The sequence below is a fragment of the Gopherus flavomarginatus genome, chromosome 3 (assembly GCF_025201925.1).
Source record: "Gopherus flavomarginatus isolate rGopFla2 chromosome 3, rGopFla2.mat.asm, whole genome shotgun sequence".
In the NCBI taxonomy this organism is placed as follows: Eukaryota; Metazoa; Chordata; order Testudines; family Testudinidae; genus Gopherus; species Gopherus flavomarginatus.
This window is the reverse complement of record NC_066619.1, coordinates 251,669,086-251,957,443: the sequence shown is the minus strand read 5'-3', so window position 1 is coordinate 251,957,443 and position 288,358 is coordinate 251,669,086. Positions and strand designations below refer to the sequence as shown.

Here is a 288,358-nt window from a genome sequence, read left to right as displayed (position 1 = left end):
CCTCATGTACTATCAAAGAAAAATAAGTACTTACCGGAGCTCTCCTCTCCTGCTTCAAGCATGCAAGACCTGGACTGCTAGGACTGGCTACAACCCTCTGGAGTCAAAAATAGGTCCTGGCTCGCCATGCCACCAGATGAGCCAGTTGCCTGTCCCACATCCTCCTCCAATTTGACCTCCTCGTCCACCACTTCATCCTCAGGGTTGACTCCTCCAGTTGCTGCCTCCAGTCCTCCTGAAATATCCAGGGAACCTTGGCAGTAAGTGGGGTCACCACCAAGTATGGCATGCAGCTCCTTACAGAAGGAGCATGTTTTCGGCACCACACCAGAGTGATGATTGGTTTCCCTTGCCTTCTGATATGCCTGCCTCAGCTCCTTTCTCCTAGCTCAGCACTGCTGCATGTCCCTTTCATGCCCCTTCTCATCCATGCCATGAGCAATCTTCTCATAGGAGTCAAAATTCCTATGGCTGGATCAGAACTGTGACTGAACAGCCTCTTCTCTCTACAGACCCAGCAAATCCAGCAATTCCAGTGTACTCCACGCAGGAGCCCGTTAGCTGCAGAAAACCAGCATGGTCAGCTGTGACGTGAGCTGTCTATGCCAAGAAAACAGGATGTGGAATTTCAAAAATTCCTACGGCTTTAAATGAGGAGGGGTGCACACCTGTGTACCTGTCTGCAGAGCAGTGGAGTAGAACCTGATTACCAGAATAGTCACAATGGGCATTGTGGAACACCTATTGGAGGCCACTTAGGGCAACATAAGTAAGTGCAGTGTCTACACTGACTCTGCATTGCTTTAACTTTGTCACAGAAAGCTCTATGCCACTCGAGGTGGGTTTATTATGCCGGCATAGCAGGAGAGTTAAATGGGCAGGAGGAGCATAGTTATGTATACACTGCCACTATTTTGTTGACAAAACCTGATTTTTGTTGACAAACTGTGTAGTGCTAGACTCATAGATTATAAAGCAAGAAGGAACCACAGTGTTAATCTGGTCCAGTGGTGGGCAACCTGCAGCTTTCATGCAGCCCATCAGAGTAATCTGATTGCGGGAGGAGAGACATTTTGCTGCCATTGACCATATGCAGGCACTGCCCTGCGCAGCTCCCAGGGGCTGAGGTTTGTTGTTTCCAGCCTATGGGAGCTGTGGGAAGCGGCGGGCCACAGAGACATGCTGGCCGCTGCTTCCTGCAAGTTCCCATTGGCCAGGAACAGTGAACCGCGGCCACTGGGAGCTGCAGGAGGTAGTGCCTGTGGATGGTCAAAGTCAGCTAAATGTCTCATGACCCGCAATCAGATTACCCTGATGGGCCGCATGCGACCTGTGGGATGCAGGTTGTTCACCACTGATCTGGTCTGACTTTCTATGTAACATAAGCCATAGATCTTTCCCAAAATAATTCCTGTTTGAACTAGAGCATTTGTTTTAGAAAAACATCCAATTGTGATTTAAAAGTTGCCAGTGACTAAGAATCCACCATGACCCTTAGTAAAAGGTTCCAGTAATTAATAACCCTGACTGTTTAAAAATTGTCTTATTTCCAGTCTGAATTTTTCTAGTTTTAATTTCCAGCCCTTTGATTTTATTATTCCTTTGTCTGCTACAGTGAAGAGCCTGTTATTTAATATTTGTTCTCCAAGTAGTTACTTACAGACTGTGATCAAGTCACCCCTTAACCTTCTCTTTGTTAAGCTAAATAGATTGAGCTTCTTAAGTCTCTCTCTCTCTATAATGCATGTTTTCCAATCCTCTAATTATTCTTGTGGCTCTTCTCTGAACTATCTCCAATTTATCAACATCCTTCTTAAACTGTGGAAACCAGAACTGGACATAGTATCCCAGCAATGACAGAGATGTAAAATGACCTCTCTACTTCAACCTGAAAACCCCTGTTTATGCATCCAAGGATTGCCACACTGTGACATGATGTTAAGCTGATTGAAAAAATGTGCAGGTCATGATGGATTAAGTCACTGCTTCCCAGGATAGAATACCATATCCTGTTAAATATGGCCTACATTTTTGTTCCTGGATGCATACATTTACATTTAGCCATATTAAAATGTGTCTCTTCCAGCTGTAACATATTCTAGTAGTTCTTCCACTATAAAGTGCAAATATAGGAACAGCCTAACTCTTATGCTTCATTTAATAACTAACAAATGCCAATGTTATACTATTCAATCATCGTCTGATTCAAACATACATTCCTGTCCACAATACCAAATATTATTGAGAATCCAAAAAGACAATTTATATATAACTTTTAATCAGCTTCCAGTAGAGAAATATCTTTTGACTCTCTCCAGAGACTTACAAAAACTGCTGAGTGCTCTCTGTCAAGAACTGACAGGGCTGCCCTCCTTTGGCAATTTAATTCCATATCAACATCATTTATGCAGAAAGTGAAAGTGCATACCGAACATGCTGTACTAATAATACTATGACACTGGCAGGCCAGGTGCCAGCTCATGTAAGGTCCTCATGTTTCAACTAGATACTACGGCTGCTGATTAATCGCCGTTAACTCACATGATTAACTCAAAAAAATTAATCACACTTAAAAATTAATTGTGATTAATCGCAGTTTTAATTGCATTGTGAAACAATAGAATACCAATTGAAATTTATTAAGTATTTGGGATGTTTTTCTACATTTTAAAATATATTGATTTCAATTACAACACAGAATACAAAGCGTATACTGCTCAATTTATGACAGGTTTCAGAGTAGCAGCCGTGTTAGTCTGTATCTGCAAACAGAACAGGAGTACTTGTGGCACCTTAGAGACTAACAAATTTATTTGCCCACGAAAGCATATGCTCAGATAAATATGTTAGTCTCTAAGGTGCCACAAGTACTCCTGTTCTTTTTGCTTAATTTGTATTATTTTTATTACAAATATTTTCACTGTAAAAGTAATAAACAAAAGGTAGTATTTTTCAGGTCACCTCATACAAGTACTGTAGTGCAATCTCTTTATTGTAAAAATGCAACCTACAAATGCAGATTTATTTTTGTTACATAACTGCACTCAAAAACAAATCAATGAAGAACTTTAAAGCCTACAATTCCACTCAGTTCTACCTCTTGTTCAGGAAATCGCTAAGACTAACACATTTGTTTACATTTACAGGAGATAATGTTGCTTACTTCTTATTTAGAATGTCACCACAAAGTGAGAACAGGTGTTCACATGGGACTTTTGTAGCCAGCACTGCAAGAGGGATGAAATGTGGAGCATGCTTTCAGAAGTCTTAAAAGAGCAACACTCCAATGCAGAAACTACAGAAGCTGAACCCCCAAAAAAGAAAAACAACCTTCTGCTGGTGGTCTCTGACTCAGATTATGAAAATGAACGTGGTTTGCACTGCTTTCGATTGTTATTGAGCAGCATCTGCCATCAGCATGGACTCCTGTCCTCTGGAATGGTGGTTGAAGCATGAAGGGACATATTAATCTTTAGCACATCTGACATGTAAATATCTTGCAATGCTGGCTGCAACCGTGCCATGCAAACAATGTTCTCACTTTCAGGTGACACTGTGAACAAGCAGCAGGCAACATTATCTCCTGCAAACTTGTTTGTCTGAGCTATTGGCTGAACAAGAAATAGGACTGAGTGGACTTGTAGGCTCTAAAGTTTTACATTATTTTGTTTTTGAATGCAATTATTTTTGTACATAATTTTACATTTGTAAGTTTAACTTTCATGATAAAGAGATTGCACTACATCACTTGTATTAGGTGAATTGAAAAATACTATTTCTTTTGGTTTTTACAATGCAAGTGTTTGTAATAAAAATAATATGAATTGAACAGTGTACACTTTGTATTCTGTGTTGTAATTGAAATCAACATATTGGAAAATGTAGAAAACATCCAAAAATATTTAAATAAATGGTCTTCTATTATTAACAGTGCGCTCCTGATGAATACATAACTGGAAACTGTCTGTCTCACGTGTGGTTAATATTGATAAAATAAGTATTAGAAATTTAAGAAAGTGTTTAGTGTTTAGATTCTATTTAATGCTTGTGAGTTGCATTAATCTTACTTGTCTTTATTCTAATCTTTATTCTATATTGTAAAGAAATATGAGTGGTTGTATTGCAACCTCTGTGACCGTATAAATTGCCATACAGAAGAGGGACATTAACTAGAGAGATGAGCTGCTCTTACGCAGAAATTGTTACGCCTTTCTCAGAAGAGGAAACCCAATGATACCAGACAGGCTATGGTTGGATCTTACAACGAAAACATCTGGATTGAGAAATTGTAAGCAAAAGAACTAAAGACTCTTGTCATTCTGCTCTTCTCTCCATGGAAATGAGTCAAACAAGTGGAATCCTCCTATTAGCTGAGTTTGCAGCTCAGAATACAGGGCAGGAGGGGGATAAAAACCCTGAACCAAAGAAACTAAGGATCTTTATGCTGCCTGGAGTCTGGGGGGACAAGGTGTGTCTAGGCATAAGCAGGAGATCTCCAGCTACTTAGCCTGGATTAGCCCTAAAAGACAAATACAGCTAACTGATTATAAAAGGCTTTATTACTTTTGAAACCTAAGACCAGGGGTTGGCAACCACTGCCACGTGGCTCACCAGGGTAAGCACCCTGGTGGGCCAGGCTAGTTTGTTTACCTGCCACGTCGGCAGGTTCGGCTGATCACGGCTCCCACTGGCTATGGTTTGTTGTCCCAGGCCAGGGGGTGGTGGGAAGCTGCGGCTAGCATATCCCTCACCCGCGTCACTTCCTGCAGCCTCCATTGGCCTGGGACTGTGAACTGTGGCCAGTGGGACCCGTGATCAGTCGAACCTGCCGATGCGGCAGATAAACAAACTGGCCTGGCCCGCCAGGGTGCTTACCTTGGTGAGCCACGTGCCAAAGGTTGCTGACCCCTGCCTAAGACTGTAACTCATTCATGTCTGTTTGCTTGCTTTAACCTTGTAAATGAAGCTCTAATTTCCTTTTTCTAGTTAATAAATCTTCATATAGTTTACTATAGGATTGGCAACACATGTCTTTGGTGTGAGACTTAAAGCGCAATTGACTGCCCCATGGGATTAGAAGTAGCCTGATTATTGCTGTGGTTGTTGGTGTAAGGGGCCATCTATCACAGAGATATGTGCAGTTGGGTTGCAAGACAGACTGGATTACCCAAGGGAATTGTCTGTGACTCTGTTAAAACTGTTAAGGTGCCTGAGAGTTTGCACTTGGTGCAGTTGATGGTTGAAATCTAAGTTTAGAACTCACAACCAATTTGCGGTTTGTGCCCTGGTTTTTAACAGTCTGCCCTGAGTTTGGTATTCATGCTTTTTTCCTTTGAGAAAGCAACACAGTTGACTGCGGTGGCTATATCACAACAATCTATTGAAATGCCCAACTTTCCCCAAAGTTTTTTCTCTTCAATTTTGAGGCACTCTACTCTGGACATTATAAAGGTCAGTGTTACTTTCTGGATAGAGTCAGTACTGTTGTTGGGCCTCACTGGAAGGATATTGATGGGAACATAATTGTATACTTTTCTGCAAAGACAAATCTGAGTGAAGTTTGGTGGCCTTTGCAGTCATAAGACAAAAAAGGGGTTAGTGGGTAACAGATTGCTGTAATAAGCCATAAAACCAGTTTCTTTATTAACACCATGATTTTTAGTGTCTAACAAAGTTATAAATTTAAGCTCCCAGACTCATCTTTTGAAGGTCAAGTGCAGGTTTCCTTTGAGGATGAGAACTGAGAGGTCAGATGTGGAGTGATCATTTTGTGAAAAGTGTTCACCCATGGGTGATACGGTGTTTTTGTATTTGATCACTTTTCTGTATGAGAGCCCAGTGATGGTCTGGTTTCATCAACAAAGTTGTAATGGGGCATTTAAAGCACAGGATGAGGTTGCTGTATGTTTGGAATTCAGACAACATAACAATTGTTACCCAGTTGTATATTCTTAACATTTTGGTTAGTCAAATGATGTAATCATTCCTGTTTCTGAAGCAACAGTAATGGATTTAATTTTAAATATGCTGTATTGAATATTCAGTATTTACCTCTGCAGCTTGGTAAAATAAAGTACTGTATTGGATATATTTGATTTGAGAATCAGAGTTCAATATTTGTTTCCCATCCTAAAAACTGAGACTTACCTTGAATGTTGATACTTAATGTTATGATTTTCAATAAGGTAAAAATAAAAAAAAGTATAACTTGTAATAATAAAAAGATACTGGAGGGGGGAATACATATTTAAAAACTATATAAATAAACCATATTTTAGAAGTAAGTACATTCATCCACCAAATATCCCGCACTAACATAAATCTTCATTTCTTTTATATTCTTATACCAACTGAAAAGGGCTTTGCCAGTCATTAATAACTTGAAGCCTCTTTCCCCATAAGCCTCATGGAAAGATACCATCACATGACACTTTGATGAAAGGATATTAGCATAGAACCTCAATATTATTTATGCCATGTGTTTAAGTGCCTACATGAAGACTGTAGGTGTCTATCTTCAGGCAACATTGATTTGAAATCTCTGCCTCTCTAGCTGTAAAAATGAGATAATCTCAAGGGGTATTTTGACCATTAGCCAAATATATTTCCAACACTGTGCAAATATTAGGCTGTACTCAGAAAATACCAATGTATCATACTGAACTATCTAAGTAGACTATAAAAAGTAGTACTAGTATTGTTTTATATATTTGACTCAGTCATGCTCACCACATCAGCATCAGCCATGAACACAATTAGTTGGGACTCCCTCGTGAACTTGCCAAGATTTATATAGCAAGAACTTTTATGCTGGATGCCAAGACATTATTTATATCACAGCTGTAACAATCAAATTTTGTTTTGTAATTACACACATCAAAATCATTTACAATATTCAGTTGGGGTTTTTCAAAGATGCTTAGTTTGCCTTAACTCTACTGCCATTGAGGTCATGAGTAAAATTCCCAATAGCTTCAGTGACAGCAGTTAGGTCACAGCTGAGTGCTTTTAAAATCCCCAACCTCTATATACAAATATTAAGTTTATGGCATGCTGAGGCAGCATTTTCATCAAAGAATAAAGATCTTTACCCCAATTAACTCTGGAAACATTAATGTGATCTTAAACTCTCACTCACACTAGTAGTCCCAACAACGAAAAGGCAATTGTTTGTGAGACTAAGGACTATGTGTGCATAAAGGTTTGTAGGATGAGGCCCTCATGATAGCAATGTGTGACATTTCACATGCTTTCAGATAGCTGCCCAGCAAAAGCTGCAATTTGAATCTGTTTTTTCCCCAATTGAAATTGTGATGGATTGGTAGCTGCTCTGTAATAATTTTTGACTACTGTATATTGGCCTAGTTATTGGGATGTTTGCTGCATTGATATATTGGGTTAACTCAATAGCAGCCTGTTTGGAAAAGCAGGCAGGAAGGAAAAGAATGGCTCAAGATAAGCCACAAACACTAAAGGTTTGTTAAGAGACAATGGAAACATTAGCCATGATGATTTTACCTCCTCTCCAGCCAACCTACAAAAGGGGCCATAAAGAGAGAAGAGCAAAAGAACTCTAGCAAAATCTAGAACATTCATACATACATATGTGTAAGCAGAGGTCACCTAACTGGGTGCTTAGGACTTAAGCTGGTTGCCATTGTATTCAAAAGGGACTATCTCCCCCATCCCACAATATACTACATTCTACAGCTCCAAGGAAGTTTACCTTCCTCTGAAATGTGTAGGCAAGATTCTGTCCTTTGTAGATCAGTTGTCTGATCCATTATGGCTAATCCTGTCATAGGGAAAGGGATGGAAGAAAAAAAATTCTTCTGTGGTCTATGGCTTCTTTGTCTTCTCTATGAACTGATGTACAGTTAGTATGTACACATACAGCTCCACCCATCTGGCCTAAATGTGTCCAGGCTACATGGACTAATTGGTTTTATTTTGTTTTACCACTAAAGATGGTATTGTCCATATATGTTGGCACTTGCTGCTTGAATTCAATTTACTTCTCCCACCGCCTGCTGTGAGTGCTGGGATTCTGAAGTAATCATTCAAACCTAAGGAGTTTAAGAACTAATAAGAGCTCTATGCTGGTGTTTAGCAAGGCATGTGCTTGACAGCATTCTGTTGGCATTGCACATTGTCATCAGTTTTTTCAATGGACATACTGGAAAAACACCCAAGACAAAAGCCAGGGAGATGAGAGAGGACCTTGAATTGTGCCACAGAGACATAGTGGTTGATGTCAGTTTCACTAAGTCTGCTGAATCACTTTAAAAGTCCACAGAGAAGAGCTTTTACCCTTATTTAGTTATTTTTAAGAGCAATATGCTGCATTTCAGCAAGCACAGACTTATGGTATTTGTTGCCTAATCATTACAGACCACACTAAAAGCCTATTCCAGAATAATTACATGTATTATCAAGGGAGATACATTAGAGCTGTGCAAAATGTTCAGAATGAAATTCAAGCCCACCAGAAACTATTGAGGTTTTATTTCATTGCACAGTTAAAATTCAGTCCAGGTTTGTTGAAAAGGTTTGCAACTCCTCTCAAGTAAGCCTGGCATGGATTTGGAACAAATGACTTTATTTTGTTGAAATCTTGCAAAACATGTTGGGTTTAAGCTTTAGTTGGTATAAATTGGCACATCGCCATTGATTTCAACAGTTTCTGCATGCGTATGGAAGTCATTGGCAATATGCTATTCAATCCAGCTCAGGATCTGGCCAATTTGTTTTTTCAAGATCTTGATTCAAGATCAAGCAAAACTGATATTTCCAGTCAGTTCTGCTTTCAACAAAACCCCTGGGGGGGTGGGAGATGCTAATGAAAACTAGAAGAATGTCTGCTTGAACCCCAGCATACCAACCCCCCAAGTTTTGTCTAGCTCTAATACAGCTGAAGGGCTAGAGAAGGATGGTCTGGGGGTTAGGGTGCTAGCCTGGAACTTGAGAGCCTAGGTTTCAGTTCCCTGCTCTAGCTCAGATTTATAAAAGGAGAACCATTTAATCTGTGCCTCAGCTACTCATTTGTAAAATGGGGATAACAGCACTTCTCTACATAGGCAGTGTTGTGAGGATAAATACATGAAAGCTTGTGAGGCACTCAGATACTATAGTAACAGAGGCCAGAGAAGTATCTAAGGTGGGCATCTACCCCACTCTTTCCCAATGCCCAATGATGTGAAAAATAAAGGAAATTCTTTTGGAAGTCTTCTGATGTCACTTCCTCGTGTCCTTGACTCTCATAGACTCATAGACTTTAGGGTCAGAAGGGACAAATGTGATCATCTAGTCTGACCTCCTGCACAAAGCAGGCCACAGAACCCTACCCATCCACTTCTATAACAAATCCCTAACCTATGTCCGAGTTACTGAAGTCTTCAAATTGTGGTTTGAAGACCTCAAGCTGCAGAGAATCCACCAGCAAGTGACCCGTGCCCCACGCTGCAGAGGAAGGTGAAAAACCTCCAGGGCCTCTACCAATCTGCCCTGGAGGAAAATTCCTTCCTGACCCCCAATATGGTGATCAGCTAAAACCTGAGCATGTGGGCAAGACTCACCAGCCAGCACTCAGGAAAGAATTCTCTGCAGTAACTCACATCCCATCCCATCCAACATCCCATCACCAACCACTGGGCATACTTATCTGCTGATAATCAAAGATCAATTGCCAAAATTAAGCTATCCCATCATACCATCCCTTCCATAAACTTATCAAGCTTAGTCTTAAAGCCAGATATGTCTTTTGCCCCCACTACTCCCCTTGGAAGGCCGTTCCAGAACTTCACTCCTCTAATGGTTAGAAACCTTCGTCTAATTTCAAGTCTAAACTTCCTAGTGTCCAGTTTATACCCATTTGTTCTTGTGTCTACATTGGTACTAAGCTTAAATAATTCCTCTCCCTCCCTAATATTAATCCCTCTGATATATTTATAAAGAGCAAGCATATCCCCTCTCAGCCTTCTTTTGGCTAGACTAAACAAGCCAAGCTCTTTGAGTCTCCTTTCATATGACAGGTTTTCCATTCCTCGGATCATCCTAGTAGCCCGTCTCTGAACCTGTTCCAGTTTGAATTCATCCTTCTTAAACATGGGAGACCAGAACTGCACACAGTATTGACCTCAATGTCCTTAACTACTTTCTCCTTCAAAATTTTTTCCAAGACCTTACATACTACAGATGTCAGACTCTGAGCACCTCAGTATTAGAATGTCTCTCTTATCATTTAGAAGCCTGTCCATCTGGTGTCTTCCTAAGTAGCTTTCTATTGCGCTCCTCTCCTGAAGTCAACTTAGTTGATCTCAAAGACCTGTCATTATGATTTACCACTAAGTAGTGGATAAATCTGCAGTCTCCAATTCTTGGATAATTTCAGGGAAAATGCAGAAAATCTGATGCCAAAAATATTGAAAAAGGTCTGGAATGAGTATTTGTTCTGTTCATTAGTTTTTCATAAGACTCCTATGCAATGAAATTCTTTGTGTGAAGAAGTCATCTTTAGCATATGTCAGTCAATAGTCTTTCAGAGCTGTCTCACATTTTTATAATTGTATGATAGAAAGAGTGGAAGTTAATGTCCAGGATTGTACCAAAGAAGCGCTCTCTATCTAATTAGGGTATGAATTATAAGAATGCTAACAAGAAACAGAAACTTTATTTCCTGACCCCATTCATATGACCTGTATCCGGGTTCCTGTGACAGGGTGTACCAGGTCCTTTAAGGCCCACTTCTGAAAGCCTCAGGGTCCTATCACAACCCATTCCAGAAAGAAACAGCAGAAATGAGTCCTCCAAATGGCCTAGACAGGCTGTGTGGGACACGGCCTAGAGACGCTGCGTGGGATGCAGCCAATCAGCGAGGGGCTGCAGGGAGCAACCAATTCAGGCCCATGTAAAAGGAGCTGCAATGCAGAACAGAGACCAGTTGCTGCCTGGAGTCAGAGGAGTGAACATGGTACTCCTGGCTGGCAGGAGGACTTCCAGGACCTCGGACAAAGAAGTTGCTGGCAGGGACTGGGTGAGAATAAGGTTCTCCTGGCTGGCTGCTGGAAATCAACCAGGACAAGGCCCTGAGGTAAGGGTGAAGAATGTGCTGGGGCCTTGGGGAAGTGGCCCAGGGAATTGTTGCAGCGATGCAGTTTAGTTAAAGAGATATGGCGGACAACTGCTATCTATAGCAGAGGGGGGCAAACTACGGCCCGAGGGCCACATCCGGCCCACATGACCCTTTTGGCCCCTGAGCTCCTGCCAGGGAGCAGGGTCAGGACATGCTTGCGGAGAAGCCAGCCCAACTCCCTGGCAGCATGGTGATTGGGGCAGAGGCTAGCCCCTGGCCTCTCCTCTTCTGCTCCCCTCCTTCCCTGTCACAATTCCCCCAGTGCCTGGGCAGCATGGCTGCGGCTCTGGCCGGGCGGCACGGCTATAGTGCCTAGTGCTCCAGGACGGTGTGGTCAGGGAGCAGGGGGAGTTCCAGGGGCAAGGAGCTGGAGGGTTGCAGGGGGGGTGGTCAAGAGGCCTGGGTCTTGCTGCTGGGGACAGAGGCAGAGCAAGCAAGGTCCCCCATCCACCCCCAGCATGCTTGGTCCCTGTCCCCAAGCCCAGACAGGGAGCCAGCCCTGCCCATCTGCCAGGAAGAGCAGCCAAACAAGCAGGGGAAACACACAGGGAAAGCACAGGTAATGTGGGGCAGAGAGAGCAGGAAGGGTTGGATAGGGGGGTACCAGGAGGATGGTCAGGGGGTGAGGAGGAGGGGAGACTGGATAGGATGCAGGAGTCAAGGGGGACAGTCTGGGGTGGGGAGTAGGGGGAGTTGGATGGAGTGGAGGTTCTGGGGGGCTGGATAGAGGGTGGGGGCCAGGCCATGCCTCGCTGTTTGGGGAGGCATAGCCTCCCCGAGCCTTCCCTACCCAGCCCTCCATACAATTTCTGTACCCAATGTGGCCCTAGTGCCAAAAAGTTTGCCCATCCCTGATCTACAGGATCCCTGGGCTGGCACCTGGAGTAGCAGGTGGGTCCAGATTCCCTCCTACAATGGGAAAGGAACTGTTTAGTGGCCCAGCTGGAGAACTGGGGCCAGAAAGGCCCAGCGGGGTGAACAGTCTCTGAGGAGGGAGCCCTGGGTGCATGGACCTAGACCACAATGGTAGGGACTATTTGAAGGCTAGCCCAAAAGGGGCTGCAGGAAGACACTGACCAACTGAGGAGGTAGGTCCCCTGTTGGCCTTGTACCCCGGAAGGGGTTTATCTATTTGTTGTTTCACATACAGACTCTTTGTGAGTTGGCTGGAGGGCTACATTGCTGAAGACTCACCAGAAGGCAGAGAGAAAGTGCAGGCACATGCACATGCGAAGGGGGCACTTGTTATAGGCGAGGGACACCCAGTTGCAGTTTCAAAAGCTAACGAGCCTTTCATACATCAGGGTTCAATATCTAATGACTCCGGTGGCCGCTGTTTTACTTCATTTTATGTAAACCAAATCAAAAAGTCTTTTTTAGTATCAGATTCTGCAACCCATGGTCACAATGAATGGGATTAACTCATGTCAGCAATTCCATGAAAGTACATGGAGCTACACCTCTACCCCGATATAACACTGTCCTTGGGAGCCAAAAAATGTTACTGCGTTATAGGTGAAACCATGTTATATTGAACTTGCTTTGATCTACTGGAGTGCACAGCCCTGTCCCCCCGGAGCGCTGCTTTACTGTGTTATATTGGAGTAGAGGTATTTTTGCATAAAGTGCCACTCACCACGAAAAAGGGTTGCAGAAAGAGAAAATTCCTACCTAAGGATACTGCCAAACAAAAGAACAACTGGCAGACTCTTGACCTCTTGGGAAGTTTAACAATGTGACCAATTTCTGCTCTGGTAGTTGCAGCTAGTGTGGATGACTTTATTCTAGAAAATGCCAATTCCCTATGTAAAAAGTATTGCAGTATTCTATAGCAATGGTTCAAAACATTACATCTCAGAATAACCCTATAGCACCAGTTCGGGAGAATATTCCAGAATACTGTTGGAGTTATTTATATAGGGCTATTGCCATCCCCAAAGACCAGACAGAATCATAGGGAGCAGTGTCCCTGACTAGCAGCTTACTGAAGGCAGCATAGCAGAGAATGGTCCATCCATCACTGAAAGCAGTGTGTACAGAAGACAATCAGGTTTGTGAGAGAGTCCAGAATACAGAATGGCCGCTTACATGGAGTCAAACAAAATGAAACATGAAGACTTATGAGTAGGAGTGATGAGAGATTCTGATGAGCACTTTAACTCCTGTTGACTTTTGTGAGAGTTGGTGGTGCTCAATAACTCCCATAAGGCATTGGACACCTTATAGGGTTGGGCCGTTGGTTTGGACAGAGACTCAATTGAGTTGGCTGTGTAATATTTTTGAATGAAAATAATATGCCCGCCATGTGTTGTTTATTACATGGATACAACTAAACTGGCTGTAATGGAGGAATTGTAAAACATGAGTTTGTGTGTTTGGGTAACTTAATACCAGAGTCATTCAGTTTTACATCTGTATAGAAATGTTTCATGCTTTTATATTTAGGGATTCCAGGGAAAAGAACAAAGACTTTGTACACACAATCAGACCAAATGTGTTCGAATACAGACAATAAATCTCTAATGATTAGTTAGGCAATGACCTTCTTCTTTATTGACTCTTGATAATATCTCTGTGAAGATAAAAAAATAAATACAATATTTAATTTTTGCCATGATTACTGGGCTAGCTGTACTTCTTCCCCAATTCTAGTCTCTCTGAGAGCCCTGTGCCTTTTATAATCCTGGAGTAGAATTCTGCTATTCTCACACCCTTGGACCCAGTCCTGGGCTACCGTATCCTGTGTATCAGCTATTCTTAACCTGCACGTTAGACTGAATCCAGGCACCCGTGTTCTCTTTGGGAATCTGTGACTAGTGGGATTCAGTGACAAAACAGCCCTCTTAAAACACACAAAAAAAGTTAACAGTAGGAACAAAGCCTTTAGAGAAAAATGACTTTAAAACAACAAACAATCTACACACCTCTATCTTACCATCTTACCAGGTGAGATGGGGTTTGGTGGTGAAGGAAGTTCCATGTTCTTTTTTCGCATCTGTGTTCTCTAAAATGCAAATTTGCTTTGCCTCCTGCTATCTCCTCTCCCTGCTGTCTCAAGGACCCTGTTTACTACTGTGACAAAGTTCCTCCTCTAACTTGGTGGGTCCTGCGCTTATTGGTGGATTTGCTCACCTCAGTTATCTTCCCCTCTGGTGGAACCCACAGTCTGGGTCCACTCCTCCCGTGTCTGATCAGGAGTTGGGAGGTTTGGGGGGAACCCAGGCCTGCCCTCTACTCCGGGTTCCAGCCCAGGGCCCTGTGGATCACAGCTGTCTATAGTGCCTCCGTACCAGCTGCATGACAGCTACAACTCCCTGGACTACTTCCCCATGGCCTCCTCCAAACACCTTCTTTATCTTCACCACAGGACTTTCCTCCTGGTGTCTGATAATACTTGTACTCCTCAGTCCTCCAGCAGCATACCCTCTCATTCTCAGCTCCTTGTGCCTCTTGCTCCCAGCTTCTCACATGTGCACCTCACTGACTAACTGGGAGGCTTTTAACTAGCTCCAGCCAGCCCTTGATTGGCTTCAGGTGTCCTAATCAATGTAGCTATCTCCACTGCCTTCTAGAAGGATCTTAATTGGCCCCAGTTGTCTTGATTAACCTAGAGCAACTGCCATTTGGTTACCATGGTACCAGAGATTTATTTAGCCTGGGGTTAACATGCCTGTTCCTCACTACTTTACTGTAGCCATCTGGCCTTGCCCCATCTCACTATTTATATGTAAATTGAAGTACACACACATTTCTTCATTCAAGATACTTCTGATTGGGCAGGGCTGTGTGGTTTTGAACATGTACTAAGAATACCATACAGCAGGATTTGTAACTTTACATATAATGTTGCTACATACATTTCACAATGGTATTACTGGCAAGTGAGTTCTTAATTTTCGAATGATACATCACAAGGCATATTTTGTACAAAGATTACTATGATGAGTACGACGTGAATACATGGTGCTTGTCGTTGCACCCAGACATCTCAAAAGCATCCATTTTCACTGGCTAGTTATTTTAGTCTTTTCTTCAAAACCCAGGAGTTTGAAAGGTTCTGTGAAGTGCTAAGTCTGGGACATGTGCTCAAGTAAAAGTGGCCTAAATGGGGAGTTGAACAAGAAGGGAAAAACTAAGAAAACATTGTAAAAGCCCTCCCTTGGAAGCCACTTTGAATACCTAGACACCATTAACCTGTGGTATGAAGGCTCTACATATTTATAAACTTATCTAATATTTTCCCCCCTCTGAAGGATTTTTTTTAAAAGTTGACATGCAATCCAATCGCTGTAGACCATGAACTTAATACAAAGCACATTAGAGATTATCCTACATATTTAACAATAGCCACATTAGAAAAATCAGGGAGCTAATTATCCCTTTTCTTGTGTGTGCACAGTTCCAATGGACTTACAGAGGAGTTCTGTGTACAATTGATGAAACAGTCAACCTTCAGGACCTAACAGAATGATTTTCAGAGGTGATGAGCATTCATTAGTCAAAAGTCATTAATTAGTCCTTATAGTTCTACTGTAGAACATTCAGAAAACATGAGTACATTTTTCAAAAGCACCTAAGTCCCATTTTCAAAAGGAACTTTGGCACTTCTGAAACATTTTCCTCTCATCTGCACTTCCTTAAAAGGACACGAATGGGACTACTTTGCTCAGTGTGTAAAAATTAAGTACATAAGTCTTTGGAGGATCCCGACCTAAGATAGTATGTTTTACTCAGTTTGGACAATGAAAAATCCAAGTTGTAGTCAGTTTCTAGTCTCTTTCAGATTCTCATGTAACAGACAAACAAGAATGGGCTACGTTACAACAACTCTCTCTTTAGCTCAAGCAGTAGCAAGTCATGCTTTTAGCTCTGGAAGTCCCCAGCTCAATCCCTAGCGTGTTGATCCAAGAGTAGTTGTCAAGCTATCACATGGGTTCATTACCACCCTGCCCTTCCCTCTTGCTAAACATGTCGGGTTCCCAGGAATGTTCCAGCAGGTTCTGCCATACAACAAGTTGAGAGTCACAGGACTAGCACAGTGCTGCAATGTTTAGATTGCAAAAAGTTTGGGGAAAGTTTTCTTTACTCAAGAAGAAACTTTCCATGGAAATTTAAACAAAATTGTCATGGAACCATTTACTCAATTTAAAAAAAAAACTGAAAACCACACAGAACCTAATTTAAAAAAAAATGTTTATTGGTAAGTTTTGCAACCTGCTCCTCTTTCGCATCTCGTCATTTATGATTCACAATTTGCTACCAGCATAAAGTAACATTTTCAGTTTATAGCCATGAGGGAAAAGGAAGTCTATAAAAATATTCAGTCTCACCAGTTTTATTATCATGCCCACTTTTATAAGTGCAAATCTAAATCTTCTCATTTTGCTTCTATTGAACTCTTCCATTTGAGTAATTAAATTAACAGGTTTGATTCCAGAAGGTCTTACAAGAGGAAGCCATTTTCTTTACATGATATTAGGTCAAATCACATCCACATCAAAATATCTGATGGCGAATGCTGACAAATGCATGTTCCATGCACTGCTCAAAGTCAACCTGACGCTCTAAATTTTTATTTAAAAAGTTTCTTACATTAAGAATCCTCGTGAATTTCACTGTTGCTTGAAAACAACTATTTCCAGCAAGGTAAACCAGATGTTAGGCAGATTGATCAGAAATAAAAACCTCAACCTTGAGTTGTTAATCATTATGCATCATTATTATTTTCATTATTATTAACTTTATATAGTTTAGTATTTCAGATGTTTCAAACTGGAGTTAAAATAAAGTTTTATATTTAGATTGCTGATCCTCAGTATAGAGTAAAGATGAAAAAGGAAAAAGATAAAATAGAAGAGAATCCAGATCTGAGACATTGGCCTAGTGGTGAAGCTTTATATTGCTGTCAGGTGCTCCAGGTTCAACTCCCACTCCCTGCACTGATAGAAACTAAGCCATGGGTCAAAGGAATTGTGAGCATCATTTCACTATAACATCTACCTATCTTAGGTACTTGCATGCCCCCATCATCACAGGATCTGAGCACCTCACAACTTTTATGTATCCTCACACACCCTTGTGAGGTGGGAACGTTTTATCATCCCCATTTTACGGACGGGGAACCAAAAAAAACCAGAGAAGCTGAGTTACTTGTCCAAAGTGTCTCTCTCCCCCGCCCCCACACTCCGTGGCAGAACAGGGAATTGAACATAGGGCTCCCCAGTCCGAGAGCAGCACCCTAACCACAGGACTGCCCAGCCTTACTGCTGTTAAGAACTGGCATTGACAAGGATGTCTTGTCTTCTCTCTGTAAAAATGTGATGGTGGGCAGGGATCCTCACTGCTCTGGCAAGACTGCACAGTAAACTCCCAGACAATAAAAACAAATTATTCCCATTCTGGGCCGACAAAATACTTCAAGTTAGTAACTATTCTGTTAACATTTGACAGAGACATCTTAAAACTCAAATTAATGATGTAGTTGGGCCATGTGATCATGTGCCTTTCCCAGTGTAGTCTCAAACAAAGGCCCCTTCCTGGGATTTAGCTTTATTAAATAAAGTCATTAACAAGACTGTAAAGTTCAATTCAAACCTTCTCAATAGGCTTGGAGGAGAGGCCTCCTAAAGATACTGTCACTGGATCGCTCATTTCAGGCCACATATTCATCCTCTTGCTCTTGAGACACTCTTACCTCTTTTATATCCTAGTGGGCTACAAGGCCCACCACGCTCCTGCTCAGTGTCCACTGAACTTGCGTAACCTTTTCCTATCAAGGTCAGACATCCATTAATAGGATGGAGTATTTCAGGCAAACACTGCCAGCCTATTATACCCCCTACACTACTTTTCTCAATATCCTTATCCAGGAAGCAGAGTATACTGGACTAATCACCTCAGCATTGAACAAGGTAGTTAATGATTAGTCAATGCGTCTTGAACATGGGCTGGATCACAAGGAGTTTGAAGTTTGCCAGCAGTTTAATCTTTCTAATAGAATCACTAAAACTCCAGCAACAATGAATGGAAGGCACTCCCCACTGGCTTTCACCAATCTGGAAGGGAATGATTTCTTTTCTTGTGTGACAGGAATCAGTGTCACTGTGAAATTAACCAGAAACGGCAATGGGTTTTGTTCTGATGCTGCTTCTAGGGCACCAAAGAAACTTAATCTGAACATTCTTGTCTGCAGCACTTTGCAGTGAAAACCATTGGGCTGAAAACCAGATGAAGGATGTCCAGGTTTATAGGTAGGACAGTTCTACTAGTTGAGAACTTAATCTGTAGCAGGAAAAAAGAGAGAATAGATCTCCCCGTGTAGGATTACAAGAATTGCCTATGCCATAAATGACTGAATTTAATGCCATTCCTCCTTCAAAGATCAAAGCAGCCTGGGTATCTGATGAGGACAGTATGGAGACAAGCACAGCTAGGGGCAAATGCATTGTTGGCAGCAGATAGCTGTAATGTCCTAACCACACATGAATGCACTGGTCTGATGGGTGCACAGCATTCTCTTCCATAAAGTTCTAGCATCCAGTAGCATTGTGGAGTCTGCAAATAGACCACAACAAGGTAGCCCTGAACTTAGTCTGGAGAAAGATAAAGCTGTACTCACAACTTCCCATGCTAAACGTGAGATCCAAAACTTGTTTAGCTACATGAATGGGGCCAGGAACCAACTTGAAAAAAAAAAAAGACACTCATCGTCCCAAAGACTTTAAGATTTAGATCCAATATACTGGACTCATTGTCTGCTTAGACACTGAAGTCCATAAAGATACTGTGGCTGGATGACTCCAGCACCAGTCAACAGCAGCTCATTTAGCTTTGGTACTGGTAAGAAATGTGTAGGGTAGAAGAGTAGCCTGCACATTAACAGAATTTCTACAGTACCTTTTCATGAAAGTCTACTAGATTATAAATCTCCTTTGACTAAATTCTTTGGGGAACATCTTTATTTTTAATTTATATTTGTACAGCACCTAGCACAATGTGTCCCCTGGTTCGTGAGTGGGGCTTCTCGGTGCTAAGTCAACATGCTCAAATGAAGCCATGTTAAGAGTGGGACAAATCACGCATTTGAGGTTATAGGAGGGAAATAGCCACTCCTCTAGGCTCATCCTGTGCCCTTACAGAGCTAGTATGAGTCATCCAGACAGGTCTCAACATTGCAAGTAAGGTTAGGCAACCTCATCCAAGACCACTCTGGGTGAGTACCAAGATCATATTAAACATCACGATCCAGAATCACTATCTGTCCATGACCCAACCTTTAGCATGAAGACTCCTGCATGGTCTCCCAGCTTTCCAATGACAATAGGTATTGGGAAAAACAACAGAAACCCTAACCCCAGAATTGGTTCTGTACTAGACACCCAAATCCCCAAGTGGCAGTGATGCCCCATCTCTTTAATCAAGTCAACAAGCAACTAGCAAAAAGCAACTATGTTGCCTAAGTCCACGTAAAGGGAGTTCATAACTACAAATTGGTGATAATGCAAGGTCCACTTTAACCAGTTTCATAAGGACCTACTGAAACAAATAGAGTGGAGGTCTCATTCATTTCAGTTGTCTGATCAATCTACATAAGATTTACATTGGAATAAGAAATGTCAAATTACATCTCTACCCCAATATAATGCAACCGGATAAAACACTCTGGCAGATTAAAGCAAGTTTGATATAATGCGGTTTCACTATAACGCGGTAAGATATTTTGGCTCCTGAGGACAGCGTTATATCGGGTTAGAGGTGTAAATGGCCAGGAGGCATTAACTCATATTCCTAGGACTTAATATTGCCACAGATCTTGTAACAAACCCCATCACTGTCTGCTTTCTATTAAAATGGGAAAACTGCAGCAGTGGTTTTAATGAGAGTATCCATCATAAAATTTCTTTAAAAAGTTCGTATGATGGCAATTCTAGGATTTATTGCCATTAAAAAGGAAAATAAATTTAAAATCCAAAACATGAATAACTAATAAGTCTGAGGCAAACTATTGAGAATATTGAGTGCCTTAATTCATCACTGTCTCCTGGCGTTGTGGTGGTTCAACTCGTTAAGCATTTAGCATCTCTCAGAGGTAGAGGTTGGGAAATCACAGAAGCAGAGAATATTTTTCTCCTTGTCCTTGTGCATAGTTTGGAGATAAGCAAGATGCAGCCCTGTCAAAGAAAACTATTAAGTTCTTACCCCTTATTATTGGTATTACTCTCACTCCTGTCTAACAAAATGATTTACATTTTGTGAACTGTATGTGGTGCAAGACAGAGGCCTAGGAAGATTTTAATTTAATAAAGAATCTAATTTCAGATGGATTTTGTTCCTTCTTTCACCAAGACAGGGATCTGGGGATTTCCAGTGGTCTGTTCAACAGACTCTGGTAGAGATAAGTAAGAAAGAATGCTATATAGCACATTCAACTGGTGTAGACCAGTTGACTTGCAGGAGAACCAATTAACTAACACTGGAGAGAGTAGAGCTCAGCACTTCTCTGGACCTTCCACAAAGGTTACTCACATGTTATGCAAAGAATCAAAATGTTATTTATGTAACAGTGCCACAAAGGACAAAAGAAACAAACTGTACTCTGGGAATTATTTGTACATTGGCCATAAAGCTCACAGCTGAATTGCTTGCAGTGCATCACATATGAAAGAATTTTGCAATGCAGAAAGGGATGTGTATACTTTGCAATATTGCCTTAGAAGCTAACTTTTCAGAGGATATTTTGCTAAAAAAATTAAAATCGATCAAGAGGAAAGATAAGCAAATAAAATAATGATGGCTAAAATAAAAATAAGAATGCAGGGTAGAACATTCAAATGTGCCTACATGAGTTAAGAACACAAATTCCTTAGAAATCAATAGGACTCATGCTTCAAATTCACTTGGGCACTTATGAAAATCTCACCAGGAGAATTCCACTTTTCTTTTACCAACTGCAGAGAAGTCTACCCACAAATGTAAATGCATAAAAAAAATCATTTGATTTTACTTTGAACAAATGCTAAAAGAGCAGCAAAAACCCAACATGTTCAGGATGATCTCAAAAACAGAAATGTGCCTGCCTATCTGGAACCAATTCAGCTTTCCACTGATATAAATGAAGAACAAAAATTTGAAACCCATTTAGGCTAATCATCATAGATGAAATGCAGTGAGTATTTGTTTCTAACTATGATATAGTCACATCTGTTTGGCGGACACAGATATGCATTTGTTTTTTGCATATCAGCTGAAGTACCAGAACTGTGTATGTAGTGAACGTTTGAGCTCATTTGTTCACATGCATTAGGCAGGTCAGGTCTCACTTTGTCTTATATTTTCACTACAGTGATATCACTCATTAAATATATGCACATTGCAAAAACTGGCTATCGTGGTGCCATATGTACAGATGGCCTTACTCAACAAACAGTTCCATCAAACTCAATGGAATTACTAGACAGAATAAAATACCAGAATCTGGTCCATTGTGCAGGGAATATATGGAAGTGTAACCATGCCTCAAAGGGTCACAACTAAGAATGCCAAATTCAGGACAAACTGCTGAGGAATAGGGCAGATACACCCCAAAACTGGTGATTAATCCCCCATAAGGTATACAAAACCAGCAATAAAAGCTAACTTCTGTTTCACTACACTGGCTAATAAGAAGTCAGAAAAGCAGTTTCCTTAGGTATTCCAGTCCTTGTATCACCACCAAAACACTAGACTTACTGAGGAATGGCTCCTTAAAACCTGTTTAATCAAACAAAGGATTCTTCTGATCCCAAAGGATCAGCCACGCACCCAAGTCAATACATAACTCATTGAAACTGCTCTTTAACCATCAAAACTCTCAGTATCAAAATTCCAACTTTGGATAGCATGGGAAGCTTAATTGACCTGGTTCTCTGGATCCTGCTAATTACGCCACTGTGACTGGGGTCTCATGGAGCCACCCTCAGGTTACTCAATTAGGGTAAACTGCAAAGAATGGGGCAGGCAATCCTCAAAGCTGGTGGATATTCTAATACTTAGATTTACCAAGCCAGCACAAAGCAGCTTCTATAATACCTTACTGGTTACCCAGAAGCCAACAACACAGTTCCCTTAAAGTAACTCAGCCTCAGGCCTCCACCCAGACACCGAAGTCAAATATGATGAGGATTACTGAAAATCTTATTGATCATATAAGAAAGTTCTACTAATCCCAAAGTATCAGACACATTACCTCCTAGGTTAATGAATATTTCAGATTTTACCCAAGTACACACTTACAGCCTATCCTCATTAACTAAACTAAAATTTATTTAAAAAGAAGAGAGTGTATTGGTTAAAAGATCAATATTCATGCAGACATGAGTACTGTTCTGAGATCAGATTCATAGAGAATCATGGTAAGCTTTGTAGTTGCAAATAATTTTTTCAGAATTAGTCCATAGGTTAGAGTCCAATGTCCATATTCAGATGGAACTGCACATCTCAGTCTTACGATTTAAGCTTCCCCTGCATGAAGCATCAAGCAGATCTGAGATAAAAGGATCAGGTCAAGAGTCTTTTATAGAGTTTTCTAGCAGCCTCTTGACCACACAGTCCTGGATGAACAATAGGCTTTTGATATAACCTTCTGTTTCCCAAACATCACCGGTAATTAAGTACATGGATTAAAATTAGGTAATTTATCCATTAAACAGTTTATCACAAACTTTAAAGAGACATATAGACAATGACATTATGGTACCCAAGAATCATCTAAATGTTAATATTCGCTTTTGATCTCTATACGAGCTATAGTAATAGACAGGAACTATGTTTACATGGCTAACATCTAATAAGATATATGTAAACACATACAATTAGTATCACCTCTAATTTTCTAACAATACAGGTTTATATAGAGCTGCACAGGCAATCCATACTCAGTTCCTTCTCCATTGCAAACTCCTGTGAGATGAGACTCTGAAGCTGAGGGGAAGGAGGGCAGGTAGTGGAGCACCCATATGGACAAACATCTTTAAAAATTCCAGTTACTGTATCAGATAATCGTGGAACAACAACATCGCTTGCCTCACAACCTAAGTCGTGCAGAACGCAATGCCATCCACAGCCTCAGAAACCACCCTGACATTATCATCAAAGAGGCTGATAAAGGAGGTGCCGTTGTCATCATGAACAGGTCTGACTACCAAAAGGAGGCTGCCAGACAACTCTTCAATACCAAATTCTACAGGCCACTTCCCTCAGATCCCACTGAGGAATACACTAAGAAACTACAGCATCTACTCAGGACACTCCCTACACTAACACCAGAAGAAATCAACATACTCTAGAGCCCCGACCAGGGTTATTCTATCTACTACCCAAGATCCACAAACCCGGAAATCCTGGACGCCCCATCATCTCGGGCATTGGCACTCTCACTGAAGGACTGTCTGGATATATGGACTCTCTACTCAGACCCTATGCCACCAGCACTCCCAGCTATCTCCGTGACACCACTGATTTCCTGAGGAAACTACAATGCATTGGTCACCTCCCAGAAAACACCGTCCCAGCCACCATGGATGTAGAGGCTCTCTACACAAACATCCCACACACAGATGGAATACAAGCTGTCAGGAACGCTATCCCTGACGATGCCACAGCACAACTGGCTGCTGAGCTCTGTGCCTTTACACTTACACACAACTATTTCAAATTTGATGACAATATATATCTCCAGATCAGTGGCACTGCTATGGGCACCCGCACGGCCCCACAATATGCCAAAATCTTTATGGCCGACCTGGAACAACGCTTCCTCAGCTCTCGTCCACTCAAGCCCCTTCTCTACCTACGCTACATTGATGACATCTTCATCATCTGGACCCATGGGAAGGAGACTCTGGAAAAATTCCACCACGATTTCAACAGCTTCCACTCCACCATCAACCTCAGCCTGGACCAATCTACATGGGAGGTCCACTTTCTTGACACCACGGTGCAAATAAGTGATGGTCACATTAACACCACCCTATATCGAAAACCTACCGACCGCTATGCCTACCTTCATGCCTCCAGCTTCCATCCCGGACACATCACATGATCCATTGTCTACAGCCAAGCACTGAGGTACAACCGCATCTGCTCTAACCCCTCAGACAGAGACCAACACCTACAAAATCTCCACCAAGCATTCTCAAAACTACAATATCCGCATGAGGAAATAAGGAAACAGATCAACAGAGCCAGACGTGTACCCAGAAGCCTCCTACTGCAAGACAAACCCAAGAAAGAAACCAACAGGACTCCACTGGCCATCACATACAGCCCCCAGCTAAAACCCCGCCAACGCATCATCAAGGATCTACAACCCATCCTGGACAATGATCCCACACTTTCACAGGCCTTGGGTGGCAGGCCAGTCCTTGCCCACAGACAACCTGCCAACCTGAAACATATTCTCACCAGTAACTGCATACCGCACCATAATAACTCTAGCTCAGGAACCAATCCATGCAACAAACCTCGATACCAACTCTGCCCACATATCTACGCCAGCGACACCATCATAGGACCTAACCAGATCAGCCACACCATCACTGGTTCATTCACCTGCACATCCACCAATGTAATATACGCCATCATATGCCAGCAATGCCCCTCTGCTATGTACATCGGCCAAACTGGACAGTCTCTACGGAAAAGGATAAATGGACACAAATCAGACATTAGGTATGGCAATATACAAAAACCTGTAGGAGAGCACTTCAACCTCCCTGGCCACACTATTGCAGACCTTATGGTGGCCATCCTGCAGCAAAAAAACTTCAGGACCAGACTTCAAAGAGAAACTGCTGAGCTTCAGTTCATCTGCAAATTTGACACCATCAGCTCAGGATTGAACAAAGACTGTGAATGGCTTGCCAACTACAGAACCAGTTTCTCCTCTCTTGGTTTTCACACCTCAACTGCTAGAACAGGGCCTCATCCTCCCTGATTGAACTGACCTCGTTATCTCTAGCTTGCTTGCTAGCATATATATACCTGCCCCTGGAAATTTCCACCACATGCATCTGAAGAAGTGGGTATTCACCCACGAAAGCTCATGCTCCAAAACGTCTGTTAGTCTATAAGGTGCCACAGGATTCTTTGCTGCTTTTACAGATAATTAACCTCTTCTTTGAGTAATGTTTCTAAGGGTGCTCTGCTTCGGGTGATTCCAGAGCAGAACTCTTTGAAGGAGATGGGATCTTTGGAGCCTGATCTAAGGCTGATGAAAGAATCGTGGTGCCAACAGCAGCATCTGACATGGACACCAGAGCATAGTGTTTGGGAAAGAAAGTAGGAATTGAAGTCGAAGCTGATGTTATACCAATTATATTAGACCAGTAAAAACCAGCAGGATCTTATTAAAGGGGACAAGACAAAGATGCCACATTTATTATGATAATTTGATTTATGACTAATAACTAATATCTTAATTTTTATACACACACACACACACACACTATAACATTATACCTAATACCTATACACACACACATTCACATTATACCTCATACCTACACACACACACATTCACACACACACATATTCACAAACACACACACCCTTCAGATGTTCTGCAGCTGCTGCATAGTTACCAGTCCTGAAGATAGCTTAAGTTCATAGCTTGATTTTGTAGCTTGGGTTCGTAGCTTGTGGCGGCTAACTGGCCAGGAAAGCCAGGCACAAGGACAAGCTGGATCTCTGTTGGGCAGGCACTGATGTCCTTCCATGTTGGCAGCAGAATGTTACCCAGAGTCTCTCATCTCACCCTTCTTTTTTATAGGCTTTTAGTTTGGATTCAAAGTCTGTAGGTCTTGCTGTGTCATGCTGCCTCTGGGTTTAGATTGATCACCCATCAATTGCAGGCGTGACTTTCAGCCCTGAACCTGGCTTTGATCTTCCTTCTGTTGTCCTTTTCTTTTTAGGGTGGATGCTTCTTACTTTGTTTAGAGCTGTTGTCTAGGTCTTCAGCCATTGGTATTTGAACTTTATCTCATCAGGATAGGCTGGGGCTGGAGGTTGATTCCATCATTCATACATACCTCATTCACATATCTAAACTAAACTAATAAGATTACAGCAGGGTTTGCAAAAATGAAGGTTGGAGGAAGCTTTTACAAAATGGAGTGAGTGTTTTAAAATGGGGTTTGAATTACAATATGGAACAGAAGTTACAGTGTAGGCAAGTGTAGTGAATGGTGAACAGAAGTTACATTAATAAAGTGAACAATTAAAAACAATTTCATTTATCAGTTCTACATTGTAGTGCTGCAAAGTTCTGTGGTTGGTACATTTTTAGAACAGTACCAAGGAAATACACTGAGATCTTGTAGAAATCCACTTTGAGAGTCTTTTGGTGAAAATTGTGGATCTTTTGGATGTGTCTGCAAACAAAACAGTCTGGGAAATTTCTAAGGGGTTTGGTTCCATCCAGATAGAAGGATAACATCCTTTTAACATCCAAAGTATGGAGGGAAGTGTCCTCCCTGGTCTGGTGTGCTCTTGGGGAAAAGACTGGAAGGTGGATGATCTGGTTGATGTGGAAATTGGGGAATACTTTAGGTAGAAACGTGGAATGTGGCTGCAAAGATCCTTTTTTTCTAAAAGAATAATGTGAAAAGGGGGGAAGGGGAGCGATCTGTCATTGACACCCCTCGCTCTCTGACTCTTTGGGCAGAGATGATGACCACTAAAAAGGCAATTTTCATAGACAAGTGTAGCAAAGATCACTTGGCTAATGGCTCGACAGGAAGCTTCATTAAAAAATTGAGGCTCAAGGTCAAATCCCACACAGAGATGGGCTCTCAACTTTGAAAAAAGGTTAATCAACCACTTACTGAATCTGGAAGTTGTGGAGTGGGCAAACACTCAGAATCCCTTCATCCAAGGGACTGGTCTAACTCTCCTCTCTCAAGCAGAATTTTTTGCACTTTCTGTTGAGGATGGTGGCAAAAATTTTCACTTATGGAAAACCCCAGGCTAGTAAAATATGTTTGAGAATCAGACTGCCCAGTTCCCACACATAATGTTGGGAGAAGTTCCTGCTCAAATTGTCAGCTGCAGTGTTTTGAGTGTTTGGAAGGTAAGAGGCTGAGATGAGGATGTGTCTGTTCCATAGCATTATTACTTCGGCACAAAGAGAAGGGCATCTTGCCTCCCTGGGCAATTTATATAAAACATGCAGGCTAGGCTGTCTGTCATGACTGATGGATTGACCTTTGATTAAGGAAAGGTAAGGGATACAGGCATTCCTGACAGCTCTTAGTTACAGGAAATTGATGTGGAGAAGAGACTCCTGAATGGATGATTTGCTTTGAAGGGTGTCTGTCCTGAGGTGTGCTTCCCATCTCATGCATCTGAAATTATTGCGATGGTAGGGAAAGGCCGAGTAAAGGAAAGCCTGCACAAACTTTGGATGGGTCCTTACACCAATTGAGGGAAGCCCAGCACCCGATGAGGAACAGACACCAGTTTGTTGAGACTGTTCGGAGTGTAGACTATTCTGAGCCGTCCATAAAAGCAATGAAGATGCAACCCAGTGTTGTGGCACAAAATTGCAAGATGCCCTATGACCTAGCAATTGGAAACAATTTCTTGCTGTCATTTGAGGACTTATTTGAATTTGGAAATGAGGTTTGCCAGTGCCACAAACCTGTCTGATGGAAGGTAAGCTCTGGACATTACTGCATCTAGAAAAACCCCTGTAAAGTCTATCTGCTGTACTGGAGTCAAAGTGGATTTTCAGAGTTGAATTAGAGTCCTAACCTGTGGGACAGGGACATAGCTGTCTTTACTGCAGAGAGACCCTCTTATGAACAGCTCTTGAGGAGGCAGTTGTTCAGGTAAGGGAGGACAATTACTCCCAATTGCCATAGGAGAGTGGACACCACCACCACCAGGAGTTTAGAAAATACCCAGGGTGCAGAGGAAAGAGCAAATGGGAGCACTTGATACGCGAAGTGATCCTGGCTGACTGTGAAATAAAGGAACCTATTGTGAGAGGGGTGTATTGCGACATGTAGGTATGCTCGAAACATGATGACAGCAATGGAAATAGAATGAGCTGCAGTGTGGACTGCATCTAGGGAAGCTTGCAATGAGGTCTTTGCTAGGAGCTGAGTCGTCACTATGATTGCCTGAAATTGTGAAGTTCCATAGGGAGATGTTTGATAAAATAATGAAATTTTATGTAATTGGTGTGATGAGGCTTTGCCACCAGAACTTGAAAATTTGCAACCTTAAATTGCAGCATCATGAAGGAGCAACTCCTACCACTAAAGAGTTTTTGGCCCCTATCTTAAAGGTGTAGCTTTTGAATGGTGGTGTCTGCCACACTTATTGATGGCCTACACAGCCAAGGAATTAACTGCAGGGTTCATAAATAAAAACTATTTTTTTTCTGGCGACTCCTTCGCATGCAGTACAGAGGCCAAAGTCTGCCAAATTTAGTTGGTGTTGGTCCTGCTTTGAGCAAGGGGTTAGACTAGATGACCTCCTGAAGTCTCTTCCAACTCAAATCTTCTGAGTCTATGAAATGGTCTTGGTGAGTTCATGAGAGCCTCGTACATGGGTAAGGTCAGTTGACTGGATGTTGTGGGGAGAATGTCTAAAAGTTTATTCTGAGACTCTTCAACCTCCTCCCTGGGGATATGGAGTGAGGGTGCAATTAGTTTCATAAGCTTATGAAACTTTAAAATCAGTATAAGAACTTAGGGGAGACATCACAGCCAAATTTGGAGAGGATGAGGAGATATTAATGGTGTCACCACCTTACCAGCATTAGCTTCTTACTCCTCAAAAGATTTCTTTTGGGCTTAAGATTATTAAGGAGGGAAAGATGGGGCAGAAGATTGTTTTCCAGGATGTCCTCAAGTGAAAACAAAATTGTTGGTCTAGGCAGTCCATGACTCCCAGTATGACAACTGAGGGGGACCATAAGGGGCAGTGGAGGGGGCACCCAATGCCAGTCATACTAGGTCGGGTGAGAGGGAACTTGATATAGCCTCACCTTCAGAGTATCTTTCTTGGTGTACATATCAGAAGAGGTGTCTCTGTGATAAAGTATCCCTGCACAGAAATCTGAGAATCTGAAGAGGTGTCTTCAGCATAGTCCAAGGGAGGAGCAGACAGTTGAGGGGATGACAGTTGTCCGCCTCATCCTGAATGTACCAGAGAACTAGGGGCTACCAGGAAAGGATAAGGTCTCTGTGACTGAGCGGATCCTGGTACCAAGAGTTTTTTGGTTCCAATTAATAAAGATGATTCTGGCTTGTCTGAGGCAAACTAGTCTATAGAGAATCTAAATTCCTGGAGTACAGGGTGAATTTGTGCTGAAACTATATGAGACTGTTCAGTGTTTGGCAGATGTACCAGGGATGCTGCTTACTTTGGTAGTACCAGCCCAATAGTCTGTGACGCCAACTTAGGTACCAAGGGTAGCTGTGACCGAAGTTTAGTAGATGGTACCAACTTCTTGGATGGTAGAGTCTCTAGAATCTCTGCTAAAGCAATCATGCTTAGACAGTACTGAGGATAACATGCTTGGTATCATGGGTCTTCAAAGAACTTGAAGTCTTTGAGAATGAACTCCTGGTATTGGGAAGCCTGGAGCCTCAGCAGTATCCTTTCTGCTGTCTCTGAAACAGTTGGTTTCTGAGGTGACAGACTTTTTTGAATCAGGCTCTTTCTGAGGAGATCTGGTATGCCTCCCTCTTAGAAGCCCTGTTGGTACCTTCTGTGTTGTTATCCCACAAAGATCTTGTGAATGAGCAGGGTACAAAGGTCGACAGGGCATTATGCTCACTCAGAGGCCAATGTACTAGGGGGTGGATTATCTTGTGATTTTCATCTCCAAAGCTGCCAAACAATTTACAGTGAGCTGGTGTACAAACTATACACAGGGACCAGTTTGTACATTAACATCTACCACGATTTCAGAATTATTCTTACCAAGCACTAAAGAGTCAGAAAATGTTGCTGAGTGTACATCAGAGCCTGCCACCATCCATCTCCCTGATTAGCTTGTTGCATACTATGGTCAACCTCAGACTGGCTCCCCAGTGCAGTGGCAATGCAAATTGATTCTTGAAAGTGTTCTCAGAAAATACCACAAGATATTCACAGACCATGAGTATGAGCAAACACATCATGTTTTTCAATATAATGCAATGAGATAATCAGGATGGGAGCATAAGTGCTAAGACTGATGGCTTTGGGAGCACAGTAGTAACACTGAAACAGCACTTCAGTTTAAAGATTAACTATGACCGGCATCAAAAGTACCTGCCTATTTAGTCCATTAGGTCACTTTTCATATGCTTCTCGAGAATGCCGACTCTTAGTAGGTCTCAGATGCCCTAACTTATTTACCTTTCTGTTCAGTGATCAGGACACAGAATACAAACTCACGGCCAAACACTGCTCACCTTAATCAAGAATCCACTACCTTTGATGAATCTAGTCATGAGAGAGTAAGACAAGCAAGATTAGGCCTTCTGTGTCAGAATATTTTCACATAGTCTTTCGCTTAGTTAGCGTTCTATAACTCAGCTCTTCAACCATTCTCAAAATTCCTCATTCACTCTTGTAATGCTCCACTGTGTTCATGGATCTCCTAATTTAATATTTTATAATAAACTAATACAAATCTCCCTTTTAGAAGGGTTGATGGGGAATACAAACATATTTCAGAGGGTCTAGTCAGATTCCTAAGACACCTGAAATCTTTCCAATATCTTCTGCTTTCTGATTCAGAGAGATGTTTAGTTTTCTCCAGTTGCAGGCTCATAAGATGTACAGCTCGGAACAATATATGGAAAAATGGGAGGGGCAAAATTCCGGAGTGATTAAAAATGTAAAGACTAGTTTGTATTGCATTCTGTTCACTCGTGTATTTTCATGTGTTTGGCTGAAGCATCCTAGATAATGAAGCTCAAAACTTAGATGAATTAAAAATGAGAGTATCTATTATTCTGCTGTTACCTCAGTGCAGTTTTGAAAGAGACCCAGTGTGAAATCCTGGCCCTATCAAAGTCAATGAGAGTTTAACCATTGGCGACTAGGCTTGAGATGGAGGCTATTGGGAAAAAAATCAAAGTAACTAAACAAAGTAAAAACAAACTTGGGAACAAGAGTATCCAATTATTTTATTGGAACAGGATTTATTTCTATCTATTGTTTCCTCCTTATACTCTACACAGACTGCAGTAATTAGAAAAACAGTTGTTACCCACTACAGTGTCCTTAACACATAATGGAAAAGAACACATTTATAGTCATCCATCAATGCAATATCATCTCTCTCAAATTGACCTTTTATTTTATTGTCTCCCAGCACCCTGTGATGTAGCTTTATTGTAAATTGCAGCAAGGGAGATTGAGCTTAGACATTAGGAAAAAATTCCTGTCAGGGTAGTTAAGCAATGGAACAAATTATCTAGGAAGGTTGTGGAATTGCTATCATTGCAGATTTTTAAGAACAGATTAGGCAAACAGCTGCCAGGGTTGGTGTAGATAATATTTAGTCCTGCCTCAGTGCAGGAGACTGGACTAGATAACCTATTAAGGTCCTTTTTTCAGTCCTACATTGCTTTGATTCTAAGTCCACTGATCCACCAGTACCAAGATCACAAATAGGAGCTCAGGAGAAGTGGACAGACGATCACGCTGGCATGTACGGAACCATAAGTGCTGGAGCACACATCGGCAGTCTTCCTACTGGCTCCCCCCATCCACCAGTGCCTCCCCCACCTCCAGTGGGCCTCAATGCTGTTTTGTGGCATGCAGAAGGCTGGGAGGGAGGGAGAAGGAGTGAGGACAAAGCACACTTGGGGGAGGGGATGGAACTGGGCTGGAAGAGGCGGAGCAGCAGTAGGGCCTTGGGGGAAGGAATGGAGTGAGGGCAGGGCCTGGGGCAGAGCTGGGGGTTCAAACACCCCCCAGCACTTTGAAAAGTTGGCACCTGTGGAGAGAACCCTATAACATTAAGGGACAACTGGAATATGTTGACCTACTCTTGCATTTTCTCTAGGTAGTTATTTTGTTACAAAAAAAAAACCCACTGAATTTAATGGCGAATTCTGCTTAAAAACCAGTGACATAATATGGCTCATGGAGAGTGGAATGCCAGATTCTATTACCCTCAGCTTTCTCCAGTAACTTATTTTATTCTTCCAATGTAGTATATGTAGAACCTTGTTTCCCCTGACTCTTCTTACATTTCTCAAGTCACTTTCTCTTTTTGGAGATCACAGATATTCTCCATAGCTCCATTTTTGAATGTGTGGTTAGTTGGTATAGCAGCCAAACCAAATAGATGCCTGTGCATAGAATTGCTATATTTTCTACACACATGCCAATGGTGTATATGGTCCTAAAAGGAAAAACAGAAGACCTGAGGCCACATGGATCCTGGATTATGCTATGGTTCACATCCACAAAAGTATTTAGGCTCCAGCAAAGAAATCAGTGTATACTAGGAGCCTACATACCTTTGTTGATGTGGACCCATTTCTATATATATGCCATTATTATAAAAGCCAGATCAGTGATTTGGTTTTCATTCTTCTTGTTCATATTTCCTCGGATAGTTCAGTTAGCAATTCTGCCTGCATAGTTTATTATCTGATTCTTTTCCTCACCTATACTGACTGAAGACGCAAGAACTCTATACAAGCATCTCTCTTTAATTCCTCTATGTTTGGAGCTGACAGGTGTTTTCATTTAGGAGCCTCTCTTGGGCACCAACATCTAAAAATACTTTTAGAACATTTGTTCTGGCATGCCATAGCAGTGCGTGATGTATAATTATTTAACCTGAAAATTTCAATTGTGTATGATATCGGAAAGAAACAGAGGGAGCTAGGAGGCAGCATTATTTTTATATTTCTTTCTGTTGGGTTTTATGTACAGTCTTTTGCTACAATGTTACGTGTGGGTGAGAATAACCTACAATACAAAATTATTAGGGCTGTCAAGAGGTTAAAAAAATTAATCATGATTAATCGCACTGTTAATAACAAAATACTATTTATTTAAATATGTTTGGATGTTTTTCTACATTTTAAAATATATCGATTTCAATTACAACACAGAATACAAAGTGTACCGTGCTCACTATTATTTTTATTACAAATATTTGCACTGTAAAAATGATACATAATATTTTTCAATTCACCTCATATAAATACTGTGGTGCAATCTCTTTAGAGATGGGAGCCAACGAGGCTGGTGTTTGCCACAGGGCACTTTTGCCATCCCTTCATGGAGCGGCAAAGCCACCCTGCCCGGTGCCAAGGGGAAGAGTATATTGAACAGGGAGTCTGAGGGCTCTTCCATTTCCTCAGCCTGGAGATGGAGGCTTGCTGTCACCCTTTCTAGTAAGTCCTGATGGGCCCGGTAGTCCTCCTGCAGGACAGAGGGGGGTGGGGCTGCAACCAGCTCCTCAGGATGGGGCGAGGAGGCTGGTGCGGAGCTTTGGGTGTAGGCTGGCACCGGAAGGTTCACCACTTGGTTGGACTCCAGACAAAGTACCGAGGAAGCGGGGCCCGTTGACCCTTTTCTTAGTGGCCTACGGATGGAGGCTGATGGTGCTTTTGATGCCCAGCCACGGAGCAAGCCCCCATGGGGGGCTGTGCCAGAGGCCACGGTGCCCACTGGTACCACTCGGTTGGCCACGATGCACAGTGTCATTGAACTTCCTGAGGCACCGGTGGGGCCAGCTGATTGGGCTGGCTAGTCTGGCCTGTAGACGGGCGACTGTGAGCAGAGGACAGGCTAGCGTACGACATGCTGCTGCCTACGGATCGGGTAGTGGTGCTGGGATTTACGTCAACTATGGGACTGTGACCTCGAGGTAGGAGAACGGCATCAACAGTAGTGGCTGCTCCGTGAGCGATCTCGGCGGGCGGACCCACGATGGTGAAGAGCTGGTTATTGATGCCCAGAGCTACGGTGTCTTGGCAGAGACTTTGAGCAGGATTCCAAGCAGGAACGGCGTCGATGGTCATGCAGTGACTGACTGCGGTACCGCCTTTGAGACGAGGACCATTGGTGAAGACAAGCAGTGCCAGAAGTCCCAATCAGATGGCACCCATCCAGACAGTCTGGCTGGCGTCGAGGGCAATCCACAAGGACTGAGCCCTGAACAGTCACTGGGTGGCGAGTGGTGCTGGGAACATTCCCTCAACTGAGACCGATACCAGGCCGGTAGTGACTGCGGCGATCCCAGCAGCAGCTTGCCTCTGGAACGTGAGGCCGACATTGGTGGTGCTCCCGGCACCAGCGTGGACATGATGTCCTTAGCCACTTGGAGGGCTTTGGGCATAGAGGGCATCCGGACATCTGGAGAGGCCTTCTCTGAAGGGACCGGGCTACTCCATTCTGCGTGAGTCGGAGGCTTAGGGCCCAATGCGGACTGAGGACTACCCGATATTGGTCTAGTCTCTGTCCCAGACTTCCCTCAGTGCCATTGCGAAGAGGGAATCCTTCCAGTCCTCTTGACATGCCCCATGGAAGGGGAGCGGTGCTGACTAGTCGAAGGTACTCGAGGGTCTCCAGGCACCAACGCCGCAGTGCTGGGTACCGAATTGGAGTGGCGTGCTGGGGTTGGAGCCAGCACCAACTCCATCAGGATGGCCTGGAGTCTAATGTCCCTTTCTTTTTTAGTCCAAGGCTTGAATGACTTGCAAATCTTACACCTTTCGCTGATATGGGTTTCTCCCAAACAGCACAGACAGTCTGTCTGAGAGTCACTCCGTGGCACAGAACACCTACAAGAGCTGCACGACTTAAATCCTGGTGCGTGGGGCATGCCCTGGCCCGGGCTCACTAACTAAACTTTACTGAAAACTAAACTGACTACAGGTGCTACTGAATGGACAGTTCTGGGGACAAGCTGCAGCAAGGCTGGAGCTGAGCAGTTCTGACGCATCTTCATTGGCGACAAGAAGGAACTGAGGTGCGGGGGAGCGCGCAGCTCCCCGTATACCACACCAGGCAGGCGCCACTCCAGGGGTCACAGGGGGCGCTCCCCCCATGGGTACTGCTAGGGGAAAAACTACCATCACCGGTGCATGTGGCGAGCATGCACACCTACTGTGGAATAGACATGAGCAATCACTCGAAGAACTGTGAACTATTCTGTTTGTATGGTGCCCAGCACAGTGGGATGCTTGGTTGGCCGATAGGCACTACCATAATAAACACAATGAACAACAACATGGGGAGCAATTCTGCAATTTGATTCATAGATTCTATGGCCAGAAGGGACCACTGTGATCATCTAATCTAACCTCTTGTATAAGACCGGTCATAGAACTTTCTCACTTCCCAGAGCATATATTTTAGAAAAACATCCAATCTTGAGTTAAAAATGGTCAGTGAAGGAGTATCCACCATGATCCAATTGTTCCACTGGTTAATTACCTTCACTGTCAAAAGTTTATGCCCTATTTCCAGTCTGAATTTATCTAGCTTCAGTTTACAGCATTGGATCATGTTATACCTTTCCTCTGCAGAGAGAGCCTATTATTAAATATTTTCTCCATGTAGATACTTATGGAATGTAAGAAAGTCACTCCATAACCTTCTTTTTGTTAAGCTAACTAGATTGAACTCAGAGTTGAACATTATAAGACATGTTTTCTAATCCTTTAATCATTCTCATGGCTCTTCTTTGAACCTTCTCCAATTTATCAACATCCTTTTTGAATTTTGGGCACCAGAAATGGATGAAGGATTCCAGCAGCAGTCACACCAGTCCCAAATATAGAAGTAAAATAATCTTTCAACACCTCCTCAAGATTCCCCTGTTCATGCATCCCAGGATCGTATTAGATCTTTTGGCCACAGCATCGCAATGGGAGCTCATATTCAGCCAATTATCCACCATGACCCTCAAATCTTTTTCAGAGTCACTGCTTCCCAAGGTATAGTCCCCCATCCTGTAAGTATGGCCTACATTGCTCCTAGATATATATACACATTTATAGTTAGCCAAATATTCTTTGATTGTGCTCAGTTTACCAAGTAATAGCTCTGAATCAATGACCTGTCCTCTTCATTATTTACCGCTCCCCACAAATTTGTGTCATCTGCAAACTTAATCAGTGATTTTATAAACATTTAATAAAAATGTTAAGTAGCATTGGGCCAAGAACCAATCCCTGCAGGACCCCACTGGAGATTCTCTCTTATTGACAATTCTCCCTTTACAATTAATTTTTTAGACCCATCAGTTAGCCATCTTTTAATCCATCTGCACCACATTAATTCTATATCATTCTAGTTTTTTTTAAACAAAATGCCATGTGGTACCAAGTCTAATGCCTTGCAGAAGTCTAAATACTACATCCCCATATTACCTTTATCACCAAACTTGTAATCTCATTTTAAAAAGATATTAAGTGAGTTTAGTAGGATCTATTTTCCATAAACCCATGTTGATTTGCATTTATTACATTATTTTAGTTCTTTATTAATTGAATCCTATATATCAGTCATTCCATTATCTTGCCCTGGATCCATGTTAGGCTGACTGACCTATAGCCAGGTCATCCTGTTAACCCTTTTTAAACATTGATACATTAGCTTTCTTCCAGTCTTCTGGAACATCCCCAGTGCTCCAAGACATAGTGAAAATCAACATTAACAATCCAGTGAGTGCCTCAGACAGCTTTTCTAATACTCTTCGATGCAAAGCTGGACCCAATGATTTAAAAATATCCCATTTACTGTCTAACATCCTCCAGAGATACTAGTAGGATCGAAAGATGTAGTCACCTGTTTTTCCCCAAATACAGACAGAAATATTTATTGAACATTCTGTCTTTTCTGAATTATCATTGATAACTCTACCATTTCCAATTAGTAATGGACCAATATCATTGTCAGAACTCCTTTTGTTTCTAATATATTTTAAAAACCGCCCTGGTGTCCTTAACACTGCTGGCCATAGATTTCTCCTCGTATTCCTTTGCTTTCCCTATCAATTTTCTACAATTCCTAACTTCTGATTTACATTCATTACTACCAACTTCTCATTTTTCCATGTTATATATTATTTTTATTTTTCATAGATGCCTTTACTTCCCCTCTAAACCAGTCATTTTTTAAACCATTTCCCCACTCAATTATGGAACTGTGGCTTTTTGGGCATCTAGTAAGGTGTTCTTAAACAATTCACAATCATTATTCATATTTTTCTGATTAAATTCTTCCTCACAACTGATTTGGCTCATAATTGTTTTCAGCATTCTGAAATTGGCCCTATTAAAACACCAACTATATGTTACTTGTCTGGACTTTATTCTGCTTGCACATTATAAATTGGATCAAGTCATGACCACTTGCACCTAAACTACCATTAATTTTTAGTTCTTGAGAAGGATGGACAACATGATCTAACAGGATTTTTTCATTTTCTTCTTACCATCTGTCAGTGAAGTTACCCTACCTTTCCCTTGACACTGGAGGGAGGCAAGGCTCAAGTTGACAGTTGTGGGAAAGAAATGAAAATTAGCTGGAAATACATGGGAAGTTTATGGAGGCCTGTTAGACAACCCTTCAAATTTCTGATAAATGGATTATGATATCGCTCACCACTGTTTAGTAGGATTCCATTAGCCTCACTCTAGGGAACAGCTGCTTCTATATCCATTCAATCTCTTGGCCTTTCAGAACAGTTTAAAATTGAGATAGCTGCATTCATTTTGGTAATATCTATGAAAGTTATTTGACTTGTGCTGTCTTGATGAAACATCTTGCACCAGGTGTTTATTTCTTTGTTTTTGCTTAATGAGTGCAGCTGAAGGAACAGATTCATATGTTAGAAAAGCCTGAAAAGCAGCATCTTGGGAAGCAAACAACTTGGATTTGTGCTGTTAAGACAGGAAAGATACTTGACATATGTATTGACAAACTTGCTGAGTTAACAGCTGCTCTCTCTAAATTTTATAGGAAAAACAAAAGAGAGGCCTCTCCAATTTGAAGATAAGCCTGTATGATGACAGGGAGAAAAAAACTCCATCAGCATTAGGATCATGTTAATTATGGTGTTATAAGACAAGATTTTTGGGAACACAGATATCCCTTTGGATAGCTTCAGTCATTAATTAATTTTTTTTGCATCTTTCATCTTATTTCTCAGTGACAGCACTGAGGCTGCTCTCTTCAGCTTCCAGACAAGAACTTCAGAACCAGGCCACTAAGGACTGAATTATCCCCAGCAAACTTTAACAATTAAAAACCTAGCATTGTCAAAATTTCTTTACGTCTGGATGTGCTGAGAACAAAGCTCAAGGCAGCTGTATCTTTGTCATGTTAACATCTTTCATATCACTGAAGGATATTAGAATTTCTCCCTCTCCACATACAGCTAGGTTGTTCAAGGCAAGATCCCACCAGGTTTCCCCCTATATTTTTGATTGGCTTCAAAATCCTGCTGCCAGTTTTATGGAAACATAGTTCTTTACATCCATCCAATGATCATACAATTTACCTCTGGTGTTTCTTGTGCTTTCCTTATAGGAGAATTCTTTATGCAATAATATTACACCAAAGGTAGATATTTTGCAATAAGTACTAATCTAATGATCAAGAACTTCACATAGACCTTTATAGGCAACCACAAAAAAGGCCACTGAAGCAGCATGAGTTCAATACCTGTGATGAAGGGGACATTAAGAAGGCAATAATATGTTGATGTGGGAGACAGAAAAGAGCCTCTCCATCAAAGTTGTGGAAGGTTAGGCAGCTAATTCTGTGCGGTTCCCCCACACTTCTTCCTTGCATTGCCATGAACTTTAACGAATGCTGAAGTGGTACACAATGCTGAAAGTCACTTGATGAAAACAATTTGCATAAAAGATTAGAACATCTTAACAACAACAAAACACTTGTCAAAATAGAAATGCCAAGTTCACTTTATTCTTTCTCTAGTTAAATTACAGAAATTCTTTTTCTAGAGAAATTAGAGAAGTAGGGCAAACTGGGTAACTGCAGCTGGAATACGTTTTCTAATGAATTTCTGACATTGTGTTGAGGAGTGACCTGACAACTACCAAACCACACAGTGTCAGAAATTCATTAGAAAACGTATTCCAGCTGCAGTTACCCGGTTTGCCCTACTTTAGGCTGCCAGATTTCTTTATCCAATCTGAAAGTAAGCATTTCCCTTCCAATTTCAAGCAGAGGATAGCTCAATTTAATGGATTTTTAGGTTAAAAAGGGCCAGTTAGTCAAAGGTTGGACATATTTCTTCCCACCCCTAATGTGCATCCAGCATTGTTCCCTGGTTATCCAAAAGTCTTTTTTCTGAAGGTTTGGGGTATCTCAAACCATTCGGCTTAAAGAGTGCTATACTGGATTATAATAGAATCAGAACAAACACTTATGAGATTTTTCAGCAGCAGGTAGATATGTAAAGATACAGACAGGTGCCTAGTGGGATTTTCAAAAGGTGAGGCACCTATTTTTATCTTTAGATGCCTAAATACCTTTGAAAAATCTGTCTCTTAGTGACAAGGTTGAGTAGTGTCTACAATGCTGAAATCATAGCCAATTAAAAGTGCTGTCTCTGGAGAGATATAATGAACATGACAACAGGTTCAAAGGGACAGCTCACTAATAACAGCTGCATCAGGTAGGAAAAGGCTCTTATACTAGTAGAAATATGAGCCACCTTTAATAGAAATCTGGATATTGTGTTTGTGTGGGGTGGTGGTGGTGGGAGGTAACAGAATGGCCCGCACCTTGCAGATAGTATGCAGAAAGTGGCCAAATAAGCTCTAATAGAACTGACTGAGACTCCCTAGTGTTTCAGAATTCAAGATAAGTGAGATAAAAGACTCCAAAGACTGAATGTGCCTTTGAATAGCCTACAGCGAAAAGTGCTTCTATTTAGCTTTATATACCAGTCTTGCAATAAGACTTTCAGCTCTGAGTCAAAACCTCTTCAACTGCCACCAAACAGCTTCTATGAACCAGATAATCTCCATGACATCAAACATATAAACATTAGGTCAGGATGCAATACTAGGCCTTGATTCTGTGAAATGATGTCCATAAAGTATGTAAGTGGAACAGGTGAGTGGACTGATACATGAGTCAGGTTAAAGAGCTAAAACCAATGTACCCAGGCTGGAGTTATCACCCGGGCTTTGTCTTGTCATATCTTCCCAAACACTTAGGCAATTAGCCAGATGGGGTGGACACGGAAGCATATAGCAGCTCCTTTTCACATTGAATCAGATGCACATCTGTCAAAGAACTTGGCCTTCTTCTTGGAAGCAAAATATGGGAGATTAATTGTTCACATCAATGGCAAATGGATCTATTGAGGTGACTCCTCCTCTCCCTTCCCCCCAGGCCTGAACAATTGATCTAGAAGGGAACAGAAGTCAGTCACTTGTGGGTCACAGAGCTCTACCTGCTAAGCTGATCTGCAAAATTATTCCAGGCCCCTGGAAGGACTATCAGGTTGATTTGATGAAGAATGTAACAGTCCCACAAAAGAACGGCTTCCTAAGAAAGGGGGAAGATTTTGCATGTGCACACACATGCACTTATCTCTTTCCATAGTGGATTGTTACCATATTGCCTGTTAGAATCTAGGCAATGATGCCTCAAAGTAGGAAAGCTTTGCAGGATAAACAAACTGTCCTGAGTCCTATGTTTATGTGCAGTCGAGACTCTGTCTGAGACCACAGGCCCTGAAATCTGGAAGTCTAACAGCGCCATAGCCCTTCTTAGATGTGTCTGATACAAAAGAATGCGTATGCCTTTGAACAGCCTACAAAGATGGTGAGTGAAATAAGACATCCTGACAGGTTTGAAGGTGACCCATCCACTAACGTAGAGATGTCAGCTGCCTTAGAAAAACTTCTACTGGTAAGTTTATGCTGTCTGGTAGGATGCTAGCCAGGTCTTGGCCACCCCGATTGATACCAGAGAAACTCCCATTTTGAAGTCCCTAGATTCCTGGCTTCCATTTTAAATAAGCAAGAGTCACTCTGCCATTGGCTGACAGCTGCAGGTCATGTAGCACTAGGAATTAGCAGGAAAAACAAATTGAGAGGAAAAAGAAGGTGGTAAACAACGATTGACAGATCACAACACTGAGGTAAACAACAGAAATAACAGTAAAATGATCAATTGACATGTGACTGTTAAAGTAGGGTATAAAAGTCAGCAGCAGCTGACAGTTGAGAAGGCGGCTGAGCAGAGAACTAATAAGGCAGAGGGAGGCGCATAAGAGGCATGGGTGAGACAAAGGAGAAGAAGCAAGCAAACAAAAAAGAGAAGGACAGAGTGAGAGAGATAGAGAAAGAGAGAGAAAACAGAAAAAGATACTGTGCAGTCAGCTGAGTCTGTCAGACAGAGTAAGTTAATTAAGTCAGAGGCATATTTTGACTTCTTTATTTGGGGTGTGTGTCTCTCCAGTCATGCCAACTGGGCCCAGGCACATGGGGGGGGGGAGGGGATAGCTCTCTCAGGGGAGGGATAGCTCAGTGGTTTGAACATTGGCCTGCTAAACCCAGGTTTGCGAGTTCAATCCTTGAGGGGGCCACTTAAGGATCTGGGGTAAAAATCAGTACTTGGTCCTGCTAGTGAAGACAGGAGGCTGGACTCGGTGACCTTTCAAGGTCCCTTCCAGTTCTAGGAGATTGGAGATATACCTATTATTTAATTTTTTTTTTAAAAGGGGTGAGGGAATTCTGTGCCTGCCCACAGATTTTTTTGAGGGGACAACTTTAACTATGATTCCACGGGCTACCTAGGCAACTGAAAACTCTTTTTTCCCCCCCAAATAACAACTTAAACACTATCTGACAGGAGCACTGTATCTAATTCCTATATCAAGAAAGAAAATTTCATATTAGACCCACTCAGCTCTAATACTATCATGTTCTGACTTCTTGTGGCAAGTTACTTAAGGGGCACAGGTTAGGTTTAAAAATTGTAATGTATATTCTTACTGAGATACACTTACCGAAGTCAGAAGTGACCATCCTGATCATCTAGTCTGACCTCCTGCATTTTGCAGGCCACAGAACCTCACTCACGCACTCCTGTAATAGACCCCTAAGCTCTGGCTGAATTACCGAAGTCCTCAAAGTTACAGAGAATTCATCATTTAAATTAGTTTAAACCAGCAAGTTACCCATGCCCCATGCTGCAGAGGAAGGCAATCCCCCCACCCCAGGGTCTCTGCCAATCTGACCTAGGGACCCCAAATATGGTGATCAGTTAGACCCTGAGCAAGGTGGCCCTAGTAAAATTAAAGCATGAAACAGGGTCCACTGCCACCATCATATGATAAAAAGCCAGGTTCTAGTAAAACCTAACCGGGACATAGACTGGTGCTTGTGAGAATGAGAGAAGTAAGTGCACCAGAGGGGAAAGTAGTGAACAATACTTTCACTAAATTGGTAAATCAAATGAAGGAAAAAATGTAATGGTTCACAGAGCATATTAGTAACAGGAGTTGCGACTCGGTTGCAGAGAAGTCAATAAAAAAGAATTTCATATACCAAAATTGAGCAGGTTAACATACAAAATTAACGCATTAACAAATGGAGTTGCCCAAAAACAGTTAACAGCAGCATGGATGGTTATTCCCACAATCCATTTGGCACACACAGAAAAGCAATATACACTGGAGGAACAAACTCAGGTTTTATAAGAGCAGGTAAATACCTCGACTTTCCTCTTAGAGTCCTATAAAAACCCAGGGCTCAGGTTCCCAACTGCTTTGACCCATGGAACCACACTCTTCACTCAGAGTTAAAAATGTAACCTTCTTTCTCAAATATTTTTACATACTGGTTAAGTTTTCCTCTATATACTTTCTCAATTGGGTAAACTTGCTGCTGTCACCTTTACCTTAAGATACCTTGATAAAGTTAATCTCTCTTGGCTCAGATCTCCCTATCTTCCTAGGTTGCTCTTCACCCCCTGTTTTCCCCGGCCTCTCCTAACTTGTGCTCTCTTTGTTTTAAAAGTTATAGTTTTTTTACAGAAACCTCCAAAAGATAAAGCAATTGAAAACAGAATAAAACATCAAACAAATAGAAAACAAGATAAACATTTTACTTTAAATAAATCCAGTACATTAATAATTTTAACCCTTTAGGAATGCAACAGCTGGAATTACTCCTAACTTCCTTAAAGATATGGTTGCCAAGCAACAGAAATGCAGACTTTGCTTCTAATCCGAACGACTAATATTTGAAACATGGACTTTGCTTATTATCACACAGCAGAGTTTTAAAATTAAGTTAATATAAAGTAACATAAAATGCCATATATTACTAAATTATCATATATACTCGATCATAAGCTGGTTCATTTATAAGCTGACCCCCACAAGATGAATAAGTAAAAATGGAAAATTTTTATGACCCATTCATAAGCCAACCCCATAATTCAGGGGTCAGCAAACTTTGGCTCCCGGGACATTAGGATAACCGCTGGTGGGCTGAGATAGTTTGTTTACCTCGAGCATGAAGGTAAACTTAAGTAAACAAAGTGTCCTGGTGCACTAGCTGCTTACCCTGATGGGATGGGACAGCAACTGGTGGAGAAATGTTTTTGGGGGGAGAGGGAGAAGATGGGGGTCAGGGGACTAACCCCTGTGACCACAAAAAAAATTCTCTTATTAATCACAGTTTTTTCTACATTTTTAAAAATATTTTGTTCAAAGAAAAACATGTAAGGGGAATCCTCAACATTAATGTAAAGATAATATTAACAAAATGTCAATTTCTTGTTTGGGATTTTATAAACATCTTTGCACTTTTAAATATAGTTATAAGAATGTCATAGCAAAATGTTTAAAAACAACAACTTATGCATAAAGATAACCAAACAATTTCAACAGGTTTCCACCTTTGGCTCCTAAACACAAAGTGTCATAAAACGTTAATACTCTCAAAGTGTTTGCATGAACTTGCATTCATAAATCATCTGGTTTTAATTTTACACACTTTTCTTTTGTTATGTTAAATGGAAGCCGTGGTTGTTAACATTTGGGTTTCTAAACAGTTAAAAGTGGAATTGGTATCACAAGCAAATTAACTCTAAAAAGCTTGGTAACAATTATGTTACTCTTTTGCTAAAACAGGGTGTTCAGCAAAGGAAAGTAATACAAATTCTCATAGAAGATTGTGAGTCTCTATTTTAGCAATTAAACATTATATTTAGTATAAAATATTAGCAATGCACTTCAGGTAAAAATAAATGTCTATACAATAATTGCAGCTTGTGTTATAAAAGACTTGGTCCCTATTATATCGTATACACACTAAGTTAATCTATGTATTAAATTTGGGTTACTGAAAACAAAAAAAATGTAAGACAAAAAAAAACCTTTATGATGATAACCAACTAGCTGTTTAAGGTTGCACCCACTGACCAAATAGCCCAGAAGATATTACACCACAAAAACATCAGAATATATCAGTATACAGTGAAGGAATACACAAGCATCAAGAAAAGAAAAATGATGTGCTTTATAAATAAGAGACTGGTCAAATATACCTCAATCTATCATATATGGATAACTAAGTTGGCAATCAGTTAAAAACCATGTCAGTTAATTTAAACTTAGCTACTATGTAAAAACAACTGTATTACTGTATTATTATATTATTGCTGTACATCATTTACAATGTGCATAACATTGCTTAACTGTTTAACCAACACACAGGTAAAAATCAACAGGCAAATGGCAGCAAACAACATAAAGGCAAGTGTAGTGGGGTGGACTGCCCCACTCCCTGGGAGGATGTGCTGTGGCAGGCCAGGGAGCCTGCGCAGCCCAGGAACCAATCAGAAAAGGGCTTATGGGGAGCCAGTCAGGGCCCAGATTGGAGGGAACCAATCAGGGCCAGGCTCACCCATATATAAAGGCTGCCCAGAGCAGGAGCAGTCAGTCTGTCCCAGGCCTTTGACAGGGAAAGGTCAGCCTCCAAGGGGGAGACTAGCACCATGGACAGTGCAGTGCAGTGCTGGGCAGGCTCAGGGAGGCTAGAAGGCTCTAGCCCATAGCTGCCAGGCTGCAGGCCCTGAAGGGAAGGGCCTAGCGGGTGCAAGGGGCCATAGGGGAAGCAGCCCAGGGGAACAGACTGAGGAGGGGAAAGAAAGACGACAGCAAGGCTGACGCCAAAGGGTCCCTGGGCCGGGACCCAGAGTAGAGGGCGGGCCTGGGTCCCCTCTTCCTCCTTGCAGTACATCCAGCCATTGGCCGTAGGGAGCGGCCATTATAGACCACGCCAGATCCCTGCCAAGAGGGATTAGACTGTAGGGCGTGCGGTTGCACATGATGGCTGGAGTGTAGGACTGCTGATGATGGATCCCTGGAAGGGGGTGCAGATGGACTAAGGGGCACTGCCGGAGGGCAGTGGTCTCGAAGAGGATGCTACCGAGCAGGGAGCAACGTGGGTCCAGAAATGCCAACCGAGGGCAGAAAAACGGATGGGACACCACCAGGAGGGGGCGCGCCACTGGAATCGAGCTAATTCCCAGAGTTACCAGCAGGAGGTGCCGGGTGGTGAGTCCCAATGCATTTACAGCAAGAAAAAACAAACTGGTAAAAAAAAAATTAAGTTACATAGTAACTACAGATTGGGTAAACAAATTCCCTGGTAGGACCAGTGACACTTTGGGGTCTGTGTCATGGCATCCTAAGCGAGGCACATGTTATTCAAAATAATCCTGTTCAGTGTCTGGGTACCAAATATTTGATAAATTGGTTACCGTCCATTCAGTAGGTTATCTGGAAGACAGCATCCATAAAAAAATAAATGGATCTACATCAGCTACTGGTGTATCACAGAGCAATGCAAGAAATGGAACAGAAAAGCTAGCAGTTCCTGTTTCCTGCCCAGCAAAACTTACCCAAGGGTGACAACCAGTAGTAAGGGTAACCTATAACATGGATGGACAGTACTGTGTGCTAACTAAACACACAAAACATTATATGTGAAGATCTCATTTGTAATTAGGGTGACCAGACAGCAAGTATAATAGGCACCTATAGGAAAAAAAAGTCCCAAATATTGGGACTGTCTCTATAAAATAGTGACATCTGGTCACCCTATTTGTAATGTCACTACTCCAAATTTCAGTTTTAATTCTCATATACTTAGCACTGTGGGACACACTATAGCAATGCCTATCTCAGTATTTCAAAACACTTAGCCTACTACCAATAACGATACAAGTGATAACTGTAATTGCCCTAATAGGAGAGTGTTGCTATCTGCGGCACCAAAGTAAAAGGGCCAGACTACAATACCATACTGGAAAAATACTGTTATGCTTGCATATAAGGTGGTGTCATATGCACACATAGATACTATACATCTATACCCATATACATTACAAATATATACATTTCCATATTATTCATATGTATTAATTATCTGACAGTGCCCCAAGGCTCAATCATAAAACTATATTCCTCAATCAAAGTCCCAGGCCTAACATTCCTAGGCCCATTATAAGAGACTAATAACTGGAAAACAAAAATCTGTCAATCAGTCATACAAGAGAATTGTTACCAGACGTTTTTTTCTTTTTTTACTTGCTTGGCCTCTGTGTAGATTGCAGCACCCTGGAGAGACATACTGACAGCTGGAGTAGAGGGCAGTGGAAAGAGCGAGAAACATTGTAACAACACACCTCTCCCAATTAGCATTAATGTTAGTCTAGTGTTAGCATTAAAGTGCTTTAGTTTGCAGGGAACAGTAGGTAGTCTCAGGCTAGATGCTTTAGGGAAGTTATAGTTAATGACAGTTTGTAGTTAAAAATACAGTTTGGCTGTTGCTATTATTTTCTATTAGGAATTCCCAAGATGGAGGACATAGACTAAATTAACCAATAGCAAGGGTTGAACAAAGTTCGGGAGAATGACTCAAAACGCCTGCAGGGAGGGGACAGGTGGAGCAGCAGCTATGATGCAAGGGCAGAGATGATTGGCTGAATGAGTTAACACCCACACAGGGAGCAGGCAGCTTGAAAGGTCAACTGAAAAGGTCAGAAAACGGAATATAAGGAGACAGCTAGCAAGCAGGAGTGTGTGGCAGGAGAAGAGAGAAGGAGAAGACTATGGGAAGCCAAGCAGGAGACCAAGGAGAACAGCAGATCAGGAAGCAGAGCGGAGAAAGAAGAATAAGATCAAGCAGCATACTGGTGATCCAGGTGACAGATCAGAAGGACCTAGATGGGTCAGAGGAAATTGAAAGGAGTGTAAATCTGATCTTTTGTATTCTAAAAGACTGCTTGTGTGCATGCCTGTCAATAAATCTGGATGCCTGCTACTGAGTGAGAACTGCCCCACCATGTGAGAGACAGTCACTGCTTGCAGAATGCTCTATTGTAGCACTGTTTTATGCATATACACCAGGTACATGTATGTTACATTGTAATGTGTCTAAGGTTATTATATTAAAGGCCTTATGCATATGTACGAAAGGTTCAGTGTGTACCAATATTGCAACATCGTATTTGTCTTACAGGCTGGTAGTCTCTTGGACCATTTAAACGCATGATTTTTAAAAGTAATCCTGTTGTGCCTTATTGCCTACTATTCATTGTAACTTCTTTCTACCATTATTACATATATTGTAACCACCTTTCTCTTAATAAATAAGACTTTGTTTTCGAAGCATTGCTGCTTGTGTACCTATTCTAGATCAGAGGGTTGAATCCATGCCCTTTCAAGGGTTAGCAGGATTACCCTGCTCTGAGGGGTCCTCTGCAGGTTAGAGGCAAGCTTCCTGATAATATCCTGGCAATTCCCATAGGGCGGGTCACTACCTTTCTCCCCACTTGGGCAGAATAAATTGATAAAGCAATTTATAATTATAGGCAGACCAATATTGAAGTGTCTTGGGTCCAATATGTGGGGTAACAGAATGTGCAGACTAAGGACCAGATGGCGCATGAATGTGTGGATGGGAAAGTAAGGTGGCCAAATAAGTGTTTAGCCCACTGGATCATCTTCAGTCCATTCATTATGTTTTTCTGGGACAATGGGTAAACATTCTCCCCATTTCTCCTCCCTTGGTGTTCATACCTCACCTGCTAGAAGAGGGCCTCATCCTCCCTGACTGAACTAACCTCGTTATCTCTAGACTGATTCTTGCCTGCATAGTTATACCTGCCTCTGGAAATTTCCACTACATCTATCGAACGAAATGGGTATTCACCCACGAAAACTTATGCCCCAATACGTCTGTTAGTCCATGAGGTGCCATGGGACTCTCTGTTGCCTGTTAATCACTTTGTTTATATACAAAATTTATATACAAAAATTGCTTGCATTTGACTTTATATGCCAGTCTTGTAGAAGCTGTTGTACTCTGAATGAAAACCTTTTGTACTACTACCAAACAGCTCCTGTCAACATACCTAACTAGCCTTCACATCAGTGGATGTAAATACATCAGGTCTGGATGCAATACTAGGCCTTGGTTCTGAAAAATGTCTGGAAGTGGAAGAGGTGGTCAGGCTGATGTGTGCATGAGGTTGGAATATCAAAATCAACGTATCAAGGCTGGTACCACCCCCACCCCCACCCCCATCATCTTCCGGGTCTTGTTCCAACACATCTTTCTAAGATCTTTCTGGGAATTAGTGGAATGGGCAGGGGGGAAGCATACAGCAGATCCTTTCCCCACAGATCAGAAAAACATCTGTAAGACAGCGTGGCCTCACTTCTCCTCTGGAGCAAACCATGGGACAGTGTTTACATTGGCAGCAAACAGGTCCATGGCAGGGACCCCTTATTTTAGAAATATCTGATCTAGTCTCAGTTCTTCATGGGTGAAGCCTTTCCCAATAAGCTGATTTGCCAAGACATTCTAGGAACCCAGTAAGTGAAAGGCTAGGAGGTTGATTTGATAAAGGAAGCACCTGTCCTATATATTAATTACTTCCTGACATAAAGGGAGAGCTCTCTCTCCCTCATCTGTTTATATAGTGCATTGCTGTAGTATTGTCTGCAGTACAGCACTGCTGTAGCATTGAGTGGAAATGCCCATGAGGAGTAGAACAAGCCACCTGGAGGTGTAACACCCAGCAGACTCTGCCTGGACCACAGGTCCTGAATGTGAAGATTGTCTAAATGGACACCCCAGCTTGGTTTGGATGCATCTGCCACAAAAGTCTTTGAAAAAGGTGATGAGTGAAACAATACCTTGGCAGATGTTTCAAAGGCGTGTACACCAAACCGGGAAAGTCAGTACTTTGAAAGGAACTTCTACAGGCAGGTACATGCTGTGTAAATTGATCTTAACTATTCCTCAATAGGACAAAGTCATCTGAGTGCAACCTGTCATATGAACCAGCAAACTGAGGCAGATTTTCACAGAGGTTCTTCATGCTGAAAGATCTCAAATGTGATGATTCCCTGAGCAAGATATGCTCTTGCTGACTGAGAGTCCAACATCACTCCTATAAACTATCAGTAAAATAGAGGTGAAAGTGTATTTGTTGCGACTGATTTTGAGGCTTAGCCAGGAAAACTGCTGGAAAATTATGTGAACATCTTTGAAGACCTGCCGTGATGAGTGACCTTGAATCAAACAACAGTTAAGTTAAGAATGTGTGTGAAGGCCTTGTTCCTCAGGTTAGCTGTTACCATAGATAAGCATTTGGTAAATACTTGTGACGCCACTGACACACCAAATGGTAGGACTGAGTTGGTAATGAAGGCATTGACAATAAAACTCACCTGCTTCCTGTAACCTGGATGGATTGACACATGGTAGTAAGCATTGTGGTATCTAAAGGGACTTTTGCATAAACAACCAATTTCAGTTTCAATACTATCTCATTTTGATTCTTTTCCTTTTGTGTGTTTCAATCAATACATTTCTAACCTTTGGCATTAATTTTATACTGTGTTTGCCATGCTACTATACAGGTTAAGGTCTCTCTATAACAGGCCCAGACCTTGTTTAATACTGCTGAATATCAGACAATGACTAAGTTATTTTAATACCTTGAACCCATACATTCCATCTGAATTCATATAACAGTGGTACTGACAAAGACAATCCTGTGCATGACGATACTGATGCAGATTTCTCAGCAGAAAAAAACCTTCCTGTCAAGATGTGGTACTGAAGATTGAGAGGCAGACAGTTATCAATGTAATTGGTAGAGATATAATCACCAATGGTCAAGGAGTAACCATTCGGTACTGTAGCGCAGGAATGTGACTGCAGCATCTGAAGACTCTTCATGCTGGTCAGGTTTCAGAGGAACAGGCTTGGACAAGTCAGAAGAGTAGACTTCTTGGCTGGTACTGAGGACGCTGACCAATTCTGAGCTCTATCTGAAGGTCTCTGTTGCTTCCAAGCTTGCACAATAAGAGTCAATTACTAACCCAAAGAGATCTGAAGTGAAGGCTTGGAACATTTCTCAGATGCATGTCTTGGTGTCACAAGACCACTGAGCTCCAGAGTAGCATCTCATGTAGCTAGAGTACTGAAAGGAGATAAGCTTTGAGGTGGCAGCAGTAGATTGTTTTGGAGGAGTCAGAGATGCTTTTTCATTGATCTTTCCATACAAAACTGTTTTCCAATGGATGTCACAAGGTTTTTGTATGTACTTAGAAAAGGATAGACACATTTAATATTTGATTGGGATGAGATTCCTTTACACGAGAGATATTTAGTATGCCCCTTATTTACACGCATAGCTGTCTCACAGGCAGGGCAGGTTTTAAAGTCCATCAGACTTACACCCCAATACCAAGATGACCTTTTTTTGTTACTAAGTCTATATACCTATTTATATTTTTACCCCAGTGGGTTTAAAGAGAAACCCAAGAAATAATACGAAAACTAACTTCGAAAACCCACATCTAAGTAGCTATGGGGATGCAGAGGTACACTGTGTAACTCCATCTTACTGCCACAGACAGTAAGAAGAAAATGCTTGGCAACTGGGGTTGCTCTGCATTTTATACCCTTGTGGGAGGGAAGGGGTGCAAGGTCATTCAGGGTGCATGTGCAGTTCCAAAAGATACAGAGGGGAGGAAGTTGGGTGTGTGCACAAGGGAATTACTCCTGGGGTAATACCTTCTGCAGATTTCTCTCTCTCCTGCAGAAATATGGGGGAGCAAAGAAATCTGTGGGGAATACATGCCTCTTTCCCGGCAACTTGGCATGTCTGCTGGGAGCAGCTGCCAGCAGAGAGCATATCACCGCGGGGGGCAGGAGGGAGGCTGGGCGTGAGTGGAGAGACGTTAAGGGGGTGGGACTGGATGCCTGCCTGCATGAGAACAAGTGAGAGACTCGCTCTGTCCCTCTCGCCCGCTGTTGCTGCATCCCAGAGACAGAGCAGAAATGTAACAATTAAGCAGGCAGGCTGCTAATGTTCTCATTGTTACTAAACTGTTCCCATTCTTAGTCAATTAAGGCTCCTTTACCCTGTCAGAGTGGTGTAAAGCAGTGGTTCTCAAAGCTGGTCCGCCACTTGTTCTGGGAAAACCCCTGGCAGGCCGGGCCAGTTTGTCTACCTGCCGCATCCGCAAGTTTGGCCAATCGCGGCTCCTACTGGCCACGGTTCACCGCTCCAGGCCAATGGGGGCTGTGGGAAGGGCAGCCAGCACACCCCTCGGCCTGCGCCGCTTCCCGCAGCCCCCATTGGCCTGGAGCAGTGAACCGCGGCCAGTGGGAGCCGTGATCGGTTACTGGGAGCTGCGATTGGTAAACAAACCAGCCCGGACCGCCAGGGACTTTCCCTGAACAAGCAGTGGATGCGCTTTGAGAACCACTGGTGTAAAGGAGTCTTCTTGTAAATGACAGTAACGGAATCCTCAGCTAGGAAGGTCTACGTGCTTTCTCGCTTTTTTTTTACTGTGACATAGAGGTATAATTGGGTTAGATTGCAGCTCAGGATCTATTTTATTTACACATTAAAAAAATGCAGGACAATGATTAGCAAAACTGTACGACTTTCATGTGTGAAAATCTGAGCCATTTAAAGCAACATTCTATTTTACAGAACACCAAAATAAAAGCAATGTAATTTAAATGAAAATCCAGGATTATAACTGGAATGCAGGGTATTGGTTACCAAGTATTTGTAACTTAACTTTCCTGTGTTTAGGAAATGCTGAACAGTTAATGTGATATTTTTTCTGTATGGTAGTTTAAATAAATTACCAAAATAAGTGAAAGTGGTGTGATTATATTGCATCATATTGACAAATAAAATATGCAGAATTTTGGATTTTTGGTGCAGAATTCCCCCAGGAGCAGGGACTGTTGTGTGCAAAGGAATGGAGGAGGTGCAAAAAGCAGGAGAAAGCTTGAGTTTACACTCTAGCTGCTTTGCATTGCTCTGGTGAAACAAAGCAGCTGTAAATCTAGCTGAATTGACCATTATGCTTTGGATGGTGTATGCTGCTCAGAAGTCGTGTGGTAGTTAGAGGATACCAGTGAATCTGGCTATAAAAAGTTAAAAAAAAAATAAGGCTGATATTTCTAATAATTCAAAAATATTAAATATAAATGGTAACATTTTCTCTCCATTTCTTATTTAGTATTCATATATCCATTTTGTAATTTAAAAAAAACAACAACAAACTAGAGGAATTCTCAGACAAAAACTACATTAAGAATGAGTTAAGGCTGAAGTACACATCAGCAATTTAGAGTAAAATACATTATAGAGATGTTGTTATTATGGCCAAGTCAAGTGTAATAGCCCACAAAATTCAGAGTTTAAGTCACTTAAAAGAAATCCTAACACACTGAAGTTTGGGAATGCACAGTTAGGGAGCCCACACAATTTTAATGATGTCTCATAGTGATAGTGTAGTAGGGTAAAAAACAAAACAGATTAACCTAATCTGGGACCACAATCACTAAAATCATGGTTCATAATTATAATAATGGGTTTTTATATGGTGTCATTACAGAGCAGAATTAATATTGTTTGGAGGCACTAGCCACGCACTTCTATATGCAACAGGTTTAAGTTCTTTTAAGATTAACCCCAACTCTGAATTTCCTGGGTTTAAAATGCTTGCTTTTGGGATAATTTTAATATTTCCAAAATATATTTTACACTAAATTACTCACATATATTCTCAACTATAATTCCATTTTAATATTGCTATTGTCTCAGGATTAATGGAGAAGCATACCTGAGAAATTTCTCACCAATTAATTTGTCACTCCTCCAGGGACAACTTTGAAATGTTAAAAATAAATAAATAAAGGGATTCTGACAAGTTATGAATTGATGTTCACTGGTCAGAGAGCATATTTAGATTGCAACTTGAAAGGAGTAGTTATGATGTGATGTGATGTGACTAAGTGTACCAGGCCCTTTGTGACCCTCTGCTGGAGACCCCAGGGTCCTACTACACCCTGCCCCTGGAAAGGAGCTGTGAAAGTGGATCCTCCAAGTCTGCCGAGAGAGGCTGCACAGAAGCAACCACGCAGGCTTAGATAAAAGGAGATGCAAGGCCTTGGCAGGTCAGTTCCTGGATTGAACCAGAGGAGCAAGGAAGGGTGCACTTCTCTCTGGCCAAAGGAGCTCAAGGGACAACCAGAGTTTGGTTGGGAGAGTGAGAACATGAGAACTTTAACCTTAAGGTAAGGGATGAGATAAAGAGGTCAGGTGGGAAGAGGCCCAGGGAAGTAACAGCAATGAATTGAAGTGAATGGCTGCTGTTTATAGGGTCTCTGGGTTGGAATGCACAGTAGCGGGCAGGCCCGGGCTCCACCACTGGTCAAAGGTGAAGTGGTGTAAATCCTGAAAAAGGGACAGGCTTGTTTGGAAGCCTGAGTGAAGTGTTGAATTTAAATCGCCCACAACAGGACCAAAGACCTAGTGAAGGCAGAGACACTCAATTTATTGGCCTCTTTACTATCTTGGAAGGGGTTCTTTTGGACTTTGTGACTTGGCTGGAGTGCTGGAGACGTGCCAAGCGGGGCTGACAACCTTCAGGTAGCACCAAAAGCAGGAGGCGGCCTGCAGCACCAAATGCAGCAGCAGAAGATGCTCAAGAGGTGAGTGTCTTCCCCAATTATACGCTAGTACTGTAAAACAGCAAAAAAAAAAATCTGCTAACATACGAATACAAATAGCTTTAGATACAGGATCAACCAACAAGTAATAAATCACAAATGACACTTTGCATATACAGCTACAAAATCGTCAAAGCAGCAAAAGAATAAGCTTTATAGACTGAAACATTATACTGTCTTCTAGTCCCCACAAACTACCAAAATGTAGAATGGTTATTGAGATATAATCAATATGAACAAAGTGAAATACAGGAAACTAAATAAATACCTATTAACACTATTTTTCATATTCCACTTTGCCTCATATTCTTAAAAATATACAGTTTAGCTTTTTAAAATTAACTCTGCATCACTGTGCTGATTCAAATATTTTTGACATTGCTGCCCAGATTAGTATAATTGAATTAAAAATGGCATTTTCATCCAGCTGTCATTTCTTCCCACTTTGTTCTTAGTTCCTATCAATTTGATGATGGTATAAAGGACACTTACTGGTTTACTAACTTTCATGTAAGTGAGTAATGTCAAATGCAGAAGCAGCAACTATTTTCTTACACAACTGCTGCTTAATATTATATTTAAATGCTCTGAAAGGAAACTAGTGACTGGATATTTCAGTGACGTCAACTGAATTCCAGGTGACTAGTAGCAGGGGCGGCTCCAGGCCCCAGCATGCCAAGCGCGTGCTTGGGGTGGCAAGTCGCAGGGGGCACTCTGCCAGTGCCGCGAGGGCAGCAGGCAGGCTGCCTTCGGCGGCTTGCCTGCAGAGGGTCCGCTGGTCCCGGGGCTTCGGAGGACCTGCCTGCAGGAGGTTCACCGAACCCGCGGGACCAGCGGACCCTCCGCAGGCAAACCGCCGAAGGCAGCCTGCCTGCCGTGCTTGGGGCGGTAAAATGCCTAGAGCCACCCCTGACTAGTAGTCAACATTTGAGGGACGGGTGAACTCAAAGGCCCTGATTCTGCTCTCCCACTGGTGTAAAAATCAAAATTGGTGCATCTAAACGGTAACTCTTTACTAAGATATTGCTATCACTCTTTCACAAGATGACAACAGAATGTGTTTGCAACAGGAGATGCTGAGCTCTTTTGAAGTCTAGCCCCAGCTGTGGGTGATGAACACGTCTGGTTCTGATGACAGAAATAACATGTAGAATTATTGCAATTTACAAATGAACATAATAGCTTGAGAAGATGGAAGGGCAATGAATTAGGGACTGTGCTACATACAGATGTCAACTGGCAAATATCAGCCAGAAACATTAAGGAAACATAATTATGCATTTACTACACAATTCACTTTTACTACATGAAAACATGACTAATTCAAGTATCACTTACAAAATTGAGCTTGGAATTTCAGCAGAGTTGTCTTTAAGTCACAAACCTTTTATTATTAAAAAAGTTGTTTCTCTGTTTCATTCAAACTTCAGGATTAATGCAACCAGCTGCATTACATGTGAAATATCAGCACATTTAGAAAGTTATTTTTGTTTTGGGTTTTTTTTTTAAGCAACTAAAAGCTGTGGTAAAATTCCCAGGCACTGAAATTACATAGTAAATCCAAAGAGACATACTACAGCTAATAATCTTGACAAACTTGCACATTACATAATGCTTACTGGGAAAATACTCTTTAATACACATTTTAATACACACTTGAAATGTGTTGTGGACACATCTGGGGGGCTATCTGTAAGAATTTTTTAAAAAGTTCTGATCTGCATCTCAAAACTGGACCTGCTGCTTTAAAAAAAATTAAAATTCACAGAAGAGAAGAAGTTTCTTTGTAAAAAAACACCAAGGATATTCCCAAAATGTATAGAACATTTTGCACGGCAGATTCTCTTTTCTCCTCCTTGCATGAAGTACCACTTGTTTGTAAACAGTTTTTAAAAGCGTTAATAGCTTAAAGGAATGTGTGAATCACAGTTCACAAGAGATTCTCCCATGATGAAGTACAATATTGCTACACAGTAGTTTCATGTTTCCATAACCCAGTCCTAATATTGCCAGTGCTGTCTGCAGCAAGCAAGGGTCCATCCTGTCCACTGCCTTTAAGTTGTCCATTCTGAATGGCTAAATTTAAGCCATATGATTTTTGCTGGCTTTCAAGTTCAACTACTATTGGTTTCCTCAGAACATCCTTTTTGTTGTTTGTAGCAATGGATTTTTCACTATTTTTATTGCTTTTTGGAAGTGTACTGCAAGCATCGCTGCTATCTTGTTGGGACTGGTTATATTGGCGTTCTCTGTATGCTAAATAGGCTCTTCGACTCCTTGAATGTCCTTCACTGTTACTTTGTCGATTTTTAGATAAGCCATTTTGTACACTTCCTTCCACACTGGTAGGGACATCGTATGCATACTCCCTCAATACCGTAAGCCTGCTTGCGCGATGTCCCTTACTTCTGTTTTTATGTCTGCTTTGATGTCCATTTGTCCGAAACTGTATCTCTAATGGAGCCACATGCATTTTTATGTCATTGTCTACTGAATGCTCAGTCAAACTGTTATCAAGCTGAGGACCTGTGTTCAGTGGTAAAGAATTAGGATGGCATTGAGCTGCTGCAGCCTGTATGTTGGTTAGTTTACAACCTTGAGAAGAATTTTTTAGGCTTGATGCACTTTTATTAGTGCACGAAGATTCCGCACTGCTGTTGGTACACTTAGGAGTCTCTCCATTAGTCCCACTGGAATTGGAGGGCTGAACATTAACTTGCACTGAGTATGTGCTCCTTCCAGGACAGCAGGCTGTTATCCAAGCATGCCTGACATCTTCCCTATTAACACAATGATGCGTCATAAGAAAGGCACTAAGGCTTAAACACGTGACCCCAAAAAAGCAACTAAGAATCAAGTCCATGGGATAATACAGAGAAACTGCCAAGGCCCCGAAAATCCACAAAGCAACGTACAAAAACAAAGTGAGGCTTGCTCCCAGAAGCTGAGCTTGAAAACTGTGCTCATTTTCCAAAGCTGATGTAGAAACCAGTGAGACTGACACTGAATCCTGATGATTCAGGTCCCCATGTTCACTGGTTGCTAAACGCTGCTGTTCCTCAGCTGGCTCTTTAAGTTCAAATTTGCGTTCAGGGTGTCGTTTCAATTGTATAAAGATACTGAGAAAATACATGCAGTTTATGAAAATTATGAAGCTAGCTGGTCCATAAAAGGCTCCTAAGCTAGGTTCCCATGTCATCCAGCAACTGGAAGAAAAAACCATAAAGATAGCACATCAAGACAGATGCCCTCTCAGAATTTTTAAGTATAATTATAAATTGTTGAAATAAGTCTTGGCTATGTGGCATATCTTCCAAAAGAATCAGAATCTATATGCCAAATGCCAACCAAAAATCATATAACAATTTATTACAAAGCTGTCAAATATCCAATACTCACTATGGGGCATTAGGCCTGCTGCCATAGTTCCTGATGTTTGCTGCTGCTGTTATCCCACACACTATGATAGGGATTCCTCCGCCAATAAGGTAGAATCTAAAAATAGGGCAAAAGTTGTTAATGGCTCTTCCAACAGTTTAGAGACTTTATTTAGCCAGCGTGAGCTAAAAGGCCCTTAAGAAAAGGCTAATATCCAGGTATCATCCACCTGAAAATCAGATACAATCCCAGGATTTTGGAGACTTTACACAGTGCTTTACTGAGAAAAGTAAGGTCAGTCACAGGTTGCTGGCTGGCACGTTGGGGCTTTGGTGAAATCATTCTCCACAATCTTGAGGTTTCCCTCAGATATAACCTGCCTTCACATGCTAAAAATTGATGGCTTCTCCCTCAGACTGGGAAGAGAAAGGGTAAGTCACTTCAGTGAGACAGGCCTAGAGCAGTTGTCACAGAAGCCAGGAGCAGAGCACAGAGAGCAAAGGCAGAATTCTATGATTCTATTATTCTAAGCTATCAACCTGGGGAAGACTGTTAATCTTTCATCCTTTTGCTTTGATGCTGTGTTAAGTTTGTTACGGGAAGATCACCCATATCTGACAAGGAAAGAGATTATTGTGTATGAATTCTCAAGCACTTGAAGTTTTGGAAAAGTCTTGTTCTTCTGAAAAGGAGGAGGATCACAGACACAGCAGCAGCTTCTTTCACAAAACAAAATTTTTAGGAAGTGTTCAACTAGCTCCAGGGACAACATGCATGTATGTGTGTGTGTGTGTGCAGGGGGGACTTGGAGGAGCTCTCTGGGAAGGAGGAAGGAGTTGGAGGGTCTCAAAGAAGCAGGATGGAACAGAGGATGGGGGGGAACTAGGGCAGCTGACAAGGGAACAGGCATAGACAAGGGCTCATAGCCTATATTAACACCAACTCTTAAGCAACAAAGGACAACTCTATTGCTAAGCATAATCCACTGGCTCCGTTTGAATTTGGCCCAAAGTAAAGTCCTGTTTCTATATTACATGACCATAAATGGGTTGGTGTTCCTTGTTATTTCAGTGACTGCCTCACCGCCTGTAGCCTCTAAGGCAGATGCATGACTGACTGACTTGCTGGGGACAGAGCATCCATAACAGTAGGTCATTGAATAGCTTGCCAGCGGACATCAGAACAAACCCAACTCTGAGTATAATAAGCTCAAGAAGTGAGACCCACCTGTTCCAACACACCCCAAAACACCATGATAGTAAGAATCTCACAGGGATACAGAGTAAGATGAAGGAGGAGTCATCAGAGGCATAATAAAAAAAAACAGACAGGAGAGGAAGAGGTGATAAAAATGAAAAAGCGTAAAAATTACTGAACCAGGAGATCAATTAGATCAAATGGGGATATTCTGAGTGCTAAGTAAGCTGATAAGCACAGCTTTTAGATAGTATGGTGCTAGAGACTTCACAAACATTAGCTAATTAATCCTCACAACATTCCTGGGAGTTAGGTATTATTTCCAATTTATAGACAGAGAAACTGAAAAGACATTATGGCTAAAGTTTTCAAAATTAGCTCCTTAAGTTTATTTTCAGGATGTAAATTAGCAACCTGATTTTCAAAGGTGCTGAATGCCTACAGCTCTCACTGAGGTCAACAGAAGTTTTGGATGCTCAGCATTTCTAAAAATCAGGCCCTTTATCTAGTTGCCTAAGTATGGATTTAAGTACCTAACTTCAGATATCCAATCACTAGTCTAAGTGAGGAGGACTCGTGGTGGTATGGACAGAGAGGTTAAGTCACCTCACGTCATACTAAACCAGCAGCAGAGAGGATTATATTTGGGACCAACTCCCACGGCACACTAGTTGCATCCTAAATATGTTAAAAAATATATATAATAGAAGGCATAGTTCCTAACCTGAAGATCCTGCAATCTAAAACAGAAAGATGGAGTGATACGGAAAAGGAACAAACAACAAGTAAGGGGGCCCAAAGGTTACTGGTATGTATAGTATCGAATAAATGTAGGGCTGAAAGAAAAAACTAAAGAGGTCATCTAGTCTAGCTGTCTTGAGCTGAGGCAGGACCAAGTAAATCTAGACCATTCCTGACAGGTGTTTGTCTAACCTGTTTTTAAAAACCTCCAATGATGGGGATTCCACAACCTCCTTTGGAAGCCTATTCCAGTGCTTATCTATCCTTATAGTTAGAAAGTTTTCCCTAATAGTTAACCTAAAGCTCTCTTGTTGAAGATCAAACTAATTACTTCTTGTCCTGCCTTTGTGGACATGGAGAACAAATGACCACCGTCCTCTTTATAACAGCATTTAACAGTGTCGCCCCCCCCCGCCCCCATCTTCTTTCTCAAGATGTAACATACCAAATTTTTTAACCTTTCCACATATCATATTTTCTAAACCTTTAATCATTTGTGTAGCTTTCCTCTGGACTCTCTCCAATTTTTCATCTTTCTTAAAGTGTGGTGCCCAGAACTTAACACAGTACTCCTCATTAGGCAATTAGTTCCTGTGTCTTGCATATTGCACTTGTGTTAATATACCCCAGAATATTAGCTTTTCTTCCCAACATCACCAATTGCTGACTCACATTTAAGATGTGATCCACTACAACCCCAAGATCCTTTTCAGCAGTAGTACTGCCTAGCCAGGTATTCTGCATTTTGTATTTGTGCATTTGATTTTTCCTTCCTAAGTATATTACTTCACATTTGTCCTTATTGAATTTCATCTTGTTGATTTCAGACCAATTCTCCAATTTGTTTATTTTGAATTTTAAACCTATCTTCAAAATGCTGCAACCCCTTCTACCTTGAAGCCACCCACAAATTTTACAAGCGTACCCTCCACTCAAAGAATTAACAAAAATGCAGAATAGTACTGAACCCAGGACTGATCTCTCCAGGACTCCAATAAATATGTCCTTCCAGTTCAACAATGAACCATTGATGACCATAGTTGAACCCACTTTATAGTAATTTAACCTAGACACATTTCCCTAGTTTACTTATGAGTATGTCAGCTGAGACTATGTTAAAAACTTGACAAAAAATAAAGACATATGTCTACTGCTTCCCTGCTATTCATTAGGCCAGTAAATCTGTCAAAAGAAGGAAATTAGGTTGGTTGGCATGATTTGTTCTTGAGAAGTCCAGGTTAGCTATTACTTATTACCCTACTATGCTCTAGGTGCTTACAAATTGATTATTTGATAATTTGTTCCAGTATTTTTCCAGGAACTGAAGTTAGGCTGACTGGACACAGGGAATTAGTCATCTTTGTTCCCTCCCTCTGCTTTTTATTAGGAAATATAGATACTAAGCTTGCCCTTCTCCAGTTGTATGGGTCCTCACCCATCTTCCATGAGTTCTCAAAGATAATCACTAATGATTTTGAGAGTGCTTCAGCTAGTTCCTTAAGTATCCTAAGGCTACGTCCAGACTACCCGCCGTATCGGCGGGTTAAAATCGATTGCTCGGGGATCGATATATCGCGTCTAATCTAGACGCGATATATCGATCCCCGAGTGTGCTTATATCGATTCCGGAACTCCATCAACCCCAACGGAGTTCCGGAATCAACAGGGAGAGCCGCGAACATCGATCCCGTGCGGTGTGGACGGGTGAGTAATCCGATCTTAGATATTCGACTCAGCTACGTTATTCACGTAGCTGAAGTTGCGTATCTAAGATCGATTTCCCACCCGTAGTGTGGACCAGCCCTAAGATTAATTTGATCAGGCCTTGCTGACTTGAATACATCTAACTTATGTAAATATTATTTAACCTGCTCTTTCTGTATTCTGGTTCATGTTCCTTCTTCCTTGTTGTTAATATTAACTGTCATAGAATCACAGAATATCAGGGTTGAAAGGGACCTCAGGAGGTCATCTAGTCCAACCCCCTGCTCAAAGCAGGACCAATCCCCAACTAAATCAACTCAGCCAGGGCTTTGTCAAGCCTGACTTTAATTAACTGTGTTACTTATCTGGTCAAAATTAACCTTTTTAGTGAAGACTGAAGCAAAACACGCATTAAGCACCCTAGTCTTGATGTCATCCATTATGAGCTCTCCTTCTCCCACTCCCCACTAAGTATACTTTCCTTTGTCTTTCTTTTGCTCCTAATGCATTTCTATAACCTCTTTTTCCTAACTTTTACGTCCCTTTCTAGGTGTGACTCCTTCTGTGCATTAGGGTACGTCCACACTACCCACCGGATCGGCAGGTAGTGATTGATCTCTTGGGGATCAATTTATCACATCTAGTGTAGACATGATAAAATTGATCCCTGATCACTCTGCTGTCGACTCCGGAACTCCACCGCGTCGATAGGCGGAAGCCGAGTTGACGGGGGAGCGGCAGCGGTTGACTCGCTGCCGTCCTCACGGCCAGGTAAATCGACCTACGATACAACCCCTCCCCCCAATGGAGACCTAACCTCAGCCTTTCTGATTTTATTCCTACATGCTTGTGCTATTCTTTTGTACTCATCTTTAGCAATTTGTTCATGTTTCCACTTTTTATCGTTTTGACATTCAGGTAATTAAAGAGTTCCTGATGGAGCCATATTGGCCTCTTACTATTCCTTTCTATCTTTCCATCACACCAGAAACTACCAGCTCTCCTTTTTCCCTTATATTTTCTTCTCATGGGGCTTGTCCTAATAGTTCTTTGAATCTGTTTAAGTTTGCTTTTTTTTGAAGTCCATTGTCATTTTGCTATTCTCACTCATTTCCTTTCTTTCCTAAGAATCATGAAGTCTATCATGATCAATCTATTCATGATCACTTTCACCCAAATTACCTTAAACTTTAGAATCACAATCAAGTCCTTCCTGTTAGTCTTGATAATGCTTAACTATGAGACCATCTTTGCTTTCCACTGTAATAATCATAAAAATATAAGCTACACTTTCTGTTGGAGGAATCAGAGTGGTAGCTGTGTTAGTCTGTATCAGCAAAAAGAACAAGGAATACTTTAGCCACCTTAGAGACTAACAAATGTATTTGAGCATAAGCTTTCATGGGCTAAAACCCACTTCATTGGATGCATGAAGTGGAAAATACAGTAGGAAGATATATATACACAGAAGACATGAAAAATGGGCGTTGCCATACTAACTATAAAGAAAGAGAGTAATCAGTTAAGGTGGTCTATTCTCAGCAGGAGAAAAAAAAACTTTCGTAGTGATAATCAGGATGGCCCATTTCCAACAGCTGACAAGAAGGTATGAGTAATAGTAGGGGGAAAAATTAGTAAAAAATAGTAAAACCTATTTCCCTGTGCTAATTTCTTTCCCCTACTGTTACTCTGATGCCTTCCTCTTGTTACTGGACCAGGAGGAGCAGCAGCACCAGGAGCGATGCCAATCACGGGACCATGATCCCAATGTGGAGAACCAGTACTGTTGGTAACAGCTGCTCCATGATTGGCTTAGACAGGTGGACCCGCACCAGTGAGATGCCAGCAACTGATGCCTGGGGCTGCGGAGGTGTTGCCATGGTGGGGTCCTGGAGCGGGACGCTGAATGGGAATGACATCGTTCGTGCTGTGATCGGATGCAATAGCCCCTCTGAGATGAGGACCTTTGGCGACATCTGCCTCGGTCCCATCAGTGTTTGCTCCTCAAGGTGGAGCAGTGCCGAGAGTCTTGGTCAGATGGAACCCAACCAGACAGCCTGGTGGGTGTCGAGGGCGATCCATGTGGACTTTGCCCTGAATGGTTGCTGGGTGGCAAATGGAATCGGGAACATTCCCTCAACCAAGACTGGTACCAAGCTGGGGCGACTGCGGCTTGCCTCTGGAGTGCGGGGCCATCAGCGGTGCTTCTGGTACCAGCATGGACATAACGTCCTGGACTGCCTGCAGGACTTCCAGTGTGGATGGCATCCGGACATCCGGGGAGGCCTGCTCCAAATGGGCCGGGGTACTCCGCTCAACTTGAGTCGGAGGCCTCGAGGCCGGTGGGGATCGAGAACCACCTGATGTGGGTCTAGCCACTGTCCTGGGTTTACTCCAGTGCCGTGGCGAAGAAGGCGTCTTCCTAGCCTTCTTGGCGTGCCCCGTGGACGGGAAACAGTGCTGACTAGTCGATGGTGCCAAAGGGTCGCTGCGCACTGACACCGCGGTGCCGACTCAGAGCGGTGCACCGGAGCCGGGGTCAGCGCCAACTCCAGCAGGATAGCCTGGAGCCTAATGTCCTCTCTCTCTTTTTCCGAGGCTTAAATGACTTGCAAATCTTGCAGCAATCGCCGAGATGCATTTCCTCCAAATAGCGTAGACAGTCCACATGCAGATCACTCAGTGGCATAGATCGCCTACAAGTGCCACACAACTTAAAACCCGGAGCACGAGGCATTCCCCTGCCTGGTCGCTTTAGCTAAACTAAACTAACTAAACAACTAACTACAGGTACCATACACTAAATGAACAAGCAGTTTCGGGGACGAGCTACAGCAAAACTGGAGCAGAGCAGTTCTGAAGCACCCTTCGCTGGTGGCAAGAAGGAACTAAGGGTGGGGGGAGCGTGCAGAGCCCCTTATACTGCGCTATTGAGGCGCCACTCCAGGGGTCGCTGAGGTGCTCCCCTATGTGTACTGCTAGGGGAAAAACTTCTGGCACCAGTGCACGTGGAAAGTATGCACACCTACTGTGGAATACACGTGAACAATCACTCGAACAAGAACTATCATCCTACTCTGCTGATGAGTACGCACATTTGGAAAGTCTTCCCAAGCAAGCCACATACAATCTGCTTACACCCACCAACCAATAGACTGTCTTCCAAAGTTCACTCATCAAGATGTTCTGGACACCGTAAAGAAATCGGGCCCCAAGCCCTGTGAATCCAACTCTTGCTTTTCCTAGCTTCTGAAAGAGTTATGAACTGGTATCACTCCTGATCAAAGTAGCTAACAACTCGTTCAGGGAAGGAATCTTTCCTTCCTCCTTCAAACATGCAACAGTTCGACCAATACTGAGAAAAATCCACCCACCCTGGATACATTGGCTCTAGCCAACTAGCACCCTGTGTCAAATGATCTATTCCTGCGCAATCTCAGAGAAGCTAGTCCAAAGGTCAACCACAAGCTCATCTAACTGAAGTGAATATCCTAGATCTGGCGCTGTCTGGATTCAGGCCAGTGCATGGGACGGAAAGAACTTTAGTGGCACGGATGGATGATCTCATCAGCCCATTGTTTAGATTTGATCCTGAGTTCTTCACTGACACTATGCTCTCACCTAGCAGCACCCAAGAGAAATGCTTTCTACCATTTCTGGTCAGCAAGGAGACTGCCTCATCCTGATGGATGGTGACCTGGACTCAGTTATGCATGCCTTTGTCATCTCTTGACCGGATCACAGTAATGCAGTATACATGGGCATGAAGCCTTCAGCCCTTACGAAACTCCAACTGATACAGAACTATGAAGCACATTTCCTCAGTAACATAGGCTGCCATGACTATATCAAACCTTCCCTCCACTTTTTACACTGGCTTTCCACAGAACTTCAAATCAAGTTCAGGATCTCAGTCCTTATGTTCAAAATGTTCAATGGCCTGGGCCAGGATATCTAAAACATCACCTTAAGCTCCAGAATGGAGACTAGGGTTGACAATTTTGCTCCTGGGGTATAATCAAACTCTCCACAATAAGGGTAAAAGTTCGCTGTGTGGGAGACAAAGCTTTCTGTGGAATGAAATCCCCCAGGAATTAAGGACCATCACAAACCTTCACTTTCCGCTCTACATTCAACATGCATTTCTTTGGCCTTGCCTTCTTAAACACAGAATATTAGGGTTGGAAGAGACCTCTGGAGGTCATCTAGTCAACCCCCTGCTCAAAGCAGGACCAACCCCAAATAAATCATCCCAGCCAAGGCTTTGTCAAGCCGGGCCTTAAAAACCTCTAAGGATGGAGACTCCATCCTCTCCCTAAGTAACCCATTCCAGTGCTTCACCACCCTCCTAGTGAAATTGTTTTTCCTAATATTGAATCTAGACCTCTCCCACTTCAACTTGAGACCACTGTTCCTGTCATTTGTCACCACTGAGAACAGCCTAGCTTCATCCTCTTTGGAACCCCCCCCTTTAGGTAGTTGAAGGTTGCTATCAAATCCACCCTCACTCTTCTCTTCTGCAGACTAATAATACCAGTTTCCTCAGCCTCTCCTCATAAGTCATGTGTCCCAACCCCCTAACCATTTTCATTACCCTCCGCTGGACCCTTTCCAGTTGGTCCTCATCCTTTCTATAAGGGGGGCCCCAAACTGGATGGAATACTCCAGATATGGCTCACCAGTACTGAATGGAGGGGAATAATCACTTCCCTTAATCTGTTGGCAATGCTTCTACTAATGCAGCCCAATATACTGTTTGCCTTCCTGGCAACAAGGGCACACTGTTGTCTCCTATCCAACTTCTCGTCCATTGTAATCCCCAGGTCCTTTTCTGCAGAACTGCTGCTTAGCCAGTTGGTCCTCAGTCTGTCGCAGTGCATGGGATTCTTCCGTCCTAAGTGCAGGACTCTTAACTTTGTCCTTGTTGAACCTCATCAGATTTCTTTTGGCCCATTCCTCCAATTTATCTAGGTCACTCTGGACCCTATCCCGACCTTCCAGCATATCTACCTTTCCCCGCAGCTTAGTGTCATCTGCAAACTTGCTGAGGGTGCAATCCATCCCATCGTCCAGATCATTAATGAAGATGTTGAAGAAAACTGGCCCCAGGACAGACCCCTGGGGCACTCCGCTTGATACCTGCTGCCAAGTGGACATTGAGCCATTGATCACTACCTGTTGAGCCCGACTATCTAGCCAGCTTTCTATCCACGTTAAAAGTCCATTCATCCAATCCATACTTATTTAACTTGCTGGCAAGAATACTGTGGGAATCCGTATCAAAAGCTTTGCTAAAGTCAAGGTATATCACGTCCACCGCTTTCCCCATATCCACAGGGCCAGTTATCTCATCATAGAAGGCAATCAGGTTGGTCAGGCATGACTTGCCCTTGGTGAATGCATGTTGACAGTTCCTGATCACCTTCCTCTCTGTCAAGTGCTTCAAAATGGATTCCTTGAGGATCTGCTCCGTGATTTTTCCAGGGACTGAGGTGAGGCTGACCAGTCTGTAGTTCCCTGGATTCTCTTTCATCCCTTTTTTAAAGATGGGCACTATATTTGCCTTTTTCCAATCGTCTGGGACATCCCCCAATCACCACAAGTTTTCAAAGATAATGGCCAATGGCTCTGTAATCACATCAGCCAACTCCCTCAGCACAGTCGGATGCATTGCATCCAGCCCCATGGACTTGTGCATGTCTAGCTTTTCTAAATAGTCCTTAACCTGTTCTTTCACCTCTGAGGGCTGCTCACCTCCTCCCCATACCGTGCTGCCCAGTGCCGCATTCTGGGAGCTGCCGTTGTCTGTGAAGACCAAGGCAAAAAAAGCATTGAGTACTTCAGCTTTTTCCACATCATCTGTCACTAGGTTGCCTCCCCCATTCAGTAAGGGTCCCACACTTTACTACTTCTTGTTGCTAATGTACCTGTAAAAACCTTGTTAGCTGCAACTCCAATTGTGCTTTGGCCTTCCTGATTACACCTCTGCAGTCTCAAGCAGTATTTTTATACTTCTCCCTAGTTATCTGTCCAAATTTCCATTCCTTGTAAGCTTCTTTTTTGTATTTAAGCTCACCAAAGATTTCTCTGGTAAGCCAAGCTGGACGCCTGACATATTTGCTATTCTTTCTATACATCAAAATGGCTTGTTCCTGCTCCCTCAATAAGGCTTCTTTAAAATACAGCCAGCTCTTCTAGACTTCTTTCCTCCTCATATCAGCCTCCTAGGGGATCCTGCCCATCAGTTCCCTGAGGGAATCAATGTCTGTTTTTCTGAAGTCCAGGGTCTGTATTCTGCTGCTCTCCTTGCTTCCTTTTGTCAGGATCCTGAACACAACCATCTCAGTCACTGTTGCCCAGGTTGCCACCCACTTCTACTTCCCCTACTAATTCTTCCTTGTTTGTGAGCAGCAGTATATATATTTAAAAACCTTCCAAAAAGAGATACTCTACTGCACACACTTCTTCCCTTGGTGAGAGGATGAGTGACGAAACATGACAGATGTTAGTCACGTTGCTTAATGATGTACTGAAGGTGCTCACATACTATAGTGATGAGTATGGTACAAGAATCCATTTAGAATAGATTTATTTATTTAAAGAAAATGTGCTTAAAAGTTACTCAAGGAAACAAAATGAACACTTGCTAACTCTTGCATTAGTTATTTAGTAATTACCTCCCACTTTCTCTGACTAAATGTATAAACTAGGTATTTCTGCCCTCAATTGTTAAACATAATTGAATTCGAATTTATCCAATGTTCTCAATAAGAAAAGCACTTGGATATTAGCTACTGACTTATCAAATTTCTGAAATAAGTGTCTCATTTGGCTTTAAATGGAAACAAAGCCAATCAACTTCTGCCACCATGTGGAGAATTCTGGGTTAGCAAGGTTTAATTAATATTGATATGAGTTCAGCATAGCTCTGGAATAAAACCTTTTAATGCTAGATTAAAATAGTATTTTCAAGTAAACAAGACACGATAATTTACTTGAAGAAAAAATAATTATATTTCAGTAATTTTAGAAGGCATGAAGAACATTTTAACTGAAATGCATTCCTGTAATTTTCCTATTTACCAAGTACTAGTAGCATGTCTAACACATTTTTCTTCTCTAATCTTTTCTCTAATTTTCTTTCTCTAATCAGAGAATTTGCTGAACAGTTTCATCTTGAATTGAAATTAAAAAAAAAAAATTCCTGTGTTTAAAACACAGGACTAGGAGTCAGGGGATGTAGGGTGAGATTTTCAAATTAAATGGGAACAGTGTGAGGCCAAAGCTGAGCACTTTTGATAATTCCACCCCAAAATCCCAATCCCACCTTTGCTACTGCTATCATGTAGGACCTTGGGTAAATAATTTCATGACTCTGTGCCTCAGTTTCTTAATCTGTGAAACAGGATTACCACCCTCCTCTAATAAGAATGATCCTCTTTTTCAACATCATGATTGTTTTCGGACCTATATTAATAATTTGGAAACAGCTTTGAAAGCCTTGCAACAAAGGTATTGTAGGTGTGCCAAATATTATAGCACTGTGTTACCGGATATTTCCCATGATAATATTTCCCATTTCATTCAAAGCATCCAAAATTATGCTTAGTCTATGTCAGAAATTCTAACTGAAAGACAAACGATAAAGCAGACATTAAACAACATAGTGCTCTCACCTGAGCATTGGTCTAGGTGGAGGAGGCGGCTCATCAGGATCTTGACACCTCTTCGCTTTTTTAGTAACTTGTTTATAGATGTTACGAGATGTCACTCCCAGCCACAGTACTGTGGCAAGAGTAGAATAATGCAGAATTATCCCAACCTTGAAAATAAATGTTAAAAACACAAGCTTTACTAGTTCAGACACAAAAATTTTTTATAATTATTTATACAGCACCTAATTCAGGTGATTCTCAAAGCCGGTCTGCCGCTTGTTCAGGGAAAGTCCCTGGTGGGCCGGGCCAGTTTGTTTACCTGCCGCGTCCGCAGGTTCGGCCAATCACAGCTCCCACTGGCTGGGCCAATAGGGGCTGCGGAAGGGCGGCCGGCACATCCCTTGGCCCGCACCTCTTTCTGCAGGCCCCATTGGCCTGGAGCAGTGAACCACAGCCAGCAGGAGCCGCGATCAGCTGAATCTTTGGACGCGGCAGGTAAACAAGCCAGCCCAGCCTGCTAGGGGCTCTCCCTGAACAAGCGGTTGGACTGGCTTTGAGAACCACCGACCTAATGTACTTTAATTTTTTAAAAGTTCAGCTCTTCTACAGAATATTTTTGTTTTATTTGGGCTTAATTTTAAATGACAAACCACCTAAAATGACTTTCTTACATGAATGAATTAGGCATTTAAAAATAAACCGAAAAACAGGTAGATCATTCACAAATGTAATAACATTGGTTATAAACCAAATATATTTATATCTTATGCAACACATAAGTTTTTTAAAATGTCAATATAATGTTACAGCTAGATATTTAAATACCAAGAAATGATGGAACAGTAAAAGTAAGGTTCTTGTGGTAACCATCTTGTAGACACTGCATGTAGTGGGCCAGAAACTGGTAACCCACTGACTTTAATATAAGGCAACCAGGAGCCACAGTACATATATTTGGATACAAATTTAACAGTCTTAGTAATTCAAATTAATAGATTCATGGAATGAGTATGAATTATTATTAGGAAAACAGTAGCTGAATTCAGACTTTGTGTGTTTACATATGTAACATTAAAGGTGCATGGACCATTTGCTTTTCTAAAATTCAAATTTCTTGGGTAGTGTTTAAGAAAAAGAAAAAACTGCCTGTGTCCACTGAAACTTTGAATTTCACACTTTTATTGAAATGAACAGAGTGCAGGGGAGCAGAATTCACATATGACTTCAGTGACAGCAACAAAAATGGTAGAAATGATATGCATCGTTTGCTGGAGGACAGGAGTGCGAGAGTGTGTGCGCACCTATACTACACCCTTTTTTTGTGTACATACATGTGTAGTTCCCCTAGCACAGGTATAAACAGCAGTGCAGACAGTGAGGCATGGCTTAGCTGAGTAAAAGACACACATAAAGGGTATGGGTATGTGCCTGAGTATATACCCTACATGGCTCTCTACTTGTCTAAGATGTGCCTCCTCCTCCTCCACATTCTTTTTTACTGCCTTTTTTTTTTTTTAAAAACAGTATAGTGTCACCCTGCCTCCCTACTGCTGGAGCCTTTCCCTAGCACAGGAAAAAAGACTCTGGAAGTAGGGAAAGGCTCCAGTAGATGGGAGGCAGTGGGGAAAGGCTGCAGCAGGGAACTGCTGCTAGAGGCCTTCCTCTTCCAGAGAAAGAGACTCCAGCAGCGGGGCAAGGCTCCGGCAGTGGGGCAGCAGCAGGAAAAGGCTGAGCATTTTTTTTATTGAACCTATGCTGCCCTATTGAATTGTTAACCTTATATACAGGAAATTAAAAGGAAAATGAATGTGTTGTGGAAAGTATTTTCTTTAGCCACTCCAGGAGTCACCAGGTGGTGTCCTAATATTCAGAGTGAGTTTTAAAATGGATGTAAGAAACAGAATTGATAAAAAACTCAAGAAACATTTAATTGACATTGACACTGATACAAGATGGCACCTGCTATTACAGCTGAAACCCTGAAACTGGCTTAGACATCACCTTGTGAGCTCAAACATCAGTCTCGGTAGAGCTACGAATGCTCAAACTCTGTATAAAATAAACACTCTGAAATTATAGAAAATCATAGAACAGATGAAACTGGTGGCTTTTATTCATAAAAACCACAGGTCTTTGGAACGGAAACAAATCCTAAAAAGGGAAGGAATAAGAAGTCACTTTCTCATTCTAAACAGAATAATAGAACTGTAGGGCTGGAAGGAACCTGAAGAGATCATGTAGTAGGAAAAGTAAATATTCTATTACTTTTTTTTCATGTGGCATACAAAACCATATATAACATAACATCTCATAGAACTGGAAGGGACCTTGAAAGGTCAAGTCTAGCCCCCTGCCTTCACTAGCAGGACTAAGTACTGATTTTGCCCCAGATCTCTAAATAGCCTCCTTAAGGACTGAACTCACAACCCTGGGTTTAGCAAGCCACTGCTCAAACCACTGATAGTTCTTGAAACAATTGATTTTCTAATTGATAGCCTTTAGAAATACAACTACATAAATACACAAAGGAACTTGAGATACTACCTCCAAAACTTTAGAAAAACAAATATGTATTCTCTTTCTCACCACCCAATCCTATTAATCTTCCAGTTTTCAGATTGGCTCCAATTCTTTCCCTCATGAGTGGATGAAGATATATGAAACCTTCATCTGAAGTCAAAAGTTATTGCTGGTCTGCAAATCATACAGAGGAGTCATGAAGCTGGTAACTTCTTTCCTCAAATGGAATCAGGTATGATTGTAAAAAAAATAATGCATACTCTGTTTACATACCAGATTTAAATAATTTCCATATACTCTTGCTAAGCAAATTTTGGGTTTGCCTTAGCTTTCTCAGCAGAAATCAAGGTAAAATAATTGAGCAAAGATTTGCTTAAACATGACTGTAATTCATTATTTTTACAATAGCCATGAATCATGTATTTATATTTGATTACAATTTCTTACATTTCTAATCTTACTTCTATGTTTACTTACTGCTTGGCAGACGCTGGTGCTTTTGGTCTGAGTTATACCTCCAATAAACATCACACATGTCAGGAAAATATGGAAGCTCAGGTTAACTAACATATGCCAGCTTTTAATGCTGATCCTGATCACACTGTTAAAGAAAAATATTTTAGTCTATATAACACATCATTGCATGCTTATCTTTCAGAAACACAGTCTTGGCTTCTAAGTACCTAATCCTTTTTGAACATGAGACTTAGGCATTGCTGTGCTCAGGCCTGCAACGCTCAAATACCTTTAAAAACTGGTCCTTAATTCTAAAGAGGTGTTTCTTAGTTCATGTACAAGGAGGAAAGAAATGTAGGCATATATAGTATTAAGGCTTAGTTGTCAAATCCATTTCCATTTAATCACCGATGTTTGCAGGAGCAAAATATTCAGATACAATTCTGTGGTACAAAATGTGGCAGTTAAAAAGGAGGTCTGGCTGAAGATTTCGGCTTTAGTATATAAAATACTATTTGTGATAAGGTATGTATGAGAGGCATGTATGAGACAACTTTTCTGTAGGATTTCATAACTTAAAGGATAATACGTGACAACATTCTGAACTGTGTATGAGTCTGAAGCTGGCCTTTTAAAAATTAGATTTTGACGGGGCTCAATACCATATATGCCTGGGCTAGTAATTCTTAACACTGATATACATTTAGGCTTCACAGAATTCAATTGTTTTTTATACTGATTTTTATTTTTAAGCATTTTTTCAATTTTCTTTGATTTTCACATTCACATTTGGGGAAATTATGGTGGTTGTCAGACTATTATTCAGTGACAAGAGACACAGATTCAAACAGTTAAAGCTTTATAACCATCAAAACAAACTGTCAACAATATGTCAAAATATACAACGTAAATATTTAAAGACAGCCTTAAATCAGATTCTGAACTTTTAAAGCAGTATGTGTCTTACTTTGCCTATCTGTAAACTTTGATCATCATTAATGGAAATATTTTGTTTATATGTACGTGTGATAAAACTGACATTTACTGGGGGAAAAAAAATTGAATCCTTCCAAGTCTCTTTATATTAATATTTGCTTGATTTCATACAATAAGTCTAAGAGTAAGTGTAACTTGAGATCTGCATTACATAAATCTCCATTATTTTTATTTCTTACCCATGGTGGTATATATAGCTGACTATGATCATCAAGAGGCACATTAGCAGAACTATAGAAGTAGCATAAATAACGGGATGCAAGAGAGCAGCTGGTTGGGTATACAATTCACCTCCTGCCAAATCCTGACAGAAAAAAAAAAGTGGCATTAATCAGCATTTTTATGCCACTTTGATGAGCAAAATAAGTAACTGGGACTTTCATTTTGAAATCCAAAAGAACGTACTGGGAATATATTTCAAGTCATATAGTAAACATGTAGTCAAGTCTGCAAGTCACTGCAGTTCAGTGTGAATGGTGCTATTAGGAATTCACCTACTTTATTGTTAAAATACATTCAACACACATAGTACTTATATGTGTTTGGCTAGCACAAGCAGTAAAAGAGTCATTTGAATTACTACGTCACTACCTCGATATAACGCTGTCCTTGGGAGGTATATTGAACTTGCTTTGATCCACCAGAGTGCGCAGCGCCGACCCCCTGGAGCACTGCTTTACCGCGTTATATCCAAATTTGTGTTATATTGGGTGGTGTTATATCGAGGTAGTGGTGTATTACATTTCAGTAACTGACAATAATATACACATTTTTTATAAAATGGTTAAGATTACTAAAAAACAACTCTTTAGGGTACAGCTATGGAGACCTGAAATTTAAGTATGATAATATTCCAAAACCCCACTAAATTGCGGTATGTGTCCCCTTTTTTAGTACTGATAGCGACAAAATGAGTAGAATCATAGATGAGTTTGTGTATGTATATTAATAAATAATAAAAGTTACATTAAAAGGATGTTGAGGTTGCACAGTTAAGCATTCAAAACTTTTTAGGAAATGTTAGAATTAAAGTTGCTTATTGTGAGAAATAGTGTATATGAGAATACAGAGCTAGTATAAACTTAAAGGGAAACTACACTAAAGCAGTGGCTCTCAAAGCCGATCCGCCACTTGTTCAGGGAAAGCCCCCGGTTTGTTTATCTGCCGTGTTCGCAGGTTCGGCCAATCACAGCTCCCACTGCCCACGGTTCACCACTCCAGGCCAATGGTTGCTGTGGGAAGCGGCCCGGGCCAAGGGATGTGCTGGCCGCCCTTCCCGCAGCCCCCACTGGCCTAGGACATCAGTGGGAGCCACGATCAGCCGAACCTGAGGATGCGGCAGATAAACAAACCAGCCTGGCCCACCAGGAGCTTTCCCTGAATAAGCAGCAGACTGGCTTTGAGAACCACTGCACCAATTCTCTTGTTGCAAAGGAAAAGATGCGACAGCTGTCAAGACATATCTAAATTTACAATAAAGAAATGCTGAGGAATGCATGATGAAATGGTTGTTTCCGTTGGACAATTTTTAGATGAACCTTTTTGAGGCCTTCTTTTGGATGCTGTTACCACGTTTCACTGAATTGTTTACCTGGAGGACTGAACTAGGGCAACTCCCTCAAAGCTGGCTTCATTTTTGATATTTCAGGATTCACACTGCATATGGTCACAACAATGGATATTTTAAGGAAACTGCTGTCTCAAGTGTGACTTTCTTAGACTCACATTTGATCAAAACTTGCCATTTCGATGTGAAGGGACCACATTTTAGGGCTTCAAGGCGTATTTCACACCCCAAGCCCAGAGACCTTGTGGGATATACTGTAAGGGGCAGCAAGCTAGAACCACAATGATATACAGCAAGGTAAATGCAGAAGGACTTGTAGTCTTTCAGACCAGCAAGACACCTGATCAGAGACTGACATTCTTAGCTCCCTGGAAGTCAAAATCATGGGCTATTCCAGCCTGATCGGTCTCCCAATCCCAAAGACCCTGGAAGCATGAAGTACCATGACGGTTACTTCATTGCTTGATCCCTTGACTTCATTTACAACTCCTATATTGTAGGAGTTTCACAGCCACGAGAGCTGAAGGGCTCTAACTCTTTTTTCCTCTCTTTTTATTTTTTTGTCGTGTATTTATTAGCTGGGAGCTGGCCATCCTTTTTATTATTTTAGGGTGAATGTGTGGCTGAGTGCATGCATTACTGCACGTAAAGATCTCATGAGGAAGCACCAGAAAGAACAGTCCCCAAACTTAAATAGCCCTACAATGCTGTGTTGTAAAATCTTTGAATATGGTGTTATGTGAAAATGTCTAGAGAAGGCAAGCTGTCTGCTACAGTTTAAGTGAGAGCTGCTAAACATCCACTTTTCAGAGTATTTTGTTAAAGTCTGTATTTGTGGATTTTGTTTTTGTTTTTTTGGAGTGGGGAGAGTACATTAGCCATTATAAATGAGAGAAAGTTACTTACCTTATAGTAACTGGAGATTTGAGATGCATGGTCCCCTATCTGTATTCCAGTGTTGGCATGCACACACGCCATGTGCCCAGAGCCAGAGAATTCTGAAAGCAGTATCCGTTGGTCCACACATGGGCCCTGGCTCACCTCATGCCTCTGACTGAGGAGATAAAAAGCTGGGTGGACCAACCACCTCTCCAGCTCCTTCTTTATCTCAAATCAGAGAAGATCCGAAGCAGAGGGGAAGGAGAGTGGGTAGTGGAATAGATAAGGCCCCCACATCTCAAAGAGCTTCCAGTTACTATAAGGTAAGTAACTCTCTCTTATTCTTTGAGTGCTGGTTCCTATGTCTACTCCACTGTGAGTGACTGACAAGCTGGACTCAAAGAGGAGGGTGAGAGATTGTACATGCAAGAGACGAATGAAGGACTGACATTCCAAAAAATGCATTAGCTGAGGAGTCCTGTACCAAAGCATAGTGTCTCGCAAATGTGTGGATGGAAATCTCAAGTAGACACCTGTGACTCTGGCAGACCAGGTGCCAGCTCATGTCAAACCCCTTAGGCCTCAACTGAGCACTGACAAATTCATAGCTGGAAAACAGTCTCTCTCAGGTCCGTGTTAGGTGTTAGGTTTGTAAGAATATGTTTAGACTTTATGAAATGCTGTAAGTTGCTGTGTGCATTAATTTAACTTATGATAGCTGCATCCCATGTTATAAGGTAATATTTAAGTGTTTACTCTGTAACTGAAAGTATTTGCTCTGAAACTGCAAACCATTAGTCAGGAGAGAAGCACTACCAAATATGAAATACTAGTTTGCCACAGGAGGTGTTATCTCTTGCCCTGCAAAGGAAGGCTCACAGAGAGAGAAACCATTGTCAAATATCAGAGAACAAAAGACAGACTTTGTTGAGTGCTTCCCGCCACACCCATAAAGAGATGTGCATATGTACTCATCCCATCAGCTTGAATTCTGGGGGAAGGGAATAAAAATCCCTGACAAGAAAAAAACTGTATCTTTATGCTGTTTGGACTCAGAAGGGCAAGGATTACTAAGCATAAGCAAAAGATACCCAGTGTTTGGCCTGGGTTAGCCCCGAAGGACATATACAGCTTGCTTATTATAGAAGTTTCTATTACCTTTTGAAACTTAAGACTGTAACTCATTTGTGTGTGTATGTTTATCTGATATAAACTTGTAAATAACTCATTTCTTTTTCATAGTTAAGAAATCTTTAGTTAATTAAAGGATTGTCTACAAGTGTTATCTTTGGTGTAAAATCTACAGTGCAATTTACCTGGGGTACTGGTGCTACAGGATCGCAATCTGGTGCTGATGGAGCCCTAGACTTGTGGTATTCTTATCATGCCTTGAGACTTAGAACATACTAAGTTCTCTTAGGCTGAGCCTATAGACTTGATCAGTTTAGGTAGGTCTGAATCTGATTTCTTCAATGTGGATCTGGAGGAAGATGTAGCCTCATGCTTATGAGAATGCTCCATGCTCCCTTACAAGGCCCCACTGAGGGATCTAGGGGGGCAGACTCCCTTGCTCCGGAGATGGATCTTGTGGGGGTATGGAACAGAGACTAACTCATTCACTCTAAAATACAAACAATCAGACAAAAACCTTAAAACTTGAACTATAAAAATTATTTACATATATCTAAATATATTCACAGATAAAGGAGAAAGCTGAAGATTCAGACACTGGAGGTTCCGACCCAGGCCATGCGGCGGTGAGAAGCAACTGGAGAGGTGGTCTGTATGCCCCATCCTTTATCTCCTCAGTCAGAGACACAAAGTGAGCAAGGTCACATGTGTGAACCAATGAACATTGCTTTCAGAATTCTCTGGCTCCAAGCACATGGAATGCACTTGTACCCACAGGGTATATACACAGGGACCAGCACTTGAAAAAGAAAAGTGAAATCTAAGGAGGAAACCTCAGTTGGCTCAGATACATGACATTGATGTAAACAGTTTTGTTTTAAATAGTAAAACTGATACTAAAACATTTAACCAGCTTTGTTGATTTCACTGCCTTGAGTTCTTCAATTGGGGTTTATAACTAAACACACAGCTACCTCAGATTCCTGTTTTGTGATTTACAAGGATTGGCTTTTGTTCTATTAATCTGATGATCTGACTCATTGATTCAATCCATTATCACTGTTAACTCATTGACCTGATTTTAACAGGATAATTATATTATTTAACAGTTTAGTGGCATTAGTACCTTTGTTTTAGCAACATGCTTTCTTGAATTTATCTTTATTAACTGTAATACATTTATAAAATGGATACTGGATCACATTTTTTCAAGTAACCTGGGACATAACCATTAGGAATGTCTGGTGGGTATCAGCTGATCTGCCTAGGAACCTAATCCAGCCCCTCTAAGTGGACCCTCTGGTTCATGCAGTATGCAACCTTAATTTGGTCCTTCTGTGCATATGTACTATGACAGTCTTTCCAACTATTCAACAGAAAGTTTGTGGCAGAGCCATGAATAGGATTCGACTCTCCTGGGATTGAATCCAACACCCTATTCACAGGAGATATTCTCTCCCCTCTTGTAATCCTCTGCCTCTTTTGCTGTCCATCCTGTCCAATAATTGAGGCAGGGATCCTATAGTATAAATAGGTTATGATCATGTAATTAAAGGACTATCATACCGCATACACGCACGGGGCATAATTAAGGTTGTATGAGCAATATTAATTCTGGTATTTTCTAATTCTGAATTGCTTGAATTTGCAACCAAAACATTATTTTAATACAGCATTACATATAAAATACTTCAATAAAAAAAATAGTCTCATTCCATCTGATGGAATTTTTACTACTTGGAACAACTCAAGCTAATATTTCTGAAGAAAATAATCTGACCCAAATGGGAGGTAAAAATCTGGCAAGCAATAACACTAAGAGCCTTGCCCGAAAAAAATCAGACAGGAATTTACAGTGCAATAAGGCATCAAAAAAACAAAACACACCCAAGAGCCCCAGCAATTTAGCCTCCGGAATGAACACATAATGAGACAGTGACATGTTAGGGGAACTCAAAGGAGGAGAATAACATTTATTAGAGGCAGCAAGAACTGTCTTCTGAGGAAATATTCTAAGTATGCATATTGCAACAGGATACAAGCTTGATCCAAATCCCACAGAAGTCAATGTAAAGATTCTCATTGACGTCAATGAGGTCTGGATCAGACTTCAAGAAAGAATCTTTGCTGGAATTCCATAGCATCTCAGGATCTGCCAGATGGCTTCTCTGGGGCCACTATAAAATGCTTTTGTAAAATCAAGGACGTTAAAAACCATCTTCTGCTGGTATTTAAAACCTTTTTCTATAAGTCTTCTCAAGGTGTAAATCTGGTCTCAACACTACCTACAACAAAATCAAAATCTAGTTTATTATTCCCGGAGTACTTAATTAACAGCTATTTTCATCCTACTCAAAATAATAATGCAAAACACTTTCCAGGTACAAACAGATCCAGTTAATACAAATTAGCTGGTCATTCTTTTCAGGGATTTCTACAGATGACGCCTTCTCCAGTCTTTAGGGCAGCTCTCTTTTTCCCCAAACATTCTGTACAACCTGCACATAATAATTCACTATCACTGCCTTTCCAGCTTTTAATATTTCAGCATCTATCTTATCATAACCTGGTGTCTTACCCCTTAACACTCTTCAGTTACTTCCTTGAACGCAATTACTTCTACTGATATAGGTAAGTCTGCTATTTCTTCAGATCCCTCAGCGTGTTAAAGATTACCAGGCTGTACTCAACCAGCTACAATGTTCCATCCAATGGGCTTTCTGTCCTTCCTCTGTGGTTAAAATTGTACCATCTTGAGCCTTCACAATGCCACAACAGTTTAAGAGTTGTGATGACAGTTGTCTGGAGAATAGAAAAAGCTTTTAAGAATCTCTTCTCTTGTATGGTTCCTTGGCTTCTATTACTTCGCTTTCCATCTATTCTCTCACCTCTTCTGGCTGATTTTTAAGCTTACCTTTGTCCGCATACTCTTGTTGCAGAATAGCTCTTTTGCTGCTGTCTCATTCTTCCTGAATTCTCTTAATTCTTTCCTCTCTTCAACAAGCCTCTGTGTATTTGGTTGGAGCCATTCTTTTCTCAGATCTTCTTACCTCTACTGTGATCCTGGTAGCATTCACAAATTACTTATTTGAAAAACTGTCACTGTTCTTCTATGACCATCCATATCTTTAGCTATTCAGATTTATTGCTAAGCAGCAGCAGCTTAAAATGTGTCTTCACTTCTGGATCCACTAACTTTCTAGTATCATACATGTCCTCTACCTCACATGGTGTTACCTGCTTTAGTTTTGATTGTTCCAATAACAAGAACTCAGCACTCGTATATACCCTGGCAGCCAACACTGATCTCCAGAGCATACTGATGGCAATATGAACAAGCTGTTTCTGGGTGAAGCCATAACTTGATCTCCATGTCAGTTTGTAGCTTTCCTCACATGGAAACAGTATATCCTCAGAACAAAGACTGTTTAGGCTGCAGAGCTGGAGAAAATATTCTCCATTGTCAATCTGCCCTGGGATGTCACGTCTGTCCATAATGTGCTCATATCCAATATTATTGCCACCAACCTGTGCATTTAGCTCTCCCATGAGGTTAACAATGTCATAAGTATTGATCTCGCCAAGGATGCTCTGCAAACTTACATAGAAATAGCCTGATCTGTTCATCGGTATAATTTGTTGGCGAATAACACAAACTCTGACTTTTTGCATGGTTCATCACAAAGCCTGCAGTCAACATTCCAGAGTTACAGGTTCCCATTCTTCAGTGCTTTAACCGCTTCCTTGATTTGTAATAAGACTGTGCCTTCCTGGTGTGTCATCTTCTCTTCCAGATTATAAAACCATTGTCTCTTCCTATGATAATTTGCCTCATCTAGACCATCTCATCTCACTCAGTCCAAGAATCCTTATGCAAAAGATATACATTTCTGTGATAATCTTGATCAGCCTCCCTGTGCTCCGAAGTATTCTAATATTCCAGAATCCAATTCTTGTCTTAACCTTAGCTGTAAAAATACCTCATTTCAGACGAACTTCATTGCAACTTTGATTCTCAGCATTGGCAGGATTTACTGCTTGGCCAGTACTATCTTGTCTTAAATTCAGCAGATCGTGGTTCTCAGCAGTTTTGTTTCTATTGGCAAATCTGTGACAGACTCTTCTTGCGTCTGGGTGTTTCTGGACATGTACAACTAGAACTAACTAGAGGAAGCTGAAGGGCACTTGTAACCTGCCAATGGTTATGGGCTCCCTTCCACTGCAAGCACTTCATAGCCCACAGAACTCACCAAGCCACATGAAGCTTCCTGTACTATTAGTTCAAATTAATGAATTCACTGAACATTTGTTATACACATTACTTATATAAAAATCATACTTATGCTCCAGCTTATTAAACAGCTAGAATTGGGTATGCACTATGTGTCTCCTCCTTATTAGTGTAGACGTAGAGAAGATGTAGTGTAAAGTTCTGAAATACATATAGAGAGGTAGGCTACAGAAGAAAATCAAGATAATATTTCCCTGTACATCTCTAGCACAGTAGTCTCACCACATCCCATAATCATGCATGTACAAATGCAAAGTATTGGGATTCAGATAACGACACAAATATTACTTGCATGTCTTACAGTCTTCACAACTAGAAAGTACTTAAACAAAAACCATTAATAGAAAAACAAAAGGTAAACTGTCTACAATCTCTAAAGGTTGTAAAATGGAGCAATTGTATCAAAAGGTAAAGCGAGATCAATGCCTGCTTGGGGAAGGTAATTGCTCAAATGATGTGGCAGTTCTGAAAAACTACCATAAATTCTGATGCTTATCTAAATCAAATCTTTTGATATTTGTCCATCAACATTAAAGTCTTCAATAATGGCACTATAATAAACAATTAATTTAAGAGAAGAAAAATCACGCAATCACCCTTTCTATACAGGAAAGTTAGAGCTGTAGGAGAAGTCTCTGAACACGCAAGCTCATTATTGAGAAACACCACTTTCTCCCAGCTCTGTCGTCAAAATACAAAATTACAACAAAGCCCACTTGTAATTTTTCTTCATTAAGTTGTGGTCAGGCACTGAGGCTCAAATCCTTAAGAGTCATTTTCTAGCTTTGTCGCCTTAAACCTTTTCAAAATATTTTTTTTCTGTGGAAACTTAATTCTGTGTATGCACTCATAGCAACAATGTTCTATGTAATCTTTATGTGTGAATACAGAAATCTAATCAGATTAATGGTCTATGCAAACACATAGATTGTGTATCTCCTTAATTTTCTTTCCTCCAGGTGGCAGAATTATATTTAACTTGAAGTAAAATCCCTTCTTGAACAGAAGTTGAACAAGCATAGGTAACATATTTCAGGTTTAAAAAAGTCTATTACATTTTAGAGAATTAAATGTAAAAAGTAAGATAAAAGAATCGAGTATCCAATTCTAGGATTGTACTGATGAAAGTACCTTCAACCATTCAAAAATAGAAACTTTTCATTTAAGCTGTCTCTCATTTAAAAGGCTTCATATACAATGGGCATCACACCAAATCTTACAAAGACCCCCTTTTAAAAAAAACTGCTTTTTGGTATTCTACCATTTAATCTTCTCTTTTATTAAATATATATATTTTAAAATTTAACGGTCTGTTCTGCTAAATAGTAATAAAAAGTCACCACATTCTTCATGCATTACTTATCCCAAATTATTATTTTTCCTTCAAAACATGATTTGGAGAGAATGTTTGATTTATTTTTAAGACCATATGTAGCATTTCAAGTGTAATAAATACTGATAATGATACCTCTATGCAATCTAATTTTGCAAGTGTAACTTCTAAATGTTATTTATTATTAGTATTTCACCCCATTTCCTCTTATACTGATGTTCTCAATTTTGTATCCCAATCTATACTTTCGATTGTTAGAGGTCTGCTCTTATAACTCTGTGGTAGGAACCATCAGAGCAGCACAAGGAAGCAGACAAGTAGAGTCCCTGTTGCTTTACCTGTCAGAAACAAAATGTACTGTTCCACCTTGGGTCATATCTTGGGAGATATAGATTTAGGAAGAATAGCAACTGTTTGCTAAGTTAGGGAGAAGGGGTCTTCTGGGAACAAGCAGTCACAAAAAGATAACCTACTACGAGGAAGGCACTTCCCTCAATTCACTATTTCATTCCTGCCACTGTATTTCAGAATTGGTGTAATCATTTTACTGAGCTCAATACATAGGAGACATTCAAATCAAAATATTTGTAGGAATGTCTTTAACAAATACTGTACTTTGACTTGTGTAGTAACTAAACAACAATCTTTTTTCTTATATTCATATATTCACCCACTTTTCCAGGAAGTATGATCATGAATACCAGATGAATAGGCATTTTACACCAATCTTCATTCAGTGGCTCTAAACCAGGGTGTAGAAACTGACAAAAACCTCATATCCATGGACACTAAAACTAACCTGACAAGTTCTATTGTTGCCTAGAAGTTATTTCCTATTATTTTCTCTCCTGCCTACTATTCTTCATTTGAGGCTGTCATTGTTAGACCTAGAATCTAAAGTTCACAAAAGCATACTGGCAATTATTAGTTCATTAGAATAGATTTATATATCATAGTACCATTCTGAAAGGTTTCATAAGGAAAACCTATTGTGTCTTTAAAATATTCTGCAGTAAAATTTAGTGTTGCCAGTCTACCATTTTCAGCCAGACCTTATGCCAACATCTAAACCAATACAAACAACATGTGAAAACTGTTCTGAAGTTCTTCTGTGTGAGAATACCCCCACTCCCACGGTATTTTATTATACTAAAAGCAAAACATTTAATTCTCTATTTTTCCTGAACATTTTTTAATTTCTGATTAAATTAAAATACCATACCATCAAGACTGCATAGTTACTGAGGGAGTAGCACTGAATGGTCGTAATGTTTTCATCTGAAGAGATAATGTGACATCCATCAGACTTCCATCCTCCCTGTCCATTGAGCAAATCAAAGTCCCATTGTGCCGCAACAGCATCTGCTCCATGAGCAATACGTCGCAGTGTCACATTAATAGCGATGTGGTGACTGGCAAGGTTTAAACCATCTGTTTGGGGAAAAAAATTATGGAAATGATTTTATATAAAAATGTTTAAAAATGTAATTTTCAACACATACTGTAAATATTAATGCTGGACAATATCTGATTCTTAGAAGTGCACTAATTGAAACAACATTAGCACACCTCTTGAATATAGTGTCAAGGATCAGGCTTCTAACGCTTTGGTATTTTTCTAAGGTCATACAAATGTAATAATAATCAAAAACAAACCTATCTTGGTGAGAATAACTGGTGTTACTACGGTACGTCGTTTCCCATCATCTGCAAGATTTGTTGAATTTCCTGTTGCTGGGAAAAGTTTTCCATTGCGAAATGCAATAAGTTGAAGCTTATAGATGGACTCATTTGCTGGTCTAATTTCTCTTTTCTGCTTTTGTGTAAAAAGGGAGGGTGGCAGTTGAATAGAAGCTTCTATAATAGTGTTCTATAAACAAACAGATTTTAAGAAGTATTAATCTCTGAACAAAAAGGGGATTTTTTAGTCTTATTTAGCAGCTCCTCCAATTCATCACTGTTGGGTTTCCTTCCGCGCAACAGTGTCTGAAGGAAACAGAGCTCAGGACTGTAATTATTTTTTTGGACAGAAGTGCTTCAAATAATCCACCAAAACATGCTTTAACTAAAAACCTTAAACACAACTTTAATATGGAATTATTTGTTAATCATTGCCAGAAGCTGGGAATGAGTGACAGGGAATGGATCACTTGAGGATTACCTGTTTTGTTCATTCCCTCTGGGGCACCTGGCATTGGCCACTGTTGGAAGACAGGATATTGGGCTAGACGGACCTTTGGTCTGACTCAGTATAGCCGTTCTTATGTTCTTAAGATGGCAGGAGATTTTGTACATAGTTTCCTTTCTGGTAGCCAGTAAAGCTCAAATTGCTAATAACAAGTTCCTACAGTTATAGGTGCTGACTTCCTCTCTACATGGGGGGTGGGGTAGGGCTCCTTTACCCCCTCCCCCTCCAACCCAGGCCCCGCTCCCACTCCACCCCTTCCCCCAAACCCCTGCCCCTTCCCTATCCAGTTCCACTGCCTCCTAGCGCCTCCTACAAAGCTGAAACTCAGCTGGTGGGAGGCGTTGGGAGAGAGGGGGAGGAATTGATCAGCGGGGCCACTGGCGGGAGAGGCACTGAGGGGAGGGGTGGGGAGCTTGGCTGCTGTTGGGTGCTAAGCACCCACTAATTTTTTTCTTTGGGTGCTTCAGGGCTATGCCAGCCAGCGCCTCTGCCAAAGGTTTTGGGAGATCTCTTGGGAGCTAGACATAAAAGGCAAGGCCAAATGCAAGACATGCACACAGGCAAATGTAAAGGTAAATGCTGTAATTGTTTCATTTGGAGTGATATTATCAGTGCTTGAATTACAGGAGGGACTTATGGGGGCTGGGCCCCCTTACTACTTTTAGGAGCTACACCATTTCTGACTTATTCAAAAGGCACTAGGGTACATGTTTGGTCCCCTTACTTCTTCCCTGCATGGCCAGCAGCAGGGCCAGGAGCTTCAGAGAGAGCAGCAACACCATGTGCCAAAAACCTATGGTGAGGTGGCACAGAGACGGAAGGGTCTGCAAGTGAGTAGGAATATGCTGGACTGATCAGCAGCCCTGGCACCACCACTGCAGGGGCTACGGGTCCCCTGATGAGAGCAAGCAGGTCCCACTGAGTAAGCTTGGCACTTTACTGGTGGATACTAGGCTCCAATGCCCGCTCTGGAGAAGCCCCTTCAGACCATCAGCAAGAGAGAAGTACTGGTCAGTGCCCAGGCCAGCTGCTCAGCACAGATTGGTTCATGCCTGCCACGTATGATCCTGACCACTCTGCTTCCAGAGATGCGTGGTGCAGGGAGGAGGACTGGGGGAACCTACAAGATGGGAATGAGGACAGCGAACAGAACAGTCACCGTAGGAGGACCTGGGGGATGAGGGGAGCAAAAATTCAACCTTTTCTCTTCCAGGAGATGTGCACTGGGAGAGGGCTCTGCGGGGTGAGGGAGAGTCAGAGTGGATGCAGGGCAAGATGGTGGGCAAGTATAGGGCTACGGGAGGCAGGATGGTGTCAGGCGCAGCCGGAGGCAGGACTAGAGCAGGGAAGATGGGATAGTTTGTTGAGTGTAGAAGACTGGGGAGAGGCAGGGGCAAAAGGCACACCGGTGTAAGTGGTAGTGGGGGTTGAAGAAGTGCTGTGATAGGTACAACAGGGGGAGCCTGAGAGGGGGAAGAGGCAGGAGCAGATGATGGTGGCACAACAGGCAAGGGAAATCGGGGAGTTTGGGGCAGGGCAGGAGGGGTAGGTGGGAAGAGTTAGCGGCAGGGGCAGAAGGCAAGATTTAACTGGTAAGGGAGGAGGAGGCAGTTGAGGTAGAGAAAGAAGCAGGACAGAAGTGGTGGTGGGAGGCTAGAGCAGAGGGGAGAAGACTCAGCTTGGCAGAGCAAAGAATAGCAGCACAAGAGCCAGCCAGAGGATACTCTGGCACCTTGTTCCATGTTCCCTGAAGGACTGCTTGTAGGGGCCCTCCCACTTTCCCCCCTCCCCCCCCCCATAATTCAAGCACGGGCCTTATCTACAATTTTGTACACAAGTTATTGGTACAGTACGTATCTGCAGTGAAGGTCCAAAATATTAAGCAGTAATGGCAAATTGATAAGTTACACTGGCATTTAATCACAAATGGATTTTCCATGGAGTCAGAGTTAAGTACTTTCCCCTATATACAGACAAATGAATCTGTCAGAGTTGTTTTCTAGTTTGTACTCCTTCACAATGTCAGTATTTATCTAGATATGTATATGTCCTCAATCACCATATGAGACACACTTGTTTAGACCGTGTGTCAAAGTAAAAAATTTGAGTTAAGTCAATGCATCTTAAAAGGTAACTTGTTTTAACTTGAAAGTTAAGTGTAACACGCAGATAGCATATCAAAATAAATGTACTGAACATTAAAGAGAGGTCAGGAGGTAATTCAGTTTCTATGCTGCTGAAATCCTGTATGTGTCCAATGCCTTGTCTACACTACAGTTCTGTCGGCAAAAGAGACACGAGGTATTACAAACTCTTCCCAAAGCACCCTGCATCCAGTTGCACACTGGGATAGCTACCAACAATGCACTGCTCTCTATGTTGATAGAAGAGCTTCCAGTGTAGAAGCACTCTGCCGACACAAAGAACATAGTGTGGACATGCAACAGAGGCATAACTTTTATCGACAGAACTCTGTAGTGTAGATATAGCCTGAGAGTATGGTGGTGGTGGTACGTTTTTTTTTAAAAATGTAGACACTGGTCTGTTAAGAATGGTTTTAAGTAATTAAGCCAAAAGCAACACAAAACCAATCTCCTTATTCCTCTCATAACTTCTCTGCCCTTGTTCTTAAATAATTGTTCTGTATTACAATGCAGTAGGAATATTTTAACATTGGAAACTTAATTTAAGCCTGCTTTCCAACCAATAAATCTCTAATTAAGTCTTATAAGTCACTATAGAAACAATGAGTGTCAGACCTTTAGTGCCAAACTTGACAGTGTATTTGAAACATTGCACTTAAAGCTTAATTGCTTATCTAGGTTTCCATCTGGATCTCTTCTCCCATAGTCAGAAAGTCCTGTACGGTCTGTTGCAGCCACTTTCTGAAATACAGTGCATGTCATTCCAGTGAAGCCAGTTGCCTTTATTACATAAGCCTCCAGAGCAATATTTGGAGAGTACTGTGACAAGAAAAATCATATAAACATTAAATAACTTTATACCACATAAAAACAATCTTCATAGGATTCTGCATATTAATTTTATACAAAGACCAGAAAAGCATTCTGTATAACTATCAGGTTAATTTGGTCGCAATAATTTTTTTTTCCTTTTAGGAATCCCAAATATTCTAGACCTCAAAGCATAAATCAGACAATGTCAAAATCTATTAAGTATGAAAAAAATTCACATTTCAAAATAAACAAGAAATGTTTACTTAAATTAAAGGAACTTTATGCTTACTGTTGAGTAAACCTGAGCCCCATTTGCCAGTCGATACATAGCAATTCTCTGTAAACACTGTACAATTCTAGTGCAAGCTTTGGCTTCTCTCTGTGACATCCATAAAACACGTTCATCAGCTAGCATGATGTTACTTGCAATGTCCACCATCACATCACCAAGCTAGTATGGGACATAAATAAGAAAACACCAAGCAAAAAATCTGTCAGCTTTGGTAATTCATCTTTTGGGACATCAAAAGCAGCATAACATCCTTTTCAAGACAGAATTATTGGAAACCCAATACTACTGTCAGCATCTTTAAAAAAAACAAAACCAAACCAAAAACAAAACAAAACCAAAAAAACCCACAGTTGTTACCACATCAACCATTATTTGTCAGGTATGAGTTACTGGAGAGGCTTTTAAGAGTCAGATATTTACCTTGCTGTAGCATTATTTTTAAAGACAATATATTTTGTTTTCCCCTTCTGTTAGATAAATGCAATACTATACTCCAATAGCAAAACAGCATGAGACATTTAAGAGGGCCACCATCAACTTCAACTTTAATATATTCAATAATTAAAAGTAGTTTTCGATGGTACTCCTAATACCCAGATACTGTCAATTTTGGTAGTTTAAGCTTTTCTTTCTTCTCCTCTTTTGCCACAACCTCTCTCCCTCCTCTTCCCCCAGCCCTGGAAATTTACTAATTTAGACCCCAAACCTGCAAACATATATGAACATTCTTAACTTTGAGCACTGCCAACAGCTCTGTGAAGTAAAGGACACTAAGATTTTACAGGATCAGTGGCTCATACAGAGGAAACAGCGGCAGAGACTATACACGAATGCTGTCAGATGAACAAAAACAAAACAAAAAACTGACCTCTTTCAGTTACTGTAATCTGGGGTGTTACTTTTTTAACAATAGCAGGTAAGAAGACAGCAGTGAGATTTCTAAGGTTTTCAAACAAGAAAGTCCATACCTGGAAGTGAAGATTTGCCACATCTTTTCCACTGCTCTACTAGGGACTGATGCTGCAAGGTGCTGAGCACCCTCAACTGCCAGTGAAGTCAATGGAGAGAGGGCGGTACTCAATACTTTGCAGGATCAGGCCCTTATTTAATAAATATTTCTGAAATCAATCAAAACTAAGCCAAATGGATAAAATACTTATTAATTTCATTATAAAACATAACGCTTCTTTAAGTCTGTTGGATAAACTGAAAATTTATTGTAAAAGTCAACCAGAAATTCCTAAAATTATAGGAATCAAACTTCATTGATTCTCTCTGCATAATCTCATACTTTTGTACTGGTGACCCCTTTCACACAACAAGCCTCTCAGTGTGACCCCCCCCATAGATTAAAAACACTTTTTAATATATTTAACACCATTATAAATGCTGGAGGTAAAGCGGGGTTTGGGGTGGAGGCTGTCAGCTTGCAACTCCCCCATGTAATAACCTCATGACCTCCTGAGGGGTCCCGACCTCCAGTTTGAAAACCGCTGGCATAAATCATGAACTTATTATAAAGTCACACTTGCATACTCTTTCATCAATATCATCAAGAATTTTCTTAAAATGTTCCTAAGCCTTGATTTTTCCCCCCCCATTTTCTAATGTGGAATAGTCAAACACAGACTCCCTCCCTTCCCACCCCCGAATGTTTGTTTTTAATAGTGGACACATGACACTGAGGAGGCTATTAAGGTTAGAATTCATGTATTCTACATCTTTCAGACTATTCAAACTGCACAATGAAGAGCCATTTGAAAACGTATTTCATATATTTTCAGCTCTACATTTTAATTAATTCCAGGTAAGCAATGTGAAGTAATTAATTTAAAACTTTGTATTTAGACTAAAGGAAGATTACTAAAGCCAATTATGTATTGGCTATTCATGCTAGAGAATGGGCTAACACTTGCAACTTTCCAACAGATCAACAAATCAAACAGGTTTCACTAAATATGGTTTAAAAAAAACCAAAAAGAACAATACATCATCTAACAGAGGAACTGAGAAACTTCAGCTACTATTAAAAACACTACCTATGAATTTAACGTTGACGGTTTTATCGCTTTTATTGCCTTCAAGTAGTGGCAGAGTGACTCAGATTGACAAATCATTGCTGAGAAAACAATATCCTTATAATGTAATAAATAATGCAGCAAACCATATTTTAGGTGAGGTACTAAAAACAGTCATTTAATAAATTACTTTAATTATTTCACAAACATATAGAAAAATTAAATTTAGGACAAATTAACTGAGCTATGTATTTAAAAGGGAACTGCAATGTGAAAATCCTCCAAAAAGAGTTTTACTGTGAATTTTTAGACTACATTATTTGTTCGGTATGTGCATGGATTGGGGGTGTTTTTTGGCCAAGTTCCAAATTATTGCACTGTGATCTCCAACTTTCCAAAATGCACTGATTAGTGACATCAAGATCATTGTTCAGCAGTGAAACAGTGTTTCTACCCACTCCCTTTCAACAATAAGCACTCTAAGATATTACACCTCTACCTCGATATAACACTGTCCCTGGGAGCCAAAAAAAAATCTTACCGTGTTATAGGTGAAAATGTGTTATATTGAACTTGCTTTGATCCACCGGAGTGCACAGCCTCACCCCCCTGAACCACTGCTTTACCGCGTTATAGCCAAATTCATGTTATATTGGGTGACGTTATATCAAGGTAGCGGTGTATTTTGATGTCTTATATCCCATAAGATATAAGATGACTGAAAAACCTTAGAGATACAGCTCAATATTGAATAAAGCCAGGCTATCATGGGGGGAAAAGATAAGTCTTGTTTTATTCATTACTGAGAGGATCTCGGAGGTTTTCATTATCCATCTTTTTATATAAAATCATTCTAATGAAAACCTGGGTGACCCACTCTATACTAAATAAAACCAGACTTATTGTACCTATCTCCCTGCTCCAGTGCTGACTAGAGACATTACAAGTTCAGAGAATGCTGGAGGATCTCAGCATGAGTACAAAGTCTTTGACCATGGGTCAGCAACTTCAGGAACCTACTAAAGAAAAAATGGAATAGAACCTGAAATTTGAGCTCCTCAACCTAAGGTTTAGAAAGTTTTATTATTTAAAACAGGTATTTTTAATAAGGCAAATATTTCATCCGCTTATCTTGAAAATGGTATCAAACGTTAAAGGTACCTCTTTGTACTTTTCAGCAAATCTTCCAAATTTTTCTATCATTTCAGCCACAAAAATAACATCCATCTTATCAGAAAAATTTGCTGCTTCAACAGTGTAAGCCAAAAGCTGTCTTGCTGTTGCAACTGCATTAGTAAGGTTGAGTGGCATCTATATAAAGAACAAATATGAGCACTGAAAAAGGAAAATTTAAATCTAAATACAATTTAGGAGAATGCCTGTTTCAAATCTGAGACTATTGTAAAGCAAAAACAAAACCTTAATTTTTTAAATAAAGTACAATTAATACATTTTTCCTCCTTTGCACATTTATTTCCTGTATATATAGACAAAATTGTTTTCCAAAATTCCTAGAGCATGAAAAATATGTTTCATAGCTAGGTAAGTTAAGAGAAAGCTACATAAACCACAGCCACAATATCTATTGACATATTTAAAATAATAGAAAATGTACTTGAAATTAATGAGGCTCTCCCTAAAATATAAGAAAAGTTCAAGGTCAGACTCCAGCAACAAGAAATAGGCAGGCAGACTCCTGCATCCTCCCAGGAGTCCTATTGACTTCCTGTGGCACTGCACAGGGTCTCACCTGCATGGTTCTCTTTGCAGCATCAGTGCCTGCACCAGCAGATTTGGAAGCATGGTTTTAGAAAACGATGATAGATATCCCTAGTGTACATTAGTTCAGCAGCCATAATGCATCATTAAGAAAAAAAAAAAAGTCAAGTTCCAGACTTCAAATACTGCATATAATCTCTGTGGGCTTTTCTTTTTTTAAAACTTAATGAAAAATGAATTCATTAAAAGATCACATTCCATATCCATCTGCCTGGATTATGCAATATTTCCATATTTTTTTCTTAAGGTAATGGAGAATTCCCTTTAACACAAAATTAATTGTAGCATTTTATTTAGTAAGGGTTTCCTTCCATTTTGGAGCCAGATCAATATTTGATTTAAACTACCAGGCGTTAAAAAGATAATAATATATCTAGTCTTTAAATAAAGACAAAAACAGTCCAGCAAAAGAAATCTTTGGGCCTGGATTTACCATGTCAGAGGGCCTCCCAACCAACAGATTTCTGTCGGTGGCATTGGGAAGGGCCAAACCTGAGTCCCTGCAATGCCACTCAGGTTTGGTTTGCCTGTCCCTCTGTCATGATGCCAGGGGGTAAGGGAGGAATGATGATGGGGCCAAAGTTGAGTGGTTTTGCAACTTGGCATTTTGGGTGGCCAAAATCAGGAGGAGCTGCCCTACCACAGGAGTCGGAGTGGAGTGAAGATGCTGGTGAGTGGCCAGGATGTTGGGAGGCACTCAAGGCTGTGGTGAGTGGGATGTATGTCAGAGCTCCTGGAATGTGTATGGGGACTCTCAGTGTAAGTGGGAGCTGGTGGAGGACTGCTGGAATATATGTGGGGTGAGAGGCATTTGTTTCTGTGTCCAGTGAACATCTGCAGAGAGATGCTAAATGGCCCCTGTTCACGCTGTGCAGGGCGGGCAGCAGCTGTAGAAGAATTAGACTAGGGTCACAGTGACGCTCAGGTGTGTCCCCTTCTCCCCTCTGTCATGGTGGGGGCAGCTGGGCCAAATCTGAGTGAAGGTGTGGGGGAGGCCCAATTTCCATAGTGCACAGGACCCAAAAACTATTTAATCTAGCACTGAAAATCTTCTCCAGATTTCACTTGGGTTTTAATTATTCAACTTAACCATCTTGGGAGATCGAAATGTTTTCTGCACAAAAAAATGACTAACAAGTTTTCCTGACCTACCTAAAATTATGTTGCACAGGAAAAGATGGTAACATTTAGATTACTTCTTCTAAAGGAATAATTAAATCACAGAGCTCAATATTAAGATAACATTTTTGAACATTCTTTACAATTTTAATAGAGCAGAGAAATAATTATACATTTAAACATGGAAAAATCAGACCAGTTATCCTGCTTCTCTTAAGATATCCTTGACAGGATTTTCACTCTGGGATTCAGTTTCCTAATGTGAGACTTGCAGAACTCTCCCTAACCATGAAAAAAATATTGCCCACCAAAGAGCAGTAGTAGTAGTAGGGTAGAATATAAGCCAGGCTCCCTAATCACAGATAACACAAACAGTAAAAGAAAGGAATATTATCACCCCCAGATGAGGAATGAAGGCACACAGCTATTAAGTGATTTTTCCCCAAAGTTACATACAAAAAGTCTGAGGCAGAGCAAGGACTTGAACCCAGATACCCTGAACTCCAGACGGCGTTTTGGTGCTAGTTTTCTAATATCTTGTCATATTGGCAACACCATTGAACCATAGTTACTGATTCTGCATGTGTATCACATACTAATATCTGTAGCAGATTATAGTTAAGGCTCTCTCTCCTTGCTGTTTGCTTTTAATGGTTAATGGAAATTTATTCAGAATTTTAAGGAAAGTGTTTCATTTATAAATGTCCACATAAAAGACCATGCTGACTACAACTCCCAGGTAAATTAAATAATGTATTTGGACGAGGTTTCAATTATGAGTGATTCTGGGTTTGAAAAACATGCAAAGAAATTGCACCAGGAACTGGAACCTTGTAGGTTTATTTACTTGTTAAAAGTAAACGCACGCTTAGACTTGAGAAGATCCAGTGTTGTGTGTGTAATTCTTTTATCCAGCATTAATTTGCAACTTGTTTAAAAATTAAAGTTTCCTTCTATATTTTTAGGACGGCTTTTTCTTCTTTTCTTTTTCACTTTTTGTTCATTTTCTTTAATGGAATATTTTTGGGACAAAGAATAAACAGGATTAAGTGAAAAGTAAGATTTAAGGCTAACCACATCCTGGATCATTTTCATATTACTTAAAATTTAATTTCCAGTGGAAGGACTACAGAAACTTGCAGTCTGTACTTATGTCAGATTTCCAGTTTTTCCATCTGTAAATGTTCATAATTCACAAAAAGGACTATTAATCCATTTCAATTTTCTGTGCAGTGATATTTTGAAATTTTAATATTTCTTTTCAAATATTAGGCATAAGCTCTTACAACATTCTTACAAGACATTGGTGAATGAGTGAGAGTGGGCATAAAGAGAACCATATTAGGCCCTGACTAGAGGCTGCAAATTCCTGATTGCTGCTGCTATTCAGCACTGTTTTTCAAACCCAGAACCCCAGTTTTTGGGTAAATGATTGTCATTTAACTAACATGAGTGACATTTCATGAATGTTTATTGTTAATCATTCAGAGTGCCTACAATTGCATTTACAATGGTGTTAGTTAACTCAAAGTAATTGTCAAATCAACTCAAATACCAAAGAACAAAACACTACAATCTAGACAAGGCCTGAAAGTATCTCAAAACACAGAAAACTTTATAGAGTAAAAAAATGTATGGTATATTTTTGATTATGATTAATATCTCTATTTTTAAAGTGTATCTGCATTTGTAAATAAATATTAATGATTTACAGAATCAGTAAACTGTCTACAGCAAAGTGATGTTCCAAGAGTCTGTGTGATTAAATTGGAGACAAGAGCAGCTCAGAATTCAATAAGTCTAACCCAGCGCCATACTAGATTAGACAGCTAGAGTAACCTTTTACATTTTGGGGAGGGTGTTTGAGGGTGAGATGTTGTGGACTAGGCCCAGATCTCTCAGGTTCCTTCAACACTCCTCCCAGGAAAGGAGCAGTAGAGAGGTCCTCCAAGTGGGTTAGAGTGGCTGCAGGGGAGGTAGCCAATGAGAGAGGCTGCAGCCAATCAGGACTCAGCAGGCCCATGTAAAAGGAACTGCAGGGCCAGAATGACTTCAGTTTGCTGGTAGGGACTCGGGGAGCAAGAGGTGCTCCTTGGCTGGCTGCAGAGGCTGAAAGGAATGGACAGATCAGTTGCTGGCAGGGACTAGGGGAGCCCAAGAATAGCTCTTGGCTGGCTGTTGGAACTAAACAAGTGGTTATCTGCAGGGACCAGGGGAGCAAGGAAGGAGCTTCTGGCTTGCTGCTGGGACTCAACTAAGATGGGCTATGAGCCAGGGAAACATAGAGCAGCAATTAGTAAACGGACACAGAGCAGTGGGTGGGACCAGTTCCCCCCACCACTAGCCACTGAGAGGAAGTAGCTATGCCTTAAGGAAGAGAATTAGAACTGTGGCACTCCAGAGAAGTAGGGAGCTGTGGTCAGCGAACTGCGGGCTCAGCAGGAAAGCCAGGGTCACTGAGGACTCTAGGAGAGGTAATGAGTCCCCAGGAAGATGCTCTAGGGGACCCAAGTCCGACTTGCAACCAAGCCAGACCAAACCAGGATACCATAATAGGCACTGTTGGACTGAGTAAAGACTGAGCCCAGGGAGGGCTGCAGGACACTGGAGACAGTTTGGATTGTGTACCCTGGAAGGAGTTTGTTTAATTTCACATATGGACTGTGCATGACTCAGACAGAGGGAGTGCAGCAGCTGGGCAACTAGTGGAGGAAATTGAGAAAAAACTGCAGCATGCGCACACACTCGATGATCAGGGGGTGCTCACAAGAGGTGAGTGCACTCCATTACGGAGGTTGCCAGAATTCTCTAAATCACTAAAAAAAAAAAACCTGATGGCCTCTAAAGGAAAGCTAAACCAAATTTTTGTGTAATCCCGCAGGTTCCAATGTTAGGCTCTGAGCTGTGAAATGCTAATAAAGAGAAATGATCAGATAACAAATGGTGCATACATTGATCCAGTGAATACTAGATACTTTGTAACTAAGGCTAAGACTTTGTCATATATATTTTTAGTAAAAGTCATGGGGAGGGGGATGGGATAGTTTAGCGGTTTGAGCATTGGCCTGCTAAACCCAGGATTGTGCATTCAATCCTTGAGGGGGCCATTTAGGGAACTGGGGTAAAAATCTGCCTGGGGATTGGTCCTGCTTTGAGCAGAGGGTTGGACTAGATGACCTCCTGAGGTCCCTTCCAACCCTGATAATTCTATGATTCTATGACAAGTCACAGGCAATAAAGAAAAATTCACAGAAGCCCATGACCTATCTGGACTTTTACTAAAAATACGCATGACAAAATGGGGAGCTGCAGGCTTCCCATCTCACCCAGAGGTGGCGGGCTCAGAACTGCAGGTTCTCCCCCATCACCGACAGCTCCAATCTTGGGGCAACCCCGCTGGACATGGCAGCTCTTGCTCCGGGGCACCCCTGCGCTCTGGGGCTGGGAGGTATGCGGCTCAATATATGGATTCTGTGACTTCTGTGATAAAGTTGTAGCCCTGCTGCAGTTGGGAAGCAGATTTCTGTAAATCTTATTTTGGTTGAAGATCTTGACTGAAGTTATTTTAAAACTGTTTCACAAAAGAGAGAGAAGTGCAAATTACCTGATTAAACATATACAGGACTCGAGTAACATCATTTGCATACTGGCACCGAGAATAGTCCTCCTCTGCCCAGAATCCTCCTCTGTCGCATCTGCGCCAAGCTCTTCTCTCATCCTGAGAGTTGCCAGGATATATCCCACTGCCAGCAGAGTAACGAGTACACAGTAGGTATGCAGTAATGCCTGCCAATGTTCTAGGCCACCTACAGAGTTGAAGGCAAAAGATTAAACAAATTTACATGACAAGTGTAAAAAATAGAGTAAATAAAAGAATTAAGCACTATGGCACCAAATAAAAGACACTTCAGAATGAAATATCCGCAAACTATTTAAAAGGCCACATTGGCTAGCCTTCGGTATTTTCAGGCAATTTGTACCTGAATTTATTAACAAAAATGAGTTCTAATGTCAGTATTCTATTGTTTCTATTCTTTCATCAGTCTGCACACTGGAGAGAAAGAAAAGTTATATAAAAATGCATTAGGAAAGATTGCAATTTTGCTCTAAATGGGAATTTACTCAACTTTTGTGGCAAGATTTCCAGATTAAGTGTTCTATAATTGGATGTTACATATACTATGAGATGTTCTGCAGCATTTCTACTTGTCCTGCTCACATGTGTCAGTGTAACTCAGATTTACTCCATCTGTCTGCTGATTCTCAGCTGCAGATATCAACACGAGACAGTTCAAAGTGAGCAGAAAGCAACTGGAGCAGCATCATATATCTACAACACAATTTTGATATTCTCTTATCACACCATTTTCTGCTGTCACAGTGAATAGACATTAATTTTCATGTGAGAATAACCTCTCATCTACATTGACAAGGAAAAGGAAGAAAAAAGGTTTATTTGGAAAGAAACAGATGTTCTAAACTCATATTTGGTTAGTGACATACACCCCCCCAAACAAAATTCTCTATCTCTAACCTTTACTTTCTTTTTAAAAGCATAAAACAAATAGGATAATGCAGAAAAAATGAAATGGCAACATTTCATTGCACTGATTAATCACTCAGCATCTGAAAAAAGGAGTTCAAATGATATTCTACAATACACAGTGTTAAACAGTTAGGCTAATTAGCATATTTCCATCAATATGAACAATGTAAGATTTAAAAACCATGAAAAATATCTGGCACGTCAAATACGTCAAGGACGTCAACCCAACACAAACTTAATTAAAACATAGTCCCCTTCTTGAGAATGAGCAATTGAAGTTTCTCTTGCCACCTCCACTTTTCTGCCTAGTAAGCAAATAGGATTAAAGCAAGCTTTCCTTGAAAAGAATTAGGAATTAGCAGACTGAAACAGGGACTGTTTTGGTTTTCAAACAGTTTGAAACCCAGCCATTTTCCCCTAAAGCAGGTAAAAAAAGTAATATTTTAGAATTGAACTTTTAGTTCAGTACATGATTACATATTTAATTACAACTATATCTGGTTTAAGATCATCTCAAAATATGTCTAAATTTGAAAGGTACATTTCTGTGTCTGAAGGAGGAATAGAATGAACACACTAGAGGGGTTCCACAAAAAGAGGAGGAGGTGGAATTTGAGGATCATTATGGAGGTGGAATTTGAGGATCATTATGGCTGTAGTCTTCATTTTCACTGGTAACACAAAAGAGTGACATTAGCTTCTGTCTTACATTGAAGGTCTTCTGTATCATCAAATTCCTACTTCTCTTCAAAGGTCACCTTCCAAGCTTTTCAGTGGTGGGCAAGCAGATTTAAGAGCTGAAAAACAAGTGTCTACCCTCGCACACTTTGAAGAAGATATAGCAGGTTTAGGTGGAGACCTCTGACTGGAGCAATCCATAAATGGGTGAGGACTTGATAGTTGGTATCACAGGGTCACCACTGGCCATGGTATCAAAAGAGAACCCCAAAGCAAGTAAGAAGTCCAAAGGGGAAAACTGTATCAGTTGTCAGAGTACATCAAAATAGGAGAGGGAGCTCTTCAATTTCAGTAGCTGTCAGAGGTCTCAACATTATGTGGTAATGAAGTGTTGCATCATTTTATGGTGACATGATGCAGTGTGGGAAAGAGGACAAGACTATATTTGTATATTGTGGCCATTGCTACAGTAGCCGAGACCCAATAGGGACAAGAGAAGAAATTTATCTTAAAGAAATTCATTTCCCCAATAGCAGGCCTGTTACCACCCACACAAATGTGGGCATCCATCAACATTCATGCAATGTGTGGAGCTGTTTAGAGTTGTTTATCATTCCCACCTCCATTTCTATAAATGCCATCATTTAGACTTAATCAGGATGGAAAACACTTTAAAAGCAGTGGTTCTCCAAGTGCTGCGTGAGCCTCCTTAGGGGGCAAGGAGGAACATTCCTGGGGGCCTGCAGCAGGGATAGTTCCCATTGGGGGCAGGGAGGAAATACCACACTTCCAGTCCTGCTCTGCCCCCCGCCCAGCTCCGTCTCCAACCCCACTCTACCCTCATTCCCTCTCCGCCCCCAGACCAGCTCCAGCTCCACCTCTAGCCCCAGCTCTGACCTCATCCCCAGGTTCTGCCCCCAACTCTGCCTTCAGCCCAAGCTCCACTTCTAAGGAAGCCTTGGGTATGCAGTAATAGAGAGAAAGAGTGTGTGTGTGTGTGTGTGTAGGGTGGGGGGGAGGTTATGGACAGATTCTGCTACTGGTAAGGGAAGCAGGACTGGAAAAGTTGGAGCAACACTGCTTTAAAGGGATTGAATAATGGGTAAAGGATCTTTCCCAGCACAGTTTTAAAATCCTGGATGTACCTGCCCACATTCTGGAACATATTATGACATTCCAAAAAAGATATTTTATGCAAGAAGAGCATATTACTTCTCCTTTCCTTCTGAAGAGGAGTGGAAGCCAACAAGGAGACAAACATCTTTCTTTAGACGGGGGATTCCCATCTGTGACACCTGTACTTCTTCCACTAGGTGGTCCTAATGAGCAAGAAGGCTGGGAACTCCAGGAGTTCCTTAGCCAAGCATTAAGATCCTCCTTACGCTCTCTAGTTCAGAGTCTACTGTCTGGTAAGTCTGTATCACACTAGGTAAGGAGAAAGGGGAATTCCTCTAAAATCTTTTAGCAGATCAAACCTTTACTGGGAATGTAACCCCAGAACTTAACATTACTGCAGTCCAGCCATGTGTGTGTGTCTGGCCATTGCTAGCTGAAAATAAAATACCACATAACTAGGAATAATCTTAGGCTCAGAAAGGCAAGGTTAAACAGCTGCATGTTTGCAGTTCTGCTAATCAGAATGTGAAGATGGGACAGAGTTAACAGACCATAAGAATGGAAGGAATGTTTGGATAGTAAACCTTGGTTAAGTGCTCCCAACAGATTGGCAGAGGCCCTGGAGGTTTTTCGCCTTCCTCTGCAGCGTGGGGCATGGGTCACTTGCTGGAGGATTCTCTGCAGCTTGAGGTCTTCAAACCACAATTTGAAGACTTCAATAACTCAGACATAGGTTAGGGGTTTGTTATAGAAGTGGATGGGTAAGATTCTGTGGCCTGCACTGTGCAGGAGGTCAGACTAGATGATCATAATGGTCCCTTCTGACCATAAAGTCTATGAGTCTATATACTTTTATTGTTATGAATAGAAATGCTTGAATGATAAGAGATAATGAATAGTTTGCTGTAACTAGGAGAATTGGTGACCCACCAGGTTACTATGGTGACCCACGAGGAGTCACTATGAGTTGTGCGTTCTGTTAGCTATAAAAGATTAGGAAAAAGTATACACTTTGGAGCTGTCTGAGGAACTTTTCTTTGGGCAAGGATCTGGCACCTAAACTCCCCAGCAGCTGAATGGAAGCAGGGTTCACGGAAGGCTGGTTGCTGATTCCTCAAAGCTATCTCAGACTTTGGGTAAATATAAATGTCTGGAATGCTCTGAACCTATTGTGAAAGCATATATGTATGTGTGTGCTTGAGACTTAATAAAAAAGTAGTTTTAAATAAAAGCACTCTTGTTGTACCAATCATTTAACAGACGGAAGAGCTCTATCCCCACTGATTTATTCCTGACATTGCCTTGAAAGGAACAGTTAACTTACCACTGCTTTGTGTTCTGAGAACCTTGGGTAACAGTGTGTGAGAACTGGAAGCCTCCCAAGAGGGAGAATAGGATCTCCCAGCCATCTTAGATCTACACTTGCAATTTGAGTTATATGAGAGCCAACAGACTGAGCTTTTGATTCTCTCTCTGATGAAATCAAGGCAGGACATGCAGGCCCTCTGATCTGAGCCTCTTTTGTGGAAAACGTGCTACTAGTCATGGAGGGGTCACCTGCAGCAAAGCCAGCAAGCGGAAATGAAAGTTTTATTGCACCTTTAATTTTCTAGTCACCCTGGAGTAGGCGTATCCCTCTACTCCTCCAATAGCTAACAAGCATATTGGAACAACCACACTGTTCGTTTTTAATAAGATTCCTTAAAAAAATCATTTATTGCTAAAAAGAGATGACAGCATAAAGGTTGAAATTACAATTTTTAAAAAATTAACTGTCACAAAACAGAATTTAAAATAGGAAAAGTGGATTCTATTTTATGAGCTTGTATGTCTTCTTTCCCTCAAAATGAAATTAAAAATGTAAACTACAATCCTCACACAAAACCTAATGGAAACAACTCTCAAAATCTGTTTATAATAATATATTCTGATTTAATGATCTAACATTTAGGTACTTTTAAAAAAGGTAATATTTAGGTTACCATCTTATAAATCCAGTGAGCCAGTCAGTCTTCAGATTTTTCATCTTTGGCAATTTTCAAACCAAGTTATCTTTTATATTCAAGATATATGAATAGCTGAAGGATTTATTGAAACAGAAAAGCTGGTATATATTTTGATATACATATGATTTACGTTTAATAGTTATGAGTAATAATTTACTTCAAGGTTTTTAGTTGAATAAGACATTAAACAACACCTACTCATGTAAAAGTTGTATTTATGAAGACTATGTTGAACTGGTCTTCATAAATTCACAGGTCAACCAAACTACCGCTAAATGAACCAAATATAAATATTCCTCTATCCTATCCTGCATATGCTATTTTTTGACTGGGCAAGAGCTGCATTTCAGGTCTACTTCACTGTTGAAACAAATTCTAAGCAGAAACAACCAGCCACTTCCAACTATATCCTATCTGACTAAACTAAAAACTATAAAAGTAAATTCACCTAGGAACATTTTACAGCCATCTGCTCAGAATTATTTCCTCTTTGAGTCAAAGCCTGATTTCCACATAGTCTCAAAGGTGAAAAATTCCTCTATTATTACTGTTTCAGTACTACAAATGGAAGTCTGCTATAGTAAGCCCAGCTATAGTGAACCCCCTGATAGAATGAGAATTTTCTGAAACCCTATTTCCTTCCAGCGAATTCCAGAGGGGCAAAATCCTATTACAGTGAACAATCACTGAGCAGCACAGGTTAATTTAATGGAATACACTTTAAAATAAGCCTTTACCATCTGTTTTTACCTCTAATGGCAAATCAGAAAGGAAAAATTCACAATTGTATCATTAAAAAAAACATAAGTGATTTAAATGACTGTGTATGTTCTTTAATGAATACAGCTTGCATCTGTTCAATTTTCTTCACCTTTCAGAGTCAAGACAAGAAGTAAACTCCTATTCCCCAATTTAACACATTTCCCCTAACAAACAGAAATCACTGTAAGAGGAAGATTTTTACTGTGCTCCTTTATTTTCACATTACACCATTATAATTGAATTTATCAGTAATTCCATTATGGAGCTTGACCATACAAAGTATCCTTTAGACCAACACTTAGGTCTCAAACTATGAATTTTAGCTCAGTGAAAGTACTTTTAGACATTATAAAAATGCAGAAGTTTTAGCTTGAGAAATACAAATAAATCCCTTTTCCCCTAGTCAAAACATAAGCTAGTTTTAAGATTTTTTTAAAAAATAGTTTGGCACTTAGTCCTTTATATGTATCTCTACTTTCTAATTTTTTTAAATTGACAAGTACAACAAAAGAGTTTCCTATATGCTTGCACGACTGTAGCTATTTTGGGAGTCAGTGTAAACCCTTAACTAGCAAATATTAACAATGAAATAAACAGGCTTATTGACTGAGTCTTGCAGGACTTCAGCACAGAACTGGGAAGCAAAGTAAGATAGTGACTCAACTGAAGGGAGTAGTGGGGAAGGAGAGAGGCTAAGGAACATTAAAGTAAAGTAACAGTCTCTTCCCCCAATATAAAAGTTAAAAAAGCTCCCAGCTCTCTAATTACATTATGTATTTCATCAGGAAGGATGAAGACAAGGGAAAGAGGATGACAGGGGAAAGTGAGCTAATTGCAGAGCAACGCTCAACAAAAAGGTTGTGATGCATCCAAACAATACCGCAGAAAATGTGAGATAGGGGAGGTTACTTACTTGTAACTGGAGGTTCTTTGAGATGTGTAGTCCCTATCTGCATTCCAAAGAGGGTTATGAGCATGCACCTGGAGCTTTTCAAAGTAGTAGCGTCCATCAGTTCGTGCATAGAATCACAGAATATCAAGTTTGGGAGGGACCTCAGGAGGTCATCTAATCCAACCCCCTGCTCCAAGCAGGACCAATCCCCAGATAGATTTTTTGCCCCAGATGCCTAAATGGCCCCCTCAAGGATTGAACTCACAGCCCTGAGTTTAGCAGGCCAATGTGCGCTCTTGCACTGCCTCATGGTTTTACCCAAGGCAATAAAGGGTGGGGCAGACTGACATCATCTTCGGTTCCTTCTCTACCGCACATCTACCAGCAGAGGGGAAGGAGAGTGGGATTGGAATACAGACAGGGATCACACATCTTGAAGAACCTCCAGTTACAGGTAAGTAGCCTCTCCTTTTTCTTTGAGTGGTGGTTCCTCTTGTATTTCACTGAGTGTGATTAACAAGCAGTATCCTAGTTAGGAAGAGGGGTGAGGAAGAGTACGGAACTGTGGAACAGAGGACTGCTGCACCAAACGAGGCGTCCATGCAGAATCATGCACTAGATCATAATGAGAAGAAAAGGTGTGTATTGAACTCCACGTGGCCGCCTTACATATGTCTGCAAGGGGCATGTTGTGAAGTGCGGCAGTAGCTGATGCTTGTGCTCTCATGGAATGGGGCCATCTCAATAATTGATAGCAGAGTGCAATGCACCCTAAGGCCCACTTTCAGATTCTCTGCGTGGAGATGGCCTACCTTTTAATTCTCTCTGCTATGGCAACAAATATTCTAGGAGAATTCCAGAAAGGCTTTGTCCTTTGTAGATAAAAGGCCAGAGCCCTATGGCCATCAAGGGTGTAAAGCCACCATTCCTCATTTGAGGCATGTGGTTTGGGAAAGAAGGTTGGCAAACGTATGGGTTGCTTGAGGTGGAAGTCAGAAACCACTTTTGGTAGAAATTTGGGATGCAAGCACAGTGAAACTTTGTCCTTATGAAACATGGTGAAAGGGGGTTTGCCATCATGGCTCCCAGTTTGCCAGTCCTTCTTGCAGAGGTGAAAGAAACCAGGAAAGCAACATTAATGGAAAAAAGAGAGGGGGCAGGAGGCCAGGAGTTCAAAGGGAGAGTTCATAAATGACGTAAGGATGAGGTTGACATCCCACTGAGGAGTGACAGGCTGAATGGGTTGGTATTTACATACAAGGCCCTTCCAGAATCAGGTAGTCAAAAGGTGACTGTCAGATAAAGTGGCTGTGGAGCTGAGTGTCTGAGTCTACCATTGTGTTGTGTGAGCAGTTCTGGAAAAGTCGGGAGCAGATGTTTCAACATGCAGAGAAGCAGAGGAAACCAGAACTGGTGAGGCCAGAATGGAGCGATCAGGATAACCCAGAGTTTGTGACGGACACCTGGCAAAAGTAGTAGGGGAGGGAAAGCATAGTTGATCCAGTCCAACCAATCAATGACCAGGGTGTCGCTCTGCATCTGGGCATTGAGTCCCTCCCTTGAGCAGTACTGAATGCACTTGGTGTTGGTCTGAGATGCAAAGAGGTCCCTGACAGGAGCTCCCCATTGACCAAAAATGTCCATTACCACGCCGCATAATTCACATTCCCGGTGAATTGCAAAGTTCCTGTGGAGATCAGCAGCAATCATGTTCTGAGTCCCTGGTAGGCAGGCCAGCCACCGACAAGAAGATACTGTGGGCAATGCACCATTTCCAGAGGCACACTGCTTCCAACCACACCACTGGAACCTTGTGCCTTCTTGTTCATTTATATAGTAAACTGTAGTTGTCAGACACGACGAGAACATGACAAGAATGGATGGATGGTAAAAATATGCGGCATGCCTTGCATACCGTCCAAAGTTCTAGGATCTTGATATGCATCCTACTGTCATGAGTGGTCTAAGTTCTCTGTGTCATGTGATCTCCCACGTGGGCTCTCCAGCTGTCAAGCAATGCATCTGTTATGACTGTCACACTCATTGAGGTCTGGAGGAAGGGCTGACTGCATCAAACCTGGAGCAGGACTGTCCACAATCAGAGGAAGATGACTTCTGTTGGGATGGTGAGAACGGTGTCCATGGGTTGGTGCATGGAGGAGTAGATGTCTACAGATACAGCTGTAAGGTATCAGAAGCACAGATGAGCAAAGGTCATGACATACATGCATGCTGCCATGTGGCCGAGGAGTGAAAAGCAAGTTCTGGCTGAGACAGAGGGATTGGATGTCACTGAAGGAAGCAGGTCCAGTAAGGTCTGGAACCTGACTTTTGGCAGATAAGTACATGCGGAGGTTGCATCAATGAGTGCTCCACTGAACTCCTGGGACCGTGTAGGGTGCAAAGTTGATTTTTCAACATTCACACTTACCCCTAGGTAGGAGAGGAGTAGAAGGAGCTGGGATGTCAATACATTAAACTTCTTTTCCGGATTGCACCACCAACAGCCAATCATTTAAGTAAGGGAAAACAAAGACTCCTTGCCATCGCAGGCATGCCGCTATCACAGAAAACACTTTTCTGAAGACTCGTGGAGCAGTAGTATGTCTGAATGAGAGGACCCTGTACCGGAAGTCTCGCAGACCACTGTGAACTTCAGGAACTGTCTGTGGGTTGAGTGTATATTAACATGGAAGTAGACGTCCTCCGTAATTGAAAGCTAGGGAATGATAGCCGTAAGTGTGATCACACACAATTTCAGCTTGCGAATTGAATGGTTAAGGCATCAGAAATCCAAGATGGGTCTTCATCTCCCTTGCTTCTCAAGCACCAGAAAATATTTGGAACAGAACCCTGTGCCCTGAAAGCCTGCAGGGACTGGTTCCACAGCTCCTCTCTGCAGGAGGGAGATCATGTGATGTTGCACTCCATAATGCTTTATGGAAATATGCTTATGAATGTATATATGACATGTAATATATCTCTGCAAAGGTTATGGTCTAAGGAATATATTCATCCTATTTGTATGTGTGTATCATTTTTTTATTCAAAGTTATGAATATTGGCTATGTATTAGTTTGATTTGTAATAGCCTTAGTAAGGCATTTGGTCAGCTTCTTAAGAAAGTATCAGAGGGGTAGCCGTGTTAGTCTGGATCTGTAAAAGCAGCAAAGAGTCCTGTGGCACCTTATAGACTAAAAAACGTTTTGGAGCATGAGCTTTCGTGGGTGAATACTCACTTTGTCGGATGCATGTTGTGGAAATTTCCAGGGGCAGGTATATATATGCAAGCAAGAAGCACGCTAGAGATAATGAGGTTAGTTCAATCAGGGAGGATAAGGCCCTCTTCTAGCAGCATATATATACCTACCCCTGGAAATTTCCACTACATGCATCCGACGAAGTGGGTATTCACCCACGAAAGCTCATGCTCCAAAATGTCTGTTAGTCTATAAGGTGCCACAGGACTCTTTGCTGCTTCTTAAGAAAGGAATTTGCAAGTTAAGTGCCCAGTCAAGAAACACTTACCGAACAATGGACCTTGGAAAACTCCAACCCACATAAGAAGTCTACCTGGAGACGTTCAAGGAAGCATGTGAACGATGGCTCCCACCTGTAAAGTTCTGAGTCATGCATGGAAACGTGACTTGCCCATGTGATTCCAAAACTCCATCTTGTAGCAGAGATTCTACACAGGGGGAGGGAAGGGTGACCACCCACAAGAGAAAGTCTATTTAAACCCCTGGGAGACCCCTCCACTTTGTCCTCAACTCGTTCAAGAGATAGTCTCTCCACTCCAACGGATACCTGCAAGAAACTGGAAGAAAGGACAGTAACTACAAGGTTGTGAGTGCTTGCTGGACCCAGACCAGAAGGAGGCTAGTCTGTAAAAGAGAAACATCTCTGAGGCTGAGATTTTATCTGTATTCAGTATTCTTACTGTATTCGGCTTAGACTTGCATGTTTTATTTTATTTTGCTTGGTAATTAATTTTGTTCTGTCTGTTATTACTTGGAACCACTTAAATCCTACTTTTGTATTTAATAAAATCTTTTTTTTACTTATTAACTAACCCAGAGTATATATTAATACCTGGGGGGTGGGCGGGCAAACTGCTGTGCATCTCTCTCTATTAGTGTTATAGAGGGTGAACAACTTATGAGTTTACCCTGTATAAGCTTTATACAGGGTAAAACAAATTTATTTGGGGTTTGGACCCCACTGGGAGTTGGGTACTTGAATGCTGGAGACAAGAACACTTTTAAGCTGTTTTCAGTTAAGCCTGCAGCTTTTGGGGGACGTTGTTCAGACCTGGGTTTGTGTTTGTAGCAGGCTAGTGTGTCTGGCACAACCAGGCAGGATTCTGAAGTCCCACGCTGCCAGGGAAAAAGGGCTCAGAAGTACTCTCGACACATCAGGTGGCAGTCCCAAAGTGGGTTTCTGTGATCCAACCCATCACAGACCACCTCTAGGGTAAGAATACTGTCGTGAAACTGATGCCTGAAACAGGATCAGAACAGGGGATGTAAAGGAGGTGGTGTCAAACTTTATCATATAGTTGTGTCAAATGACATCCAGAACCCACTTGTCCATTGTTATAGCACTCCATGCTGGCAGAAAGAGTTTGAGATGGCCTTTGAAATGGGTGTTTGGCAAGAGCATAGGGCTACTACATTGAAGGCTCTCTAGATGCACTTAGAAATATCACTTACCCGAAAACTGGGTGTGCTATGCAGAGAAGTGCATTGGTGGACCAGGCAGATGAGATCTGTAGACCTTCAGGTGCTTCTGTAGAGGTTAATAAGCCTGTTGGTGGTAGATCTGGGGAGTTTTATAGCATTGCACAGGCAGGGGGTGGTAAAATTTTCATTTAGGCACCGGTATATAAATGCTTAGGGATTGTGGGGTGGCTCCAGAGCCTTTCAGTGAGTGTAAGAAATCACCCGTCTTCTGGATGACAAAGTGAGAATCATCAGAAGGGAGATCCTCAGCTGTGCTCTGTGCCTCTCTAGACAAGCCTGAGGGATGTAACCAGGGTTCCCTCCTCATGAGGATTCCAGTCATCACTGTACATGAGGATGTGTCTGCGGAATCAATCAGCCTGAATGAAGTATGGTCCTAGAGACGAACTTGCTCTCTTCCAAAATAGCCTGGAAGCAGGCACAATCGTGCTGAAGTAGTTTATCTGCAAAAATCTGCCATCTCCCAAAGCTCAAAAAGTCATATTTGGCCATCAGTGCTAGGTAGTTTGAGATATGGAACTGGAGGCTGGCCAAGGTAAAGACCTTTCTACTCATAAAGGTCTAACCTCTTGCCCATCTTTGTCAGAGGGAGTGGAGCGTGGAAGCTGTTTGGCTTGCTCTGTATCCACCTAGATCACCAGAGAATAAGGCAGAGAATAGGAGAACAGAAGCTCAGACCTCCTTGGTGGCAGGGGGAGGGAGAGATACATAGAACCTCTTTTTGGCCCCCTTCGGGGTGGAGCGCATATGGCCAGGGTAGGCCATACAGTGCATGTCGGTTGGAGAATGGCATAATTGATCGAAAGGGTCACTCTGGCTGATACTGATGCATGCAAGATGTCTTCTAGTTGTTACTGACTGTCCTGCACCTCCCTCCAATGGGATCTGAAGAACAATTGTTATTCTCCTGAAATTGACAGTAGTCATCTGGGGGAAAAGGAGGGCATTGATGACACAGCTTCGTCTGGGGACAACGAGGGGAACCTCTCCAGATCTGCTGGCACTGTAGGAGCTGGGCTGACTGGCGTATTGTCCAGCCCCGGTTCCAGACATCTACTCAACAAAAGATGAGGCAGTGAGAGAGAGGATTCCTTCCAGGTTGAGTGAGATGGTTCTGAAGGTGAATATTAGGGCCACAACTCCAATCTGGCCAACCTGGTTGATTCTGCAGTTGTTGCAGCAACGCTCCCATCCCCAGACACGGGTGCTGGGGGAGAGAGAGTTGGCAGGAAACTGCTGAAACAGTGCCACAAAGTCCTTAATCCTATAAAAATGACCATGAACACTAAAATTACTACAAAAATCAGTAAAATCTGAACTATGTACAAGAATAAAAACAGTTTTCCTAGAAAGTTTGGAAATGCATCACCAACAAGAGAAAAGCAGAAGCTCTGACTTGGATCAAGCGATGGTGAGAAGGAACTCAAGACGTGGTCGGTCTGCCCCGCCCTTTATCACCTTGGGCAAAACCAAGAGGCAATGCAAGGGCAGAGGCGTGGACCATCAGACACTCCAGCTCCGGGGGCATGGTGCATGTGCATAACCCTCAATGGAATACAATAGGGACAATCACTTGAAGGAGAACCTGAGAAGACCCTTTCTACAAGCTTACACAGGGATGGCTGCAGAATCACCAGAGTGCAAGTGTATTAGAGGAAGCCTTTCAACTACAAAATAATTTAATTTTAAAAAGGGAAGGTTGAGATTTAAAATCAATCCAAAAAGGTAGAAAGTCAGATACATTAGACATCAGGGGTGAAATCTGGTTCCATTGAAATTGATGGCAAAACTCCAAAATTTCATCCCAAAATGGATTAATGAGGCTAACTAAAAGTATTTCCTCATACTTATATACCGGAGGTTTGATTCCTATCAGCATTCACTTCACACTCTCTGTCAGTAGCCGGCCCAAAGCCGGGGAAGCTAATGATCCAACTAGCAGACCAGATTCAGTGATGAATCCTGGTGAAAAATGTAAGGTCTTTTAGATTAGAGGTTCTCTAACTGGGCAGCATGCCCTGGGGGATGCTGAATATATTTGGGGGTTTTACGGAGGAAGGGGAAAAAAGAAAAAAGCACAAAAAAACATTACTGTGCACATTTTACCCATAGCAACGAATAACCAGCAAAGCGAATTCCTCCAGACATATCAGGTCCTCAGATGGCATGGTGCATTTGACTCTAGATGGCACCATGCATTTTGATGGATTTCTGTTAAGCTTGCATAGCATTATACAAAGTCATTCCCATCTATACATTAATCAGTTTGCTACAATGTGATGTGTACATTTAATTGAAGATAGAAAGGGATCAATAACTGTCTCAAGCATCCAACCCAGGAGGGAATTGCTCTGCTCCAAAAAGCACTATTACTCTAGTAACAACAGTGCGATGCAAATAAGCAGTATCTCACTTAAAATTCACAGAACTGTATAACTGAATGGCTCTGTTTGAATCAATGCTTTACTGTTTTTAATATTTAACGAGTTGCGTTTTTTTTAATCTCCATATGTACTTATGCGGTGGGAGCGTAAACTACTATAGACAAAAAGAAGGGGGACATGATCAAATAAGTTTGAGAACCACTGTTTTTGAATGCCTATAAAGAAGTTAGATACAAGCTACAAAGTGCTCCAACTTAGTGATGGGGTGTGGGATAATAGGATAGAGGTTTACAAAAGAAAAACAATACCAGGAAGTACCTTCTAAGCCAGCACAAGTAAATGAATCATAAAAGAGATTGCTCTTTTTCACAAGAAAAACACCTATAAAAGTAAGAAAACTAACACCAATAGAAGAGAGACATGCTAACAACATTTTGTTTCTCACTGGGAACTACTGCAGTAAGGCGCAAAAGAGAAGTTAGAAAAAGAATTACCTTACATATAGGGAATCTAATTGTGATAGCTGGCACCTCCAGAAGTAATGTGTTGTTAGAGTGACCAGCAGCAAAGAGATCAGAAAAGGGAAAACAGGTGAAAAGATACATAAGTAAAGAATAAAAACAATAACCAACACAATGGAAAACTAGAGCAGCCACTGGCTGTACAAACAATTCTAAAAAGGAGATGGCACTCATTACAATTATTGTACTATTTAAAAGGACCAGATATTTCATAGTATTGCTGTAGTGATTTCATATATGGAAGACAATGAAAAACTTGGAGGTAAAATACTAATATTGAAGAAAAATCCTGTACTAGACTGTGTTCCAAGTTTAAGTTACAAGCCACCTCAAAAACTCTGTTCAGCTATATTTACATATTTAGAATACCATACTTTACTACCAATTTCTTTTCTAAAGGGTTCGTGCAATATGGGTTAAAAGGCACCGATATTTCACAATATCACTGCTTACATTTCTGTTGGCCATATTCTAATTTAGTATAATTAGAAATGTGAGAACTCATTACATCTTATGCAGGAGCACACACCAGTAAGGTGCCTTTCAGCATAATCTCCTAACTGAAAAGCAGAATCAAACAGACAACACTTTTTCATGAAACAAATCTGCTATCACCAACCTGAAATCTCCTTTATTGTTGACAACCCTCTCTGGAAGGCAATACTGTGCAGAGCTCTCTAACACCACAATGTCTACAGCTCTTGTATTATTCCCACGTCTGGTTTGCACATGACAACCCCAGTTGCCAGTGGATCCAGCTTGAATATTTGAGATAGTCAAGGCGCTATGAAGACAAAAAAAAATTATTGAACTTCAGCAAAAATGTATGAAAAGCATTTATTAAAAGATCAACAGTGCTCAGAAAGGCCATAGAAGAAGCAGCTCAGTAATGTGTCTGTGAAGGCCTTACAAAAACTGGGGACCAACTACCCATGATCCCAAGAACTAGTAATTAACTGTGGCAGAGATCTAATAAGTCATGTAATCCATCACCCTACGAAGGCAGAACTGTTTGCAATAGTTACAGACAGGCAAAACTGAGTTTTAAGTTAGTTGGAAGCCATACAAAAATACAAAACGAAAATTTTGGTTTGAGTTGATCTGAATACAAAAATTGCAAAAAAAATGTAGTGAGTTGAAAATATCTGTTTTGGGTCTAACAAACTGACTGAGGAGGAGGGGAGGTGGTAGTCTCATAAAAGAGAGTTACTTACCTGTATTGTAATTGTTGTCCCTCAAGATGTGGATGCAGATGTGTTTTCCACTTAGATATGTGTTCACTCAGTGCACCAAAGCCAGAGAACTTTGCCTTATGCTACTTATGGGGTAGTGCTCACTATTTAAGAGCAGAGCTACCCTGACCGCCGCGTCCCTGTTCTCCCCCCCGCCCCACCCGCCAGTTCCTTTGTATTGAATGTCAAGAACAGAGACTCCGATGCAGAGGACGGAAGGTGGGTCATGGAATACACATCTGTAGTCACATCTAGAAGATCACCACTCACAATACAGGCAGTAAGTGTCTTTTCTTCTTCAAGGGTTTGCAGAAGTATACTCCACACAGGTGACTGACAAGCAGCACTCAAGAGCTGGGAATCAAAGTCTACTTAAAAATGACTGCAGCAGGAACACCTTCTCAAACTTTGCATCTGACCTAGACACAGCAGAAATTGCATAGTGACCGGCAAAAAAAAGTATGCATAGAGACCAGGTAGCAGGCCTGCTAGTGTTCAAAACTGAAATATCACTGAGGCATGCTATCAGCGTTGCTTTGGCCCTCATCGAATGTGCCCGCAGTCTCTGTGGAGGCATGATTGGAGCTACTCCATATGCTGATGTAACACAGGAAGTTTACTGGGAGTTCCTTTGAGACCTTTTCCACTCTGCTTAACCAGAACACCTTGTCCAGTTCTAGAACATTTCATCCAGTTCTCTGGGATCCAAAAATTACAATTCAACTCCAGATTGTGTCACTCTGGTTCCTTTATTTGGCATACAGCAAAGCTATGCTTAGTTGATCAGACTCAAGTATATGGGTTGGGTTTTGGGCATACCACACACCCAAATTTACACAGAAAACCTCTTCCTTTATATACATCTACATATTACATTGCATCAGACATCTTGGGATTGGTTTGGTTACTTTGAAGGAACCAATCCCTGTGCAGCATGCCCTGTCCAAATGCAAACGGATGGACATCATACCAAATGGACTAAAGGTAAAAAATCCACTGCTATCTACATACTACACAGACCACAGTGAGAGATTATGCCATACTCTGTCAAAGAAACTGAGGAACCACCTGATCAGCATCCTATACAGCAAACAGGAAAACATCAAAAAAGAGCTCTCCAACCTGGAGACTCTCATTAATAACCAAACTTCCATACAAACGGACTTCACTAAACTAAGACAGGAGATCTACATTACTCACTTCACCTCTCTACAAAGGAAAAAGGACTGTAAGCTGTCTAAACTTCTATCTGCCACATGGGACCACAACCGTGGTACCCCCAACCGACCCAGCAATATCGTCAATCTATCCAACTACACACTCAGCCCAGAAGAAAAGTCTGTCCTATCTCGGGGACTCTCTTTCTGCCCTGCCACTCCCACCAACATGATACAGTTCTGCGGCAATCTGGAAGCCTACTTTCGCTGTCTCTGACTCAAAGAATGCTTTCAGGACAACACTGAACAGTGCACTGATACACAGGTACCCTCCCACCAACAGCACAAGAAGAAGAACTCCACATGGACTCCTCCTGAGGGTCAAAATGACAGTCTGGACCTATACATTGAATGCTTCCGCCAATGTGCACAGGCAGAAATTGTGGAAAAACAACATCGCTTGCCTCATAACCTAAGTCGTGCAGAACGCAATGCCATCCACAGCCTCAGAAACCACCCTGACATCATCAAAGAGGCTGATAAAGGAGGTGCTGTTGTCATCATGAACAGGTCTGACTACCAAAAGGAGGCCGCCAGACAACTCTCCAATACCAAATTCTACAGGCCACTTCCCTCAGATCCCACTGAGGAATACACTAAGAAACTGCACCATCTACTCCGGACACTTCCTACACTAATACCGGAACAAATCCCCATACCTTTAGAGCCCCGACCAGGGTTATTCTATCTACTGCCCAAGATCCACAAACCCAGAAATCCTGGACGCCCCATCATCTCGGGCATTAGCGCTCTCACTGAAGGACTGTCTGGATATGTGGACTCTCTACTCAGACCCTATGTCACCAGCACTCCCAGCTATCTCCGTGACACCACTGATTTCCTGAGGAAACTACAATGCATTTGTGACCTTCCAGAAAACACCATGCTAGCCACCATGGATGTAGAGGCTCTCTACACAAACATCCCACACACAGATGGAATACAAGCTGTCAAGAACAGTATCCCTGATGATGCCACAGCATAACTGGCTGCTGAGCTCTGTGCCTTTATCCTCACACACAACTATTTCAAATTTGATGACAATATATGTCTCCAGATCAGTGGCACCGCTATAGGAACCCACATGGCCCCACAATATGCCAATGTTTTTATGGCCGACCTGGAACAACGCTTCCTCAGCTCTCGTCCACTCATGCCTCTTCTCTACCTATGCTACTTTGATGACATCTTCATCATCTGGACCCATGGAAAGGAGACTCTGGAAAAATTCCACCACGATTTCAACAGCTTCCACCCTACCATCAACGTCAGCCTGGACCAATCTACACGGGAGGTCCACTTCCTAGACACCACAGTGCAAATAAGTGATGGTCACATTAACACCACCCTATACCGAAAACTTACCGACCACTATGCCTACCCTTCATGCCTCCAGCTTCCATCCCGGGCACATCACACGATCCATTGTCTACAGCCAAGCACTGAGGTACAACCGCATCTGCTCTAACCCCTCAGACAGAGACCAATACCTACAAAATCTCCACCAAGCATTCTCAAAACTACAATACCCGTACGAGGAAATAAGGAAACAGATCAACAGAGCCAGACGTGTACCCAGAAGCCTCCTACTGCAAGACAAATCCAAGAAAGAAACCAACAGGACTCCACTGGCCATCACATACAGTCCCCAGCTAAAACCCCTCCAATGCATCATCAGGGATCTACAACCCATCCTAGACAATGATCCCACACTTTCACAGGCCTTGGGTGGCAGGCCACCCCTCGCCCACAGACAACCTGCCAACCTGAAACACATTCTCACCAGTAACTGCACACAGCACCATAGTAACTCTAGCTCAGGAACCAATCCATGCAACAAACCTCGATGCCAACTCTGCCCACATATCTACACCAGCAACACCATCACAGGACCTAACCAGATCAGCCACACCATCACCGGTTCATACACCTGCACGTCCACCAATGTAATATACGCCATCATATGCCAGCAATGCCCCTCTGCTATGTACATCGGCCAAACTGGACAGTCTCTACAGAAAAGGATAAATGGACACAAATTGGTATTAGGAATGGCAATATACAAAAACCTGTAGGAGAACACTTCAACCTCCCTGGCCATCCTGCAGCAGAAAAACTTCAGGATCAGACTTCAAAGAGAAACTGCTGAGCTTCAGTTCATCTGCAATTTGACACCATCAGCTCAGGATTAAACAAAGACTGTGAATGGCTTGCTAACTACAAAACCAGTTTCTCCTCCCCTGGTTTTCACACCTCAACTGCTAGAACAGGGCCTCATCCTCCCTGATTGAACTAACCTCCTTATCTCTAGCTTGCTTGCATCTATATACCTGCCCCTGGAAATTTCCACTACATGCATCTGACGAAGTGGGTATTCACGCACGAAAGCTCATGCTCCAAAACGCCTGTTAGTCTATAAGGTGCCACAGGATTCTTTGCTGCTTTTACAGGTCCAGACTAACACGGCTACCCCTCTGATACTTGATGCCCTGTCCATGCATTGTTCACGCTCAACCTGCTATTTATCTCATCATTCCTAATTTATCTCGTCCATGGTTAATAAATGGTTCCATGGGTGTTCTCTCAGGCTTTAAATAACCAGGGGAGGGGCTGGAGGCACAGAGCATGAGCACTGCTCTGAGAAATACCACTAGGCAGAGTTCTCTGGCTTTGATGCCCTGGGTATGCGCATATCTGAGTGGAATATACATCTGCAACCACTCAAAGAAAAACATTTAGCCCAGTGGTTAGGGCACTCATGTGAGACATAGGAGTTGTGAGTTCAACTTCCTCCGTCCCATGAGTGTAGAAGGGATTTGAACTTGCATTTCCCTTACTACATAAGAGCGTGCTATAGGCACTGGTATGTGGGAAATTCTGGTGTGGGTCTCAATCTCTCCTGTTGAAGTTGTATAAATAATTAAATGGTCATTGGAGCAGTGACTTGAACTTCAGTGCCTTAACCACCAGGTTATACAGGGTCAGTCATACAATCTCTGGCCCAAGGATTATTCACCATCATAATGACTATGAATTGCCATTATATAATACTGTCCGACAGAAGGCATTTCTTCCAAACCCTCACTATTGTTGTTTATACAGTCACATCAATAAGAACTGAGAAGAGGCTATTTGCCACCAACTACTTTACTAAGCAATATGAACCAAGATGTGCATGGAGCAGGTGGGGGGTCTACTCTACAAGATGTTTTTCACAAGGAATTTACCTTGCAATCAATGAGCAATTATGAATTATGTTCTTTTCAACAAAAATACCCTGAGATTCATCAGTTTCAACAATCTTCCCATCCTGGTACCATAACACTTGCATGTCTTGATCAATATATGAAGCCATGCATTGGAAGGGCAGACTGTCTCCTTCAAAGACAACCTGACGATGGGATGGAGTCATGTAGAAAGATGGTAATTCAAGAGGAGGTTCTAGAATCCAAGAGACAAAAAAAATCAACAAAACTTCAAATTTAAAAATATAGTTAGATACTATGCTTTATAGACCCACTCTGACTAAAAAAACTTAATTTTAATATTCATGAAAAGATGAAATGTTTTTTTTCTTTAGAATATAGTTTGATATAATCAGATCTCTCTCTTAGCTGGCTTTTTTAAAAAAAGACCTGGGAAGGATTTAAATAAACTGTATTTCATAATGACTCACATCTTCAATTGACCTTGAGTGGGCTAACTGTATCTTTCAAAAACTGTATTCAGTCAGTTTAATGAATTACAGAAGCTGTTTGCCAGCCTAGTTCCAGGAAAAAAGAGCAATACAAATAAAACAATTCTATGCATTTATATATTTCTTTTACAAATATTGAGCAACCTTCAAAATTCCAAGTGATATATGTTAATATGTTTACGATTTACAGATAGGTAAATTTAGGCAATTTTCTCTCAAGATTCCAGAGTGAACTGGTATCACAGCTACAAACAGAGACCCACAGGCCCTCACTCCCAGTCCCATGCTGCATGAACTTTACAATCACTGATTGATATGAAAGTAGTATATTTGGTTTATAGTGAGAGCTTAATATTCTTGATAACTCCCAGTTTTGACAATAGAATGAGAAGTAATCCTCATAATAGGACATTTGTATGCAGTTCTCAACATATGATTCAGAGAAGTTAGTCCTGAATTAGAGTAGTGAACTGTACAAAAGCAGGTGGGATTTACTAAAAGTTTAATACTTAAAGAGAGCATAAAGAACATGATTTATGTAGCCCTCTCAAGTCTCACATAACCACTGGAACTATCTAGATTAGGAAAATAGATAGTGTTGGAAAACATGCTACCTAAATGTGTCTTTTAAACTTGACTTTACACCCATTGTAGACACAATCAAATATCTTTAAAGTGTCTTAGCTGGCCATGATCAATCTCAGCTGCACAGTCCCACTCAACTCAGCTTTGAGTGTGCCTGCATAGCTATGTTAGGGGAATGCAAGGGTCTTTTCTGAGCCTGATGGGCACTATTTCTAGGGGTTTCAGTGACCCATCGACTTGATTCTTCTTGTTCTTCCTCTTTAAGGATCATCTGGGGGAAGACCTAGGAATGCTAACAAACTTCTCAATATTCTTTTTAAAAACTGCTAAAGAAAGTTTCTCCTGAGTTTCCTTCTCTGTGCATCTAGCTCTGAGCCAGATAACCAGCCCAGAAAAGCAGCAGGTTTCTTCTGATTTTCTTCTCTTGGATTTTACTTTTACATTTCAGGACATCTCAGATTTCTTATTTGTCTCTTATGGATTGACTGGTCTCCAAGAAAGATAAGGAGGAAGGTAAATAGGAGAATCTCTCTCCTTTTAACTATTAGGGCTTTAGACTTGGAGGGTTTTGCATAACTCAGACCTAAACAGTCTGACAGAAAAAACCTGGGAAATGGAGGACAAATCCTCCAGTTTTCTATTTTTCATGTAAGAAGTCAAGTTTAACTGCTGTTTTTGAGAGGATTGCTTCTCCAAGGGTAAGATCAGGAGCCTAGACAACAACTCTCTCTCTCTCGGATACCAGAAGCAGCAAGGCAGTCTGAAGACTATTGTCAATCTGTGGACCAGCTTAGCAGAAGAAATCACTATAAACACTACACAGAAGTGCCAAATTGAAGGAAAGCAGAAAAAATAAAGGATTAGCTACTCACACTAAATAAACCCAGTATGCATTAAGTGTCATTTATCCAGAATTCTTACCACATGTTAGAAGCTCCTGCTTAACTGATGTTACTAGCTGTCCTTGCAATGACTTGGGGTAAGCACATTTAGTTTCACGCACTGTTATATTTCTTTCCTTTAACCACTGATGTAGCCACAAAATGTTACAGTCACATAGAAGATAATCAGTCTGAAATTCTCTGTAACATGCAAAAGACATAATCACAAGAATAAATGTAATATTCAGTTTTTCATGTTTACTCTCTATTAGTTTTAGAATGCCTATCACAATTTGCTACAAATTTCCTATAAAATCATATAAATGTAGAACTGGAAGGGACTTCAAGTGGTCATCTAATACACCCCACCTCCATGCTGAGGCAGGATTAAGTATGTCTAGACCATTAAAGTCAAGAAGTGTAATACCAGAAGTTAAGAATATTGCACTATATTGTACCGTGTGTTTAAAAAACAGTTTCTAGCTTATTATTCAGGAGTGATTTAAACTAAAGTCATTTATTTGTGCTGTAACTCACCAAATGTGAGGGTTTCATGCCATGAATTGTATCTATTTCAATATCGCCTGGACACAAACTTGTAACTAGAAGAGTTTTCCTGCTTTTCTTCCCCCTGGGGTTCCTGTTCTGAATCTAAGGAGAACACTTTGTATTTCCTTCTCTTAAATCTGCCCCTCCCTAGAGAACTGGCATCAGTAGACTCTGAAGAGACAACAGGAAGGCCTCCTGTGCCTGCACCCAAGTTTAGTATTCTGGCATACCATAGCCTTTTTTAGGGATGCTTTTTTTTTTTTTCTTTTTTTTCCCCCCTTTCTTTTCCCTGTGAGGACTTGGGGAAGAGAAGGTGCCCAATGATTATGGAGACTAGTCCCTGTACATCCTTCCCATTTTCCTTTTCTCGTTTGCCTGAATGAATGCTCACCATGAGATGGGAGAGCAGATGGGGATCTGCTAACCGAGAGGCAGCAATCTGATTCCCTGTACCTGATCTCTCTCAGGTCCAGAATTGAATGCTTTTCCTGCATCTCCTGAGAGGGAAGCTTTGACTGAATCTATACAGAGGTGGTCAACCCTGGAGAAAAATTACTATGCCAGATCTGGGCCATCTGGTAAATTTCAGGATTTGGCCCTTTTCTGACCTCAGTGCTCTACTGAGTGCTGGCAGTAACTCAAAACATGCTGGAGGAATCACATCCCTTGCCCTAGAAGGGCAAGGAATACCCTGGAGCTGAGCTCACAGCAACCTGCTGGGGAAATCCCTAAAAAGGAGGAGGAAGGAGGGAGTTCTGTGTTGCCTGCACCCTTAAAATTCTTCTCCTGAGTCCACCTGAGTACTCTTCTTCCTCATGCACTATTGAGGAAGGGCAATGAATGATAGGCATGGACAATGGTTGCAGCTGCGCTCCTGCATACCACGGCCCAAGGCAGGGAGTTTGTCTCATTGCTCTGATGGGCTCTTTTGTACCTTTTCCTCCTCCCTTTGCCACAGGATAGACTGAAACATGTACCAGGAGTCCAGTGCTTCTACTGGTGTGGGTCTAGATATCCACTCCTGGTTTGGGAGAGGGATTCCATGAAGGACCCTGCCCGAGCTGACTTCTCTGAGATGTGCACGGCTCCTAACTCACAGAAGACACAGCAATCCCCATCCAGGCATTCCACAAGTGGGGTAGAGAAAACAACATGTCTGTTTTTTCCCCTTTTTCTTGTCCTTCTCCATGCTGCACTCTGTGATGATGTGTGTGTGTGGGGGGGAAGGGAGATCAGGAGGGGAGCACTGATGGTGCCTCAGCAGTAGGAAAGAACTACACACTTACATCTCCAGAACCAGAAACAGCTACAGAATGCAAATGTATGTCCAAAATATTTTTTTATTTATATATTTTTATATCTATATCCACACACACACAAAATAAATGAATTATTTTGGCCATATATTTACATTCTGTAGCTGTTTCTGGTCCTGGGGATGTAAGTGTGTAGTACTGTGTACGTGTACACACACACACACACACACACACACACACACACACACACACACACACACACACACACACACACACACACACACACACACACACACACACACACACACACACACACTCGGAAATGAAAGAGCTCACAAACTTTCCTGAAAGCAATGAACAACTGTCAGGTATAGCTGACCACGCCCCCTCCTATCAGAGTCTGACGGGTCTGGTTTTGCCTAACTAGCTGTACACTGCTTGAGCCAGAGCCAAAGCCAGAGCCAGGTTTAACAGAGATATGGACCCTGTAGACAAAAAAGAATTTGTAATAACTTCTCTAGCAGAGGGAGTACAGTAACTCTGGTGCTTACATGAGCAAATTCATGGGCACAATAACAGTTTAATTGAATAATACTATCCACCTGACTGAGGTCTGAGGTTTATTTAGTAGAGAAGCAAGAGTAAAAAAAAAAAACAAACAAACAAAAAACAAACAAACAAAAAAACTACAATGGTATAAGGTTAAGATACAGATTAAAAACAAATTTTATGCAGTTGTCACTCAAATGTGTTGCCTGTTTCTCTCATTACAGGCTACTACTCATTACTCGTGCAACCACGTGTGGTTTTTTCCCTCCATTAAAAGAAACCCCAGTAACTTTGCTATGATTAAAACAGTCCTTTTCCACATAATTTCTGATTTTAATCGATTCATAAAATCCCCTCATTGTATGTATAACATAACACTTCTTGGTACAAAGACATCCAAATCCCCATTAAAAAGTCTGCTACAGTCAAGAAACAATTTATATATCTAAATATAGTCTCAAAAAAGAGCCCCTCAGTCTGAACTGATTTGTTTTTCATCTTTGTTAAAAATCTCTACTTCATGTGTATTTTATTATTTCACCAGTAACAGCAAACAGTGCCCAGAAGATTATGCAAGCCAAGGCACAAACACTTAACATTGAAACAATATATATTCCTAACCTGGGGCATTCTGATATGGTCTTTATTAACATGAATTCCTAAGGACATATTTTAAAATACTAATATTGATATCCAGGATGTTGTCACAGGCTCATTAAGTTCTTAAACAGACTCATGCTCTTCAGGACAGGGACCATTTTTATTAGTACAGTGCTGAGAGTATTGTTAGAGCTCAAGAAATAAACTATGAATAATAATCAGACTTGAAAGGAGGCACTATCTGCCTTGGAATACGGAGAGAGTTGACTTCATGACCAGCGACAGCACCTTGAGAATCTGCTAGACTCCTGATATGGCAGCCCAGCCTATATAGCTGTCATAGAATATACAAACTTAACAGTCAGGTTGTGAGGAAGTAATTCATCCACTTTCTACAAACACAGTATCACAATAAGGAACTAAGGACTGCTAAAGGAGTGAAGAGAAAAAACACATTGAGATTGAGACTGACATTGACATTCATTTTTATATCCAACAGTCACACTTTTTGTTCTTGGAGAACTTTAAACTTTTGGAGAGTATTTTTCTTCATTTGTAAAAGACGAAAAAACTTTCTTTAATACAAAATAATAATTGGTATATGTAAAGTGAGATTTTCAAAAGTTCTCAATGATGGCCTAACTCCGATCCCACTGACTTCAAAACAGAGAAGACCTAGGTAAAGATTGAGTGCTTTTGAAAATTATATCCAGAGTACTTTTCACCTTCAAACTATGTCTAACCCTTGTATCATTTCCTCATGCAAAATTCTGCACCTATATCAATCAAAGCCTACTCAGAAATATACAGTTGTAATATGTTTAATAAACAAAACAAAATCTAAATTGCCAATATCTAATTGGGACAGTATTGAATGTATAGTTCTGTCAAAATCAAAAATATGGTTTGCTTTAATTTAGTTGCTTTGCACTCAAAAAAAAGTCTACTGAAGCTCCCCATGTTTACCCTTTTAAACTGGTTTTTAAAATTGCTCAAAAAGTTATCTAAGGTCATACAAATTAAAACCAAAATTAATATTTACTTACAAAGACTTTAGTGAGTTAAGATGATCAAGAGTTCCTTGCGTTAGTGCAGAAAACAAATTCCCTGAAAGATTTCTAGAACATAAAATGGCAATAATTAAATTGTTTTATACTTAAGAAATGCATTTGACACTAAGTTATGTAATTAAACACAAATTTTCTCTTTCAAAATGTGTTCTCTTATTTCTTAAAAGTAATTATGAATTGCCAATCATCAAAAGAGGACATGGGAGCAGTCTTTAAAACATTAGACATCACAACGTAAGCCTGATGGCCCAGCTAGAGAACCCTAACACCCAAATGTTCCCCCATTCTTCTCTTTTATTTGAAAGTATTATGAGTTTGAGAATAAATTAGTCAGCTCAAATATTTCATTTTTGTTTAAAATGAGAATTATGTTGAAATATACACCAGAAAAAAGCATATTTAAATTTTATTTCAAAGTCGGCAAATAATCAGTGTTACCAGAAAGGTAGTGCAAGAAAACAACCTGCTTAGATATCCCATTTAAATAAATACAAAAAAAAACCATCATAGATTTTCTCATAGGTGGCTCATCTGCAAGTGCTGCAGAGACATTAAGCAAGGGGAATAGGGCAAAGGGAGTGTTCTATGTCTGTGAAATACAATCTTTTCTGACAACTAAAAAAAGCCCAACCCGCTCCCCACCCCCCCAAACCTTCAATGTGTCCCAAGGACATCTCATCAAGTCCTCCACAAGGAGGACAGTCACCTTGATGCTCTGTGATAAAGGACAAAAGTTAAGAGATAATGTAATGCTGAAATAGTCTTCTAGGGAAAATACGTATTATAGACAAGTACCCCTTTTTCTTCTTTCCTATATTTCCCAAGAATGCAAAACTAGGGGAGGCAGCAGCAGACAGGGCATGGGACTGGTTCTATTCTGTACGCAACACAATGTAACCACTATGGCCTTTATCTAGCGAAGCATTTAAGCTTGTGCTCATCTTTAAGCATTAGTAGTCCTGCTGAAATAAAAAAGGTTGAATTAAATGAGAATTATAAATTCTCAAACATGTACAACAGAATTATACTTACAATCTAACAAGATTTATGAGTCCTCTAAATATATCTGCATTCAGGCAGCCTATTTTATTGTTACTTAAGTCTCTACAAGGAGAAAGCAAAACAAATATTAATAGCTTCATTTCATCATACAATACATATACACTACAAAAAAGGTACTTAACTGAATAATGGGTCATGCTAAACATAGTTTTCATGAAGTTGACTAGGAGCTGAACTCTTTCGAAAGGCTTTTCTAATTTAGGCCAGATCAACCTCAGAAAAGGCTTGCTGTCATAACTATACCAGCATACACTCGTAGCATAAAAACAGCTTATACCAATAAGAAGTGCTTTTGCCAATATAGTTTATACAAGTTCCCAGAGCAAAATATGTGACACTTTCAAAATGTGTTATAAATGTGTTATGCCGTTATAAAATTTTGTTCATACTAAGGCTTTTGCCAGTAATGTCAAAAATATCACACCCCTAACCAACACTATTACATTAGCAAGTTTCTAGTGTAGATCTGATCTTATTCAAATTGCAAAATGGCCCCAGTAAAGAAAATTCAGCCCTCTAGGCCCAAATTTGCATCAGAATATTTGTACATGTAAATACTACTTAATGTAAGGAAAACAGATTTGGTCCCTCAACTGCTTATTTTTTAAGTCTTCAAAAGATGACTACCTAATTTAATTTCCCTTTAGACATTTTTTCCCCCAATGACAGATAAACTGCTAGAATCCCTGTGACAACTTTCACCACTGAAAATTTTAGGAAGGCACATTCACTTTACAATCACTACAGTTTTGAGGAGTTCAAAAATTAATTGCTATCAAGCATTTTCTTTTAAGATCCTCCAAATTCTATGGATCTGGAAGAAGACTTTTGGCTCCTAGGGTGTTATCTATCTATCATCACGTTTTATGCTGGCACTCATCACTGACGTATCACAACACCTTCCATATAAAATTAATTAGCAACATCAACTCCCTAATGAACCTCATGGATTCTCTGGCTCTTCCCTATTTTGGAGTATAAAATGTTACGTTATTGACTGGCTGATTGATTTGCTTGCATTTTTACGTAGAAAGCAGGGCAGGCAGATGGGGTTTTAGTACTGTGGTATTCTTTTTTAAATGGTGGAAACACTTTGCCAAAGATGAAGGTTTTACATCATTTCCTAAAGGTGATCTCTAGATTTACCTAAACTCCTCTGGAAATTCATTCCATAGTCAGAACCCCACAAACAAAAAGGCTTCGTCTCTAGCTATCAGGTGCTTCATTATGGTCCCTGCAATCTGCACTCCCCCAATGATGCACAACTGTCTCAGTAGTTAGTAGATTTAATATAGCTGTGGCTTGGTCCATTAGTTGTTTTGAAGATAGTACCAAGGTCTTAAACTGGCAACAGACGATAGGCTTGAGTTCACAGCAGCCCAAACTATAGAGGTTTTCGATCAGCAGCAGCCTGTGCATTGTTTTCACATTAAGTTTCAAATACAGCATCTCCCACTAACCCAATCTAGAGAGGATAAATACACAGAACACTGTGGGAAGGTGCTCATTGCACAATGGAGGAAAAAATGGTATTTTTATGTTACATGAACGTCCAAGCCTTATGAGGAGTCAAACAGGACCCAGAGACTTCACATCACTTCAAACAAGCTCTTACAAAACATTTCACCCTTCCAGCCAGCATTATCTCAGTCTTGCCTGAGCTGAATTTCAACCAGCTGCTTTCCATCCAAGACCTGATGTCTTGACAATATTTGGACAACTTAGGGCTTGTCTATACTGGCACTTTTCAGCATGGCAACTTTCTCACTCAGACGTGTGAAAAAACACACTCCTGAGCGCAGCAAGTTTCAGCACTGTAAAGCACCAGTGTAGACAATTCACCAGAGCTGGGAGCCGCACTCCCAGTGCTGGTAGCTAAGCCCCTCATGGAGGTGGTTCTTTTAGAGCATTGGGAGAACTCTCTCCCAGCGCTCTGCTGTGACTACATAAGACACATTAAAGCACTTCCTCAGCAGTGCTTTATCATTGCCAGTGTAGACTAGCCCATAGTGGTGGGAGTTGCATCAATGGAGAACAAGACATACAACTGAATCATCAGCATACTGTTGACAGTTTTATAACTCTTCACGGCACTCCACGGGTGAGGACCTTTAGGGAAGAGGAGCAGTTAGCAGTCATCACTCTCAGAGTTCTGTGGGAGATGAATGATTTGAGCCATTGTAGTGTTGTGCTGTCTACTCCAAGTATTTCACATGAGCAGGTTAGAGGTACCAAAGAAACGAGCTGTTAGAAAAGCCAGTTAAGCATTTAATTTTTTTTAAATGCTTAAATTTTAAGCACATGCTTAAATACTTTCCTGAGCTGAGACCTCACTGACTGATTTATTTAGTGCCTATAACATTAGCTAATTAGGAGCTACCAAGATATTTCTAGAGCATTGGTCACCACAGTTCATGGATATTAATCACCACTAAAAATTCTGTAACTTGAAAGGTTCCCCACAGATATTTGAAAATCTTTCAGAGAAAGGAATAAAAAAGGATGGTTCTCCTGCTGGGATCTTGTTTTCTAAGTTTCATTCTGGGGCAAGTTTTTACAGCCTAGACATAAATCCAAGAAATATGTATAATAGGACAGTTGGCACACCTTAATAAAGTGGCATTAACAGTACTGTAACTTTCACTAAGATATTAATAACTAGGGACTTGGTATTCTTCTATGACCTTTTCAAGGAAGCCACCACGAAGTAGCTCTCGGTACTTCAGAGGGTTATTCCTGATGACATCAAAGCTTTAGATGAATATGAAGCCACTTGTGGCTCATGACATAATACACAGGGAGAGTAATAGCGCAATTACTGACAGAAAATATCCAATGAACCTGGTAATGAAAGGTTGGAAAGCCACATGTAGTTCTCCAAATCATGGTTTGACTCAGAAAAGCAGCTCTGAAAATAGTCAAGTTTTGTGTGTGGTATTTAAATGATTCCTATATTAAATGTGCTCAATTACAGGACATGGTGATTTTGTTTGTTTTTAAACTGCCAACCTCTCAAACTTAACCTGGAATCTGAAAAAAAAAAATCATATAACTAAATAAGATACTTACAATCTTTTAAGAGACGGAAGCCCCATAAAAGCACCTGGATCTATAATACTAATAAGATTGTTCTTTAGGTCCCTGTTAAAAAAAAAAGTGCAAAAGAGAAAGGTCAAATATTAAAATTTATGGCAGAGAAACTGACTTTTTATATATAGAACTGAACACCTTTAAATTGCAAATGAGCTTCCTTCTGACTTTTGTCAGAAAGCAGAGAATACATATTTACTTTTCAAATTTTACTCATTATCTTTGATATTTTTCCACAATAAGGGATATAAACATTTCTTGTTTTCATTTAAATACCATCAATTGTATTTCTTACCATATTGTAATATATTATATCTTTGACAGATTCCCACCCTTACATCATGCTCATTACAGTGGATATTAACCTCAATTGAGCAATATGTAATCTGATTTTTCTTTTCTGCTACCTGAGTTTTACTGCTCTGTATTGACGAACTGTTGAGCAAAGAAAGGGAGGCAACATCCTGTGCCCATTGAATTCAACATCTAAGCTCTCACTGGACTTCAATGGTGCAGGATCAGGGCCTTGGATCAGCACACCAGATGGAGTTAGGATGGCTGTAGACAAATGGATCATGTGATGTGTCCTGATTTGGGGACAACTTATACCTTCAAGTAAGCGGCACTGCTATGGGTACCCACATGGCCTCACAGTATGCCCACATTTTTATGGCTGACTTAGAAAGACGCTTCCTCAGCTCTCATCCCCTAGCGCCCCTCCTCTACTTGAGCTACACCGAAAACATCTTCATCATATAGATCCACGGGAAGGAGGCCCTGGAAGAATTCCACCTGGGTTTCAACAATTTCCACCCCACCAACCTCAGCCTGGACCAGTCCACACAAGAGATTCACTTCCTGGACACTACAGTGCAAATAAGTGACGATCACATAAACACCACCCTATACCAGAAACCTACTGACTGCTATACTTACCTACATGCCTCCAGCTTCCATCCAGGACAAATCACATGCTCCACTGTCTACAGCCAAGCCCTAAGATATAACCGTATTTGCTACAATCTCTCAGACATAGACAAACACCTACAAGATCTTTATCAAGCATTTTTTAAATTACAATACACACCTGGGGAAGTGAGGAAACAGACTGACAGAGCGAGATGGGTACCCAGAAGTCACCTACTACAGAACAGGCCCAATAAGGAAAACAACAAAATAATACTGGCCATCATGTACAGCCCCAAGTTAAAACCTCTCCAGCACATCATCAACGATCTACAACCTATCCTGGAAAACGATCCTTCACCTTCACAGACCTTGAGAGGCAGGCAAGTCCAAGCTTACAGACAACTCCTCAACCTGAAGCAAATACTCACCAGCAACTATACACCATGCCACAGAAACACTAACCCAGGAACCAATCCCTGTAACAAACCTGATTGCCTACTCTGTCCCCATATCTACTCTAGTGACACCATCAGAGGACCCAACCACATCAGCCACACCATCAGGGGCTCATTCACTTGCATATCTACTTATGTGATTTATGCCATCTTGTGTCAGCAATGCCCCTCTTCCATGTACATTGGCTAAACAGGACAGACTCTACGTAAAAGAATAAATAGACACAAATAAGACATCAAGAATGGTAACATACAAAAGCCAGTAGGAGAACAATTCAATCTCCCTGGACATTAAACAACTGATTTAAAAGTAGCTGTCCTTCAACAACAACAAAACTTCAACAACAGACCTCAAAGAGCTACAATTCATTTGCAAACTTAACACAATTAATTTGGGCTTGAATAGGGACTGGGAGTGGCTGGCTCGCTACAAAAGCAATACCCTCTCTTGGTATTGACATGTCCTCATCAATTATTGGGAGTCGACCATATCCACCCTGACTGAATTGGCCTAGTCAACACTGGTTCTCCATTTGTAAGGTAACTCCATTTTCTTTGTGTGCCAGTATATTTATGCCTGCATCTGTAATTTTCACTCCATGCATCTGAAGAAATGGGTTTTTTACCCACGAAAGCTTATGCCCAAATAAATCTGTTAGTCTTTTAGGTGTCACAGGACTTCTCGTTATTTTATGAGCTCTAAGTTTGATTTGTGCTTTTGGTTCTTATCTTTAATACACATTACAGTTTAATTTGAGATAGAGAAATTATCTGTCTGGCCACTATTTACATAGTTTTAGAACAAACAGCCACAGCAGAAGAAATCTAAAAAATGTTCCCAACTCCTTATTCATTCAAATTCTTGGTTGCTTACCCAATTAATCTCAAACTTCTCTTATGTTATTTCTCTGGGGTAAAATTCTGGCCCCACTGACATCAATTGGGAGTTTTCTCATTGACTCCGGTGGGGCCAAGATTTCATCCTTGAAGTCTAAATACATATCTGTATTTATTTTGATTAGTCATGGATTTAATGCATTTATTTCTAAATGTTTGCTCATCACACTAGGGCTACCGAATTGCTGCTGCAATCCAAAAAATTAAAAAGCTGGGGAGAGGGGGAAATCTAAAATCCCCAGTTAAAGGTGAGGAGGGGGAGAATAGAAGTATCTCCTAAATCTACTACACTGATGAATTTTCTGCCACCAGATAAAAGCGCACATCACTCAAACAAGGGGATAAAGTCTGTACTGTCACGCATGAATGCTTACATCAAGTGTAAATTTCACTACTAAACGATTCTCCGGTATCTGGAGAGGATCTTTTTAGGCAAGAAGAGCTTTGTAGCTTGGTGCTTTGAATGTAAGGTCTCATGGAAGTATAACTCTATGGAGTGTTCCTTCTCATCTCACTTATTTGGACTATCCTTCCCAGTGCAATGACTAGGAGTCCGCCTTCTCTCTGAACAACAGTGGGAAGAGACAATAACCCAGGAGTCTGGACGACAATACAGCCAGCTTCCCTCAAGGGTGCTGCTGAATTAGCTACTGATGCTATGATAGATATGAGAAGACTACACACTATCTTCCCATCTCCCATATCTTGCGCATGGAGAACAGGAGGCATTTATTTTTTGGATTATTTCTTAGTATTATTTTAAATTCCCCTTACATTGCTTTAGGTACATTCACAAATGCACAAAATACAAATAAATAGAACTGTAGATATGGCCCACATTACCGTGTCTTCACTGTCCTATATCCACCTAAATTGAAACTCTCCCCAATGGAAAAACCTATGAGAACAAATTTTAGCAACATGCCCTGGCAGTCTATTAATCCAGATTATTACAGACCATTGGGGGTGGGGTGAATTCCAGAATCAAAGACTCCTAAGATACTTCCTGCAGCCCTTTCTTGTTTAAACCTGGGAAGTGAGAGTTACTCACCCTGTGCAGTAACCGAGGTTCTTTGAGATGTGTTCTCCTCTGGGTGCTCCACCTTAGGTGCACTTGCGTTTGTGTCTAGGATTGAAGCTCTTCAGTAGCAGTGCCCGCTGGACCACATATGTGCTCTTCCCCATCTTGCCTTGTGAGCAGCAGGTATATAGCGCTCAGCAGTCCAACTACCCGCATGCAGTTCCTTCTCTACCACAGAGTCCATGTTTGAACTCCTAAGGACAGGGGAGGAGGGCTAGTAGTGGAGCACCCACAGGGGGACACACCTTGAAGAATCTCAGTTGCTACATAAGGTGAATAACCTTCCCTTCTTCTTCAAGTAGCCTCCCTATGAGTGCTCCAATTTAGGTGACCGTAGAGCAGTGCCCTTAGTTAGTAGGCTGGGGCTTTGGAGTTAGATTTGTTTAAGAGAATAGGACAGTCTGTCCTAGTACGTATTTGATGGCAATTCCTGGGTGATTGTGCAATGTTGTATGAATGCATCCGTTGACATCCAGGTAGCTGCTTTACAAATGTCCATAACTGGCACACTTTTCAGGAAGGTTATCAAAGTGGAAAGCAATTGAGTAGAATGGGTGTGAGTTCCTAGCGGTGGTTGTAGGTTAGGTTGCCGGTAGCAAAGATGAATGCATACTGAAATCCATATTGAGAGCGTTTGTTTGGATATGGCAGACCCTCTTGATCTTTCTGCAAAAGACAGGCATAATCCTGGTGATTTTCTGAACAGTTTAGTTCTTTCAAGATAAAAGGCCAGGGCCCTTCTAATATCTAAGGTGTGTAATGTGGCTTCTTGCTTTTTTTCATGTGGTTTGAGGAAGAAGAATTGAAGCTGACTACGTTAGTTCAGATGAAACAATGACGATACTTTGCGTTGCAACTTTGGGTGTGGTCATAATGTGACCTTATCCTGGAAGAAAACTGCGTATGGGGGTATGCCATGATGGCCCCTATTTCCCCTATCCATCGAGCATATGTGATGGCTATGAGAAAGGTTGTCTTCATGGAAAGGTGTATGTAGTAACAGGTCACCATGGATTCAAATGGTGAGGCAGTATAAAAGACTAGGTTGAGATCCCAAGGTGGGATGGGATCTCAGACTTCTGGGCATAGGTTTTGAAGGCCCTTGAGGAATCTTTGTATCATCAAATGGGTGAATACCAAATGATCATCAGCCTTACGATGGAATGCTATAATGGCAGCAAGATGTACTCTAATGGAACTTGTGAATGGTCCTGACTTTTTGGGCTCTGTGAGGTAATCTAGTACGTGTGGTAAAAGAGAGAGCTCAGCGCTGTGACATGTTTGTTGTCTCACCAAGTCTGGAACCGTTGCCATTTGCGAAGGTAAATATAGCATGTGGTGAAGCATCTGCTATTTAAAAGGGTCTCCTTTACTCCTTCAGAACAGGTCACCTCATGAGCCTAGAATCATGCCTTCAGACGGAGAAGCTTTTTTTTTTTTTTTAAGCTCCAGATTCAGATGGTGAATTTGGTGTGCGTTCTAAGAGAGGTGGTGTGGAGCCAGTTGAAGGAATATCAATGGACAAACCACCATGCTCAATAGGTAAGGATACCATATTTTCAGAGCCACGTTGAGGCTATTACGATTACTCTGGCCTCTTCTACTTTTACCTTGTGTAGCACCTTGAATAGTAAGGGAAAAGCTGGAAAGGCATAGAGGAAAGGTGCATTCCATTTGATAAGGAAGGCATCTCTAAGGGACTGATGACCCAGGCTCATCCTTGAACTAATAGTGGGCATTTCATGTTTCCTGGTGTAGCGAATAGATCTATGTTCAGGAATTGTCACCAGCTGAAGACTGCTAGTAGGGTTGTTGTATCTACTTCCACTCATTCTCTTGTGAGACTTTCCTGCTTAACAAGAGTCCATTGAGGTATCTGGTGACTCGGTATGGATGTGGCCAAGATACTGATGCCATGCTGGATGCATCAGATCCACAATTTTTAGCACTTCAGTGCACAGGAATTGACACTTCTCTCCCTTGTCTGTTGATATAAAACATGCAGGCGATGTTATCCATCATTACCCTTATGTTTTTGTTCCTGAGTACTGGTAGAAGTGTAGGCATGCATTGTGAACTGCACAGTGACTCTGATGGGGACTGCTTGCCCTGTACCGTGTGGTTCTGTAGGTGTGCTCCCCAGCTGAGTAGGGAGATGTCGGCTGTCAGGATAAGGGATGGTGATAGTTGCAGGAAGGGAATTCTAGTACAGACATTGTAGGGTTTTGTCCATCAGTCTAGTGAGTCCCTGACTGTCAGTGGTATCTACAGAGATTTGTAGAGGCTGTGTCTGTTTGGAACAAACTGTCTGGAGTCAGGCCTGGAGGCAGCATATATGTAATCTGGCATGTTTTACCATGAATGAGGCCACTGCCATATAATGGAGCAACTGTAAACAAATTCTGACCAAGACCTGTGGACTGATTTGAATGTGGGTAATTAGACTGACTATTGTGGCAAATCTGTGGGTTGGCCAGAAGGCTTTGGTCTCTACTGCAACGAGACGGGCTCCGATAAATTCCAGTTGTTGTCCCATTGTCTATGTTGATTTTAGTGTGTTTATTTTGAGGCCTAGTTTTGGGAAGAGGTCCATCACCTTTCATATGACTACAAGTGCATCAGCTCAAGAAGGAGCTTTGATCAGACAATCATCTAGGTATGGGTGCTGTGGAAAGGGCAATACCTTTAAAGGATAATGCTCCAACCCCAAGACAAATCTGAGGAATCTCCCATGAGAAGAGTGTATGGTGATGTGGAAATATACATCTTGGAGATTGAGGGCAGAGAACCAGCCCCCGCTGTTCCAGTGCTGAGATTATTGTTGATAACATGACCATCTTGAACCGTTGCAGTTTCACAAACTTGTTGAAGTTTCTTAAATCTATGATCAGCCTCCACCCATCATTTTTCTTTTGAATTATGAAGTAGTTGGAATAAAATCCTTTCCCTCTGAGTTGCAATGGGATTAGCTTTACAGCACCCAATCGTAGGACACGATTTATTTCATCTCGAAGAAGATGCTTGTGAGAAGGATCCCTGAAGAGCGATGGGGAGGGGGGTGGGTAGGCAAGAGGGAAAAAAATGGAATCAAGTACCTCATTGCTGGTGATTCCCAGTACCCACTTGTCAGAGGTGATCTTCCATCACATTGGGTAGAATGGGATCAAATCGTTGCCAAACTGAAGCAGTATTTTTGATGGTTGCACCACATGGCCCAGGAAAAGCATCTCAAGGTTTCAATTAAATTCTCAAAACTTGTTTTGAGGTAGGTGGGTGGGGCACACACAAGTGTGTTGAGGTCTGGCTATGCTTGGGGGGGAGGGAGGGAGGCCTCTGTTGTCTGCAGTGCATTGTATTTTGTAGTGTCATTGTGGGAGGAAAGATAGAAGTTGAGATCTTGGGGTAGGTTGGTACCTACCCTGTCTTCTCTTCAGTGTTGGAGTATAGATGCTGAGTGATGTAATGTCCCTCCTGAATCCTTTAATGAATGGAGGAATTCATCAGTTTGCTCAGAAAATAATTTGTAGCCTTCAAATGGAAGATCTTCCATGGTGGGCTGGACTTCTTTCAGGAATCCCAAGAGGTGTAGCTAGGAAGCCAGCCTCAAGAATAAATAATGTCAAACCAACCTGACCTGCAGTTACAAACAAGGAAGAATTGGTAGAGGAAGGAGAAGTGGGTGGTAACCTAGGCAGCAGTGACCATGAAATGGTTGAGTTCAGAATCCTCACAAAAGGAAGAAAGGAGAATAGCAAAATACGGCCCCTGGACTTCAGAAAAGCAGACTTTGACTCCCTTGATGGGCAGGATCCCCTGAGATGCTAATATGAGGATTCCAGGAGAGCTGGCTGTATTCTAAAGATGACTTATTGAGGGTGCAGGAACAAACTATCCTGATGTGCAGAAAGAATAGCAAATATGGCATCCAGCTTGGCTTAACAGTGAAATCTTCGGTGAGCTTAAACTCAAAAAGGAAGCTCACAAGAAGTGGAAATGTGGACAGATAACTAGTGAGGAGTACAAAAACATTGCTCGAGCATGCAGGGGTGTGATCAGGAAGGCCAAGGCACAACTGGAGTTGCAGCAAGCAAGGGATGTGAAGGGTAACAGGAAGGGTTTCTACAGGTATGCTAGCAACAGGAAAGTGGTCAGGGAAAGCGTGGGACCCTTACTAAATGGGGGAGGCAACCTAATGGCAGATGATGTGAAAAAAGCTGAAGTACTCAATGCTTTTTTTGCCTCAGTCTTTACGGACAAGATTAGCTCCCAGACTGCTACCCTGGGCAGTACGGTATGGGGAGGAGGTGAGCAGCCCTCAGTGGTAAAAGAACAATTTAAGGACTATTTAGAAAAGCTGGACATGCACAAGTCCGTGGGGCCAGTTGCAATGCATCTGAGGGTGCTGAGGGAATTGGCTAATGTGATTGCAGAGTCATTGGCCATTATCTTTGAAAATTCATGGCGATCGAGGGAGGTCCTCGATGATTGGAAAAAGGCAAATATAGTGCCCATATTTTAAAAAAGGGAAGAAAGAGAACCAGGGAACTACAGACTGGTCAGCCTCACTTCAGTCCCTGGCAAAATCATGGAGCAGATCCTCAAGGAAACGATTTTGAAGCACCTGGAGGAGAGGAAGATGATCAGGAACAATCTACATGGATTCACCAAGGGCAAGTCATGCCTGACCAACCTGATTGCCTTCTATGATAGATAACTGGCTCTGTGGATATGGGGAAAGCAGTAGATGTGATATATCTTGACTTTAGCAAAGGTTTTGATACGGTTTCCCACAGTATTCTTGCCAGCAAGTTAAACCAGTATGGATTGGATGAATGGACTATAAGGTAGACAGAAGGCTGGCTAGATAGTCGGGCTCAACTGGTAGTGATCAATGGCTCAATGTCTAGTTGGCAGCCGGTATCAAGCGGAGCACCCCAGGTGTCAGTCCTGGGGCCAGTTTTGTTCAACATCTTTATTAATGATCTGGATGAGGGGATGAATTGCACCCTCAGCAAGTTTGCAAATGACACTAAGGTGGAGGGAGAGGTAGATATGCTGGAGGGTCCAGACAGGGTCCAGAGTGACCTAGACAAATCGGAGGATTGGGCCAAAATAATTCTGATGAGGTTCAACAAGGACAAGTGCAGAGTCCTGCACTTAGGAAGGAAGAATCCCATGCACCACTACAGGCTGGGGACTGGCTGGCTAAGCAGCAGTTCTGCAGTAAAGGATCGGGGTATTACAGTGGACGAGAAGCTGGATACAAGTTAGCAGTGTGCCCTTGTTGCCAAGAAGGCCAATGGCATATTGGGCTGTATTAGTAAGAGCATTTCGAGCAGATTGTGGAAAGTGATTATTCCCCTCTATTCGGCACTGGTGAGGCCACACCTGGAGTACTGAGTCCAGTTTTGGATCCCCCACCCCCGCCCCGCACCCGCCCACTACAGAAGGGATGTAACCAAATTGGAGAGAGTCCAGCAGAGGGCAACAGAAATGATTAGGGGGCTGGGGCACATGACTTACGAGGAGAAGCTGAAGGAACTGGGTTATTTAGTCTGCAGAAAAGAAGAGTGAGGGGGGAATTTGATAGCAGCCTTCAACTACCGGAAGGGGGAGCATTCTATAAATTCTATCCTGGACTAAGGGTTGTTGAGAATGAACAGAGGGCAATTGGACTTCATAGCGTTATATTGCTGCCACTCACAGCGCAAGATGGGGCAAAGCACATATGTGGCCCAACAGGCACTGTTACCAAAGATCTCCAATCCTAGATGCAGGGACACAAGCACACCTAAAGTGGAGTAGCCAAAGGGACACTACTTGAAAAAGAACTGCTAGTTCAAGAACCTCACCAGATCTCAGCTGCCACAGAACTATATGAAGAGAGGTGGATGTTTAAAATTTTATCACTTAAAAATTATACATACAGGCTGGTGGCAAGGAACAACTTAAGTTTAAAAATTCTGGAAGCAAGCGGATATGGGACTTGGGGTTGGAAGAGAAAATGAACTGGTTTTACTTATAACCATAAATAATGTGCCAAACTTAAAACGATCTTCTCAAAGAAAAAATGCCAAAAGCTCTTAAAAATCTAACATTTGCCAGACCTTTCACGGAAGCTATACAAAACATTTATGCTTGGACTCAGGAAAGTATTTAAGCATTTGCTCAAGTCTGCACTTAAGAACATGCTTAAATGTCATTGACTTGGTGACTAAAAATAGCTACAATTACTAGCACTGAAATAATTAAAAAAAACTACTTTACTTATTTTTCATATTTATGCTACTTGGTTTTGCATTACATGCAGTTTAGGCAACAGACTAGTCTAACTTTAATTTATAGTCAGCTTTACTTTGCGATTCTGATGCAATTAGAATGTTGCAATGTTTAGGCTGCAAACACTGCAGAGGAATGCTTAAATCCCCCTGAAAAAAACAGAATACCTTTCAGATTTCTAAATTCATGCATATTGACTAGAAGTCTATTGATTAGGTATGTACTTAAAAAAAAGCAAAACCTTAACTTTGGACTTAAACTACACGAGTGTCTTAAAATAATCAATTTAAAACCTCTTATGCATCAACATAGCAGTTAATTATGTCTCACTAAAAAAAAATTACTAATAAATTATCTGTCGGTACTGAGTTAATTTTGGGCTCTTGAAAAGTGAGAAATACAGAAGTTATCTCTCGCAGCTCTTCAGCATTCTTGAAAGATACTGAATGTACCCACAGTTGGTGAAACTGTCACAGCCTCCAGGTTCAAGAGCAGGTTCTAAATAAAGATATAACAGTGGTGAGCAAATGGAGAAACCACATTAGAACCATTCTGAGGATAAAGAGACTTGTCAGAAGGTGTTGCCTTTTTCCCCACTAGCCATTCTGTTGACAGATGCATTTACAATCTTAGCAAAAAATAACAAGGCAACTTATCACCACTTTAAAAATATTTCTCTTGAATAAAGTTCAGCCAGCATGATGAAGTTATCTTTATATAAACTGTTTACTATCTAAAGTAAATTTTGAAATAAATACAGTCAAACACTCCTGTAGCAATCTATTAAAAACAGTTCATATGATAAAGCCATGTTGCCAATACCTCAGCTTTGGTCCATCAACTTATCTGCTCTCCCTGTCACAGCAGGAAGGTTGTTTTCGGCTCACAGACCTTCTCTTAGCGGTTCTGTGTGAGTGGCCTGTCTCTCTGGGCTCACCTCCCTAACAGGTAAAACACTGCAGTGAGGGTTCCCACCAGGATTCTGGGGCTTGAAGGGCTGACTCCATGGGCAGGAGTTTGAGCCTTAACTCTGTCTTTCCTGGACCTGGGGTTCAATTGTTGGCATAAGCCACACTTTTGTGGAATGTGCTTTTCCCCCAAAATGCACTGCGAGTATCTGTCAGCTGCTGGGTTAGATTCCTTGCAATTGAGGCACTTTTTGAAGCCTGGGGAGCCAGGCATACCCTTGTGCAAAGGGGTCCCCCACACCAAGGTTGGCAGGAGGAAAACACTTTCTTTTTTGTTTTTCTTTTTTAAGGCACTGCCAAATAAAATGTAAACAAGGTAATGAAAGAAAATGGCTTCAAGGGAAGCTAAAAATTAGCAAATCTAAAGGGAGTTAATGATCCTTGAAAGGACATCTTTAGCTCAGTCTCTAGCCAGGGACGGTTGAGAAGGAACTGAGGAGGATTGCCTGCACACACTGGCTGCTCCTCCTGGCAAGTAAGGAGCAGCGCATGCGCAGGTGGGATGGACTGCTACCAAAGTTCTCACATCAGCAATGCACGGACGCAGACATACCTACATCAGAGCACTCATAGGGTCAAAACTTGAAGAACAAACAATATTATCAAGAAAAAAGCATTTTAAATGTGACCAACAAAGAACTGATAGAATTCCAATGGATGTCTGTCTATTGTCAATAGACTTGAGATAGTTTCTAGTGTGATCATCAGTTCCTGAATCATACAGTGGTGTGAAGTACTGGTATTAGTCAGGGAAGCTGGTGGAGATCAAGTGCTGTGGAAGTTGGTCCACCACCACCTTAAAGCTATGTCTACACTAGAGAGCTTACGGTGGCACAGCTGTACTGATGCAGCTGCGCTGCTGTAAGACCTTTTATGAAGCCGCTCTATGCCAATGGGAGAGTACTCTCCCATTGACACAGCACTGTGCACATTGCCAGTTATGTAGGCAAAAATCATGTTGCTCGGGGGGGGTGTTTTTTTCACTCCTCTGAGCAATGCAAGTTTTGCTGACATGAGTGATAGTGTAGATATGGTCAAAGAAACCTTGTTCAGGAATGGAAAATTGGAGGGAGGACAGTACTTAGCAAGACTGGCAGCATCTAAAAGCAGTTCCTTGAATACAGACTACCGCATGCTTCAAGGAAATAGAGTGGGCATCTCATGAGAGGCTAAAGCCAGGGTCAAATAAAACAAAATTACTTTACAGTGGTCAGCCTCCAGTTTTCCCTAAGATACAGATACAGTAACCTCAGTATCTCTAGCCTACCCTACAATTAATGGACAGAAAAATCTAGAATTTTGCAAAACCAAGTAATTTAGCTATTTAAAAACAGTAACTGAAGCCATCACTGACTCTAGTGACCTTGTCAGCAGAACAGAAGGAGAAGTCTTTGCAGCAGACAGCCCCTGGGCAAACAGCCAGGTACGATTAGTCAGCTCACAACCTTGGACAGCTCTGCAGAGAGAAATTTAGCAATACTAAAGCCAAAATGGCTCTCTTGGCCTTTCACAATGCCATTGTATAGGATTTCTTGAACTCCTTGTGCCTGAAGCAATCAAGCATGACTTAGGTCACTAGATTTCCGGTCTCCTACTCCTTATCCCTATACTTCATCTGACAAAGTTTATTAGTGAATCAGTTATTCCCTGGGTGAGACTGCAATCAAAGTGTTTTGAAAAATCTAATCCAAGAAACAAGAAGAATATTTAAAGGTAGGCAATCCAGGTTCAGATTGAATCACATAGAACACTTCTGTGGATATGCACTTCAGAGAAACCATGATAAAGGAAGAGAAAAGCCTCTTTCAGTCACAGTATATGATTTCAAGAAGTTTTTTTTTTTATGGTCAAAACTATTGAAGTTCAGAGCATGTTGTCTGCCAGCACACTACAGACTAGTCTCCATTTATGGTTCATGTATTACAGGAAAACTACATATTAAAGTGACCTATAAATATAGTGGAAACAGAGTGGTTATTTAGCAGTCACCATATCAACAACAGACGAATACAGTAGAACTCCATTTATTAACATGGAGAGACAGATAACACTGGTCTACAATTTTTGAAAAGTCGTTTGCTTCAGAGATAAAATGTGGTATGTATTTTGATGTGCTGAATTCAAATATGACAATTAAAACAACTGATTGGCTATTGTTTCTAAGATATTTAAGTTTTTACATTTTATGTCTATGTATATTGTGTAGCTAGTAGAGTTTTAATCATAAATTGTAAACTTAGGTCTTTTCATGTGTTTATGGTTGCTTTACACGATAATATTTCACCTGTCCTGTTTATGGAACACTTTAAAAATCAGCAAAAGGGTTATATCAATAAAAAGTATTATGAAACAAAAGGCAAAAAACTATTCTGTACATCGTTTAGTCCTATTCAGTGTCTACTGGGCGCTTCTTGGCTTGTCTCTTGTATTCATTAAATGGAGCATCTCTTGTCACTGTCCACCAATAGTCTGCAAGCATCGATGGGCTCCATTTGCCCTGATAGCCTGCCAGGAGATTCCACTGCTGTAGTCTGGAGCCCAATAGCTCTGCTTTACTCTTGGGTAGTTCCAAATCCCTGACAAGGTCATTCAGTTCACCTTGTGTTATATGGTGTGGTTCAGAGGAGAAGGAGGATGGGAGAAAACGTGGGTCCTGTGACATTGATGGTTCAGGACCAGAAGTTTCATCCTGTTCTCTTCCTCGTCTGACTCAAGTGAGAATGATTCTGGTGCATCAGGAACCGGCAGTCCTTCTCCGTGGGGTACTGGGCGTATAGCTGATGGAATGTTTGGATAATGCACAGTCCACTTTTTCTTCTTTGACACACCTTTCCCAACTGGAGGCACCATGCAGAAGTAACAATTGCTGGTATGATCTGTTGGCTCTCTCCAAATCATTGGCACTGCAAAAGGCACAGATATCCTTTTCCTGTTCAACCACTGGCGAAGATTTGTTGCACAAGTGTTGCAGCATATGTGTGGGGCCCACCTCTTGTCCTGATCTCCAATTTTGCAGCCAAAAGAAAGGTGATAGGCTTTCTTAACCAGAGTGGTTATACTGCGCTTTTATGATGCAAAAGTCACTTCACCACAAACATAGCAGAAGTTATCTGCACTGTTCACACAAGTACGAGGCATCTCTGCTAACTTTGGCTAAACAGAAATGTGTCCCTTTGCAAAATCAAACACTGACAAAATAAGAGCACGACACTGTATGATTTCTAGAGCTGATATAGGGCAATATGTTCAGCAGAGTGATGTAAGCTTCCTTATGATTGCATCATCCATGACTTCTAGGAATAACATGATGCAATTCATATCATGTATGATGCAATACCAGCTTCAGATTGCATCATTCATTGTTTTGCCTAAAAAGCAAGTACTGTCCAAACCCAGTCATAGATTTATTCATAGATCCAGTCAAAAATGTATTTTAGTCATTTCTGGTTTAAATTGAGATCCCTTCCCCTTATAACTCACTTATCCTCCGCCATTTCCAAGTCAAGGGTCGTATATACTGACCCAATGGCATATCTTGAAAACTAGAGCCAATCAACAATTTTAAGCATCATTTTCATTCTCAGTGACCCAGAATTAGTAAAGTTGGACTACATTTATTTCACAAGCATTTTGGCTGTAGAGCAGTGTAACCAGACAACCAGCGCACACAGGTCCAGAAGTGGGCAATCTCTCTGGTGCTGCAGCATTCTCTGGTTTATCCAGATTTTTGATTAGCCAGTCTGGCCCCAGTCCCAATTAGATCAGATAAATGGGGTTCCGGTGTATTAACTATTAACCCATTGATGTACTGCATTCTCCCTGAAAAAAGGTCAAACTCAAGAGTCAAATAATCTAAGGGTATGTCTACACTTCACACTCCTTACGACATCGTGTGGAGTACATACATTGTGTGTCCCCCGAAAATAAGTATAAACATAGTGAGGTACAGCTTAGGTTAGAAGAGTAAAAACACGCCTGAAACACTAGGATAGATATCCACACAGCCCTATACATGCCTAAGCAGAGTCTCTCCTGTCTACACTATAGGGAAAAATTCCAACAGCACGGAAGCAGCGGGGAAAGTCTCCAACAGCTGCCTGCTGCTGGAGCCTCTCTCTACCATGTGTAGCTACACACCAGTGTGGATGCAGCCTGCTTTTCACTGTGGTGTGTAGTGACACATACTCTACATGCACTACTAGGAGCGTAGGTATACCCTTAGAGAAAAGTGACTACAAAACCCTGACCATTGGCCTTGACCTTGGCTACGGAAGGAGTACAGCTTCTGCAACTGGATGCAGAATTATGAACCAGCAGGGCAGGACACATACGTTATTAATATTTAAACAGTAGCTCCTCTACCCAAAAAAAATACATTTAGGCAAGAAACAGAAGTAGAAAACCTGAAGGCACCCCATTTTCAACCAACTCTAAAAATATCCTCAAATGAAAAAAAAAAATTCCCTCACAATTTTGTGGCACCTCAATATTAGCCCATTCACAATTTATCTTGCCCCTCCTCCCCCACACCCCAATGCGCCTCCAGCAAGAGGAACTAAAATATTAAAAGAATGTATGTCCCTTACAAAAGGGTGAGTTAACGCATATGCAGAAAGATAGGGGAAATAACTGTCCACTTATACTCCATGAGGCCACTTTTCTTTCCTTTCCTAACATAAAAAATACGAAGACCCTGCCCATTGTTATAGCTCACTAATAATCACAACATTCAGAGTCCCACTAACACTTTCTCTTGATAGTTAATATCTTCACTGAACTCCATACTTACCCACACATAAAAACAAAACTACCACCTTCATTCTCAAAGTCAAAAACAGTAGTCTTCATCAGAGTGGAAAAAAATCAGTGGTTTAATAAAATAAAATAAAATCAGATTTTTTCTTTAAATTGGATTTTTTTGATCAAATGCTTTTTAAGGAAAATAGCAACCTAAGGATATTTGTAATTAAGATACATTATAGCTCAGATATCTCATCATGGAATAGGGATTATGAATTCTAATTCTATAGTATGAGACAATATATTCATGCAACATTAAAGAAAAGTTTTGTAAATAAATTCCAATAGTACATGGATTAGGGACCCAATTTTATGGGGTTCCAGGGGCTTCTGTATAGATTATTTAGGTTAATCTTTCTATCTACCCAATGGAACTCAGTGCTCAGTCTAGACGATACCATCAGAGACGCTTAGTTTTGCAGTTCTCAAACTGTGGATTTGTATCTCCAGAGATAATATGCTTGTTAACAGTAAAAATGTTTTTACATAAATTATAGAGATGAGAAACAACAGACCTCAACCCTATTGTCCCTCTGCAAATTTGTGTACACAGTCAATCCCTTACCTCTCTCTAAAAGTGCAAAGTTTCAAAAAGTTCAATAAATAGAAGATTGTTGGAGGTGGAACAGATCTGGACAAGGAGAAGAAGTCTGGAGATAAATGTGAGAAGTGAGGGACAGGCAGTAACAACAAAAGTGAAACAGTCTGAGCAGCATATTCCATTAGTCTTGAGGTCTTTCTGACTGTAGCCTTCATTGATTTGAGATCTACCATACCATTCTCTCACTAGAAAGGAAAACCTATAATGGTAGCAGGCCATAAGAGAGACCCAGTTTGGGAATATTTTAATGAAGTTCCTCTACCTGTGGGCAAGACTGGCACATGTGCAAAATGCAAACTGTGCAACAAAGAATTGCAAGGCCTGGTTGCCCAAATGAAACATCATGAGCCGAATGAAATAACATCATGAGAAGTGTTCTTTCTCAGGAGGAAGCTGCTTTGAAGATGATGAAAGGAACGTGTCTGAGCACGCTGGACCTTCAGGTTGGTAAACTTCTTTATTTCAAACTTTTTTCTTAAGGACTGCCTGTCTTCCTTCTGGACTATTCCTGAATTCTCATGTTTGAGCAAAAAATATAGTTGTTACTCTATGGTACTATCATTTTAGATGAAGTTATGATAAAAAATAAATAGCAGAAATAGGCAGATCTTCATTTTACAATTTCACCTTTAAAGTAGAACTGAGTGTCACTGAATACAAGGAGTAAATGAGCAGCATGGGAATAATAATTAAATAACTTCACTGACTTATTTTGTTTAGGATAATCTATCCTCAATATACAGGATTCTGAAGACTATCAATCAAGCTTCAAGATCACCATCATTTTCTATAGTTTCAGAGTTGTCTGTCAATGATAATATTTAAAAGTCACATCATGTATGTCACATAGCCACAGTATATCACCTGTAGAAAAAGGGAAAAAAAAAAACAAAACAAAACAAAACAAACCACTTCATCCAGAAACAACCATAGATAAATTTGTGATAAAACCAGCAGATTACAAAAAATTGATGAAAAAATTGCCCGATTTATTTATGCAACAAACTCTCCTTTCTGTATGATTGAGAACCCACACTTCATTAACATGGTTCAGTCATTAAGACCAGGATACAGTCCACCCAACAGAGCAGCAGTCACAGGCCAAATTGATGGATAAAGTGCATGAAAGAGAAATTGAGCAGTGTGCAAAAGGTCTAGAGGGTGAAATTGTTAGCCTGAGTCTTCATGGGTGGAGCAATGACCACAATGATCCTGTTGTATGTGCTTGTGCGACAACAGAAGGGAATGTCTGTCTTCCTTACAGAACAATTGATACATCAGGAAATGCACACACAGCAGAGTACTTACAAGAAGTAGTAGTAAAAGCTATAACAAACTGTGAAAAAAATTTCAAATGTCTAGTACGCAGCTTGGTCACAGACAATACTGCAAAGGTATCCAAGATGAAAAGAAACTTAGAAGAGAGTCCCAAGCTAATAACATACGGCTGCAGTGCTCATTTGATGCACCTCCTAGCCAAAGACTTCAGTGTTCCAGAAATAAAGGCTAATGTTGTTGAAATTGCAAAATACTTCTGTAACAACCACTATGCAGCAGCTATTTTGAAAAAAGTGGGAGGAACCAAGCGAATTCTCCTACAAGACATGCCATGGAACTCAGCATTGGACTGTATCAAGAACTGGCCGAATCTGATGACAATTTGTGAACAAAATCATGAAAAAACAGATGGCACTGTCACAGCCGAAGTTCTCAGCATTGGGCTTAAGAGAAATGTTGAACACATGCGGAGTAGCCTGAAGTCTACTTTTGTAGCTTTGAACAAAATGCAGGGAAATAGCTGCTTTATTGCAGACACTGTTGAAATTTGGAAGGAACTGAGTGAGCTCTTAAAAAGAGAAATACGTAATGACAGAGTTAAATTACCAGCACTAAAAAAAGACAAATGGGACAAGCACCATCTCCAGCTCACTTCTTGCAAATATTCTCAATACTCGATATCAGGGTCAAACATTAACTGCTGAAGAAGAGTTGGCGGCTATGACATGGACATCCAGCAATCATGCCTCCATAATGCCAACTATAATAAACTTCAGAGCTAAGGGTGAACCATTCAAGAAATATATGTTTGCTGATGCTGTTTTAAAGAAAGCCATATCAGTGAACTCGTGGAAGTCACTTAAGCACTTGGATTCAAAGACTGTTGAAGTGATAATCTCACTTTTAAAAGCAGTAGCTTCTTCTGCCGGTATAGAAAGAATATTTTCTTCCTTGTTTTTCTTTTCCAGATTATGAACAAACATGAAAATGAAGGTGAAGATGACTGAGTTAGCTGCAGAAGACAATATTTTAAGTTTCTCATGTTGACCTGGCTCATATAGTCGATTTATTTTTTGTATTTTTTTAAAACACTTCATTTAACTATTTTAGTTAAAAAACAATTTTAACAAAAACAAACCTGATTTTAAAAAACTTGAATGTTTAAGTAAATTCAATAATTCATATGCTTGTTTTGTTCTATGCTATTCAAGAAAAAAAAAATCTAGAATTTTTGTTTTTTTAGTTAAATAAAACAATTTAAATGTCTGTCTAGTAATGTTCTCCTCCTAATACAGCATGGCAAGAAAATCCTCCAAATATTAATGATTAACCTGTTGAATTGGATGTAGTTCGCCTCCCAATGTCTTCATAAATATCTGCTTCAATTACCTTTGGTAAATGAAATAAACAATCATTCATTTTCTGATATAGTTGTAAAACAAATCTGAAAAGTTTTTTAAAATAAATCACTTAAAAAATGCATAATGTGTACCTTCTAAAAATGAAACCTACATCTATCTCTGAGTTGTGAAGAATATGTATTAAGATTATAACAACCAACAAGAATGCACTTTTATGTAGAAATCCATGATTAAATCGAGTCTTTTTGACTAGTGATTTAAATCATGACTTAAATCAAATCCACCTGGTCTTCACTTATCCTTGAATGGAGAGAGGGATGTGTGCCTTTAAGCCCCATGGGCTACAGGTACTGCCAGAGATGAAGTTGGGTCACTGCTGGATATAGAGACTTTTCCCCCTTTTCTTAAAAACTGGTTGGGAGAGAACCCATTGCTACCAGTCTGAACATATAAATTGTAAGGTGTTTATATAGAAAACTTCAGCAATTATATACATATTAATTATACTTTTCCAATTACAAGCAACATAGGACTCCCTATTTTAGTCACTAAAAATTATAGAAAGTTAGGTGTACTAATAGATCTCTATCATCACTCATAAGGTCAAAAGAAATTGATTTTTAAAAAATATGCACTTTTAAAACTTACAATTACTATTTTCAGTAGCAAAGATAGCCTAAAAATAGCTCTCATCATCAGGAATTATTTACATCTAATCTTCTTGTAGGAAACAGCACTATTGTCATTACGGAAACACATAAGTCTACTGCATTAACATTTCACTCAAATAAAATAGAGGTCTGGTATTTTGGTTAAAAAAATTGCTACCATCTGTTTCTGAAGCAATGCATCACTTAAGTTTTATATTATCATAAATCACTTAGCAACTTATAAACATACAAAATTATTAACAGAGAACTGATAGATCTACCTATGACATGTTATAACATGTTTCTCACTGTGGTGTTCAAGTTTGCAATGAATCAAATAATCTGATTTTTTTATAATAAAGATGAGGCACTGTTACAGGTATCAAGAGATGATTCTGGAACATATTGATAAATTAATATAAAAATGCAATATATCTTGGCTGATTTCCCCCTCAAGTTTTGTAAGAGTAATTCATCCCCAAACTGGGAACTTGTATTCCACACTTCATCAACCCAGATAAAATTGTTGTAGCCAAATTACAAGCTTCCAAAACATAATTTGCACAGTTTATAGTAGAACTACTGATCCATCCTTTACTATCGTGATACTAGCAAGCACAGCAATATATCAAAATAGCACATACCCTTTCTTAACCAGAAGGTGAAAAAGAGCTAATGTCTTAGAAGTACCATGATAAAGAGTCAATATAAAAGGTAATGGTGAAATGCTACCATTACAGCTTTTCAGATCTATGGCTAAAGGAGAACAGGGGTCTCTAATCAAAATGTGGAAGAAAAATTCACAAGCAAATTGAAGATTAAATCATGAAAATCCTTTATAAAGATGCATCCAATTATTTTATGTACTTTTACTCTGATAAAGTGTGTGTGTAGACAATAGAAGGAAAACATCCACAGCATGTTTCTGAAACACGTTATTTCTATAGGAATGTATGAACACACAGTGCTATACAATATATGAATATGAGCTAGATATACAATTGCCTTGCCCTAAACTTTAACAGTGGAACAATACACTACAATCACAGAATGATGTATGCTCAGAGCTAGAATGTTGCACAGAAACAGAAATATTCTGTTTCACGGAAAGATTTTACTGCCCAAAAAACCTTTGTTACTGCAGAGTTAAGCTTGCACAGCAATGCTTTACACCATTCCACAACATGGAAGATGACTAAACTTAAACCTCTAAAAACAAGAAATTCAGAGAGTTAAGGTGCAACTTCCCACACAAACTTACTCTGCCCTGTTTCATCCCTGCTCCCTTTTAGGGAGATTGTAGTACTTCACCCTTTTCTCAGCCTCTGTCAATCATAAGCAAGTACTTCCCAGATCCACAATGATGAAAGAAAAACAGAGAGAAAATGTCAGGTTTGGTTAGGCAGAGGTAAGGTACTGTTATAGTATCAGCTCCTATTACCATCTCCAGAGAGACAGAGAGCAGCTTTAAGTACAAAGTTCCAAAGTACAAATTTAAACTTGCTAAACAAAACTGATTTCATTTCATTTACATGGTTGTAACTTCTGCATTGAGTTCGCATTACAGATTGCAGGAATATACAAACCTAACAGGTTTCTGGTGCGATGATCCAAAAAAGAAGAAGAATTTTTAAACAGAAATATTTCCAGAGGTTACTCTGAATTCATATAGCTATTAATGAAAATTGTACAATATATTAGTGAGATTTATTGTAAAGGAAAGATTAAGTCTTGATAAACTGATACATGAATAAATGATTATCTAACAAAATACAAAGCAACATTTCCAAAAGATGAAAACAAAACAAAAATCCATTACCAAAAACAATCCTACCAACACAAAAATACTCCGCTACACACACAATTACCAGCCCCAGGAAGAGGATAAGAGAAAAAACAAACCACACATGATAGACATTAATCATGACACTTAATCCGTGAGTGGAAGGCACTCAGATACTACAGTGATGAGTGTGGTACAAGAACCTATACACAGCAGAAATGTGATCTTTTTTCTCTCTTTCTACAAAATGACAAGTTGCCATAACATAGCAATTTTGTTTCTGTACCCATCACTTCATCATTATCATAATGTATGTTAGGGTAACACTCAAAGGCTTCAATCAGGACCGGAGCTATACTACCAAGTATTGTACAAATCCTGTGGGGAAGACAAACTTGCCTGCAGGCTCTTGAAGGCAGGGGCTAAGAAAATATTTAATAAGTGACTGTGACAAACAACAGAAGGAACAGTAATACATTACAAATTTACATAATCTACCAAAAGTCATACTTGGTTATTTCAAATCTTTCAAAAATATTTAATAACTTACTGCCTATTTCTAGTTAATGCTTTTCCTGTTTCTGTATTTTTTATAACCACTGCCAATTTCCGTTTTGCACATATATGTATTTTTTAAATTCAATTTAATACAACACTCTTCATTTAAGCTGACAGGCATCAGCACCAGGGTTCTGGCAGACAAAACATTTGGGGTGAAATCCCGGCCCAAACGAAGCCAATGGGAGTTGTGCCACTGACTTCAGTGGAACCAAGCTTTCACCTTGCTTCCGGATCTTCTAGCCAAATATTTGTTCTGTTTCATTACAGTTAGGCAGTTACAGATGCTTTGTCCTTTGAAGTAAACCTTCACTTTTCCAGATATTCTTTTGTTCTCTGCTCTCTCCTCACCAAAGACAACACTATGAGTTTCTATTTGGATTTTCTGGTCTACAACTACATTATATCTATCAGCTGTCAATACATTTTCAACTCCATGCTTTTTGTGGGGGGAGGTGGGAGAAGAAGAGGAAATGAGCTTCCACTTACTGCCCGGTTAATAGCACAGCTTCTTTGGTACATTTCTAAAGTTTAATCTAGGGAAATTTTGCAAAGGCATCCACAGTCCTCTGTTATTACGAACACAGGGAGTCCTAATGTAGGTAAGTTACCAGCTGCCAATGTTTTAAACACTGTTAATCAAACAGTGAGCAGAGTTATAGGATATAATGCTTACAACACTGTCTGCAGCCATTGGCCTATCTACATCAGAGCTCCCAATATTGCTAATGCCTTTGGAGCTGAACCAGAGTTAGCATGGCTGGATTTTTTTTTTTCTCTTGAAAGATTTCTCTAGCTTACACAACGCTTTAGGCAACTCAACACACCATTTTTGATAAACTACACTTCCCATAATTCTTGGCTTCTGGACATGCTTAGTCATATCCCATCACCTAGCAAGCTATAAAGAATGTTCAACTCACGTGCTTATTGTGAGCAATACCACAAATTCAATTTTCCACCTGCTGACTCGCTAATATTTTCATTGTCAGTATTTTTAAGGTCTGCAGGATGAACTGGATATTTTAAAGTTGACTTGAAATACTAGGATAAAGAGGTGGGATTAACTGCTTTCTTAATCAGTCAGCACAGCTTAGAGATCCATACACTCCCAACATTTCTTCCATTGCTCTTCCTCATAAAAAATACTCTGCCAACCCTGAACATCCACCAACTACACTTCCTATCTTGAATTCATCAGCATCATCCATAAAAGAAAAAGGAAACGCCGTCCTGAAATACAAGCTGAAGTGCTTTCTCTTAACCTGCAGGTGACACAGCAACATCTAGATCAGTGGCGGGCAACCTGCAGCCCATCAGGGAAATCTGCTGGCAAGTCACAAGACAGTTTGTTTACGTTGACCATCCGCAGGTACAGCCGCCCACAGCTCCCAGTGGCTACGATTTGCCGTTCCCGGCCAATGGGAGCTGCAGGAAGTGGCACGGGCCACAAGAACGTGCTGGCCGCTGCTTCCCACAGCTCCCATTGGCTGGAAACAGAGAGCTGAAGCCACTGGGAGCTGCAAGCGGCCATACCAGCGGATGGTCAGTGTAAACAACCTATCTCGTGGCCCGTCAGCAGATTACTCTGATGGGCCTTGTGTGGCCTGTGGGCCGCAGGTTGCCCACCACTGATCTAGAAGCAAGAGAGACAATGGGAATCAGAGAAGAGGGGACCCAAAGGAGAGCAGGAGGAGGAAGAAAAAAAAAGGAGGCAGCACCACTTTTGGTGCTACAGATCATCCTGATTTTCTTTCCAACAAGTTGACACATATGGAATTTGTAAGCAATGAACGCACACAAAGTACATGCTACTACTAAATCTATAGGGGAGAGGGAAATTTCAGGCTGCAGAGAAGTGTGCACTCCCATTCAGACTTGCCACCCTTTCAAAAAACCTTGATTTCTCCTCCCCTTTTATGTTCTGAAGTGCCACACTTGTACCCAAACAAGTACATACACACACTATTCTTAGCCTGCCCTTAGCCACATTTGCCTTTCTGGCCATACAGATGAGGACTGTCAGCAAGAGGAAAGGTAAGGTAATCTCAGTGTCACATCACCGTAATCTAAATAACTTCCCACAGAGTTTGCCCCAGCACCACCTCAGAATGAAATTATAACTATGTAGTCATTCTCTCTAAAGTGCCATGCATGTCTATGGTACTGTAGAGATCATTTTCTGCACTTTCTTATTGTTCCCCCTCCCCCAACTAAGTCTCAGAAAATGGCTTTTGCAAAACTCCCTCTGTAGTAACTGTTATTGTAGTTTAACCTTCATAGAGAAAAAGACTATTAAGTACATTGATCACTCAGCTAACAAGTAACTCTTATGTTGAAGCAGACATGGCTACATACTTCCCACTACAAGAGATCCTATTTAAAAGGAGATGGTTTTGTTTTGTATATTTATGTGATACTTAAAATATACAAAAGATTTAGTAGTGAATTATAATTTTTTTTAAATAAGTACTTACAATCTTTCAAGAAAACTTAATCCAGAAAAGGAACCATTCTTCAACTCTGATATTTTATTGTTGCTCAGAATCCTGCATATACAATAAAAACAAAAGATGTCAGAAGAACAACCCTAACGACATTTGCTGAAATTTATTCTAAGTACTATGAAAATAATTATTTCTTTTAAAAAGATTGTCTTTTTATCAAGATACACAAAGAAAAACTTACTGTATAATACCTTTATAATAATTGTTAACTATATTATAATAGTACCCATAAGCCCCAAGAAACAGTGGGGTCCCTCCTGTGCTAGGTGCCCTGAAGCACTTACAAGTTGAGAAGAGTGAAATATGAAGTACTGAGGAAGAGCACACGATCAAAGATTGTAAACATGGACATGTTAAGCCCTTCTGATAGTAGGTTGTACGATTAAGAATTTAGACATACCAGGTACTTTATTTCTGTGAACTGTGTATGGCGATGAAATAGGGGAGCATTTGCTCAACAAATGTATGATTAATAGTAAGATATTTCAGTGTCTGTAGTCCCTGATGAGACTAAACTGTTTCTTGTGGATGGATAAGGTTTTTCTACAGAGCTTAGTTTGTCAGGGTATCACTATAGGACAAAGATATGGTCATTTGAGTATTGCTAAGACAGAAAATTCCAATCTTAATGCACACCCACAAACTGGTGTCAGAACTATACAGTAAACTTTACTGGTTATTTCCATTTTTAAAAGATGTATGTAATGATTTATGTTCTTTGGGCTAGTACCTCGCAACCTTAATTGTTAGCTAACGACATATATAAATGCAATCAGGGCTTATATACCACATTAGTAAGTGTTTATACAATACACCAGGGGTCGGCAACCTTCGGCACGCATGCCAAAGATGGCATGCGAGCCAATTTTGCCTGGCATGCGGCTGCCAGCCAGTGTCCTGGCCAACGGCCCCGCTCAGCCCGCTACTGGCTGAGTGAATGGAACCCCAGGTCGGCAGGACGGCTGAGCGGGGCCTCTTATTTTTCCAAATAAATGGTTTTCAAAACAGTTCTTGCAGCTCTTAAGTAAAGTATTTATAATTTATCAGAAACATGATTATGCCTGATATGTATATTTTCTTTACCTGGTTTAATTTTAAAAGCATTTATCTTTAACTACTACAATATTAACTTTTAAAAGTTATTTCCACAAACTTTGACATAAAGCAAGTTTAAATAATGTTGGTAAATATTCCTGCCAGGCCAAATTGGAAGTCTCATCAGAGATTAAAAAATCCACTCAATCACAGCAAGTGGATGAGTGCCATCTCATCCTTCAAAAGAATCTAAGCTTTAGTTAAATAATTTCTACCTCTTGTGGTTGCAAACAGGGGTGAAAGTAAGTTATGCCACTTACCAGTATGGGCCGGGGGGGCGGAGCCTTGGGCTGGGGGTCAGCATCCCCCAACCAGCTCTTTCAGGCCACCTGGCCCACACTGCCCAGGTCTCTTGTGTTGATTTAAAGGGCCCAGGGCTCCAGATGCCACTGCTGCACTAGCGGCAGCGGTGTCCAGAGCCCCAGACCCGTTTAAATTGCTGGCCCCAGGGCAACTGCTCCCTTTGCCCTCCACTCCACCCATTGGAAGCTGCAGGGGGGGGGCAATGGGGCAGGGACATTAAAGCGCTACAGGGCTCTTTGCCGCAGCAGCTCTTTAATGTTGCTGCGCCCCCCGCTGACCAGGGGGGAGGGGCACAGGAACATTAAAGCTCTGCCGCAGCAAAGGACCGTCCTTAAAGTGCTGCTGTGGCAGTGCTTTAATGTCCTTGCCCCTTTCGCCTCCCCTGTTGGCGGCCCTGCCGGTATGGACCCCAGCAGCACTTTAATGTGGGCTGGGTATGGGCCAGTGCGGGTTCTTACCAGTACGGAGTACCGGTCCATACCGGCTCACTTTCACCCCTGGTTGAAAAGATAACTTTCCAGAGGTGAACAAAATGTAAAGTAATGCAGGTCTGTCTTCCAAAGTCTGCAGAGTTTCAACAGTGTTTCTCAGAACTATCCCAACTGAAGCAGCAAAAACTGACCAGCCTTCTTGTTTCACTGCTGCTCTTTAGAACACTGGGTGTGTATCGAAACTGGAAAAAAAGAAAATCAGATCAGTTTCACTTTGATGCTGGTTGGGACAGATCTGAATGACACTGGAGGCAAGATCTGGACCTATTCACTGGAAAGAGGATCCAAAAATGCAGGCTAGGGAGGAGTAAAGTAGCATAAAACTTCTACTGCAGCAGCTAGAAAGCTGAAACAGAGTAACCGAAGCACCCCCAAACACACTGCAGCAGCCAATATGACTGAAAGGAAAAATAACAGAAAACCCCATCCCTTGTAATTTGGCAGGGTGAAGCAGAGTGAAGGAATGTTATCTGTCCAATAGAGGGAAGAGAGGATTTGAGGTGGAGAAGCAAAGAGAGATGCACCAAACACCAATCCTGGAATTAGCTTTTGCTTATGCATACCAAACAGCAAGCGTGTATATGACTCCAGGAACACGGAAGTGTAAGAAAACTACCGCTTGAGCATGTTTTTTATCAAGCTCTTTGAGATTAAGCTAAATTTTAGTGCCGCCAGAAGCAAGGCTAAAGCCCACTTAGGGATTTTAACTGTACACAGAAAGATCCAAGCCTATCTAAACTGCAAAAAACCAACAAACAACCCACCAAGAGAATTTGTTTCATGGGGGGAAAAAATCATCTGTGACTGGGCAAGTTGGAAATACTAGTACAGCCTGGAGCCCCATCCCGCACCCTGAACTCCTCATTTCTGGTCCCACCCTAGAGCCCACACCCCTAGTGGAGCCTGCACTCTAACCCTCAATTTTGTGAGCATTCATGGCCCGCCATACAATTTCCATATCCAGATGTGGCCCTCGCGCCAAAAAGTTTTGCCACCCCTGCTATAACAAATAAAGTTACAAAAATTCAGTTAATCTAACAAGTACTTACAACTTCAGAAAACTACTGAATTTGGGCCTTAAATTTAGTAGGTCGTCAAAATGTCAAAAGCGATGGCCCAGGGTTTCATCTTGCCTACCCACAAATATTCACAGCAAGTACCCTCTGATACTCTAATTCTGTCTTGACTAGAATGTGCACAAGTCAGGACAATGAAGGGTTTAGCGGTGGAATATTCATCAACTTTAATTAGATGAGTTAATAGTTAACACAGCTGGAAGCAACAAAAGAAAGCCAAACAAACACAGGTTTTTAATCACAAGTAAACAATCAGAAAAATATATGATTGTCTCAAAGGTGAAAAAACTATTTGTACGTGACTTGTAACTTTCAGATTATCCTCTTAAATCTTAGTGAATTAAATTTGTCTCTCTTCCAGAAAAACGAGCCACTCAACATAGAGCAGAAGACACCATGAAACGGCTTTCTAGAGTTTGAATTAAACTAAATAAAAATTACAAATCCTTTTGTTTGCTGACATTACCTATGAAATAAGAGCTCAAATGCAGAAGCATCTGAATACCTGTTACAGGGTAAGCATCTCTCTGGAGTGTGATGAATGAATTACAATCAATCTGATTTAGTATTTTCTCTGCAGAGTCAGTTAGTTGCTCAACCATAAAGGTTTTAGTATAATCAGAAAGCGGTGGCATTTCAGACTTAAAAAATATATTCTTAAAAAAAAAGCAGTTTACAACTTGGTATTAATATATTCAGTCCATACATTATTTGAAGCATTTAGAGATGTGACATAAGATGACAGAATACCATAAAGACTTCAATTCAAAGTAAACGGAAGTTATATTTGCTTTTAGAATTCATAACTATAAATGCACAATGAAATGTATCACTTGGACAACTATTTGTGATCAATAATTCTGCTAAATTATTAACTTAAAATATTAATGCTTTCAGAAGAAAAGGAATGTTTAAAATATGCTAACTCACCAAATACAAAATTTAAATGTTTTTAGAAATATTGGTAAAACGGGTAATCAGCTCTCTTTACCCACCAAATCTCATTTTTCCTTCTTTTAAACACAATTCTATTCTAAAAAGTGACTCCATAAAAATCAACATTTTGTATTGCATGAGGATGTCAAGGATTTCCCTAACACGTTTACTCAATTTACAAATAGGAAGAAAACAAGCAAGCAAGCAAAAAACCGTAAGCGCCAGGCTTGTAAACTCAGCCAGGCTTTGTTCTTTCCTTTTAATGTGACTTGTCACAAATAATAAAGTATCTGCCCACATTTATAACTGGGTAACTCCACTGGGTCTGCAGTTATAACTTGGCTAACAAAACATTTTCAACAGAATTAGCGAGAATAGAATCCAGCTCATTCTCCCACACTTGTGCTGACTTGGTAGTACTAGGGAAGAGAAGAACAGGCTGTTTCCACAATGCAAGGTAAAAGTGGTGCAACTATCATTTTTTTCATGACAAAGCAAATAGAAATTTAACTATTTTTCACTTTAGGAGATGACAATAAAATGTCTGGCACCAGGAAAAAAAGTTATTCATACTGTACATCTAATCTTAGTCATACTTCATAATTTAAAATTTTTGTTACAAGTATGATTTAATATTAAATTTTAACTCTGCTATTATAACTCTTATAGTACAAGTGAGATACACAAGTAGCTTAAAAGCCTATAAAAAATACACACCTCAATACTGCTGCAAAAAGTTTCTAAACATGTTCGTTTAATAAATATGGAAATAATTGAGGTTATGTGACTTTGGGCTCAGTAATGAATGATCCACTGAAACAACTCAAGAGATCCAAATGATGGAAAGATGGAAAGGAAAAGGAGACTAAATCAGATCATTTCATGATGAGGAGATATGCTCTGGGGGCTAGGAAGTCTGCCACCAGCAAAAAAACATCAGACTAAAATTACTATTTCATCTGTACAACCAAGAAGAATGTTTTCTGCTGAAAACAGTAAACATGCAAAAAGATAAATACTCTTTCTAAAGCTTATTTTGGAAAAGCTGTGATTTACACAAGGATATAAACCCAGTATTTTCAGACTACTAGCATTTTGTCTTGTAATGAATTACTGTCAAAAGCAAAAAGGTAAATGAGTTACTGTGCAGTACATTTACAGTACTGGGTTAACTTTTTTTCGTATGGAAGAAAACCACCATAATAGCTGTTATTACTGAACCCTTGCAACAAACCTCCAAGGGTAGGCGGTACTTTTTTTGTTCTATCTTTTTTTACAAATGGGGAATATAAAGGCACTGGCCTTTTCTACACTGGAAGTTTCCAGCAGATAAACTGAATTGATTTTAAAATCCATCTAGCCAAAAAAAGTCCAAACTCTTCATGTAGACAAATTTAAGCAGCCCAAAATCTTGGTGATACTGATTTAGCATGAATTAAACAAAGTCAATAATACATACCAAAAAGCTACCTTAAAAGAACACTATTAATGTTGCAAAGTCAAGTATTCAGAAGTTATGAAATACCAGAATCAAGGTTTTCTGTGCAACCTTAATTAGGTCCCCTTGTGCACATGTATCATGATAATCTTTAATTACACAATCACATACCTTTGTCTACCGGCCGCCTGATCCAGTCAGCGTACAGGATTGACACAATGACCAACTATTCAATATTGTTGTTTTCTCCTCGCTGTTCAGTATGTGTCCCCATGACTTATTTACTGTACACTATTCAAATCATTCTCTGAAGAATGAATTAATTTACAGTATGATCTCAAAAGCCCACAAGAAAAGTACAGACTCCAGACATACTACAAATGTGTGAAGTAAGAACAGTGGAGATAAGCGAGCTAATTTTTTTGTTTTGTTTTTATTACTCCTTAAAACTAGAGCTTGGAGTTCAGGAGACTATTACATCAAACTATTTAGTCAGATGACCAAAGTAAATATGAAACAGCCTTTCCTGTGGTTAATATTATTAAAATCACCTCTTAAACTAAGGGTCTGATCCTGCAAATCCTCACTCATCCAGGTAGAGCCCTGACTTCAGTGAAAGTAAATTAATCCTGATTAAGGAATATTGAAGTGTATAAAGGTTTGCAGGATCTTAATGTTTGCATACCTTAATCAGCAAAACAGTTATGCTGATTTTAAATTTGAAGAGAAATATTTATTTCTTCAGTAGTTTGTGAAAAAAAATTCCTATGCCAAAAACAGACCACTGGTCTATCAAGTTCAGTATCCTGTCTTTGGCAATTACCTTATCCCCATTTTTTCAGAAAAATACAAAAAAAGCACCCTGCTTGCTGTTAAATATCATTTTATGTGTAGGGTAGAAAATGCTCCTCTCTGATCCCAGTTGCCTAGGATCCTATTTATGCCTTGAAGTAGTAGTATTGATATGCACTGTAACTTTTTAAGCCACACCTAGTTTCACTGCTTTCTTTATGCAAGTAATTAAAAAATAACAATCAAGTTCTTCTTTTCACAGTTTGAAATACTCTTTAAATGTTCCAATACTGGAAAAAGAGTAACTCAGGTCATGTCTTTAGTGAAAAAAAAAGTTGTTTGTTTTTTTAGGACTAGATAACTAATGTGCATTAGCTATCCCACTGTAAAGTCCTAGCAGAGACAAGCACTATGGTTTTTATGGAAATTAGCTAGGTGAGGTTAACCACAGGGGGGATATAGCATTGACCTTGCCTAACCAGTTCACAGTAAAAGCTACCGGGGGTTTGATATCATATTAGCTATCCCATTGTAAAATCCTAATACTTTAGTCATCTTGTGGTAAAAATAGCACTCATACACGCATACCTTTTTTGGTACAGCGAAAACAAAACAGCAGATTTGATCTGGCCCATTTGATGCATTTGAGTGGCCCATCTGACAAATTTAGATCTTACAAAATCTAAGCTTCCATTATATTAAAAAAGATTCTAGCCCTCATGCTTGCAAAGATAACCTTTCAAATATGAACAAAGGGCAGACAGCCTGAAAAGAGAGGTATGAACTTCTCTGTCCTTTATTAATGGAGCATGAAATCTAGTTACACTTTTTAAAATGTTGGTTTTAACGATTTAATTGCTTATTTTAATGGATGGAATGGAGGCGTAGTACAACTTGGGAATTACTATAGGGAAGCAATTGCACAGGGGAGAACAGACGGGACTATGAAAGAGAAGCAAAGCTGTTATTTAATAAAGCACTGAAATTCAAGTAGTAACAAGTACAAGTATTCAAAACAATTACATAGAAAATAAAATCATAACACGCATTCTAGATCTTAGACTTAATTAACAAAATACTCTCATGTCTTCTAGAGTATCGCTCACCCAAAATCCTTGCAGCATTTTACAGCCAGGTTGCCTGTAACCTTCATTCCATGAGACAAGCACGCTATCAGTTTGCCTCCTTGGTGAAGGATCCCATGTGTTTCTTTGCACCCCAAGATATACCATAACAATCCTTTGCCTCTGTTCACAGAAGGAGGACACACATACACACGTGGGCTGTTTGTTTCACCCTGTAAGTTTCCTCTTGTGCAGATTTCACAGTCTTTCATTCTGCTCCTAGCTCCCTATGACATTACAGGGCATAGGATACACAACACACAGATTACCAGACAAGGAGATAAGCATCTGTTACATCCTGACTGAAATATTTCTGAGGTATGTCATTTCCTGGTTACCTGTCTTAATTCCAAGACCTTACGAACCTAATTTTCAGTATAGATACATGACTCCTTAAATATCATCCATACACACATTTTGCAATACTTATAACATCCAATGGCCTACTGGTGCTTGGTAAATACTTCACATGACATCCTTCAGTGAACGATTAGGCATATATCTGACCCTCTCTGTGAAAACCCTACGCACTCCCTATGCGTTCTGCTAGTTGGCATCTAGGGCCCCTTGGACACATGTTCCTTAGTGGAACAAAGACAGTATGTATACCTAAGTATTACACTCGGCTTCAGACAAAAATTAATAATTGAATATGACCATCTTCAAGTATAAAAGTTTGACATTTTTGTTGTAAAGGGAAAAAAATAATTCAGCATTGATTCCCCTCCTCAATTTTTAATTAAGCTGAAATCAACATGGCTGGTTTGTTTAAAATCCTTGCCCTATATATAATAGAATATGTAGGTGTGTCTATGAAGTACAAAGCATGTGTTCAAGTAATTTCACTATTTATTACAAAGAAAACTAAAGTTTTAATGAAAATAATTTTTTAAAAAGTTGTAATAGCCACAAGAATTCAGCCATCACTTACATAGATAGCTAAGAAGTTGAAGGAAGTCAATACTGTATATACTGATTTAACTGCAATTTTTTTTTGATAGACAGAGAGAAAGAGAGCAAACACACACAAAAACTATGTTAAAAGAATACCAAGTTTGCAAAGTCAAGCACTCAAAGGTTAAGAAATGCCAGAATTAAGACTGCCTGTGCAAACTTAATTTTGGTCCCTTGTGTATATGCATTATGATACAGTGTCTTCAGAACTATGGGTAGTCACATAGATGAGCCCATCTAATCAAACTGCCAAAACTTCACTTTAGAAAGCAATAGTGGTGAATAGTTTGTAGGACCTTCGAATTTTTATGAAGTTTTGGTATTTTTTTCCAATACATTTTCCACAGGAAAGTTCTGAAATTTAATTTTTTCCTTGGTAGTCCAACCACCCAGTGCTGATATTCATCTCTTCAACAAAATTGTGTATCTGCACAAAATGTCAAAAAGAGTATCTCCTGAGTAGATCTTGCAAAATGCATAGTTTGGAAAAAAATGTATTTCTAGTAACTTTCAGCAGTTAATTGTTATAGGTGAAAATTCATGCATAAACAGCTGCAAATGGAGGAACTTTGTCGCACCTCCTCTTGCATAAGAGGGATGTTTTTTGACAATGGTGAAGTTTGTTCCTTGTTCTCTGTTCCTTATTTTAGTACGGAATAGTGTACAATATTGTAGTATCCATTCCTGATACGTAGTTCACAATTCCTTACTCAAAGGCCAACATCATTTTAAAATATTTCAATGCAAGATTAAATTTATAGAAATGTCATCAAATGCATGTGATAAGTAATTAGAAATTTAGATTTTTATTTATTACTTAAATCAAGTAAGGAACTGGGGGTAGACTGACTTCACATGATGAAATAACTCTCGGGTCACCCAAAGTGACACATCCCCACAACCGTTAGCCTGTTTTTAAGGAGCTGGGATATGCCACTCATGACTCTAAGCTTTGTTCCTACATAATATGCTGCCATATGCCAATCACAATTTATATATAGATTTTGAATAAAGAGCTGGGTTTTGACTGACTGTATGTGATAAAATGTGTCTTGGGTCACCACAACAGTTATGACCCCATGAGCATCCAACTGTTCTGAAGGAAACAGAACATGGCACTTTGCCACCCGAAGGTTTGTTCTTAAGCAAAATGCTGCAAAATATAACATCCCTACCCCCTTCCACATGGTACATAGAATATGAATAAGGAAATGGGATTTGACTGGCTGTATGAGAAAAAAGTCTTGGGTCACCTCAAGTGACAAATCCCAGTGACCATCAGACTGTTCTGAAGGGAGGAGGACATGCTACTTGCTAACCAAAGCGGGTGGAGCTTCACTAGATGGCAGCACATTGCTCAAGAACAAAACTTCAGGTCAGCAAGAGGCATGTCCCAGCTCCTTCAGGACTTCAGGCTTAGCAAGCAATCAGATGATGCCCCAAGGGGAGAAGGAATTATAACCATTTGCTCTATTTATAAAGCTCAAGAGCCCTTTTCCTGTAAATGATTTATCTTATGATAAAAATGACCTTTTACTTTGGAAGCAGGAGGAACTTGTACTAGAGAGATGGGAGGGCCATTCAAATATCCCGGTGAATAGATTAGATAGGTGCATGTCAGTTGTTTAATGTATTAGATATAGTTGAGCATGATTATATTTAGGAGTTAGACAAAATTACAGTGGTGATATTAAACTCAATGAAGTCTCCATTTGTGCATGTGTAACTTTATGTGAAAATTCAAACAAGGGTTCTGTGCTTCAAGTTCTAACATTTGCACATGCACATATTAGTACTCAAAAGTTCACACCCAAGTATTTAAATATGCAAAGTTGTGAGCAGACCAGTGAAGAAACTTTTTGGAAATATGGTTCTTTTTTTTAAAAGGAATTACATTCACCTCTCTTTGTTTAGACTCTTTCTGGTAAACTTACTAATGTAAAACCAATGAACTCTAGTCTGCAGCTGGACAAAATCCACCAAGGGAGTTTCACAGACTCATCTTAATTAGGCTGTGAAACTAATTCGCTGTTAACCAGATATACATTAATACCTCACAAACTAAGCATGCTCATTTGAGTTTTGAATTTAAGGAGCTCTAAAACATACAAGCCAAGCCAATCATAGGATCAGTCTTCAGATATGTTATTGAGACCCAGTGTACTGACTACTATTTAAACAAAAGTAATGGTCCCTGCCCCCACTCATATTTTACAGTCTAAGACCCGACCCTTTTTCTGATTATAATGTGGGACTTCAGTGGGGCTGTGTGTCCAAGAAGTCAATTACAGGATCAGGGCCTAACTCAAACATTACTTCTTTATTATAGGTGGAGCAGACTCCCTTAACTACTGGAAAGTGGTAGTTTTTCCATCATAAGACCACATATTTAGTTACTTATAACTTCCAAACTAACTGGTCAGACTGAAATTTTCTATGCCTCGGGCTGGTTTTTTAATGTAAGGTTTAAGGTAAAACTGTGCAGCAGTTTGTGAGACCATTCTGAGGAAAAGCCATTCTTTTGCCTTTGTTAAAGTCTTATAAACATTTCACTGAGAAGCTGTAAGGCCCCCATGCTTGCGCTTGATTTGATATCTGACAGGGGGTTGGCGGTGGGAATTAACCTAGTTTCAAGGATGTGCCTTTTACCATCCCAGTTAAAAAATCATCCAGATTGGACCAAGCTATAAGCCTCAAACTCAGAGGTCACACATGTTCAGTAGAGATTTGTAAGAGGCTAGAAGCATTATGCAAATAATCCATCTACACCAAGCACGTTTCTTCCCTGTAACTATTCCTCTCAACAGCCACTGTGGCATGGGGCACCAGGAATGAGAGCCCAGAGACTGCTGTGCTCCTGATGCATTTTCTGTCTCCCCAAATGCCCAGGCAGCATGGAGGAAGAGGGAGATAAGAGGCAGAAGAGCAGACATGAGCAGGAATTGGTAGAGAAGTGAGAATAGATGGGAGGGTCAGGAGCAGGAGAGTTTAACGACTCAAGCTGAACCCCTTCTAGAATCTGGAATTGAACCCAGTATTCCTGAGTCTCAACATTCCTCTACTGTGTCAGTAAGACCAGCCATGAAACTCACTGGCAAAGCATGCCAAATCCCTCTCTAGTGGGTAGTACACACAGAGTATGCCTACACAGCAATTTAAGCCACAGTCTGAGCCCAGGCTCAAGCCAAACCCCCTTTGCTTTCACATAGAAAATGAGCTAACCCAGGACCGTGCAAAGTCTGAGCCCATGTTAATGCGGGATCTAGGGTCTGAGCCCTATTGCTTTCCTGTGTGCATGCGGCCCCAGGCTGACTCAGGTGCCAGAAGTCCTTCAGATTTATCCCAGAGTTCCTGCTCCCAGACAACCAGCAGCAGGCAGACAGCACAGTGGCCAGAAGTGCCATTACTGCCTGGTTGAGTGCACTCCCTATTCCTGTTCCTCTCATGGCTATGGCTCCTCCTCAATGCTGAGTGAAGCTTGCCCAGAGCATGGAGCCAAGGGGGAGACAGCTCCCAGTTGTCAGGACCTTGGGGGTCATCCCTCCACCAGCTGAGAGCTCTCCTGCTCCCTCTCCCTGCAGGGCAGCTGCTTGGTCCCCACTTCACTCTCTGGCCCTTGACATTCCCTGCCATTCATGGGGCTACATGTGCAGGGATGAACAGGCAGAATGGACTGCCAGGGCAGTGAGTGGGAGCCAGCCCCAAAACTTCCCCTCAGCCTCCTGTGGCGGTGGCTCTGGCTCCTCCTTGCTGTGGGGAAGTTTTGGCACTGGCTCCCACTCGCTGCTCTGATAACGCACGGAACCCAGGTACCCCTGGGAGTAAGGGCCAGAGAGCGGAGCAGGGACCAAGTGGCTGCCCTGCAGGGAGGGGGAGCAGCAGAGCTCCCAGCTCAGCATAGCCAGGGAGGGATGACCCCAAACATTCTGGCTGCTCCCTCTCCCTGCAGGGCAGCTGCTTGGTCCTCGCTCTGTGCGCTTAACCCCTCCCCCCCACCACCACCACCATGCTGCTTGTGCAGGGGTGCCCAGGCTGTGTGAGCTGTCAGGGTGGTGAATGGGAGCCAGCCCCATAACTTCTCTGCAGCCTCCCAGGGATCCCTTTTCCCTATCTTCCCAAGTATAGCAGGGGCAGGGATAAGGGATCCTCAGGATATATCGCCTTAGATTAAAGCAAAAAAGGAACCCAGATTAAATGAAAAAAAAGGAATTAAAAAGATGCTTGTGGCATTTTGCCAGCTGGGTAGCAACATCTGGTTGGTGTTCTGATGCTTCAGTGGCAGCTAATCCTGATCTGAGCTGGATTAATTTTCAGGTTTAAAATGTAATTGCCCTAGTCCACACAGAGCCAGGATTTTGGCATTCATGAGGCAAATAAGAGGAGGATCAGGAAGTGGGGTTGAGTGATTTAGTCACATGACTTTTCCATTTCCACTTGGATCACTGTGGCTTCAATACTTTTTTCCCCACTCCAAATAAACACACACCATGATAAATTTCTATTTAATGCATCTGAACCAACCCTCCCCCCATGCACTTTGGCCAAGTAATAAGAAGTATGTTGGATAGCAAAAAAGTAAAGAAAGAATACTATTTAGACAAATCCAAGGTTTTCTTTAGCCCAGGAGAGTGAGCTGAGATAGTAAAGAGGATCAAATCTACTTGCCTTGTTCATGTGAGTATTCCTGTTGAAGGAAATACAATGTATCTGAGCAAGGACTGAAACCAGGACTTCAGCATTTAGCATTATAAAAAGATAAGGGATCGGGAGGGAAGGGTGCTGCATCCCAACCAGCAGGTCCGGCTTCTAAGCAGTCGCGCCACGGGGCTCCGTTGACTGGCAGCCACTGGAGGTAAGTCTGCCCCCAACCCCATGCCCCAGCCCTGAGTCCCCCCACCCAACATGGTACCCTTTCCTGCACCCCAAACCCCTCTTCCTGAACCCCAGCCCAGAGCCTGCACCCCTAGCTCAGAGCCCTGACCCCCTCCCACACCCCAACCCCCTGCCCCAGCCCAGAGCCCCCTCCTACACCCTGAACCGCTCATTCCCCGCTCCAGCCCGCTGCCCTCACCCCTACACTCCAACCCTCTGCCCCAGCCCTGAGCTCCTCCCACGCCCCAAACCCCTCATCCCCAGCTCCGTTGGGTCGCTGGCATCAACAATTTTCTTCAACTGGGTCCCCAGGAAAAAAAAAAAGTTTGAAAAACACTGATCTAGATTACAGTTTGTGGCTTTACTGTAATTTGAGTTAACCGGTAACCAACTGGAGTCAACCAGCACCTTTGTACATGCTAATCCAGACACAACTCAAGTTACGATAAGACCATAAATTAGTTTAGACATACCCTTTCTTCTCTCTTGCACTTTTTCCTGTTCTCCAGATTATCTTTTTAAGAGGGAAGTGCAAAATTGAAAAAAAGAGAAACCAAATTATTTTACAGCCATCAGTGTAAAATATCTAGCTAGGCAGTTGTCTTTCTAGACTCCAACTAAAAAATTAAAAACTTCAATATTCCTGGGAAACAAAAAAACACATTATGAGCTAAGAAAGACTGTACCACTGTTAACTACTCTTTGGAATTGTCACAGGAGAAAGAATGGATGTCAGTGCACTGATTAGTTGAATGCATTTGCCAACTCTGCCAACATCTGCAACAGTTACTACCAGTCTAAGGAGAAGGAAGAAATATGAAAAAGCCTAATCAATAGCCACAAATAGACTTCCTCTAAAGGTTCTTGGAGTTTTCCTTCCTTCAATCTCCCCTCCATTTTTTGCCTGTCTTGTCCCCAAATCAACTGTAGTAAATGGTTTCAAGAGAAAAGTTTATTAATTGAATTGTGACAAGTTACACACTATGGGCTGCACTGAAGTCAATGGAAGTTTTGCCATTAACTTCAACAAGGTCAGTGTTTCACCCAGCGCTTTTAATATCCCTAGAAAACCAACAAAAAAAACCAACAAAAAAACCCCCAAACAAACCAAAACAAACCAAGCATCTTAGCATTACAGGAAAAAGAGTTTAAGCTAAAAGCTACTATACAGCTTTTTTCGTCTAGTTAAAATGAAGCCCATCTACATGACAGTGACCAATTTTCAATCACTTATCTCTCTGGCAATCCCCAATTCAGGGGTTTTCAACCTTTTTCTTTTTGAGCACCCCACCGCCCCCCATTTTATAAAAATTCCCCGGCCCACCTGTACCACAACTGTTTTTCTCCATATTCAGTAGATTAAAAGCCAGGTCTGGCATTAGGGATAGCAAGCAGGGCAATCTTGGGGCCTGACAGCACACGTGGCTCTGCAAAGCTAAATTGCTCAGGCTTTGATTTCAACCCTGGGTGGCAGGGGTCAGGCTTCAGCTATCTTCCCTAGGCCGCAGCAATCCGCCCCTGCTCTCTGATTTATTTTGGTGGACTCCCTGAAACCTGCTCGCGGGTCCACAGGGGGCCCTACATCTGCCCTTAGATCCCCCAGGCCAGTTTTTGTGGTTTTAAAAACACTTAACTTTTTTTTAAAAATCCTTCATCCTCTCTTGCTATGTGAAAGACCCACACAAACTGGAAGAAAAAGCAATTGATTATACAGAGAAACAGTGAAACTACTAACAAGACACAAACAGTTCTCAAATGCACAAAGCACAGAAACTGAAAAGAACAAAAAAAACTCCTATAATCTGCTAGTGATCTTAGTTTGCTTCACAAGTATAAAGTTTCAAAGGGAACTATTATTTTAAAATGTACTATTTTTCCCTCTAAGTTAATCCTGAAAACAGCAAGTAAGAGGTTATTTTCTGTAATTTACCATTGCTTTTTATGACAAAAAGTTAAATTATATAACACATGCAAACATACTTTCACAGGTTCTGCTGAGTTGACACCCTCCTTATTCTAAGTCCATTTGGACGTGATGCCTTAGCCCTGTTGCTTGGTAACTGAAGATAAGAATTATAAACCCAGTAAATTCTGAACATATGTAAGAGAGTGGGAAATAAATAAAACAAGAGCTATGCATAACAAAACAGTGCCTGTTTCCAGATTATTTTTTTAATTGTTTACTAATTCTCAGACACTACAATCATCATGGTACAACAGTTGAGTTTATAGTTCTTACTCAACCATAACAAAGAAAAAGCTATGGTGTGCACTCCACCTTCTCTCTTATTTTTGGCCTTCCTGTTTCTACAAAGAAAGATGTATTTTTCTGCTGTATTTTATTTTGAAGATAACAGGAATGTCAGGATATATTTTCTGGCTTTGCTGGAGAACTTGAAGAATTTTAAGGATGTAGTATACAATAAATAATGAATAGTATAGAGAAGGTAGAATTACTATAAATATTTGATCTTTCCCATAATAGGAGTAAGGGGAAATTCAATGAAACTGAAAAGCTGCAAGTTTAACACATATAGCAAGGAAGCACTTTTTCTACACAGCACATGGTTAGCCTGTGGAATGCCATATATCACAGAGGCAAAGAACTTAGCATGATTCAAAGAAGGATTGGCTATACAGATAAGAACAGAGATAGAATAGCAAAGATTAAAAAAAGAAGCAAAATTAATAAATCAAGAGTCTGGAAGAGATAAACCCGCATGCTTCAAGACATAAACCAGCTTCCTAACTAGTGGAGTTGGGAAGAAACTTTCTTTGTGGGTAGGTTACTCCATAACTCTCTACTTGTGTACTTTTCTCTGACAGTATCTGGTAGTGGCTAAAACAGAATACTAAATTAGATGGATCACTGATCTAATCCAGTCTGGCAAATCCTATGTTCCTAAAATATTGCTTCCCTCCCTCACTGGCTTGGTGCATCTGATATCATAATCCTACCAGGTTCCCTGTCATAATCCTCCTTTTCCTGGAAGACTTGACAGACTAGACTTGAATTTCTAATTAAAAAAATGTAAAGCCCTTTTCAGGCCTTATATTAAACATGATTAGGCTTGGAAGTGTCATATTTTATCATTTAATGTTGGTAAACACCAGTTTCATCATATGCACTCAATCTGATGAAAAAATACTTCCATCAATAATAAAAATTTACAGATAGGCAAAGTAAAAAAAAAAAGATTCCTTGAGAACTTATTAGATGTAGTCATTATTGAATAATTAGTCTGACAATCCTATAATTTCCTGCAACTGTGAATATTTTAAACTTATCTGTATCAATTTAAAATGAACATTGATATTATCCATCAAAATCATACAAAAATAAAAACTGATTTCTGCCAAGCCTATACATAATAATGAAGTGAAAAAGGACACAAATCTTCCTATCCCTTTTTTGAAAGTCACTTTTCAGTAGAATTAAAGTTTACAGAATAATACAACAAAGTTTCTCTTGCATCTAGATTCCTGTGGGATTTTTTCAGTAAGAGAATCAATGAGCAGCTTTTTCCTAAATCACAAGGAGGAACCTTCCATAAAGTTTTCCCCTATCCACCTAGACGATGAACTATTAAGTGGTATGTTAGCTTTAAAATATGCTACTTGCCAGCAAAATATGTTCAAATCCTAAACAATTACTAATCCAACCTGAAAATGTTGTAGGTGAGGATTCTATGGCACAATTTTCAGCATCCATGGTGCTTAACAATGTTCTTCAGAAGCCTTCAGTACCTTTATCATCTAAGTATCAGAGGGGTAGCCGTGTTAGTCTGAATCTGTAAAAGCAGCAAAGAATCCTGTGGCACCTTATAGACTAACAGATGTTTTGGAGCATGAGCTTTCGTGGTTGAATACCCGTGGTTGAGCATGCATCTGACGAAGTGGGTATTCAACCACGAAAGCTCATGCTCCAAAACATCTGTTAGTCTATAAGGTGCCACAGGATTCTTTGCTGCTTTATCATCTAAAACATTCTTCACGTTCACCATTGGTAAACTCAATAAAGGAACAGACCTCTCAAAAGATGATATGGTGGGTCATAAATGACAAACACAATGTTCTATATATTTCAAGAAGTATATTCCATAACAGAATATGTTGGCAACTGTCTTATAGAAAATGTGTTGAATTTAAAAACAAGTCAAAGATTTTTAAATATTTATCCTTTCCAGCTTCAGAGCACTATTATACATTAGTCCTCACAACATATTTGCGTAGTAGATCTTATCCTCATTTTTGAAACAGATAAGTTACGGAAAACCAATTTTTTCTTTACATTGTATCTATTTAAAGATCATATGCGATAAAAATGCAATGTACAAAGACTAGAGTATACATGAAAGAGAAAAAATATGATGAGAGGAAAAGCAACTTTCAACGGGAATTATAAACCTCAATCCACTTAAAAACAAAAGCAATTTACAAAGTTTTCTATTTACTATTTCTATTGACTAATGAAGAAATTCTGCACCACAAAATGAATCAAGCAATTCTTCTGAACTATGTGTGTGTGTAGTTTGTCTGTTCAACGATGATGTTTTCATGCTCCTTTTTCTCTCTTCTGAACTACTCAAGGTCCTAAAACTGTGACAGTAGTAAATAGTACTTGAAAATTTACCTGACATCTATTTGCCACAGGTAGATATGAAAGAAAGAAAGATATCCACCACCCTCAAGTCCTGGAGTAGTAACTTAGCGAAAAGCCCAACCCCTTCTCAAAGTGAGCAGATGGATCTGAGGATCTCTGCCATGGTGCTGTACCTGGGTCCTGCTTGGGAATTATTTTTCATATCTGTCTCTGATTAGTAGGCGCTGGATGAACGTGTAGCTCCAGTGGCCTCTAGCTGATGGAAAGAAAAAGGACTGTTTTGTTTCTTCTCTCCCTTCCACCCCACAGCTTCTTGGCAGTTTCCAATACTTTTCACCTCCCCATCCTCTTTTTTTTTTTTGTTTCCTTCCTACCTTCTCCCTTTTCCCATAGTTGTAGTTCACGCCTCTGCTGCTGATAGCTTTCCAGAAGCAGTAACAGTGTGACATTGACAGCATACTTAATGTCACTGCTGTCCACCCTGTTCTGAATAACAGAGTTGAAACTGACCAGATTCCTGTTAGTTTCATGCTGCTACTACCAGGCAAAGCTATGAGTGCTGGTACTGAACAGGTCTATCCGCACTCAGAAGAAAATATATAACACTAATTTTTTTTAAATTAAAAGTTAAATTCTGCAGAATCTGATGGTTTAGGACTCCATGCTTGCTAGGAAAGATTTCCATTTGCCATTGGAGAGTGTATTTTTCAAAGTTCTAGCAAAAGATGTAACTACCGGTATATCCATTTCCAACTGTATTTTCATGGACTTCTTGATATCACATCCATTTTTAGCTCACTCACATAATGCAACATGAGGCTTGAAGAGACACACATCCTTTTGCTACAGTACATCCAACTTGCCTTGGGGTATGGCTGCGGCAGCGCTTTGAAGTTTCAAGTGTGGTCGCAGCACCAGCGCTGGGAGAGAGCTATCCCAGCGCTGCACGTACTCCACATCCTCTACGGGTGTACCTTGCAGCGCTGGGAGCCGCGCTCCCAGTGCTGCGGCATTGTTTACACTGAGGCTTTGCAGTGCCGTATCTTGCAGCGCTCAGAGGGGTGCTTTTTTCACACCCCTGAGAGCGAAAGTTGCAGCGCTGTAAAGCACCAGTGTAGCCATGGCCTTGGAATGAGACCACTTCCCCTATTCTCCAAGGGCTATGCTTCAAACACAAGAACAATCTACGCTCTATTGCTACAGACCCTTACAGATGTGAGTTGTCCACCTGACATCAGTGGGACGACTCCACATGCATAGAGCACATGAAAGTGTATGAGGGGCCTTACATTCTAATAATTCCAAAACCATGTTATCCTATCCAAGCTACAACAGCTGCAGATTCTGCGCTTCCAGGCAACAGTATCCTAGCGTAGATGGATTTTATACAACATCAAACTAAGACCTCAAGGAAACCAGAATGATAAAAATTGTGGGTTTTTTTTTAAACTGGCTTAATATTAGGCCATTCATTTTCATTTTAAATTCCATTGTTAAAAAAATGTAAGCATGTAGTGCCATCTACTTGTGAAACTTCTAGCAGATTTGTTTATATTTAAGATAAATCTGAAGTTGTGTGCCTTCAAGTTTTGTTTTGTTTTTTGTTCGAAGTTGAATAAAATACTTAGCACTCTGTGATTTTTCCTCCAACAATCTCGAATACAATAACTGACATTTTTTAGGCTATGCTTCTTCTTTGGTTGTAAATCTCGGTTAAATTAAAAAATCAAGCCAAGTATGAAAAGAACACACACTAATAGTATTAAACATGTTTTATTTAGCATGCACACTACAACTAAAAAAAGAATCATGTTAAATGACTTAGTACAAGGTACTAGCAGTAATCTTTAAACTAACACCCAAAGCAAATATCAAATTCTTGTTCTAGCAAAAGAGACAAAACAATGGAATTTTGTTGCCAGTATTAAACTCTAGCACTGAAAAATCAGGGAGTCTTCTGCACATCTTCCACCACAGTAACAAGTTCTCAACTAGAACTACCGGAATAGGGAAGAGATTAATAAGCACCCAAGTATGTTCACCCTCTTTCAGGAAGCCTTCCCAGCATATTTGTCTAGTTAGTAGCTGGCCCTTTAAATTTGTAAGGGCAGGACACCCAACAGCAGCCCAACCCCTAAGTGCTAGTTCACATCCAGTTGCTCTAGTCTAGACTGTTTCCACACGCCTTCCTAGCTGGTGAGTAACATTAGCCTCTGTTTTCCTTTTGATTTATTCCTGAGATGACGATACATCCCAGGAGATATGTTCTACTCTTGTAAACTCCACAACCTACATTAGCTCTAGGTTTCTCTTTTCCTTAAAAACCACCACCAGCGCTAGGAAAGTAAACAAGCGCACAAATAGTAGAAATAAAATAGGCGACAAAGCCTGGACTGATCCCAAAACAAAAGGTGCCCCTCTGCACCACCTCCCAAGTGGGCGTGTTTTACTGGCCCCAGTCACCGTCCGCTACATGCTCGGTGGGGCTGGGGGCAATGGCTGGGCAGGAGCAGACTCGCCTCCCTTTGGCTACTTCTCCCCGCACACGTTGCACTAAGGCCGATGGCAGGCGCTTAACGCGGTACTTGGCAGGGCAGCCCCCAGTCCCAAGCAGCCCGGCAGACGGGGGCGGGCCCAAGTCCCGCAGGCAGGAGCTGCCTGGAGCGGGGTGCGCCTACCTGGAGGGGACCCGTCCCGTCCCCCGGTACTTACAGGGTGACCGTCCTGTTGGGCAGCGCGTCGGGCGGCAGGACTCGGGCGAGCTCCAGGCTGCTGCAGACCACCTTCCCCTCGGCCGGGGACCTGCCGGGGCTCCTGGGGCGGCCGTCTTGTTTGCATCCCGGCGGCAGCGAGGCGCCGGCGCCGCCGAGCAAGGCGAGGAAGAGCAGCGCGGGCAGCAGCCGGGACGAGGGGTAGCGGCCCGGGCGCGGCATGGCGGGGAGCGCAGCGCCCGTTCGGAGACTCCGGAGGCGCCGCAGGAAGAGGAGGAGGAGTCTCCGGGCCGGGAGTCGCTGTTCCCCGCCGCCTAGAGCGGCCGTGAGCGCCCCAGGGGCGGGGGCGGCGTTTGTGTTGCTAATGCCGCCGCCATGTGGTGCTGGAAGGCGGCGGGCTGGAGCCGCAGCCGCCGCTTCCCCCCTCGCTTTGCGGGGCACGGAGCGGGCTTCGGGCTGCTCCCAGGGCCAGAGCGGGAGTTACAGCGCCGCCCTCTGCCGACACCGCTGCAGCGGCGCCGTTCCTCGCTCGCGGCCAACGCGCAGGCGCCTGGCAGCTGCTGCGCAGGCGCGTTTGCTGGTTGGGAGCCGCGAGAGCTCCCTGTGCTGAAAGCCGCGGTGGCAGGAAGCCAGTGGTCAGAGCCGGAGCTGAGGGGTGGGTCGCTGGCAGCTGAAGGCGCCGATCCGGCAGGTCTGTGGTGCAGAGCGGTGGCCCGGGTGGGGCGCTCAGGCCATCGTGCCAGCGCCTTCCCGGTGTATGCTGCCTCCCTGCCCTTGCTAAGCCCCTCAGAGCCCCCTGCGGGGCAGCGCCATTGCCCCAGAGCAGAGGGAGCTGGACCTGCCCGAGCTCAGCTGCACGCGGTGTGGGGCACAGTTAAGGGAGGGAGGGTGTCTCAACGTTGTGACTCCCAATCCCGTGTTCCAACGCAAAGACTTTCCTTCCTCCCCAGTTGCTTCAGTCCTGGCATCTCCTCCTGCACCTGTCAACTCCTTACTTAAGATAAACTGTCTCTGGGGTATTAAAGTAACATTATTTAAACCTTTCCACCTGCTCAGGGCAGCTCACTTATCTTTTCAGGGGGGATTGCAGAGATTCGTTTTCATTCTCAGCCCTGTCTATGCCTCCAGCAGTGCAGCCAAACCACTGTTTGTAGTGCTTAGCAAAGGTGCTATTCCTGTTGGCACAGGTACTCCACCTCCCTGAGAGGTGGTAACTATGTCAATGGGAGAAACTTTCCTGTCAGCATAGTGCAATGTACATCCACAGTTTGGTGGGTATAACTGCATCACTCAGGGCACGCCTACACTTAAAATGCTACAAAGGTGAAGCTGCACTGATGCAACGCTGCAGTGAAGACACTACTATGCTGACAGGGGGAGTAGTTAGTCCACCTCTGTGAGAGGCCATAGCTTTGTTAGCTGAAGAAGCCCTCCTATCAACATAGCACTGTCTACACCAGGGTTAAGGTCAGTATAACTACGTCATTCAGGTGTGTGAATTTTTCACACCTCTGAGCAACGTGGTTATACCCATGTGAGTTTATGGTGTAGACCTGGCCTCAGGAGTCTATACCCCAGATCAATGCAGTTATACCAACATGTATTTGTAGTATAGACCAGAGAAATTCTGTTGGTTTCTCTTTGCTCCAGACCTTTCATCTGCTCAGCTTGATTTGTGTCACTGGTCCATATTGTCCAAATTTTAATTAGGTCTCCTCCTTGAAATCACTAGGGAGTCCTACTGATGATGTGATCAGGACCTGTTCCCTTACCTACTCTTTCAGCTGCTTCCTTTTTTTACCACACTGCCTTTCCACACTTCAATCACTCACTCTCATGCTGGTTCTGATCTTCCATCCTCTCTTGTTAAAGTGGTATCATCCATAGAGACAAAGTGTATTATCTGTGTTAGGTACATATGTGGCCTCTATTACCATAGTAACATTACCTCAGAAGCCTCAATGTATTTATGCTCACAATATCCTTGTGTGGTAGAGAAGCACTATTATCCCTATTTTACAGATAGGAGAATTGAGGCACAGAGAGTCAATATTGCCAACCCCAGGCATTATAAAAATAGGATCCAAAAAAAGTCAGTGGGCTTTTAAAAAGTGCATGTTGGTTTCTTGTTATGTCTTCTGGCTTCTGGACCTTTTAGGTGTACTCAGGTTATGCTTTCAAACTTTTCTCTGCAACCATGAGAACTAGAAATGTACTTTCATTCTAAATGAAAATTGAGATTTTCACCTAATCACTTTCCTTCAGCAGCTGGGGCTTTAAGAAAAATATCAACTACCAGGACACTTAAAGGATAAGAGTTGCAGCACTTATTTATGCACACACACCCTCAAGTATGACAGGTGTTTACATAACAATACAAAGCTATGGTCCCTAAGCAAGAGGTCTTATAGAGCAGCTGCTATTCTTATGTAACAGTGCTGGGTGCAGCTGGAGAGTTCAAAATCTCCTTTTGCACACAGCAATGCAGAGCTGTGAATGCTGAGAAGAACAAGAAGAGCTGCCAGCTGTGGCCAGGACCAAGTTCTAGTTTGTGTTTTATTGGGTGAATGTAAAGTTAAAGTAAAACAAAACAAAACAATTCTTTACTAAAAGCTTTCTTTGAATTAATAAGGAAACAGAGTTTGCAGACTAATTTTAGATATGACTCAGGGTTTGAGAGTAACAAACAGTAGGAGGTGTGGATTAGGGCAAGGTGGGACAAATAAGGTTATAATTATTCAGTTATAGTGTGTACCCAGTGTAAGCATGTAAGCATGCTATTACATTCCCCCTCAGTTAACAATATGGTATCTTACTGTTAAGAGTGGAACCTATCAGATTGTCATGGTATAATTCCCCAATCTGAACCTTAGAGTCCAAAAGATAGGGTACAAGCATGAATTCCTCTAAGCTTAATTACCAGCTTAGATCTGATAGGCTGCCACCACCCAAAAATATAGTGTTTTGGGGCACGCTGGTCCCCCCCAAAAACCTTTCCTGGGGACCCCCAGACCCAAATTCCTTGAGACTCACAACAAAGGGGAATAAACCATTTCCCCTCCCCCTCCTTTCTTCCTCCCAGATCTTTCCCGCCTGATCACCGTGATTCAAACTTCTTGAATCACAACACAGAGAAATCAGGTTTTTTCTCCCCCTTCTCTCTCCCTCCCAGGCTTTCCCTCCCTGGGCTATCCTGGAGAGATAGACAGATTCAAGCTCTGTGAATCTAAAACACAGAGGAAATTCACCTTTCGTCCCCCACTCCTCCTTCCCTTCTCCCACCAATTACCTGGTGCGTACAGACTCAGTTCCTTTGAGCCTTAACAAGGAAAAAAAAATAATCAGGTCTTTTAAAAAGAAGCTTTTAATAAAAGAAAGAAAAAAGTAATAAATCTCTGTAAAATCAAGATGGAATATTACAGGGTCTTTCAGCTTATAAATACTAGAAAGAAATCTCCCCCCAGCACAAATATCAATCAAAATCCATTCAGCAAAATACACTTTTGCAAATACAGAAAACAATTAAAAGACTATAACCGCCTTTTCTACTTAATACTTACTATTCTGAATATATAAGAGACTGTAGCAGGGAGATTGGCAAGAAACCTGGTTGCACGTCTGGTCCCCTTCAGGACCCAGAGAGAACAAAGCAAAACCCAAAAAACACAAACAAAGTCTTCCCTCCACCGAGATTTGAAAGTATCTTGTCTCCTGATTGGTCCTCTGATCAGGTGTTCCAGGTTTACTGTTTGTTAACCCCTTACAGGTAAAAGAGACATTAACCCTTAACTATCTGTTTATGACACAGGTATTTTGTGTTACTCTTAACTTCTCTTTCTACTCTTCTTATTTGTTCTATACTCTTTCTTAGAATTCTCTTATTCATTGAGATGGGTTCAACTACTGTCCCTTGCAAATTTACCTTTTTGTTTCCCTCTCAAATACAGATTTAGGAAAGCACTTAAGCACATGTTTAAATCCCATAGAAGTTAATGTTACTTAAGTACTTGCTTAAAGTTAAGCATATGCTTAAGTGCTTTCCTGAACTGTAGTGTGTGTATATATATCTGATAGTAAACTTAATATGGCCCAAACTGAACTCCTTATTTTTCCTTCCACATAATCTCTACTCTCCTCATTCTTTGTCACTGTTAACTAATAACCATTATCCTTGTCACTCAGGCATCTAACCTAATAAGTCATCCATGACTCCTATTCTTTCTAGGTTGCAGACCATTGTATCTGGTTTGTCCTTTTTTCACTCTTTTTTTAAATGGCTATTGGCAATTTTTCTTTATTTTTGCACCATTCTTCCAGCTCTACTAACTACTAAAATCTCGTCTCCAAGATATCAAGAGGGGAGCAGACCCTATTTGAAATAAATAGTTTCCGTGTTTAAACAAAAAAGAGTTCTGGCAGCACTTCACATCCTTCATATGTCCTCACCATAGAGAGAGAGAAACAAGTGCTCACTTATCTTCACTGGTAATTTCTGTCTGTTTTGCATTCTCACTGATTCTTTATTTTGCTGACTCCTCTCCTTTTCTTTTATCAGCTCAGGATCTCACATACCTGCACATTTTTCCTGAGCTTCTATCCCCTTCTCTTTAATGATTGTTCTCTGCTCTTTCCTCAAGGGAGTCCTTGTGCTTTCACTACCCTCAGTTTTTCTCCTTTTTACTCTTGATTGCCATAGAATCTTCCATCTACAGCTTTCCATCCCCTCTGTTAATGGAACATCACCCACTATGTTTCTGCTTACTACAGCAGTTGCCGTTAAAAAGTAAGCATGTAGCAATAGTTAAAACTCAGCAACGTCTGCAATACTATAGCTATTTGTTATTAGTTTAGGGAAATACTGGCAACCCGTGGCACATCCTAATCTTTTAATGGCAACCACTATGTCTGAATAGGAGTGGAGAGGAAAAAGTCACTCAGATATAGCAACCAAAACCCTGAAGCTACTTCTTACATTAGTGTAGGTTGCAGCATTCCACCCCCAACTTTATAGATGGTCCAACCTAAGGAACAGACTCAAACTTTGCAACTGCTTTTTTCCAAATGCAGGCTTCTTTCAGCAGCGGACACCTCAAATCCTGCAATTGTTCCTTAGACTCAAAGAGACAATATTGGGTGAAGTAATATATTTTATTATTGAACCAATTTCTCTTGATGAAAGAGACAAATTTTTGAGCTACACAGAGCTCTTCTTTGGATTCAACAGAAGTTAGTCCAATAAGTTATTACCTCAACCACTTATCTCTGTAATATCCTAGGACCAACACAGCTGCCAACCTTAGATCCAGAGCCATTCTCTCTAGTCCCACATCTGTCCCACTCAAGAGGCAAAGAGCTCCTGGAATGCCAACTGCATCACTAGATGAAGTATTTCTTTAAGACTGTCAGTTGTAAATCCACATTAAATATATTAGACAAAATGTTTCAGCTAATTTCTGGTTCTTTATCAACCTATATCTGTGTCTTTGTCAAAATACAGGTAGATAAAACGTGTTCTACAGAACAGTTCTGCAGAACTGAGGCTATTGTGCCTAGACTATCCTTGTCCTGCAAAATGGCTTCTCAGTGGTTAGTGATTCAGTTTTGTAAAACATTTTGAGTTTTCTTAAGGAAAACATTTTGGAAATCTTTTAAAGTGATGATGTCAGTCACATACTTAGAATTCTCAGGTTTTGGTTTTATCAATAAAAACTCTCTGAAGGAAGAATTGGAAATAGAAATTTTATAAAATGAAAATTGAAAATCTCCCAAAGCACAATTCTTGTGGAGGAGCTGGGTTCTGAAGATTTCCATGTTTGCCAGATGTTCATCAGCATGAGCACATGACTACAGCAGAAAAGATTCTTATACATGCAGAGTCCATGTTCCCAGTGGGGATTCTAGGTCAAAATTTTAGGTGGGACACTGCAATTTGCCTTAGTTTTCATGTGCTCATTGTCTGACACTTTTAAAACTTCCTCTCAGTAAGGAATCCCCTCATCTACTGGCTGCCAAAACTGTGATAGCTTCTCCTAGAATGGGGGACAGGCTGGGATGGACCCATCACCTGAGGGTGAGATGCGCCAGCAGGGAGGGATAAGGTAAGGAACAGGCAGGGAGTGGCACCTGAGGGGGGTGATATGGGGGCTCTCTCAAGCACTGAAGCTTCTGGGAGAGGGTGGGAGTAGGGGCTCATGGGCTAGGGGCATCAAGCTACTGGTTGTAATGAGGCACCTGAGAGAGGAAGGGGAGGATCATGCCAGTGGGGCAGGTAGCATGGCACTATGTCTCCCCTCCCCCCCACACACTTTAGATGATGTTCTTCAGCCCGTTAAAAAGTCAGTTCACAAAACTGAAATTTCCTCAACTAAAAGATCACAAAACTCTAATTTACCAAATGCATGTCTACACGCTGAGATAGACTCCATCCCAGATGCCTGTCCAAATAGATGGGCTTTGGAATATGACCTAAATGTCATCTAATTCAGGTTATTTCAGACTAATGGCTCCCAGTTTGTCAAAGATGTCCTCCTCCTGCTTTTGAACCTCATCCTGGAATTTGCTCAAAACAGTCCAGGGCACTGCAGTTGCTGCCCAAATTGACCATTAATCTTAAAGAATTATTCCATTGTCTTAACAATTGTGAATGAGGTATAGAACTGGGCTGAAGATAAACTTACTTTACTTTAATTGTATTTTTTCGGAGTGGTGGTTGAGTACCTCAGATGCTCCAATACTAGAATTCAGTGGTTGCTGGGACAAAGGATCTGCAACAGAAGGCGGTCAGGTTGACCTTAAAGATCGCTATGAATGCCAGGATTGTGCATCCAAAAGATTGCAGAGCTGCATACCTCTCATATCCTTCATTTAGAGGGACATCACTCATTTTACTCCCGAAGTTATCTATGTTTGACAATTTTGAAATCCTCCCACTTTTATTATTTAAAATTATTGACCTCAAAAATAAAGACTCATGAAACTGAGGTTTTAGAAAGTCTTATTTACACTAAAGGAATAATTTTGCATAAATAGATTTTTCTCATTTTGGGTCTTTGTTCCTCATTGCTCTCCATATTTGAGAGTTGGCAAGCTGAGAAACATCCAAGGCTATGGAGCAGAGGGCTGAAGAGCTGAGCCTGAACAAAATGGTTAAATTACATATATAAAAGTTGACTGCACTGAGAGAATCCAGTTATTTATCCTAAAAGTCATAATTAGCCTACAACAAACTGTAAACATGATAAAAATAAAAGACCCTTTCCTATCTCTGCCTTAGTTTTAAAATAAATTTATTTAGAAAGATACTCAAAAATACTATTGTCATAAACAGATAGTTAAGGGTTAATGTCTCTTTTACCTGTGAAGGCTTAAGAAGCTCAGTAAACCTGGCTGGCACCTGACCAGAGGACCAATAGGGACAAGATACTTTCAAATCTTGTAAAAGCAGCAAAGAGTCCTGTGGCACCTTATAGACTAACAGATGTTTTGGAGCATGAGTTTTCGTGGGTGAATACCCACTTTGTTGGATGCATGTAGTGGAAATTTCCAGAGGCAGGTATATATATGAAAGCAAGAAGCAGGCTAGAGATAACGAGGTTAGTTCAATCAGGGAGGATGTTCTAGCAGTTGAGGTGTGAAAACCAAGGGAGGAGAAACTGGTTTTGTAGTTGGCAAGCCATTCACAGTCTTTGTTTAACCCTGAGCTGATGGTGTCAAATTTGTAGATGAACTGAAGCTCAGCAGTTTCTCTTTGAAGTCTGGTCCTGAAGTTTTTTTGCTGCAGTATGGCCACCTTAAGGTCTGCTATTGTGTGGCCAGGGAGATTGAAGCGTTCTCCTACAGGTTTTTGTATATTGCCATTCCTGATATCTGATTTGTGTCCATTTATCCTTTTCCGTAGAGACTGTCCAGTTTGGCCGATGTACATAGCAGAGGGGCATTGCTGGCATATGATGGCGTATATTACATTGGTGGACGTGAAGGTGATGGTGTGGCTGATCTGGTTAGGTCCTATGATGGTGTTGCTGGTGTAGATACGTGGGCAGAGTTGGCATCGAGGTTTGTTGCATGGATTGGTTCCTGAACTAGAGTTACTATGGTGCGGTGTGCAGTTACTGGTGAGAATATGTTTCAGGTTGGCAGGTTGCCTGTGGGCGAGGACTGGCCTGCCACCCAAGGCCTGTGAAAGTGTGGGATCATTGTCCAAGATGGGTTGTAGATTCCTGATGATGCGTTGGAGGGTTTTTAGCTGGGGACTGTATGTGATGGCCAGTGGAGTCCTGTTGTTTTCTTTCTTGGGTTTGTCTTGCAGTAGGAGGCTTCTGGGTGCACGTCTGGCTCTGTTGATCTGCTTCCTTATTTCCTCATGCGGGTATTGTAGTTTTGAGAATGCTTGGTGGAGATTTTGTAGGTGTTGGTCTCTGAACAGATCTGACTACCAAAAGGAGGCCGCCAGACAACTCTCCAATACCAAATTCTACAGGCCACTTCCCTCAGATCCCACTGAGGAATACATTAAGCAACTGCACCATCTACTCAGGACACTCCCTACACTAACACCGGAACAAATCAACATACCCTTAGAGCCCCGACCAGGGTTATTCTATCTACTACCCAAGATCCACAAACCCAGAAATCCTGGACGCCCCATCATCTCGGGCATTGGCACTCTCACTGAAGGACTGTCTGGATATGTGGACTCTCTACTCAGACCCTATGCCACCAGCACTCCCAGCCAGCTCCATGACACCAGTGATTTCCTGAGGAAACTACAGTGCATTGGTGAACTTCCAGAAAATACCATCCTAGCCACCATGGATGTAGAGGCTCTCTACAACCCAAGAAAGAAAACAACAGGACTCCACTGGCCATCACATACAGTCCCCAGCTAAAACCCCTCCAACGCATTGTCAGGATCTACAACCCATCCTGGACAATGATCCCACACTTTCACAGGCCTTGGGTGGCAGGCCACCCCTCGCCCACAGACAACCTGCCAACCTGAAACATATTCTCACCAGTAACTGCACACCGCACCATAATAACTCTAGCTCAGGAACCAATCCATGCAACAAACCTCGATGCCAACTCTGCCCACATATCTACACTAGCAACACCATCACAGGACCTAACTAGATCAGCCACACCATCACCGGTTCATACACCTGCACGTCCACCAATGTAATATACGCCATCATATGCCAGCAATGCCCCTCTGCTATGTACATCGGCCAAACTGGACAGTCTCTACAGAAAAGGATAAATGGACACAAATCAGATATTAGGAATGGCAATATACAAAAACCTGTAGGAGAACACTTCAACCTCCCTGGCCACACAATAGCAGATCTTAAGGTAGCCATCCTGCAGCAAAAAAACTTCAGAACCAGACTTCAAAGAGAAACTGCTGAGCTTCAGTTCATCTGCAAATTTGACACCATCAGCTCAGGATTAAACAGACTATGAATGGGTTGCCAACTATAAAACCAGTTTCTCCTCCCTTGGTTTTCACACCTCAACTGCTAGAACAGGGCCTCATCCTCCCTGATTGAACTAACCTCCTTATCTCTAGCTTGCTTGCATATATATACCTGCCTCTAGAAATTTCCACTACATGCATCCAACGAAGTGGGTATTCACCCACGAAAGCTCATGCTCCAAAACGTCTGTTAGTCTATAAGGTGCCACAGGACTCTTTGCTGCTTTTACAGATCCAGACTAACACGGCTACCCATAGACTCATAGACTCTAGGACTGGAAGGGACCTCAAGAGGTCATCTAGTCCAGTCTCCTGCCCTCATGGCAGGACCCAATACTGTCTAGACCATCCCTAATAGACATTTATCTAACCTACTCTTAAATATCTCCAGAGATGGAGATTCCACAACTTCCCTAGTTAGGAACTTTTTCCTAATGTCCAACCTAAATCTCCCTTGCTGCAGTTTAAGCCCATTGCTTCTTGTTCTATCATTGGAGGCTAAGGTGAACAAGTTTTCTCCCTCCTCCTGATGACACCCTTTTAGATACCTGAAAACTGCTATCATGTCCCCTCTCAGTCTTCTCTTTTCCAAACTAAACAAACCCAATTCCTTCAGCCTTCCTTCATAGGTCATGTTCTCAAGACCTTTAATCATTCTTGTTGCTCTTCTCTGGACCCTCTCCAATTTCTCCACATCTTTCTTGAAATGCGGTGCCCAGAACTGGACACAATACTCCAGTTGAGGCCTAACCAGCGCAGAGTAAAGCGGAAGAATGACTTCTCGTGTCTTGTTTACAACACACCTGTTAAGGCATCCCAGAATCATGTTTGCTTTTTTTGCAACAGTATCACACTGTTGACTCATATTAAGCTTGTGGTCTACTATGACCCCTAGATCTCTTTCTGCCATACTCCTTCCTAGACAGTCTCTTCCCATTCTGTATATGTGAAACTGATTGTTCCTTCCTAGGTGGAGCACTTTGCATTTATCTTTATTGAACTTCATCCTGTTTACCTCAGACCATTTCTCCAATTTGTCCAGATCATTTTGAATTTTGACCCTGTCCTCCAAAGCAGTTGCAATCCCTCCCAGTTTGGTATCGTCCGCAAACGTAATAAGCGTACTTTCTATGTCAACGTCTAAATCGTTGATGAAAATATTGAACAGAACCGGTCCCAAAACAGACCCCTGCGGAACCCCACTTGTTATACCTTTCCAGCAGGATTGGGAGCCATTAACAACTACTCTCTGAGTACGGTTATCCAGCCAGTTATGCACCCATCTTATAATAGCCCCATTTAAATTGTACTTTCCTAGTTTATCTATAAGAATATCATGCGAGACTGTATCAAATGCCTTACTAAAGTCTAGGTATATCACATCCACCGCTTCTCCCTTATCCACAAGGCTCGTTATCCTATCAAAGAACGCTATCAGATTAGTTTGACACGATTTGTTCTTTACAAATCCATGCTGGCTATTCCCTATCACCTTACCACCTTCCAAGTGTTTGCAGATGATTTCTTTGATTACCTGCTCCATTATCTTCCCTGGCACAGAAGTTAAACTAACTGGTCTGTAGTTTCCTGGGTTGTTTTTATTTCCCTTTTTATAGATGGGCACTATATTTGCCCCCTTCCAGTCTTCTGGAATCTCCCCCGTCTCCCATGATTTCCCAAAGATAATAGCTAGAGGCTCAGATACCTCTTCTATTAACTCCTTGAGTATTCTAGGATGCAATTCATCAGGCCCTGGTGACTTGCAGGCATCTAACTTTTCTAAGTGAATTTTTACTTGCTCTTTTCTTATTTTCTCTTCTAAACCTACCCTCTTCCCGTAAGCATTCACTATACTAGACATTCCTTCAGACTTCTCAGTGAAGACTGAAACAAAGAAGTCATTAAGCATCTCTGCCATTTCCAAGTCTCCCGTTACTGTTTCCCCCTCCTCATTGAGCAGTGGGCCTACCCTGTCCTTAGTCTTCCTCTTGCTTCTAATGTATTGATAAAAAGTCTTCTTGTTTCCCTTTATTCCCGTAGCTAGTTTGAGTTCATTTTGTGCCTTTGCTTTTCTAATCTTGCCTCTGCATTCCTGTGTTATTTGCCTATATTCATCCTTCGTGATCTGACCTAGTTTCCATTTTTTATATGACGCCTTTGTATTTTGTAGGTCACGCAAGATCTCAAGGGTAAGCCAAGGTGGTCTTTTGCCACATTTTCTATCTTTCCTAACCATCGGAATAACTTGCTTTTGGGCCCTTAATAGTGTCCCTTTGAAAAACTGCCAACTTTCCTCAGTTGTTTTTCCCCTCAGTCTTAATTCCCATGGGACCTTACCTATCAGCTCTCTGAGCTTACCAAAATCCGCCTTCCTGAAATCCATTGTCTCTATTCTGCTGTACTCCCTTCTACTCTTCCTTAGAATTGCAAATTCTATGATTTCATGATCACTTTCACCCAAGCTTCCTTCTACTTTCAAATTCTCAACAAGTTCCTCCCTATTTGTTAAAATCAAGTCTAGAACAGCTTCCCCCCTAGTAGCTTTTTCAACTTTCTGAAATAAAAAGTTGTCTGCAATGCAGTCCAGGAACTTATTGGATAGTCTGTGCCCCGCGGTGTTATTTTCCCAACATATATCTGGATAGTTGAAGTCCCCCATCACCACCAAATCTTGGGCTTTGGATGATTTTGTTAGTTGTTTGAAAAAAGCCTTATCCACCTCTTCCACCTGATTAGGTGGCCTGTAGTAGACTCCCAGCACGACATCACCTGTGTTTTTTACCCCTTTTAGCCTAACCCAGAGACTCTCCACACTTCCGTCTCCTATGTCCATCTCCACCTCAGTCCAAGTGTGTACATTTTTAATATATAAGGCAACACCTCCTCCCTTTTTCCCCTGTCTATCCTTCCTGAGCAAACTATACCCATCCACACCAACATTCCAGTCATGTGTATTATCCCACCAAGTTTCAGTAATGCCAATAATGTCATAGTTGTATTTATTTATTAGCACTTCCAGTTCTTCCTGCTTATTACCCATACTTCTTGCATTTGTATATAGGCATCTAAGATACTGGTTTGATCTTGCCTCCCAGCTTTGCCCTGACCCTCCTTCCTCTCTGCCATTATAGCCCGTGCTCCCTCCTGTTTCCAACCCATCTCCCAGGTCTTGTTCCCCACTTACCCCTCTGATACTTTCAAATCTTGGTGGAGGGAAGTCTTTTGTTTGTACTTTTGTTGCTCGCTCTCGGAACTGAGAGGGACGGGACATCAATCCAGGCTCTCCAAATCTTTCTGAATCAGTCTCTCATGTTTCAAACTTGTAAGTAATTAGCCAGGCAAGGCGTGTTAGTCTTATGTTTGTTTTCTCAACTTGTAAATGTTTCTTTTTGCTGGAAGGATTTTACCTCTGTTTGCTGTAACTTTGAACCTAAGGCTGGGGGTGGGGGGCCCTCTGGTCTATAGGAATCTGATTACCCTGTAAAGCATTTTCCATTCTGATTTTACAGAGATAATTTTTACCTTTTCTTTTTTTAATTAAAAGTTTTCTTTTTAAGAACCTGATTGATTTTTCCTTGTTTTAAGATCCAGGGGGATTGGATCTGGACTCACCAGGGATTGGTGAGGGGAAAGGAGGGGGGATAGCTAATTTCTCCTTGTTTTAAGATCCAAAGGGATTGGATCTGGACTTACCAGGGATTGGTGGGGGGAAAGGAGGGGGATGGTTAATTTCTCCTTGTTTTAAGATCCAAGGGGTTTGGATCTGTGTTCACCAGGGAATTGGTGAAGTCCCTCAAGGCAACCCAGGGAGGGGATGAAGTTTTGAGGGAACAGAGAGTGCCCCAGACACTGGAATTCTGGGTGGTGGCAGTGTATACCAGATCTAAGCTAGTAATTAAGCTTAAAAGTGTCCATGCAGGTCCCCACATTTGTACCCATAAGTTCAGAGTGGGGAAAGAAACCTTGACAACTATAATTTGAAATTTTACTGTTATCTCTACAAAATACAGAATAATAAATCCAGCATGAAAAGAGATGGAGATGCCCTTTATAGAATCTTACATTTACATTCACTCAGCTAAAATATGATGTAATATGCATTATAATAAAGTGTTTTACATATTACAACTGTCATTTTGAGGTCTTCTGAAAACACAATTGTTCCATTTATCAGTAAAAGCAGTACACTGTCTGTACACTTATCACACAGTTTGTAAACTAATACACAGTTGATCAAAGGGGAAACAAAGTATTTATTTGTTCTACTCAAAGTTACCTTTAGCTAAATACTGTAGACACTAACACATGAATCAGCAACCTTTCAGAAGTGGTGTTCCGAGTCTTCATTTATTTACTCTAATTTAAGGTTTTGCGTGCCAGTAATACGTCGTAACGTTTTTAGAAGGTCTCTTTCTATAAGTCTAAAATATATAACTGAACTACTGTTGTATGTAAAGTAAATAAGGTTTTTAAAATATTTAAGAAGCTTCATTTAAAATTAAGTTAAAATGCAGAGCCCCCCGGACCGGTGGCCAGGACCCGGGCAGTGTGACTGCCACTGAAAATCAGCTTGTGTTCCACCTTCGGCACGCATGCCATAGTTGCCTACTCCTGCACTAACGCAAGCAGTAGCCACAATATGTACAATTGTTGTTTTTTTAAAAAGAAAAAGTATAATTGAAGAAAAGAAAGGCTAACTACTTTATTATTAACACATCAATGCTTATAATTGAAAAGAGAGGAAGGAAATGGTATTCGTAGATGGTGGTGATTAGAGTTTGTGGGATGGGAATTCGCATTGTTATGTGAAAAGTGCATTTGAAAGAAAAGGTGTCTGATGCTTAAGAATTCAAATGGTTCAGAAGTTAAACTTTCTCAACAGTCTTCTTTGAAGAATGCTTCTCATTCCATAATCCTGTCACTTTAGATTTTACAGAAAAGTCCAAATTTCACTGCTGAATAATGGTCCCCAAAACTAGAGATTTTTTTTTAATTCTCTCTGGCTCAAAAAGAAAATTCGGAATGAACAGATTTTTGGTTTAGATTTTTCATATACTAGTTAAAGAATGTGAAAATGGAACATTTGGCTAGCAATGGCAAGAGGCAAGTTACACCCAGAGTGTAGGTGGACAACAGCTGTGCTCAGACATGCTATTGGAGCTCATCCTCAAGAGTAGGCAGAGGGAGAAGGCTGAGATGAAAAACCCCATGCTCTGACAGTAGACAGAAAAAGGAAGGAGTAGTAATTGCCAACAGGCCTTGGGCAGGGGAAAGTAGACAAGAGGTGAGGGATTTATAAGGGCATCAGATATGGGGAGAAGATGATAAAAGCTTGGAGAAAGAGAGGGACAGGGAGAGAGAGACTGAGGGGTAAGAAAAATGGAGGTAAACACAGTAATAGAAATGCACAATGTTTATTTCTCAGGTACATGTTTATTAAGTAAATTTCACTTGCCATAAAGGGGAGTCAAAGGGAGAACTTTGTCATAAACTAGTGAAAATCAATTGTCTGTCTACTACTTGGCCAGTCCTTATTTTAGCCCATTTTAAGTGCTTATATCAGTGTTGATATTTCCTATCTGGATGGGATCTGAACTATGGCAAAAACTGGTGAATTTCGCAATGTATGTCTGTCATTTCTGGACTCTTGTAGGACAGTGGTTGCCAAACCATGGTGGGTTCCCACCCCTGTCATCTGTTGACCATTAATAGTCTACAGAAAATTGGCTGGTCACATGGTGCTGGCTCTGTTCTTTTATTATAACTGCTAAACTGCATTTAACAGATGCAAAAAATACACTAAATACTTCCCTAATTATTTTCCATGCAGTGTTATTGATTTTCCAATGGGAGGTGATCTGTTCATGAATATGAGGGGAAGTGCTCCAGAAGACTGACTCTGTAAGATGTGGTCCACACTATGAAAAAAGTGTAAGCTTTGTTCTAAAAACGTTCATCTGGAAAGAAAGAACTTATGCCAGCTCCATAATAGACAGCATTTAAATTGGCATTACAGGTCAGTCTGTCTGTCTGTCTGTCTGTCTCTCTATCAAAAAAGCATATTTTATCAACATTATGTCTTCTGCACTTTTTGTTGGAATTTCTGCATATGTGCTGTGCAGTAGTCAATGAGACCTTTTTGTGATATAGGCCTGCTAGATAATTCACTTTTCATCTTTTTCCAAGAAAGCAGGATTATAGGACACTGGCATGCTCTACTTTTTGTCTTTTATTTCCCAGAAACTTCTTTCAGTTAAAAGTCCCCAAGTATTTAATTTGGACTTCATAAACCTGTTATTGCATATTAAATAAATAAAAACTACACGTTAAAGGGATATTTGCATAATATTAAAAACTATACAATAGGTTCATATCAATTTCACAGTTACAAATCTATTACATAGTTTTTAGTCCTTGGTGAATGTTTAATAATCAGTATTCAAATAACATAGATTAACTGTCCTATTAAATCTAAATTAATTGTGGTTTTGGGAACATTAATTTAAAAGGTTACCTATTTTCCCTGCAGATCTGATCTTTCTGTATCACATTTTTTCATTAAAATTAGTGTTAAAGACTCTGTAAATTTGTTTCATGTTTCATTTAGAATATAGTTACCAGGCACTCTGAATACCTGTGAAATCACATTCTCACAAGCTTCACTGCTAATAGAGATATTAAGATTCTCTCCTATTGTCTTCTAGTGTAATTAGCATTACCTAGTGGTAATAAAGACTTCACACATTTGCTTAAAAAAAGCTAATCCCTGTTGATTCAGGAACTGACATTCAGCAGCTCATCAGGACCAGTGAGTGAAGATCTACCTCAGGGGTATGCACATTTTGAATTTACAGAATGGCTAATTTGCAGCAAAAGATCAAAAATTAGAAATGTAGTGAATATATTAATTTTAGTTGCTAAAAGAATTAGCATCACCACAAAAAAAAATCTACCAGGTACTGTATCCCTTGCAGTTCTTTGCCTAATAAGCAGCATTTGAAATTCTAGGATAATGCTGACTACAATAATTTTGACTCAATTACACGTGCTAAAAACTATACATTAATGTCAGTGATGACTGTCACAGCAGTTCTTTTGATCTGTGAAGTGAGTTGTTTCTTTTGCGCAAGAAGCAAGATTCATAGAGTTTAAGACCTGAGGGGACTGTTACATCTAGTCTGACCTCAAGTATAACACCTGCCATTACATTTCATCCAGTTACCCTTGTATTGAGTCCAATAACTTGTCTGAATAACTAAAGCATGGATGTCTTCCAGAGAGACACACAGATTTGATTTGAAGACATCAAGTGATGGAGAATCCTCCACTTTCTCCGGTAGTTTGTTCTATTAGTCAAGCATCCTCACTACTAAATTGTGTCTACATTGAATTTGTCTGACTTTAGCTTCCAGCCATTGGTTCTTGTTATGCTTTTCTCCATTAAATTAAAGGGCCCCTTACTATCCAGTATTTTCTCTGTGTGAATGTACTTATACAGTGTAACAAACTCACCTCTCAGTCTTTGGAAATGTCTACACTTGGAGTTGATGGTGTTATTCCCAGCTCAAGGAGATATATTCATGCTAGAGCTTACTGAGCTAGCATGCTAAAAACAGAGTGTATCCATGGCCTGACCCTGAGTGACCCTGCAGGATGGGCTAGCTGCTTTGAGTATGTGCCTGTCCAAGACCCTTTAGGCATGTACTTGAGGAAGCTAGTCCATCCCGCAGTTCGTGCTGATACAGCTACACTCTATTTGTAGCACACTAACTTGATGAAAGCTTATGCAAATCAGTCTCCTCAAGCTGGAAATCATACACTCCAGCTCCAAGGCAGATATATGCTTTTTAATAAGTTACACAGATTGAGCTCTTTTAGTCTTTTACTGTAAGGAATTTTCTCCAGCCCTTGAATCATTTTTGTGGCTCTTTTTGTGCTCTCTCCAAGCTTTCAGTATCCTTTAAAAATGTGGACACTAGAAGTGGATGCAGTATTTCAGTATCAGTCCCACAAATCAGACACCTAGAAAGGTAAAATCACCTCCCTGCTCCTACTCGCTAGTCCTCTGCTTATACAACAAAGGATTATATTAGCCCTTTTTGCCACAGCATTGTATTGGGAGTTGATGTTGACATGCTCTACTATGACCCCGAATCCTTTTCAGGATCACTGCTTTCCAGGATATAGTTCCCCATTCTGTAAGTATGGCCAGCATTGCTTGTTCCTAAATGAATAACTTTGCATTTGTTTGTAGTAAAAATGCATTTTGTTTGAATGAGCCCAGTATAACAAGTGCTGGGTAATAACAGAAAACTTGTTTTTGCTCTTTATTAAAAGAACAATGTACAGAAATGTCTCATTACAGCTAGCATTAAACCGTGGGCATAAAGACTGCCCTCCTGGTGCCTCATCCAAACTCTTCCATCCTGTTATTTATGTTCTTCTCTCTAAGATCCATGTAGATTGCTGCACAAAGTGATCCTGACCACTTTGTAGGACTGCTCTGTCCTCATAATTTTTTTTACCATTCCACTAATTTTTGTGTCATCTGCAAATTTTATCCATAGCAATTTCATATTTTCTTCCAGATCATTGATGAAAATGTTGCATTGTGTTGGGCAGGGGCCTAGTGCCAATCCCTGCAAAATCCTACAAGAAACACCCTATGCAGTGATGTTTCCCCATTGATTTCTACTTTTTGAGATCTGTCAGTCAGCCAGTTCTTAATCCATTTAACTTGTACTCTATTAATACTCTATAATGGTAATTTTTTAATCAGACTGTCTTGAGGTTCTAAGTTAAATGCCTTGTAAAAGTCTAAGTATATATCCTTTTCACAATTACCTTTATCAACCAAAATTGTAATCTCAAACAATGAATTCAGGTTTACTTGACAAGACCTATTTTCCACAAATCCATGTTAATTGGTATTAATTATATTCCTACCCTTTAATTCTTGATCAACTGAATTCTATATCAGCTTTTCCATTATATTTTCTACCATTGATGTCAGTCCACCCAGTCTATAGTTACTTGAGTCATCCCATTAGTCTTTCCTGATTATTGGCATAATATTAGCACTCTTCCAGTCATCTGGAATTTCCTCATTATGCTAAGATTTATTAAAAATTAACATCAGCAGGCCAGATATCCCCTTTTAAGACACTTGGTCCTCCTGATTTAAAAATGTTTATCCCTAGTATATGATGTCTAACATCTTTCTTATTTACTAATGGTTTGGAAAGTACGTCACATCCTCGTGTGATACAAGTACGTCATCCTGCTTCTTTCCAAGTCCAGAACAGAAATATTTATTGAACACTTCTGCCTTTTCTGCATCATTTTACCATCTCCATCTAGTAATGGACCTAAACTATTGCTAGGATTTCTATTGTTACTAACATACTTAAAAATTTTTCTTCTTACAATTCTTATCCCTGCTAGCCATGGATTTTTCCCTGATGAGTTTAGTTTTCTTTATCAGTTTTCTGCACTTCATAACTTCATGTTGGGTGTAAAGCCACAAATTCTTTTAGAAATTTATACCGATTACTGGAATGGAGAGGACCTGGCAGAGTGTTGGAATGAGTCCTTCTAAAGAACCATTTGGATCTATTTCTGTGAGGTATTAAGTTGATATGAGTTGAGAGCACTCTGCACCTATCAGGATCAGCCCTAAAGCACTCTTTAAACTAGGAAAATAGGTAGTGTTCAATGTTAGCTAGCATATTTCAATTGCTTAAACCCTTGGGTCAACCTCAAACTTGCAGACGGCGTTAAACCTTATCTACACTAATGTTTTAAAGCCCGTTAGTTAAAATATGCTAGCTAACACTTGTTAAACACTAACTATTTTCCTAGTCTAGATAAATTCTAAGTCAGCTTTTCATCTGTTGCTCATCTGATGCTAGTTACTACATCCTCTCTGGCTCCATTCCTCACTATAGTGTTTGTAATTTTTATTGCTGCTCTTCACCCCCCGAGCCACAGTGTGATCTGTTTTTAATGCAGCTCTTTCCCTTTCTTCCTCTACTTCCCCACCCCATCCTCACTCCTTTCCCTATTCAAATTAACTATTGATCAAAATCCGATTTTGCTAGCAAAATACTATTACTAGTGTTTACTGCTATTAAAAATCTAACTGCATTGCTTTGTCTCTAACAGCCAAGGGGAAATTGGAATTATGTACCCATTTAAAAGTAGAGGAAAAATGTGGGAGTGGGAGGGGGAGACACAAATTATAGGCCACTAAATTTAACTTCAATACCTGATAAATTACTTAAACAATTAGCAAAGCAGCTGCAATCAGTCTGTAAACAGCTAGAAGAAAATACAGCAATAAATAAATTGTTGCCATGTTTGTAAAAAAACACAAATGAAATGAAACCAAAGTAATTGATTTCTTTGATGCAATAATGAGCTTAGTGTGTAAAGTAAAAGTAGTAGACGTAGACTACCTTGACATTAGTAAGACACTAATTAGTTCCACATGACATTCTTAGAAGGAAACTAAATAAATGTGGATTAGATGGAACCATTGTAAAATGAATACACAGGTAAAATAAATCAAACATTGAGAATGGTTATGAATTGTTCAGCTGCTAGTTCAGAGGAAGTCAAAAGCATTTTGGATGATCAAACACCATAAAAAACTCAATTTAGTCCAGGAGTAATTTTTACAGACTTTAATATAAGAAACACCTAAATAAAGAAACTCGGCAGACCAGCAAAAATTTATAGCCATTTCGGCTCTAAGCCATCCCTAGAGTTTTTGCTACTCTACTGCATTTCTTTATTTAGGTATTTGTTTTATTAAATGTTATAAAACATAACCTAAAATGAGCTTTGATTAGTATGGGATCATCTAAAATGTGTTTCAACTACTGACTTTGTTTTTTATTTATTTGCATCCACTTATACATAAAAAAATAATTTTGCTTGAGTTAAGGTTTGTGGCTTTTTGTTGTGACTAAGTAGGGACAAGGTGTCTCATGGAATCAGATTAATTTGGGATCAAATGTTATATTTTCATTAATAGGGTAGCAGAAGGAATATTATTTATTTGTATTACTGTAGCACTTAGGAGCCCCAGTCATGAACCAGGACTCCGTTGTGGTAGGAGCTATAAAATCACAGAACACGATTACTTTCCCTGCCCGAAAGAGCTTAATTATATGACAAGAGATAATAGATGAGTATAGACAGATGGGGGAGTACAAGGAAACAATGAGACAATATGAGTCAGCATTCTAGGCAATGATCTCAGTATACCAGCCGCCTAATTATTGTCAAGTTTTTTTGTAGACATCATGGAAAAGGGGAGTTTTGAGTAGGATTGTGAGTTAGTTTTGCAAATGTTTACAGGGAGCTCCTCTCATGTATCAGGGGAAGAATGGGAAAAAGCACAAAGGCAGAGAAAAGAACACTAGTCCAGTCTGAGGATTATAAGAAAATATTACAAAGATTAGAATTAAATATTGTGTAGGGAGCATAAAAATTGGATAAAAAAGTTTAAATCCCATAGGAGAGTGAATGAACAAATGTGACTAACAAAAAGTGGCTTACATATGAGTCATCAAATACCTTCCATGCTAAACATTTGCAGGCACAGGAGCTAATAATATAATTAGGCTTGGAAGGATTAGATTTTTATCAGTCAATGTCAGTAAAAGGGGATTTCATCGTACACACACAAACAGAAGAAAAATTTCCATCAATAATAAAAACGTACAGATCGGCAAAATAAGGAAAATGCTGCTTGAGAAATACTAGGGCTTGATTTAATTATATTTATTTTGTATATTTTGGTGTGTGATGTTGACAATTTGTTTACCAGCTATAAAGCTTTAATTTACTTAGCGTCAGCTCCAAAGTTTGTCTTGCGCACCAACAAAAGTTGGTCCAGTAAAATATATTACAACCCCCCGTTGTTTCCCAGAGGGAAGAATGGCACCCACAACCTTGCTAACAGTATTTCCTGCAGTATTCTGGGATTCCCCTACAGGTTTCCTGTCCAGTTACTGGCCTTGCCTAATTTTTCTTAGCTTGAGACAACTTGGTTATAGGAAACTTTTTAAACTTCATGCTTGAGGGCTTAAGCCAATCTCCAACTATTGGCTTTTGGGATGAGACCTAAAGTAGGGGCAGATTATCCAAGATCTACATACTGCAGAGTTCTTATCGTTCCTCTGAGCATCTGCTACTGGCCACTGTTGGAGACAGGATACTGGACTAAATGGATATTGAGTCTGATCCAGTCTGGTAATTCCCATATTTGTAACTGATCACAAGTGTATATTACAATAAAAAATAGTGGTGAAAATCTTAAAGAAACTTTGTAGGTCTGATTTGCTCGGATGATTTTCTAAAGCACTGTTTCCCAAACGTAGGACACCGCTTGTGTAGGGAAAGCCTCTGGCGGGCTGGATCAGTTTGTTTATCTGCCGCTTCTGCAGGTCTGGCTGATCGTGGCTCCCACTGGCCGCGGTTCGCTGCTCCAGGCCAATGGGAGCTGTGGGAAGTGGCGTGGGCCCAGGGACATACTGGCCACTGCTTCCAGCAGACCCCATTGGCCTGGAGCAGCAAACCGCGGCCACTGGGAGCCGGGATCGGCCGGACCTGCGGACGCAGCAGGTAAACAAACCGGCCAAGCCCGTCAGGAGCTTTCCCTACACAAGCGGTGTCCCAAGTTTGCGACACACTGTTCTAAAGCTTTATCCAACTTTGCAAAACTCCCCCACAAAGTTTCCAACAGTTGTCCCAAAATCCACATTATTAAAAAGACAATTGGGAAACACTAAGTGGTGACCATATTCCTGGCATTGTGCAAGGTACAAATGTAAAGACAGTGCCTGCTTCAAGGTGTTCCTAAATTATTTTATTATTATTTTTTTTAAAAAAGCTCACTTCAACCAAAACTGCCTCCATTTCCCACGTAACCACCTAGTCAAATTTTATATGGCTGTCATCACTCAGACAGCTGTTTAGTTTTAATGTTTGGAGCATCACATTTGTCTGAAAATGTATTCATATTTAATCTACCACAGACTGAATTCATGTTGTTCTATACAGTTGAACTACCAAATCCTTTGTGGCTTGAGAGCTGTGTAACTGAGATAAAAATCCTTTATGTTATCCTACTAGTTGACATAACCTGGGACACTTGAGATGACAGTGCTTAGGCTATGGACACACTCAGTATGGTCCCTGAGCAACAAAAATTACACTGACCTAAGCACAGCGTGGACAGTGCTCTGTCGGCAGGAGAGCTTCTCCAGCCAGCGTAGCTACTGCTGCTTACTGGGATTGGAGCGATTAAGTCGATGGGAGAGCTCTTTCCTGTTGCACTAGCAGCAAGTGCACCGCTGTAAACTCTGGGCTTGGCTATACTGGAGAGTTGCAGCGCTGATGGTGGGTTTACATCGCTGCAACTTACTCACCGTCCACACTTGCAAGGCACATACAGCGCTGCATCTCCCTGGCTGCAGCGCTGCCTGTACTCCTGCTCTGCCTGGGGTATAACGATTGCAGCGCTGGTGATGCAGCGCTGTTCCGCCAGTGTGGCCACCAAAAGTGCTGTAATTGGCCTCCAGAGGTATTCGGAGGTATCCCAGAATGCCTGTTCAGCCACTCCCAACAGCGCTGCAAATGCTGCAAATGTGGCCACACTGCAGCGCTTTCCCTACACAGCTGTATGAAGACAGCTGTAACTCCCAGCGCTGTACAGCTGCAAGTGTAGCCATACCCTCTGTAATGTACACATAGGCTTAGATCTGTTTGGCTAGGGGCAGAACCTTCTCAGTGAAAGGCTCTCATTTCTGGCATTTGCTCCCCCAGTTGTCTGACGTAGCCCATGTAACTTAACCTGCTGCTGCAAGGCCCTTCAGCTTCCCAGGCTTTCTCTGATGGGATTGATTTAGTATTTCAGGGAAAAACTTTGGCATCACAAACCAAGTCCACTGTTGATGATACTATTGTTTATTAACCTCACCTACTTTATATAACATACCTCTTGAACACAAATGTGGAAAACGGAATGCTTATCTTAGTGTCTTCAAAAGATGCACAGCTGAAGAACTCCTTGCTTCTCTAAATGCAAATGTTATTAAAATCACTTTTTCAGCAATTAAAGAGCATTAGGTAGAGTCTCGGTTAAGATATATTTACCTCTAAAATGTATTCATCACTCTCTTCAAAAGTAAAGCCCTAGAGCAAAATGCATGTAGTTGCCAGCAGCTTTAGTTAAAGCTAAAATTAGCCATGCTGATTAAATGGATTTTGCATAACCTTAGCCATTAATCCTTCATATTGGTCTTTTGCTTTGAAAAATCTTGAAGCACCAATAACCTAAAGGTGGCTTACTGAGTCACTTTTTAATGCTATTTAGTTAAGATTTAAACCTTTGTATAGTAGCTAATATTGACACCTTCTTTTAACAACAGCCAACCACTTCTTACATGTGCTTTACTAACAAAGCAGACCTTTTAATTTCAAGGAAAGACTAGTAGCACATGCAGAGCAGATAACTTTAATTTAAAGAATAAAAAGCATACTAATGAGAAGAAATTAGAAGCCACAATAATATATTCTTCAATTTTTGCCATTCTCAGTGTACAGCATTCCCTTAAAACTTGCAAATAATATTTCTTTTCATGCCAAGTTTTCATTTGTTTTCACTTGGTGAATATAGATCCTTATTTTCTAATGGTTAGATTGTCCCCTTATCTGTCTTGGCTAAGCAGGGGGGTAAACCCCATCTGCAGACTTCCCTGGAACTGGAACTTGAGGCTAGGTCTGTTATGGAGCATAGCTCCTGCTATCCAGATACTTCCTGTGAGCAAGCAGGCGGTGGGGAGGAGGTTGAGCTTTGGATCCCCCTCTACTTCCAGCCAGACATCAGAGTTGAATTAAGTCACTCCCATTAAGGCCTGCAGTAACTTTACCTCACCCGAAACCAGAGCAAGAGGGAAGCAGAAGAGGAATTGTACCTCTGAAGGATGTCAGAGGGCACAGTGCCTCTTGGGGTGGTGCAACTTGTGCATCTGCTCCTCGCTCAAGCTATGCCTAATGGAATAGTCTAGCTTTATCTGAGCTCCACAGCTCTCTTGGTAAGAAAGCATTATCAATAATGGCATCAAATATCAAGGAACAGCTGCGCATGTCAAGGAACAACTGTCACAGACAGCCTCACTTGGGAGTTTCCATATTCCTGACAGTTATTTTTTCATCCTTGAAATAACTGCAAGCGAGGCTGGGGACTAACTGATCCTCCTTCTCCTTCACCTTAGACACCTTTAGAAAACGTTTGTCTAAAAGTGAGCCATTGCAGTGGGGTAATGGTTATAGATTCCAAGTTGGTTTTGCAACTCAGGCAACTTGAAGAAGTCAATTAGCAAGCAAATTATTAATTAATTGAGCACTTGGTGTTCTTAGTTTTTTATATCAATTAGGTTTTTCCCATCCGTGTTCAAGCATTACTTCATTAATTTTTTTTAAATATCACTTAATCAGCAATGAACTCAAATCAGCTGACAGTTGTATTTTGTTTATATATTTAATTAATCGATACAACCAGCTGAAAACCTCCAGCATCATTTATCATGTTATGTTTTGCTGAGTAACTGGCCAAATGATTCAGTGGTTCAAGGGTCAATTCAATTAGAAACTGAAGTTAGCTGAAATAGAGGATTTTTGGACTTTTTCCCTCTTCTTTTCAGTGGGTGGCCTTGTGGATGATCCATGGTCATATCACTGGCCATCATAATACTTTTCCTTTTTTATCAATGACAGTCCACTTCTTCATATATCACCTTTATCCTGGTAATTCTACTGCTTAGTGGATGTACCAACAATGATAGTACAGCTGGCCTGCACAGTGACCTCTAAAATTAAGGTTGTCTAAATACTTCCATCCCATCCTTTTCAATTGCTTATAACTGTATCACACTTTCAGCTTCTAAGGAGCATGCTCCAATGAATAGGGCACTAGACCTGGATTCGGAAAATCAGGGGTTTGCTCCCAAGGTCTGCTGCTGATCTTCTGTGTGACCTTTGACAAATCACTTCACCTTTGTGTGGGGAATCTGTCCCTCTGTGCTATGCCCATTTGGAGGGCTGGCAGGGATTCTGCTAGTATAGCTCCAGTGAACGGACTGTGTTAGGCGGGAGCTGATACTGAGGCACAGAGCCTGTGTGTGGATGGTCCAGCTTCCATAGGATCCTAGAGATGCAAGCTGATCTTGGGAATCTCAGGGCAATGCTCCCTGCTTGTTGCAGTGTTTTCTTCCCCTCTGGCCCACTCCTGGGCTTTTCTACAGGACAACTTAATGTGAACCCTCATTCTTATTTAATGCAAAACACATAAGAACCTAAGATATCATTAATATGCTGTTACATGTTTTAAAAAATTCTGTATTAAGGGGGAAATAAACAAATGGCTAGAAAATTAATGGCTAGAATGTATTCAATGAAAATATGAAGATCTTGCTGGAAAGAAAGGAAGTTGGAATAACATTAACCAGATGTTCTCATGAAATGTATTCCCAACCTGCTTGATTGCATTGATATTCATAACTTTCCCAGGAGAACAATAGTTTTGTTTTGCTTAAATTCTCTCCTTGTATAGCCATTTACAATGGTATGCTGAATGCAGTAATCCAGCTATATAACAATCACAGGCTTTATGAGCAATCACATGACGGAGCATGCTGAAAGACACCCATATCTTCCGTCTGTTCTAGACATTACGCCAAGATTGAGCACTGTAACTACTAGAGAAACATAGATCTCTTAAAGTGTGCACACACATCCTGAAGTCTTCAAAAAAACCTTTAGAAATAATCTGCATTACATGAAGCTGCCTTGAATAGTTAGTAGACTAAATCCTGAGAATGTGTTTAAAAAAAAAAAAAAGTTTAAGAAAACTTGTACACCAGCTATCCTGGTAGTATAACCATGCTAAATGAAACCATTTCAAAAATTAGTTTTTAAAACATCAGCTTTGGTTGTGCAGAGGAGAACAAGTTAATAAAATTCAGGTGTTTTAATATGCTATGACTCTGCTTCACTCAATGCTTCATTTTGCTGTTACTTAGGTCCTGAGTCAATTTCCATTTAATAATCAATGGAAAGGCTCTTGTTGACTTCATTGAGGGGGGTTTGGTCAGATTCCTATCCCACCCATATTCCAGATTGGGACATCTTCATTCTATTTGTATCAAGTTAATTGTTAAGGAAGCTGATGCCCTTTCTGGGAAATGTGACAGCTATACAGAAGAATAGGAACTGTGTGTGCTTAAAAGAAGAGATTAGCAAATACAGGAAGAGGTAGTTTAAAAGAGAAACATGATTGTGGTTTTCTTATATACACGGTAGAAAAATTTGATGAGATTCAGTGCAGACAGTAAAGCTTCTTCAGGGCCAGACAAAGAAGCATTTACACGAGAGATCATCACAGATCTGACTGTCCTGGTGCTATTCTTCAGCCCACATATTCAAAGAATGAAGTCTTTGTGAACAACTTCTTTAGTGTAATAGACATAAACCTGTTTTTCTGTTGCCATGCTGGCAGGGGTGAAAGTGAGCCAGTAAGGGCTGGTATGGCGTATCGGTAAGAAGCTGGTACCGGCCCATACACAGCCGATGTTAAAGCTCTGCCGCGGCATCACTTTAACATCGCTGCCCCTTTTGCCCCCCCTTTTGGCGGCCCTGCCAGTTGGGACCCTACCGACAGGGCTGCTGACAGGGCAATGGGGGAGGGGCAAAAGGGGCAGCAATGTTAAAGCGCTGCCATAGCAAAGGACCCACCTTAAAGTGCTGCCATGGCAGCTCTTTAACGTCATTTCCTCTTTTGCCTCCCAGCCACAGAAATATAAGCCTTTGAAAAATTGCAGTTGACACATGCTCAATTAATGCTAGAGTATAGCAGCTAAATTCTCCAAAGATCCTGCCTGCACTGAGCATGCTCCATCCCTTCACAGCTGCTATATGTCAACTAGATTGTTCATGAACTATCCCCATAGAGAGATTGAGCATGCTCTATCCCCAGATGCCTGGGAGAAGCAGGACTTTTCCTGTGACTACCCCTCTTGCTGGTGCTCAATCAGCGTGGAGAAGGAGGAAGCAGCCTGACTGGAATGCAGATGTGGGAAGTGTGGGGCTGGGACAGGGAAGAGATGTGAGATAGAGGCACCAGGAGCAGGGCTTTAGAGAGAGAGAGAGAGAGAGAGAGAGAGAGATTAGGGCCTGGAGCTTAGGTAGTGTGAAGGATAGGAGTACAGGCAGGAAAAAAAGAGTGGGAGCCAAGGGGACTGTTTGTCTTTGTTTAGAGTGCTCATAGGATTGGGCTCCATACAGGGTAGGGCAAACTAAACAGTTTTATTCACAAGTTTTTCAAATACACACTCTGCTCTAAACAATCCAGCCTAGCTCAGCACATACACATGCATGCGTGTGCAAACAGACCCAGTATGCAAGAGTCCCTTCCTGTGCCTCTTGAAGGGATGATGCACCAGTTAGCTAACAGTGCATGAATACATCAGTTTCCCCTGTCAACAGAAGAAGTTGGGGGATGCCATTATTAATGCTCCTGCTTAATAATGATATTAGGTCATAGTTCTTCCACTCTTTGGTTTTAAATCTTCTCATATGTCTGGAGAGAGTGTTGCTTCCTGTATTTGTAAGCACAGCCATAGTGCCATCTGGTAATTGTGCTTGTGTTGGTTGTAACTGTGTTGTCTTTTCTCTGTGCCTGGTGGGCAGTTATAAAGGGCTTGTTTGTATTGCAGTTAGTAGTCTTTTCACCTGCCATTTCAGCATCAGTGCCTGTGTTTTCTCATCAGGCGTGGTTGCACTAATTGCCTCAAGGTCTGCGATTTCACCTAAACCAACTGTCCATTCTTGGTTTGTATTACATATGATCTGGATTGTTCCACTGGTTCAATTACTGTGCTGGTGTCACTGACCCCTTGAACTTTGCACGTTATGCTATTAGGTTTTTGTCATGCTCCTCTCTAGTTACTGCCATAGATCAGAATGTCATCAATGATTTCAACCCCTCTCTGGCCCTCTAGTATTTTGTGCACCTTTTTGTGGAATATCTTTTTTGCAGATGATATACCAAAGGGCATTCTTTTGAAGCTCCATCTTCTGAATGGAGTGTTGAAAGTAGGTAACTTGCTATTCTCTTGCCAGTATCCGGAGTGAACATCTAGTACAATGAATACATTGGATGTGGATAGCTTGTGAGTGATGTTACCTAGGGCGGGGAAGCTGTAGTGTTCCTGCAATAATGCTTTGTTGCGGTCTTAAGGGTCTATGCATATCAGGATCACACGACACCAGTGTTTTTCCTTTCTACTGCAATCATCGAAATAGCCCATTCTGATAGTCTCTCCACCTTTTCAGTTATACCCAATTGTTTCATATGCTGGAGTTCCTTATCCACTTTGGGCCTCATTGTTAATGGCAGTCATCATGATGTGTATACTACCGGCACTGTGCTTGTAGACAGCTTGATTTTGTAATATCCCAGTAGACATCCTATGCTTTCAAACAAAGCAGGAAATCTTTTCTTAATTTCCTTTGCTGTGAAAGGTCCTTTTATGGATTCTATTACCCTGAGGATTTTTATTGAGTTTATTAATTTTAAAGCTGTCAGTCCTAGTACTGGTTTTGCTGGTGAGTTTATTACATAGAAATTTAGATTTTAGACTATTTTCCTTATACCTGCATTTAACATTGCCTTTCCCCAGTATATGGAATGGATGCTCTGTATATCCTGATAGTCTTGATGACACAGGATATTGGTGTCCTGGTATGAGCTAGGTTTTTCGGATATTCTATATCAGAGATGCAGTTTACTTGTGCCCCGGTGTCAATTTTCAAATTAAATGGGTATTTTTTCTGGATCTATTAAGATAGTTACATATCTTTCGTCAGTGTCCTCTTCCTTATTCTGTATTGGAGCCAGAAATAATGTTGTGTCTTTGTTATGAAACTCGTCTCCTTGGAGCTGTTCTTCAATTGCATGAATTGTGTGCCTCATATTTTTCTGTTGGCCTGACCAGCATGCTCATGCAAAATTATTTGCTTTGTGGCACTTCATGTATATTTTTCCTTCTTTTGGATATTCCTCTTGTTTTGCATACTGCAGTCCACATCTCTTGTAAAGCTGCTGTGCTGTGTTTTTGCTACATGCTTCTCTTTTCATGCTGTGTGAGACTGGACTATCATGATCAGTGAAACTGTTTTCAGAGCATAGGCTCAGACTGCATGGGTGCTCCAGGGCTGGAGCACACATGGAAAAAAAAATAGTGGGTGCTCAGCACCCAGCAGCTATTGATCAGCTATTTGGTGGCCCCTGCTGATCAGCTGTTTAGCAGTAGGGGGAGGCACTCAGGGAGAGAGTGGAGCAGGGGCAGGAAGAGACAGAGCGAGGGCAGGGCACTGGTGAGAGGGGGCAGAGGAGGGGCGGGGCATTCACCCAGAAAAATGAAAGTCGGCACCTGTGAGCTAGAGGTCCCATGTTCCCTTGAAGGACTGTTATTGATGAGAACACAGGGAACACGGGGAGTTAGGCTGGAAGCAATGCAGCCACATGGACAGAACAATGTACAGGGTTTAATATAGTTCCATTTGTTCAACTTAACTACATTCAGCTTCACATTTTGCTACCGACACGTGGTGGCAGGAGTGGAGCTGTGCATTCTCTGCAGTGCAGTTACTGGCAGCATGAGCCATAGAACTCAGCCTGAAGCCCCCCGGAGCTCTGGATTTTGTAGACACAAACCTAGCCTAACGGACCAGGTGGGAGGAGTTTGAGCTGTACATGACCTGGCTCTTCAGGAGGACAATAGCAGGAAAGCAAAATTATTTAACCTTACTGGGGAACAAAGCAGAGAGAGCTGCACCGCCATGAAGCTTGCCACTGCCTCAAGCCTCACAGCAGTCCTAGGAGTGGGTAAATGGGAAGTGGCCCATGCTAGGACAACAGAGCAGGGAATGTGGCATGTTCAGCCATTTTAGTCGTGTGTGCAAGAGCAGAAGTAGATCTCAGAAAGATTCAGTCAGATTTATACAAGAGGGGAATGGCACATCAGATAGTGATGACCACATTACGACTCTCTCCTTGAGTCAGATAGTGTAACAGAGATCATTACAGAGCAAAGAGACAGAGAACCATCTGGAGGCCAACCTCATAGGGAGAGAGGAGATTCCACAGAGAGAGGTGACAGGGAGACAGAGATAGATGTGGTCACCTGTTGAGGAGAACAAACTATGTTTGGGGGGAAGGATAGCTCAGTGGTTTGAGCATTGGTCTGCTAAACCTAGCATTGTGAGTTCAGTCCTTGAGGGGGCCACTTAGAGATCTGGGGCAAAATCAGTTCTTGGTTCTGCTACTGAAGGCAGAGGGCTGGACTCAATGATCCTTTAGTGTCCCATCTAGCTCTATGAGATAGGTATATATTTTTCATCTCAAAGACTACCTAACCTAACCAGCTGAGTCTGTGGTAAAGACATGATTCCAACTAAGCCATGTGCTAGCTATAGGGCTATCATCTTTGAAATGAAAACAAAACTGTCTCCCATCGCCCCCACAGGCAAGCCTGCTGCAACCTTATCCCTAAACACAAGGAAACTCCACAACCCATTCCCTTCAAGGGCAACTTATCTAGATAAAACAAACAGACATTTGTTATCAGTGATGTTATCAGCACATTTTGCCAGCCAATCTTTAGTCTGTTTCTTTTAGCCAGTTGTCATTGAATGTGCAGTTTCTGATGCAAGCTTTTTTTTCCCCCAGGGGTATAGTAAGATCACACCCACCATAGCCCTGATCTTCCATTATTAAAAATGCCTCACATGTCTACTCACTCTTGTGCGACTCAGATCCTCTCTCTTTTACACACATACTTGCATGCTGATGGGCAGACAGCTCATCAGCCAGGGATCTTAACTCTGGTTTGGGGGTGAGGGTGAAGGTATCAGTAAGGCCTCCCTGCTCCTCCAGGCCTTTAGCAAATTGATGTGATATGTACATATCTCATGGTTCTATAAGTTAGGTGTATAGGTATATATCTCATATATATATATCTCATAGAGCTGGCCTGGTAGCCAGATCAGCCCGATTCGCTGAGTGACTACAAAGGGGCCCTGCCACTGAGCCAAGAGTTTGGATTCTATTCAGGGCAGCAAGATTAGGACCCAGTCTCCAGGTTCAAAGCTCTGTAGCTTGGCTCCCTTGTTATACTGTTGTGCCTGTATCTACTGCACCTGCCTCAGGTTTTCTGGCAAAGGTCTTTAGCATGTGAAGCCTCTCTCGTAGCTATAGCACATATGGACAACCACCCTTGCCTGTGTCTCTTGCCCTTCCCAGCCTTCCTTCAGAAGGTCGAGGATGCCATGGGGTTGTCTCCCGTGCAGGAGTTCAAAGGGGGAGAACCCTGTTGACACTTGGGGTACCTCCCATATTGCAAACAACAAGTCTAGGAGTAGTATATCCCAGTGTCGCAGGTCCTTTTCCACAAATGTGCATAGCATGCTCTTCAAGGTCTTGTTAAAACACTCCACCAGTCCATCTGTTTAGGGTTGGTATGGGGAAGTTCTGAGGGCTCGTATATCTAAGAGATAGCAGAAGTTGGCCATCAAGCGGGAGGCGCTCCCCATGTCTGTTAAGATTTCACAGGGTATCCCCACCCGGGTGAAGACCTTTCTATTTGGCAGCTATCTTAGGGGCACTGGCAGTCTGTAGTGAGACTGCTTCTGGGTACCTGGTCACATAATCCACGATCATGAGGCTATACTGGTGGCCGGAAACACTTTTTTCTAGTGGCCCACCAAGTCAAGTCTCGTTCGCTCAAAGGGGATCCCGACCATGGGGATGAGGGGTGCTTTCTGCACTCCTTTCGGGCCCATGTGTTTGCACCTTGGGCATGAGGCACAAATAATTCTTCACCTCCTGGTGGATACCCAGCCAGAAGAACTGCTGCAGCACCCTTTGGAGGGTCTTTTCTCTTCCAAGGTGCTCTGCCCAAGGAACCAAATAAGCAAGATGTACAAGGCCCTGGCACAACTTCCAAGGAACCGGCAGCTGACAGAGAAATTCTTGAGTCTGTGGCTCTTCCACAGCTGATAGAGGCATTCTTGCCATATTTCGAACTGTGGGCTTTGGGGGAATATTCTCCCCCTTCCCTTGATCTCTAGTGGTGGCCTGCTCTCAGGCATGACTAAGCATAGGGTCCTCTCTTTGTTCCTGAATAAAGTCACTCTCGCATTCGAGCTCCATCTGCGCATCATTGACGGAGAAGTCCATTTGTGCAGGTGGGGGAACCAGAGTCAATGTGGACTCCAAGGACCCTTCCCCCGGGTCATCATCCCTGTTCCTCCTGAGTAGCCCCTTTTTTGTTGGCCCTTTGCCTTCTCTTGTCAGAGGATACTGAGCGGACTCTTGCAGCAGTTCTAGGAACCATTGCCCCCAGTCCTGCCCCAGAATCACTGGATAAGCCAGGCTGGGGGTCACACTAATTGAGAGGTCTGTGCTCTGGTAGTATATCTCCAGCATCACCCAGGCAGTAGGATAAGAATGTAGGTCTCCATGGACACATTGTACAGGGGATGGGGGTTGCATCTGGCTTGAGGTCTAGTACCAGGTTGCCTCAGATGAGAGTTTGGCTACAGCCAGAGTCAATTAGCACTGTCATAGGAATCCCTTCTATGAGCACCAGGACCCCGAGCTTCCCTGGGCCCCTCTTCTGAGCCCAGGTCAGGCTACATAGGCCTGGCTGTAATTGCAGTCCCTATAGAGGCAATCACATCAAAAATGCCCCTCTTGATCACATTCATAACAGTGGGCACCCTTGCCTTTCCAGGCGGCAAGTCCATTCTGGTCAGGTCAGCTCGGTTGTAGTTCTCCCAGTGAGGCTGGGTGGGGTTTCCCCCTGGCTGGGCGGTCTTCCCCCCTGGGTTCCTCAGGATTGTGGGATTGGGGTTCCGTCATTTCAGCCACAAAGTAATCCTCCATCAGTCTCACCATTTCTGTAAGCGTCACGGGGCAGAGTCTACGCACGCACCCACCCTTTGCCCCCCAGCCAGGAGGATTTGGGTGGACTGGTCGAGAATTACCGCTTTCACCACTTGAGCACCGAACTGCTTGTCGGGCTCCAGCCGTTGCCAAGCACAGTCCAGGAGATATTGAGCTACCGCTTGTGATCTAACCACTAAAAGGTACCATTCCTAATGGAAGCGCTGGCAATATGTCTTGGGGCTGGTACTGGTCTGGTCTAGTATGGCTGCCTTAATTTTTTCATTGTCAATTCCTGGTTATCAAGGTAGTGGTAAGCTGCCTGGGCTGGCCTCATTAAGTAAGGGGCTAAGAGGGTGGCCCAGTGTCCTGTGGGCTATCACACAGCGGTGGCCACCCTCTCAAAAGTCATGAGAAAAGCCTTCGGATTGTCCCCGGGCCCCATCTTCATAAGCTGTGGTGGGAGGCCCGGTGGTAGAGATCCTGGGTCAGGGTCTACTAAAGAGGTAACTGAAGGCCTGCCCGGCTGTAGTAACTCTGCCATTTGTTGGACCAGCCTTTCCTGTTGGGCTTGATGCTGGGTGACCAATTCCTGCATCATCTGGATAGTAACCTGCTGCAACAGCTACGCGTATTGCTGTTGTTGCTGTGCTGCTTGTTGTTGTTGGCTTTCCAGAAGCCATTTCAAGACCTTGTCTGATTCCACACCGGTGTCTACTAATTTCTGAATGCTAAAGAGCTATGGTGGTTGAGTGAGGATGATCAGGAAATGATCCCAAAGATTTTGGAAGTTCACCCAGTAGTAGTGTTCTCACATCTTTATGGCAGTGTCTTGGGTGTTTGTCGATTAGTAGCCAAGAGCAAGCCAAAAGGGTGGCTGCAGCAGCTATTACTAGGCCTCATCACCAGCAAAAATAGCAATTCAGAGAGAGAGAGAGAGAGAGAGAAATGGATGCAAAGAAAAACCCAGTTTAAGTATAAACTCCACTTTTCTTTCTATTATATATTTATAAATGTCTTTAATACTTTATCAGAAGAGGAGAAATATGTATGATTTCATCTTTACTATGCAACCATTCAATTTTCTCTGAACTGAACTAAAACATGAGGAACGATCTAAAGAGCTGAAATTGAATGAGATATTGTATTCATCCAAGTGACTTTTTTGTTAAGTAGACAACCTCTGTGATGATAAAAAGGTCAGTGCCACACCATTATACATACCATATCCTTTAATCTTTTTTCATTTATGTTTTTAAATCAAGCAAGAGACAGCTATGTCAAAGAGTGGATGTATTGAATTTTTTTCTTTTGATTCTATTTGTTTAGCTTCAGGGTCAGGTATGTGTTTTGTGATATTTCCAGAACATCCTCATCATCTCCAGACATCACTGCATGGCTGTAGTAGCGCTTGGAACAACAACAGAAATATATAGCATATGTTATTTGAAAAATAACCTGTATTTACTGGATTCCAAATAGGTATTTAGATTACTTTGTCAAATTAAAGTACTGCTGTGCTACTTATCTCACATTCCAGGTGCTTGCCATAGTGTTTGCTAATATTTTGCAGGATAAAAACGAAGAGTACAATAAACAAATATTTCTTGCAAAAGCAAAAAAATATTTACAACATAATGGCATAGCACAAATCTTTTGAAAAGTAATATCAACTATTCTCTATCATAGAGTGCTGCTGCTTAACAGTTGGTAGCATCATCTTGCTGATATATGGAAGTGAATTTTATGTAAATACAGTAAATAAATGTACTTATATAAAGGGATTGATTAAATCTGGTGGCAGAAGTTTTTCAAGTATATTCTCTGAAGTGATCGTCAGCATCTTGAGTCATAGTCAGTGTAATTAGAAATAACATTTATATGAGAAAAGAAAACAAAAGATACAGTTCACTGCTATAAAAGCAAGCCTCACTATTTATGTCTACTTCTGAAAACAAATGTAGTGACTTTCAAATAAATGTAAAAGGTGCTGGGATCATTCTTATTGGTTATATTCAGAGTTTGCCCATTGCTGAATCAATCTTAGCAGCTTTCTTTGACTAATAGCTAAATATGTATGACTTGCAATTGAAAAATATATATGTGAAATTATTTAAAATAGAAGTCAAGATCAGTTTTGTCCTAGGCTGCTAGTTTTGGGAATAATTTTATATTAATTGAACGTTTATTTTGCTTTTATATTGCAGCAGTTCCTAGCTAGCTGAGATTGAGGTGCCATTCAGTTTACGTCAGGGTCGGCAACCTTCGGCACACAGCCCATCAGAGTAATCCGCTGATGGGACGTGAGACATTTTGTTTATGTTGACCATCCGCAGGCATGGCCACCCGCAACTCCCAGTGGCCGCGGTTTGCTGTTCCTAGCCAATGGGAGCGGCAGGGAGCGGCGGCCAGCATGTTCCTATGGTCTGTGCCTCTTTCCGCTGCTCCCATTGGCTGGGAACGGCGAACCACGGCCACTGGAAACTGTGGGCAGCTGTGCCTGTGGACAGTCAACGTAAACAAAATGTCTCGTGTTCTGCCAGCGGATTACCCTGCTGGGCTACGTGCCAAAGATTGCCGACCTCTGTGCTAAGTCCTGTAAGACAGTCCCTGATTTGAAGAGTTTACAATGTAAAAAGATAAGGCGAACAAAGACTGGGGCAGGGGGGAGAGGAACAGAGGCATAGAGTTCATATAGCAAGTCAGTGATAGAGCTGGGAAAGGAGCCTAGATTTCCTGAGTCTCAGTCCAATGTGCCATTCACTGGAGCATATTACCTTCTCATGCAAGTGATCTGCTTAAATCAATATTTGCATACTCTAAATCTACCAAGGGAATGCGAGAGCACTACTTAGAACCAAAACAGAACAAGGTTTCATAGGTGAAAAAAACTTGCCCCAAACACAAGCTGCTACTTAGCTATCAAGAGAAGTGAAGCTACCCTTCCAAAATGACCAGCATGCTAAATAGTGACAGATACTAACCCACATTCCAACAAGTATGTATGTTGTCAAAGTAAAACATTTCAGCCTTTATCTCAGTCACCAGACCTAAATATTTTAAAAAATGTTTTTATCATAAAACAAAAACGAAGAATCCTACATATCTATACGTTGGACAAGTAGGATCAAATTTTCAATAAAGCCCACACCTGGCCTCTTGTTTTGTGCAGATACTTAAGCTTACACTCAGAAGTGATGAACTCTATCACTTGCATGGAAAGGAGACAGCTTTCTGAACTGTAAATGTGATGGTGCTTAAAAATGAGAATCCAAATTACAAATCATAAACAACTTGTATGTGTGGTGTGCATGCATATCAATGGAGGTCAGGTTTTGAAAATTTGGACCATATGTCAAATACGTAGACATTTTTGACGTTTAATTCCTCATTCTTTTCAAGCAAAGAAATAAATATCACAACCTACATGATAAACCAAAATCACTGACCTTGATTTTCAAAAGTGCTAAGCACCCAACAGATCCCGATTGGAGAGTAGGGCACTTCTGAAAATCCTAGGAGAGGGAAGAATGAGCTATGGGTGCTTTTAGGCACTGTCCAATGTTAATTGTAAAAACATACTATATTCACATCTTTTTTCCTCTTCCAAAAAGGAAAGAGGATTCAATCAAATCCACTTAAGGCTTTTAGGTTTCCTTGTACTCTTATAAATGGGTGTAACAGATTTCTAACAGATCATCATAGCTGGTTACAGCAGCACACATGATTAAACACAGCAGATATTTTCCTTTAAAAGTCATATCAAGCTAGTTTGCCCATGCACTTCTACCAACTGTTTGTCCATACTTGGAAAATCTAGGCAGCTCTCTCATCTAGCCTTAGCAAATGGGTGTTGGCCCCGTGAACAGTGGTTTGGGTTTTTTTTGTTTTTTGTTTTTTTTTTTTCAAAAGAGGACCCTTCCCCTGGCCACCAAGGATTCCAGGATGTTTTGCATTGATTCTCAAGTCCATCAGCTGTGCTGTAGATTGTTGACACTTTTAACATGGTAATTCATTGTTGTTTTTATACTTGATCACTTAAAAGGCGAACAATCCAGAAATGCTAGAAAACAGGACAATCTGAAGTGGTATATTAAAAAGGATGGGTCTCCACATGCAGGGCTTTGTGTTTGATCTATTCATATGAAAGACTCTGGACCAAAATCCAGTTCTACCTACTAGTGGAATATTATTGTGGCAGTAGCAACTACCAGCTTTTGAATGGCCAGTCCCATTTTAAACTTCAGACAGAGGAAGATAGCTCAAACATTAACAGCACAGGACCACTCATTTGGGAGTATAAGTCCAAGAACTATCATGGCTTGTGAAGACTGACTACTAACATGGAATACCACTTTGTGGCTCCTAAATTTAGCATTTGAAAGTCCAGGCTAGAACATAAGTACAGTTTGTCTAGTGATACTGAAAATCATACTGCATGTTGGAGCACCCAGGGGGAAAAAATGGTTGGTGCTGAGCACCCACCGGCAGCCCCTCCTAGCACCTCCTGCTTGCTGGTGGGCCTGGCTGATCAGTGCCTCCCCCTTCCTCCAGTGCCTCCCGCCTGCCACAATCAGCTGTTTCCTGGGGAAGGAGTGAGGGCAGGCACACTTTGAGGAGGGGGCAGAATGACAGAACAAGAAGCAATGGTCTCAAGTTGCAGTGAGGGAAGTCGTGATTGGATATTAGGAAATGCTATTTCACTAGGAAAGTGGTGAAGCACTGGAATGGGTTACCTAGGGAGGTGGTGGAATCTCCATTCTTAGAGGTTTTCAAGGCCCAACTTGACAAAGCCCTGGGTGGGATGATTTAATTGGTGTTGGTCCTGCTTTTAGCAGGGGATTGGACTAGATCATCTCCTGAGGTCTTTTCCATCCCTAATATTCTAAGATTCTATGAATGGGGCGGGAAGATGCGGGGTGAGGGTGGAGCAGGGGCAGGAAGAGGCAAGGCGGGGGGGGAAGAGATGGGTGAGGATGGGGCTTTGGGGGATGGGGTGGAGTGCGAGCAGGGCATGGAACAGAGCCAGGGATTGAGCACCCTTTGGCACATTGGAAAGTCGGTGTTTGTGGTTGTCATTACTATTAGGATAACCTTCCTCAGCTTTCCCTATCACCCAACCACCTTTCTGATCCTCTCCTTCATTGGCAGATGGTCTTGCAGCTATGTCTCCCAGCTTTCTGAAGTACTTTCTGACAACTGAACATGCCTAGCTCATTTAACTTTTCTTCATAAACAGATCCCTTAAGCTGCATAACAATTTGTTGCTGTTCTCTGGATATCCTCCTGGTAGTCTGTTTTTCTGGTTGTAAGTTGCCCAGAGCTAAATTCATTATTCCACTTTCAGTGGCACAGGAGCTGCATTAAGATGGGCCATTACTTCCCTGCTCTGTGACATGACTCTGAATACCCAGCCTAAAGTTTCACTGACCTTTTTGCTGCCACATTGGATTGCAGATTTGTATCTACTTTCTCAATATTCTTATCTCTAAATCTCTTTTGGCATTATTGCTCTCCAGATTTCTATCTCTCTCTAAATATTTTTCAGTTTTTTTACCCAGATATCATTTTCCAAGCTGAATCTCATTGTTACATTCTGCCCATGTTTCTAATCTAACTCTGCCCCTTTGTATTTTCTCCATCTTCAGTAGTGTGCTCAGCTCCTCCCATTTTAATATATCTGCAGATTTCATTAATGTACCATTTACTCCCTCTTCTAACTCATTATTGAAGCTATTAACCAGGATTAGAATCCAATCTGCATACTGCACTGAACAACTCCCCTCAAAGTTATTGTTTATTATTACTCTTCACTGCAGTCAACATGACTTATCTTCAAACCGATTTGAATTAAGTTTTGAGAACAGGATTTTCAAACACTATTGTGACACTGACAGGCCAGATGCCAGCTCTTGCCCAGGCTGCAGACATTAGCTAAGAAACTCATAACTGAGGACCAGAACAGTTCACCTGTATTTTAATTTTGCTTAAAGTAGGTATTAGTCTTATAAGAATACATTTAGTGCTTAGACTCTAGGAAATGCTTGTAAGTTGTTGCCTACATTAATTTCACTTGTAATGTTGGTATTCCATGCTATAAGAAAACATGTACATTTTGCTTTATGATTTTGAAAATGTTTGCTCCGAACTTGTGACTCCAGGCACTGGAATCACTGCCCCTGCCCAGTCACAAGGATTATCAAAATTAGAAGAGGCCATCAAGGAACATCACAATACAAAGGATTGGTCAATGGCCCTATTGCACCTTGGAAATGTTACATTCAAGGAAGCTCATCCTGTGAACTTGAAAGCTTAATGAAGGAAATAAAAGAGAGACACAGGGAAATTTTCCATCTCTCTTTGCTGTTTTGAACTCTGATAAGTAGAGACTCTAAATTGAGGCAGAGATCCTCAGGAGCTAAGCTTGAGTCTGCCCTGAATGCTGAATTGACAGATCATTACAACTCTGTCACTCTTAGGATTTAGGTAATAACTCATTTGTGTGTATATGTTTGCTTGCTTTAACCTGTAAATAACTCTCTATTTCTTTTTACTAGTTAATACACTTTTCAATAGTTTATTACTGAATTGGCTACAGGCGTTGTCTTTGGTGTAAGATAAAGGGTACCAGCTGATCTGGAGTAAGTGACTGGTGTCTTGGGACTGGAAACAACCTGAACATCATGTGATTTTTGGTGTAAGTGACTATTTATCACTAAGTCCAGTTTGTCTGGGTAGCAAGATAGACTGGAGAGCCTAAGGGGACTGTTGAGACTCCATGGTAAGACAGGTATAATGATCCAGGAGTGCACGGCTGTTACCAGTTTGGTGATATCTAATTATAGAACACACCACCAGTTTGCAGTGTTTGTCCTGTTTTTGACAGTCTGCCCTGAGATTGGCACTCACAGTCATTGGCCTCTCCAGACAGAGTGACAACTATATTATCAAATTTACTAAAATTCGGATACATTACAGTTTAGCTCCTGCTTGCCATTCATTAATTTATGCAGAAAACAATTGTTTGTCTGGAAGTCCTGAAGATATTTAGTAACTTTGTTTTCTCAATATCTGTTCACTATTTTACCACGGATAGTAATTAAACTTGAATGGCAATTTCCACTTTTCATACAAGCCTCAGGATCTGTGAACGTCCATATTCAGCAGTTTTAGTAATAAAGTCTTGCTTCATAAGCAACTCTGTGTCTGTTCTGTTTTTGGACTGGAGAGTTGAGGAGAAGAAACTTGCATTTCCATACCAGCATAGTGAAGTGTCTGTTTAATTGTGTCATGGTGAGAATTAATTTTTTTAAATAACAATAATCTGGGATTAGAAAAGGCAGATCCAATCAGGGATAGTTCATTTTAAGGATTCATCTTTGTTTATAATAACCAGTTCAGCCCAACCATACAGACAAAATACCAAAGCAAAACTTTGCTGCCTTCATCATAGAGCTTGCTTCCACTTAAAAGGCTTCAGAGGTGTAGGTGCACTGATACAGCTGCACCACTGTAGCACTTGAATGAAGACTCAACCTATGCCAAAAGGAGGGCTTCTCCCATTGGTGTAGGTACTTGACCTCCCTGACAGGCAGTAGTTATGTTGACAGGAGAAGCCTTCCCATTGACATAGCACTATCTACACTGGAATTTAGGTCTGTATAACTGTATTGCTCAGAGCTGTGTATTTTCCACACCCCTGAGCAAAGTAGTTCTACACTCACAATTTATGTTGGTATACCAAGCCCTAGTGAGATACATACATACTTTATTGGGTTGGTGACTATCCCTTGAATTAATTATTTTCAGGCCTAACTGACTCAATAAAAAAATCCCTATCTGGGTACATCGAAGTAAGGACCAGCTCAGTCTTGTTCTGGGAAAGCCTGATTCAAGTCCATCCAGCTGAACTGTGGTCTGTGCCACTGCAGGTTTAAAAACAAAAATGAGCCTGGTCTGGACCCAATGTGAATTTGGGTATAGATGTGCTAAGTTACTAGTTAAATTCAGCTCTGGATTTGTATTAGGCTCCAGACAAAACACTGGAATATTGGATTTCGCATTAGATTGGGTTTGCTAGAGTGGGGAAAGAAAAAGCCGGGAGTGAGGCTGGAACAGTTTGCTACTTAATAGCACGGGGGCAAGAAGAGACTGTCTCCAAGCCCTGCATCTTTCTGTCTCCGCCTACGTTTCAGACCTAGTCTGTTATCTCATCACACCACACTCATTCTGATTGATTAATGATGGCAGATTTAGTGACCTGTCTGTCTTTTTCTACCACAGCTGTGTCCAGGCCCCTTTTCATGCTGCCTGTTGTACCTAGGATACCTTCCTTGAACTAGTTCCCCATATCACTGCCCTCTGTGGGTTCAGAGCCTTCCTTAAGACCCGCCTCTTCCACAACACCCACAAGAGTCAATAGTGATTCTTTCTTAAATAACCTATTTTGCAGCTTTACAGAGCTGCATACTATGTCACGTATGAAATTGAACTGTGTGTTCTACGGAGCAGGGACTTTGTGCAATCCACAGTCTTTGTGAGGCACCTAGTGTAATGTTGACTGTTGTAAAATTATACATAGTTATTCTGATTCATGCACACCTATTAATCAAGATGTATTATGTCCCATGGTGAGTTTCATAGCTAACACCTAATGCTCACCAGCTTAGATGTTGCAAGGTGCTATCTGGTATTAACCGCTGTGAACTTAAATTAACACTTTAACAATTTTATCAGTGCATTTCTAAGAAGGCTGCTTTCACGGGAAGAGTTCCTAATACAAGGCATCATTTCCCCCCGATTTATATAAAATGTGTAAAGGAGAATGGATGTTTGACAATACTGCGCGTCAGCACTTGCTTTTGGAACATGTTTGTATGAACTGCCTCATTCCCCCTTAGTTCCTTTGTATTCCAGGGATATTACCTCTAAGGAGTGAGCAAAACTTGGAGAGCTATTTGAGGAAATGTGCTCCTGTTGTGAAACAATTTATTTTATATTGTATCAGCACAGTCTGGCTCTATAATGTGCACTTTTGGAATTAATTCAACTGTTCTACAACTTTATCCTGACCTTTTTTCTGATAAAAGTTGCTTGTTTCATTAAAAAAAACACCACCACCAAAAAAAAAACAACAACAAAAAACAGTTTTGGTAAGAGATTGCACATAACTGCATACGTGCTTTTCAGGCAATGTCAATTTTTTGTCTGATTTTAATGCTATATAAATTATTATTAATGTGCATGATGCATTGCAGTTGTAAGTCTGTTTGTAACAGATCCCCACCTGGAAAGGTTTATAAATCAAAGAGTAGAAGCAAAGGCAAATAATGCAACACAAGACAAATACATAGCTAGCATCTGAATTTCTAGGAGGCCTATGTAGCCCAGTGGTCCAATAAATGGGGATACTGACCTTAGCGTAAATCAATATGTGTTTACTGTAATCCAGAGAGGGAAAACAGCTCTTGGAGTGCCTGAAAAATAAGTTGCAATAGTGCCATCTAGCGTGCCATGTCTGAAGTTTCACACATTTCAATTAGGGGTTTATACTTTCAGTCTAGGAGTAGGGGAGCCCTCTCTCTGGGGTGTGAAAGGAGGGAGAGTGCATCAGTTTTGAGTGTCAATCTACAGAGGGCCTCCTCAGACTCTCTTTGACCAGGTGCAGTGAATAATTAACCCTAGATAAATAGAGGAAACATGCAGCAGTCACAAACCTGACAGTTACAATTCCACACACTGGGGGCAACAGCCTTTACCATGTGCTGCAATGTGATCAGACCAGAGCAGACCAGATCTGGGCCATGTAGGAAGTGGGGACATGGTGGGGACTCTGTGCCAGAAAAAAAGTAGGGTCCAGGTTTGAGTGACTTACAGGAAAGTGGGAGGAGCTTCTGTCTGGGTGGCTCAGCACCTTATTCAGAGTAAGTAGCTCTAGGTATGGGTAATCTGGCAGCTTAAATGGGCAGGGAAGGACAGAGGCCTGATCTGGACAGCCCAGTACCATGCACTGGAAGGAGCTATTTGTACACGAGGCCCTTGTAGCTGGCTGCACTGCTGCCCCTCCCCTTTCAGTGTGCGTGGGAGGCTGAGCTAAGCCTCTGTGTTCAGATCATGAGACATGCAAGGTATGGTTGCAACTATTTGTCCTTCAGAGAGAGAAGCTGCTCAGGGTTTATTTTTCTGTGTTTGAATTTGATACAGAATCTGCTTACGACAAGTGGAAGAGCAGTCCGTGCAGGAAGCGCAGTGTCAGCCCCACAGGAGGTCCAGATCTACCAACCACATGGCTTCAGCTGCTGCTGCCTCCTTTGCTCCTGCCCCTTGTGACTGGCACCCAGAAGACATTTCTTTCCCTAGTGGATTTGCTTGGGGTGCTGCTACAGCAGCTTATCAAGTTGAAGGTATCAGATTTCCACGTGCCAAAGGAAGGAAGAAGGGGGGTTAAATAGTTTTAAAGCAAAGATGGGACCCAAGTCATGAAGTCTGGATCCAAAAGTCACCAATATTGAGAGGACAGGTGGAGGAGACGGGATTCCATGTTCCATTTTGACCCATTGCATAGTTTTTAAGTCTTGTGTGGCTACATATTACATTTCTCACTTAACTGCTCCTTGCCCTGAACAGTTGGGATGGGAAAAGCTATCCCCAAACCCCAGAAACAAGACCAGATGGCAGGTGGGGAAAATAGGTGTGTGTCCCTCCTCCCAGTGATCAAAGTGAGAGAAGGAAGCAGAAGCAGGTTACATTCCCACTAGGCTTTCACTCCCTCCTTTCTGTTGGGGTAGACATGAGCAGATTGCTTGGCTTGCAAGGGCCTCTTCATGCCCTAAGAAGTGAGAACAGGTGTGCATATAGATGACAGTCATAATTAATTCCCCAGAAGCAGGTGTTTGGGGGAGAGTCACAAGTCAAAACACATCTCCTGGAAGCATGCAGGACAGCAAACTGGAAGGTCAGTGCTAGGCCTTTGGAATCCCCTTCCACGGTGGGCAGGATTTTCCTGTGCTCAGAGGAAGCCCTGCCTACATCTCCTGGGACTTCTACGATCACAGGGAAACTCATCCACTGGTGCCAAACTTCTTCTGGGACCTGTCTTTAGTAAGCAGAGCTCAGCCATCCTCAGTTTGTGAGTATGTCCTTCGCATAAACATCTATAGTACCTGTTCAGAGGACTGAATGACAGTGATCATCTCTGGTGACTCCCCATGAATGGATGGAGGATAGGTCACTGACCATTCCCTGAGATTGTGAGAGGGGATGGGATAAGGCTCCCAGACCTCTCACATATTTGTGGGTGTAGCTGGGGCTTGGGAGACCAGCAGGGTAGGAACACCAGAGCCAAAGCAGTTGTTGGCTTATGGATGAGGAAGCAGGGTAAAGTAGAAGGACCCAGCAAGAGTTTGTTAGTTGGCACCATGGGGAAGTTGGGGGCACATGGAATCAGTTGTTAGTGACAATGATGTGTACAGAGGAGGCTAGGGGGGCAGGTTTGGAGTATATGAGGTGAGTGTTGCAGGCAGTGGGATTTGGAGGGAGACAGTGTCCCTGCAGAGATAGGTGGAAGGAGACAGTAGAAAGCAGGTTGATGAGAAGATGGCAACACTTCAAGGATTTGGAGGAGCCTCAGGCAAGTGATCTGACTGGGGCAACTGGAGAAAAGGCTGCAGGGGAACCCCTGAAGACCAGAGAGTGATAATCAAAGCTTGGAGCAATGGAGGGAAGGAGATTGGGGAACTATGACCTCTTCATTCTCTAAAACCCGGGAAATACAATATCAGGTTTAAAACACTATTCTTGGGGCCTAATTCTAAATCCTTTTCTAACCGTCAAGAGGGGCAGGTCTTAGACCACAGAGGGGGAAACAGCATAAATTCAGATTTACCTGCAGGTTTGAGGTGGTGGGGAACTCGGGGAAGCCCAGCCTGCTGACTCTTTCTTACTCATTTTCTTCTGCTGAGGACAGCTTCCATGGGCCCTGGCTGAGAGTAGGAACTACTCCTTTATTCTCTGGGCTGAAATTCACATGGAAGCTTAGTATTATATCACATCCTGCCTTTTGAGTGGCTAGATGAGTATATGGAGCAGCACTGGGTCTGAGGATTCCTTGGGTGGCAACTGGTGCCATTCACAGCATAAGAAACACTTGGAGAATCATGAGCATCAGAGGCCCCCACACACTGTAGAATTTACCACCTATGGAAGGCCCCATTGACAGGACATTGCTAATTCCTCATTGGTCTGGACATACTACTTTAATCTGGAAAAGATACAAGAAAGTTGTCTGTCAACTAAGTGGAACTTCAGATAGATGCGCCTGCAGATCCTGTTTCCTTATGCTGATCCTGGTCCCTGACCCCAGCATTTATCTCCTGGCTCTGACACCAAGTTTATGATATGATTTTGCCTTCTGCTTCTTACTCCTGATTACCTGACTCTAGATTGACAAATGACTCTGATTCCTGATGTTTTGCCCTGTCTTTATCCACTAGGCTGGCTTTTTCTTCTTCTAGCATTTGTAGTGCTTGCTAAGCCACCTGGAAGAGGCTTCATCTGCAGAATGAAGGGCCCTAAGGCCACCATGATGTGATGGGTTGGACTTCTTGGGGAGCCACCTGATATGCTGAGATACCACTGAGTCTACCTCTTCTGCCAGCATCAGCCCCCTTTAAACTGAGCCGGGCTCTTAAAACCTCCTCTAACACACACACAGGCAGGGCGACACCCAGATGTGGATCAGCTCTGGGAAGACTCAGCTTAAGGGACTTGTTCCAGCACTCAGATGTCCATCTCCCTTGGAGTGCAGATCCAAAGATATATTATGAAATTCGCCCGCTCCCTCAATGTGGAGAGAGGTGTACACACTTCTTACCCTCCAGTCAGAAATTACAGAAACTGGGTTTAATAATAAACAAAACAAATGTTATTAACTATAAAAGGTAGATTTTAAGTGGTAAAAGGGGTAACAAACAGAACAAAGCAGATTTCTAAGCAACTAAAATCAAACACGCAAACTAAGCTCGTTTCACTAAAGAAATTGGTTACAAATAGTATTTCTCACCCTAGATATTGTTGCAGGCAGTTTTCAAAGTTTCTATGGTTCAAAGTTACAGTTTTATTCCTTTTCAGACTAGACCCATGTTTCAGTCTGGACTCCCCCCTCACCTTTCCTTTCACAGTCTTTCTTCTTGGGCAGGCAGGACATGAAGAGGAAGAGTCCTGTTTGCCTTCCTCCTGACCCTGAAATAGTTTCCTAAACTTGACCTCACTTTCCTTACAATGGAAAGTTACAAGAAATCCCAGGTAATGTTTTAGTATCAGGTGGCAAGACCTGACTCTGTAGGGTCACAGTGTCCATGAGTCAGTGGCAATATGGAAGGTCCACAGGAAGGCCAAGCTTTTCACAGTCCATTGTCCTCACTGATGGGCCATCTGCCCTGTCTGGCTTTTCCATTGTTGTACCTGAAGTGTTAGCAGTGGGCATCACCCAAAGTAGCATATGAAATACAGATACATAGTCAATATTCCTAACTTCAGATGCAGGCATACAAATTGGATAATCACATTCAGTAAATCATAACCTTTTCAATGATATCTCACATGAGCCATCTTGCATGAAGTATATCTCAGTTACGTCAAGTATCAGAGGGGTAGGCGTGTTAATCTGGATCTATAAAAAGCGACATTCCAAACTTCTTCAGCTGACCACTCACTGCACCATAGGGTTGCTGTTGACAGATTCTGATTTGGCAGTTGAGACAACAATGGACAACTCAACTTAAGTTGTCCTGTGGGGTGACTAAAAATATCTGTGTACAGTGGGAGTCCTGGGTTGGCACGCAGCTTCTCCACCAGTCTGACTGTAGACTTTCTGTGACAAATGTGTGGAGGAGCTATGTTGCTCAGAACTGGTAGCCATGGAATACAAGTGGGGTGCTCAGTGCCTGTGATGGTATGCCTGGTCAAGCTCAATTTGATACCAGCCAATTTAGTGTGAGCCGAACACCACCACACACGGGCACAGTATTCTGCTGAGAAATAGCACAGCGCCAGAAGTATCTGTGTGCCTGTGCCCCAGACTGAACCAGCTAATTTGCTGATTTGATTATTCCTAGTCCTGACTTTGACTTTCCATGACCATCTAAAAAATACTGCTGTCAAAGTGCAGTCCAATGTGACATCAAGGTAGACAGGTTTTGCCTCATGTTTCAGTTGTTTGCCATTAAGGAAGACGTCTAACTCACCTTTAGTGCTTGCTTTGTGGAGTTTGCAGATGCTCAAAACTGTCATGGTCATACCTGGTTGGAGGCACCAACTGTTTCACTAGGCTGCCATCTTGGCTAAGTTGGTGTTCAAGATGTTCTCCAATTTGGTGAAAGAGAATGACTGGGTACCAGAGCAGATGTCATCTGCAAAGATAAACTTGCATGACTGAGTCAGTGGCAGGTCATTTGTGTACAGGCTGAACAGGGTGGGAGCAAGCACGAAGCATTGGGGTAAGCCATTGGATTATCTTCTCCATGCATTTGTTCTATCTCCCATATGTACCAGAAAATGACGGTCACAAAGCAGAAGTTCAACAGTGTCCACCACCCATGCTGGAAGAACTCTTAACAGTTTTACCAGAAGTCTAGTGTGCCATACTGTATTGTAGACCTCTGTCAGGTCCAAGAAAACAGCTCCTGTCTTCAAGTTCTGTTGAAACCCATTTTCTATATTTGTAGTGAGGCCTAGGACTTGGTCACATATGCTTTGACTTTTCTGGAAGCCAGCTTGGTTGACACTGAGAGTTATCTCCACCTCTGGAGACATACACTGGAGGATAAGCTGCTCCAGGACTTTAAAGATGACAGATAGCAGAAAGATTGGTTGGTAGCTTGCCGCATTGTGTGGGTCCTTTTAGGATTTTAGAAGAGTGAGCACTTTTGATATCCTCCAGATTCAGGCTGGCTGCCCATGAGCCAGCCTTGACAGTGAGTAACTTTAATGTTCTGTATAATTGTTAATGGAAATTTCTAGGGTTTTATTAATTTTTTTAAAAAATCTATAATGTGAAAATATTCAACTAGACATTATTGGAAATACCCTATCCTCACAAAACCGAAGAGGCCCACAGGGGTTAACTCACACTTCAAAGCCTTGGAGCCTTGCAGCTCTTACCTGACAAGGCAGTGTGACTGAGTCAAGAGTTCCTGTGGAGTCCCAACTCAACTGTTGCACATATCACAAGTTGCACAGTGAATGAGGTGAGGTCTAGGAGTGTACTTTTATTTTTCACTGTCAGCTATGTATTTATGCACAGTTCAGCCTACTTCACTTAATATATTTCAAAGTGCTAAAAAAATCATAGCAATTGTACCCTGTATGCTCAAAATGCAGCTTTCAAAGGTGCATGACTCAGTCAAATCAAAATCAATTTTCACCAGAACACTCCAAGGCACTTCTCCTTACGAGGGCCATTTCTATGCTAAATTTCAACTCTGTATTAGAGCTCTTAAAAAAAGAGAGAGAAAAGTTGCAAGAATTTTTAGTAATGGTAAAAACGTATTTTCTTCACTCACTCTGTATGAACGAGTTGAGCTATACTAAGCAGATATTCACCTTTGGGTGGAGACCAAGTCTAGAAAACTTCAGTCGAAAGGTGAAGGTTTTGGAAAGGTACACTTGAGTGCAAAGACATTAGTCTGGGAAAGCACATAAAACCTTAAAAGTAGTGCACACTGATATTCCTGCTGTAACTTAATTTTTAAAGAACTACTCCAGTGCATTCCATTTTAATAATTGTAAAGACTGAAGTATGTGCATTGAAATATAAATGGTCTATAATCATTATTTTAAATATTTGAGGGCATATTAATATAATCTAGAGTGATTTGGCCAATCAACTGTATGTACAATAGCTGAAATGTATGACCAGATCCTGACCTTTGCTCTTCTTCAGTCCTGAAGCTGGCCTGGAGGCCAGTTCAGCCCTGACATATCTTATATTGGCCTCAAACAGCTCGTTTGTATCAGCCCACTCTGGGATGCTAACACTGGCTGAGAACCACCAAGATGCTTCTGCCCTATTCTATCCAATCACTGGCACTCTCCCACTTGCTGAGTAGACTGGATAAAGAAGGTGGTAGAGTTTGTGCCAGTTGGGGATTCCTACATGCCAGGGGAATTCTTAACTGCCCAAGAGGAGCACTGCAAAGGGGCCATGCTATGGCCCAGAACTGGGCACCTTGAATCTGGTTTTGGGCAAACAGAATCTGCCTTTTAAATACCGTAAATCCCTTAAATAATACAAAATAATTACTCTTTACTTTGAGTGTTTTCCTGCACAAATAATTTGAATCTTGGCTTAAAATGTAACTACTAAAGTCAAATACTACCCATGGGAAACTGTCATTACTGTATATATTTGAGAATACTGCAGCGCTGAGTCATTGTGTTGTAGGAAAACTTGAACCTTAAGGGACACTCAGAGTTGTTAGATCTAAAAATGGACCTAGTGTGAAGACTGTCCCACAGAAGAGCTCAATTTACTGAATAACTTTATGTAGCCATATTGGTGCTCAGGGGCAGCTCCAGGCCACAGCATGCCAAGCGCATGCTTGGGGCGGCATGCCGCGGGGGGCACTCTGCCAGTGGCCGGGAGGGCAGCAGGCGGGCAGCCTTCGGCGGCTTGCCTGCGGAGAGTCCCCTGGTCCCGCGGCTCCGGTGGACCTCCTGCAGGCATGCCTGCGGAGGGTCCACTGGTCCCGTGGCTTTGGTGGAGCCGCGGGACCAGCGGACCCTCTGCAGGCACACCTGCGGGAGGTCCACCGGAGTCATGGGACCAGCGACAGGCAGAGTGCCCCCCCGCGGCATGCCGCTGTGCTTGGGGCGGCAAAATGTCTAGAGCCGCCCCTGTTGGTGCTTCTGTGCTGTTACAAAATTCTGTAAAGAACTTGAAATATGACAATGATTTTTCAGAAACTAGGCTATAGAAATGATATTACAGATTCTAGTAACGTTTTAAATTGAGTGTCTGCAATATGCTTAACCTTGCATTAAACTTAAATTTAACAAGACAGATGTGCATTAAGTACTGAATATACTTTAGGGAGCAATCTCACATTGGCAGGGGATGGACTGGATGACCTCCTAATAGGGCTCTTCCATCTCTAATTTTTATGATACTAATTGATTATTAAAACACTTTTACTGAGGATGGATATGTAACTATTATATAGGTATTAATCTTACAGCCAACTGATATTTAATTTATACATGATTTTAATCTACAATGTCATTTTAGTTTTCAGACAGTAACCCAGGAAACATGCATTAACTGGAACTCTGAAAAATTTTGCTTGTAAAGGAAACTGGAGAATTTTGGCATATTCTGAGTTTTGTGATTTAACTGTACTTTGCAGGGATGGGGATTTCCGAGGCTTTTCACATTAAACATTTGCACATATTATAACATGGTTTTGCAAAGACTGCAATGATTGTCATAAAGAAATCTGCATTTGCTCAATTTATACACTGTGGTATCTCAGATCTCAAACGATGGCTAAATATACCTCAGTTTTCAAAAGCACTACAAAATATCCCAGCATAACCAGAATGCAGAAAATGGTGCAGAGATTATGAACATTTAGTGTAAAATTTAATTTAGTGGAAATCTTTGCAGTTTTTTTGTGAACGTTTGTCTAAGCAAAAGGCAGAAGTTTCACAGAGCTTTGTTATTAATTCACGTTATACATGCCTAGGGCCCTGGCTCATAATGGTATTCCTTTCTTCTTAACAGACTGTCAGGACTTTCAAAGGACATCCAGAAAGCCATAAGTGCCTATTTGTTGGATGTATTTTTCATATCCTAAAGGCTTTCTTTGATATGGACAGATCTTTTACATTCATGGGTGGAAGTTGCATTAGCAAATACTTTTTGTTAATATCATAGAAGATTCACAAGCATCTAATCTTTGGCTAAAAATAATGTGCAGTGTGTCAGAACCTCTGTAAGTGCTGTTTGAAACAGATTTTTCAAATGGTGAGCAGTGACAAAACCATGAATAAATACAAATGTTCTATAGCTTGAGAAAAAACTATTCATTTTAAGTGAAAGAACTGGAGGAAGCCTTGCTTGGTTTGCTTACAAGGTACTGAGATTCTTGTGTCTACTTTATGTGATAAATATTTACATTCAACATATGTCTTTTGATGTCAAAAGTGTAATGATTCAGTTTTGTTTTTAATCAGGAGGCTGGAATGCAGATGGAAAGGGCCCTAATGTTTGGGACACATTCACCCATCAGGGAGGAGATCGAGTTTTCAAGAACCAGACTGGTGATGTAGCTTGTGGCAGCTACACTCTGTGGGAGGAAGATTTGAAATGTATCAAACAGCTTGGATTGACTCATTATCGCTTTTCTCTTTCCTGGTCACGTCTGTTACCTGATGGGACGACAGGTTTCATCAACCAGAAAGGCAATTGTTTCTTAAAAATAGAAGGTTGCAGCTTTAATTCAAGGTTATTGCTGCAGTCTGGCATAATTAATCCAGTATGCTATTCTGCAGTGTAGCTTTGAAATTACAACTTTTTTTCAGAGTAATTATGGGATGATTTTTTATAGGTTTGCAACAACTTCCTAATTAATACTCTAGATCTCCTTGGATATCATGATCTTTTGGGATGGGATGAATATTATGTTCCCTACCATGTATTTTTTGCCTGTTCTAAATTTTTTAAAAAATGATTATAAATTCTATTTTATGGGATTGTGTAAAGCTACAATGAACCCCTGAAGAACTTGCTAAGAAAATAAGAGAAAAACTTTCTCATGGAATATAAGTAAACAAATCAATCAATTAATCAATCAATCAATCCCATTTTTGACAGAATTGGCAAATGCATGTGGATAGTGTATCAGCATAATCTACTGACATTCTGAATTGCACACTGAATAGCATATATTGTCTAAGTAGGACACACTTTTCTGCAGGTCCTCAAGCAATATACTCCTTAGCTGGCCAATGAGAGGGGATCTCACAGTTCATTTTTATTATTTGGTTTCCAGTAATGGCTGTAGTTTCATTCAGGACAGGGTAGGCATTGTGCTAGGTGCTGTACAAACACACACGAGAAAAAGAGACTACAAAGAGCTCCAAGGAGACTACATAGTGTAAGACGGCAAGATAGGAATAGGATTGGAGAAAAGAGATGCAAAATATACAAAGACTGATCAAACTGATGGTTAGCAAATATGTTGGTTCCACATTTGTTCTGCTTTTTAATTTCAGAATCGGCAAGGTGAAAAGTTTGTGGCTGAGTTAATAAGCAAAGGAAGGGAAAAGCAATATTGAGTGCAGAGGAAAAGGATACTGGGTGAGGAGGATTAGAGGAGAATGTGGAGACTAGGAGGAGTGACGCTGCATCAGAGAGACTGTGAGGAACAGAGTAAGAGGAGAGGTCTGAACAAACAGCCAGCAGCAGAAGGAAAATGTCCCTAACAAAACAAAAAGGAAATAGAATTGGATGATAGCTCTGTCTGAAGTGTTCCTCACCCCTTCCTTGTTGCTACCTGGACTCCCCACTCCTTCTGGAAAGATGTCAATCTTTGTGCTCTTGGGGCAGCCTTCACCCTGGGTGTTCCTTCCTCTCCCCATTCAAAAAAGGGAAGGGCTGGAAAGAGAATGAGGGGGAAAATTTATTAGCAAATTCCCCACTCCAGGGCTGTGCAGATCCATACACACAGAACCAATAATGTTCTGATAAGAGTGTTCAGGTTGCAGAATTTGGGTTGCCCATGCAGACCGCTATTCACCTCCTGCTTTCTGCAGAGCACAGCTTCTGCCATAAGGAGATGATGGATGTGCAGGAGCCATGAGAGTGGGTTGATGCATCCATACACAGCAAACCAACCAGCTATTTCCTTCTTCACAGCATGGACAGAGGAGTAACTCCAGCCTTCCAAGGAGAGACCACATCTTTGGGGTGTTCTAGTAAGGACCAATTTGGCAGCAGGAGGAGGGAAGGAAAATCTACTTCATGTCACCAGCTGAATAGGAAAAGGATAGGAAGATTCCTTCCCACCACCACCAGAATTTCTAAGCATGAAGCCTGTGCCATGGGGCAGGATTCACCTTTTAGTTTGGATGCTTTTTGTGGTATATGGAAATCAAATTTAACTGAATATCCTTAGTTTTTTGCCCCTAGAACACAATTTATTTCAGGTAGCACTACAGGTGCTGCCACAGAGCTGCCTATTGAACAGGCTTTGTTATTTAGAAGTGAGGGTGGGAGACAGTGAACAGCCATAGAGTTGGTTAGAAAAAAAGCTAATAACATTTTGACCAAATTCAACTAACATTTTTGAAAATGTTCACTTGATCCCTCTTTTAAACAGCTGCCTGATTAATTTTATGAACTTTACATTTAGCGAAAGGGCATTGGAAGGGTGTTTCATTAGGCAGGCGCTAACTTGTCCTGTGCAGTGATCTGTTGAAGCAATTGTAGCTGCATATCATGGAAAGGCCACTATCTTCTGTATAAACATTTCTACAAAGAGCATGTGAAGAATAGAAACCTTAAAGCAATGTCCTTTCAAATAAAAACCATTCACACAAACTGATTCACTACTAATTTCACACCTAAAACATGGGACATTTGGAAAAACCTTTAACATTTGTTTTCCAATTGTAAGGGGGTTTTCTTCTAAAGGAACAAAGTTGCAGGGGTTTTACTCCTATCAAATGTCAGCTTTAAACCTACTGTGAGTTTATTTTGTTTTTTAGGTAGTGGCTGGTTTTTGTTTTGTTTTACAATTCTCTATGCCCTGTGTCCTCCAAGGAGTGTTGTGTATTAGCTGCAGAAAGGCAGATTGCAGTGAAGAGGGAGCCAGAACTGGCAGACAGCGTGTGTGGTTTATTGGACCCAGAACATAATTCTCTTCTGTGCCTGACTTCAACATTAGGGAAGGACCAGGCAAGAGGGAGGCAGAAAAGAAGAGAGAAATGGGGCCTGTATCCGTAGCAGAATGGGTACCGCCCCCAACCTCAGAATCACATGGGAATCCATACCAGCTCCAGTGACGCACTCTGACTCTCCTCCAGGCCTTAACCTATTCCTTTCCCATCCAGCTGGTGATATGAAGTGCATTTTCCTCCCCACCTTCTGTTGCCAGTTGGTCCTTACTAGGATGCCCCAAAGATGTGGTCTCCCCTCAGAGCACATACACACAAATTGCCAGAACTCTATATGCTGCCCTTCTTTGCTCTTCTAACATCCATAGGTACAAATGTAAAAATGGCGTCATCCCAGTTTTAGCATTATTTTTAGCGATATTTTTATGACGCTGATGATTTCCAGTGATATGGCTGCATTTCTCTTTCTGGATCACACAAGATTATAAGCCTTTTTCAATAATTAATTGAAATCTGGAAAATGGATATTTGATTGCTTTTAAATTACCCAAATTCTACTGAGTAATCTGTAAAATTACACAGGCTATCGCTTATAAATTTCTAGGGATTTTTGCTGTCATATTAAAAAAGAGGATGCTGTACCAGGAAAGGACTTCTGTTTTGCCAACTAAGGGCTAGATGGAGAAAACACTTACTCCCACCAGAGAGACCCACATGAATAGCCCTGCTGAAGCCATGTGAGTCACTGTTCACCAATGGGAGTAAAGGATTCACAATCTGGCCCTAACTGATTGTAAATTTGAACTTTGAAATTTTTTTTTTGAGAATTAAAGGAACATGTTGATGAATTCTGCCCCCAGACATGCATCTTCCCAAATTCTTATGGGGTTGCAGCTAGAGAGGAAACACAAATTGCCTGCCAAGCTTATTGTAAACAAGCCCATCAAATCTTGCTGTGCTAGTGGATGTGTAGGTACTGGTCTGCTTGCAAGAAGATGTGCACTAAGTCTGGGGTTCTCAGTTTTTTGCTTCATCAGATGTTGGATTAAAAAATAGTATGAGTAGAATCCTTGAGACAAGACCAACCACATGGTACAACTGTGAAAGCAGGATAATTTTAAGGGCTAACACTGACAATGTAGACCAGGGCATCGTGTCTGCATTTTTTTAAATGTTAGCACACACTGAATCTGAAAACCAGTGCAAAGAAGTAGTTAGCATAGTACCAACACATTCACTCACTAATACAGGTTAGTGATTCATTAACATCTCTTGTTATCATATTAAAAACAAAACAAAACACTATGAACTCTCCAAATCATATACTTAGCTAATATATGCAACCTTATTGTTTGCTCCTTTCCTCCACTGTGTTCAAGTCTTCAAAGTGTTAAGTCTTGTCCCAGGGCCTAAGTCTCATTTTCAAAAGAGATTTAGGAGCTTATGTCTTAATGACTTGTAAGTGCCTAAATCACTTTTGAAAATGGAAAATCAGTTCCTAAGTCACTTAGGCAATTTTTAAAAGTGAATCCAAGTCTCTGAGGCAAGTTCTGCCTTTTGTCTGTATGGCACCTGCATAAGGCACCCTCTGTCCTGACTGGACCCTTTGAGTTTAACTGTAATATAAATAATTCAACATTCATATTATTAGTAGGAATGCAATTGGGAAAGTCTAAGTCAGATGGTTCTTGTGAAGGAGCAAGCCCACGTCTGAAAACGTAACACCATATTTTGCATATGATTCAAGACCCAGCATTCTAAGGAGGCTTGAAAAAATCTATTTAGTTTTATTTATTTATATTTAAACAAAGCTAAAAAAATGCCCAAAATACAGGAGACACGTTAACTTAGCCAGCTGATAAAGCCCAGTAACTGAAAATCCCCATTCGCCCTCCAGAAATATCCTCTCAAGCTTTGCCCCCAAAAGCCTGTCAAATAAATGGCTTTTGTTGCTTTCTGATCGAGTTCAGGCTATTTCAGACCAAAGTGGTGGGGGAAAGGTTCAGAGTGCCAGGATCCTCACAGTGAATGACCAACTGTCTGTCTCCTCTCTTTTATAACCAGAGGGATCTAGCCTGAGTGCCTCTGCTGCCTGCAGCTGTGGCAGTGTCACAAGGAGGGAGTTAGTCTCTCAGGTGGGCTAATCACAAGCCACTTAAGTGTGGTAGCTCAAGACCAAGACCATCTAGAGACCAGTAGCACCCAATGAAGAACACTAAATGTAAGATAGACCTGACAAGATGCCCAAGCTAGAGGGAACTGCTGCATGTTGCCTCTGCTTCAGTCTCCAGATACTTGTAAATTGTAGAATTCATTGCAATTGACTAATCTGGAGTTGAGAAAGTCAAAGATAACAGTAGCAAGGTCCTCATCCAAAAGGAAATTGCTCACTCTACTGACCAGGTGCAAATCGTAAAATGCAAACTGGTTACATCATGCCTTGATCTTGGTGAATATTGCACTATTTGCTTTTTAGTGGCTGTGTAGTTCTCCAGGAGAAAAATCCCTCCATTAGACTTAGCTTTAGTATTGATCAAACTATACATTGGGGGTACATTTTTCAAAAGAGCTCAGCTCCCACATTTAGGGCCAGATTTTTGAGAGCTTAGCTCCCATTCAGCCACTAAATGAAGAGACCAAATTTGCAAATGTAAGGATTCAGCAGCTCCCACTGTTCTCAGTGGAAGCTCCTATGTACTGATTACTTCTGAAAATGTGGTCCCTTTTGGTGCCTAAATAGCAGCTGTTGGGTGCAGACAACTTCGGAAAATCTGTCCCTATGGTTTTAAAATAGATTTAGCGTACTCCATGGAGATGATACATAATACAGAGACAGAGAAAAATAATGCTATGATAATAACATTACTTATTATTTGTAAGTGAGGTTTCTGCATTTTTAAGGTAATAAAATATGAACCCAACCTGTTTTCTTTTAACTATTTCAGGAGTTGATTACTATGACAAGATTATTGATGACCTGTTGGCAAATGGCATTGTACCCATGGTGACATTATATCACTTTGATTTACCTCAACATTTAGAAGATCAAGGTGGCTGGAGCTCTGATGCAATCACTGAGGTCTTTGACAACTATGCACAGTTTTGCTTCAGAACATTTGGAGACCGAGTGAAACTGTGGGTCACTATTAATGAGCCTTATGTTGTTGCTAAAGATGGCTATGAAAAAGGCATTGTGGCTCCAGGAATAATGGACCCTGGAATTGGAGCTTATCCGACAGCTCATAACATGATAAAGGCTCATGCTAAAGCCTGGCACAGTTACGATTTGTTATTTAGAAAAAAGCAACAGGGGCTTGTGTCAATAGCTCTGAACTCAGATTGGGCAGAACCCCTAGATTCAACTTGTCTGGCAGACCAAGAAGCTACTAAAAGATATATGGCTTTTTGCTTAGACTGGTTTGCTGAACCCATATTTACTAGTGGTGACTATCCAGCCATCATGAAATCCCAGATCTCTGTAATGAGTACAAAGCAAGGCTACCTATCATCAAGGCTTCCAGAATTTACTGAGGAAGAAAAGAAGATGATCAAGGGAACTGCTGACTTTTTTGCCCTAAATTATTATACTACTCGCAAAGTAAAGCATCAAGAAAATACATGCAGTGAACCAAGTGTTTCTGGGGACAAAGAAGCTGAACAAATATTGGACCATTCCTGGCCTTTTGCTTCTGGCAGCTCATGGCTGGCTGTAGTTCCCTGGGGTTTACGTAGACTGCTGAAGTATATCAAGGTATGATGTGAGACTCACTGGATCATCCAGATTTTTAGTTAGCTAACCACCACCAAGGAAAAGGATTTATGCAGTGCAATATGGGTGACTCAGTTATTGGGAGGCACCCACATGCTGTAGCAAAAGGCACTGTGCGTGAGTGTAAACAAGTTAACTTGGGATTCTTTGTTTCATTTTTGCATCATAACTACTGAGAGAGTTGAAGACTTTGGGGATTTTTTTGTTGCTATTATACTTGATAACTCATATTGACATAAGTTACAATTTGAAATGATACGTGAGTGTTCTATTATCTGCTGAACTTCAGAAATAATCTTTTGGATGCCAGCAGTCAGGTTTTCCTGGCTTGCAACCCATTGCTTACAGTGGGACATGCTGTGACTGCTAGTATCAAAGGGTTAAGGAGAAGTGACAATATGCAGATGCTAATGCAGGAAAGATATTTTTGTATTCTTATTAAAATAAGTCATTTCACTGTCTTTGTGGATATTTGCACAGTTTTGCTTTTCCACTGTTAGTCATGAAAGGTCAGCACATGGAAAATTAAGTTAATAGGGTCAATGCAATTTGATGAAAACTAGTTTTGGGTTGTAGCTTAGAGAAGATAGAGGCTAATACACTTGATTTTATGGGTTATCTTACATCTGTTCTGAATAAAACTTCTGCTTTCTTGTTCTAGGATACATATAATAATCCTATAATTTACATAACTGAGAATGGGTTTTCCCAGAGTGACCCTGCTCCACTTGATGACACTCAGCGTTGGAAGTATTTCAGGCTGACATTACAAGAAATTTTAAAAGGTACATTTTTAAATGATGAAAGATCAATTGTGCAAACTTAATATAATTTTCCTGTGTGCCTATTTGCATTCAGCAATGGCCATTGATTCTTGAAGCTAAAACTCATGTAAATCAGAGTAAAGTAAGGTGATTAGAAAAAAATGTTTGGCAGAAAGGAAGGCAGACTATTTAGCAGAAAGGTACCTTTAATCCTACTTGACAATCTTGGAACGGAATCAAATGAAAATGTTTAGCATTGTGTATTTTGGAATTGTACACTTCTGATATCTTTATAAAGCAAAAATGGTGGATTTTCTATTTTCTACTTTTTTATGGCCTGCCTGGTTTAAAAAAAATGCACTTTCAAAACTGCACATTTTAGGGCCAGCTTTGTTCAATTTCCACAGCACCTGCAACTGGGGGAGAGATCTTTAAAACTGCTCAGCAGCCAGCAACTCTAATTGCAAAGAATGGGAATTGCTGCATGCTGGGGACTTTTGAAAATCTGGCCCTTAGATCTAGTATATATTCTTTGTTATAGAATATGATACTGTTGCATATAGCTTAAGGAAGACTGCATGCAATTAGCTCCATGCAGTGTTTGGAATGTTCACACAGTGAAATTCGCTCTAGTGCAGAGCTAATGCATCATATCAGTTCTGCTTCAGCCCTTAGGAGGGGTTTTCAAAAGTGCTCAATATTGGCATAGCTTTGCTCATATTTGTGCCATTATTCTCCTCCCCACTCCCTGCTCACTCCATATCCCAATTTGATCTGACCCTCCTGATTCAACAGGACAGGGCTTGGCTTCTGCTGAGACTTCTGGAGAGGTTGTAAAGAGATACACAGTAATAGCACTTAGCTCTCTTACATTGTAAGCTGTTTGGGTCAGGACAGTCTTTCACTGTGGGCTCAATCCTGCAAAGCACTTCGGCCCAGATCCCCAGATATGTAGGCTCCTTACTCCCATTCAGATCAGTGGAAATTAGGCACCCAAATACGTTGAGGATTTGGGTCTAAGCACATGTGTAGTCCAACTTAAATCAATGGTACTACTCTTAAGAACATAAGAATGGCCATACTAGGTCAGACCAAAGGTCCATCTCGCCCAGTATCCTGTCTTCTGACAGTGGCCAATGCCAGGTGCCCCAGAGGGAATGAACAAAACAGGTAATCATCAAGTGATCCATCCCCTGTTGCCTGTTCCCAGCTTCTGGCAAACAGAGGCTAGGGACACCATCCCTGCCCATCCTGGTTAATAGCCATTGATGGACCTATTCTGAATGATTTTATCTGGTTCTTTTTTGAACTCTGTTATAGTCTTGGCCTTCACAACATCTTCTGGCAAGGAGTTCCACAGGTTGACTGTGCATTGTGTGAAAAAATACTTCCTTTTGTTTGTTTTAAACCTGCTGCCTATTAATTTCATTTAGTAACCCCTAGTTCTTGTGTTATAGGAAGGAGTAAATAACACTTCCTTATTTACTTTCTCCATATCAGTCATGATTGTATAGACCTCTATCATATCATCCCCTTAGTTGTCTCTTTTCCAAGCTGAAAAGTCCCAGTCTTATTAATGGTTCCTCGTATGGAAGTTGTTCCATACCCCTAATTATTTTTGTTGTCCTTTTCTGAACCTTTTCCAATTCCAATATATCTTTTTTGAGATGGGGCAACCACATCTGCACACAGTATTCAAGATATGGGTGTACCATGGATTTATATAGATGGAATATGATATTTTCTGTCTTATTATCTATCCCTTTCTTAATGTTTCCAAACATTCTGTTCACTTTTTTGCCATTGAGTGGATGTTTTCAGAGAACTATCCATAATGACTCCATGATCTCTTTCTTGAGTGGTAACAGCTAATTTAGACCCCATCATTTTATATGTACAATTGGGATTATGTTTTCCAATGTGCATTACTTTGCATTTATCAACATTGAATTTCATCTGCCATTTTGTTGCCCAGTCACCCAGTTTTGAGAGATCTTTTTGTAGCGCTTTGCAGTCTGACTGGGACTTAACTATCTTGAGTAGTTTTGTATCATCTGCAAATTTTGCCACCTCACTGTTTACCCCTTTTTGCAGATCATTTATGAATATGTTAAATAGGTCTGGGACCAGTACAAACCCCTGGAGGACACCACTATTTACCTCTTTCCATTCTGAAAACTGACCATTTATTCCTAGCCTTTGTTTCCTATCTTTTAACCAGTTACCCGTTTATGAGAGCACTTTCCCTGTTATCCCATGACTGCTTACTTTGCTTAAGAGCCTTTGGTGAGGGACTTTGTCAAAGGCTTTCTGAAAATCTAAATCCACTGGATCCTCTTGTCCACATGCTTGTTGATCCCCTCAAAGAATTCTAGTAGATTGATGAGGCCTGATTTCACTTTACAAAAAGCATGTTGACTATTCCCTAAGAAATTATGTTCATCTATGTGTCTGACAACATTGTTCTTTACTATAGTTTCAACCAGTTTGCCCAGTACTGAAGTCAGGCTTACCGGCCTGTAAATGCTGGGGTCAACTCTTTTTAAAAATTGGCATCACATTAGCTATCCTCCAGTCATTTGGTACAGAAGCTGATTTAAATGATAGGTTACTGACTACAATTAGTAGTCCTGCAATTTCACATTTGAGTTCTTTTGGAACTCTTGGGAGAATACCATCTGGTCCTGGTGACTTATTACTGTTTAGTTTATCAATTGTTCCAAAAGCTTCTCTAATGACACCTCAATCTGGGACAGTTCCTCAGATTTGTCATCTAAAAAAAAGTCTCAGGTTTGGGAATCTCTCTCACATCCTCAACTGTGAAGACTGATGCAAATAATTAATTTAGTTTCTTTGCAATGGCCTTATCATACCACCTTGAGTGCTTCTTTAGCATCTCGATCGTTCAGTGGCCTCACTGGTTGTTTAGCAGGCTTCCTGCTTCTGATGTTCTTAAAACAAAAAAATCCTACTACTGTTTGAGTCTTTGGCTATCTGTACTTCAATTTTTTTTTTACAAATTACTGATTATATTTTTACTGATTATATTTTTACACGTCATTTGCCAGAGTTTATGTTCCTTTTATTTTCCTCACTAGGGTTTAACTTCCACTTTTTAAAGGATGCCTTTTTGCCTCTCATTGCTTCTTTTACTTTGTTGTTTATCCATGGTGGCTCTTTTTTGATTCTCTTACTATGTTTTTTAATGTGGGGTATACATTTAAGTTGAGTCTCTATTATGGTGTCTTTAAAAAGTTTCTATGCAACTTGCAGGGATTTTACTTTTAGTGCTGTACATTTTAATTTCTGTTTAACTAACCTCCTCATTTGTGTGTAGCTCTCCTTTCTGAAATTAAATGCTACAGTGTTGGGCTGCTGTGGTATTTTCCCTGCCACAGGGATGTTAAATTTAACTATATTATGGTCAGTATTACCAAGCTATCCAGCTATATTCACCTCGTGAACCTGATCCAGTGCTCCACTTAGAACTAAATAAAAAACTGCCTCTCCTCTTGTGGGTTCCAGGACTAGCTGCTCCAAGAAACAGTCATTTAAGGTGTCAAGAAACTTTATCTCTGCATCCTGTCCTAAGGTGATCTGTACCCAGTCAATATGAGAATAGTTGAAAATCCCCATTATTATTGAATTTTTTATTTTAATAGCCTCTCTAATCTCCCTGAGCATTTCACAGTCACTATCACCATCCTGGTCAGTTGGTCGGTAATATATCCCCCTGCTATATTCTTATGTTTAAATCATGGAATTACTGTCCATAGAGATTCTATGATGCAGTTTGGTTCATTCAAGATTTTTACTTCATTTGCTTCTACACTTTCTTTCACATATAGTGCTACTCCCCCACCAGCACAACCTGTTCTGTCCTTCCAATATATTTTATACCCTGGTATTACTGTGTCCCATTGATTATTCTCATTCCACAAAGTTTTGTGATGGCGATTGTATCAATATCCTCATTTAATATGAGGCACTCTAGTTCACCCATCTGATTATTTAGACTTCTAGCATTGATAGATAAGCACTTTAAAAACTTGTCACTTTTTAGCTGTCTCCCATGACATGATGTAATTGAATTAGACTTTTTTTCATTTGACTGTTTTCATCAGATCTTACCTGTATTTTATCTTCCATGCTCTCCTCCTTACTAGGACAAGAGAATCTCCATTAGTAGATCCTTTCCTAAGGGATGTCTCTGTCTGAACCACATGCTCCTCCGCACCTGTCGGCTTTCCCGCAGCCCTTAGTTATGCTTTATGACCTTTTAAATTTTAAGTGCCAGCAATCTGGTTCCATTTTGGATTAGGTGGAGACCATCCTTCCTGTGTAGGCTCCCCCTTTCCCAAAAGCTTTCCTAGTTCCTAATAAATCTAACCTTCTCCTCCCTATACAATCATCTCATCCACGCACTAAGACCTTGAAATTCTGCTTGTCTAACTGGCCCTGTGTATGGAACTGGGAACATCTCAGAGAATGCTACCGCTGAGGTCCTGAGCTTCAATCTCTTACCTAGCAGCCTAAATTTGGCCTCAAGGACCTCTCTCCTATCCTTCCCTATGTCATTGGTACCTACATGTACTCTCCAGCATTACACATAAGTCTATCTAGATGTCTTGAGAGATCCGCAACCTTCGCACCAGGCAGGCAAGTCACCATGTGGTTCTCCTGCTCATCACAAACCCAGCTATGTATGTTTCTAATGATCAGCTCGCCCATTACTAATACCTGTCTCTTCCTAATAACTGGAGTTCCCTCCCCGGAGAGATATTCTCAGTGCGAGAGGATACTACAACATCATCTGGAAGGAGGGTCCCAACTATGTGATCATTTGCCTTTGCTTCAGGTGGATGTTCTCCTTCCATGAGGCTTTCATCCTCCTCAACAGCACAGAGGCTGTCATACCAGGGGTGGGTCCATTCTACTGTGTCCCGGAAAGTCTCATCTATGTACCTCTCTGTCTCCCTTAGCTTCTCCAGCTCAGCCACCCTGGTCTCCAAAGCTCTTATATGGTCTCTGAGTGCCAGAAGCTCCTTGCACCAAATGCACACATATGCCACCGGCCCATAGGGCAGGCAGGTAATCATACATGCTGCATTGGGTGCAATAAACTGGGTAGCCCCCACTCTGTTGCTGGATTTCTGCCTCCATTATCTTTTTACTCCTGTAGCTGGTTTCTTTGTTTTTGTTTTGTTTTTATCAGTAGGTGTTTTTTGGCTTAAGTTTAAAGAAATTAAGGAATGTTAAGTGTATCTAGGCCCCACTCTCCCACTTCCCAACCTCAACACCCTCGCAAAACTCTCCTGTTAGCTGCTCCTGTTTGTTAGCTCCTCTGGTCACTTAGGAGTGGGCTTAAAGCCCTGTTCTTCTTGAGTAGCCCCGCCTCCTGCTTAAGGGCTGGTGGGTGCTAAAGGGCTTAGGGATCAAAGCCTCATAAAGAAGTTGTCAGCTCTCATCCTTGCCTAGCAGACTGCTAGGCTCAGCACCCACACTCTCAGCACACAGTCCCCCAAACAAACAGAATACACAGTATATTTCAGTCCAGCAGCAAGCACACCACAACAAACTCAAGCACACACACACACCAGACAACAAAGTTACCCAAGGGTCACATAACCACTCCTCCTTCATCTGGAGAAGTCCTGCACAAAACTCCCCTATTGGCCACTTTTGTTTGCTAGCTCCTCTCATATGCTTAAAGTTATTGTCGTGGGGTTCTGTACCCAAGGGCAGCAATACTACCTAGTGGCGATACTCCAGGTTATTTCACACAGAGTCAATGGCTGCCTTGCCTAGTGGTTAGCATCAGAGGAAGTGTTGTCCAACGGTGAGAGTCTGTGGCTATCTTGCCTAGTGGCTAGAATCAGTGGCAAGATCACCCCATGACAAGAGTCTGTGGCCATCTTACCTAGCAGCAGGATCAGTGGCAAAGTCACCCAAAGGCAAAAGTCTGTGGGTGCCTCGCCTAGCAGCCAGAGTCAGTGGTAATGTCACCCCACAGTGAGAGCCTGTGGCTGCCTTGCCTACTGGCTAGGATCAGTGGCAGTCACCCGATGGTCAGAGTCTGTGACTGGGGTTGAGGAACCCAGACCCACCCTGATCCACTGGGTTCCAAACCAGGGCCCTTCAAAATAATGATTCCAATACATGGCCTCTGGGTGGATGCCCTTATGCCGGTTCCCTGGGTCACTTCCTACCCCTGCTTCTGTTCCTCCATCTGTGCCACGCCTCTGTCTTGGTGTCTCCCCGGAGTCCTCTTGGGTCATTCTCCGGAGTGTCTTCCCCTTTCGGCAGTGGCTTGTCATCCTTGGCCACTACAGTTGAAAGGCCTGTGGTGGCTTGACTATGCAGTGCAGTCCCAGTCACTTGGAGCCTCAGCAGCTTCTCTACAGGAAGCTGCAGCACGCAACTCTTCTCCTGCTTGATCCATCCAGACTGAGCTGAGTTCCTCCTTTTGAATTCTCTCTCCACTGGGAGCACGCCCTGCAGGAATAAGGGGATGTGGCTTCCTGCATCCAGAGCAACTCCTTAAGCCTCACCTCACGGTGTGGGGTTGGTACACCCATCACAGTTATGCATATGCATAAGGGCTGTGTTAAAGCTACGTTTGTACAGTGCCAAGCATGATGTATCCCATTTTGCTTGAGGCCTCTGTATAGTACAACAATACAGGTGTTAAATACAATAGAGCCCCTATTTTACAAATTAATTGGGATTAAGGAGTTCTCACCTCCCTGGTGGCCTAGTGATTAGGGTTTGGCACTTTCACTGCTAAGACCTGGGTTTGATTCCCAGTCAGAGAAAAGCAACTTTAAACCAAAGGAATTTCAGTTATTTTTAGGGGAGAAGGGGTAGCTTAGTGGTTTGAGTGCTAAACCCAGGGTTGTGAGTTCAATCCTTGAGGGGGCCATATAGGGATCTAGGGCAAAAATTTGCCAGGGACTGTACTTGGTCCTGCTGTAAAGGTAAGGGACTGAACTCAATGCCTTTTGGGGAGGAGGGATAGCTCAGTGGTTTGAGCATTGGCCTGCTAAACCCAGGGTTGTGAGTTCAATCCTTGAAGGGGCCATTTAGGGAACAGATAAAAATCTGTCTGGGGATTGGTCCTGCCTTGAACAGCAGGTTGGACTAGATGACCTTCTGAGGTCCCTTCCAACCCTAATCTTCTATGATTCTGAGTTAATAAAATTGAAAAGTTCATAAAACTGAACATCTTGGAATTACACTAGCTAGATTGCATTTGCCAAATGGTGCACTGCATTGCTCCTTGTCCTTCAAACCACAGCAAGGTGATTTCCAATGCACTGAAGGCATTGGAATTTGAAGGGATGTTGACTTGTTCTGCAAAATCACTTTAGTTATGTCATTTAAAAAAAATTCCCATCAGGAAAAATTGATTTAAATGGGAATTAGGCACCTGAGTACTCTGAAAATCTCACTAGGCATCTGTCTGCATCTCTAGACCCCTACATATGTTTTAAAGTCTTACCCTTAGAAGCCTAAGTCTCATTCAAAGTCAGTGGGATTTAGGATCATCAGTGCCTAAGTCACTTTTGAAAATGAGACTTAAAGTATGTCTGCACTATGAAATTAGGTTGATTTTATAGAAGTCGATTTTTAGAAATTGATTTTATACAGTCAATTGTGTATGTCTACACTAAGCACATTAAGTTGGTGGAGTGTGTCCTCACTACCATGGCTAGCATCGATTTACAGAGCGGTGCAATGTGGGTAGCTATCCCACAGTTCCCACAGTCTCTGCCACCCATTGGATTTCTGGGTTAAGCTCCCAGTGCCTGGTTTTGGGTACATGTCATCAGTTGCCCCTCCCTCCATGAAATCAACAGCAGACAATCGTTTTGCACCAGACACTAGGGTGATTAGAAGAGCACAGCAAGGCGTGCTGCACCTCAAAGAGGCTTTGAAAATCAGTTTCATGACTGGCCAGGCTTCGATGTGACAGTTGTGTGTGTTTCTCCTTGATGCAAACCTGCCCCCTTTGTTGATTTTAATGCCCTGTAAGCCAATCACCCTCCCCGCTTTGAAATAAATTAACTATTGTTTTGAAACCATGAATTCTTCTTTTATTAATTAAAAAAAAGAGAGATAACGGACAAGGTAGCCTGGGTGGGGTGGGGGAGGAGGGAAGGACAAGGCCACATTGCTTATTGTAACCACACTAAGAATCAAACTGTTTGAATGACAGCCTTCTGTTGCTTGGGCCATCCTCTGTAGTGGAGTGGTTGGGTGCCCGGAATGCCCCCCCGTATTCTTGGGCGTCTGGGTGAGGAGGCTATGGAACATGGGAAGGAGGGCAGGCAGTTATACAGGGGATGCAGAGGGGGTCTGTGCTCTTGTTGGCTTTCCTGCAGCTCCAACAGATGCTTGATCATGTCCGTTTGCTCCCTCATTAGCCTCTGCATCGCATCCTGCCTCCTCTCTTCGCGCTCACTTAATTCTTTCCTGGCTTTTTCCACTGAATGCCTCCATGCATTAAGCTGTGCCCTATCAGTGTGGGAGAACTGCATGAGCTCGGAAACCATGTCATTGCAAGTGAGTTTTTTTTGCCTTCTAATCTGCGATAACCACAGGAACGGAGATGATGAGGGAGTGTAGAAACATTCTATGCTCTATGATTCTGGGGGGACTGCATGGTCACCTGTGCTGCTGAGTTCGCCACGCTGATCAAACAGGAAATGAAATTCAAAAGTTCCTGGAGCTTTTCCTGTGTACCTGGCTAGTGCATCTGAGTTCAAAGTGCTGTCCAGAGCGGTCACAATGAAGCACTCTGGGATAGTTCAAGGAAGCCAATATCATCAATTTGCGTCCGCACTACCCCAAATTCGACCCAGAAAAGTCTATTTGAGCACTACTCCCCTTGCCAGAGAGGAGTACAGAAGTCGATTTTATGAGCCCTTTAGGTCAACGGAACAGGATTGGTTGTGCGGACCGCATTCATTTTTAAATCAACCTAACACAGCTAAATTCGTCCTAACCCTGTTGTGTAGACCAGGCCTAAGGCTATTAAATCACAGAGGTACTTTTGAAAACTTTATCCAGATAGACTAAAGAGTAGACAACAAAAGGACTGATATGCTCAAGTCCAACATTTAGGTGCCACTGAGATCCTAAATATGTCCACTTAACTGCCACCTAACTCTGTAGGCACCTAAAATCCTTAGGTGCCAACAAGTCAGCTGGTAAAGTCTCTTGGGACTTATGAATCTGCCAGTGAGCATGTGCACAGCTAACTCCGGCACCCCTGTGCCTAGACCCATACCCAAGCCTCAATGAGTGTGACAGATTAACGCCCCCTTTCTGAGATGCCACCTGATGTACTGGGATTTCACTGAGCCCTTCCTGCTCCACCAGGCTGGATTCCCTCTTCCTATTTTGCTGAATTGGGCTCTCTGGCCTCTTGCAGCACACACACAGTAGGACTACACCCAGCTGCAGACACAGACTAAAGTCATCTCTATGTGAGAGGATTCACACAGCACTCACATGGGGAAATAAACCCAAAATAATACTGCCTTGCACTGTACAGAAAGATCTGCACAGCACAGGCTCATAAAAATTTGCCCTCCCCCTCAATGTGAAGAGAGATATGCACAACCTCTTGCCCCCGCAGTTATAAATTGCACAAACTGGGTTTAATAATAAACAAAACAAATGTATTAACTATAAAAGGCAGATTTTAAGTGACTATAAGGGATAGCAAACAGAACAAAGCAGATTACTGAGCAACAAAACAAAACAAAGCATGCATACTAAATTTAAGATCTTAAAGAGACTGGTTTCAAGAAGTAGTTTCTCACCCTAAATGCTATTTTAGGCAGTTGCAGAGTTTCTGTAGCTTAGCGTTCCAGTTGTTTCTTCTTACAGACTGGATGCCTGTCTCAGTCTGGACTCACTACTGCCTTTCCCCTCAGATTAGTTCCTTTGTCTCTTCAGGTATTTTCAGCACTTTCTTCTATGGTAGGCAATGAAGGAGAGTCTAGATTAACCCCCTCCCCAGCCTTAAAAAGGATTTACCTAAGGCGGGAAGCCTTTGTTTTATCTCCATCCCCCTACAGAGGAAAAGTACCAGCAGTGTCCAAGATGGTATTTTGTATCAGGTGATCTTATCACCTGACCTTGCAGTGTCAAAGCAGGTATGAAACCAGGTTTATTTGCAATGTCCACAGGAAGGAACACCAGGCAGACGGAAGATCCACATCTTCAAAGACTCATTGTCTTTTTCTAAAGGCCCATTAAGGTTGATTGCTTACTGTCTGGTGGACGTTTCCCCAAGTACACACACAGTTGTAATTGTTACATAGTCAATATTCCTAACTTCAGGTACAGAAATGATACATGCATACAAACTGGATAATCACATTCAGTAAATCATAACCTTTCCAATAATATCTTACATGAGACATCTTGCATAAAGTATATCTTAGTTATGCCATATTCATATCATAACCATAATTCTGTGAGGAGTATGGGGTGTAACGTCACAGTGGGATCCTCAAACTTGGCGTTCCCCTGCCTATCTCACCTGTGTAGCCCACACTGCTAGGCATACTCAGGATGCATAAACTGAGGAGGAGATGGTGCTGCTTGCTGCCCCCCTTTATAACCTTAAGCCCAATGGTGAGAGTACCCACGCAAGATGTAGGATACCTAGGTTCAATTTCTTCTTCTGCCTGAGATGGAGAAGGGATTGGCCCACCTGCCTGGGGAGTGCTCTAAGCACTGGCATATAGACTACTCAGTTGGGGATTGCTCTCAATCTCATCTTTTGAAACTGTTCCCCTTTGTATAAATAATTAGTCACTAGATCAGAATGAAAGAGAATGACAAACTATCCCAATTGTCAGGGCACTCACTGGGGCAGTGGACAGACTCATTGTTCCAGTTCTCCTGCACCAGTGAATGAAGGCAGATGAAGCCATTCAGAGTGGCAAACAAGGGAATTTGGATCTTTATTCAGCCCACTTCTTTTAGTGGCGGAAAGAGTGAGTGACAGAGAAAGGAGAGACTCAGGAGTGGCTATAGAGACAAATTATTATGTATTTGGAAAAATCAATGTTTTGAACCAATTGGATGTTTGTTTGATAAATTGCTACCAACATTTCATACTAGTTATTTTTTGTGATGTTTTTGTGATATCCTATTTCACTGCTTGCTTTAATGAGACTTATTGTCATTCCAAAGGTCTCAAGATGATGTAAATGCAAGTGTACATAGAGAATATTACAATGTCAAAATGAAGCAAAGTCATTGCAGTTCTATGTATGTGCTGTTATAGTGTCAAGATAAAATGAAAAGAAACGACATTGATCAATAAAGCAAAGGATCAGAAGTGATTGGCTAAAATGCAAACAATCCATTATCTCTTATGAAGTTTTACTAATATTAAATGAAAATAACAACTATACTATGGTGTTATGTCTGAGAATTTGAACTCCCAAATGTCAGGGCATGTAAAGCCATGATTTCCACAATATTTGTAACTCAGCCACATTGCATATATATGTTACATCTATGCCCTAACTGTGTATACATACAATATTACCTACTTTGTAATTTCTGTGGGAGTCATGCCTTTACATATTTTGGTTGCTCTGATAAAATTCTCAGTTATAACATTACTTTAGTTTATTTGCAGTGAAGTTGCTCTTGTTAAAAGATTTTCCACAATTGTATATAATATTAAATAGCAATCTCAATTTGTAGATTTCACTTTACAGAGCCAAGTAACTATTTCAATCTCAGTTTTGTAACTGGGGAAACACAGGCAGTGAAAGTGCAAAGTAACTATCCCTAGGTCAAGGAGCAGATCAGTGGCAGAACTGGAAACAAAATCTTGGTTTCCTGATTCTGATCTAGTGCCCTAACCACTGACCTATATGGTATGTATGTGAGTAAAATATATAACTGAGATATAAGCAGCAAAGAGTCCTGTGGCACCTTATAGACTAACAGACGTTCTGGAGCATGAGCTTTCATGGGTGAATACCCACTTCATCAGATGCATGTAGTGGAAATTTCCAGGGGCAGGTATATATATGCAGACAAGCTAGAGATAATGAGGTAGTTCAATCAGGGAGGATGAGGCCTTGTTCTAGCAGCTGAGGTGTGAAAACCAAGGGAGGAGAAACAGGTTCTGTAATTGGCAAGCCATTCACAGTCTTTGTTTAATCCTGAGCTGATGGTGTCAAATTTGTAGATGAACTGAAGCTCAGCAGTTTCTCTTTGAAGTCTGGTCCTGAAGTTTTTTTTGCTGCTCTCTACTCAGACCCTATGCCACCAGCACTCCCAGCTATCTCTGTGACACCATTGATTTCCTGAGGAAACTACAATGCATTGGTGACCTTCCAGAAAACACCATCCTAGCCACCACGGATGTAGAGGCTCTCTACACGAACATCCCACACACAGATGGAATACAAGCTGTCAGGAACAGTATCCCTGATGATGCTACAGCACAACTGGCTGCTGAGCTCTGTGCCTTTGTCCTCACATACAACTATTTCAAATTTAGTGACAATATATATTTCCAGATCAGTGGCATAGCTATGGGCACCCACATGGCCCCACAATATGCCAATATTTTTATGGCCGACCTGGAACAACGCTTCCTCAGCTCTCATCCACTCACGCCCCTTCTCTACCTACGCTACATTGATGACATCTTCATCATCTGGACCCATGGGAAGGAGTCTCTGGAAAAATTCTACCACGATTTCAACAGCTTCCACTCCACCATCAACCTCAGCCTGGACCAATCTACACAGGAGGTCCACTTCCTAGATACCACGGTGCAAATAAGTGATGGTCACATTACCACCACCTATACCGAAAACCTACCGACCGCTATGCCTACCTTCGTGCCTCCAGCTTCCATCCTGGGCACATCACACGATCCATTGTCTACAGCCAAGCACTGAGGTACAACGGCATCTGCTCTAACCCCTCAGACAGAGACCAACACCTACAAAATCTCCACCAAGCATTCTCAAAACTACAATACCCGCACGAGGAAATAAGGAAACAGATCAACAGAGCCAGATGTGTACCCAGAAGCCTCCTACTGCAAGACAAACCCAAGAAAGAAACCAACAGGACTCCACTGGCCATCACATACAGTCCCCAGCTAAAACCTCTCCAACGCATCATCAGGGACCTACAACCCATCCTGGACAATGATCCCACACTTTCACAGGCCTTGGAGGGCAGGCCAGTCCTCGCCCACAGGCAACCTGCCAACCTGAAACATATTCTCACGAGTAATTGCACACCGCACCACAGTAACTCTAGCTCAGGAACCAATCCATGCAACAAACCTCGATGCCAACTCTGCCAACATATCTACACCAGTGACACCATCACAGGACCTAACCAGATCAGCCACACCATCACCGGTTCATTCACCTGCACGTCCACCAATGTAATATACGCCATCATATGCCAGCAATGCCCCTCCGCTATGTACATCGGCCAAACTGGACAATTGTTACGGAAAAGGATAAATGGACACAAATCAGATATTAGGAATTGCAATATACAAAAACCTGTCGGAGAACACTTCAACCTCCCTGGCCACACTATAGCAGACCTTAAGGTGGCCATCCTGCAGCAAAAAAACTTCAGGACCAGCCTTCAAAGAGAAACTGCTGAGCTTCAGTTCATCTGCAAATTTGACACCATCAGCTCAGGATTAAACAAAGACTGTGAATGGCTTGCCAATTACAGAACCAGTTTCTCCTCCCTTGGTTTTCACACCTCAGCTGCTAGAACAAGGCCTCATCCTCCCTGATTGAACTACCTCATTATCTCTAGCTTGTCTGCATATATATACCTGCCCCTGGAAATTTCCACTATATGCATCTGACGAAGTGGGTATTCACCCACGAAAGCTCATGCTCCAAAACATCTGTTAGTCTATAAGATGCCGCAGGACTCTTTGCTGCTTTTTCAGATCCAGACTAACATGGCTATCCCTCTGATACTTAACTGAGATATAGAAATTTATACCCACGACCTGCATTTTAAAATAAACACTTGTTTATTTCAGAGTGTAGGGGTCCAGATATACACACTGTATTAGAGTATCTTCATCTTACTGTATTAAAAACATTGAGTGGAAAAATCACATACTGCACCTGCGTAACAGCTGAAAAATAAATATAATTTTTTTTTAACATGTCAAGAGCACTTTTCCTCAGTGAAGCAAGGTGCATGTTTACAGAGCATATTTTTGGGAATTATTAGGTCTATTAGACTAGAATAATTTGCATACGGAAGGGTAGCAGAATCCTCATTTCTGAGTCTTTGAAAATAAACCTGGCAAAGGTATTAGAATATATAGTGTAGGGTGTAATACATTACAGGTGAGGGGATAAACAAGATATTATAAATCTTTCTTATCTTCATCTGTATGATTATATAATTCTCTGCACAGAACAATTTGAAAAATTTGAGTTGGAAAAATACCTTTTTTTACTCCTTCGTGCTGGGATAATCAAAAACTAGACAAATGGAGTTTTGCCAAACTTTGCAAAAGAATATCTTTGGGAAGAAGAAATAAAAATAAAGGAGTTTCAATCTAAAGGGTAATTAAATTCTTCATATCTATAAATGCTTGAAAAGAAGGCTTACTTCTCCATACAATTTCCCTACAACAGTGTTACAATTTAATATGGTTTCTACTGATTATCCCCTGCTGGGAGGAATTTTTTGTTGTTGCACTATTTTATTTCATAAAATTGAAGCCTTTAAAGATCATTTTTACGGTAATTTTATAGTCTACTCACAGTTTATGCATCCCTGGGTGTTAGTCAGCACATACACACAATGTGAAATTGGCTGGGAGCACCACAGAACCATTGAATACTCTTTTAAAGAAAAAAATGGGGTGGAAAAAAATGATCAGAGAGAAATAACTTAAAGCTGGAGCAGAAGAGCTTAACAACTGGCATGAGAGGCATTTTCTGGTGTAGAGCTCAAGGGGTTAATGTGGCATGTAAATTATGCAGCTGCATGTTACTCTAGGTCACATCCAGAAAAAGAAGAAACTGAGATGGCTGTTAAAAGCAAAAATCAGGGTCAAACATTCATCTTATGATCTTTAATGGAAAGAATGCATGGAAATTTCCCCACCCAGCTGGTATTTGTTTCAGTCATTAGAAATAAGCTTCTGACTCTGGCATGTGATGTAGATGGCACACTTTGGACTGCCTTCCCAATGCCAACAGTTCTGCATAATGAAATACCTGAACATTAAATAAGGCTGTTTGTAAATCATAAACCTCTCCCTTCAATAAAGCATTGTTTGCACTGCCAAAGTTCTAGGTCTTGCCAGATTTATAGGGGTTTGGGTGACATTTGGCACAAAATGAGTCAATCAAGGAACAAAGTTTGTAGAAATTAGTGGTTACAGGTGTTTTGGAGGTGTTTTGGTTAAGCAACAACAAAAAAAGTCTTCAATTAAAAAAAGAAGGGGGTCAATTATAGTCCTTATAAGACTTAATTGTTTGAATGCTTTAAAAATATAATCAAAAGATCAAGATATAGAGGTGTAATAACATATAGTACTTCATATACTCAATTTCTTACTAAGAAACTTCAAAAAGGTTGTTTTGAAAAGCTTAAATATATGTAGAGAGAGTCTACACTCATAGAGAAGTAAATTTTACCTATTCTATATGAGGAATCCCAGTAAATAGCAGGGCTGCTTGAAAAAAGGTAAATAGAGCCGGTGCCCTCAATGAAGTTCTACTCTAGGGTAACATAATGGACTAATACAGCCAAATTAATAAGAATCCCTGTGCTACAGCAGCTGAAGCTTCCATATATTCTTCAAGGTTATTCTCATGCACAGTGTATTGCAGAAACCAGTCTAAAGATTACCGTGGAGTGAATAACCATGGCAAAGTCCAGAGTCAGAGATCTATCCCAAGTGTCTTACTTATGTACAGAAAGGGGGAAAGGTACTTCTGACACCTCTTAAGTCTTTAGTAGCAGGAATTCAAAAGCACTCACACATTGTAGACTTCTTCTGATTGCAATTCTGTACTGTACGGCCCTATGTATCTTGCGTCATGGGTTTCAGAATGTTTGCCTTCTTCAGATGTACTGCCCCAGCAGTTTAGAGCTGAAGTAAACATTCCCCAGATTCTACGTTCTGCCTTTGTCTCAACTTCTGTGGGTTTTGGAGGAGGGCCCTTGACTCTGATATTTGCCTCTCTGGTTCACAGAGCCAGAGTTTGATCTTAGGGCATGGTACAAAGCCAATCTATTTCCTCAGACTTTTGCCAAGGGGAGAGAGGATTGGGTTAAATACTGCATGTGCATCCTGAGGCTTTTAAGATTGGGTTCATTTTATAAACCAGTACAAAATAAGCTTATAAAATCCACCCTTCATTTTTACTCCTTTGGATACGATGGAACCTTTCAGACTTCTTCTTGCTTATATTCTTTTCCCTGCTAATGTCAACCAACCTGGCCAAGAGTGGAAATTTGGCAAGTTCCACAAGCTGGGCCATGCTTACCAGCAGGCCCATCCTGGTTTCCCTCAGCAACTTTAATTGTCCATGTTTTACAGTGCTCATATTCAGGAGAGTCCGGATGGCAAACCGGGGACCCCTTGGACAACCAGGAAGGATCACAATCTCTATAATACAACTCTAAGCCTGTTTGGGTGCAATATTACAAGTATATCTCATCCACTCCACCCTCCCTTTGCAATTTTTGCAACTGTCCACAACCATGCAGGCTTCCTCATAGGGTCTGACCTGATACTGCCTCTCTCTACCCCCATTTACAAGTGTTGGCTACTGTGACCACTCACACATTATGTAAGTGTAATATTGAGAGATAGCATTGAAGCACCCGTTTGAATTCTAGGCCCTGCTTCTCCAGAATAACAGGGAAAGATGTGCCCCAGTAGCACAGTGCTGTTGGTCCTAACCTGCCTTCCCCTCTGACACCCATTATAATGTATGCGGTCAGTGATAGGTTTTTAAATGACTGTAACAGCTTTACTTTTTAGCACTGAAATTTTAAAAGGGATTATCACATTCAACAAACTTTTAAAATTAGAACCCTAGTATTATAAGACCCAAGATTGGGGCTTTGATCACTTTCCTTGGGAAACTATTCCACACTAATACATATCACTGCAAGAAATTTATTCTGTTATTCAGTGTAATTTTCCCTTTCCTTAATTTCATCCTATTATTCTTACTTCTACTCCAATGTACCACACTAAATAATGTCTCTCCCTCTTTTGTATTTACACTTTTCAACTATTTGTAGACTTGTTTCCGCTCCTTCAGCCTTAGTCATCACTTGACCAAGCTGTACATATTTGTCTTTTTAAAGCTTTCTTCATAAGTCATTCTCACCATCCCAGATCATTTTTGTTTTTCTCTGCACTCCATCCAATTTCTCAATGTCTTTCTGGAAACATCATGCCCAGAACACAAGACAACGTTTACACCAGAGCTGCATAGAGAGTGACTGTTGCCTCATTGCTCTGACAGGTGATGTATTTGTTTATGCAGTGTGATTTTGCAAGCTCATGTCTAATTTATTGTTTACTATTAAATTCAACATGGTGAATTTAAATGCAGAACCTTTAATGCCTACCCAACCCATCCCTCCTCCATATAGTGTGCTAAACATCCTCTCATGTCTTCATACACATAAGGACAAACCACACTCCTCATTCACATCCATTACCACACCAGCCTTAACTCTGCCCTCCATCTCTTGTCCACTCTATCCATGCACAGAAGAACCCTTCTTATGTTCTAAATAACAGCTTGATATATATATAACCAATACCTCCCTCTGTGTGTGAGCAATAGAGCCTCACTACAGAAGTCTTCCAGTGTAGGCAGGAGAACCAGCTATATTTTCTATACCGGCCACAAACCCACTTGCTCTGACCTTGAGATCCTACCCCTGCTCACACCCCTGATACATCAGAGTAGGTTGGGAGGAGATTTATATTATTTCCCAAAATATCTTTGTCTTGCCTGTATGCAAGAATTAGTGAAGTTTGGTATGGCAATGGGGTAGAGGGGTAGAGGGGTAGAGGCAATGGTTTCTCTTGAGTGTATATAAAGAGTGAATTGGATTACGTGAGGAAGCATAGACTTAGCAGTGAAACTCTTAACTGACCATTACATGACTGTGAGAATTTCACCATGTCAACTTAACTTTGTGTTAACACAATTTTTTCTTTTTCTGTGAGAATTTATACAAAGATAAAAAAAAATATCAAACTGTAAGCAAAGACAGAAATATGTCTGTAGGTCTTCACAAGCATTCACTTCCCTTCAAACTCTGTGTCTATCACCAGAGTTCACTTGTGTTTTTCATTTATTCTGCATCTTCCCCTTCTCTCAATTCTTGTGGGTATATAATATACACTATATATACTGTACAAGAACTATAAACTCGAGATGGCAGTGTTCTGCTACAACCATTCCATATTCAGTTTTAGTCCTGGAAAGTCCACTTAATTCTTTCAGCCCATATCTGCTGATTTTAAATCAGCTAAGCATGTGCACCTTTTGGAAGGTTGTAATTGGAAAGAAAGATTAAAAAGATATGAAAAAATGTCTTTACTTAAACAAAAAGCTTTTCTGGAACCTTAGTTTTATTAATATACATGATGTTTATAAATTACTGTATATATATAAAAAACCCATCTAGGATAACATCAGTTCTGCATGCAACAAAGGCAAGTCTTGTTTTAATGCAAGAGAGACATCCCTCTTAGTCAGGGATAGATAGGAGATATGAATATTCTGCACGGTTGCTGTTTTTTTCAGAAGTCTTCAATATATCTACAATCTATAGGCTGTAAAAAGAAAGCACTGTGTTTTAGCTGCCCTGCCAGTCATAATCTTAGCCTGCTCCAGAGGTGACCTCTCTGTCCCTCCTGGGGTGAGAAGTAGTTCACTCTGAGTACTGAACAGAGACTGCTAGTCTTGCAGAATTCTACTAATTGTGAGAGATTTTGCAGGAGCAGAAGATTAGTTGTAGCTGAGCTAGAGGAATAAGTCTGTTATAAGATTCAGTTATAAGATTCCTTGTGCTTAAACACATCTCTGACTGTTTGATCCATGGTATAGAGTACCAGAAAAAAGAATGAAATCGTGCTATGTCTTTTTTTAAACTAACCAGACCAAATATTGAGTGTGTCAGAAGCTAAAATACGATAGAACATAGATCTGTCAAAGTAATATATCTATTCAAATTACATTTTTTCTTTACCAACTCAAAGTATAGGACCAAATTTATCTGCTGATGTAAATTGGTGCCTTCCTATTGCCATCACTAATTTACACCAACAAAGAATTTGGCACATAGTTCCCTTTAAAAAATATCTTAATCCTTGTAACTTCTTGCAATGGCAGTCTCCAAACACGCCAGCTGGGCTGTATGAAGTCTGTTGGAGTAAAAGCCCTATTAACAAGTATAGCTGTTTTGTTCAACTAGTAATTTGTTGAACAGGTTTCCACTGCAACTGCTAAATGATTTCACTTTAAAGGATGCTGTGAAAGTTAATTAAAAACATTCATTAGGGTTTTAATAATTCCTTAGAGGCTTGAAACTCAAATCTGTTTTCATACCAAAAATGATTTTCCTGTTGCCTTCCTGCACTCCTTGGCTTGTGGGATGTTATTGTAGGGTAACTAATGAGTGCTGCTAAAGTGCTAGCAAAGTTTTACTCCCTTGCTTTTAGAAATAGAGCTTTAATATATTTGATTGGCAGTGGAGGAAATAATTGTTCTAAAATCAAATTGATGTACTTAAAATAGATCTGTTATAAGGGGACAAAAAGATAATGTCAAGTTCTGAGTGTTATTTGTGACAGTGTCCCTTTAAGGAATCAGTTTTCGTATCAGTGTGGGAAAAGACGTACGCTCTTACCCATTCAGTATAACTATTGAGATGTTATGTTCTCTACTTTCATCTTTTCAGAAATGCAAAGGAAGTATTCCATATTGTTCTTTTGTTAAATGTATCTGAAAATCTAGACACAGGGAACGTAGTAAAATGAGAAACTGGGTGTCGTTGAAACCTTTTTCCCCCCAAACCGCAATCTTTTATCTAATCAGTTCAGACATATTTTATTAGCATGTTGTTTGCATAATGTTGGTAGTATTGCAGGATTTTATGGTGACAAAGTAATTGGGGGAGTTCTTCCCTCAGTTCCACCAATACATCTCCCTTGACTCCTCTGGAATTGTAAAGTGTAGTGGGCTGGCGGTCATCCCTTCTGGTCCGTCAGGCTCAGATGGATGCTGTCATAAACAGATAGTTAAGGGTTAATAGAACAGAAGTACTTCATGTCTCTTTTGCCTGTAAAGGGTTAACAAGTTCAGTGAGCCTGGCTGTCACCTGACCAGAGGACCAATCAGGGGACAGGATACTTTCAAATCTTGAGGGAGGGAAGTCTGTGTGTGTGCTGTTAGTTTTTGGTTGTTGTTCTCTCTGGGTTCTGAGAGTTACCAGACGTGCAACCAAGTTTCTCTCCAATCTCTCTGATACAGTCTCTTTTATGTCCAGAATAGTAAATACTAGGTAGATAAGGTGAGTTAAGCTTATGTTTGTTTTCTTTATTTGCAAATGTGTATTTGGCTGGAAGGAGTTCAAATTTGTATTTTGCTGAAAGGATTTTAATTTGTACTTGTATACTTAGGCTGGAAGGGTATTCCCAGTGTCTATAGCTGAAAGACCCTGTAACATATTCCATCTTAAATTTACAAAGATAATTTTTACTGTTTTTTCTTTCTTTAATTAAAAGCTTTTCTGGTTTAAGAACCCGATTGTTTTTTTATTCTGGTGAGACCCCAGGGACGGGGTCTGGATCCACCAGGAAACTGGGGGGAGAAAGGAGGGAAGGGGGAGAGAAAGGTTAATTTTCTCTCTGTGTTAGGATTATTTTCTCTCTCAGGGAGAGTCTGGGAGGGGGAGAGAGAAGGAGGGGGGAAGGTGAATTTTCCTCTCTGTTTTAAGATTCAAGGAGTTTGAATCACAGTGATCTTCCAGGGTAACCCAGGGAGGGGAAGTCTGGGAGAGGCAACGGTGAGGGAAAGGGTTTACTTTCCTTGTGTTAAGATCCAGAGGGACTGGGTCTTGGGGGTCCCTGGGCAGGGTTTTGGAGGGGACCGGATTTTTGATGCTCCATTGTGAGGGTGTCCCCCTAATTGTGTTTTTTCAGGATCAGTTGTCTTGGGGACCTGTGGACCCAGATCCAATTTGGGTGGTGGTGGGGGAGATGGGGTAATCAGCAGCCCCTCTCGCTCTCACCATGGCTCAGGAAGTTCATCTGATAGATCTGTCTTTTTTAATGTCAGTTCAGTTGTCTAAGCTCATATATAATTGGGCCCATTCAGCGAATTACCTCATAGGGGCCTTGCCAGCAGGCCAGGAGTTTTGACTCCTCTGAGGTGAGCAGGAGAAGTACTCAGTTGCCAGGCTTGAAGGTGCAAATCTGGGTCTCCTATTGTGCCCCCTGGGCAGCTCCTTTGCCAGATCCCCAGCTCAGGTCAGGCACCCCTCTAATTGGCGGACATACTGTAAAAGCTCCTGAACAGTGACAAGGTGTGTTCCCAGGCTTCCCTCATTAGGTCTAACAGCCCTTGGAGTTGGCAACTATACAGTAGTTCAAAGGAAGAGAACTTCACAGAGGACTGGGGCACCTCCCTAATGGCCAAAGTGTGGGCAGGGATCACTGGTTCCACTGGCAGAGCTCCTGTGTTGGAAACATATGGAGCATCTCCTTTAGTGTCCTGTTGAAGCGTTCAACCAGCCCATCTGTCTATGGAGGCCATCACTCCTCCAGGGCTGTGGCTGGGCGGGGGCCAGCAACAAGGCAGAGGCATTCAACGCCTTCCCTGGTTCTCTTGCCCAACTGAGCTAGAGGCTCCACCCTTTAGACTTCCTGTTCTGCCTCTCTGCATCCAGCGTGAGGAGGGGGCCTGGCCTGGGTCCTCTCAAAGGGGGCAGAAAGTGATTCCTCCCTCTCAGGCTTGGAAGAAGGCCACACAGCCTCACTACACACAGGTATAGCGGGGGCAAAACTTGGCTCTGTAACTTTTTTCAGACTGGGTTCACTGATTTTGAAGCTACTTGAAAGATGATGTTAGGAAAAAGTTGTAGCCTGCAGATCTCTGACATGACACATGGGTGAAAATAACCATTGAAATAATGGGTATTTTGCCATTAACTTCAGTGTGACCAGAACTTAACCCCAGGTGAATATAAAATCTTTTCAATAGTTATGCTATATTTTCCATCTGTGCCTCACAAATGGAAATAAATATCTTTTGACTCTCAGTAAATGTTCAGGATTTTGAACTTCCCTACAGGCTTTCCTTTGGCAGTATTTACAGTTTCCTTCAAGAGACAGACAAACTTATTTCAGATGTTTAAACGTTCTTTAGAGCTCCAATCACGATTCTATCTGGGCTATTTTTGCCTGTGACACTCTTTTGCTAGCAAACCAGGTTTAACTTTCAACCAATGTTTCCTGAATGTAAATTTCTTCTTGGATCTTTTCCCTGTACTTTTTAGTTCACTTTATTGAATGCATAAGTGTCAGCCATGATAACTAGCTGTACCGTTCAAGTTAAAAGTTTTCCCAGGCATAGATCAGCTTAATTTTATAACTCTGGCCAGGTATGTTGAGGTATAATAATGTACATGAGCATTAAATTAATGTTGTTTCTCATTCTCTTGATTAACAAACGTCTATTTAAATCAATATATATCATTTGCCTGTTCACTTGATTTCTACTTTTCCATTGCTCATGATTAAATTATTTTTCTGGCCAGTGGGAGAGATTTTGAATGTAATGTTCTAGTCCCAAAAGTTTTGAAGGAGAAACATGTTTCGTAGTTTCCACTTTGCACTCTACAAGGAATTTTATTTTCCAAACAAGTTCTGATTGCAGATTAAAGAATACTGCAAACCTGAAAGCATTGCTTTTAATTAAAAGGAATGCATTTGATTGTTGGCGGACAGCATTTGTGGCACTTCAACAGAAGATAAACACTTTGGGACGTGCAATTTAATAATTGTACTTGGTTTAAAGTATATATTGAAAGTAGACATATGCAAATTTTGATGTTCAAGTGGTGAGCATGTGAGAACTGCACCACTGGAAGACTTTCATCCAAAGCAAGACTTGAAATATGTTTTCATATTTCATGTTGCCATGTCAGTGAGTTTCGCTCTCTTGTACACTTGACAGTGTTGCCAACTGTACTGGCAAAGACCAGCCCAATCATTGCTTAAAACAACCCAACACAACAAAATAATGTGAACTTATTAGCAACTAATGAGCATGTTCAGAACAAATACTGTAAACAGGCCATATCTGTAAAGATTTTAAATCACCTTGAGTGTATTCTCATTGGTTTGTGCATGTGGAACCTGTCCAGTTAAATCTTCAATGCAGAATAATCCTGACTGGACAGCATCTAGTGTTGTTCAGATGTTAGTAATACCACCTTTAAAAGCTGTGAGTAGCTATGAAGGCACTCTAAATTAGGATGACCTTAAGTTGCTTTATATATAAAAAAGGCATTAAAAATCTATCCAATGTCACAGGAAGCACACGTCCAAACTTGTCCTTAGTGGGGGCATTTTAGCAGCCAGCCTACTCCCTTTCCCCTCCCGCAGCAGTTAACCCTCAGTACTGCAAGTCAAGTATCAGAGGGGTAGCCGTGTTAGTCTGGACCTGTAAAAGCAGAAAAGAATCCTGTGGCGCCTTATAGACTAACAGATGTTTTGGAGCATGAGCTTTCGTGGGTGAATACCCACTTCTTCAGATGCATGTGGTGGAAATATCCAGGGGCAGGTATATATATGCTAGCAAGCAAGCTAGAGATAACGAGGTCAGTTCAATCAGGGAGGATGAGGCCCTGTTCTAGCAGTTGAGGTGTGAAAACCAAGAGAGGAGAAACTGGTTCTGTAGTTGGCAAGCCATTCACAGTCTTTGTTTAATCCTGAGCTGATGGTGTCAAATTTGCAGATGAACTGAAGCTCCACAGCCTCAGAAACCACCCTGACATTATCATCAAAGAGGCTGATAAAGGAGGTGCCGTTGTCATCATGAACAGGTCTGACTACCAAAAGGAGGCCGCCAGACAACTCTCCAATACCAAATTCTACAGGCCACTTCCCTCAGATCCCACTGAGGAATACACTAAGAAACTACAGCATCTACTCAGGACACTCCCTACACTAACACCAGAAGAAATCAACATACCCGTAGAGCCCCGACCAGGGTTATTCTATCTACTACCCAAGATCCACAAACCCGGAAATCCTGGACGCCCCATCATCTCGGGCATTGGCACTCTCACTGAAGGACTGTCTGGATATATGGACTCTCTACTCAGACCCTATGCCACCAGCACTCCCAGCTATCTCCGTGACACCACTGATTTCCTGAGGAAACTACAATGCATTGGTCACCTCCCAGAAAACACCATCCTAGCCACCATGGATGTAGAGGCTCTCTACACAAACATCCCACACACAGATGGAATACAAGCTGTCAGGAACACTATCCCTGACAATGCCACAGCACAACTGGCTGCTGAGCTCTGTGCCTTTATACTTACACACAGCTATTTCAAATTTGATGACAATATATATCTCCAGATCAGTGGCACTGCTATGGGCACCTGCATGGGCCCACAATATGCCAATATCTTTTTGGCCGACCTGGAACAACGCTTCCTCAGCTCTCGTCCACTCACGCCCCTTCTCTACCTACGCTACATTGATAACATCTTCATCATCTGGACCCATGGGAAGGAGACTCTGGAAAAATTCCACCATGATTTCAACAGCTTCCACCCCACCATCAACCTCAGCCTGGACCAATCTACACAGGAGGTCCACTTTCTTGACACCACGGTGCAAATAAGTGATGGTCACATTAACACCACCCTATATCGAAGACCTACCGACCGCTATGCCTACCTTCATGCCTCCAGCTTCCATCCTGGGCACATCACACGATCCATTGTCTACAGCCAAGCACTGAGGTACAACCGCATCTGCTCTAACCCCTCAGACAGAGACCAACACCTACAAAATCTCCACCAAGCATTCTCAAAACTACAATACCCGCATGAGGAAATAAGGAAACAGATCAACAGAGCCAGACGTGTACCCAGAAGCCTCCTACTGCAAGACAAACCCAAGAAAGAAACCAACAGGACTCCACTGGCTATCACATACAGCCCCCAGCTAAAACCCCTCCAACGCATCATCAAGGATCTACAACCCATCCTGGACAATGATCCCACACTTTCACAGGCCTTGGGTGGCAGGCCAGTCCTTGCCCACAGACAACCTGCCAACCTGAAACATATTCTCACCAGTAACTGCACACGGCACCATAATAACTCTAGCTCTGGAACCAATCCATGCAACAAACCTCGATGCCAACTCTGCCCACATATCTACACCAGCGACACCATCACAGGACCTACCAGATCAGTCACACCATCACTGGTTCATTCACCTGCACATCCACCAATGTAATATACGCCATCATATGCCAGCAATGCCCCTCTGCTATGTACATCGGCCAAACTGGACAATTGTTACGGAAAAGGATAAATGGACACAAATCAGACATTAGGAATGGCAATATACAAAAACCTGTAGGAGAGCACTTCAACCTCCCTGGCCACACTATAGCAGACCTTAAGGTGGCCATCCTGCAGCAAAAAAACTTCAGGACCAGACTTCAAAGAGAAACTGCTGAGCTTCAGTTCATCTGCAAATTTGACACCATCAGCTCAGGATTGAACAAAGACTGTGAATGGCTTGCCAACTACAGAACCAGTTTCTCCTCTCTTGGTTTTCACACCTCAACTGCTAGAACAGGACCTCATCCTCCCTGATTGAACTGACCTCGTTATCTCTAGCTTGCTTGCTAGCATATATATACCTGCCCCTGGATATTTCCACCACATGCATCTGAAGAAGTGGGTATTCACCCACGAAAGCTCATGCTCCAAAACGTCTGTTAGTCTATAAGGTACCACAGGATTCAGTACTGCAAGTGTATTTCTGCTCATCGGCTCTCAAATTGAATGTTGCCTAGGTGGAGCTTGAGGTCACATTCCTTACAGCAAGTGACTGCGTGACTTTCTTGCCAGTCATCGGTTCTGGGTCTTCACTATTCTGGCAGCACATGAGAATGCCTGGAGCACTTTCACTGATTGCCAGTTAAGTCCCTAAACTGATAAAAGCTGGAGAATTCTAATAAACAGGTTTATTGCATTGCATCCAATGTTGTCCCCTACTCTTTCTCTTATTAGTATGCGGAGTAGTTCATTGAAAATGTCTGCTTCCATACTCACAAATCTTTTGCTTGTCTTTCTGCAGACATTAGATGCTATAAAGTTGTCAGACTCAGAATAACACTTTAAGAAATGTTATTCTTAAAATATTCCCTGGTACTTCTCATTAACCCTGTTGATTGATGCTTATGTGTTTAACTTCACTGTACCACCTTTAATAGGAAACAGGAGGTAGAGGAACATGTAAAATGTTTGTCAATAATGGTATTTGAAACCTACTTTGAACAACCAGCAGCAGATTTTAAGTGCTTCAGTTCTGTGGGACAGGAGAGTTGTTATCTCAGGGAACTGGTAAATTGACATGGGCCCCAGATCCACAAATATGGCTACATCAGTTTATATTAAGAAGTCTTTCTTTGTAATCATAAGGGCTAAAAGTCTTATTATTTAAATAATAGGTTTAATTCTGCAGACTTTGAATCTGTCTTGGAGAACTAACTTACATCAAATGAACTGGAACTAGCCTGCAGACTGGGAGTTTGACATTCATGTTAAGATTGTTAGTGATGTAATTTTTACAGGAGAGGAAACAGTGATTAGCACAGAATGCAGCATGCAAAAAGAAATCCTATAGCACATTCATGAAGACACGAACTAAGCAAAAGCAAATCCTTTACTAGCCTGGTCTGAAGGCAGAGGTTGCTGATATTGTTTTGAAGTATTAATTGTGTCAAATGTATTGATCACATTGGCTCAAAGAATAGTTATATACTGAACAAGTACAACCACTTTCTTTTTGTCAGATATGGTCCCCAAAAGACCTTAGCAAAATGTGTACACAAAACTCACTGACTTAATGCAAGCCGACGGAGGGATATGTGGAGTGGGATTTATTATAGCTGGAGCAGAAACAATGGTTATATTGAAGAAGGAGTGTAGGATGAAGGAGATGGGAGAGGAGGTGTTTACAGTGGTTCAGGTGAGAGGGCAAGAACGAAGAGGTGAAGCAAACTTTAAGCAGTGGGGGTGGAGAGGAAGGGAAAGAGGCTAGAAGTGTTGTAGAGAAAGAAGTGATAAGACTTGGTGAGACCCTGGAAGTGATGAGAAAAGCATGAGGAGGAGGCATATTACCCCAAGGTTGCAAGCTTCAGTTATTTGGAGGGTAGTTGTCAATGACAGGTAAAGCTGGAAGCAGACACTGGATGTTCATTTTTAGCCATATAACGCTGGAGGAAGTGGTGGGAAGTCCAGTAGAAGATATTGCAGAGACGTGATGTAAGCCTGGACAAGTAGATTAAAGAGTCATTAGCCTGTGGAGATAAGAGAGACTGTGGGAACAGACAAGGTCACCTAAGGGATAACTGTGGAGAGGAATGATGACAGAGCATGGGAAATGCTGGCAGAGACAGGAAGGGAAGGAGAGGATCCATTAATAGTAATACTGAAGGAGTTGTCAACTAGGTGAAGAAGCAAGTAGCCAGTGTTGCAGAAATCCAAGGATGAGAGGATGGTGGAGAGCTAGGTGGCTTATGATGTCAAAGGTAGCAGAGCTATCAAGGAAAAATGAGTACAGAGAAGTCACCCTACAAGCAATAGATAGTTAATGTGAAAAATGACAAGACAAATTAGATACTTGGCAGTACACCTAAAGGATCTCCTTCAGCTATTGTGGCCACTCACACTGGTAGAGTAATTAGCACAACTTCCAGTTATGTTGATTAATGGCATAATGGGGGCAGAGAGATCTATGTCTATTTATGTCGTGCCTGACATCATAGTATCTAGACAGCACAGCAAAGATTAAAAGAGGCAGTTGCTATCCAATCGTGGTCTGTTCTCTCCTAACTTACTTAGATGAGTCCAGTGTAAAAAGATATCCTAGGTGAGCAAAAGCTTGTCAGCCCTGTCAAAACTGGAAAGGCCTTTGTAAAGAGATGTGTCTTGTCCTGTTCTCTAAAGGTGGCGAGAAACAAATTAATCATAATTGTTAGAAGCATGAGGTATTTGTATTTTGAAACTGCAGTGAAAATACCCTTTATTGAACTTTGGGAGGGACTATCATTTATAAAAAAAAAAAAAAGAAAAGCCTTTAATGGGCCTGTGCAGTATAGAGAGAGTGCACAGTTTAACTAGGAATGTTGGGAAATCGTGCTCAAGGCTTAGAAATAATGAGCTCCTAATGTGTTTTCTAATCAAAGTATCGGCATGAAATTCACTATTTGGAGAATGTCCTATTATCAAGGCAGCAGTGTATCAAAAGTTCGCTATGGATATTATTTTTGTCTCTCATCTTTTATTTGACTTGTCTTCTCCTCCCCCTCCCTTTTAATAGTTTTAAGTCAAAAGCACTAGAAACACAAGAAGAGCCGTGCTTATCACATTTGTTCCAGCTTCCTTGGACCAACACCCATCCCTGTCAGTCTTAGTTATCTTTATGTGCAGTGCTGTTTTGAGTTGAGATTTCATACACAAGTTCCCCCCCATCCAAGATTTAGGTACCTCATAAATCAAATTGACAAGTCACATGATGATGTTTTATTCCCTATTTTGTCTATTGGACGCAGAAAGACATGTACAGTAGGTTCCTCAGTGGTTTATTTCCTAACAATAGCACAGCATTGTGTAGTTCAGAGACTATGTCAGACTCTTTTTGGATTGTACCTAAGCAATTCTATACCTAAATATTTTTCTGTGACAAAAAGCAGAGGCATGTTCCCACCATTGCTTCTGAATATTCATGGCTGCTGTGGAATTAGTGGCAATTTAAAAGATTACTTTTTCCTGTTCTTCCCTTTGGTTTACAGGAGAAACAGCATTTATTGTTGATACACTGATTTTCTGTTACATTTTGTTCAAAAATTATGCAAATATATAATTAGTGACACACACAATTACAGTTCCAGGAATATGGAAGAAAGAAGCAGATTAGTTTTGTTTTATCTTCCTAGTTAAACCAATCAAAGGAATCCAGGTTTTTGTATACTTAATTTTTGCTTGCTTTTTGATTATCCAAGTTATATGTGCATTATCAATTTTCATGCAATTGCTCTTCATATTTTATTCAAGGAAACCACCAGCTAGTCAGACAAATTATCACTTGATTATTTTTTCAACCTTTTTCTCTCACGTATGTCCCTGCATCATATACAACTGCAGCAGAGGTCAGTCAAACAATGAATGGCAACTTTAGCTTTGGTTCAGGAAATATGTATGTTACATATTGATGAATTTGGGATTTAAAATATTGTTTCAAAAGTAAATTGTGCACATTATTTTCCTTCTGTTGTATGTTATGTGATCACGTTTATGCGCAAGTGGGCAACTTTACTCAACATGACGTATATACTGTACAGAATTAGAGAACACTTTAAAACCCAGTCCCTAAATCAATGAGTCACTTCTGAGGGGTTGGAAGTTTTAGCTGTGAAAAGAGGAAAGAGCATGGCATATGTTCTAGGTTTCAGGATTTTGTTTTATAAGGAATTGTTTGAAGAATATTTTTCACTTTCTTGGCCTGTCTATTTTAAGAAATTAAGACATTTTGAATAGAGAAGGTCTACACTGGGTATTGTCTTGTATTCACCTTTGAGCTAGCTTGGTAGAATGCAGCCAAAAAGGCTCCTATTGTCTTGTTATAGAGAGTTCCGCATAAAGTCAACTGTCCTTTTTGTAGTTTAGTGAGTTGTAGTGGCTATGAAAGTGTGAGACTGACAGCAGTGTATAGGACCAAACATTGAACAGTAAAGCACTGTCATATCCAGCTCTGCTAATCCTTCTCTTTACCTTACTGCCTGGGATGCTCCAGGAAAGTAAAAGCAGACCAGTTCTCTGAGCTACTATCCTGGCAAAGAATATATCTTTTCATGGGCTGTCAGTATTGATATTTACACAGTTTTTGCCATAGCAGGTACTGTCAAAAAGTGGAAAAAAAAAATTCAGTTAATCTCAACATAAGAATGGCCATACTGCATCAGACCAAAGGTCTATCCAGCTCAGTATCCTGTCTACTGACAGTGACCAATGCCAGGTGTCCCAGAGGGAGTGAACCTAACAGGTAATGATCAAGTGATCTCTCTCCTGCCATCCATCTCCACCCTCTGACAAACAGAGGCTAGGGACACCATTCCTTACCCATCCTGGCTGATAGCTATTAATGGACTTCACCTCCATGAATGTATCTAGTTCTCTTTTAAACCCTGTTATAGTCCTCGCCTTCACAACCTCCTCAGGCAAGGAGTTCCACAGGTTGACTGTGCACTGTGTGAAGAAGAACTTCCTTTTTATTTGTTTTAAACCTGCTGTCCCTTCATTTCATTTGGTGGCCCCTAATTCTTATATTATGGGAACAAGTAAATAACTTTTCCTTATTCACTTTCTCCACACCACTCATGATTTTATATACCTCAGTCATATCCCCCCTTAGTCTCCTCTTTTCCAAACTGAGAAGTCCTAGCCTCTTTAATCTGTCCTCATATGGGACCCGTTCCAACCCCCTAATCATTTTAGTTGTCCTTTTCTGAACTTTTTCTAATGCCAGTATATCTTTTTTTAGATGAGGAGACCACATCTGTATGCAGTATTCAAGATGTGGGTGTACCATGGATTTATATAAGGGCAATTCTCTGTCTAGTCTCTATCCCTTTTTGAACGATTCTTAACATCCTGTTTGCTTTTTTGACTGCTGCTGCATACTGCATGGACGTCTTCAGAGAACTATCCATGATGACTCCAAGATCTCTTTCCTGATTAGTTGTAGCTAAATTAGCCCCCATCATATTGTATGAATAGTTGGGGTTATTTTTTCCAATGTGCCTTACTTTACATTTATCCACATTAAATTTCATTTGCCATTTTGTTGCCCAATCACTTTGTTTTGTGAGATCTTTTTGAAGTTCTTCACAGTCTGCTTTGGTCTTAACTATTTTGAGCAGTGTAGTACCATCTGAAAACTTTGCCACCTCACTGTTTACCCCTTTCTCCAGATCATTTATGAATAAGTTGAATAAGATTGGTCCTAGGACGGACCTTTGGGGAACACCACTAGTTACCCCTCTCCATTCTGAGAATTTACCATTTATTCCTACCCTTTGTTCCCTGTCTTTTAACCAGTTCTCAATCCATGAAAGGATCTTCCCTCTTATCCCATGACAACTTAATTTGCGTAAAAGCCTTTGGTGAGGGTCCTTGTCAAAGGTTTTCTGGAAATCTAAGTACACTATGTCCACTGGCTCTCCCTTGTCCACATGTTTGTTGACCCCTTCAAAGAACTCTAATAGATTAGTAAGACATGATTTCCCTTTATAGAAACCATGTTGACTGTTGCCCAACAGTTTATGTTCTTCTGCGTCTGAATTTTATTCTTTACTATTGTTTCAACTAATTTGCCGGGTGCTGACATTAGACTTACCGGTCTGTTATTGCAGGATCACCTCTAGAGCCCTTTTTAAATATTGGGGTTACATTAGCTATCTTCCAGTCATTGAGTAGGAAGCTGATTTATAGAACAGGTTACAAACCATAGTTAATAGTTCCGCAATTTCATATTTGTTTGCTCCCCCAGGTATTAATACATACTCTGAGTTAATCAATAAGTAAAAAGTGATTTTATTAAATACAGAAAGCAGGATTTAAGTGGTTCCAAGTAGTGACAGACAGAACAAAGTAAGTCACCAAGCAAAATAAAATAAAATGCGCAAATCTATGTCCTATCAAACTGAATACAGGTAAGATCCTCACCAGTTCCAGAATGCTCCCTTTTACAGACTAATCTCCTTTTAGCCTGGATTCAGCAATCACTCACACCCCTTTGTTCCAGTTTCTTCCAAGTACCCTAGGGGGTGGAGCGGCTCTCTCTTTAGCTAGTTGAAGACCACTATGGAGGGGCTCCCATGGGTTTAAATAGACTTTCTCTTGTGGGTGGAGACCTGGAGTCACTTTGGGCAAGTCACATGTCCATGCATGACTCACAGTCTTTACAGGCAGAAGCCATTGTCCACATGGCACCTTGTATGTCTCCAGGAAGACTTCTTGTGTGGATTGGAGCATTCCAAGATGCATTGTTCCCCCAAGTGCTTCCTGATCGGGTACTTAAGCTTGCAAATTCCTTCCTAAAGAAGCTGGCCAAATGCCTCACAAAGTTTGCTTAGAAATCAAGCAAGTATACAGCCAATATTCTTAACCTCAAGTACAAAATGATATATGTGTACAAATAGGATGAATAGATACAGTAGACCATAACCTTTACAGAGATATGTTACATGGCACAGGCAGCACAAAACATATTCTAGTTATGTCATATTCCCATAAAACCTTATGGGAGGTACTTTTGAGTTTTTGGCCTGCTGTTCTTCAAACTCCTTTTTAGCTTTTCTTATTACATTGTTACACTTAATTTGGCAGTGTTTATGCTCCTTTCTATTTACCTCACTAGGATTTGACTTCTACTCTTTAAAAGATGCCTTTTTATCTCTCACTGCTTCTTTTACATGGTTGTTAAGCCAAGATGGCTCTTTCTTTAGTTCTTTTACGGTGTTTTTTACTTTAGGGTATACAGTTAAGTTGGGCCTCTATTATGGTGTCTTTGAAAAGTGTCCATGAAACTTGCAGGGATGTCACTCTAGTCACTGTACCTTTTAATTTCTGTTTAACTAACCTCCTCATTTTTGCATAGTTCCCCTTTCTGAAATTAAATGCTACTGTGTTGGGCTGTTGAGGTGTTCTTCCCACCAAAGGGATGTTAAATGTTATTTTATGGTCACTATTTCCAAGCGGTCCTGTTATAGTTACCTTTTGGACCAGATCCTGTGCTCCACTCAGGACTAGCTCGAGAATTGCCTCTCCCCTTGTGGGTTCCCATACCAGCTGCTCCAAGAAGCAGTCATTTAAAGTATCGAGAAATTTTGTCTCTGCATTTCGTCCTGAGGTGACATGTACCCAGTCAATATGGGGATAATTGAAATCACTCACTATTATTGAGTTCTTTATTTTGACAGCCTCTCTAATCTCCCTTAGCATTTCATCGTCACTATCACTGTCCTGGTCAGGTGGTCGATAATAGATCCCTAATGTTATATTCTTATTAGAGCATGGAATTACTATCCATAGAGATTCTATGGAACTTGTGGATTCATTTAAACAAGCTATATATGTTCTACATCTGTAAGGTTACATTTGTTGTGTTAATTTCAGCCATCTCTCTTGATGATGTCCATCTTAAAGGATATTTTGTGTGGTCCCTCCTTGACAACTTTGAATGGACTTGTGGATATAGCTGTCGATTTGGACTTTTCCATGTTGACTTTGAAAACCCAGCTCTCCCTCGTGTTCCTTACCGATCAGCAATAGAATATGCCAAAGTTATCTCCAACAATGGGCTAACAAAATCAACTGAAGAGCTGTGATGATCTGCCTTTTGATACCAAGAGCTGTCTCCTTCCTAAGAAGCCATATACGGTAAAATAAAAAAAAATTTTTAGAAAATGCTGACTAGTCTATGTGTTTTTATAAAATAATTAAACTGACAGATTCAGTTAGGAATACATGGTTTTCTTTGTTGTGTAAGAAGGGAGGAAGTAAAATAACTGGCAAGTTACCTTGTAGTGGATTTGGCAACTGTGTTTTAAACTGTATGTTTAAAGGAACACTGTCAGCTTGAAATCTAATTGTTTTAAATGTGAGCTACAAGTAGTTTCAACTACCTGTGACTTTTCTGCCAGCTCTTGTAATTTTACAGCCACCTTCTCCTGTGTTCATATGCTTTTCTTTCTTCTGAGGCTGCGTGAAAGCCCCAAACAAGCAGAAGAAAAGGATTATTTTGAAAACAATTATACAGAAAGTGTTGACAAATGAAGAAAGCAAATCAACACAAGTATAGGATTTAACACACACACACACACACACACACACACCCCTTCTAATTCTTTCAGTTTGAGCAATCTTATAAATATAATTCCTGCCCCACCTTATACCAAGGAGAAGGGGCAGCAGCGTAGGAATTGCACGTCAGAAGGACCTCTCTCAAGCACAGCGCCTCCAGGCGTGGGGCAGGTTCTGGACCAAGACTTGTGCAGGGCTGTGCCAAAAGGCACAATTTGGCTCACCGTAGGTAAAAAGTTGTCAGACAGAAATGTGAATCTTGAAGTTGATGGGATCCCTTTAACATTTATTCACACAGCTTTGAAAATTTTGTCAGTATACTCTTGCTGTAACAAAGCTCACATCTGAGCCAAAGAAAAGAGCCCTGTTATAGCAAAGGGTTCAGTGTACAATACCAAACAGCCTTCCGCCTCTGACAATGGGGAGAAAAAAGTTGAAATCACTCTTTATAAAAAGAAGCATTTGCAATAGGAAAAGTAATATGAAAAACTGTAAACCTTTCCTAGAAATGAAACACACAGCTCTGATGCTTAGATTAAAAACAAGTTGTTTTGCTCTTACATGTGATACGTACAATGTGCAGCTGTCATAAACAGATAGCTAAGGGTTAATGTTCTTTTACCTTTAAAGGGTTAACAAAGGGAACCAAACACCTGACCAGAGGACCAATCAGAAAACAAGATTTTTCAAATGTCAAGGGAGGGAAGTTTTGGGTGGGTGTTCTTTGTCTGGGTTCGGTGGCCCTCTCGGCTATGAGAGTGATCTCTCTATCTCCAGGCTTTCTAATCTTCTGTTTCCAAGTTGTAAGTACAAGGATAGTAAGACAATAGGTTTATATTGTTTTGTTGTATTTACATGTGTGTAGTTGCTGGAATGTGTTAAATTGTATTCTTTTTGGGTAAGGCTGTTTATTCATTTTTTCTTTTAAGCAATTGACCCTGTATATTGTCACCTTGATACAGAGACCATTTTTATGTCTTTTTCTTTCTTTTTATATAAAGCTTTCTTTTTAAGATCTGTTTGAGTTTTTTCACTGGTTAAGGCTAAGGAACGAAGAGAGGGGGAAAATCTCTTTGTGTTAGATTTACTAAGCCTGACTTTGCATATCCTCTGGGTGAGGGGAGAGAGAGATTTGATCTCTCGGTACTTGTGTTTCAAGGACTTGAAGCAGGGAATATCCTAGAGTACCCAGGGCGGGGAAATCTGGGAGGAGGTAAAGAGGGGGAAGGGAAGTGGGTTATTTCCCTTTGTGGTGAGACTCAGGGCATCTGAGTCTTGGGGTCCCCCAGGGAAGGTTTTGGGGAGACCAGAGTGAGCCAGACACTGGAATTTTCTGGCTGGTGGCAGCAATATCAGATCCAACCTGGTAATTAAGTTTGGAGGTTTCATGCTAGCTTCTCATGTTCTGAACTCTAAGGTTCAGATCTGAGTAGGAAAGTTATGACAGCAGCTGTTCGCAAAAGACCAGAAGACTTAATATATGAATGAGTAAGATTGCTAGCTTTGTTCCTTTCTTATTATAAAAGCCACATCTATTTTACCTGTTCCACTGTTTTATAACAATGTGCTCTGGTAGGATTAAGACTTTATTTTTCTCTGGCGTTTGTGTTGGGTGTGCACAGAGGAGAGAGAAAGAGAGAAACTAATAACACTTTGCTGTTACTCTGTGTAGTGTCTTTCATCCCAGCATCTCTAAGTGCTTTTCAAAGGATGGGTACAGTAGGTATTATTATTATTATTAATTTTCCCATTTACAGCTGGGGAAATAGATTAATGAAGAATACGAATTTTATAGTCAGCTCTTATGTTGAAGTTAAATATTACACGTACTCTTTTTTTCACATAGGAGTCGCATGCCTCCTCTCTGGGTTGTCTGGCTTATCAGGATCCAAAAGGCAAAGTTCATAATAAACTTCAAGTTGCAATAACATTTGAATATCTGCTTAAAATCTATTTCTATAAAAATTAACATCCTGGCCCTTGACATTAGAGATGGAAGACTTGGTCTCACTAACTTCAGTGTGAGGGTTGTTGGCAGCAGCAGCTTTCAGAGCAAAGCTGGGACTGCAGTTATGCTCCATTGGTGTGATTTTTCTCTCCTCACTTTGGAGTAAGCTTCTTTTGTTCTTCTTTTTCTCTTCTCTCCTTTTGTGCCTGACTGCTTTGTTCTAATGTGCATCAGTTTCAAGGAGCATTTTATTCACTTTCTTGTTTGCATTAGGCATTTTTTTCTTTAATTTTCCAGTATTGCTAAAACCAGTGCAACTCCACCAATGGTGGCAATATTGAGAACCTTAGTGTAGACAAGGCAACACTGGCTGCCAGCATTTTTACTGAGCATAGCATAGACTGACATGAAATCCTTGTCTACACTCCCAGTATTACCATCATTGGCTGCTAGATTGGTCCCATAGGGTCACTAGCATCCAACACATGATAGAGATTCTCCCCTGAGTTATCCTGTGTGCACTTCAGATTCAGCCAAGGAGATGGGTCATAAACTTTTGTGGCTAATATCTGTTGCTTATCAGGGTTATTTACAGCACAGGCATGTTTGAAACAAAGCAGGCCAGGGGAGAGTCCTGAGGAGTCCTTTCAACCAGACTTCCTGTAGTTTTTTATTGAAATAAAAGCCAACAATAGAGAGTATGATCTAACATCGCTCTCAAGCATATTGTGTAAGAAGGACTGTGTGCAACTCTTGATATTCATGCAAGGTGAAGATAGGGCTTTAAGGCAAATCATAACAACAACCCAAATAATATAATGTGTAATTGAATCAGCATTTTTGTTAGTAACTAATCACTTCTGCACCATGCTTGACAGTTCCACTTTTGCACTGCATGAACAGTGAAATATCAGTGAGAGTCTAATCAATCCAGTTTTTATATTTTCATGCAGTATGCAGGCTGTTTGATTTTGTGGTTTGGGATCTAGATCCTTGAGTAGATTTATTGAATGCTTCAAGTCTCTCTTAATTTGGGTTTCCTGCTTTTGCGAAATGAGACCATTGGCTTCGCATAGCAGGAGATCCTACCGCTAATCCATACAGTCAGGGACAGCATTACTTTCTATTGTAAGAGAGCCCTACTTGGATTTCTGGTTTGTCAGACCTTTACAGCTGTGTTCATTGTATACCTGCCTAATGAACATCATAAATAGGAATTCTATAGTGACATTACACAGTCCTTCTGGGATTGACCAACTCCACCTTAAAGAGATAATTTTCCTTCACTTCTTGTTGACTCATAAGTCTGAAACTATTACTTTCCACCCTCCCATTGTTATAGCTATCTAAGCATGTGCCTAGGAACACTATGATAGCTGGCACTGCCTAGTGCTCTGCTTGCATAGGAAGTAAAGTATGACACATTTTATTCCCAGTCTTTTTAAAAAGCCAAAAAACTTCCTGTCAATGGTCCCAATCCTGGAATATGCCACACACCTCATAGAATATGACATATAGGAGGGAGGGATAGCTCAGTGGTTTGCGCATTGGCCTGCTAAACCCAGGGTTGTGAGTTCAATCCCTGAGGGGGCTATTTGGGGATTGGCCCTGCTTTGAGCAGGGGGTTGGACTAGATGATATCCTGAGGTCCCTTCCAACACTAATAATCTATGGTATACCCTCAAATCCCACTGATAGCATGTTGCAAAATTGAGCCCAGTATTATCAGGAAAGTGCTGTAATGGTAGATCAAAAAGAGAATTAGGGCTCACTTGTTAGCACAGATTATAGTGTGATCACTAAGGGTGCTCAGCCCTGCTGTTAAATCAAAGTCTCCTTGAGCTTATGTTACACTTCTGGATGTCTTTCATGTTCACTTGAAGATAGTTTCTATGCAATGAAGATACTGTAAGTGACATGGGATAGAGGGTTGAATATCCCTAATGTTAAACTGGATTTACATAAACAAAAAAAAAGGTAAAATATGAATGATTTAATTTTTATTTAATGTTTTGTACATTGTCAATTGTTAATATCAAATAGCACAATAAAAGTTCTTAAACCACATTTACTCAAAACTAATGTATATTGTTTATTTTATTTGTGTTTCTTATGGAGTCTTTATCTTATTTGTGTTTCTTACTCATTCTTCCATTGTTACGTTTTATAGTGTATCTTATTTACAATTTACCTTCTCCTATAGTCCTGTAGAAGATAGAGGTATTTTCTTGATTTTAATTAGGGCATTGATGGAATATTATTTTATTCTACAGGGCAGATTTATAAGTTTTACAACAGTACAAATGGGCAATGCATTATTGTCTGCAAAAGAAATTAATAGTTTTCATTGTAAATAATATATTCCATCACAAATGGTCTACCAGGTAAAATAAATATTCCGAGTGCTGGCATGCAGGCTTACTGAAAGTGCAGTGACCATCTGCATTTCTCTGTTGGGCTTTAAAGGCCAGTTCTCCCTTCCAAAGATTTATAATACAAAGGGCAATTCACTAATTAGTACTGTAAATTAATGTTGCCATGAGGTTAAAATAAAAAAAAAACCCAACAGCCCCTGCAGTATTTCAATTAATGTTATTTTTAATTGCTTGTATTAGCATTTGAGAGCAAGATTGATTAGCTTTTGACCGCCCCAAAAACCCAGAACTTGAAGAAGTTAAATACTGAAATGGAAGTTGTTAATTATACTTAAATATCCATAGATACTGTACATAGAAATCTGGAAGGTCATCAGAGTGCTGGAGAGGGTGCATTTTATTTCTGTTTTATTTAAATGAAAACGTACATGTTTGGATAGAACCACATTTATTTCTCATGTTCTCTTAATTGATTACAGAAATTAACATCCCCCAAATCACTCTAAAAACAAAACAGCTTTACTATTGCGTCTGCTTATTGAAAGTAATTTCTACTTTCAATAAGAAAGTTGAAGTTGCTAAACTTTAAATGATTAGTTAATTCTCAATTTGTGATTACACCTGCCAGCATGAAAACTCCTGTTAAAGCTGTCATGACTTATCCTTTTTAAGGCCTCAATTCAGTAAATGGTCCCTATTCAGAAAGACATTTAAGCACCTGTTTAGTCCCATCAAAGTCAATGGGGCAGATTCTCAACTGGTGTAATTTGTTAGACCTCTATTGACTTCAGCTGAGTGATCACCATTTGCACCAGCTGAGGATCTGCCCCATTAATGGGCTTTACCACATGCTTTGCAGAACTGGGGCCTAAATCCTTATACATGAGAGGCCTGGTTGTTCAATGGGACCTGAAAGTGCCTAACACCCTTACAGTACCTGTCCATAAATGAAGGATATGAATCTTGCCAAGGTAACAAAACTGAAGTGTTAATTGACACTGTTGCTACGTCTTCTCTGTCCCTGACCCACTTGCTTGTGTCATCCTGTCACATCTTGTCTTTAGACTGTTTCTACACTTCAGGCTGGAGATATAATTTCCACCTTGAGGAGACATACTTGTGCTAGTGAGCTAAAAATAAATCTCCAGCACCTCCTGCAGTGATGTAATATTGTAAGTGGGTGCAAGGAAACCCCTTATGCCCCTGCCCCTTCCCACCATGGTAGCAGTGCGGGAGGGAAGTGGAGCTTTCCACACTTTCTTTTTGCAGTTTAAGTAAAAGGAAGAGAAAAGGGAGAAAACTGAAAATCCGAACACCCCAAATGAAAAACATTTCCCAAAAACTGAAAGGAGGAAACAGTGTTTTAAGTCAAAATGAAACAAAAATGGTTTTGTTTTGAAATTTCAATTCACGATGAAGATTTTGTTGTCTAAAATTTTCTAATTGGAAAAAAAAATTACACTGAAATCAACATGTTCTCAAGAAATGTTTGATATTGAGAAACTCACATTTTTCAAGGGTAAATATTTTCATGCAAAAAATGTTGACCAGCTCTGTTAAAACTGAAGGGGATTTTTTGTCAATTTAATAGAGGAGCTGGGTTTTTTTGTTTCCTTTTTTAATATTAGAGGAAATATTTTAGATTTAATTTGATTAAGTAATGAGACTATGGTAAGTGAAGTGAGTACGGATCACATGAGAAACAGTGATCACAAATAGACAAGGCTGCAAGAGTCAGTCATTAATTTTTATGTATATAAATGAGCAAATTCTATATACAATGTTGCATATAAATGAGGATATCCACAGTTAATACACTAAAAAAATCCCCAGCATAATGACTAGCACAGAATTTGTTTGATAATTCTTAAAAGCTGTTGTTGAATTTCTAGATGCAGTGCACAAGCCAAATAGGATGCTGTGTTTCATTACTAGAGAAGCAGCAAAGAGTCCTGTGGCACCTTATAGACTAACAGACGTTTTGGAGCATGAGCTTTCGTGGGTGAATACCCACTTCGTCAGATGCATGTCATTCTGCATGTTCTGACGAAGTGGGTATTCACCCACGAAAGCTCATGCTCCAAAAATCTATTAATCTATAAGGTGCCACAGGACTCTTTGCTGCTTTTACAGATCCAGACTAACACGGCTACCCCTCTGATACATTACTAGAGAAGCAGATGATAAATCAGGTTAGAGAGAATTAATAATGTCTAATACTGGATTACCATATTTGGTAGTGATCACCATATTTTAGGATATAATTGTCCTTAGTGGCATATAATACAGAACATAAAGTATGAAAAAGCTTTAAAAAGTGGAGAGGAAAGATGATAAACGTGAGACTTAATTATTTTTAAAAATGAATGGGTGTTTTTATCTTGGAGGGTTTTTTATAAAGAAATTGTACATGGACTTGTACAATCATAACACAATAAGCTGTGTACTGGTGCAAATAAATGATGCTCACCCATCAAGAAAGGAGAACAATAACCTTACAAATGTTTTGCATTTTTCCACAAGAGATGTGGTATTTCCAAGAAAATAGTACCAAAGGTACTTGGGAAAACTGGTTGCTTGGGTTTTTTTCTGTTTTGTTTTTTAATGCTTTACATTTGGATTTCATTATTGTGAGCTATTTGCATCTTATCAGGATTGTGGCACACAAAAATCGATACCTTAAACATTTTTTTTTGCTTTTTGGAACCCTTTTATTGTATCTAGTAATGCAATGAGATTTTTTCCCCCTGTCCTGCCCACTCACCACCAAAGACACATCTGTGCCACAAAACTGGAATAATTCCTTCTCAGTGAATTCCACAGACTTTTAATTGGACCTCAAATACCACTTTCTAGAGTCTGTTGCCATAGTTGTATATTGTGCTATAGTTCCCAAAAAAGGGCAGCATTGGAAGCTCCAGTCAGGCACTGATGAGCTTATAAGTGTACACTTATGATTCTTGCAAATTTCATGGTATAGTGCCACAGGTACAGAATTTTGAATAAAATTACCCTAAAAAAAAGTGATAATGATCATCTTGCTTTCACTACTTTCCCCAAGGTTTAAGGAGTGAGCACAAGCTGGCTACAAGGAAGTCCTGGGTTCTCTTCCATTAGCTGACCATAATACTTTAAAAATATAATTTAGTTTGGCCACAGATAACCACTGTGAAGTAAACAGTTATGATTCCCACTTTAAAATGGAATAACCAAGGCATGGAGAGAGAGTGAGAGAGTGTGTGTGTATTTTAGGTAACTTTTCTCACACAGTAAGTGCCTATTGGGGATTTGATAGGCAGATGCCTAGCCTACAGTATCACTGAGGGAAAACCCTTAACATCTGTTTCTCATATTATCCATTTGTAGATTGGGGTAATAGCTACCTGTCTACATATGTGAATATTTTATTTCCTGTATATGTTTGGATTTCACCCTCTGTATAAGGGTCATTCCTTCCCTCTCTCACACACTGCTCAGTCATGTATGCCCTCTCTGCATCCTCATCTGCAAAAATTGCTTCATAGAGACAACCCTGAGATTAATTAGTAAGGTGCTTTGTAAATGTAACATGCTACATTATGGAGAGAAGATCTCACCACAGTGAAGGTTGTAACTAACTTTCCTTTCAGTGCAGTTTTGATATGCCCACACCCTTAATTCCAGCAAACAGACATCAATTCACCCAGAATGGCTAGTGGGTGAGAATGTATTACACTCTGGTTGCTGACACCCTAAGGGTAATCATCTTACTATGACAAATGACTGTTCGCCTTAACCTCAAGTTCTAGTGGTTTGTAGCTTGAGAAAGAGCAACAAACAGTAGGAGGAACAGGCGAATGGGTAGATAAGGATTACACAGATATCCTTGACTCTTTAAAGCACCGAGAGACCCCTGGGTGGAAGGTGATACAGAAGTACAAAGTGTTATTACTTCTATCAGAGGTGAAATAAGAATCAGACTTTTCCTGTAGTAGAATTTTGGTAATGTCTTTATCCACCATTGTTTAAACCGCACAGCATTTCTTTGTTGAGAAGCCATTCCTTCCTGATTTTGTCTTGTCAATGGGAAGGAAACTTCTGTAAAGAATGACCTTCTCACAACATGTATGTATACATATAGAGACAGACCTGAGGAACCAATATGCTGAATATTACTGCTAGCAGTATTATGATTTAGGAGCTGCCACTCTGGGAATCCAAGTTCAAGCCTCTTCATGCAGTTGGCTTTACATGCCTTTGTATATTAAGCCAGAGTATCATGCAGAACTGAAAACATTTTATTTACCACTATAGCTGCAATAAACGAGACCGTGATGGGAATTCTACATTACGTTTTCAGTTTTCTTGTAAATGTGCTTTTACTCATAAAATATAATATACAGTTCTTATTTCTTTAATGGACTGTGAATGATTTGCTTGCGTGGTAGAAGCAGTGAGAGGGCGGCTTTGACTGAGAATGACATCTTTCTTGCAATTTGATTTTTTACAGCAGAATGGGTCATGGAAAACCTTGCAAATGCTTTACATTCTGATAAACCATTCTCCTATAAGGCTGCCTAATACCAGTCTTCACCTTATTGATTCTAAATTACATTGAATCCTGTTAGGATCACCTTCACTGAAAGACAAAGACCACTTTGTGATGACACTGAAAAAGGGCTCCGGAACTGAGAGAACAGGTTGACAGAATGTGAACCTTTTTGAAACATTCCAATGCAGTAACTTTACAACATTGTCATTCTGTGTGGGGCCTCAGCTGACAGTATTGGGGAGATCAGTACAAGTAATTCTTTTTGCACAGGAAGTACATTCTGTACCACACAGGATAATACATGATGTGCCCAGTGAGCTGTAAGCCATAGGCCATTCTGTTGGAGATGGTGCAATTTGATTAACGGAGATACCTTTCAGGGGGGAAAAATGCTGTTGCTGTGCACAAATTAAAATAACATGGCTGCAGGGAAAATATCTATAGAGAAGATGCTGGGGATAGAGCGCATAATAATAGCCTTGTCACGTTAGGATCTAGGGTACCAAAGATATAGGAGCCTTTTATTACAGTTTACAGGGCCTTCTTTACTAAACTTTTTTATTAGCAATAAATTCTGGTTTGGATACTAATTCGATGCATTTGAAAATTATGCCAAAGCGCACTTTTGTTCTTGTCATGAAAATATGGGGAATAAAGTCTACCTATACCCGCTGTGGCAAGCTGACACCTAACAAGATATATACTATTTGAAAATCTTATTCAATGCATTGCATAGGTAAGTTCACTATGGTTTACTTGGAACATTGCTGCAACAAATAATGTTAATATCTTTGTTTTGATATGACACACACAATTTATTTAATCTGGTATCTCATTTTTCAATATATTCATGAAAAGTGTTGCGGGGGAGGGAAGTCTGCCAGTACAAATGGTGTTCGTTTTCAATATGACAGCATTCACAATCCCAAGAAACGTAACAGTTGAATAGATAATGTCACATATCATAGCATTATTCGGATGGTGTGATCTTCTTATTGATTGGACAGCAGTTGCAAATTTAAAGCTTATGCTACATTTCACTAATACTTTGACAATGAAGAGCATGAGCAATGGTCTGTCAAATGTGTGAAAATAGCGCTTTGCAAGTAAATAAAGGCCCTGTTCATAATTCTGTGAATGGATGATGGTAACATTTATTGTGGAATTAAGCAATAATGAAATACAGGCTATGCTTTGTGCTCCAACCTAACATGGGGTTACAATGCAAGAGCAACTCTTTCATTACCGGTATTAGGAAATGGCTAAAATAGTTAGCTTCCCACCCCTCCATTGTAAGGAAATGACTTCTAAGAAAGATAAACAGAGAGATTATTGAAACGGTGGTCTGAAATCTCAGTAGTTACCAACCATTTAGACAGCAGGCATTTTATGCTGTTACATAACAGTGAGTAATATTCAAAGATTTTCTTAGTAAAGAGATAGAATGTAATTTGTTTTATGCTGTTACCCATTATAGGCTTGAATGAAAGGCCAAATAATTCTACTCAGATTTTAACTGCATCCCTCACTATGCTATCTGAGTTCTGAGCAACGGTGCATTAAGCAAGATGACTAGAATGTGTTACAAGTGGTTCCTTCTTCATTCCTCTTCCTAAGGGAAGAAATATATATGGGTGGTTAGTTTATGTGCTTTGCACTTTAATTTGTGAAGGCAAGGCCAAAGAGGTGTACCTTGGCCTTGGATCAAAAAGCCATGCTCATCATATGGAAAAACTTATTCCTATCTATGCTGGTTGTGCCTAGAGGTCCCAGATGAGACTGGGGCCCCATTAACTTAGGTGCTATACAAACATAGTTATAGACTTTCCCTACCTTAAGGAGATTCCAATTTAAATTGACAAGACAAAGCATGGGAGGGTAGATAGAGGCACAGAGAAATAAAGTTACTTTCCTGATGTGACATCACAGGTCAATGGCAGGGCCAGGACTATGAACCCAGGTCAGCTGAGGCCCAGACTGCTGTCCTAACCACTGGACCACACCGGTAGTTGTTGTTGTTTTTTTTAATTACTTGTTTTTCCTAACTTCTGATACATCCTCAGTAGAACTGGTTGAAAAATGGGGAGTCAGTGAATGGAGAGGGGAATTCACAAATATTTATGCATTTTTTCCTTGAGGGTTTGTAACTTTTGCTTTTGAAATGCCATTGAATAACCAGCTCTAGTGCTTAGTTTTCTGTTACCCTAAAAATGTCCACTTGAGAGTCAAGTTTTCATTTTATTTATATATGATTCTGAACCCTTGCCTCTGATTTCCTTATTTTCTATTCACTTTTAAAATATTGGAAAGAAACTACCATCCTTGATTATAAACAGGGGTTTTTTCAAGGCCAGTTCAGGAAAACATCTAGACCCACCATAAACTTACAGGACCTGAATCTGATCTCAGTCCAGCTGATATGAATCAGGGGTAACTCTGTTGAAGTCAGTGGAGTCAAGCTAGTATAAGAACAGCAAGGTTTGAATCTGCACAATTGCAGTCAGAATCAGACATCTGTTTTCCCACAACCTTGGGAAACAGGAACAAACAATCCTAATTCCAGTCGCTTCCATGACAAGGAATAAGGCTGAAACCTCTGTCTTTCTACTGTATATAATTCAAGGAATTATACTTCCTTCTAGAGTGATAAACTCTTACATAAGGAAAATAGCTGAGGTTAGACAAGTGATATGGCATAAATTGCAGTTTACTGAAGATCGAAGAAAGCAATTTAAGCCAATTAGATATGTGTTACAAGTAATTCTACTATGTGCTTTATCAGTGATATTTTTACTCTCCTGACACAGTCTATATATTCTCCTGCTACATCTATTCAAATGGGTTATGACTTTCTTTTCTAAAAAGAGTAAAATAAGATGCCCTGCTTCTGGCAGCTACAAATGAGGTCCAATATTTTTACTGCTGTCAGCTACCGGGTGTGATCTATCTTTAGTCAAAGCAGCATATCAACCATGCTGTGCAGTAGCTCCATGAGAAATATAAGATTTCAAGCCTATGCCAAAATTTTAAGTTGTATTCACCCTAGAGTCACATCTGTGAAATGTGCTGGGAGAACAGCAAAACATATTGCCTCCTCTATGGGGTATCAAGGAATCCTTTATCTTGCTATTACCATTCATAGACCCTATCACTTTCAGATGATGACAGAAAATCATTGAAACTAAAGTCCCTACTGTCCAGCAATGACAAAGAAAACATCTCAGCATATGAGTTGTCTTGTAGCTATTGTCATTGGGCACTGACAGCATGCAAAGTATAATGTCATCCTAATAATTAAAAGATCTTTTAGACAAACCCATTTTTCCCAGTGGTAATTGGTGTCAATTCATTTATCAAGTTTTCTTTATTAAATTGAGAAGAAATATTGCCACAGTGAGATACACAGGCATTTCGTAGCATTCCCAGGAAAAAGAAAACAAAACAACAAAAACTCAGAAAAGCAGACAAAATGTGTCTCTAGGAGAATGAGATACCTCATTCTCTTTTAATTTAAAAACTTCACATAAGGAAAATTTTATTCAGAATGTTAACAAAAAAATTGAAAAGTGAATGCATTGGATTTTTTATCCGTATTATCAAAGACTAGGGTTGGTTTTGATTCAGCCTTTTCTTTTTCCCAATGAAATGTTTCATGTTGTAATGTAATAGAATTGATAAGATCTGAGACACTGACTTTTAATGGAATTTCATTTTTTTAAAATAGGCACATATAATGTCTCCATAATAAACTCAATTAGAGAAAATAGAAGATTGCATTATTTCATCATTAATACAAAGAGCTGGATAATTAGGATGATGTGATATGCAGTTTGATTGAAATTCAACCCTCCCTGCATAAAACTGGAGTAATCAGGCCTTGTGTGGGGAACTCTCCAGGGCTGAAGGACAGACTTCACCTCCCAACCTGGAGACTCACTACAGAGCTGCACTTTACATCCCACCTCACAATGACCATATTTACAGCTTATGAGGAGCTTGAAGTGTACGGTATCTATGTGAGGCTCTTGTGCCTTTGGATCTGAGGAACTGCAGACGCACTAGGCCAGTCTCTACTGATTCTACTTATGGCCAACACTGATATCTGCCCCTTCATGGCTGTGAGGGCTGCACAGACCACTGCTCTTGTCCACCCTGAGAAGAGGCACTATGGGCTAAAAGTGGCCCAGCACACTCTGTATGTTTCCCTCCTCATTTGCGGACAATTCCACCTTAATTTAGAAATTACCTACATAAAAGATGAAGAACATTATGACAGAGCTCTCGTGTTCTATCCTTTTATAACCTCATGATGCTGGTGAAATCATTTGGGCCAGATCCCAAGGTGGTGTGACTTAATGTCGCTCCATTGCTTTCAGTGGTACTCTGGCAATTTCTGCCAGCTGAGGATCTGACCCACTATTTCCTCTCTATGTGTTTCAATACATTCTATTTCATTTTCTTTGTAAGCTGAAAATTTCCTGTTAATTATTTTGTTCTACTTCTTGTTGCAGCATCACGATCTCCTAACTACAATGTTCTGTGCTATTAATTCAGTCCTTTCATGCCATGTTTGCCCCCACCATTTCCTCTCCCTTTAAGCAGTTCCCCAAGCTATTTCCTAGCCTTTAAGGGCACTTTCCTTTCGTAGCACTAATAATTTTCCAAACATTTGTCTTCATATTTTTGTACTACCGTATCTTAATGTGTCTCACCAAATGTTATTGTCAAGGTCTTTCTATTTTATAGTTTCTAATCATGGCAGTTGAAATACTGTACATGTCAATGCCTCCCAACTAACCATTTTTTTACTGATAAAAAGAATAAAAACCTTTCAATCAATCTGAAACCAGTTTATTCCTGAATGTATTGTCCAAAACTGCACTTTTATGAATGAATCAGTTTCTGATTTGCACTGAACAAATTAATTTTCTGATACAATCAGAATAAAAGGTAGTTTTTCAAAATTCTAAGGGTAAAATTCAGTTCTGTGCTCAGCAACTGTACAAGCACTTAAATGGGACTTAACAGATGCATGAGACCTTTATATGTGTTGTTTGTATTGGAGGGAAATTTACAGAGCTTCATTAGTTCACTATGTTACATTAGTACCCCTTGGAATAAGCTAGGGTTTTGGCTGTCAGATTTCTATTATCTCACACTGTTCTCTGTCTTATGATTAATGAGAATTTAACAAAGCCAAGAATGGTATGCTCCTAAATTGTCCCTTATTTGTTTAAAAATTTCAGTCAATATGTTTTATAATAAATGTTTTACATGATTTATATATGAAGATTCCCAACACCTAGAATTCATGAGAAATTGTATAATGATAAACCAATGGGGCAGGATTTGTAGAAAAAATAGTTTCAAGCTTCCAAATAGTTGTTATAAACAACTATACAAATGTTTTGAGAATGAGGAAATGTGTCCTATTTTTCTTTCAAACTGACATGCCTGAAATGGCTCTTGAATTCATTTGAAATTAATTTGGCTTCTATGGAATGCTGCATTGTCAGATTTCTCCAAGTCTGCCAAGAAGCTTATTTATTTCATTATTCTTAATCTTATAACCCTGGCTGCTATGACACATGGCATGGGGCTTACTAAGCATTCCTTTGCTAACATGTGGGCACATCCCAAAACTACCAGACCAGACACCATCTCCCCTTTCAATTGCAAGGACCCAGAATGCTCACAGGGTTTAGTGGCGTCCATGACCTTAGTCAAACCACCTATCTTCCCGTGCTTGCAATCAGCATAGGGGCAATGTTCCTTTGTGTCCCCGTTTCCCACAAGAAAAATCCACCAGACCCTCATAGATTCATAGACTCTAGGACTGGAAAGGACCTCGAGAGGTCATCGAGTCCAGTCCCCTGCCCTCATGGCAGGACCAAATATTGTCTAGACCATCCCTAATAGACATTTATCTAACCTACTCTTAAATATCTCCAGAGATGGAGATTCCACAACTTCCCTAGGCAATCTATTCCAGTGTTTAACTACCCTGACAGTTAGAAACTTTTTCCTAATGTCCAACCTAAATCTCCCTTGCTGCAGTTTAAGCCCATTGCTTCTTGTTCTATCATTGGAGGCTAAGGTGAACAAGTTTTTTCTCTCTCCTCCTGATGACACCCTTTTAGATACCTGAAAACTGCTATCATGTCCCCTCTCAGTCTTCTCTTTTCCAAACTAAACAAACCCAATTCCTTCAGCCTTCCTTCATAGGTCATGTTCTCAAGACCTTTAATCATTCTTGTTGCTCTTCTCTGGACCCTCTCCAATTTCTCCACATCTTTCTTGAAATGCGGTGCCCAGAACTGGACACAATACTCCAGCTGAGGCCTGACCAGCGCAGAGTAAAGCGGAAGAATGACTTCTCGTGTCTTGTTTACAACACACCTGTTAATGCATCCCAGAATCACGTTTGCTTTTTTTGCAACAGTATCACACTGTTGACTCATATTAAGCTTGTGGTCTACTATGACCCCTAGATCTCTTTCTGCCATACTCCTTCCTAGACAGTCTGTTCCCATTCTGTATGTGTGAAACTGATTGTTCCTTCCTAAGTGGAGCACTTTGCATTTATCTTTATTGAACTTCATCCTGTTTACCTCAGACCATTTCTCCAATTTGTCCAGATCATTTTGAATTTTGACACTGTCCTCCAAAGCAGTTGCAATCCCTCCCAGTTTGGTATCGTCTGCAAACGTAATAAGCGTACTTTCTATGCCAACATCTAAATCGTTGATGAAAATATTGAACAGAACCGGTCCCAAAACAGACCCCTGTGGAACCCCACTTGTTATACCTTTCCAGCAGGATTGGGAGCCATTAACAACTACTCTCTGAGTACGGTTATCCAGCCAGTTATGCACCCACCTTATAGTAGCCCCATCTAAATTATACTTTCCTAGTTTATCTATAAGAATATCATGCGAGACCGTATCAAATGCCTTACTAAAGTCTAGGTATATCACATCCACCGCTTCTCCCTTATCCACAAGCCTCGTTATCCTATCAAAGAACGCTATCAGATTAGTTTGACACGATTTGTTCTTTACAAATCCATGCTGGCTATTCCCTATCACCTTACCACCTTCCAAGTGTTTGCAGATGATTTCTTTAATTACCTGCTCCATTATCTTCCCTGGCACAGAAGTTAAACTAACTGGTCTGTAGTTTCCTGGGTTGTTTTTATTTCCCTTTTTATAGATGGGCACTATATTTGCCCCCTTCCAGTCTTCTGGAATCTCCCCCGTCTCCCATGATTTCCCAAAGATAATAGCTAGAGGCTCAGATACCTCTTCTATTAACTCCTTGAGTATTCTAGGATGCATTTCATCAGGCCCTGGTGACTTGCAGGCATCTAACTTTTCTAAGTGATTTTTTACTTGCTCTTTTTTTATTTTCTCTTCTAAACCTACCCTCTTCCCGAAAGCATTCACTATATTAGACATTCCTTCAGACTTCTCAGTGAAGACCGAAACAAAGAAGTCATTAAGCATCTCTGCCATTTCCAAGTCTCCCGTTACTGTTTCCCCCTCCTCACTGAGCAGTGGGCCTACCCTGTCCTTGGTCTTCCTCTTGCTTCTAATGTATTGATAAAAAGTCTTCTTGTTTCCCTTTATTCCCATAGCTAGTTTGAGCTCATTTTGTGCCTTTGCCTTTCTAATCTTGCCTCTGCATTCCTGTGTTATTTGCCTATATTCATCGTTTGTAATCTGACCTAGTTTCCATTTTTTATATGACGTCTTTTTATTTTGAAAAACTGCCAACTTTCCTCAGTTGTTTTTCCCCTCAGTCTTGATTCCCATGGGACCTTACCTATCTGCTCTCCTCTTGTGTATTCTTCCTATACTCTAAGTAAGCACCTTTTATTGTCCCCTCCCTCAAAGTCCCCATTCCCTTATTTCCCCCCCAATGGCTTGTTGGCCTATGTAGCTGTCCTTCAGATTTAGCATACAGCTATGTCCACAGTGGTATCTTCAGTGGCCCTACGAGGTGCTAATATACTCAGCAATCTCCCAGGCACGGCACTACGAATTGCTCCAATACCGAGTCCATTCATTTCCATACTGTTTGGGTCTCAGACTTGAACCAGTCAGTTGCCCAGTCTGTCAGGTGCCAGCAGGGGTGAAAGTAAGGTGGTACGGGCCAGTATGGTATACTGCTGGTACCGACTCCTACCGACTTACTTTAAAGTGCTGCTGCTTTTGTGCCCTCCCATTGGCACCCCTGCCAGGTCTCTAGCGGCATGGCCACTGACGGGGGAGCACAAAAGGGGCAGCAATGGACCCTGCTTAAAGCGCTGCAACAGCAGCACTTTATGGTTGCTGTCCCTTCCCCACCACCCCCGGCTGCCAACGGCCCTTCCGGAGGTGGAGTGCAGAGCCAGCGCCCATACCGGTAAGTTTTCAATTTTACTTTCACCTCTGGGTGCCAGGCAAAGGAGTAGAGCCACATTCCTAGAGAAAGAGGATGACCTTGAAACCATTACTGGGATTCTTCCTCAGAGATGCACCATCAGTTTCATGGCCTCCATCTGTTGCAACGTCCTCATCTCAGGTTGGATAAGCAGCTTGTGCGTGCACCATAAGAGACCAGACAAAGAGTTCAGAGCTCCCACTGAGCTGTAGCAGCTACATACTCTTAAATGAATAAGTCAGCCTCTGGGTCCTCTTTTGACCCTAGCATGGATAGTGAATGGCTGGCTTACTAGCAGCATCAATGGTTAATAACTTTCTGAAATAGTTGGTGTTGGAACAGTTTCCACTGCTGGGCTGCGGGCTTATTGTGTGTCCATTGTTGTCAGGGTGATCTTGCTGCTCCTTTGAAAATTGCTTCAAGGCCTGTAGTGCTACAGAACAACACTGTCCGTTTGTTGTGCCACCAGATGTTCCAAGACTGCTTCTATTTCCTTCGCTTTGTGCAGAGAGGTTCTAGAAATCCTGTTTCTTGTACTAATGTCAATGGCTCCCTTCCTGCCCTATCTTCAGGAGAGCATGCAGACGTCAAGTTAGTGCGCAAACTTTCACTGCTTTCCTGCAGGTTGGCTTTATTGATAACAATAGAACAGCATAAACCAAAGCTTCTAAGCTCCTTCCTGAGTTTAGACATCCCTAGACCAAGCCCTGAAGGGAAAATTCTGTTGCTTGTCTACCCAGAGATCTACTCACATCTCCCATATATCTTAGGTGGAGTTGAAAAGCCACACCAGCCACAAATAAAGCAGCAGAACATCAGCTGCTTCATGCAGGATTCTAAATCCTGCTAACAGAATGGGGAAAAGGAAGTGCCTGTGACAGCCAAGATGCCTTGGCTTTGCCTCAGTATTCATCTGCCGGCAGCAGAACACTAGCTGGCCACAGCATATACACCTCTACCTCACTATAACACGACTCAATATAACACGAGTTAGGATATAATGCAGTAAAGCAATGCTCTGGGGGCGGGCGGGGATGCGCACTCTGGTGGATCAAAGCAAGTTCAATATAACACGGTTTTACCTATAACGTGGTAAGATTTTTTGGCTCCCGAGGACAGCGTTATATTGAGGTAGAGGTGTAATTCAATTAACATTATCCGTTATATTCTTCTATCTGCAGAATTGCTCAAACTTATTCCCTGTTTACTCCTGTGATCCACTTTATAGCCTTATTTCCTATTGCCATCAATCTCTATCTTTTTATTTCTCTGCTAGAAACCATATAATTCTTATCAGCTCCTATAGTACCTCATCCACTCCTCCTTTACTTTATATTGTATGGTGCTATCAATATTCCATTCTTATATATATTTTTAATCCCAGACAATAGTATTGTATCATCTTTACTTTGGCTCTGATAAAAGAAATGTAATATTTTGGTATGAAAACTACTTGGTAATCCACATGAATATACAAGAGATTTGGTTTCTGTATTGTAAAAAGGTCTGTTTTTTTTTTTTTTTTTTTTTTTTACAATATCTTTAAATCTGATGGAACATTAAAATTTTTTACACGTTTTTCTCCTTTAAAAATGAATGTAGTGCTCATGAAAGCTGCCACATTGAAAGCACTGAGAAAAGAAGACTGTTTAATAGACCATGGAATAGATAAGTAGCAACAATGTAAATTTCAGAGAGTGCTTAAAAATTGACCTGGAGAAGCTACCTGATCCTTCTCCCATTCAAGTCAATGGTAAAACTTTCTCACCCTTAGCTCTTGTTCTTGCTTCTCAGACTGAGACCATGGTTTGTAGGGAATAGTATATAGATACCTTTCCAGTAAGATCTGGTCTGGGCATATGTTATAGAACAGCTGTTAGATGGTTATACCTCTGTCACTATGGAGCTGGGCTAGATTCAGATCAATTGGGGATAGGTTTTGTGTCCCGTTACCAGTCCTCCAAGCCATCCAGTCCACCCAAATTGTATTTAAAATAAGAGTGTGTTACTGTTAACTTTGACTGATATATGATGGGTTTCCATTAAATGTTCACTTTTTGGCTATAGAAGTTGGCTATATAGGAATCTGAAAATGAAGAATTTTCTGAATATAGGTGATACAGTGACTATCATCATGATTTTTAAATGTGATGGCCAGAAGAAATACTTGAAATTTTATAAACAGATGGATCCTTTTTGCATGATTCACTAATGTTTTACAATTAACTCATTAACAGGTTTATTGCCAAAATTAGCAATAAAAAGTGTTCATGAGCTTCGATCAAAAGCAGTTTTTTGCAATTACATAGATACAAAACAATCTGCATGATAGTTTGGGGCTAAACATTGCTCAGATCAGAATTTCACCTGCTGTTTTCAAATAAAAGTTGACAAATAGGAAACTGAACCCTGCAGATTCCCTCAGTTATTTCATATCTGAGAGCCTCAACCTTAATTAATATTAATTACAGGTAACAGCAACAGATGAGTTTGAAAGGCTGGTTGTATCTGTCCATCTTCATGAACAAAACTGCTCACTAGACTAGGAGGCTATGATGGACTAACTTCTTCAAGGCTCCTTTAGTTTTATTTTTCTGTATCTGAGACCACCATGCTTTCCATGTTATAAATAACATTTGGTTTTAAAGTGCATAATATGTAGAAATATGGTACATGGGACATTTCAAACCCAATTATTTAATAATCACTGCTGGTCTGGGACTGACTTAGGAAGTGAAAGGAGATTACAGCCAAGGTTTTCAAAATGGACCAATGATTTTTGGACGCCTCCATTTTTGGGGGCCTGATTTGAGATAGCTTAAGGGGGCTTGATTTTTTCAGAAAACACAGAGCACCTTCTCTCTCTGAAAATCAGGGTCCTCAGCTGAGGTACCCCAAAATCACTAGTCCCTTCCTCAAACCTTGCTCATAAATTCTTATTGTGGATTCAGCTTCAGGATTGATAAATGGAGACCAGTCTTTCTCTTCTGACCTGATAGGCCTAAAGGAGAAACACAAACCAAAAGTACAAAACACAATGATGTCAACTAGATAATATATCAGTTCACATAGTATACTGGGTTGGTGTATCTGGAGGGTGAAATCCAAGCAATCCATACTGACTCACTGAAGATGCATTGTACTTATCCAATGTATAATGGCCTTTCTTTAAAGACCAGTATACCCTATGGCCCACTACACTTTCTCCTTTGCATTGTTGTGTCTTGGACACTAGTCTTTAGTGCAATGGACAGATAATTAAGTGTATAGTTACTATTATTGAGATTAGGAGTTTTTAAACACGCTTCTCTTGAATACTGTATTGAAAACATGCACTGTCATTTCATCCCAGTTTCTGCTGAGGTACAGCAAAAATTGCTTAAATAATTATAATTAATAAAGAAATGTCATAAATTATCAGAAGAGTAAAATAGCTCTCTTTTACAGGAAGCAGATAAATAAAATATGCCATATTGTGTGGACTTAATGAAACTCGGAGGTTTAGTTCCATGCAGAAGATCTTGGTAGCACCATTAAACAAGCACAACAACTTTGCTGTATATGTAAGAATATGCTTTGGACTTTGGAAATTGAGGTAAGATTTCGACCCTGTCTCCTGCTTTCCCCAGTGGCAATCGCTGGGATTTAAACTGTGGACTAGGATATGCCCCTGATGTCTTAAGTGGGAATCATGAGCATTTTTATGAAGGCAGAATTTGATCTCACTTTTGTTTTAATTCCCATTCACAACAAAATGAGTTAAGGACTGTTTCCTGTTTTTGAATTTCTTGTTTCTATGGGTTTAAAAAAAGTGTGTTTAAAAGTTTAATCTTGCTTGTGCAGATGATCCTTAATGATACTTTGAGATTCATTTCTCTTATTTTGGGTGGTATATTGAAGACTGTTATGAGCGATCACATACATATCTTGCAATGACTTCTCTGGACCTGATACATCTCTTATGTCTACACATAATGATGAAAGAGTTATTTGCATAATAAGCCATACAGTTGTTGCTGGGAGTTTGTATATTAAAAAACAAACAAACTATATATCAGATGGACTATCCTGCACATTCAGAATGAGCATATGTACAAAAAGTTCCAGTTTCAATTTATAGTGATTTTTTAAATAGAGGATGTTATAATTCTCTAAGAAATAGGGTTTATAGCAATAGAAGCATTGAAAGACCCTTAAATATATCAGAACAAGTGGGCACCACTGTGGTATACAATTTTTCCTATTTGATACTTGTTAACAAGGTCAGCGATCCATGAAGAAGAGTCTTCTTTGAGTTTTGGTGTCTGAGAGTTTAAATTAATGGTTTGGGAGTAGAGTCTATTACCATGGGCTGTATAGCTAGCAATCATTTAAATTCAAGATAAACTACATACAGACTGGGGCATTCAAGGTGCCTAGTTGTACCTGTGATCATTTCTTTCTCATTCTCATTACAATATGTCATCAAAAATACAAGTTTGTAAGATGTTTCCTCTGTTTACCATATGTTTGATATTCACGGCCCAGCTGCAACAAAAAAAGGAGTAACTTGGTAATATTGCTATCTGTTCCAAATATGAAATAAGTACATACCTCAGTTTTCAATCTAGCTGACCTTTAAAGACTAGTAAAGGAGAAACAGACATCAGCGAACAGCATCTGAACCTTTAGGGATAGTTGATGTTATCCTATGCCTGCGTGGCCTACACAGTAATGTAATGTTTCCCAAGAATAATACAGATATTATGTCAGTGAAACAGAAATCATAGAATGATGATCTGAGGATCAGCAAGAAGTAAGGCTTTGACCTTGAAGGGGTTTAAGAATGCCTTACGAACAGTTATCTGGGACATAATTAAAGGCATTTTAACATCATAAGCCCTGAAGAATGCAAGCCATCATCAGTGCACATTGAGGAGTAAAAGATATTGCTTTTATAGCTGTGGAGCTTATGGTCAGAAGTGAAATGAAATATTAGAAAGGTGACAGTTTTATAATAATTTTATACTTACTTATTGTAATTTTCATTTGCAGCTTTTTGCCTCTGACTGTCTGCAATAGCTTTAAGTATTTCTCACCGCAGCACATCCTGTAATATCAGAGACTTTCTGTGGTCTTCATTTTTGTCATTACAGTGAACATAGCAGCAATGAGCAAACAGTTAATGATATTAAAACGATGCAAATTATTCATCCTAACAAAGAATAGGAGATGAGAGTTCTCAAAGACATCAGGTTATCATTTATTTTAACTTTCTATGTTAACAATACTCTACAGGATCTCTGGGACCCCAAACAGAAGAGTTTAACTGGATTATTTTGAGCTGGATAATAAATTAATAATTAATAGTTGTTGACTTCTGCAAAAAAAAAGGAGGTGCAGAGAAAAATAGAGATATAAAGAAATTAAGAGAACATTTGAATGTTACTTAAAACTCCGGAGCTCTTGATGCTATGGCCCTCCTTGGAATACATGGAGGACACAAGGCGGCTAGAGTCATCTGAAAAACAGGGTACACCATGTGTCTGCAAGATCTACACTGAGCGTATGTCACAATGAACATGCAAACCAGTGACACTTTTCCAGTATGAATTTGTCAACTCTTGGCGTGCATGGAGGAGCCAGGAGTGCAGAAAGTCTGCTGTGGTTACAACAGAGGTAAGTGCTTTTATTATTAATAACCTGGAAATGACACAGATCATCAGCACTAGCGAGTTCTACAGCATTAACTCTTAAAGTGCTCCTTTAACATCTCTCCTCTTTCACCTACAGAAACACACTAAATGTTGTTATCTGTTTAATTTCCCTTATTGCTCTGATATCCTGTTGTAACACTACATCTTCACCAGGGGCGGCAGGTTATATGGGCTCAAGGTGCTCGAGCACCAGGAATATTCAAGGCTGAGGGCTGTGCTCCACCAATATTTGGAGCTGGGTTTCTCCCCTGGCCCTGCCTGGAGTGGGCCCTGACCCCCACCTCTGCCTCGGAGCTTTCCTGCCTGAATTAAAACAAACAGCCTGTGCCTCTCTCCCTTCCTTGTGCTGCCGGCTGCTTTTGCCTAAGGCCAGCAGCAAGCTCAGTGGCCAGCAGCCTGTTCGAGCATCTCAGGAGGGGGAGAGAGAAGGGGAGAGAAGGCACACGTGTTTGGGAGCTCTCTCTCCCACCCCGCCCCGCACCCACCTGGAACAGACGCCAAGGAGGGTTCCGGCCAGGAAATGGACATCTGGGGTGGACCTCACTCACCTGAGCAGCTGCTGGGGCTTCGGTGAGGTTTGACCCTGTGATCCACCCCCTCCCCTCACAGCCCCCACTCCTGCCCAATGCTGGGCAAGGGGCAGCCCCATCCCCAGTGAGACAAGGGTGAGGGGCAGCAGGCTGCAGCAGGGGAGGAAGGAAGCCACATGTGCTGGCAGTTCCCCCCGCCCTCCCCCCAGCACCCACTCACCATAGGGGAGATGGGGGAGGGGAACTTCGTAGACCTGAGCAGCTGGGACTTGAGTGAATTTTGTGACAACCTACTCCCTCCAGCCACCACCCTGCAGTCCTCACTCCTGCCCCATGCTGGGCAAGGGGCAGTCTCATCCCTAGTGAGGCTATGGTGAGGGGCAGCAACAGCAGAGGCCACATGTGATGGCAACCCCCCTCCCCGGTACCCACCATAGGGGAGGCGAGTGGGCTTTCTGGACCTGAGAGAGTCCCTAGGAGCATGTGCAGTGACCGTAGTGCAGAGTGAGTGTGCTGCCGGGAGAGGGGAGAGAAGGGGTCCCTCCCCTGGAGCTTGCTGCTGCCAGTAAGGGTAGGTCGTCCGCTCTAGCCCTGGGGCAGCCTGTCTGCACCCAGGCCGGTGCAAGGATGTTTCGTGCCCTAGGCGAAACTTCCACCTTGCACCCTCCCCCTCCACACCCCTGCCCTGAGGCACTCACCCCGCGGCAGCTCCCCCCCTCCGCCCTGAGGTGCACCCCTTGTGGCGGCTCCCCAACCCCCACCCTCTGCCCTGAGGCACCACCTCCCCGCCCCAGCTCACCCATGCTCCGTGCACGAGCACTCCGAGCATGCCATTGCTGCTTCACTTCTCCCGCCTCCCAGGCTTGCGGTGCCTAAGCTGATTGGCGCCGCCAGCCTGGGAGGTGGGAGAAGCGAAGCAGCTCACCCCTGCCTCGCCTCCTCCCCAAGCATGCCGTGGCTGCTTCACTTTTCCCGGCAACCCAGGCTTGAGGCGCCAATCAGCTTAGGTGCCACAAGCCTGGGAGGCGGGAGAAATGAAGCAGCCATGGCATGCTCGGGGAGGAGGCGGGGCAGGGAGTTCCCCTGCATGCCACTACCCCCCTTTATTTGCTGCAGGCGGCCCTCCCCGCAATCCCCTGCCCCAGCTCCCTCTGCCTAAATGCAGGTGGCGACCAGGGCAGCCAAAGATCTGGCCGCCATGGTCGCTGCCAAAGAAAATGGCGCCCCCCCAAGTGCCAGCACCCAAGGCGACCACCTAGGTCACCTAAATGGTTGCACCGGCCCTGTCTGCACCCCAAGTTCCTTATCCTCAGCCCTGCCCCACCCCAGAGCCT

General features: G+C 41.1%; 2 protein-coding genes across 9 annotated transcripts; one reads left to right on the top strand and one right to left on the bottom strand.

Moving 5' to 3' along the window:
• Window positions 1-55,825: 55,825 nt before the first annotated feature.
• ADGRA3 (adhesion G protein-coupled receptor A3) lies at window positions 55,826-170,870 on the bottom strand. 6 transcript variants are annotated; one of them, XM_050947373.1, is made up of 20 exons: window positions 170,370-170,870; window positions 149,944-150,015; window positions 125,826-125,897; window positions 122,727-122,798; window positions 121,671-121,742; window positions 117,711-117,871; window positions 115,735-115,948; window positions 110,678-110,842; window positions 110,032-110,067; window positions 96,016-96,217; window positions 90,675-90,824; window positions 87,493-87,654; window positions 87,006-87,131; window positions 83,715-83,928; window positions 83,281-83,489; window positions 73,037-73,161; window positions 71,883-72,006; window positions 68,907-69,052; window positions 57,610-57,705; window positions 55,826-57,416 (listed from the first exon to the last, which is right to left on the bottom strand). In XM_050947373.1, exons 1-20 carry the CDS (start codon window positions 170,588-170,590, stop codon window positions 56,177-56,179), a joined length of 3,879 nt encoding a protein of 1,292 aa, XP_050803330.1. In that variant the 5' UTR covers window positions 170,591-170,870; the 3' UTR covers window positions 55,826-56,176. The 6 variants fall into 6 exon arrangements, with proteins under 6 accessions (XP_050803330.1, XP_050803328.1, XP_050803331.1 ...); XM_050947371.1 differs by having other exon boundaries at window positions 87,006-87,209; window positions 170,370-170,758; XM_050947374.1 differs by lacking the exon at window positions 90,675-90,824 and having other exon boundaries at window positions 87,006-87,209.
• A 14,879-nt stretch (window positions 170,871-185,749) lies between these two features.
• On the top strand, window positions 185,750-284,337 carry LOC127048209 (cytosolic beta-glucosidase-like). Of its 3 annotated transcripts, XM_050947772.1 has the most exons (7): window positions 185,750-185,774; window positions 214,066-214,265; window positions 222,094-222,321; window positions 227,703-228,508; window positions 229,188-229,311; window positions 262,834-263,097; window positions 264,151-264,229. In XM_050947772.1, exons 1-6 carry the CDS (start codon window positions 185,764-185,766, stop codon window positions 263,043-263,045), a joined length of 1,581 nt encoding a protein of 526 aa, XP_050803729.1. In that variant the 5' UTR covers window positions 185,750-185,763; the 3' UTR covers window positions 263,046-263,097; window positions 264,151-264,229. The 3 variants fall into 3 exon arrangements, with proteins under 3 accessions (XP_050803729.1, XP_050803731.1, XP_050803730.1); XM_050947774.1 differs by lacking the exons at window positions 262,834-263,097; window positions 264,151-264,229 and adding an exon at window positions 284,246-284,337; XM_050947773.1 differs by lacking the exon at window positions 262,834-263,097 and having other exon boundaries at window positions 264,151-264,546.
• The last annotated feature ends 4,021 nt before the right edge of the window (window positions 284,338-288,358 follow it).

Bases quoted from the DNA above. Each gene is read 5' to 3' on its own strand.
- LOC127048209 (XM_050947772.1), top strand. The intron at 214,266-222,093 runs GTATCAGATTTC...GTTTTTAATCAG, and splicing joins AGCAGCTTATCAAGTTGAAG to GAGGCTGGAATGCAGATGGA. The intron at 222,322-227,702 runs GCAATTGTTTCT...TAACTATTTCAG, and splicing joins AGGTTTCATCAACCAGAAAG to GAGTTGATTACTATGACAAG.
- ADGRA3 (XM_050947371.1), bottom strand. From the start codon at position 170,590: ATGCCGCGCCCGGGCCGCTACCCCTCGTCCCGGCTGCTGCCCGCGCTG. The intron at 121,743-122,726 runs GTAAGTATAATT...TTTATGTTCTAG, and splicing joins CTCATAAATCTTGTTAGATT to AAATCTTTCAGGGAATTTGT. The intron at 110,843-115,734 runs GTAAATTCCTTG...TTGTCTTCATAG, and splicing joins AATTGCTCATTGATTGCAAG to CGCCTTGACTATCTCAAATA.